The sequence below is a fragment of the Scyliorhinus torazame genome, chromosome 29, assembly GCF_047496885.1.
Source record: "Scyliorhinus torazame isolate Kashiwa2021f chromosome 29, sScyTor2.1, whole genome shotgun sequence".
NCBI classification, from domain to species: Eukaryota; Metazoa; Chordata; class Chondrichthyes; order Carcharhiniformes; family Scyliorhinidae; genus Scyliorhinus; species Scyliorhinus torazame.
This window is the reverse complement of record NC_092735.1, coordinates 10,590,818-10,879,175: the sequence shown is the minus strand read 5'-3', so window position 1 is coordinate 10,879,175 and position 288,358 is coordinate 10,590,818. Positions and strand designations below refer to the sequence as shown.

The window sequence follows — 288,358 nt, the reverse complement described above, 5'->3', positions numbered from 1 at the left end:
TCCCGACATGACCGCGGCCACGGTCATTAGAGCCCTCGGCACCATCTTAACACTGTTCGGTTTCCCCGCCTACATACATAGCGATAGGGGGTCCTCCTTCATGAGCGACGAACTGCGTCAATTCCTGCTCAGCAAGGGCATCGCCTCGAGCATGACGACCAGTTACAACCCCCGGGGGAACGGTCAGGGAGAGAGGGAGAACGGAATGGTCTGGAAGACCATCCTGCTGGCCCTGCGGTCCAGAAGTCTCCCAGTTTCCTGCTGGCAGGAAGTCCTCCCGGACGCCCTCCACTCCATCCGGTCGCTGCTGTGTACGACAACGAATCAAACACCTCACGAACGCCTCCTTGTCTTCCCTAGGAAGTCCACCTCCGGAACGTCACTTCCGACCTGGCTGGCAGCCCCGGGACCCATCCTGCTCCGAAAGCATGTGCGGGCGCACAAATCGGACCCGTTGGTCGAGAGGGTTCATCTCCTCCACGCGAACCCTCAATACGCCTACATGGCGTACCCCGACGGCCGACAGGACACGGTCTCCCTGCGGGACCTGGCACCCGCTGGAGCCCCACACAACCCCCCAACACCAGTGCCCCCCTCTGGAGCCATGCACACCCCCCAACACCAATCACCCCCTCCCTCCCACCGGCACACCCCACAGCCGCCCCTTCCAGGGTGGATCGGTCCTTCCCCCGGCCCCGAATAGGGATATTGGAGCGGGACGAGGCATCGCGGCGCTCCCAGAGACGACGAGGCCGGAACCTGCGCCTGCATCACCACTGGGGCTAAGACGATCGTCAAGGATGACCAGGGCACCCATCCGACTCATCGAATCTGTATAATGAAGCACAAAATGCCTCTGTAAATATTTTTTGGGGTTTGGTTGCCCAGTAAAAGCGGCATTGTACGTAGTTAATATCGGCGCATAGCCGCCGTGTTAGCGGCATTCTAGGTACAGACTCTGAAAACCCCTACCACCATACGGCCCACTACCCCGCCGGGTTCTTTCTTAACAAGGGGTGAATGTGGTGGTATGTATTAGGGGTATTAAGGTACCCTGGGACCCGAGAGGTTATTGGTAGATAGACACTGGATCCCGATTGGATCAGCCGCCTGCTGGCTCCACCCAGTAAGGCGGAGTATAAGAACCCGGGTTCTCCCAGCAGCCGCATTCTGTAACTGTGCTGCTGGGGAACAAGTCTGCGTAATAAAGCCATTGTTCGACTCCGTCTCATCTTGCCTCGTAAGTGATTGATTGTGCTAGATGCAGTTCTGGACCTACATTATAGGAGGGATGTGAGAGCACTGGAAAGGGTGCAGAGGAGATTTACCAGGATATTGCCTGGGCTGGAAAGTTTTTGCTATGAAGAGAGATTGGATAGACTGGGGTTGTTTTCCTTGGAGCAGAGGAGAAATCTTACCGAGTTATGGTCACTATCACCAAAATGCTCCCCCACTGATACTTCTACGACCTCACTGGTTTCATTCCCTAAGATTAGGTTAAGCCCCACTTTCTACGTGCTGGCTCAGAATGCTCTCCTCAGAACGGATTTGCGAGTGGTAGGTCTTGCCTTACTAGTCTTATTGAATTCTTTGAGGAGGTGACCAAGCATGTGGATGAAGGTAAAGCAGTGGATGTAGTGTACATGGATTTTAGTAAGGCATTTGATAAGGTTCCCCATTGTAGGCTATTGCAGAAAGTAAGGAGGCATGGAATAGTGGGAAATTTGGCCAGTTGGATAACGAACTAGCTAACCGGCTGCAAAGAGACATAGATAGGATGCAGAGCTGGGCTGAAAGTGGCAGATGGAGTTTAACCCTGAAAAGTGTGAGGTTGTCCATTTTGGAAGGACAAATATGAATGCAGAATACAAGGTTAACGGTAGAGTTCTTGGCAATGTGGAGGAGCAGAGAGATCTTGGGGTCTATGTTCATACATCTTTGAAAGTTGCCACTCAAGTGGATAGAGCTGTGAAGAAGGCCTATGGTGTGCTCGCATTCATTAACAGAGGGATTGAATTTAAGAGCCGTGAGGTGATGATGCAGCTGTACAAAACCTTGGTAAGGCCACATTTGGAGTACTGTGTACAGTTCTGGTCGCCTCATTTTAAGAAGGATGTGGAAGTTTTGGAAAAGGTGCAAAGGAGATTTACCAGGATGTTTCCTGGAATGGAGAGTAGGTCTTACGAGGAAAGATTGAGGGTGCTAGGCCTTTTCTCATTAGAACGGAGAAGGATGAGGGGCGACTTGATAGAGTTTATAAGGTGATCAGGGGAATAGATAGAGTAGATAGACAGAGATATTTCCCCAGGTGGAACAAACCATTACAAGGGGACATAAATTTACGGTGAATGGTGGAAGATATAGGGGGGATGTCAGAGGTAGGTTCTTTATCCAGAGAGTGGTGGGGGCATGGAATGCACTGCCTGTGGAAGTAGTTGAGTCGGAAACATTAGGGACCTTCAAGCAGCTATTGGATAGGTACATGGATTACGGTAGAATGATATAGTGTAGATTTATTTGTTCTTAAGTGCAGCACGGTAGCATTGTGGATAGCACAATTGCTTCACAGCTCCAGTATCCCAGGTTCGATTCCAGCTTGGGTCACTGTATGTGCGGAGTCTGCACATCCTCCCCGTGAGTGCGTGGGTTTCCTCCGGGTGCTCTGGTTTCCTCCCACAGTCCAAAGATATGCAGGTTAGGTGGATTGGCCGTGATAAATTGCCCTTAGTGTTGGGTGGGGTTACTGGGTTATGGGGGTAGGGTGGAGGTGTTGACCTTGGGTAGGGTGCTCTTTCCAAGAGCTGGTGCAGACTTGATGGGCCGAATGGCCTCCTTCTGCACTGTAAATTCTATGATAATCTATGATTAATCTAGGACAAAGGTTCGGCAAACATCGTGGGCTGAAGGGCCTGTTCTGTGCTGTATTTTTCTCGCAGTTACGCGGTACATACTCGTGCGACTCGGCCAACGTTTTCTACCTCATACGCTGCAGGAAAGGATGTCCCGAAGCGTGGTACATTGGCGAGACCATGCAGACGCTGCGACAACGAATGAACGGACATCGTGCAACAATCACCAGGCAGGAATGTTCTGTTCCAGTCGGGGAACACTTCAGCAGTCAAGGGCATTCAGCCTCTGATCTCCGGGTAAGCGTTCTCCAAGGCGGCCTTCAGGACCCGCGACAACGCAGAATCGCCGAGCAGAAACTTATAGCCAAGTTCCGCACACATGAGTGCGGCCTCAACCGGGACCTGGGATTCATGTCGCATTACATTCACCCCCCCACCATCTGGCCTGCGAAATCCTACCAACTGTCCTGGCTTGACACAATTCACACCTCGTTAACCTGGGGTTACCCCATCTCTGGATCTGTAAAGATTTAATCACCTGCTAATGGTCGCATTCCAAGCATTGTCTGGCATCTTTGAATCTGCCTATATATGTGTTTCTGAAACATACCTCTTCATTCACCTGAGGAAGGAGCAGTGCTCCGAAAGCTAGTGACATCGAAACAAACCTGTTGGACTTTAACCTGGTGTTGTAAGACTTCGTACTGTGCTCACCCCAGTCCAACGCCGGCATCTCCACATCATCGTATTTTTCTATGTTCTATGGATGGACTTTAAGGATTCTAACCCCTCTGAAGCCTTTCACACTCTGCCTACCCCGAATTAATATTGGAGAAGTTGAAATCCCCTACATGTATTACCCTATTGTTCTTACACTTCTCTGAGATTTGCCTACACATCTGCTCCTCCATCTCTCCCTGACTGTTTGGGAGCCTATAGAAGACTCCCAGCAACGAGATTACCCTCTTTTTGTTTCCACCTATTATGCCTCAATTGAGGAGCGTTGGAGGGGCTGCAGTGCAGATTTACTGGACAAGCACCCGGGTTAAATTCTGAAGACGGTTGCACAGGATTCCCTTGAGTAGAGAACATTTAAGAGGTAATTAATGGAGGTGATTAAGAATGATTGAAGGAGTTGGTTGGTAGGGGAGTTAGAAACTATTTCCTCTCGTGGGGGGTGTGGTGATGTGCATCACTGTAAATACATGTAAGCTAGACAGACACTAGAGGGAGCACCAGAAACATCACACACACACACTCAACCAATAGATAAGTTAGATGGGAGGCGACCAATGGACATTCACGATACACAAGGAGGTGACACGACCACAGGGGGGCATTACACCAACCCATACATAAAGGACTCCACACACATGATCAGCCCCTTCGGCCAGTGGAGACAGTCAGTGAGGAGAGGCACAGGGTTGATTCATTATCACACCCACCACGTGGAAGACAGCAGCTGGTTAGTCAGTTGAGGTAGCTACAATAGGATTAGCAGTAGTGTCGAACTCAAGTTATAAAAGTGTACATAGTGTAAATAAATGAGTTGAAGTCATTTACACGTCTCGACCTTCCTTGACAAATGCAACACAAGGAAGCTGTTTATGTTACGAGGGAAACATAACAAAACAGGGGGAGAGTCCAAAACAAGGGATAACCTTGAAATTAGAGTTAGGCTGTTCAGATGCAGGTCAGGATGAACTTCAGACAAGAGGTAGTGAAAACGTGAGCCTGAGTTGATTTAGTCTTGAGATGTACGGCAGGCAATCTGCACATACAAAGATCCCACGATCAGTAATGTGATAATGATATGTCCGTCCATTTTAAAATAAATAAATATATGCCAGGTTGTTGTTCTCTGTGTTCTATCTTCCTAAAATTATTTTCATATGCATGGATATTGGGAAAGCAGCGGTCAATAGGATTAATTTTGAATTAATTATGGACAATTGTGATGAATGTAGGAAATTGATATACATTTTATATTTGTTGCAGTAATGTTATCAAAAGCCCTGGTTTGAAATACATACAGACAGTATGTCTGCTAAAGCTGTGATTAAGGAGTTATAAAGGTGAGGTAATTATTAATTTTAACCATTTACTTGGTTATGTATAGATGGCTAATGGAATATTGTTATTTTATTTTACTTGTTAAATTTAGAGTACCCTATTCATTTTTTCCAATTAAGAGGCAATTTAGCGTGGCCAATCCATCTACCCTGCACATCATTTTTTGATTGTGGGGGTGAAACCCACGCAAACACGGGGAGAATGTACAAACTCCACACAGACAGTGACCCAGAGCCGGGATCAAACCTGGGACCTTGGCGCAGTGAGACAGCAGTGCTAACCACTCCACCACCACCATGCTGCCCCTAATGGAATATTGTTTTTGTTTGGGAGGCTCCCTGAGGTGTTGATTACTTATGAGGGATTGTGGTTAGTCCTCGCTAAGCAGATCGTGACATCCTAGTGGGAGGAGCCAGGTCAGCCTGTAGTTTTACAGTTTGCCATAGATTTTAGTCTGACAAGACTGAAGCATTTTCAGGTTGTTGCTGAAAGGAGTTGGTTAGTAGGGGAGTTAGAAACTATTTCCTGAAAGGGTCTCTGTCCAAAGGTCTGCACAGAGACACAAGTAACCCTGATTGTTAACTTTATTTCTTTTTCTTTTAATTTAGAGTATCCAATTATTTGTTTTTCCAATTAAGGGGCAATTTAGCGTGGCCAATCTACCTACCCTGCACATCTTTGGGTAGTGGGGGCGAAATCCACGCAAACACGGGGAGAATGTGCCAACTCCACACGGACAGTGACCCGGGATCGAACCCGGGTCCTCAGTGCCGTGAGGCAGCAGCGCTAACCACTGTGCCACCGTGCCGCCCATTTAAGAACTTTTTAACTGTTAATTGGGAAGCTAATGGTTTAGTAATCTTTCCCCACAGTCTTACAAATTGCAAATTGTTGGGATTCTCCTCTGGGAGTCCTAACACAATATAGAGACAGGCGGGAGGGAGTCAGATTAGTGTTTGATTGATACAAATGATTTGAACCCCACCACCTGAGGGTTCCCCTCCAAGTCACTCACCATCCCGACTTGGAAATATACCATCCGTTCCTTCACTGTCGCTGGGTCAAAATCCTGGAACCCCCTCCCTAACAGCACAGTGGGTGTACCTACACCTCAGGGATGCAGCGGGTTCAAGAAGGCAGCTCACCACCACCTTCCCAAGGAGCAATCAAGGATAAGCAATAAATTCGGGTCCAGTCAGCGACACCCACATCCCTTAAATGACTTTGATAATTAGATTAGGATTATGGGGATAATGGGACAAGGGGATTTATTACTTTGGTGCAGAGATGGGGGGGGGGGGCAGTGCATGGAGCCAGCAGGTGGCACTGGTGGTGCCTGTGACCCGGCGCCTTGTTGTTTGCTGCAGGTGAAAATAAAATGAAATGAAAATCGCTTATTGTCACGAGTCGGCTTCAAATGAAGTTACTGTGAAAAGCCCCTAGTCGCCACATTCCAGCGCCTGTTCGGGGAGGCTGGTACGGAAATTGGACCGTGCAGCTGGCCTGCCGTGGTCTGCTTTCAAAGGCAGCGATTTAGCCCTGTGCTAAACCAGCCCCTGGTGGCGGTCCCCGTGTCCCGGTGCCTTGTTGTTTCCGGCTGGTGCCGGCAGGTGGCGGCCCCCGTGTCCCGGCGCCTTGTTGTTTCCGGCTGGTGCCGGCAGGTGGCGGCCCCCGTGTCCCGGCGCCTTGTTGTTTCCTGCTGGTGCCGACAGGTGGCGGTCGCGACCCCCCCCGTGTCCCGGCGCCTTGTTGTTTGATGCTGGTGCCGGCAGGTGGCGGTCGCGGCCCCCGTGTCCCGGCACCCTGTTGTTTCCAGCTGGTGCCGGCAGGTGGCGGTGGCGGCCCCTGTCCGCGCTCCGGGACCAGAAGCAGCTGAAACCGGTTTGGATCCAGTGCAGATCCCGGCGCTGCGGCTGAAGATCCCGGAGCCGATTCCCGGCCACTGGAGAGTGAAAAGTGGGAGATGAAGAGTTAAAGTAAAGAATCAGCCTGGGATCCGGAACCGACAGGATCAGAAACTCAGCAATATTGATCCCAATTCAGGATCAGGAACCGATCCCAGGACTGGATCCCACTGGCAGGGATTGATCCCAGGTGACTGGATCCCACTGGCAGGGATTGATCCCAGGTGACTGGATCCCACTGGCAGGGATTGATCCCAGGAGACTGGATCCCACTGGCAGGGATTGATCCCAAGAAACAGATTCCAGAAGCAGGGATTGATCCCAGGTGACTGGATCCCACTGGCAGGGATTGGTCCCACAGGACTGGATCCCACTGACGGATTGATCCCACAGGACTGGATCCCACCGACAGGGATTGATTACACTGACAGGGATTCATCCCAGAAGACTGGATCCCACTGACAGGATTGATCCCACCGATAGGGATTGATCCCAGGAGACTGGATCCCACTGACAGAGCCTGATCCCAGAGGACTGGATCCCATCGACAGGTATTGATCCCAGGAGACTGGATCCCACTGGCAGGGATTGATCCCAAGAAACAGATTCCAGAAGCAGGGATTGATCCCAGTGGACTGCATCCCACTGGCAGGGATTGATCCCAGGTGACTGGATCCCACTGGCAGGGATTGGTCCCACAGGACTGGATCCCACTGACGGATTGATCCCACAGGACTGGATCCCACCGACAGGGATTGATCACACTGACAGGGATTCATCCCAGAAGACTGGATCCCACTGACAGGATTGATCCCACCGATAGGGATTGATCCCAGGAGACTGGATCCCACTGACAGAGCCTGATCCCAGAGGACTGGATCCCACCAACAGGTATTGATCCCAGGAGACTGGATCCCACTGGCAGGGATTGATCCCAAGAAACAGATTCCAGAAGCAGGGATTGATCCCAGTGGACTGGATCCCACTGGCAGGGATTGATCCCAAGTGACTGGATCCCACTGGCAGGGATTGGTCCCACAGGACTGGATCCCACTGACGGATTGATCCCACAGGACTGGATCCCACCGACAGGGATTGATCACACTGACAGGGATTCATCCCAGAAGACTGGATCCCACTGACAGGATTGATCCCACCGATAGGGATTGATCCCAGGAGACTGGACCCCACTGACAGAGCCTGATCCCCGGGGACTGGATCCCACCGACAGGTATTGATCCCAGGAGACTGGATCCCACTGGCAGGGATTGATCCCAAGAAACAGATTCCAGAAGCAGGGATTGATCCCAGCGGACTGGATCCCACTGGCAGGGATTGATCCCAAAAAACAAATCCCACGGACAGGGTTTATTTCCGGAACTGGATCCCACTGGTCGGGTTTGATTCCAGGAGACTGGATCCGGGCGGCAAGGATTATCCGAGGAGATTGGATCTCAGTGGCAGGGATTGATCCAAGGACTGGATCCAAGAGACTGGATTAATCCAAGGAAACTTATCCTAGAGGCAGGGATTGATCCCAGGAGACTGCGTCCCAGAGACAAGAGATTGATCCCAGAAATCCAATCTCAGAGCTGGGGATTGATCCGGGGAAACTGAATCTCATCCCGGGGACTGACGCCACCCATTGGATCTTAGCTGAAGGTGCCAAATCCGGGGACTGATCCCAGGACAGGATCCCCAGGATCAGGCAAGGAATCCGGTCTGGGAGACCAGGAAGTGATCCCAAGAACAGGGGCTGATCCCAGCCCAGGACACCAGGTAACTGAACTCAGTCCTGTGCCACCCTCCAGCTATATTACTAAGATTTTGTTCCTTTAATGCAAAGCAAACCAAATTTCCTCCGTTCTATTTTGGTCAAACTCCCAGGATTCTCCCAAAGGAGGCACTTCCATTTTATTTCTCAAGGGGAGTCACTTTTCTACCCTCATTCTAACATTGGATTATATTTTAATAACATTTCCCTGATTCTCATGTGACAGACTAACCGTCAAGGATCATCTCCTCTCTGATACTTTGTAGAGATTCCCGGAGGTTGACAAACCTGGACTTTCTGGGAAGAGGGAGTGGTGCTAATTTTCTCTGCTTAAGTTGAAGGATTTTGTCATTGTTTCACTTGCTTTTCATTCTTTTCCATGGCTGAAGAGCTGACCACGTTAATCCAGGACGGTACCCCGAGGAAGGAACAGATGATGGAGGTTTTCCTGGCAAGTGAAGGCATTTGCTTTACTTTGGCTGGGGGGGGGGGGGGGGATTTTAGGAGAGAGGGGCATTCCGTAAGATCTTGGCTGGTTTTATGTGGCCGTAACTCCACACCTTAACCCTCGACTGCCTTGCCTATCCAAAAATCTGTTTGACTTATTTCTCGAATAAATTCACCCTCCATTGCCCTCCCCTCTCAGCCCTCCCGAGAGAAAACACTTCTCCTCATCTCTATCTTTATTCTTAAACTGTGTCCCCCTGTTCTAGTATCCACCCGATCAAGCCCCCTCATACCTTTATATGTTTCAATAATGGTGAGCGATGCTGCCTCACAGCACCAGGAACCTGGGTTTGATGCCTGACTGTCTGTGTGGAGTTTGCACCTTCTCCCCGTGTCTGCGTGGGTTTCCTCCGGGTACTCCGGTTTTCCAACCCACAGTCACAAAGATGTGCAGGTTGGGTGGATTGGCCACACTAAATTGTCCCTTCGTGTCCAGGGATGTGCAGGTTGGGTTACGGGATCGGGAGGGGTAGGCAGGGGAGTGGAACTGGGCAGAGTGCTATTTCCGACGGTCAGTACAGACTCGATGGGCAGAGTACCCAATTCTTTTTTCCCAATTAAGGGGCAGTTGAAATGAAAATCGCTTATTGTCACAAGTAGGCTTCAATGAAGTTACTGTGAAAAGCCCCTAGTTGCCACATTCCGGCGCCTGTTTGGGGAGGCTGTTACGGGAATTGAACCGTGCTGCTGGCCTGCCTTGGTCTGCTTTCAAAGCCAGCGATTTAGCCCTGTGCTAAACAGCCCCTAAACAGTTTAGCATGGCCAATCCACCTAACCTGCACATCTTTGGGTTGTGGGGGTGAAACCCACGCAAACACGGGGAGAATGTGCAAACTCCACACAGAGTGACCCAATGCTGAGATCGAACCTGGGACCTTGGCACCGTGGGGCAGCAGTGCTAACCACTGCGTCACCGTGCCGCCCTTCTCCGAACTATTTCTACTGCAGACGTATTCTTCTTCACATGAGCAGGCCAAACCTGTACACGGTATCCAAATGTGGCCTCGCCAACGCCGTGTACAACCATAGCAAAACATCCCTACTTTTATATTCAATTCCTCTTGCAGTAAAGGCCGACAATCCATTCGCGTCCCTGATCTCTGGCTGTCAACACGCTGCGTATCAACAGTGACGTTTCCCCCAGCTTTGAACCCCAGTCTCTGCAACATTGGCTGATGTCAGACTGCGGGACAGTAAAGTGGGGGGGGGGGGGGAATGTCTGGACTCGGATTCCGCCAAACCCCCCCCAGCTGATTCTCCTTGGCAGGTTTGTCGATACAGTGACTTGGTTGGTGCAGGATTGGGACCCTGTGGGGTTTCATTCAGTGGAGGATTTGTATTTATGTATTTAGATAGCGCCTTCCACGACCAGTACAGCCAACAATGTGCTATTTGCAGCGTAGTGACTCTTGTAATGTAGGAAAGGCAGCAGCCAATTTGTGCACAGTAAGATCCAGTTTAATAATCTGTTTCGTGTCATGTTTTTATTTTGAAATTTAGTGTACCCAATTTTGTCCAATTAAGGACCAATTTAGCGTGGCCAATCCACCTACCCTGCACATCTTTGGGTTGTGGGGGTGAAACCCACGCAGACACGGGGAAAATGAGCAAACGCAACACAGACAGTGACCCAGAGCCGGGATCAAACCTGGGACCTCGGCGCCGTGAGGCAGCAGTGCTAACCACTGTGCTGCCCTGTTTCTTGTAATGTTGATTAAGGGATGACTATTAGCCAGGAAAGTGGGGGACCGCCCGCCCCCCCCCCCCCCCCAAATTCTTCTTTGGAATAGTGCCACGGGATCATTGACACCCACCTGAGAGGCAACAGGGGGCCTGGGTCAAACCTGCCACCTGAAAGACGACACCTCTGACAGTGCAGGGCTCCCTCACCGGGGTGTCAGCCAAGATTGGACGCTCTGATCCCTCTTTCACTGTCGCCGCTTCAAACTCCTGGACCTCCCTCCCTAATAGCACTGTGGGTGTACCTACACCACGCGACTGCAGCGGGTTCCAGAGGGCGTCTCACCACCACCTTCTCGAGGGGCAATTAGGGATGGGCAATAAATGCTGGGCCCGGCCAGCGATGGCCACATCCCGTGAAAGAATAGAGAAAAATAATGGTCGAGGGCCACCCACAGATCCAGATGATCGCCATCTACAATAGCGGGAGAGTACGCTGTGAGAAATCGGAGAGCAACGGTTGACCATTTGGCCCCTCGATCCTGCTACCCCATTCAGTGGCTGATGATCAGCCTCAACTCCTCTGTTCCGCCCGTTCCTCGTATCCCTCGATTCCCTGGGAGATCTGCACTCCCTCCATCCCGCAGTGCTAGGATGGCACGGTTGTCGGGAGTAGAGTTTGATGGGTGGGGATGTGGGTGGTGGGTGGGGGGGGGGGTGGCTGCTGGGTCTTCTCTGCCTCCCTCGGGCTGGGATTCAGGCCGAGGGGCTGGGATTCAGCCCAAGGGGCTGCGATTCAGGCCGAGGGGCTGGGATTCAGCCCGAGGGGCTGGGATTCAGGCTGGGACTCTGGGATTCAGGCCGAGGGACTGGGATTCAGGCCGAGGGGCTGCGATTCAGGCCGAGGGACTGGGATTCAGCCCGAGGGGCTGGGATTCAGGCTGAGACTCTGGGATTCAGGCCGAGGGACTGGGATTCAGGCCGAGGGACTGGGATTCAGGCCGAAGGGCTGTGATTCAGGCCGAGGATTGGGATTCAGCCCGAGGGGCTGGGATTCAGGCTGAGACTCTGGGATTCAGGCCGAGGGACTGGGATTCAGGCTGAGACTCTGGGATTCAGGCCGAGGGGCTGTGATTCATGCCGGGGGGCTGGGATTCAGGCCGAGGGACTGGGATTCAGGCCGAGGGACTGGGATTCAGGCCAAGGGGCTGCGATTCAGGCCGAGGGGCTGGGATTCAGGCCGAGGGGCTGGGATTCAGGCCGAGGGGCTGGGATTCAGGCCGAGACTCTGGGATTCAGGCCGAAGGGCTGTGATTCAGGCCGAGGATTGGGATTCAGGCCGAGGAGCTGGGATTCAGGCCAAGGGGCTGGGATTCAGGCCGAGGGGCTGGGATTCAGGCTGAGACTCTGGGATTCAGGCCGAGGGGCTGTGATTCATGCCGGGGGGCTGGGATTCAGGCCGAGGTGCTGGGATTCTGGCCGAGGGGCTGGGATTCAGGCCGAGGGGCTGGGATTCAGGCCGAGGGGCTGGGATTCAGGCCGAGGGGCTGGGATTCAGGCCGAGGGGCTGGGATTCAGGCTGGGACTCTGGGATTCAGGCCGAGGGGCTGTGATTCAGGCCGAGACTCTGGGATTCAGGCCGAGGGACTGGGATTCAGCCCGAGGGGCTGGGATTCAGGCTGAGACTCTGGGATTCAGGCCGAGGGACTGGGATTCAGGCCGAGGGACTGGGATTCAGGCCGAGGGGCTGCGATTCAGGCCGAGGGGCTGGGATTCAGGCCGAGGGGCTGGGATTCAGGCCGAGGGACTGCGATTCAGGCCGAGGGGCTGCGATTCAGGCCGAGGGGCTGGGATTCAGGCCGAGGGGCTGGGATTCAGGCCGAGGGGCTGGGATTCAGGCCGAGACTCTGGGATTCAGGCCGAGACTCTGGGATTCAGGCCGAAGGGCTGTGATTCAGGCCGAGGATTGGGATTCAGGCCGAGGAGCTGGGATTCAGGCCAAGGGGCTGGGATTCAGGCCGAGGGGCTGGGATTCAGGCTGAGACTCTGGGATTCAGGCTGAGGGGCTGTGATTCATGCCGGGGGGCTGGGATTCAGGCCGAGGTGCTGGGATTCTGGCCGAGGGGCTGGGATTCTGGCCGAGGGGCTGGGATTCAGGCCGAGGGGCTGGGATTCAGGCCGAGGTGCTGGGATTCAGGCCGAGGGGCTGGGATTCAGGCCGAGGGGCTGGGATTCATGCCGAGGGGCTGGGATTCAGGCCGAGGGGCTGGGATTCAGGCCGAGGGGCTGGGATTCAGGCCGAGACTCTGGGATTCAGGCCGAGACTCTGGGATTCAGGCCGAAGGGCTGTGATTCAGGCCGAGGATTGGGATTCAGGCCGAGGAGCTGGGATTCAGGCCAAGGGGCTGGGATTCAGGCCGAGGGGCTGGGATTCAGGCTGAGACTCTGGGATTCAGGCCGAGGGGCTGTGATTCAGGCCGGGGGGCTGGGATTCAGGCCGAGGTGCTGGGATTCAGGCCGGGGGGCTGGGATTCAGGCCGAGGTGCTGGGATTCTGGCCGAGGGGCTGGGATTCTGGCCGAGGGGCTGGGATTCAGGCCGAGGGGCTGGGATTCAGGCCGAGGGGCTGGGATTCAGGCCGAGGGGCTGGGATTCAGGCCGAGGGGCTGGGATTCAGGCCGAGGGGCTGGAATTCAGGCCGAGGGGCTGGGATTCAGGCCGAGGGGCTGGAATTCAGGCCGAGGGGCTGGGATTCAGGCCGAGGGGCTGGGATTCAGGCCGAGGGGCTGGGATTCTGGCCGAGGGGCTGGGATTCAGGCCGAGGGGCTGGGATTCAGGCCGAGGTGCTGGGATTCAGGCCGAGGGGCTGGGATTCAGGCCGAGGGGCTGGGATTCATGCCGAGGGGCTGGGATTCAGGCCGAGGGACTGGGATTCAGGCCGAGGGGCTGCGACTCAGGCCGAGGGGCTGGGATTCAGGCCGAGGGGCTGGGATTCAGGCCGAGACTCTGGGATTCAGGCCGAGACTCTGTGATTCAGGCCGAGGGGCTGGGATTCAGGCCGAGGCTCTGGGATTCAGGCCGAGGCTCTGGGATTCAGGCCGAGGGGCTGTGATTCAAGCCGAGGGGCTGGGATTCAGGCCGAGGGGCTGGGATTCAGGCCGAGGGGCTGGGATTCAGGCCGTGGAGCTGGGATTCAGGCCGAGGGGCTGGAATTCAGTGCGAGGGGCTGGGATTCAGGCCGAGGGGCTGGGATTCTGGCCGAGGGGCTGGGATTCAGGCCGAGGGGCTGGAATTCAGTGCGAGGGGCTGGGATTCAGGCCGAGGGGCTGGGATTCAGGCTGTGGAGCTGGGATTCAGGCCGAGGGGCTGGGATTCAGTGCGAGGGGCTGGGATTCAGACCGAGGGGCTGGAATTCAGTGCGAGGGGCTGGGATTCAGACCGAGGGGCTGGAATTCGGGCCGAGGAGCTGGTATTCTGGCCGAGGGGCTGGGATTCGGGCCGAGGGGCTGGGATTCAGGCCGAGGGGCTGGGATTCAGGCCGAGGGGCTGGGATTCAGGCCGAGGGGCTGGGATTCAGGCCGAGGGGCTGGGACTCAGCCCGAGGGGCTGGGATTCTGGCCGAGGGGCTGGGATTCAGGCCGAGGGGCTGGGATTCAGGCCGAGGGGCTGGGATTCTGGCCGAGGGGCTGGGATTCTGGCCGAGGGGCTGGGATTCAGGCCGAGGGGCTGGGATTCAGGCCGAGGGGCTGGGATTCAGGCCGAGGGGCTGGGATTCAGGCCGAGGGGCTGGGATTCAGGCCGAGGGGCTGGGATTCTCGCCGAGGGGCTGGGATTCAGGCCGAGGGGCTGGGATTCAGGCCGAGGGGCTGGTCACTAAGGGTTTGTGTTCAATCTGCTGTGTTGTGTGACCTTGTGCGTTTTTGATCCTGGATCAGAACAGGAAAATGAGGATGGGACAATGCGTTTTGCCTCTTAAGACTACGATGCCAAAACAGCAAACGAATTGGAGGGATTGTGGGTGAGGCGAGTGAGATATTCACAGTCTTCAACTGTTCAATCCTTTACAGCCACAGACATAGAGAGAGAGGGAGGGATGGTGAGAGAGAGACGGCGTGAGAAAGAGATGACAAGAGAGCAGGAGAGTGATGGTGAAAGAGATGAAGACCATGAGAGAGACGGTGTGAGAGACAGAGCGATGAGAGAAACAATGAGTGACAGAGAGTCATTGAACATTACAGCGCAGTACAGGCCCTTCGGCCCTCGATGTTGCGCCGACTGTGAAACCAATCTAAAGCCCATCTGCACTATCCCATTATCGTCCATATGTCTATCCAATGACCATTTGAATGCCCTTAATGATAAGATCTTCCTTCCATACCAGGCAACAGTAAGAGAAATAATGAGGGTAGCACAGTGGTTAGCACAGTTGCTTCACAGCTCCAGGGTCGATTCCCAGCTGGGTCACTGTCTGTGCGGAATCTTCACGTTCTCCCCGTCTCTGCGTGGGTTTCCTCCGGGTGCTCCGGTTTCCTCCCACAGTCCAAAGATGTGCAGGTTAGGTGGATTGGCCATGATAAAATTGCCTGTAGTGTCCAAAAAAAAGAGGTTAGGTGGGATTACTGGGTACGGGGATGGGGTGCAGGTGTGGGCTTGGTTAGGGTGTTCTTTCCAAAGTGTCGCTGCAGACTTGATGGGCTAATTGGCCTCCTTCTGCACTGTAAATTCTATGATTCTACAAGAGAGAGTCAATAAGAGATATGGGGCAAAATTCTCCGGTATCGGCGCGATGTCCGCTGACTGGCGCCCAAAACGGCGCAAATCAGTCGGGCATCGCGCCACCCCAAAGTTGCAGAATGCTCCGCATCTTGGGGGGCCGAGCCCCAACCTTAAGGGGCTAGGCCCGCGCCGGACTAATTTCCGCCCCGCCAGCTGGTGGAAAAGGCCTTTGGTGCCCCGCCAGCTGGCGCGGAAATGACATCTCCGGCCGGCGCATGCGCGGGAGCGTTAGCGGCCGCTGACGGCATTCCCGCGCATGGGCAGTGGAGGGTGTCTCTTCCGCCTCCGCCATGGTGGAGACCGTGGCGAAGGCGGAAGGAAAAGAGTGCCCCCACGGCACAGGCCCGCCCGCGGGGGCACCCCCCGGGGCCAGATCGCCCCGCGCCCCCCCCAGGAGCCCTCCCGCGCCGCCTTGTCCCGCCGGTAAGGTAGGTGGTTTAATCTACGCCGGCGGGACAGGCATTTTAGCAGCGGGACTTCGGCCCATCCGGGCCGGCGAATTGCGTTGGGGGGGGGGGGCGGGGGGCGACAACCGGCGCGGCGCGATTCCCGCCCCCGCCGAATATCCGGTGCCGGAGAATTCGGCAACCGGTGCGAGCGGGATTCACGGCAGCCCCTGGCGATTCTCCGACCCGGCGGGGGGGTCGGAGAATCTCGCCCATGGTGAGAGAGAGGCAGTGAGCAACAGAGAGAGAGAGACAATGAGAGAGATGGAGAGACGGTGAAAGAGATGACGACCGTGATAGGGGAGAGATGGTACGAGAGAGAGACAAATAAGTATAACGGTAAAAGCAAATGACAGCGGATGCTGGAATCTGAAACAAACAGAAAATACTGGAAAATATCAGCAGGTTTGACAGCATCCGTGTGGAGAGAAGGGAGTTAAAGTATCGAGTATGAATGACTCGGTCAACTAGAGGTATCTTAGTCTACTGTGCCGATCCTTTACTGTGCTTCCCCCTCCTCCACCACCTCTGTCACACCACTCCTTTTTTATATCCTCTCTCTCTATCCTTGTCTCTCTGTCTCGCTCTCTCTCTCTCTCTCTCTGCACAGAGGGATCTGGGGGTCCTGGTACATGAATCAGGTGATTCAGGAGACAAATGAAATGCTGGTTTTTATTGCAAGGGGGCGGAATATAAAAGTAGGGAGATCTTGATGTAACCGTATCAGAGAGGCCACACCAAGAGTACTACTTACAGTTTTGCTCTCCTTCCTAAGGTCACACTTGCATTGGAAGCAATGCAGCGAAGGTTCAGTAGATTCCTAAGATGAAGGGGTGATTAGGCAGGTACAGGTCCACAGGTCATTGAAAGTGGCAAAGCAGGTGGAGAACGCATACGGCATGCTTGCCTTCATTGGTCGGGGCATTGAGTATAAAAATTGCCAAGTCATGCTGCAGCTGTACAGAACCTTAGTTAGACAGCATTTGGAATATTGCGCACAATTCTGGTCGCAATGCTACCAGAAGGATGTGGAGGCTTTGGAGAGGGTACAGAAGCAGTTTACTAGGTTGGTTTGTTCTCACTGGAACGACGGATAGAAGTCCACAAAATTATGAGGGGCATGGACAGAGTGGATAGTCAGAAGCTTTTTCCCAGGGTGGAAGAGTCAATTACCAGGGGGCATAGGTTTAAGGTGCGAGGGGGGAAGTTTAGAGGAGATATGTGAGGGAAGGATTTTACATAGAGGGTAGTGGGTGCCTGGAACCCGCTGCTGGAGGAGGTGGTGGAAGCAGGGACGATAGTGACATTTAAGGGGCATCTTGACAAATACATGAATAGGATGGGAATAGAGGGATACGGACCCAGGAAGTGTAGAAGATTGTAGTTTAGACGGGCAGCATGGTCGGCACGGGCTTGGAGGGCCGAAGGGCCAGTTCCTGTGCTGTACTTTTCTTAGTACAGATTGGGAGTTTAGAGATATGAGAGTTGATCTTCTTGAAATCTAAGATTCTGAGGGAGCTCGCGATGTCAACAAGATGTTTCCTCTTCTGGAGGAATGGAGTACACTTTCAGAATAATGGGTCTCCAAATTATGACAGGTGAGGAGGACTTTCTTCCCTCAAAGAGTGGTTAGTGTTTGGGATCTTCTTCTCCAGCGAGCAGTGGAGGGGGGCGGTCTTCAGACAAATCAGCGTTGTGGGGGATGGCAGAACGTGGAGGTATCACAATCAGCCCTGACCTTATTGAATGGTGGAACAGCCTTCAGGATCCAAATGGCTGCCTCCTAATCTGAATCCTTATCATTTTATGTTCGCCATCCATATTTCTCTTCCTTTTTTGTCTGTCTCCCTTTTTGCATCGCTGTCTTTGGCTCGTTGCGTATGCCTCTCTCTTCCCTTTTCTCTGTCTCCCTCTCTCCGACGTCATATTTTCTGTCTCTCTCTCTGACCGTCTTTCTGTCTCTCTCTCGCTGTCTGTCTGTGTGTGTCTCTCTCTGTCTGTCTCTATCTCTCTTGCTGTCACTTTGTCTGTCTATGTGTCTCTGTCTCTCTCTCTGTCTGTCTCTTTCTCGCTGTCTCTCGCTTGCTCACTCTCTCTCTGACACCCCCTTTCTTTCTGACTCCCCCTCTCTGTCTGTCTCTGTCTCTCTGTGTGTGTCTCTCTCTCTGTATGTCTGCCTGTCTCTCTCTCTCTGTCTCTTTCTCGCTGTCTCTCGCTTGCTCACTCTCTCTCTGACACCCCCTTTCTTTCTGACTCCCCCTCTCTGTCTGTCTCTGTCTCTCTGTGTGTGTCTCTCTCTCTGTATGTCTGCCTGTCTCTCTCTTTCTCGCTGTCTCTCGCTTGCTCACTCTCTCTCTGACATCCCCTCTCTTTCTGACTCCCCCTCTCTCCCTGTCTCTGTCTCTCTGTGTGTCTCTCTCTCTCTGTATGTCTGCCTGTCTCTCTCGCTGTCTCTTTCTCGCTGTCTCTCGCTTGCTCACTCTCTCTCTGACACCCCCTCTCTTTCTGTCTCTGTCTCTCTGTGTGTGTCTCTCCCTCTCTGTATGCCTGCCTATCTTTCTCTCTGTCTCTCCCTCTCTCTGTCTCCCTCTCTGATTACCCCTCTCTCTCTCTCTCTCTTTCTCACAAACACAGATCCTAGACTTGCCCCCTCCACTCCCTCTGTTTCCTGCTGTGTGATTGGCTCCCTTTCCTGGCTCCCTCTGGTTAGGAAACATTGAGCCGGGTTTCCTGTTTCTGGAATGGGCCTGTAGCTGACGGATTAAATAAGACAGCGTGAAGGTTCCAACCGAGCACATGACAACAGCTATAAGTGGGAGAGTATCTGCTGGTTACCCGTGCTTCGGTCAATGCCTGTAATGTTTACGGGTCTGATTTAGCAACCAGACTCCCATAGCTTCGATTCCTCAGCCCTTTGAGTTCAAATGATTTGTCATTTTGGGAGATGTCAGATTAGCAGAAGAAATTGAATAACTTCACCAGTTCCATCAGAGAACAGAGAGCTTTCTGCTCTGACCTGTAGTTAGAGTCAGACAGACCCCTGCACACCTTTTCTTCATAAGGTAGACACTGGGCACGTGCAGTAAATGCCAGCCTCGCCAGTGACGCGCAGTACAAGCCCCAGCGCCGTGTGTTCTGCTTGCTTCAATTTGCCTGACAAGCTTCACCTCAACGCCCAGTGTTAAACAGACAGGGGAGCTTGCAGGGTCAGAGTTCATGAGTCAGGGGTTGCGGGGTGGCGAAGAGCTAAGCTGTTCCCTGGGTGCAAATGGTTGTCGGACGAGAACAGGGACAGGCTCAACTGCGATGGCCCCAAGAGGCGAATAGCTGTGGGCTGACTGTTCACATACGATACAGCCCCCTGCCTGAGGATCCCAAGCGATTTCAGGGTGTGGGGGTGTGGGTAATGTCAGTGTGTCCCAATGGGTTTGGTGTTAGCCAATTGGAGTGATTTCCGGCCGCCCTTGGCCTGAATCCCCCCCCCCCGCATGCTGGGAAGCAAGGTCGGCGTGCTGCTGCCCTTTGACCCTGGCCAGGAGCCCCTGAGACGGCAACTCTGGGTTAGTTACTGCTGGAGTTAAGCTCCCCCAAGTTAGGACAGCTCCCCGACGTGTTAACTTCCATCCCGTGCGCACAGCAACTCTGTTCCACTGCTGTAAGGAATTCCTGCTACCTCATTCCAGTACTGTGTGTGTCATGTGCTATTGAACTGTAGAAGGCCTCACAGAAGACCTGTACCAATCCTGAACGGCCATACGCATACTTTTATCCATTAGGGACAGTTTGACAACAGTCAACGGTTGAACACAGAACAGCACAGTACAATGAGCCTGTCCTTGCTGATTTCCCCAAATTGTCAGCCCTGGACCCATCGCACCTCCCCCAGAGCAGATCAGCTGACAGACTATTGAGCTTATTTTTTATTCTTCTATGCTATGGGCATTGCTGGCTAGGCCAGCATTTATTGCCCAGCCCTAATTGCCCCTTTCGAAGGTGACGGTGTATCGCTTTCTTGAACCGCTGCAGTCCATGTGGTGTAGGTACACCCACAGTGCTGTTAGGGAGGAAGTTCCAGGTTTTTCGACCCAGCGACAGTGAAGGAACGGCCGATATATTTCCAAGTCAGGATGGTGAGTGGCTTGGAGGGGAATTTGCAAGTGGTGGGGTTCCCAGGTACCTGCTGCCTTTGTCCTTCTCGCTGGTGAAGTTTGCAGGTTTGGAAGGTGTTGTCGAAGGAGCCTTGGTGAGTTCCTGCAGTGCATCTTGTAAATGGTGCACACGGCTGCCACTGTGCGTCGGTGGTGGAGCGAGTGAATTTTGAAGGTGCTGTAGGAGGTTTAGGGGCTGGTTTAGCTCTGTGGGCTAGACAGCTGGTTTGCGATGCAGAACAAGGCCAGCAGACGCGGGTTCAATACCCGTACCAGCTGAGAATCCCGAACAGGCGCCGGAATGTGGCGACTAGGGGCTTTTCACAGTGACTTCATTGCAGTGTTAATGTAAGCCTACTTGTGACAATAAACATTCTTTAAGTGCCAATCAAGCGGGGCTGCTTTGTCCTGGATGGTGTTGAACTTCTTGTGTGTTGTTGGAGCTGCGCTCACCCAGGCAAGTGGAGAGTATTCCATCACACTCCTGACTTGTGTGGACAGGCTTTGGGGAGTCAGGTGAATTAGTCTCTGAACCGCTCTTGTAGCCACAACACAGCACTGGTCCAGTTCATATGGTAACCTCCAGGATGTCGAGAGTGGGGGATTCAGCGGTGGAAATACCATTGAATGCCAGAGCGAGATGGCCATTGCCTGGCACTTGTGTGAACGTCACTCGCCACTTACCAGCCCAATCCTGAATGTTGTCCAGGTCTTGCTGCTTATGGACACTGACTGCTTCAGTATCCGAGAGTTGTGAATGATGCTGAACATTGTGCAGTGAACATCCCCACTTCTGACCATTTGATGGAACGAAGGTCATTGATGAAGCAGCTGAAGATGGTTGGACCGAGGAGACTACCCTGGGGAACTCCATTGTAAAAAAAAAATGGAGAGTACTCAATTCTTTTTTTCCCCAATTAAGGGGCGATTTAGCGTGGCCAATCCACCTAACCTGCACATCTTTGGGTTGTGGGGGTGAAACCCACGCAGACACGGGGAGAATGTGCAAACTCCACACGGACAGTGACCCAGGGCCGGGATCGAACCTGGGTCCACGGCGCCGTGAGGCAGCAGTGCTAGCCATCGTGCTGCCCCTACCTGAGGAACCCCTGCAGTGATGTCCTGGAGCTGAGATGATTGACCTCTAACCACCACAACCATCTTCCTTTGTGCCGGGTGTGACTCCAACCAGCGGAGAGTTTTCCCCCTGACTCCCATTGGCTCCTATTTCTCTCGGGCTCCTTGATGCCATACTCGGTAAAAAGCTGCCTTGATGCCAAGAGCAGTCACTCGCCTCCCCTCTGGAGTTCTTTGTTGTCCATGTTTGGAGTGAGTTTGCAATGAGGGCGGGTGTTGAGTGACCCTGGTGGAACCCAAACTGATCGTCTGTGAACAGGTTCTTGCTGAGTAAGTGCCGCTTGATAGCACTGTTGGTGACCCCTTCCATCACTTTACTGATGATGGAGAGTAGACTGATGGGGCGGTAATTGGCCAGTTTGGATTTGTCCTGCTATTTGTGGACGGGACATGCTTGGCCAATTTTCCACATTGCTGGGTAGATGCCAGTGTTCTCGTTGCACTGGAACAGCTTGGCAAGTTCTGGAGCACAAGTCTTGTACTATTACTGGAATATCATCAGGGCCCATAGCCTTTCCAGTATCCAGTGCCTTCAGCCGTTTCTTGACATCGCATGGATTGAATCAAATTGGCTGAAGACTGACATGGGTGATGCTGGGGACCTCAGAATGAGGCCGAGATGGATCATCCCCATGGTGCTTCTCACTGAAGATGCTTGTAAATGCTTCACTGATGTGCTGGGCTCCCCCATCATTGAGGATGGGGATATTTGTGGAGCCAGTGTGTTGTTTAATTGTCCACCACCATTCACGACTGGATATGGCAGGACTGCAGAGCTTAGATCTGATGGTTGTGGGATGGTTCAGCTCTGTCTATCGCATGCTTTTTGGCACAAGTAGTCCTGTGTTCTAGCTTCACCAGGTTGACACCTCATTTTCCGGTATACCTGGTGTTGTTCCTGGCACTGCTCTCCTGCACTCTTCATTGACCCAGGGTTGATCCCCTGGCTCGGTGGTAATGGTCGAGTTGGGGATAGGCCGGGCCATCAGGTTGCAGATTGTGGTCGAGTACAATTCTGCTACTGCGAAAGTGTTTCCTGGGTCACCCCCTCCACCCAGGTTCTCGTCTTTCCCCTTGGGACAGGAAGCAGTGTTCCCCAGGGATCGGCACTGGGACAACTATTGTTCACCATTTAAGTAAACAATTTTGACTTGGGAAATATAATTAAAACTGAGGAAAACTGGCAAAATGCAAAGGACGGGACTTACCAACCACCATGCCACATGTTTTTCGACGGGGGTGCGGCCCACCAGCGGGATTTGTCAACAAACACCCCTCGTCACCGGAAAACCATGCGCGGCGTGGGACCGGTATTTCCCACTGGCGTGAACAGCTGGTAAATCCTGCCCAAGGATCCAACAAATTTGCCCGGTGACTTTTAAATGACAAATGGATTTCAACTGTAGGCTATTGTGAAGGGTGTTGCTAAATACGAGATTAAATGGGTTACAGACAAAGGGATCTTTTTTTCTCTTTTTTTGGTTACTGTGTACGTTCCCTTGGCCGCAGAAAAATACTTTTCACTGTAGTTCGGTACATGTGACAATAAGTCAAATCAAATCAAATCTTGGGGCACAGCTTCACAAATCGTTAACACATAGCAGCACAGTTTAAAAAATACATCAAAATCTAATCATGCACAGGGACTCATTTCGAGCATCAGAGACTTTTAAGTTCTGCTCTTCAATTTGTAAAGAAAATGATATAGAGGTACTAGAAAAGGCATATCCGAGAGGTTATCTCTTATCAGCAAAGGATGAACAGACTGGACCTCTTTTCTTTAGAAAAGAGAAGTCTGAGGTACATAGAAAATAAGTGCATAGAATCCCTATAGTGCAGAAGGAGGCCATTCAGCCCATTGAGGCTGCACTGACCCTCTGAAAGAGAACCCTATCTAGACGCAAACCCCCACCCGATCTCCATAACCCACCCAAACGTTTGGACACTTAAGGAGAAATTTTAGCATGGCCAATCCGCCTAACCTACACATCTTTGGACTGTGGGAGGAAACCGGAGCACCCGGAGGAAACCCACGCAGACACGGGGAGGATGTGCAGACTCCACACAGTCACCCGAGGCTGGAATTGAACCCGGGCCCCTGGCGCTGTGAGGCAGCGGTGCTAACCCACTGTGCCACCGTGCTGCCAGGTGTGACCTGACCGAGATCATGAAAGGGTTTGATCGGGTCGACATAATCTTTATTGTCACAAGTGGGCTTACAGTAACACTGCAATGACACGTGCAGGGGAGACTAGAATTTGGGCCTTAAATATAAGATAACCATTGACAAATTCCACCGCAGCAACCTAAATTCAATTAATTGTTGTAAAAACCCTTCTGGCTCACTGACGCTCTTCAGGGAAGGAAGCCTTACCTGGTCAGGCCCAGGAAACCGAAGAGAGCACTTAGGCATGGGCAACAAATACTGACCCAGCCAGTGACACCCCATCCCATGAAAGAATAAAGGACAAATCAAGTCCCGAATGAGAGATTTTCATCAAAGCCCTTCTACAGTTCCCTGTAAATAGCCTCCATGGGCATTCCCCCGACCAGTACTTCTGTCGCCTCTTAGAGACTCCAAACAGGTTAGTTAAGTGTGACTTAAGCTTTACAAATCTAGTCTTCCTCGATCAGCAGAATGTTTTTAAGATGTACTTAATCCTTAATTGTAGACTCTCAATAGCGCGAGTTAGACGAACAGGTCGAGAATTTTCTGGTGTCTCTATCTCCCACTTTCTTAGATAATCTGTGAATCTCTGTCCCTTATTCAATAATAATTTCCCTGGTATGTCCGTCATGATACCCTGTTGCTCTTTTGTAAATACTACCTCACAAATATTTATTTAATGTGTCTTTCATTTCTCCGGAGTCTGTATCCCTCTATTCCCGTTATAGACCAGTCAGCCTGACATCGGTAGTGGGGAAAATGCTTGAATCCATTATCAAGGACTTTATGGTGGAACATTTAGAAAGCAGTGGCAGGATCAGTCAGAGTCACCATGGATTTATGAAGGGAAAATCATGCTTGACAAATCTGTTGGAATTCTTTGAAGAGGTAACCAGTACTGTCGACAAGGGGGAGCCAGTCGATGTGGTATATTTGGACTTTCAGAAGGCGTTTGACAAAGTCCCGCATAAGAGATTATTGTGCAAAATTAAAGCGCATGGGATTGGGGGAAATGTATTGAGGTGGATAGAAAACTTGTTGGCAAAGAGGAAACAAAGAGTAACCAGTGGGGTACCACAGGGATCGATGCTGGGACCCCAGCTATTCAGAATATATATTACGATTTGGATGAGAGAACAAAATGTAACATCTCAAAGTTTGCAGATGATACCAAATTAGGTGGGAGGGTGAATTGTGACAAGGATACAGGGATCCTACAGGACAGGTTGGGCGAGTGGGCAAACCAATGGCAGATGCAGTATAATTTGGATAAGTGTGAGGTTATTCATTTTGGAAGCAAAAACAGGAAGGCAGATTACTACCTGAATGGTTGTAAAATGGGAGAGGGGAGTGAGCAGCGGGACCTGGGTGTCCTTGTGCACCATTCGCTGAAGGTAACCATGCAGGTGCAGCAGGCGGTAAAGAAGGCTAATGGTATGTTGGCCTTCATTGCAAGAGGTTTTAAGTATCGAAGCAGGGATGTGTTGCTGCAATTGTACAGTGCTTGGTGAGGCCACACTTGGAGTATTGTGAGCAGTTTTGGTCTCCTTCACTGAGGAAGGATGTTATTGCTCTCGAGGGAGTGCAGCGAAGGTTTACCAGACTGATTCCAGGGATGGCGGGACTGTCATATGAGGAGAGATTGACTAGGTTGGGATTGTTCTCGCTGGAGTTCAGAAGAATGAGGGGGGATCTCATAGAGACTTATAAAATTCTAACTGGAGGGCAGCACGGTGGCGCAGTGGGTTAGCCCTGCTGCCTCATGGCGCCGAGGTCCCAGGTTCGATCCCGGCTCTGGGTCACTGTCTGTGTGGAGTTTGCACATTCTCCCCGTGTTTGCGTGGGTTTCGTCCCCACAACCCAAAGATGTGCAAGGTAGGTGGATTGAACACACTAAATTGCCCCTTAATTGGAAAGAAAAATGAATTGGGTACTCTAAATTTAAAAAAAATAATTCTAACTGGACTGGACAGGGTAGATGCAGGGACGATGTTACCAATGATGGGTGTGTCCAGAACCAGGGGTCACAGCCTGAGGATTCAGGGTAAACCATTTCGGACAGAGATAAGGAGACATGTCTTCACACAAAGAGTGGTGAGCCTGTGGAATTCATTACCACAGGAAGTAGTTGATGCTAAAACTTTGAATATATTCAAGAGGCGGCTGGATATAGCACTTGGAGAGAATGGGATCAAAGGCTATGGGGAGAAAGCAGGATTCGGCTATTGAGTTGGATGATCAGCCATGATCGTGATGAATGGCGGAGCAGGCTCGAAGGGCCAAAAGGCCTCCTCCTGCTCCTATCTTCTATGTATGTATATATCTATTCATGTATTTGTCAAGATGTCCCTTAAAAGTCACTATCGTACTATTGTGATTTTCATTAATGACTTGGATGAGGGAGTTGAAGGGTGGGTCAGTAAATTTGCAGACGATACGAAGATTGGTGGAGTTGTGGATAGTAAGGAGGGCTGTTGTCGGCTGCAAAGAGACATAGATAGGATGCAGAGCTGGGCTGAGAAGTGGCAGATGGAGTTTAACCCTGAAAAGTGTGAGGTTGTCCATTTTGGAAGGACAAATATGAATGCGGAATACACGGTTAACGGTAGAGTTCTTGGCAATGAGGAGGAGCAGAGAGATCTTGGGGTCTATGTTCATTCATCTTTGAAAGTTGCCACTCAAATGGATAGAGCTGTGAAGAAGGCCTATGGTGTGCTCGCGTTCATTAACAGAGGGATTGAATTTAAGAGCCGTGAGGTGATGATGCAGCTGTACAAAAATTTGGTAAGGCCACATTTGGAGTACTGTGTACAGTTCTGGTCGCCTCATTTTAGGAAGGATGTGGAAGCTTTGGAAAAGGTGCAAAGAAGATTTACCAGGATGTTGCCTGGAATGGAGAGTAGGTCTTACGAGGAAAGGTTGAGGGTGCTAGGCCTTTTCTCATTAGAACGGAGAAGGATGAGGGGCGACTTGATAGAGGTTTATAAGATGATCAGGGGAATAGATAGAGTAGACAGTCAGAGACTTTTTCCCCGGGTGGAACAAACCATTACGAGGGGACATAAATTTAAGGTGGAAGATATAGGAGGGATACCAGAGGTAGGTTCTTTACCCAGAGAGTAGTGGGGGCATGGAATGCACTGCCTGTGGAAGTAGTTGAGTCAGAAACATTAGGGACCTTCAAGCAGCTATTGGATAGGTACATGGATTACGGTAAAATGATACAGTGTAGATTTACTTGTTCTTAAGGGCAGCACGGTAGCATTGTGGATAGCACAATTGCTTCACAGCTCCAGGGTCCCAGGTTCGATTCCGGCTTGGATCACTGTCTGTGCGGAGTCTGCATATCCTCCCTGTGTGTGCGTGGGTTTCCTCCGGGTGCTCCGGTTTCCTCCCACAGTCCAACGATGTGCAGGTTAGGTGGATTGGCCATGATAAATTGCCCTTAGTGTCCAAAATTGCCCTTGGTGTTGGGTGGAGGTGTTGAGTTTGGGTAGGGGGCTCTTTCCAAGAGCTGGTGCAGACTCAAAGGGCCGAATGGCCTCCTTCTGCACTGTAAATTCAATGATAATCTATGATTAATCTAGGACAAAGGTTCGGCACAACATCGTGGGCCGAAGGGCCTGTTCTGTGCTGTATTTTCTATTTTCTATGTTCTATGTACCTGCTCCCACCACCTCCTCCGGCAGCGAGTTCCAGGCACTCACTATCCTCTGTGTAAAAAAACTCCCCTCGCACATCTCCTCTAAACTTTGCCCCTCACACCTTAAACCTATGTCCCCGAGGAATTGACTCTTCCACCCTGGAAAAAAGCTTCGGACTATCCACTCTGACTATGCCCCTCATAATTTTGTAGACCTCTATCAGGTCGCCCCTCAATCTCCGTCGTTCCAGTGAGAACAAACCGAGTTTATTCAACCTCTCCTCATAGCTAATGCCCCCCATACCAGGCAACATCCTGGTAAATCTCTTCTGTACCCTCTCCAAAGCCTCCACATCCTTCTGGTAGTGTGGCGACCAGAATTGAACACCATATTCCAAGTGTAAGTTTTGTCACTGCTTGTTGCTTCTTGTATCCATTTGCCAGGCCTTTTACATTTTTACATGTTTTTTATTTTTGTTTTCTGTTGCCCCTTCATTCGTTCATGTCTGTTTTCTTTGCCAAGGAGAACTCTTGTGGTGCAGAGGGTGGTGTCCCAGGCTCTGAGCCAGACGCTCTGGTGGTTTGGGACCCACTCCAGGACCAAGGAAGGTGCATTCATAATGCGCCAAACAGGTTGAGTATCAACCTGTGAATCCTCCAACACATGCCAGTGGCAGGCGGTAACAACAGAAGAGTGAGACTCCTGGTCATCCCTGCTTGATGTGGAGTGGCGCCCCAAGAGCTAGAACCTCTGGCATTGTTCCCATTGCCGAATCAGTCCATGTTTAATGTGTTCCTTTCTCTGCCTCCTACCTCCCACAGTGCCACCCGGTGTTGAAAGCTTTTGTGTGTGGCTCTCTGAGTGGGACCTGCTCAACGCTGCTCTTCCAGCCCCTGGATCTGGTGAAGACCCGTCTCCAGACTGTGCAGGGCTCCATGAATGGGTAAGTGCTCACTTTGCAGGGGGGGAGGGGGCACAAGCACGGGTCAGTAACAAAACTATCACATGGGGCAGTGTGTTGGCTGACTCCACTCCCTGTCCGACCCTCTGAGGAGGTGAATTTCCTGCGCAGTGTTGAGCTGCTGAAACAGACATTCTAGCTCATTGTTTGCACCCGTCATATACCTGATATACCCACACCAACCTTCAGACATTAAGCCCCTGGACTTGATCCCCAAGCTGTCCGCTGGTCTCCATAGTTAGAGAGACAGACTTTGTTTTCCATGTCCCCGGGGGAGTGTGTGTGTGTGGGGGGGGGGGGGGGGGAGTAGTCGTGCAATCCTTGCTGGAAAATGTCAGTGTGTGAACACTGGGACTTGACTGAGATGCCCTATGCAGTCGAATAGCCTGTAGACACCCTTAGTTTTGGCTCACAAGGACAGTCACTTGGATGGCGTATGTGGACGTCGATGGTTCTGTAACCCCAGCACAGGAACGAGGAGGCAGTTGGGTGCAGAACGGACAGAGCGTTCTCACACTATCCACGCCAACCACCCAACCCAGCATTGGAGCCACACAACAGACTCCTCGTCACTTCGGTCGCCCTCTTGCCCAACAGATTAAAATCCAAATGGGGGAGGAAAGGAGTAGAGTGTGCTTTCGAAATTTGAAATGTGTTGACGAATTCGCACATTCGTATATCACCGTTCCCATCCCCAATATCACCAAATGGTTTACAGCCGCCAGATTCGTTTTGAGATGTTTTAGAATGGATGCCGGCCATCAGTTTGCAGGTTCCCACAAACAGCAAATGTGATGTTGATCAGATTGAAGGGTGAATGTTGGTCAAGACACCCGGAGGTTCTCCCTGGCCTCTGGATGCGGGGTCTGGGTCTTCCAACGGAGAATGGCTTAATGTCTCATTCAAGTAAGAGAGTCACCCAATGGCCACGGCGGCTGCTTGCAAAACAGAACACAGCAGGTTAACCCTTTGTAGTCCAGGAGATTTGATTTGGGGATTTTTATCTATTATAGATCTGGCCGAGCTGGAATGATTTCCATCTTGCTCAATGTTATTCGCACCGAGCGAATAATTGGACTGTGGAAAGGAGTATCTCCGGTAAGCGAGTGACAGATTCCGTGTCCGTGAGTGTTTACCCTGTGTTCGACCTCTTTATGGGACTTAGGCAGCTGTGGGGCTGCTTCGCCTAACCTGAGTGTGGCTGGTTAAGGTGATTGAGAGGGGGGCGTGGGGTGGAGTGAGATCTACACCTCAACCTTGTTTCCGGCCTGACAGTTCCTCTGGACTACCCATGGGTGCACAGGATGAATTTCAATGATGAGGCTTATCATGGTCGAACAGCCAGCTAGGGTATGTAGAGCGGGCTGCCACTAGAACCATTCAGCAGAAAAGAAGATTGGGGACGTGGTGGGGTGCGGAGATGAACGAGGGGTACAGAGGGAAATGGAAGCAAAGGCGGGTAATGGAATTACGGTACGGATCAGTTACAGCCTGAACGAATGGCAGGACAGCCACAAAGGGGCTGAATGGCTTCCTCTTGCTCCTGTGCGATCAAACAAATCTCCCGTAGGAGAGTCCGGGATGCTTCAGTGGATTGGAGCTGAGACATTGAATCAGTGAAGGGGGCCATTCAGCCCATTGAACCTGTCCTGGTGCGAGCTGTCCAAGTCCGATTCGCCTGTCCTTTCTCTGTCTCTGGAGCACTTCCTTCCTCCAGCCAAATGTTTCTTCCCCCTAACCAAGGGCATCTGGGACCAGGCCAATGTCATTTGGCTTAGGACCAGTACAGGCTGGGGGATTGAACATGGAACCTTCCAGGTCTGCGTGATGTAGGGGTAAACTGGGCAGTGGAGATAGCAGCTGTGCCCGTTGCCCATCTGAGGGCGTGACCCCAGAGAGGTGCCCAGAGCTGCCGTTACCTCTTAGCATATTTTACACGCTGTATTGTGACTGTACATGTTGACCCACAAGCTGTGAGCCTCACACCCGGTTCCTTTTTATTTTATCTCTATCTCCTTCGGTCCAGTCGTTTGTCCGATGCATTCCCGGAGTTGGGATTTACTTCAGCATGCTCTACTCCATGAAGCAGCAGTTCTTCAGGTGAGAAGGAGACGCACATCACACTGCTTAACTTCAAAGCCCAGGATGTTGCCCGTGCCTCTGTTCAATGTGAAGTTGTATCTCGGCAGCTTCCTAGCTAGTTTGAGCTTCTAACATTCAGTTCAGCACCAATGCACGAGGAGAGGGAGGGTACCAGCGGGGCCACAGGGTGGTGCTTGCTGTACGATGGGCTCTCTTTTGGCAGCTGAAGCAGTGTAGAGGGAATTGTCTTGTACATCTGCCTCACCCTTGACCAGCCTTGAGAGTGTTTGTTGGGGATAGTACAGACAGAGAAGCCCCTCTGTGGGGCCCCCGCATCCGGTTAAACAGGTAAGTTGCAATGGAAGGTTGTTCAAAGGGATGCTCCTCCAATCACAGGCTGCCCCCCCCCCCCCCCCCCCCCCCCACGCTTGCGTGTGATAGGCTCATTACCGAGCCTATCAGCAGCAAATGTGCGAGAGAAAGATTCTGTGATTGGAGGGGCACAATCACAAGTTGTGGGGAGTTCTGGCCCTTGGAAGCAGTGTAACAAAGTGACTGGCAAGCGGGGCTGGGGATACAATTAGCCACTGAGTGGGGCCTGGGAAACAATGTGCTCGGGAGCGGGCTGGAGAAGCTGTATGCCCAGAAGGTGCTGGAGAAACAGAGTGCTGGGGCCGCTTTGAGGTGACACTGGCTTTGATGCCCGTGTGTGAGAAGTTGTGGAGCCCCAGGTCAGGTGGAATGATGTGTAAAGGTGCTTACTGTGGTGAGTGTGAGATCGAGTGTATGTGCGTGTGAGTGAGAGAGAGTATGAATGAGTGTTTGATGGGGGTCAGTAGGAGAGTGTGCAGGTGAATGTGCGTGGCTGAGTGAGAGTGTGGGGGTGAGCCTGAGAGACTAAGTGAGTTTGTAGGTGCATGTGTGCCTTACCCCAAGTATCAGGTTGCCCGCTCATTCTCAACCCTACACATGAATGAAAATGAAATGAAAATCGCTTATTGTCACAAGTAGGCTTCAAATGAAGTTACTGTGAAAAGCCCCTAGTCGCCACATTCCGGCGCCTGTTCGGGGAGGCTGGTACGGGAAACACATCAACGCATACGCACGCATTGGCACTTCCCCAACCACATACAATGACCCTCTCACATGCTGGTCTTTTTTATTACTTACTCTATTTTTAAATTTAACAATTTATTGCATTTGCATTGCTTTTTACTTTTGTTCAGAAATCGTTTCTTTCCTTAAAGCCCCCACCCCCAAAATGTTTTGAAATTGGCCTCTTGAGTAAGGATAATGTGCAAATGTGCCCCCCCCCCCCCCCCCCCCCCCCCCCCCCCCCCCCCCCCCCCCAACCAAAAAGGTTGGACAAGCCTGGTGTGGAGAAAGCTTTACTCTGTATCTAACCCCGTGCTGTACCTGTCCTGGGAGTGTTTGATGGGGACAGTGTAGAGGGAGCTTTACTCTGTATCTAACCCTGTGCTGTACCTGTCCTGGGAGTGTTTGATGGGGAGAGTGTAGAGGGAGCTTTACTCTGTATCTAACCCTGTGCTGTACCTGGCCTGGGAGTGTTTGATGGGCACAGTGTAGAGGGAGCATTACTCTGTATCTAACCCTGTGCTGTACCTGTCCTGGGAGTGTTTGATGGGGACAGTGTAGAGGGAGCTTTACTCTGTATCTAACCCCGTGCTGTACCAGTCCTGGGAGTGTTTAATGGGGGCAGTGTAGAGGGAGCTTTACTCTGTATCTAACCCCGTGCTGTATCTGGCCTGGGAGTGTTTGATGGGGACAGTGTAGAGGGAGCTTTACTCTGTATCTAACCCTGTCCTGTACCTGTCCTGGGAGTGTTTAATGGGGGCAGTGTAGAGGGAGCTTTACTCTGTATCTAACCCCGTGCTGTACCTGGCCTGGGAGTGCTTGATGGGGATAGTGTCGAGGGAGCTTTACTCTGTATCTAACCCTGTTCTGTACCTGTCCTGGGAGTGTTTGATGGGGACAGTGTAATGGGAGTTTTACTCTGTATCTAACACGTGATATATCTGCTCTGGGAGCGTTTGGGGCATTTACAGGGAGCTCTGTAGGAGGGGAAGAGGGTATCTCCAGACTTTGTGGGGAAGTGGGTCTTCAGGTCTTTAGTTTCTTCAGATGTACAGAGGGGCAGTTAGGAAGATAGAAAATATGAAGCTCCAACAAAGTCTACGATGACACCAGGAATGCCGCGAGAAATCTTTGGAAGTCCTGCTTTTCATTGATGTTCGTTTTTGAGACGTACGGTGTGACCGCGAGAGTGACGCCTGTGCTTGATCCCCAACACTGCAGCAGCCTGACTGTACGGCCCGTCTAGAATAAATGTCCCACCACAGGGGCAGTCCGTCGGCTGTGTTGGGAGAGGGGGGGATGTTCTGGATCATATCAGGGTGGAAGCCTTTGCTTTCCCCACAATCCTGAGGTGCTGCGTCTGAGCCCCCCTCCTGCCCGCCACCTGGCCTGCAAGAGGCTGACCCCCCCCGCCCAGTGATGATGTCTTAAAAACTGTTTTTCCTCTCCAGCGAGAGAAGCCCAACGGCGCTGGAGTCGGTGGGTTTGGGCGTCAGCGCCCGCACAGTGGCGGGCATCTGCATGTTGCCCGTGACCGTGGTGAAGACTCGATACGAGGTGAGTTTTGACGCCACGTCCTGACTGCAAGGTTTTTCAACGCTGTTCGGTGGATGTGGGACAGGCACCAACGGGGTGCGGAGGGGGATTGAACTGGCAGACTCTTTCCTTGGTGCTGTAAATATTGTACCCTCCTCACACTGCCCCGCACATCTACATGGCATTAAACTGAAAGCAGAATGAATGAAAGACAGGAACGGGCCTTTTTAAAGATGGTTGTGGAAGCCCCGGCATGAGGGAGGGAACAGACTCCTCCTGTCTCCAACGTGAAATGAAATTGTGTGGCCTCCAATTCCAGTGGGTCTGGCCTGCAAAGCACCAAACAGGCTCTGATTGGGCGCCCATTGTAGCAAATGCAAGAGTTTGCACGACTTTCCGAGGTAGGGCTGGAGTTCATTTCTTTTATACACTGATTCCTGGCTTGTTTAATTCTGCTTTCAGCATCTGCACCCTACTTGGATCCCTCTTCCAAATGGACTGTGCCCCCCACCCACCCCAACTTACCCACTTACAAGCACTCTGCAAACCTAGCTCCGCGGCTATGTCCTCAATCTCGCACACAGCCTCTCCCTAAGACGTTCCCCTTCTTGCTCATGTGCCCCGGAGCTTTGTCACGGTTGAGAATAGGTTGCAAAGAGAGTTTGAGCCCCAGTCAAGGGATTGCATGCAGGACCTCCACTTGCGATGTGTTGGCTGGGGCTGGCCCATTGCCAACAGTACCGGGGAGCCAGAGAAAGGCACGGAGAAGACTGCCCCACACTCCCACTCTGCTCTACCCCCCTTCCCCAAGCACCCGGCAATGTCCCAAAGCCAAACGGGCTACAAACAACTGGGGCACCCAGAGATCCAGCGTTGCCCAGGTCCCCTTGTTGCATGAGTGACACCAGGATTGCGTATTCGGGCCGATGCCTAAGATCACTGTTACTGTTTGAAGAAGAGCAGGATGTGTCCTCGTTTGTTCCTGAACAGTGTTTATCCTTCAGCCAAAAGCGATTCGACGGCTTGCTCGTTGCGTGACAAAATGGCCGCCACTGTTGCTGGGCGTTTGAACGCCTGTGCGAGAGATTCCTGGAGATGTTGGAAAGAAAGACTGTAGGTCTGTAATAGAGCCCCTGATGTCCTCTGGATCTCCCAAAGCTGTGAGGTGTTTGGTGGGTCAATGGCAGCCAAGCTGTGCACAGCAGGATCCCACAAACAACAGTGCAGTGATAACCGGGTAATCGGTTATCGCATGTTGGGTCGAGGGATAAACGCTGACCAGGAAACTCCTCTGTTCTCTGTGTAGTGGCCGTGGAATGTTTAATATTTATCTGAGCAGACAAGGAAACTCGGTCTGATGTCTGTCAAAAGGATGCCACCTACGATGATGCAGCACCGGATGTTTGGCCTAGATTCTGTGCTGAAGTCAGTTGCTGCACTGACCTCTCGAGGGAGAGAGAGCCCCAGGGGGAAGCAGTATAATCACAGCAGAGTAACATGCAGCAGGAAATCATCTCTTCTTTAACTCGATTTGTTTTGTGTGTGTGTGTGGGTGGGGAGATCAGGAAAGAGAGAATTAATCTTGTGTGTCTCCGTCCACAGAGTGGGAAGTATCGGTACGAAAGTGTATTTGGTGCTTTGAGAAATATCTACAAGACGGAGGGCACGCGGGCGCTGTTCAGTGGATTGACAGCTACACTCCTGCGCGATGCCCCCTTCTCTGGGGTTTATCTGATGTTTTACACACAGACCAAGAAAGCAATTTCTGAAGGTGGGTGTGCGGTGCGGTTGATGTTGCCGTCATGAAAGTACTTTGTTGGGGGTGGTTTTTGGCACAGAAGCTCCTTACAGCGCACAGGTTTTAAAAACAATTATGTTCATGGGATGTGGGCGCCACTGGTGAGGTCAGCATTTGTTGCCCATCTCGAATGGTCTTTTACGGGACATGATATTCTAGCACTGTGCCAAAGGCAAGGGCACTGCGCCAAAGGCAAGGGCACTGTGCCAAAGGCAAGGATCAACCTCCATTGTACCCAAAACATTCCTCTAATCTCATTCTAAATTCCCTGCGTAAACCTGTCACGCTGTAATGACACCATCCCACCAGGGAGGTGCTGCTGAACTAATTTTGGTTTTCAGATGTAGCTACACCATGTCTGGGGCCGGAATTCTCTTTTCCCGCCGGCACCGCACACCCACCCGCAAATTTCCCGCCGGCGTGGGGTGGCTTCGATGGGAAATCCCTTTGACAAGTGGCGGGAGTAGAAAATGGCGCCGCCAGCGAACAGCCTAGAAATACGCAATTGGGAGAATTGGGGAATCCCGCCCATTTTTACCTGGAGAGCTTCTGTTATGACCATGGACACTGGAATTTACCAGAGAAATTTAAGCATAAATAGCTAAATTTCTTTTTTTAAATAAATTTAAGAGTACCCAATTCATTTTTTTCCAGTTAAGGGGCAATTTAGCGTGACCAATCCACCTACTGTGCACATCTTTGGGTTGTGGGGTGAGACTCACGTAGACACGGGGAGAATGTGCAAACCCCACACTGACAGTGACTCGGGGCCGGGATCGAACCCGGGTCCTCAGCTCCGTGACGCAGCAGTGCTAACCACTGCACCACCGTGCTGCCCAAAGTGGCTGAATTTCTGACGCTAAAATAGGTTTGAATTATTCAGCACTCCCTGACTTAACTCAAAACCTGAAGATTGAACCCGGCGTTCATTCTGTTCAATCCCAAGGGAGGTCAACCAAGAATGATCGGGGAGGAGGGGGGGGGGCGGGCGGTCTCTGGGTTTGACCACGTTGAAGATCCTGCCCTGTCTGGAGACCCAACACTGAATGTCACTGGGGTGTTCCAGGCTATGAACAGCCCCATGGCATACTGACTAGAACAGGGCATGGGTAGGGTGGGGAAAGTGCTGCTTAGGCTCCTGGGCAGAGCTCTGGAACAGCATCACAAGGGCAATTAGGCTTGGGCAATAAAATGTTGGTTTGCCAGAGATAGCCACATCTCATGAATGAAAATTTAAAAAATCACACTGTGTGAAGAATTCACACGGCTGATATCTCCCCTCTGACAACTGCTCTAGTCTAGCTGAACATTCAGCCTAAAGTTTACTTCTCACAAACCCCTACGTTTTCACTGTCGGATGATAAATATATATTTTTTCCCACATGCAAGTTGGTGATCGCGTTGGAAGAGACTCCGATACTTAGAATTCACTGTTTGGAAGAAGGATAGGTTCTTGATTAATAAAGGGACCAGGGGTTATGGGGAGAAGGCAGGAGAATGGGGCTGAGAAACATATCAGCCATGATTGAATGGCGGAGCAGACTCGATGGGCTGAATGGCCTAATTCTGCTCCAATGTCTTAATGGCCTTAAGGAAAGGGCAGTGGGATCAATGGTACATTCAGTATTAACTTTCAGAAAGGAATTGCTTCAGGTGGCGCAGTGGTTCGCACTGCCATCTCACGGCGCCGAGGTCCCAGGTTCGACCCCGGCTCTGGGTCACTGTCCGTGTGTAGTTTGCACATACTCCCCGTGTTTGCGTGGGTTTCACCCCAACAACCCAAAGGTGTGCAGGCAAGGTGGATTGGCCACACTAAATTGCCCCTTAATTGGAAAAAATGTACTGGGTACTCTAAATTTATTTTTAAAAAGAAAGGAATTGCTTCAATACTTAAAAATAGAAAAATTATAAGGTTTTGGAACAAGAAGGGAGGAGTGGGTCTTTCAAATGGTCTCTGCTTGTGTTCTCATCGCCAGTGAGCTGCTCCACAGAGACACCTAGTGGCTGACAATTGACATGAGTGGAATGGGTAATGTTGACAGAGCGGTGTCTCATGGGAAAAGTTAACTAACATCCAATGTTTGTGAATAGTTACACAAAATGGTTCATGGAGAGACAGACAAACATGTTAATTGACTGGGGGTGGTCGGGAACACAAAAGGAGGGTTGCTTTATTTGGCCAATGCTGATTGTTGGCTCTTATCTTTCAGAGCGCTTTGATACACCGATCGTCCCTCTGATCAACTTCAGCTGTGGCATCTTTGCGGGAATTTTGGCATCTTTGGCGACCCAGCCAGCTGATGTCATAAAAACGCACATGCAGCTCGCTCCCCAGAAGCACCGACGTATCAGACACACAATCGTCTTCATCTTTGAGGTACGGCCATTTTCGCAACATTCATTTATAGAATCATAGAATTTACAGTACAGAAGGAAGCCATTCGGCCCATCAAGTCTGCACCCTACCTAAGCCCACACCTCCACCCTATTCTTACACCTCCACCCTATCCCCGTAACCCCACCTAACCTTTTTTGGACACTAAGGGCAATTTATCACGGCCAATCCACCTAACCACATCTTTGGACTGTGAGAGGAAACCTGAGCGCCCGGAGGAAACCCAAGCTGACACGGGGAGAACGTGCAGACTCCACACAGACAGTGACCCAGCCGGGAATCAAACCCGATTTCCCTCTGCGTTCTCCAGCCGCTGCCATACCTTCAACCAACCTTTTGTCTTCAAATGTAGATGAAAACCTTGTTCTCATCCTTTCTGCTCTCTCCATTCTGACTTCGACTGTAGGCTTGTCCTGCCCAGGCCTCGAGTGAAGTCCCCCTGCCCATCCACTAGAGATATTCCTGTCACTACCTAGCCCTCGACACTTAACCTCCAACCTGTGACCAATCCTGTCTCCTCTTGTTAGCTCTCCTCTATACCCCTGTGTGACCCTGTTCCTACGTGTCCCCAATAATCACCCATACTTACCCCGGGCCTTTTACCTTGGCCCCTCAGTTCTTCCTTATTTACACGGTGTCCCTCAGCAACAACACCTCCAGGCCTGCCATCCGCTGTTCCAGACATCATGGCTGATATCTACTGTCCCACTGCCTGTCTGACACGAGCATGTGAAATAGAAACTGTAGGAGGCCATTCAGCGCTCAAACCTTCGCTGCCTTTCAGTGGCTGATGATCCGCATCAGTCGTCTTTCCCCAAATTCCTTGATTCCTTTTAGTATCCACAAGTCTGTCGACCTCAGACTTGGATATACTCTATATCAAAGATCGCACCATGGTTAGTCAGGCCAGTCACCCCCTCGGTGAAATCTGATGATTCCAACCCTCTATGCGCTGCTCCATAAGAACGCAGGTGCAGGCCATTTGGCCCATCGAGCCTGCTCCATCGTCGAAACAGACCCTGGCCGATCATCTACTTCGAAGCCATTTTCCCCACTATCCTCATATCCCTTGATGTCATTGGTATCCAGATATCTAGGGCAGCGCGGTGGAACAGTGGCTGGCACTGCTGCCTCACAGCGTCAGGAGACCCGGGTTCAATTCTGGCCTAGGTGTAGGGTGCCCTTTCAGAGGGTCGGTGCAGACCCGATGGGCAGAATGGCCTGCTTCGGCACTTTAGGGGTTCCATGGAGATTGCAGGAATAGGAGAAGGGAAATGCCATGGAGGAATCTTTAGCAGGGGGTTGAGAATTTTGAAATGCTGATGAGCCCCTGGAGGGGGGCAAGTGCCACAGCCATGGGAGCGTTGCAATAGTCCTCCAGCCTGGCAAAAGGGGAAGAATTAAACTGAGCTCTTTCTCAGTGGACTCTTGACTTGATTCATTGGCAGCATAACATTGTTCCTTTCTCTATCCCTCCTCAGAACCATGGCATGATGGGCTTTTTCCGGGGTGCTGTCCCTCGGTTGTTACGTCGATCACTGATGGCAGCCATGGCCTGGACGGTTTACGAACAAATGATGACCAAGTTGGGCCTCAAATCATGAAAATCCCGGGCAGTTAAATGGAGGACTGTTGGGTAATGAAGAGGAGGGTGAGGTTTTTGCTTGTCGAGGCTTCAAACGGGGCAGGAGCCTTTGAAAGTGAAGAATGGTACTTTTTTTATTTTGGTTTAAAGAATTTGCTTCATAGCGGAGTGGAGTTTACACTGTTTGACTCTGTGCCAGAGAGTTTCTGGTAAACGTACGCACACATCTACAGATGCCAAGAGCTTTGTAACCCTCGTGACCTCCTCTCCCGAGATTATGTAACTGGCAGAGTTTGTAACTCTGGATCCACACCTGACCTCTCCCCGATTAGCTGGCGCATTTTAGAGCTTCTGACCCTGAGCCATGGAAACTGAGCAGTGAGGCGGAGGTTATTAAGATACTCCAACCGTAGCCATTTGATAGCTGAGTACAAGAGTACAACTCCTGGTCGTGTCGTATTGGGGAAGGAGAGGGTGCAAAGTCTGGTTAACTAAAATTTTAGTTAACTAACGGACTGGGAAAAGATTACTGTCAGAGGCCCCCCCCCCCAACCTTACCATGAGGTACAGGAACCCAGAGCTGTCCGTGTCTTCAACTATTGCGACCCTCACCATCTCGGCCATTCAGCACCTGTTGAGTAACTCCTGACAGGAAAAGTTGCGGGGGGGGTTCTGCAATTGGCCTCAGCGTCTTTGACTTGTGTTAAAGAGGTGTCACTCGTTTCCACCAATCCCAACCAGGCACACGGGTGACAGCATTGCCCTCTGAGGCTGAACAGGCAGTTAGTGCTCAACAATGAAGATTGGCCGCTTGGCTGTCCAGTAACTCAACACGAGGCAGTGTCTTCAATGACCAGTCAGGAAGCCCAGTTCTCATAGAAACTGCCCACTGGGTCAGTTAGCTTCTTGTCCATCGGCCCAGAGGTTCGATCAGCCTCCTGCTGTATCAGTCGCAGTCTGAGGACATCGATTTATTTCACACCAACCTCGGTGTGACCCCAGGTTTCATTTCCCTGGGGCGTTGTGTTGGTATTTTAGGGGTCGGAGTCCACGGTGAGCTGCAAAGTGACGAACTGCTGTGCTCGGGCGAGGCTGTCTGTGTTTGTCGTGGAGGCCGATCCGATCCTTTGCCCCTCCACTCCTGGAGCAGGTTTCACAGCAGCTCCATGTGTTGTGGACCCCCCACCTCCACCCTCCTGCCTCACCTCTCGTCCTGCAACTTGGCCTTCAGTGAAGAGCCCTCTCGTTGAAACCACACGTCTTGCTCTTCACCCCCTCGCCCCCCCCTTTTCCACCTGCAAGGTGAAGCTGAGGGTGCCACTGCGGGGAGGAGGCCCTGGTGAGCCTTTTGCCTGGAGATTGGGAGAGGCGATTGTTTAGAATTGGTCAGCTTAGTTAGATTAGGACAGGAGTAGGGCAGAGCATGCAAGCAGCAAAAGTGGGCAGCACGGTAGCACAGTGGGTAGCACTGTTGCTTCACAGCGTCAGGGTCCCAGGTTCGAATCCCGGATTGGGTCACTGTCTGTGCGGAGTCTGCACGTTCTCCCCGTGTCTGCGTGGGTTTCCTCCGGGTGCTCCAGTTTCCTCCCACAAGTCCCGAAAGATGTGCTGTTTGGTGAATTGGACATTCTGAATTCTCCCTCTGTGTACCCGAACAGGCGCTGGAGTGTGACGACTGGAGGCTTTTCACAGTAACTTCATTGCAGTGTTAATGTAAGCCTACTCGTGACAATGAAGATAATTATTATAAGTGGCAGATGAAAAGGAGACCGTTTCGTTGGAAATTGGATCATATACTTTTCAACAGTGTGGCAGGATTCATCTCAATATCAGACAGTTACTGAATTACAAGGGCTTTTATCTCCGTAACGTCCGGCTGAACTTTGTCTAAATTACCTTTGTGTCTGGACGATAGCTCTATGCAGCTTAGAGGAAACACTGCTGTCCAGGAAAGGGTTAAAATGAGTTACAACTTCTCAGAGGAAGGGTGGAACTGGAATTGTTTCTTTCGAGTGTGAGTCAGGCAGCACAGTTAATGAACTTTGGAGTATTCTGAAATCCGCTGTTCGAATTGCGTAAGGCTTCCAGTTTGACATAGAATGCAATTTTCTACTGACTCAGGACCTGGAATGTGCTTCACACGGGAATGTTGCCAGCAGGGGGAGTGCTGGTTTGGTGCTGGCACTGTTTCATCTCTCTGATGTGTAAGCTGGTATGGAGAGCAGTCCAGGGCACGTTAAAGCTGAGATCTCCCAGCCAACAGCCGCTTTATCCCCAGCCTGACCCGTCCACAGTAGCACGAACAACCCCCTCCCCTTGCACCTGATCGTGTTTCTTGCCCTCTGTGTGAAGCTATGAGCCTGAATGTTTCGGAGAGAGTCACCTCAGGGCTGATGCCTCACGGGTGGGCAAATCCCAAATCGGAACATCACATTTGTGGAAGCTGGGAAAATTGGATTTGTGACCGCGAAGCTCAGGGCAAAGCCCTTTAAGACAAATATCGGGACAATCTAAGCTTTGGTGGGGCAACAGCGCAGACCGGTAGGGTTTGACGCCATTGAATCCCTCACAGATGGTGCCTGCGAAATGGTTCCATCGCCACCATCCTGGAGATGGTGCCACTCCGGAGGTGGAATGTTTGGTTTGTCCTGGGGCAGGTTTGAATCTTTCATACCCTTTTTAGAAAAAATTAACCCCTCCTGCACACATTTGCTCTGCCCACACACACATTGTGTGGATGCTGTGGGGCCAGTTAACACGTCCCCCCCTCCCCCCCACACACACACACCAATGTCCCTGACATTGCGGCAGAGATCAGCGCCGTTTCCTTATACAGACAAGTACATCTCCCGCTGTCGTTTTTTTAATGAATTAATTCTAGTGCCTGATGCTAATGTTTGAATAATCCAGTAACAGTAATTGTTGGTTTGTAAGTACTGAATGCAAATTAAATGTGCAATAAGATTCTCTGGGCTGTATGAATTGTTTGGCGCTCATGGATGAAAGTTAAGAGAACCCCCCCACCCCTGCCATATTTATAAAGCATACTTGCTTTTGATAAAGCCCCTGAAAGCCGTGCCCATCTCCTGCCTATTTAGATGGCGCCCAACCCTCAGGACCCCTGCTGCCTTGCCTCGAATACTCCCATTGGCGAAACTCCTCTGCATCAGACATCAGTGCAGCAGGATGAGCTGGGGGCAGGGAGGGAAATGTGACAATCGTCCCGATTCAACGTTGGTGCGTAGCCTGGTGAACAGTCTTGGCGGGCTGGATGGGAGAGCAAAGAGATTGGAATGGCTGGAGTCCGTTTACTGCAACGGCCACGCACAGGGCAGGGTGCTCCAAGGTTAATTCCCTCAACTGGACCAGCGAAGAGACAAAGGTCTGTCCCAATCACCAGTCAGATAAACTGTGGCTGGAAAGTGCAGCTCTGTGTCTAGCTTGTTCTGAGCGCCAGGCTGGAACTTGCTTGTGCCGACCTCAGGGCTCCAGCACTCACTCACTCACTCACCAGGCTGACCCTGGAAGAATGGCCACCTGGATACGGAATTTGAGTGCGAGCAGGTTAATTCGCTCCATGTGCCCCTTTCAAAAGAAAAAAAGAAGTTGGACTGAGTGAGGTGAAACCTGAGCTGGATTTGATTTTTTATCTGTTGAAAGCCTGACTGGGAGACTTGGCACTGCCCCCTCCCCCTGCAGACTCTGCCAGAGCTGCCCTTCTACCAGCTGGTCCAAGATGGCGTGAAGTCACCCCATCTTCCTGGAGCCTCAGAGAGAGATGGCGCAAAATCAGGAATTGCAAGATTGCAATTTTGACCTGTCGCTGCTTTCTACTCGAATGTTTGGAATGGGGTCGGCTCAGAGACAGGCCACGCAGGGATAGAGGGATGGTAACCGGCAATGCTGACACTTCTTGAGAACCTTTTTTTAAAATTTGGCTTAGGCCCCCGATTCCCCCAAACCCTGGGATTGTCCCCGGTCTCTTGACAACCGTTCAAGAACGTAGCTCCGTCACAGGCCTCGTATACTGATGGGGGTTCAACTGATATCTAGAGGAAAAAAACAACCTGCATTGGATAGGCAGGGTGATCATAAGCTGAATAATATGCACTTTCAAATAACTAACAGTGTAAAAATGGGACTTTGCAGTGGTAGTGATTGACACTGACTATGAAATGGTGCTCTCCAATGCTCACAGGACCCAACTAAAAACTTCTAACTAAAATTTATTTAATAGGGATCAATAAAGATTAATTTGTTTTGAAATCGAATTGTTATGTTTGATTTTGAAGTGGAATATCTGAAATAATTATTTAATTTATTTTTAGTGCTCATCAAATCGTGGAATGGAATATTTTCCACTAATTATTATTTTTTGACTGTTTCTTCTGGGGAATTGGGGAGTGAACATGGCTGACGAGGCAGATATTTATTGCCCTTCGAGAGTTGCCCTGAGAAGATGGTGGTGGGCCGCCATCTTGTGCTGCTGAACTCCATGCCGGGTCAATCGGGAGGGAAGTTAAGAGTCAAAATATTTGGGCGGCACAGTGGTTAGCACTTCTGCCTCACAGCACCGAGGGCCCATTTTCGATCCCGGCCCCGGGTCACTGTCCGTGTGGAGTTAGCACATTCTCCCTATGTCTGCGTGGGTCTCCCCCCCCCCCCCCCCCCCGCAACCCAAAAATATGTGCAGGGTTAGTGGATTGGCCGCGCTAAATTGCCCCTTAATTGGGAAAAAAAAATATTAGTCTGACACTAGAGCCACAGATCGGCTTGACTGACTAAGGATGTCAAGTGGACAGGTTACTCAGTGAATAGACTGAGGGAGTAAAGTCGCCACAGCCCCAGATGACCATAGGCTGCTTTCCCCTTTGAGGGGAAGAGCTGACTGGTGGCGATTTAACCTGAGGGGGCACTGCTGCTCCACAGCGCCAGGGACCCTGGTTCGATTCCGACCTCAGGCCGCTGTCTGTGTGGAGTTTGTACATTCTCCCCGTGTCTGCGTGGGTTTCCGCCGGGTGCTCCGGCGATTTTCCTCCCACAGTCCAATGATTTGCCGGTTAGGAGGATGGGCCATGATAAGTTGCACTTTAGGGTGGGGAATAGAGCAAGTGATTGGGCCTAGGTGCTCTTTCGAAGGGTTGTTGCAGACTCGATGGGCCGAACAGCCTTCTTCTGCACTGTAGGGATTCAATGATCACCGCACCTCAGGCGAGGGGCAAGGTAGAGAGTAGGATCGAACCGGCACTGTGCTGGACACTTGGAGATGCCGTCTTTTGGTGAAGACCTCAATCTGAGGCCCATCTTGCCCACCGGAAGAACCTTTGTACTATTTCAACAAAGACCTGTTTTTTTAATCAATATTCATCCTTCGACCAATAACAGTAAAATAATTATCTAGTCGTCCTCACATTGCTGTTTGTGGGAGCTTGCACTGTGCAAATGGGCTGAGGGATTTCCTACTCTGAAAATACTCTGAAAATAGAACATTCAAAGCCTCTCCTGCTGAATGTACGAGAAGACAATAAACCCGTGCTTTAACAGCCTGCTGCACAGATTCGCGACTGGTCAACAAGTTTGTTGTTGTGATTCAGTCTGAGCTCTGAACAGTTCTAGCTGACCCAACAGCTCCTTGAACTTAACAGCATGATGCCATGGAAGCTGGCCAAGGACATGTTTACTGTGCTAATCAGTTCAGGAGCACTGAGCCGTAGCAATTTTAGTTTTTGTTCTCCCTACCCCTCAGTGCTCTGACTCATGCTGGTGTTTGGTTTGTCGGGTATTGACAGACTGCCCACTTTTCATCTGCGAGAGACCGGGAGCGTGGAGTGTCGGAAGTGGCAACAGAAGGTTGTGGGTTCCAACTCCCACTCCAGAGACTTTAGCATGTAAACGCGGCTGATCGTAGAATCCCAACGCCGCAGAAGCAGGCCATTCGGTCCGTCGAGCCTGCGCCGACCCTCCGAAAGAGCTCCCTACCCAAGGCCCACGGTCCCACCCTATCCTCTGTACTTAAGCCCACACCTCCATCCTATCCCAGTAACCCAACCTAACCTTTTGGACACTTAAGGGGCAATTTATCGTGGCCAATCCACCTAACCTGCCCATCTTTGGACTGCGGGAGGAAACCGGAGCACCTGCAGACACGGGGGCAGCGTGCAAACTCCACGCAGAGAGTCACCCAAGGCTGGAATTGAACCTGGGTCCCTGTCGCCATGACGTCCCTGCCAACGTGCACCTAGTGAGGGAGCTTTCTTTCAGATTAGACGTTAAAGCGAGGTCCCATCTCAGACGGATGTAAAAAGGCAAAGATCCACCAGCACTATTGGAGGAAGAGCAGGGGAGTTCGTCCTGATGTGCGGCAACATTTATCCCTCAACCAACATCACTAAAAACAAATGATCACATGATCCTTTCCTGGAGCGCGAGGTGTTCAAATTGGCTGCCATTTTTCTTAACATTCCAACAGGGATGACACTTCGAAAGTAATTAATTGCCTGCAATGCTCTTTGGTGGTCACACAGGATCCAATTCTGCCTTCACCACCTGTAAACTTTTTCCCTGAGGGGGCTCATTGAAGCAAATCAAGAAAGAGATGGAGAACTGGGCCTCACATTCATCCTCCCCCCCCCCAATCACTGGGAAGAACGGCTGAGTAAAACAAAATACTTCACGAGCCAGAACTAACAGTGCGAAGATAAAACTCCTGCAAAAAGCAACAGAAACAGATGTTCCTGAAGGGAGTTTGTTCAGCTTTTACAGAGGTGTGGGTTTTTTTTTCCCAGTGTCGCCGCAATGGTGTGTGTTTGCTCAGGAATTTGGGCCTTGGTCAGGGCTTGATGGAATGAATATTTGTCCTCCATGCTGCCTGTGAGGTTCTGTAAAAAAAATTCGCTCTGATCAGTGTTGACACATTCCCAACGTGTGTGTGTGTGTGTAAGCCCATGACCCAGCATGTGACACAATGAGGAGCAAATTTGGAAATCCTGCTCGGAAAGACATTGATACAACTGTAAGAGACGGAACACCCACATCAAGCCAACAGAGTCACAGCAGTCAGGATGACTCCTAAATACAATTAACAAAGGCAGGCCACAAACATAAAACAGGATGAAATTACTGAAGTACGGTACTTAAAGGGGCGGCATGGTGGCGCAGCGGTTAGCACTGCTGCCTCACGGCGCCGAGGCCCCGGATTCGTTCCCGCCCCTGGGTAACTGTCCGTGTGGAGTTTGCACATTCTCCTCGTGTCTGCGTGGGTCTCACCCCCCCACAACCCAAAGATGTGCAGGTTAGGTGAATTGGCCACGCTAAATTGCCCCTTAATTGTAAAAAAAAATAATTGGGACTCTAAATTTATTTATTTTTAAAGGAGGCTATATAAATGCAGGTTGTTGTTGTTGCTGAAACTCCATGGTACAAGCCTAAGTGGCACATGATGACAGAACAATTGGACTGTCCTGGATTGATGTGCTACTGAGAGTTCCAAAAGATCCTGGACTGTGCTGCATTCGTTGATTTAAGCTCGATAGCGTCAGAGACAGAGGGACTGACATTGATCTCGCGGTTTAGCGAAAATAGAAATCAACCGGGTTTCGGTCGGCCTGTTCCTATTCAAAGAAAGACTTGCAATTACATAGCGCCCTCCGCATCAAAAACAAAATGCTCCCCCGCTGACACTTCTGACACCCGCCTGGCTTGATTCCTCAAAATTAGGTCAGATACCACCCCCTCTCTTGTAGGACTCTCTATGTGCTGACTCAAAAACCTCTCCTGGACGCACTTTCAGAATTCTGCTCCCTCGAAACCTTTCACACTCTGTCTTCCCAATTAATATTGGGGAAGTTGAAATCCTCGACTATTATTCCCCTATTTTTACACTTCTCTGAGACTTATCTACATATCTACTCTTCTATCTCTCCGTGACTGTTTGGGGGCCTATAGAACACTCCCTCCATCCATTGGCTCTGTGTACACCTCCCGCTGCCTTGGGGAAACAGGCGGCATAATCAAAGACCCCTCCCACCCGGCTTACTCACTCTTCCAACTTCTTCCATCGGGCAGGAGATACAAAAGTCTGAGAACACGCACGAACAGACTCAAAAACAGCTTCTTCCCCGCTGTTACCAGACTCCTAAACGACCCTCTTATGGCCTGAACTAATCTCTCCACACATCTTCTCTACTGAGTAGCACTACACTCCATATGCTTTGCCCAATGTGTATATGTATTTACATCGTGTATTTATGAATGTCCTATGTTTTTTCATGTATGGACATGTAATGGTATGTATAGTGCCAGTGTAGTAAAGGGTTAACATCTGAAACTATGTGTAAATCAAACACTAGATGGCGTTACTAATTCACTGTATATAAGACAGCATGTCTAGGAATTCGGAGAAGCTGATGCGAAGCTGATGAGAGCAGAGTGAAAATTGATTGTAGAGACATAGCACGAGGTCAAGTTATAGTGGAGTTTAATAATTAGATAGAATATTGATTACTGTATTACAGATTCAGTATTTCTAGTTTAGTATCTATTACTCAGTAAAGTGTGCGAACCTATCATAGATTATCATAGAATTTACAGTGCAGACCTAATCAAGTTTAGTAGTGTAAAATAAATTTGTTTTGATTCAAACGTCTTATTTTTATATTCTTTGTCAACACTACATGTCTGGGCAGCACGGTGGCACAGTGGTTAGCACTGCTGCCTCATGGCGCCGAGGTCTCAGGTTCGATCCCGGCTCTGGGTCACTGTCCGTGTGGAGTTTGCACATTCTCCCCATGTTTACTCCCCCACAACCCAAAGATGTGCAGGGTAGACAGATTGGCCCTAAAAATTTGAAAAAAATGAATTGGGTACTCTAAATTTATTTTTAAAAAACACTTGCCATATCCCCTTGTACCTTAACATGTCTTTCTTTGCTCTGACTTGGTTTATCCGCTGTATTTGGCTGTGCCTTACTGTACCCCCCACTCTGTGACCCATCCCCTCCCAAATTAGTTTTAACCCCGCCTCCAACAGCAAGGTTGTTGGTCCAATTCCAATTCAGGTGCAACCTGTTTGACTTGTTCAAGACCAACTTCCCCAGAAACAGACGCAGTGACCCAGGAACCTAAAGCCCTCCCTCCTAGAAGGGCAGTGGTATTTGCGTCTGTGGCTCTCTGTGTGACGTCACAGTAAAACTGTGACCTGACTGGTAGGGAATCTGTGTTCAATTTGAAATAAAAACGTTGAAAAAATTAATGAAAATAATTAACTATCCAAGTAGAGGAGTAACTAAACCTGAGGGCAGAGATTAGTATTTAATTTTAAAGTAAAAAAATCTAGCGGCAGGGACTATATAGTTAATCGTAACTTAATCTAATAATGATTTAAGTATTTATTTTGAATTAATTAACTAGTGCTTTTATGTCACTCAACGGGGTGCAGAGCTCTAACTATGAGATGTGGCAGATTCCTGACGCTTCTCAGCGATCCAGTCGCCTACGTCTACAGCAAGTGTAACCAATGGCAGCTCCTCACAGACCGCGTGGTTCGGTTGGAGCAGCAGTTCGATGTACTTAGGAGCATGCAGGTGGCAGAAAGCGTCATAGATAGGAGTTATAGAGACGTGGTCACACCCAAGGTGCAGACAGACAGATGGGTGACCACTAGAAAGGGCTGACAGTCAGTGCAGGAATCCTCTGTGGCTGTCCCCCACTCTTAACAAGTATAACGTTATGGATACTGTTGGGGGGGATACGTTATGGATACTGTTGAGGGGGATAGCCTATTAGGGGAAAACAACAGCAGCCAGAACAGTGGCACCACAACTGGCTCTGTTGCCCAGCAGGGGAGGGCAAAGTGCAGGAGAGCGATAGTTATTGGGGATTCTATAGTAAGGGGCACAGATGGGCGTTCCTGTGGAAGTGAAAGAGACTCCAGGGTGGTATGGTGCCTCCCTGGTGCCAGGGTCAAGGATGTCTCTGAACGAACACAGGACATCCTGAAGGGGAAAGGTGAACAGCCAGAGGTCATCGGGCACATAGGTACTAATGACATTGGCAGGAAGAATGATGAGATCCTGCAGCAGGAGTTCAGGGAGTTGGGCAGTAAGCTAAAAAGCAGGAACATTTAGGGTTGTAATCTCAGGATTACTCCCTGTGCCACGTGCCAGTGAGGCTAGAAAAAGGAGGATAGTGCAGCTAAACACGTGGCTAAACTGGTGGTGTAGGAGGGAGGGGTTCAGATTTCTGGACCATTGGGATCTCTTCCGGGGCAGCTGTACAAGAAGGACGGGTTACATCGAAACTGGAGGGGCACCGATATCCTGGCTGGGAGGTTTGCTAGAGTCACTCAGGAGGATTTAAACTAGTATGGCTGGGAGGTGGGAACCACAGCGTTAGAAAGCAAAAAGAACCTCTTTCAGCACCAAATTCCCACTTTCTTCCAAATTCCCAGATACACACACTCACTCCGGGTGTGCTCTCTCCCAATTGTACGTGAACCTGGATCTTATTGTCTGCTTTCCTTCCAAATTAGCCATGGCATATTTTATGTTCGCCCGCAAGGGCAGACGGGGTCTCGGATGTAAAGAGTCACCTGAGAGATGCCCCTCAGAGTGAAGCACTGCCGAGGTGCTGCACTCGAACGTCCGCCTCGATTACATCTCCTGACAAAGGGGCCAAGGATGAAGAGTTCAGGAGGAACAAACCTATTTGCTCAACGAGTGGTTAGGATGTGGAGCTCGCTTCCCCAAGGAGTAGAATCATAGAATCCCTACAGCGCAGAAGAAGGCCATTCGGCCCATTGGGTCTGCACCGACCCTCTGACCCCCTACATAGGCCCACTCCCCCACCCTAACCCCATCTAATCTGCACATCCCTGGACAAGGGGCAATTTTCTAGCATGACCAATCCACCTAACCTGCACATCTATCGTTTTGGAGAGAGTACTTGATCGAGTTCAGGGGAAGTTAGATCAACATGAGGGAGAAAGGAGGAAATAAAATGCAGATATGGTTCGATGAAGTGTGGTGGAAGCATTAACTAGCTTAGACCAGTTGGGCCGAGGGCCTGTTTAATTTTTGAAAGATAATTAAAATACGTTGTTTAAGCTTGAAAAGCTGCGTTAAAAATAGAACTAGCGCATGTACTTAAAATTCAGCTGTCAGGAATCTGAATGGTTGAAGTCACGTGAATACGTAGCAGAGGAAGTATCTTAAATACGGTAAATTGCAGCTGTAGGACTGACATTGATTCTGACAATGTCACAAGTAGCCATCAGGTACAGATGCGAGGGGGGTCTTCTGTCATGCCTCCTGTGTGGGGGATATCCTGCCGACACTGTGTGGTCGCTCACACCCAAGAATGGCCAGCCAAAAGCTGACAAGAATATGACAGATGGAATGTTTGAGCTACTCCCTCTACCTTGTTGCTGCTGTGGGGGTGGGGTGTAAAGAAAAGGTACAGCTTTGAGACGTAACTTAGACCAATAGAATTCCTGCAGTGCAGAAGGAGGCCATTTGGCCCATCAAGCCTGCACCGACCCTCTGAAAGAGCGCCCTACCTAGACCCACGCCCCCACCCTACCCCCGTAACCCCACCTGACCTGCACACCCTTGGACTGTGAGAGGAAACCAGAGCACCCGGAGGAAACCCACGCAGACACGGGGAGAACGTGCAAACTCCACACAGTCGGACACCCAAGGCTGGAATCGAACCCGGGTCCTTGGCAATGCGACTCAGCAGTGATAACCACTGTGCCAACGTGCCGTCCACTTGTTCAAGCTGAGGGGTATGTGGAGTGGATATTTCCTCTTGTCAGAGAATATAGAGTTGGGGGTCACTGTTTAAAATTAAGGGGTTGCGCAGTGGTTAGCACAGGGACTGCGGCACTGAGGACCCGGGTTCGAACCCCGGCCCTGGGTCACTGTCCATGTGGAGTTTGCACATTCTCCCTGTGTCTGCGTGGGTTTCGCCCCCACAACCCAAAGATGTGCAGGGTAGGTGGATTGGCCACGCTAAAAATTGCCCCTTAATTGGAGAAAAAATAATTGGTTACTCTAAAATTTATTTTAAAAAAAATAAGGGGTTGCTCATTTAAGACGGAGGTGATGAGAAATTTCTTCTCTCAGAGGATTGAGAGTCTCTGGAACTTTCTCAATAGGCAGTGGAAGCAGAATCTTCGAATATTTTTAAGGCAGGGCTGGATAGATTTTGATTAACCGGCGGGGGGGGTGGGGGGGTGAAAGGTTTTTTGGGGGATGGGCAGGGATGTGGGGTTGAGGTTACAATCAGATCAACCACGATCTTATTGAATGGTGGGACAGGCTCGAAGGACCGAGAGGCCTACTCCTAATGGCAGCACGGTAGCATTGTGGATAGCACAATTGCTTCACAGCTCCAGGGTCCCAGCTTCGATTCCCGGCTTGGGTCACTGTCTGTGCGGAGTCTGCACATCCCGTGTGTGCGTGGGTTTCCTCCGGGTGCTCCGGTTTCCTCCCACAGTCCAAAGATGTGCAGGTTAGGTGGATTGGCCCTGATAAATTGCCCTTAGTGTCCAAAATTGCCCTTAGTGTTGGGTGGGGTTACTGGGTTATGGGGAAAGGGTGGAGGTGTTGACCTTGGGTAGGGTGCTCTTTCCAAGAGCCGGTGCAGACTCGATGGGCCAAATGGCCTCCTTCTGCACTGTAAATTCTATGATAATCCACATGTCCGTTATCAAGAATGGGAACCTCCCAAACAGATGTGCTGTCTGCTTCCGAGTGAGAGGCAGCTTTCTGCTTCTGTGCAAGGACTCTGAGCACTCAGTGGTGCAAAAGCAGCTGATGCCCATCACAAGTGTGGCTGGTCGATTAGGCTATCAACTGATCCCGACGCACAGGCACAGGACCTTGGGCGTGTAAAATAACCACATTTATAACCTTGGAACAGTCTCTTCTCATTCTAGGAATGAGCGTGGTTAAAGAATTCGGAGCGCATCTTTAAATCGCTCATTCTATTAAAAAAATTTTAGAGCACCCCATTCTCTTTTTTTTTCCCAATTAAGGGGCAATTTGGCGTGGCCAATCCACCTAACCTGCACATCTTTGGGTTGTGGGGTTGTTACGTTCTGCTGCTTGGCTAGTTGGAATAAATGCACTAAACAACGTCTAGTTTAGACTAAAGTTTTATTATTTAACAATTGCGTGGTTAAGATAACTATAAGGATACTACCAAAATCGACGAACTATAATAAATTAATTACCAGCTACGGCAAATTGTGACTATTGACTACAAAGATCTTCTATCAACTCGCTGAGGTAACTTGGTTGTTCTCTACTGCCACCTGATGGTCAGAGGTTTTCTCTATCACTATATACATGACTGGTTATGTATATTATTACAGGGGTGAGATCCACGCCGACACGGGGAGAACATGCAAACGCCACATGGACAGTGACCTGGGGCCAGGATCGAACCCGGGTCTTCGGCGCCGTGAGGCAGCATTGCTAAAATCGCTCATTGTAATAATGAAATATACTTACAAAGTTCACAGGTAGATTTTAAAAAAGTATATATTTTTATTGAAGAGAATTAAATTATGTAAATTTAGAGTACCCAATTCATTTTTTCCAATTAAGGGGCAATTTACTGTGGCCAATCCACCTAACCAGCACATCTTTGGGTTGTGGGGGCGAAACCCACGCAGGGAGAATGTGCAAACTCCACACGGACAGTGACCCAGAGCCGGGATCGAACCTGGGACCTTGACGCCGTGAGGCAGCAGTGCTAACCGCTCCACCACCGTGCTGCCAAGAAATTTAATTTCTAACAGAGTGCACCAATATCAATATGAAGAACAGCAGAGCAAAGACAAAACCAATACCAAAGGGAGACGCATGCATGTCTTTGGGGCAGGTCGCTCGTCGTGTCCCCTTGAGATAGAGCCTTTGCACAGGTGAGGGGGCCCCTGTTTGTGAGCCCCCGGTGATTGGCAGCCACCATTGTCCAGTTTCTCCCCCCCCCCCCCCGGGCCATCCTTGTCTCCTGGTACTAAACCATAATGGGGGGGCGTCCGCCGAGCGCGGTTTGGTCCCGCTGTTGTGGTCGCTTCCACATGCGCTCTAAACCTTTGTCCCTTCCGGTTCCCTCTTCCTGCTTGCCCTGTGTTTCCCTTGGCGATCCCTTAGCAGCCGATTTGTGCACAGCAAGATTCCAAGGGACGGCAAAGCGACGATAGCCTGAGGTTCCAGCTTCGATCCCAGCTCCGGGTCACTGTCTGTGTGGAGTTTGCACATTCCACCCCCCCCCCCCCCGTGTGTCTGCGTGGGTCTCACCCCCACAACCCAAAGATGTGCAGGGTAGGTGGATTGGCCACGCTAAATTGCCCCTAAATTGGAAAAAACTCTAAATTCATTTTTTTAAAAATATCGTCAATGACCAATCTCCCACACTTCTTTGAAATGGGGTTACCAGTCTTTTACACCACCCGAGGGGTCTCGGTGTTGTATCTCATCTGAAAGGTGGTACAGCACCCCCCTAGTACTGCACTGGAGTATCGGTCACCATTTTAATACCTAAGACTGCGATTGCTAAATTTTGTTAGATACAGGTTTCAGGGGGTGGAGAGAAGAGGCAGGTATTTGGAATTAAGGTTAAAAATAAGCCATGGTCCAACTGGAAGGCAGGACAAGTTTGAGGGGCTGAATGACCTAATCGTGTTCCTAAGTTCCGACTTAAAACGCCAGTGGAGTTCCGCCAGTCATCCACTGCGCTAGATTAATTAGAATATGGAAGGAATTCACAAATAGAGTGGAAAATTTAAAAGTTAACTCCCATCAGTAATTCAATTAATCCCAAAATAATTAAAAGTAGAAAGGCACTCATTCAGCAGAGCAGTTTCCAATATCTGAAGGATTTTCAATGTCCCTCACAACCCAAAGGTTCACGGTACCTTCATAGCACATAGAACATAGAAAATACAGCACAGAACAGGCCCTTCGGCCCACGATGTTGTGCCGAACCTTTGTCCTAGATTAATCATAGATTATCATTGAATTTACAGTGCAGAAGGAGGCCATTCGGCCCTTTGAGTCTGCACCGGCTCTTGGAAAGAGCACCATACCCAAACTCAACACCTCCACCCAACACCAAGGGCAATTTGGACATTAAGGGCAATTTATCATTGGCCAATTCACCTAACCCGCACATCTTTGGACTGTGGGAGGAAACCGGAGCACCCGGAGGAAACCCACGCAGACACGGGGAGGACGTGCAGACTCCGCACAGACAATGACCCAAGCCGGAATCGAACCTGGGACCATGGAGCTGTGAAGCAATTGTGCTATCCACAATGCTACCGTGCTGCCCTTAAGAACAAATAAATCTACACTATATCATTTTACCGTCATCCATGTACCTATCCAATAGCTGCTTGAAGGTCCCTAATATTTCCGACTCAACTACTTCCACAGGCAGTGCATTCCATGCCCCCACTACTCTCTGGGTAAAGAACCTACCTCTGATATCCCTCCTATATCTTCCACCTTTCACCTTAAATTTATGTCCCCTTGTAATGGTGTGTTCCACCCGGGGAAAAAGTCTCTGACTGTCTACTCTTATCTATTCCCCTGATCATCTTATAAACCTCTATCAAGTCGCCCCTCATCCTTCTCCGCTCTAATGAGAAAAGGCCTAGCACCCTCAACCTTTCCTCGTAAGACCTACTCTCCATTCCAGGCAACATCCTGGTAAATCTTCTTTGCACCTTTTCCAGAGCTTCCACATCCTTCCTAAAATGAGGCGACAGAACTGTACACAGTACTCCAAATGTGGCCTTACCAAAGTTTTGTACAGCTGCATCATCACCTCACGGCTCTTAAATTCAATCCCTCTGTTAATGAACGCGAGCACACCATAGGCCTTCTTCACAGCTCTATCCACTTGAATGGCAACTTTCAAAGATGTATGAACATAGACCCCAAGATCTCTCTGCTCCTCCACATTGCCAAGAACTCTAACGTTAACCCTATATTCCGCATTCATATTTGTCCTTCCAAAATGGACAACCTCACACTTTTCAGGGCTAAACTCCACCTGCCACTTCTCAGCCCAGCTCTGCATCCTATCTATGTCTCTTTGCAGCCGACAACAGCCCTCCTTACTATCCACAACTCCACCAATCTTCGTATCGTCTGCAAATTTACTGACCCACCCTTCAACTCCCTCATCCAAGTCATTAATGAAAATCACAAACAGCAGAGGACCCAGAACTGATCCCTGCGGTACGCCACTGGTAACTGGGATCCAGGCTGAATATTTGCCATCCACCACCACTCTCTGACTTCTATCGGTTAGCCAGTTCGTTATCCAACTGGCCAAATTTCCCACTATCCCATGCTTCCTTACTTTCTGCATAAGCCTACCATGGGGAACTTTATCAAATGCCTTACTAAAATCCATGTACACTACATCCACTGCTTTACCTTCATCCACATGCTTGGTCACCTCCTCAAAGAATTCAATAAGATTTCTAAGGCAAGACCTACCCCTCACAAATCCGTGCTGACTATCCCTAATCAAGCAGTGTCTTTCCAGATGCTCAGAAATCCTATCCTTCAGTACCCTTTCCATTACTTTGCCTACCACCGAAGTAAGACTAACTGGCCTGTAATTCCCAGGGTTATCCCTCGTTCCTTTTTTGAACAGGGGCACGACATTCGCCACTCTCCAATCCCCTGGTACCACCCCTGTTGACAGTGAGGACGAAAAGATCATTGCCAACGGCTCTGCAATTTCATCTCTTGCTTCCCATAGAATCCTTGGATATATCCCGTCAGGCCCGGGGGACTTGTCTATCCTCAAGTTTTTCAAAATGCCCAACACATCTTCCTTCCTGACAAGTATTTCCTCGAGCTTACCAATCTGTTTCACACTGCCCTCTCCAACAATATCGCCCCTCTCATTTGTAAATACAGAAGAAAAATACTCATTCAAGACCTCTCCTATCTCTTCAGACTCAAGACACAATCTCCCGCTACTGTCCTTGATCGGGCCAACCCTCGCTCTAGTCATTCTCATATTTCTCACATATGTGTAAAAGGCCTTGGGGTTTTCCTTGATCCTACCCGCCAAAGATTGTTCATGCCCTCTCTTAGCTCTCCTAATCCCTTTCTTCAGTTCCCTCCTGGCTATCTTGTATCCCTCCAATGCCCTGTCTGAACCTTGTTTCCTCAGCCTTACATAAGTCACCTTTTTCCTCTTAACAAGACATCCAACCTCTCTTGTCAACCATGGTTCCCTCACTCGACCATCTCTTCCCGGCCTGACAGGGACATACATATCAAGGACACGTAGCACCTGTTCCTTGAACAAGTTCCACATTTCACTTGTGTCCTTCCCTGCCAGCCTATGTTCCCAACTTATGCACTTCAATTCTTGTCTGACAACATCGTATTTACCCTTCCCCCAATTGTAAACCTTGCCCTGTTGCACGTACCTATCCGTCTCCATTACTAAAGTGAAAGTCACAGAATTGTGGTCACTATCTCCAAAATGCTCCCCCACTAACAAATCTATCACTTGCCCTGGTTCATTACCCAGTACTAAATCCAATATTGCCCCTCCTCTGGTCGGACAATCTACATACTGTGTTAGAAAAGCTTCCTGGACACACTGCACAAACACCACCCCATCCAAACTATTTGATCTAAAGAGTTTCCACTCAATATTTGGGAAGTTAAAGTCGCCCATGACTACTACCCTATGACTTCTGCACCTTTCCAAAATCTGTTTCCCAATCTGTTCCTCCACATCTCTGTTACTATTGGGGGGCCTATAGAAAACTCCTAACAAGGTGACTGCTCCTTTCCTATTTCTGACTTCAACCCATACTACCTCAATAGGGTGATACTCCTCGAACTGCCTTTCTGCAGCTGTTATACTATCTCTAATTAATAATGCCACCCCCCCCACCTCTTTTACCACCCTCCCTAATCTTATTGAAACATCTATAACCAGGGACCTCCAACAACCATTTCTGCCCCTCTTCTATCCAAGTTTCCGTGATGGCCACCACATCGTAGTCCCAAGTACCGATCCATGCCTTAAGTTCACCCACCTTATTCCTGATGCTTCTTGCGTTGAAGTATACACACTTCAACCCATCTCCGTGCCTGCAAATACTCTCCTTTGTCAGTGTTCCCTTCCCCACTGCCTCATTACATGCTTTGGCTTCCTGAATATCGGCTACCTTAGTTGCTGGACTACAAATCCGGTTCCCATTCCCCTGCCAAATTAGTTTAAACCCTCCCGAAGAGTACTAGCAAACCTTCCTCCCAGGATATTGGTGCCCCTCTGGTTCAGATGCAACCCGTCCTGCTTGTACAGGTCCCACCTTCCCCAGAATGCGCTCCAATTATCCAAATACCTGAAGCCCTCCCTCCTACACCATTCCTGCAGCCACGTGTTCAACTGCACTCTCTCCCTATTCCTAGCCTCGCTATCACGTGGCACCGGCAACAAACCAGAGATGACAACTCTGTCTGTCCTGGCTTTCAACTTCCAGCCTAACTCCCTAAACATGTTTATTACCTCCACACCCCTTTTCCTACCTATGTCGTTGGTACCAATGTGCACCACGACTTCTGGCTGCTCCCCCTCCCCCTTAAGGATCCTGAAGACACGATCCGAGACATCCCTGGCCCTGGCACCCGGGAGGCAACATACCTTCCGGGAGTCTCGCTCGCGACCACAGAATCTCCTATCTATTCCCCTAACCATTGAATCTCCTACAACTATTGCTTTTCTATTCTCCCCCCTTCCCTTCTGAGCCCCAGAGCCAGACTCCGTGCCAGAGACCTGACCGCTAGGGCCTTCCCCCGGTAGGTCATCCCCCCCAACAGCATCCAAAACGGTATACTTGTTTTGAAGGGGAACGGCCACGAGGGATCCCTGCACTGTCTGCCTGTTTGTTTTTTTCCCCCTGACTGTAACCCAGCTATTCTTGTCCTGTACCTTGGGTGTGATTACCTCCCTGTAACTCTTCTCAATCACCCCCTCTGCCTCCCGGATGATCCAAAGTTCATCCAGCTTCAGCTCCAGTTCCCTAACACGGTCTTTGAGGAGCTGAAGTTGGGTGCACTTCCCGCAGGTATAGTCAGTGGGGACACCGGTGGTATCCCTCACCACCCACATCCTACAGGATTAACAGAGGGATTGAATTTAAGAGCCGTGAGGTGATGATGCAGCTGTACAAAACTTTGGTAAGGCCACATTTGGAGTACTGTGTACAGTTCTGGTCGCCTCATTTTAGGAAGGATGTGGAAGCTCTGGAAAAGGTGCAAAGAAGATTTACCAGGATGTTGCCTGGAATGGAGAGTAGGTCTTACGAGGAAAGGTTGAGGGTGCTAGGCCTTTTCTCATTAGAGCGGAGAAGGATGAGGGGCGACTTGATAGAGGTTTATAAGATGATCAGGGGAATAGATAGAGTAGACAGTCACAAGAACATCGGTTTGTTTAACAGAGTGATAGGCTGTTGTCTTATAATGTTTGATTGCTCAGCTTCCCAGAGTGAGTTGAAATGTCACAATGCTAAGCACAGTCGAGGAAGACTATTTTTAAAAATAAATTTAGAGTCCCCAATTAATTTTTTCCAATTAAGGGGTAATTTAGCGTAGCCAATCCACCTATCCTTCACGTCTTTGGGTTGTGTGAGCGAAACCCACGCAAACACGGGGAGAATGTGCAAACTCCACACGGACAGTGACCCAGAGCCGGGATCGAACTTAGGACCTCAGCGCCGTGAGACAGCAGTGCTAACCACTGCACCACCGTGCTGCCCAAGGAAGGCTATTCTGCACATCTTATTCATCCAACTCCATCTTAAGTGACCCCCGGGATTTTGGCTCTGCGTTAAGGGGATATTCACAGTACCTTAATTGCAGTGTTAATGTAAGCCTACTTGTGACACTAATAAAAGATTATTATCATAGCTCTCTGGGGGGGCAGCACGGTGGCACAGTGGTTGGCATTGCTGCCTTATGGCACCGAGGTCCTATGTTCAATGGACATTCAAGAGGGAATTGGATTTTTATCTAAAGAGGAACTTCTTCACCCAAAGGGTTGTGAATCTATGGAATTCCTTGCCCAGTGAAGCAGTAGAGGCTCCTTCATTAAATGTTTTTAAGATAAAGATAGATAGTTTTTTGAAGAATAAAGGGATTAAGGGTTATGGTGTTCGGGCCGGAAAGTGGAGCTGAGTCCACAAAAGATCAGCCATGATCTCATTGAATGGCGGAGCAGGCTCGAGGGGCCAGGTGGCCGACTCCTGCTCCTAGTTCTTATGATTTAAAAAGAAAACAATTGCAGGTCTGGGGGGATGCTGTGGTATTGTAGGAATTGCTCCTTCAGAGGGGGCCAGCACAGACAGGGCGGGCCGAATGGGCTCCTCTGTGACTACCTCCCCCAGGTGGAGTGAGTGTGAGGCCAGGCCCATGGGGCGGGCCTCAGGCTGCAGCGTGTCTCCTCCTCCTGTCCGGCGGGGGGCGCTGCCGGCCGCCTGGGGGTGGGGGGGGGGGCCTAAAGTCAGGTGCCTCGCGCACGCGCGAATCCTCGTCGCCTCCGGCAACGGCGCCGGAAGTGAGCGGCCGGCGCGCTGCCTATAAAAGGGCGTCACTTCCTGCCGCGCGGCCTCTTTGCCACCGAGCTTCCACACGGCGTTGTATTGAGTGAGTGAGTGAGGAGGCGGCGGGTCCAATATAACCCGCTGCACGCACCGGGCCTCCGCGTAACGGCCTCTCACAGTGTGTTTGGAAAGGGCGAGTTTTTTTTTTGGTGGGGGGAGACATTGAAGCGCTTCACTCGGGGCCGGTTAGGCCTCAGGCTTTGGGCCTCGGGTGCCGAGCGGCCATTAACACGTGGATGGTTTTCCTGACGTCCCAGGGCTGGGGCACCCCCCCGGCCCCCGCGGGATGTTGGGGGGGGGGGGGGGGGGTGGTTGCCACAGGGTCCAACACCACATGAAAGGGGAAGGGGGACATCACGTGACAGGTGGTCCTGAGGTCAATTACTCCCAGGTCACAAGTCAGTAGGGGGAGGGGGGGGGGAGACAGTCTGGAGCCACAGCGGCCGGCGCGTGGGTTGGTGTCCGCCGCCCGTCCCGAAGGAGGTGGGTGAGCCGCTGCAATCACAGGGCTAAATCGCTGGCTTTGAAAGCAGGCCAGCAGCACGGTTCGATTCCCGTACCAGCCTCCCCGAACAGGCGCCGGAATGTGGCGACTAGGGGCTTTTCACAGTAACTTCATTTGAAGCCTACTTGTGACAATAAGCGATTTTCATTTCATTTCAATCCCGGTGGTGTAGGTGCACCCACTGTGCTGTTAGCGGGGCGGCTCTGGGATTTTGACCTGGCGATGGCGAAGGAAAGGCCGATTATATTTCCCGCAGATTCACCAGATTGAGTCCTCGGGCGTTAAGGGGTTGACATAATGAACCGTTTGGGCTTGCACCCGCTGGCGTTTAGGATGAGAGGGGAGCTGATTGAGGTGTATAAAATACTAAGAGAGGGGCAGCACGGTGGTGCAGTGGTTAGCACTGGGACTACCACACTGAGGACCCGGGTTCAAATCCCGAACCTAGGTCACTGGTTCCTGTACCAGCCTCCCCGAACAGATGCCGGAACGTGGTGACTAGGGGCTTTTCACAGTAACTTCATTTGAAGCCTACTTGTGACAAGCGATATTCATTTAATTTCACTGTCCGTGTGGAGTTTGCACATTCACCCCATGTCTGCGTGGGTTTCACTCCCACAACCCAAAGATGTGCAGGATAGGTGGATTGGCCACGCTAAATTGCCCCTTAATTGGAAAAAAATAATTGGGTACTCTAAATTTATTTTTAAAAATAGTACTAAGAGGGATTGCTAAAGTAAACGTAGACCAAATGTTGGGCAATCTAGAACGAGAGGTCACGGATATAGGTTGAGAGGCAGTAGATTAAAAACTGAGATCCGGAGGAACTACTCATAGGGTGGTGAATTGGGTCACTGCTTGTGTAGAGTCTGCACGTTCTCCCCGTGTATGCGTGGGTTTCCTCCGGGTGCTCCAATTTTCTGCCATGTCCTGAAAGACGTGCTGTTAGGTCATTTGGACAATCTGAATTCTCCCTCCGTGTACCAGAACAGGCGCCGGAATGTGGCGACTAGGGGATTTTCACAGTAACTTCATTGCGGTGTTAATGTAAGCCTACTTGTGACAAAGATTATTATATTCTTAAAATTATTTAAAAAACATATATTTCTAATTTTTTTAATGTTTTGAAAGGACATGGGGAACAGGTCGGGAGGTGGATTTGAGACCAGGAAGAGATCTACCTGATCTGATTGAATGGCGGAGCAGGCTTGAAGGGCTGAAATGCCACTTCTGGCTCCTAATTCCTATGTTCAAGTCGTGACAGCGAGTGGTTTACAGTCAAGGTTCCAGTTCCTGAGGCTGTAGAGGTTAACATCAACAGTGCCTTGTCTTTTTTTTTCCCCCCAATTAAAGGGCAATTTAGCGTGGCCAATCCACCTACCCTGCACATCTTTGGGTTGTGGGGGCGTAACCCACATAAACACAGGACGAATGTGCAAACTCCACACGGATAGTAAACCGGTGCCGGGATCGAACTGGGGCAAGTGAAAATGGGTATGCATATTTTTGGCAGCATCAATTGAGTGAGAAAGCATCAAACCTTTCTGGTCAGAGACGTTTCATCAGGAGCTCAAGATGAGAAGTTCTGAAACTTGTAACGTGTGTGTGGTAGGTTTGTGTGTCCATGTTCTGGGCTGTTTAACGCGTCAGACTTTCGCCCCTCAGGTTGCCCATCGTTGCTTATAACGGGAAACATTCACAATGTCCGGAGGTCTCGATGTGCTGCAGATGAAGGAGGAGGATGTCCTCAAATTCCTTGCTGCTTCTACCCACCTGGGCAGCACCAACCTGGACTTCCAGATGGAGCAATATGTCTACAAGAGGAAAAGTGATGGTAGGCACCTGGCTACTGAATCTATAAGGGGGGGGGGAGAGAGAGCTTAAAGTACACCTGGGGAGGTTACTTATGTGGATTTAAAATCCAGACAAATTCTGAAGGCACCAGAAAAACCCGATTGGATGCGTCTGTGATAAGAGCTCCTCCAGGACATGTGTTGTGGCTTCTTTAATATTTGAGCTGTAAGTTAAGGAATGTCACTGGGAAAGAAGAACTTTCCTGTTCAAGCACCTGATGCCTGTGTCCAATTCTATACCATAGCTCTGACATCACCTCTGGCTCTCCTTAAAATGTACCCTAAACTTTTAGGCCACCTGCTGTGATGTATTTATTTTATCTGGTTACATTCCTATGAAGCACGGTGATATGTCTTGATATCTAAATTCCATTTCTGACACCTGGCTTCATTTACCATTTGTACTCTTGAGGGCACTTCCAATCCACCTACCCTGCACATCTTTGGGTTGTGGGAGAATGCGCAAACTCCACATGGACAGTGGTCCGGGGCCAGGATCGAACTCGGTACCGTGAGGCAGCAGTGCTAACCGCTGCGCCACAGTGCCGCTCTTCCGATCCCTTTGCTTTATAAAAATTATTCATCCATGGGATGAAATGAAAATCGCTTATTGTCACAAATGGGCTTCAAATGAAGTTACTGTGAAAAGCCCCTCGTCGCCACATTCCGGCGCCTGTTCGGGGAGGCTGGTACGGGAATTGAACCGAGCTGCTGGCCGGCCTTGGTCTGCTTTAAAAACCAGCTCTTTAGCCCTGTACTAAACCAGCCCCTGCGGGTGCTGTTGACGAGACCCAGGTTATTGCCCTTCGGTGTCAATGGAGCTTCTTGCCAGGCCATATTGAGAGCAGTGAGGCAGATGTAGGCCAGACTGGTTAAGGATGAGACATTTCCATAGACGTGCTGGTTAGCTGGATTGGCCATGCTAAATTGTCCCTTGGTGTCCAAAGATGTGCAGCTTAGGGTGGGAAGTGGGCCTAGGTGAGGTGCTCTTTCGAAGGTTGGTGCAGACTGAATGGCTTGCACTGTAGGGATTCTATAAGAATCCATTTCCTTCCCTAATAGATATTGGTGAACCGGGTGGGTTTTTATGACGATCCAATTTCATGGTCGTCATTGCTGAGACCAGATTTATTTCATGAAGTGTATTTGATTGGTGCGGTGTAGTGTGCTGAGAAACAACTGCGTTGTTACCTCACAGACCATGTTCATATTATGTCAAAGTTGTGTGTGTTGAGGAAGTGTGCACCAGTCCCAGGAGGAGGATTCAGGTCCTGGAGAAGGACACGGGGGCAATTGTATATTTTTTCTGCACATTCTTAAAACTCGGTTCTGAGGTCAGTTCCTGGCCAGTGAACTCCGGGTGTCGGAGATGTGCTACAGCAAAATGGCAGGTGTTTCGCTAACACCACTAGAGTGTCTGACTTAATGAGTGGGGTTTGATAGTAGTTCCTGCTACAAAAGACACATGATATGTAGTATGTCCTTGCCAGGGAACGCTCAGGATTTTGTGCATTAACCTAGTGGGTGGATTCGGCTTAGGAAGGGGGTGAATGGTTACGCTCTCCAAACTTGTTATGTGGCTGGAGTTTGAGGTGCTCAATGATAATCCTCACACTCGCCATATTACACTGTCCTGTATAATGGAATCTGTTTGGCTAGTTAAGATTGGTTCACAAGCTGTCTCCAGCCTCAGTGGCTGGTGGTGATGGAGCATTTTCCTCCCGACCTATGAAGGTCGGGAAACCCCAGCTCTGGGCTGTTAGGTGGAAAGGGTGGACGAATTTGCATTGTTATAATGTTCATCGCATTCCTCAATGTGCCAAAGTATTTACAACCAATCAGTTGTGAAATCAAACTCTGCGCTCTTACAGTCCCTGGGAAGGTAAGCCTGTAAGATCTGTGAAATCCTCTCCCTGAACCCCTCTACATCTCTACTTAACGTCTATTTCTGTGGCCACTTATCGTAATAACTCCATGTGTGGGTTCACTCTTTGCTGAGGCTTGCTGAGGTATATTGAGGCACTTCACTACGTTAGAGGTGTGATTTTAAAAACCCAAGCTGCCTATAGGGTATCTGACATTTCCATAGAATCTTGCAGGGCAGGGGGCCATTTGGCTCATTGTCTGTGTTGGGCTGGGCTGTTTGAATGCGATGCTTGTGTCCTTTTCCCTGTTGCCCCACAAATCTTTCCTCCGTATCCAGTTCCAATTTGAGGTTCTGGGGCACTGAATCGGGTCCGGCTGAGGGATGGAGAGGGGGTTATGTCAACGCCGGGTGCTAAATCCTTGGATTAATTCCAATTTGCCACTTTATATGTTTGTAATTTTATTCTTTGCACTCAAACAGGTATCTATATCATCAACCTGAAGAAGACTTGGGAGAAATTGCTGCTTGCCGCCCGGGCCATTGTCTCTATCGAGAACCCAGCTGACGTTTGCGTCATCTCGTCTAGACCGTTTGGGCAGGTGTGTGCCAGAGCAATGACCAGCCGCTGGTCACTGTTGTGCCGTGCTGTATCTTGTAGACATGCACATTGTTAAAACCTGGGGATTTGGCCCAATGTCTTGGCCGGTGATCTCTCAAGTGTCGGAAATGTGCTACAGTAAATCTGGCAGTTTTTCGCTAACACCACAAGGGTCTGTGTGACTCGATGAGTGGGGTTTGATAGTAATTCTTGTCACAGTTAATCTCAAACTAGACTGATTTAAATTTAAAAAAAATATAAGTTTAGTACCCAATTATTTTTTTTCGAATTAAGAGGCAATTTAGCGTGGCCAATCCACCTAATCTGCACATCTTTGGGTTGTGGGGGTGAAACCCACGCAAACACGGGGAGAATGTGCAAACTCCACATGGACAGTGACCCAGGGCCGGGATTCGAACCCGGGTCCTCAGCGCCGTAGTCCCAGTGCTAACCACTGCGCCACATGCCGCCCGTGGTCAACTCTGATTTTAATTAATGCTGGTGCTTCGATATTACTGCCAAGTGCTGCTTAACCTTTAGATGCTGATAATGGAAACCTGTAAGAGGGAGATTAATACTAAAAAGGGATGTGAGAGATTTGCCTTGATTTGAACCCCCTGCAGAGGGGTGTGTTGTGGGTGGGGCAGCATGGTGACACTGGTTAACACTGCTGCCTCACAGCGCCAGGGACGTGGGTTCAATCCGACCTCGGTTGACTGTCTGTGTGGAGCTTTCTCCCCGTGCCTGCGTGGGTTTCCTCCAGGTGCTCCGGTTTCCAACCATGGTCCAACGATGTGTAGGTTCCGGTGGTAGGATGGGGCAGTGGGCGTAAGTAGGGTGCTCTTTCGGAGGGTTGGTGCAGGATCGATGGGCCGAATGGCCTCCTTCTGCACTCTACGATATGTTGAAGCGATGTGGGGAGCTGCACATGTATGTTGCTTGTTCTGGGAGGTGCTCAACTATAGCAAAGCTGTGTGTGGACTCGGTCGGGTTAGCAGCAAGTTCTTCCAATGTTTCTTTACAATGGCTGCCTCTTCCTTCTCTCAGCGTGCTGCCCTGAAGTTCGCTGCTGCCACTGGTGCCACTCCTATTGCCGGAAGATTCACCCCAGGTACGTTCACCAATCAGATCCAGGCTGCTTTCAGGGAGCCCCGTCTGTTGGTGGTGACGGACCCTCGACAGGATCATCAGCCCTTAACTGAAGCATCGTATGTTAACATCCCCACTATTGCCATGTGCAACACGGACTCTCCCCTGCGTTATGTGGATATCGCAGTCCCATGCAACAACAAGGTACAGCTGATTATTACCGTGAATTCATCCATTGTCGTTTAATTGCTGCAATAATAACTTCATTCAGAAGTTTCTGCTTTTTTTTCCCTCTCCTGATAATAAAAGCTCCTCTAAACAGACTGTTTCCTGTTCTTGGGCGTGTGTTAGAACCGCCCGCTTTCCTTGTTCATCCAATTAACTCAAAACAGTGGATCGAGTGGCCGGGATGGAGAGTGAAGGGATACACAGGAGGGTCCAGCATTCTGCAGAGGGTGTTGCTCCAGGCTTGTCAAGTGCTTGTTTCCAGTGTGAGATTTCGGGACCAGGAAAATCCTGAATTGGTTCAAAATGAGATCGGGGCGGTAACAAATGGGAGCGCAATTGAGCTGAAAGCGAGATTGAAGAGCTGGGGGTGTTGCCAGTCTAAATATCTTGTTTCAGCCGGGAACAGGGTAATTGAGAACTACTTAATATCAGTGGCTGAGAACATTGATTAAATTGTGAATTTTCTAAAATATCTAGTTGTGAAGAAATTGGAAGCAGGTTTCAGAAAGGCAAATCGTGTCTGGCATATCCTTTGAGGACGTGAAATGTGTGGTGGGTGGGGAAAGGCAGTGGATGTTGTGTATATGGACTTCCAGGCAGCTTTTTTTGTCAAGATGCCACATCGGGGTAGACATTGGTCAATGGCAGCAGCAACTTGGGGGGGGGGGGGTTAACTTTACTTCTGTTTCTGTTATTTACACTGGAGGGTCCAGGGGGGTGTTAAGTTGTGTTAAGTCGGGGTATTAATGTTAATTTATTATTTATGTACAGGGGGTAGGGAGGGTTGCTTTTCTAGACCGTGTTTTGTACTTAACCCTGTTGGGTTTATTTTTCATTTTGTTATTGATATTTTATGAAAACCTTAATAAAAGTTATTTATAAAAATTTTTTTTTAAAAAAGATGCCACATCGGGGGACTATTAAAGGGTGCAGAATTTTGCTGGGGGGGGGGTCAGAAATCAGGTTAAACCCCAGTTTCTTGGTAGTGGTGGGCGTGCAATTCACAAGTGCACATTGCTAGAACTTGGAGCTGAGGCTGGTGTGTGGCCGATGAACTCTGAGAGTAGGAAATGTGCGACATTATTCCGCAGGAATCTCTAACACTGCTCAAGCCTCTGGCTCCATGAGTAAGGTCTGGTAGTAATCCCTGCTACATTGCCAATGTAATACTTACAGGCTCAGTACCAGGCCTGGGATGCCTGGACTGCTCTGAACTGCTAGAATAAATAAATGGATGTCCTCATTTGTTTCAATTGGATATTTCAAACTAAACTTTTTTTTTAATAATTTGAGTTTTATCTTTTAGAAGAGACCAAAGAGAGTTATTGTGCTAGAAAATCTAACTGGGGGTTGAAGAGTGGAGGTTAAAGAGGAACCCACTGTACTTCATGTCTGCCGTGTGTTTTGAGGCAAGCTACGGTTGTATATAATTTCTGTGTGATGTGAGGGTACAGAGGTGGCTCTCACCGTTGCCCTCTGATGGCTGTGGGGTGGTACTGGCCACTGTGAGTTGCTGTCTTCTGGTATCATTGGTACTCGGATGACCATGTCCACCCTTCTCGTGACGAGCAGGCCATACCCAGTGAGCTGCTGTTAGAGAGAGCAGTGCCGGCAGAAACATGGTCAAATGTGGAATTTAACTTCAAAGTGAGGTGATGTACTTTGGGAGGATTAACAAGACAAGGGAATACAAAATGAGCGGTAGGAGTCCAAGGTGTACAGAGGGACCTTTGGGTGCTCGTCCATAGATCCCTGAAGGCAGCAGGACAGGCAGATAAGGTGCTTAAGAAGGCATATGGGATACTTGCCATTATTAGCCGCGGTTATAACAGCAAGGAGGTTATGATGGAGCTGTATAAAACATTTGTTAGGCCACAGTTCGAGTACTTGTGTTCAGTACAATTCTCCACACTATAGGAAGGAAGTGATTGGACTTGAGATTCACCAGGATGCTTCCTCGGCTGGAACGTTTCAGCTATGAAGAGAGGCTGGTTAGGCTGGGGTTTGTTTTCCTTTGAGCAGAGGGGGCAGCTGATTGAGGTGTATGGGTGGGGTAGATAGGAAGGAACATTCCCCCTTGGGGGTCAATAACCAGGGGGTATATATTTACGGCAAGGAAAAGGAGATTGAGGGGATTTGATGAAAAACCTTTTCACCCAGAGGGTGGTGGGAATCTGGAAGTCGCTGCCTGAAAGGGTGGAAGAGGCGGGAACACTCGCAACGTTTAAGAAGTATTTAGATGAGCATTTGAAATGTCATAGTATACGGACCAAGTGGTGGAAAATGGGATTAGGACAAATAGGAGCTTGATGGTGGTGCAGATACGATGGGCCAAAGAGCCTCTTTCTCTGTAAAACTCTGACTCTAAACTAACCGCGGATGATGTGTTAGGTTTTTACAGTCTTTGCGGCCAGTTCTGAAGACTCCAGAATCGTGTGAGGATTTCAATCTTTCCCTGCAGCTGTAAAGGATGGGAGCTGATGGGCGTAACTGTTTGTCTTTTCTGTTAGGGCGCTCACTCCATTGGTCTCATGTGGTGGATGCTTGCCCGCGAGGTTCTGCGTATGCGTGGCACCATTAGCCGTGAACATCCATGGGAGGTGATGCCCGATCTGTACTTCTACCGGGATCCCGATGAGGTGCGTTTGACAAATGGCCAATTGGCTTTGCTATTGAAAGTTTTAGCCGAGCTGCCCATGCGTCCCGGTGAGCTTCCCATTGTGGCATTTTCTTGTTTCCGGGGATCTTTGTGTCACGGTTTTAATTTTTTCATTTTGGAATTGAGGCTTGCTGGAATCATTTCTTTGGGAGAATATCAGGGTTGGTCCTGTGGTTTTTTTTTTTCAACATTGCATGTAGCGAGCAGCAGTAGGCCCCCCCGCTCCCCCACCTGTGGAAATGTCTTTATTTTCTCCCAGGTAAATCATTGTGGCCGATGGCCTTTGTGTTTGAAGTCCCCGCAAAGCTTCTGGGCTATTGGACACGGTGTAGCAGTGCGTGCATGTGTGTCTGCTCAACTATCTGTCAGCTGGACACAACATTGGTTGTCTGTGTTCAGATAAGACTGCGGTCAGCTCCACTGCCGTGAGTGGAGAAGTTTGGGAGCCCCAAATCTATCCATGCACCACTCCGGCGCCCAGCGGAGTTAACATCCTCCGAGCTGTAGCCATCTTGCAGTTGGATTGACGAACGCCTTGCGCCTGTCGCTTGTCCTCTAATTTTATTATTTTAAACCCATCCTGTTGCAGATCGAGAAGGAGGAACAGGCTGCCGCAGAGAAGGCTGCCGGTAAGGAGGAATACCAGGGAGAATGGACCGCTCCCGTCGCAGAGTTCGTCCAGCCTGAGGTTACCGACTGGTCTGAGGGGGTGCAGGTCCCGTCTGTGCCCATCCAGCAGTTTGCAGCTGCTGCTGTTAAAAATCTGGCCGAGACGCTGGAGGCAGCAAGTCCGTACGCGAAGCCAGCGACATTCACCCCTGAACCAGCTACAAGTGAGTTTGGAGATCAGCAGTGTCTTCTGAACGGTTGTGGTTAGCGATGGGGGATTGTGTGGGGTGACCTTTAAAGAGTTTGTGTTTTTTCAGTGTCCTCTCGCCCTTTTGGTTAACATTTCCTTCTGGTTCCACTCACTGCAACATTCAACAGACCTCCCAGCCCAATCTCCCCCTCGATATCTGTCCATGGCCTGTGATTACCAGAAGGGTTTTGATTTTTATTTCTAAGTAAGCATTATTGTTGGAAAATGATAACTGACTTCCCGAAGCATTAATCCGTGGTAATGAGCATCCCGCTTCCGGCTCACCAATTGACCACCTAGCAGGAATTATTTTCAGATCCAGGTGGGGGTGAGGTATTGCGCTGTATCACAAACGGCGGAATTCATTGTCGCTCGTGGATCGCAAAATAAAACTGGTTCAGCGTCTCTACCGGGACCAGATTTGGCTGCCGGAGACGGACCCGTGCAGGTTGCTGTAACCGAGGATAGTCCAGTGAAGAGGGTTATACAGTTTAGGTTTAGAACATACGGTGCAGAAGGAGGCCATTCGGTCCATTGAGTCTGCACCGACCCACTTAAGCCCCGACTTCCACCCTATCCCCGTAACCCAATAACCCCTCCTAACCTTTTTGGTCGCTAAGGGCAATTTTGTCACAGCCAATCCACCTAACTTGCACATCTTTGGACTGTGGGAGGAAACCGGAGCACCCGGAGGAAACCCACGCAGGAACTGGGAGAGCGTGCAGACGCCGCACAGACGGTGACCCAGCGGGGAATCGAACCTGGGACCCTGGCACTGTGCAGCCACAGTGCTATCCACTTGTGCTACCGTGCTGCCCGTCTACCGCCCCTGAAGCATCTGGTGGGGTATAGAAATGGAGTGTAGTGTTAATTCTGAAATGCTTTAAATGCCTCGATAAAATATTCCCCCCCCCCTCCCAAAACTTCTGAAATGCTTATGGAATAAACTTCCAACCTCTTGATCCCTCTCGCTGGTAAATCCGTGAGAGGGTGCTCATGTTGGAATGCTTGACTCATCGTGTCAGCACTACCGCGTCCAGCATTGGCGCTCTCCTCCTGGTGGCTGAGGGTCTTCAGAGAGCTGCAGGATTTCTCTAATGCTTTTCCCTCTGCTTCTTCTAACAGAGGACTGGAGTGCCCAGCCGGCTGCTGAAGACTGGTCTGCTGCTCCCACTGCACAGGCTCCAGAATGGGGCGGCGCTACCGCTGACTGGTCCTAAGCCTGGCGTTGGAGTCAACCAGGAAACTGACCTGTCCTACCTGCATTTGGTTAAAAAGAAGGAAATAAAAGTGATTTGTTTTTAAACGTTCTTGTTTGGTGTAATCTCTGGTCGCAGTCTGCTGCCTTACTGTCAAGCTAACTATATCTATAATTGGGTCTAAATGTGTACTGAATTAAAGTTGATTCTTTGATCCCAGCACTAAAGGAATGACAAATGGAGCTCTGTTCCAGCTCGTTACCTGGTCAAATGTTGAGGCTGCTGTTTTCCTGGGCACCGGACACCGCCTCTCAAATTTTTTTATTTTCTTTTTAAATTTAGAGTACCCAATTATTTTTTCTCCAATTAAGAGGCAATAGAGATGTTCAAAATCCTGAGGGAACTGGACAGAGTAGATAGGGAGAAAATGTTCCCCCTCCGAAAAGGATCCAGAACGAGAGATTTAACGTGTGTCATGTGAGAGTACCTTTAAGAAATGGGTGTTTATCAAATAACTGCAGTGATGTCAGAGTGTGGGTGGAGCTGGGCTGACTGTTTTTACTTTCGTTTTTGAGCTGGCAGCTATAGTGTGTGTTTGGTTTCGTTTTCAGAGTTGGAGCTGCATCCAGCCAAACAAGGTGTAATTTTGATCTCTATGAAAAGAATGTCTTCAGATCACTTGCTCTTTTAAAAATGATAACTGCTCTCAGTAGATAATTTAAACCTGGTGTCTTTGTTAAAGAGAGTATTTGTCTTATGGATGTTGCTAGGAAAGATTAAGGGTTACTTGTAGAGTACTGTATTCTTTGGGGGAAGTATCAGTTGATAGTTGCTAAGATGTTTACTGTGTGTTTATAAAATGTTAAATGGATTCATAGAATAAACATTGTCTTGTTTTAAAAGGACTTTAGATCTCTGTTGCATCACACCTGTAGAGTGGGCCCTTGTGCTCCCCATAACGAAAATCAATTCAAAGTTATGGGTCCGGTGAACTCCATGATACACTTTGGGGTTCTCTAAACCCTGGCCCATAAGTGATGTATAAAGAAGCAGATGTAACGTTTTCACACTGAGTGGCTGGGGTCTGGAATTCATTGCCTGGAAGTGTGGTGGAGGCATTGAACAGGGCATTAGATTATTATTTGAATGGAAACAATATGCATTGGAAACAGTACGCCCATTTGGAGAGGCGGGGCAGGCACGACGGATTGAATGGCCTCCTTCTGCACCGTAACCAGAGTAAACATTTCATATTAATTCCGGGTAAGTTAGACGTAAAACATTAACTCTGTTTCCTGCTCCACAGACACTGCCAGACCTGAATTTATCTAGCATTTTCTGTTTTTATTTTATATTGTGAAAACTGATTCACTGATGCCCTTCAGGGAAGGAAATCTTCCGTCCTTACTCGTCCTGGCCTACAAGTGACACCAGACCCACAGTAATGTGGTTGCCTCTTAAATACCCCCCAAAATGGCCTAGCAAGCCACTCCCAACAGCAATTAGGGATGGGCAGTAAATGCTAGGCCTCTCACATGATGAATTTTTAAAAAGAGGTGACTTACATCTGAAGGACTCCTGCTCTGACACTGCAACTTAGGGTTCTGGCCCAGACAGTGGTTTGCGGCCAGGAAGTAAAAGAAGATGCTCATTTCAGCTACTGAGCGGATTTAAAAGAGTTAAATTATGTTCTCACTGAAGTTTATGAATTCAGATTGCACTGACTTTCCCTTAAATATAGAAATACGTTAATATATTCCGGGGGGGGGGGGGGGGGGGGGGGGGGGGGGGGGGAGGAGGGGAGGAGATGTCAGGAAGCACGTCTACACAAAGGCGTAGATTTGAACTCTCCAGGCTGAGATCGGCAGGTTTTCCTATTAATGACTAAGTCGCTGTTGCCCATTTCAGACAGGCGGATGTGAACTTTCCTGAAAAGGTGCAGCAGGAAAATGAAGAGAGGTCAGCGAGTGCAGTGATGCAGAGGCAGGTTGGGTCCCAATTTAGTGTGCCCAATCTACCTAACCTGCACATCTATGGACTGGGGGGGCCGGAGCACCTGGGGGAAACCCACGAAAGCTGGGGGAGAACGTGCAAACTCCACACAGTCACCCAAGGCTGGAATTGAACCGGGGTCTCTGGTGCTATGAGACAGCAGTGCTAACCACTTTGCCACCATGCCGCAGGAGTCACAGTCTGAGGATTCGGGGTAGACCATTTAGGACCGAGATGAGGAGAAATTTCTTCACCCAGAGAGGGGTCGGCCTGTGGAATTTGTTACAGAAAATTGTTGAAAATCCGCTGCTGGGATTCTCCGTTGTCACGCCCGGGGATTCCCCGCCAGCGGGGCCTGTCCACAATGGGAAATCCCATTGGCCAGCTGACGGGAAGGAGAAGCCCGCTGTACATTTTCAAAACGCAGTTAAACATAGCACTTTGGGAGAAGGGGATCAAACGATATGAGGGGGAAGGCAGGATCGGGCTATTGAGTTGGATGATCAGCCATGATCTTAATGAAAGGAGGGAGGTGGCTCGAAGGGCCGAATGGCCTCCTACTGCTCCTATTTGCTATGTTTCTATGATTGCCGTTTCCTCAGCCTTAACTCCATCAGTTTCACCATTCTGTGCCTTGATGCTCCCTCATGCCTCACAATACATAGGACATACAGTGTAGGAGGCCATTCGGCCCATCGAGTCTGCACTGACTCACTTAAGCCCTCACTTCCACCCTATCCCAATAACCCCTCCTAACCTTTCTGGTTACTAAGGGCAATTTAGCATAGCCAATCCACCTAACCTGCACATCTTTGGACTGTGGGAGGAAACCGGAGCACCCGGAGGAAACTCGCGCAGACACGGGGAGAACGTGCAGACTCCGCACAGACTGACCCAAGCCAGGAATCGAACCAGGAACCCTGACGCTGTGAAGCCACAGTGCTATCCATTGTGCTACTGTGCTGCCCTAATATGGACAATTGGGGACAGCCCTCTCCTGACTGCTTAGGAAAGACTGAAGTCCACAAGAATTGGATTAAAGGTGAATAAATGGAGTTGGAGGGCAGCACGGTGGCACAGTGGTTGCATTGCTGCCTATGGCACTGAGGACCCGGTTTTGAATCCCGGCCCTGGCTCACTGTCCGTGTGGAGTTTGCACATTCTCCCCGTGTCTGTGTGGGTTTCACCCCCATAACCCAGAGATTTGCAAGTTAGGTGGATTGGCCACACTAAATTGCCCCTTAATTGGAAAAAATAATTGGCTACTCTGAATTTATTTTTAAAAAATAAATGGAGTTGAGGTGCACAGCAACTATGACCTTGAATGTAGAAAATTATGGGGTGATTGAATCTAGGTATTTAGGATAATTAAAGGATTTGATAAGGTAGACAGAAATCTTTGTCTACCTTAGTAGTGGGTGCCTGAAACTCGCTGCCGGAGGAGGTGGTGGAAGCAGGGACGATAGTGACGTTTAAGGGGCATCTTGACAAATACATGAATAGGATGGGAATAGAGGGATACGGACCCAGGAAGTGTAGAAGATTGTAGTTTAGTCGGGCAGCATGGTCGGCACAGGCTTGGAGGGCCGAAGGGCCTGTTCCTGTGCTATACTTTTCTTTGTTCTTGTACTCTCTTCTGGAAGGGGAGTCCAGATCAAGGGCGAATCTTAAAATTAGACCAAGATTATTCAGGGGTAAAGACAGAACACAACGAGGAGCGGAAATCTAGAAGTGTCTCTTGCTCAAAAAATTGAGGCTGGAAGTCAATTGAAAATTCACAACTGAGACTAGTTTTGAGGACTTTAAGGGTTGTGGGGCTAAGGTGGGCCAATGGAGGAGCTACAGAACAGCCATGATCTAACTGAATGGTGGAATAGACTCGAGGGGCTGAATGGTCTCCTGTTCCTGTGTTGCTTAGAATGAATGACCAGAAAGGTTAATCATGTAGTCCCCGCTGAGGTGGCTTCACAGCTCCAGGGACCCGGGTTCGATTCCGGCTTGGGTCACTGTCTGTGCGGAGTCTGCACATTTTCCCCGTGTCTGCGTGGGTTTCCTTCGGGTGCTCCCACAGTCCAAAGATGTGCAGGTTAGGTGAATTGGCCATGATAAATTGCCCTTAGTGTCCAAAATTGCCCTTGGTGTTGGGTGAGGTTACTGGGTTATGGGGATAGGGTGGGGGTGAGGACCTTGGGTTGGGTAGGGTACTCTTTCCAAGAGCCGGTGCAGAATCGATGGGCCAAATGGCCTCCTTCTGCACTGTAAATTCTATGATCTATGATCAGTCAACCCAGTGGGACGGATGAAGCAATTCGCCTCAGCACCTTTCCATCTGGGAAGGGAAAAATTGGTCAGGTTACCTCCACCTGATTGGCTTTCGGTGAATCCAGGTGAGAGATTGGAGTTAGGCTGTGATGGCTCATGTGAGTAAATAGCTCAGGTGAAGGGGTTAGCCGACGGAATTGCGGAGGCATTGGTGGTAATTGTTCTGGAATCACTGCACTGGAGAGTCCCAGAGGACTGGAAAATGGCTAATTTACACCCCTGTTTAAGAAGGGAGGGAGGTAGAAGATGGAGAATTATAGGCCGGTTAGCCTGACTTTGGTTTTTGGTAAGATTTTAGTCCATTATTAAAGATAAGATTGCGGAGTATTTGGACGTGCATGGTGAAATAGGACTGAGTCAGCAAGGCTTCTTCAAGGGGAACTCATGCCTGACAAATCTGTTAGAGTTCTTTGAGGAGGCAGCGACAAAGGCGAACCAGTGAATGTAATCTATTTTGATTTCCAGAAGGCCTTTGACAGGGTGCTGTACAGGTTGCTAAATAAGAGCCCATGGTGTTGGGGGATGGATACTGGGATGGATAGAGGATTGGCTGACTGGCAGAAGACAGAGAGTGGGGATAAAGGGGTCTTTTTCAGGATGGCAGCCGGTGACTAGTGGTGTGCCTCAGGGGTCGGTGCTGGGACCACAGCTTCTCACAATATACATTAATGAGCTGGAAGAAGGAACTGAAGGCACTGTTGCTAAGTTTGCAGATGATACAAAGATCTGTAGAGGGACAGGTAGTATTGAGGAAGCAGGCGGGCCGCAGAAGGATTTGGACAGGCTAGGAGAGTGGGCAAAGAAATGGAAGATGTGAGGTTATGAACTTTGGAAGGAGGAATGGGAAAAGGCTTCGGAAATCCGAGGCACAAAGGGACTCAGGAGTCCTAGTTCAAGATTCTCTTAAGGTTAACGTGCAGGTTCAGTCGGCAGTTAAGAAGGCAAATGCAATGTTAGCATTCATGTCAAGAGGGCTGGAATACAAGAGCAGGGATGTACGTCCGAGGCTGTACAAGGCTCTGGTCAGACCCCATTTGGAGTATTGTGAGCAGTTTTGGGCTCCGTATCTTAAGGTAGGATGTGGTGGCCTTGGAAAAGATCCAGAGGAGGTTCACAAGAATGTCCCTGGAATGAAGAGCTTGTCATATGAGGAGCAGTTGAGAACTCTGGCTCTGTACTCGTTGGAGTTTAGAAGGACAAGGAGGGAATCTCATTGAAACTTACAGGATACTGCGAGGCCTGGATAGTGTGGACATGGAGAGGATGTTTCCACCAGTAGGAAAAACTAGAACCAGAGGACACAATCTCAGACTAAAGGGATGATCCTTTAAAAAATGGATAAGGAATTTCTTCAGCCAGAGGGTGGTGAATCTGTGGAACTCTTTGCCATAGAAGGCTGTGGAGGCCAAATCACTGAGTGTCTTGAAGACAGAGATAGATAGGTTCTTGATTAATAAGGGGATCAGGGGTTATGGGGAGAAGGCAGGAGAATGGAGATCATTGAATTTACAGTGCAGAAGGAGGCCATTCGGCCCATTGAGTCTGCACCAGCCCTTGGAAAGCGCACCCTACCTAAGCCCAAACCTCACAACCCAACAACCCCACCTAACCTTTTTTGGACACTAAGGGCAATTTAACATGGTCAATCCACCTAACCTGCACACCTTTGGACTGGTGGGAGGAAACCGGAGCACCCGGAGGAAACCCACGCAGACACTGGGAGGATGTGCAGACTCCGCAGACAGTGACCCAAGCCGCAAATCGAACCTGGGACCCTGGAGCTGTGAAGCAACTGTGCTAACCACTGTGCTACCGTGCTGTCCCTGAGAAACATATCAGCCATGATTGAATGGCAGAGCAGACTCGATGGGCCGAATGGCCTAATTCTGCTCCTATGTCTTATGGTCTAGTGGTCCCGGCAACAATATTAGAACCGGGAGTAGACAATGTGGAGAGGGAAAGGGGAGAGGGGGAAACGGGAAGAGCTGGGGTGGGGGCGGGGTTACATGTTAAATTCTGTGTTTATTAGACAATAAAACATTAATTCTGGACTTAGATGATCATTTACAATTTATCTCTTTGTTACACAATATGTCACATCAAGAAAAACAAATTGCAGTTATGGCAATAACAGTGAGATAATATCCGACAGAACAGGACGCCCCATAGCCCTTTTGTGACAGCCCCGCTTGAACACACCAGATAGCTGCTTGCATTTCAGGTACCAGAAAATATACGTTAGTACCACCAGCCTGAAATGTTTGTACAACTGTTATTAAAAGCGTCGAATATCGAAAGATGTCCTCTAACTCACCGGTTTCTCAAACCTACATTCCTGCCTAATCAGATGAGGTTTTTGCTCCAATGTGTAGATTCGCTGGTTACCTGTTTGATAGAGAATTACTATTGCTCCTTCAGAGTTCAAATACCTGAGGTCCTGACTCCAGTTTCGAGGGTAAGGGGGGATTACGGCAGCCCAATAGATCCTTGCTGCTCTCTTTTTTTTTTAAAGAGTACCCAATTCATTTTTTCCAATTAAGGGGCAATTTAGCGTGGCCAGTCCACCGACCCTGCCCAACTTTTGGGTGGGGCAAAACCCACGCAGACACAGGGAGAATGTGCAAACTCCACACGGACTGTGACCCAGAGCCGGGATCGAACCTGGGACCTCGGCGCCGTGAGGCAGCAATGCTAGCCACTGTGCTGCCCGAGATCCCTGCTCTTCAGCACTGGATCAGGTTTGTCAACAACATGATGAAAATGGGTGGGTCAGTAAAAATTTCCATATCACCCAGAAGACGACAAACTCCCCACCTGTTTTAATGGGCCACCAGAAATGGTGATGGAGCGATACAGCCTCTGAGGCCATTCTGCCCATTCTGTCTGTGCTGGCTGTTTGAAAAAGCTAATCCCGTTTTTTTCCCTTGCAAGATTATCCTCTTTGATTATTTATCCAACTCCATTTTGAAATTACTGATGAAAATTATTTGTAGCACACCCTTTCAGGCAGTGTGTCCAGATCACTGTCAACTCATTAAAAAAATGTCTCCTCGTTGGCTCTTTAGCCAATTTTCTCAGATCTGTCTCTGGTTCCCAACTCTTTGCTGTTGGGAATAGTAAAGCCTTCGTTCAAATCACAGAACAGAATCCCTGCAGTGAAGGAGGATGCCATTCGGCCCATTAACTCTGAAAGATCACCCTCCCTCGCCCTATCCCCACCTAACCTTTTGGACACAAGCAATTTATCACGGCCAATCCACCTAATCTGCACATCTTTGGACTGGGAGGAAACCGGAGCACCCGGAGGAAACCCACACACACACAGGGAGAATGTGCAGATGCCTCACAGTGACCCGAGGCCGGAATCGAACCCGGGTCCCTGGTGCTTGAGGCAGCAGTGCTAACCACTGTGCCGCCCTCACATCACAGAAGATTCTCAGTTAACAGTTAACAGGCTGAAGCTGCAGTCCTGAGATTCAATTCTTTACAATTCTCCAGATCTGTCTGATGAATTATTCAAACATTCTAAAACACACACGACTATTAACACGCCTCTTTCACCAGGGGGCGAGGGGAGCAGAGGGGAAATTAATTGTCAAAGCAAAGGGTTAAAATTCTGCAGTGGTTTTACTGTGCTCCTGCATTTTAAACTTCGCAAGGTGAAATATTTAGGATAGGGGTGGGGTGCAGCAGGCAGGAAGTTAACATTAGTTTGGATGTCTTAAAAGAACAAGACTCCAGTTGGAGAGTGAGGCGGAGCCCCGTGATGGTGCTTCCGAGTGACCAGCCTGTAGGGAAGGTCGGGGTTGCTGAAGGTGAGTCGGGAAGCGGGGCTGTGATAGAGATTGCTGCACCATCCACTGGCATCAAATCACTCGGGTTCTCCGCAATTGGATTCACTGACATTGAAATGGTTGCAGGCTTGTGGAAATTATGGAAACAGAAAACAAACAAACTAGTCCCACGGTGGCGCAGTGGTTAGCACTGCTGCCTCACGGCGCCGAGCTCCCAGGTTCAATCCCGGCCCCGGGTCACTGTCCGTGTGGAGTTTGCACATTCTCCCCGTGCTCGTGTAGGTTTCGCCCCAACAACCAAAGATGTGCAGGGCAGGTGGATTGGCCACGCTAAATTGCCCCTTAAATTGGAAAAAATGATTTGGGACTCTAAATTTATTTAAAGAAAACTAGTTCCCAAGTTAGCCAATGACCTCTCTCCAAATCAGTGGTCAGTGTCCCAGAGGCGGCATCCAGGTACTTCCTCTGGATTCTCATTGATTTGGACTCGGGTTATTTATTTTTCAGAGCAGAGAAGGTTGAGGGGGTTTGTACAAGATTATTAGGGGCAAGGACAAGGTGGTAAGAAGCAACTCTTCCCCTTAGTTGAAGAGTCAATAAGGATGGGGCATAACTTCAAGGTGAGGGGCAGGAGGTTTGAGGACCACATTTTTCACCCAGAAGGTGGTGGGAGTCTGGAATGTGCTGCCTTGGGAGGGTAGTAGAGGGGAATCTCTAGGTGGATGAGCACTTGAAATGTTAGAACATTCAAGGCTATGGGCCACGTGCTGGAAAGTGGGATCCGTGTCGATTCAGGGCAGTTTTGTCAATGCATCTTCTGTACTGTATGACTCAAAACTTGGCTCAATCACACAAAGAGTATTCCGACTCTGGAATCCTGCAGGGAATATTATGGATGCCCACAAGGAATGCTCTAAATTACGCAGAGATTATGCAAGATATAATGGGGATTTATCCTGTTGTGATTTGGATCCAGGGTGTGAGGGATTTTCTATTCTTCACATTTAGGCCATCACTAGGATGGTGGCGAAGTGTTTGAAAGTTGTTCATGTGGAAAACATTCAGCTGTAGGTGTAGATTCTGTCCTTTGTGGGCGGCACGGTAGCGCAGTGGTTAGTAACGTTGCTTCGCAGCTCCAGGGTCCCAGGTTCGATTCCTGGCTATGTCACTGTCTGAGCGGAGTCTGCACTTTCTCTCCAGGTTTGTGTGGGTTTGCTCCGGATGCCTCCCAAAGTGTACTTACACCACTCCTCCCAGTGAATCCTGAGTGGTTACTGTATATAGGAACAAGTCACTGGGGCTGAATCACACTATGAACCAGGTGGGCAATCTACAAGTGGTTAGCACTGTTGCTTCACACCATCAGGGACCCGGGTTCGATTTCTGGCTTGGGTCACTGTCTGCGCGGAGTCTGTATGTTCTCTGCATGGGTTTCCTCCGGGTGCTCCAGTTTCCTCCCACAGTCCAAGGATGCTTGCTCATGCTAAATTGCCCCGTAGTGTTCGGTGGGGTTGCTGGGCTAGGGTGGAGGTATGGGCTTAAGTAGGGTGCTCTTGCCAAGGGCCAGTGTAAACTCGGTCCAAATGGCCTCCTTCTGCACTGTAAATTCTATGACTATGACTACAAAGGGATATGATATGTTGAGTGAGTGGGAGTGATCTACAGGCCCCTTCACAGATGGTTGTGATAAAGGGACAGTAATAATCGTGGGACAACAAAGAACAAAGAACAAAGAAATGTACAGCACAGGAACAGGCCCTTCGGCCCTCCAAGCCCGTGCCGACCATACTGCCCGACTAAACTACAATCTTCTACACTTCCTGGGTCCGTATCCTTCTATTCCCATCCTATTCATATATTTGTCAAGATGCCCCTTAAATGTCCCTATCGTCCCTGCCTCCACTACCTCCTCCGGTAGTGAGTTCCAGGCACCCACTACCCTCTGCGTAAAAAACTTGCCTCGTACATCTACTCTAAACTTTGCCCCTCTCACCTTAAACCTATGCCCCCTAGTAATTGACCCCTCTACCCTGGGGAAAAGCCTCTGACTATCCACTCTGTCTATGCCCCTCATAATTTTGTATACCTCTATCAGGTCGCCCCTCAACCTCCTTCGTTCCAGTGAGAACAAACCGAGTTTATTCAATCGCTCCTCATAGCTTATGCCCTCCATACCAGGCAACATTCTGGTAAATCTCTTCTGCACCCTCTCTAAAGCCTCCACATCCTTCTGGTAGTGTGGCGACCAGAATTGAACACTATACTCCAAGTGTGGCCTAACTAAGGTTCTATACAGCTGCAACATGACTTGCCAATTCTTATACTCAATGCCCCGGCCAATGAAGGCAAGCATGCCGTATGCCTTCTTGACTACCTTCTCCACCTGTGTAGCCCCTTTCAGTGATCTGTGGACCTGTACTCCTAGATCTCTTTGACTTTCAATACTCTTGAGGGTTCTACCATTCACTGTATATTCCCTACCTGCATTAGCCCTTCCAAAATGCATTACCTCACATTTGTCCAGGTTAAACTCCATCTGCCATCTCTCCGCCCAAGTCTCCAGACAATCTAAATCCTGCTGTATCCTCAGACAGTCCTCATCGCTATCCGCAATTCCACCAACCTTTGTGTCGTCTGCAAACTTACTAATCAGACCAGTTACATTTTCCTCCAAATCATTTATATATACTACAAAGAGCAAAGGTCCCAGCACTGATCCCTGTGGAACACCACTGGTCACAGCCCTCCAATTAGAAAAGCATCCCTCCATTGCTACCCTCTGCCTTCTATGGCCTAGCCAGTTCTGTATCCACCTTGCCAGTTCACCCCTGATCCCGTGTGACTTCACCTTTTGTACTAGTCTACCATGAGGGACCTTGTCAAAGGCCTTACTGAAGTCCATATAGACAACATCTACTGCCCTACCTGCATCAATCATCTTAGTGACCTCCTCGAAAAACTCTATCAAGTTAGTGAGACACGACCTCACGGGAGATTTCAATCTACATGTAAACTGGACAAAAATCATATTGACAGAAATCTGGATGCTGAGTTCTTCGAAAGCTCTTGAGATTGTTTCTTAGAGCAGCACCTTCTGGAACTAACCAGAGAGCAGCTTATATTAGATTGGCATTGTGTAATGTGATAGGATTAATGACCTCAGAATAAAGACACTTCCAGACAGCGGCCACCATGATATGACTGAATTTTACATCTAGTTTGAAAGGGGGAAGAGTGGGTCGAAGACTAGTATTTGAGACATACAATAAGGGCAATGATGTGAGCGTGAAAGAGGAGCCACCTGAAGCGAACTGGGACACAAGGCTAGAGGATAGATCAATAGAGAAGCAGTGGCAGACATTTATGGGGGAATTTCAGAGTAAGTATATCTGTGGTTAACTAAAGAAGCTAAGGAAAGCAACAAGTGCAAGGAAAAAGCACATCACTGCGCAAAGATGCACAGCAGTACAGATGATTGGTCAGAATATAAAGAGCAGCAGAGAATGACCAAAACGTTAAGAGGAGAAAGAAATTAGTTTTTGTGGGGAAGCTGGCTGGAACTATAAAAATGGATAACAAGAGCTTCTACAGGTATTTAATAATGAAAAAGTGAGTGTTGGTTCACTAGGGAATGACAATGGGAGTTAATAGTCGACTATAAGGAAATGGCAGATCAAATGAACCAATATTTTGCTGGTGTTCACTATCAAGGATACAAAAAACAATCCGGGAACAGCTGCAAATGAGTAGGTGGAAGGGAAAGAGGAAATTGGTAAAATTGCAATCACAAGGGAAGTGGTGCTGAGCAAGCTCATGGAGCTGTGGGTCCCGATGGACTCCATCCTAGGGTCATAAAAGAGCGGCTAATGAGATAGTTGATGCACTGGTGTTAATTTTTCAAAATTCACTAGATTCTAGAAAGGTTCCATCAGACGGGAAAATGTAACCCCTCCGATTCAAGAAGCGGGGAAGGCAGAAAGCAGGAAACTATAAACAGTTAACTTGATGTCCGTCGTGGGGTAAGTGTTAGAATCGATCATTAAGGAGGTTGTAACTTAGAAAAACCTAAGGTATTTGGGAAGAGTCAGCATGGTTTTGTGAAAGGGAAATAGTGTTCAACTAATTTATTGTAGTTTCTTTTGAAGGAGTAACTTGCTGTGAATAAAGGGGAGCCGGTAGATGTGCTGTACTCAAGATTCCCAGAAGGCATTTGATAAGATGCCACATCAAAGATTAACTAAACGCTCATGGTAGAGGGTCAAATATTAGCCCGGATATGATTGGTTAACTGGCAGAAACCAGAGAGTATGCACCAGAGAATTTACAGTGCAGGAGGCCATTCGGCCCATAGAGTCTGCATCGGCTCTTGGAAAGAGCACTCTACCCATGTTCCAACACCTCCACCCTATTCCCATAACCCAGTAACCCCACCCGACACTAAGGGCAATTTATCATGGCCAATCCACCTACCCTGCACATCTTTAGACTGTGGGAGGAAACCGGAGCACCCGGAGGAAACCCACGGGGAGGATGTGCAGACTCCACACAGACAGTGACCCAAGCTGGAATCGAACCTGGGACCCTGGAGCTGTGAAGCAATTGTGCTATCCACAATGCTACCGTGCTGCCCACTAGTCTTTGCCTGATTGGCAGGATGTGACACGTGGAGTCCTGCGGGTGTCTTTGCTGGGCCTCAACTTTTTACACTTTACATCAATGACTTAGATGGGGGCATGGTAGCTAAATTTGTAGCTGACACAAAGATAGGTCGGAAAGTATGTTGTGAAGAAGACATAAGGAGTTTGCAGATAGATATAGATAGGTTGAGTGAGTGGGCAAAAACATAGCTGATGGAGTAAACGGAAAAGTTGAAGTTGTTCACTTTGGCAGGAAGAATAAAAGCCGAGTTAATGGAGAATGACTGCAGAATTCCAAGGTGCAGTGGCAACTAGGTGTGTCACCAAAAGTTAGTGTGCAAATACAGCATGTAAACAAGGTTAATGGAATGCTATCCTTTATTTTGAGAGGAATTGAACGTAAAAGGATGTTATGCTTTAGATTTACAGGGCAATGGTGAGACATCTTGATTGTGTACAGTTTTGGCCTCATTTAGGAGGTTCACTGATACGATTCCTGGAATAAGTGGGATATCTAATGAGGAAAGGTTGGTCAGACTGGACAGAGTGAAGAGTGACGGGTGGCTTATAAAAAAAATAAATTTAGAGTACCCAATAAATCTTTTCCAATTAAGGGGCAATTTAGCGTGGCCAATCCACCTAACCTGCACGTCTTTGGGTTGTGAGGGTGAAACCCACGCAGACACGGGGAAAATGTGCAAACTCCACACTGACAGTGACCCAGGGCCGAGATCGAATCCGGGTCCTCAGCGCCGTAGGCAGCAGTGCTAACCACTGCACCACCAGAGTGAGGGGTGACTTGATTGAAGTCTATAAGATCCTGAGTGGCCTTGACAAGGTGGGTGTGGAAAGGGCATTTCCTCTTGTGGGTGAGTCCAGAACTAGGGGGCTACTGTTTTAAAATTAGCGATCGCCCTTATGGGTCAGAGATGAGGACAAGCCTTTTCTCTCACAGGTTATGTGACTTTGGAATACTGCCTTAGAAGGCAGTGGAGGCCGGGGGTCACTGAATATTTTTAAGGCAGAAGCAGATTCTTGTTAGGCAAGGACATCAAAGGTTTTGGGGGTAAATGGGAATGATCGAAACAAAGCGATCAGCCATGATCTTATTGAATGGTCTGCTTCTTTAAAGAGTACCCAATTCATTTTTTCCAATTAAGGCGCAATTTAGCGTGGCCAATTCACCTAGCCTGCCCATCTTTGGGTTGTGGGGGCGAAACCCACGCAAACACGGGGAGAATGTGCAAACTCCACACGGACAGTGACCCAGAGCCGGGATTGAACCTGGGACCTCGGCGCCGTGAGGCAGCAGTGCTGCCCTGAATGACCTGTTTCTGCTTCTATTTCATATGGACAAAGATTTGGCAGATGCAGTCGAATGAGGGAAATTATGAGGTTGTCCATTTGGCAGGAATAGGAGACCAGAATATTCTGGAGACTGCAGAATGCTATGGTACAGAGGGATCTGGGTGTCCTCGCACAAGAATTACAATAGGTTTGCATGAAGGTACAAGTAATTAGGAAGGCAGATGGAATGTTGGCCTTTATTGCAACGGGTATGCAGTATAAAAGTAGGACGGTCTTGTTATATATGTACAGGGCATTGGTAAGTCCACACCGAGTGTGCCGTGATGGGCTCTTATTTGAGGAGGCATATACTTACATTAGAAGCAGTTCAGAGAATCATAGAATCCCCAGTGCAGAAGGAGGCCATTCGGCCTATCAGGTCTGCACTGACCCTCTGAAAGAGCACCCTACCTAGGTCCATTCCCCGTCATGCCACCCAACCTGCACATCTTTGGACACTTAAGGGGCAATTTTAGCATGGCCAATCCCACCTAGGCTGCACATCATTGGGACGGTGAGGAAACCCAGGCCAACATGGGGAGAGCATGCAAACTCCATACAGTCACCCTTGGCTGGATTCAAACCTGGTTCCCTGGCGCTCCGAGGCAGCAGTACTAACCACCGTGCCACCCAAAGGCTCACACAGTAGACTGATTCCTGGAATGAAGCGTTGCCTCTACAGGAAAGGCTGAGCAGTTTGGACCTATATTCGTTGGGAGTTAGGAAGAACAAGATGGTCGTATTGAACATAAAATATGATGAGGGGGTTTGATAAGGATGTTTCCTCTTGTAGAGGAATCTAGAGCTGGGCAGCAGTTTAAACATAAGGGAAGTTGGGGGGGGGGAGGGTGTAGAGGTCCGATTTAAGACAGATAAGGTGGATTTTTTTTTCTCAGATGATCACTAGTCTTTGAAATTCTCTGACAGCAGTGAAGGCTAGGTGTCTGGTGGTGTAGTAATGGCACTGGACTAGCAATCAGCAGTCGGAGCCCCTGGCTAACGCCCAGGGAACAGTTTCATGTTCCCCCATGGCTGCTTGTGGAATTTAGTTAAAATAATAAATCTGAAATTGAAAGCTAGTAATGGTGACAAGGAAACTATTGATGGTCGTAAAAACCCAGCTGGTTCACTAACGTCCTTTTGGGAAGGAAATCTGCCATCCTTACCCGGTCTGGCCTATACGTCTGGGCGGCACAGTGGTTAGCACCGTTGCTTCACAGCACCAGGGATCTGGGTCCGATTCCCGGCTTGGGTCACTGCCTGAGCGGAGTCTGCACGTTCTCCCTGTGTCTGCGTGGGTTTCCTCCGGGTGCTCCGGTTTCCTCCCACAAGTCTCTAAAGACGTGCTTGTTAGGTAATTTGGACTGTGTACCCGAACAGGCACCAGAATGTGGCAACTAGGGGCTTTTCACAGTAACTCCATTGCAGTGTTAATGTAAGCCTACTTGTGATGCTAATAAAGATTGTGACTCCAAAACCACAGCAATGTGGTTGTCTCTGAATTGCCCTCGGAAACGGCCAAGCGAGATACTCAGTTTCAAGGGATGGGCAACAAATGCTGGCCTTGCCAGCGCCGCCCACATCCTGCGCAAAAATGAGTGTCAAAAATAAAATTCAAGGCTTGGGGTGGAGAGGGAGCAGAAAAGTGGAGTTGGGGCAGCAGCCGGTGCGATATTATCGAATGGCACAGCCAAATAGTTTCACACCTAAAGTATGAAGGTCTTTAAATATCGATATGTTAAATATCGAGGCATTTTTAATGTTTAATTTGTTTTAAAAATAATTGCGCCCAGTCGAGGCCAAACCCCAACAGATTTGGTGGGGTACGGGCTGTTTACCAATCAGTCACTCCACCTCCCCCCCCCCCCCCCCCCCCAACACACTGAGTAGGGAACACAGAAATGTTTGATGTTGCCAGTTTGGAGTTTGCAGGTAACAGTGCCCCAAATGCAGGGTGCATGCCACAGCACAGCCACCAGCAAGAAACCCCCAGGCTCAACCAGGCCGCAGAACCGAAGGCCGATATTTCAGAAATCAGCTGCTGTTAAGAAAACTGACTCCACACTACCCACCCCTCAAAAATAAAAATCAGACAAGTTGCGAGTCAAATTCGTGTTTTGTATGTTTATGTATTTGAGAAGTTCGGTGCTTGCCCCGGCCAGACACTCAGTCGGGTTGGCAGGGTCTGGGGCGCCTATCCTTCAGTAGGGAGCAGCGCCTTTTTATTTGCCACCAGGGAATGCAGGCAAGCTATTTGAGGTGTTGGGGCACTGTGGGCCAGCACTGCCTGGTCTTCAGCATACGGTGGATCTGTTTGATCTCTCCGTGCTTCTTCCCGCATGCTGTCAACTCCAAACCTGGAACATCCAAACGTCTGGGAGTAGGAACTTTGAAAACAAACATTGAAGCAGCAGAGCCGGTTGTGTGAGGCGTTGGTCGGATTCGCTGCTCCCTGTGCTGAGTAGCTCACTCAACCATATTTACCGGGGGGGAGATTAATGTAACATCTCGAGGTATCTCAACATTCTCTCGTTTTAAGGGCAGCATGGTGGCGCAGTGGCTTAGCCCTGCTGCCTCACGGCGCCGAGGTCCCAGGTTCGAATCCCGGCTCTGGGTCACTGCCCGTGTGGAGTTTGCACATTCGCCCCGTGTTTGCGTGGGTGTCGCCCCCACAACCCAAAAGATGTGCAGGGTAGGTGGATTGGCCACGCTAAATTGCCCTTTAATTGGAAAAAATGAATTGGGTACACTAAATTTATAATAAAAAAATAAAAACATTCTCTCATTTTGTTTCTCGGAGATGGGTGGAAGAGAAGCAAGATCTGGTTTGAAGAGCTCCACCACCTCGTTTAGTCGGACAATGATAAAGGACATCACCCCTCCCTCCTTCCCTGTGCCTGAGGTGACCTGGAATGCACACATGCTCACCAATTCACTGATGTGACATTGAACATCGCCAGTGTTTCTAGCAAAGACTCCAGGGGGAGCCTGATTCCACTCCAAATTTCAAGTGACATTGTTTAAAAAAAAGGGGCTGAAGCAAAAGAGCTCTTCAACCCCACAGACTGGAATTCAACAAGGGGAATGGGGAGCTTAGGGGCTCCTCTTTTCCTCCAGCACCCCCCTCCGCATATCCCACCTCCCCCAAAGACACCAAAACTTACAGGAGACATTCACCCTCTGGTACCTCGCCAGGGGAGAGCTTGCAGAGGTCACAGACCAGTTCAACGCTGTCTTTTGCCCTTCATACACACCTGTACTCTGGCCCAATCCAAGGGCATGAACCCAAGTTTATTTTTCCGCTCTTTATTGCGCATGGCCTCGACCGAGAGACACCGAAAACGGAGCTGGGCTCGACTGGGGCAGAGCTTGAACCAAGGTGTGGGGGACGGGACCCGGGCTCAGTCTCAGAGAAAGGGCCTCAGATGCTCAAAGCTGGCAGGAACAGACTTTAATGCTTTACCTCTTGGGGGCAGCATGTTAATCACCGCACTGTACAATCTCAGACTTTCACCAAGTAAATGTAGCTGATTGGGTGCAAGTTAATAAAAGGCCCTCAATCAGATTACAACAGGAATCGCCAACATTGCAGGTGCACCTCGCAACACAAATTTGGAATGCCCCCTGACACCCACTAAGTGATCCGTCCGTCCCTGAAGTTTGGTCGGAGCTGCTGGAGGAGTCACCACGGTTACTACTGGCCATCCAGCCAGTACCGTCCGCGTGGCGCAGACTGCCACACAATAGAAAGGGTCGAATTACATTAAAGGTTGCTCCCGGGCTGCCGCAGGTCTTCTCGAAGTAGTTTGGATGGTTCTTGGGACAAACCAATTTTTTTCCCTTTTCCTCCTGCCAATCAGTAACCTGTCTGATCTGCAGTATTGTTAATAAGTGATAATAGTCAAGTCCTGTGCTGACGGCATTCCAGTCAAAGACGGACCTGCCCGAGGATGGGTCAGACTGTCATGACCTTGCCCGACTGAGTTAATGCCCTCTTAGCACCGCAAATTATGCCCATTAGCTTAAGGTACCTCCCCACTCCCTCAAAACACTCAAAACCATCGCCCCCACCCTCCCTGTCCTTTATTCCAATGTCTCACACCACCTTCTGTACATAAGGCCCAATGGGTATTGGATAAATAGAACGTTTAAAAAAAAAAACAGTCACTAGTCCTGAACTCCGAACAGATCTTCAGCGTCACTCCTCACGCAGTCTTGGGCCCCACACTTCACTTCCACTGGCCTGGGGCTCTGCTCAGTCTTGGCCCCAGGCCTCCCTCCCCCAGCCCTCATTCCCTCTCGCCCCCGGGCTCGCTCTCTGCCCAGTCCGACGCCCACGGGCATGGGCACCCATGGCCGCTCCACACATTCTCGCGAAAAGAAGCTGTGCTTTTTGAATGACCCCTTTGCTTTGGAATCCGATTTGACCATCTCAGTTAGTCGTCAAAACCATTGAACTGTTCTCCTCAAGCAGAGCTGAACTCCTCCTCATTAGCGAGCGAGCTAACGGACCCGTCAAGACTCGGGTTCACTTAAGGTCCCATTTGTAAATCAATTCAACTCGGCAAATTTTTCCCTTTTCCAGTGTCCTGGGTCAGAAGTGTTCTAAACGTAACAAAAGGAAAACACCCTCAATCATGTAGCCAGCAAGAAACCTCCTAATCGGCGGAGGCAACTGGACCAATTGGGAAACTTCAATGCAACATATCCCATGTGATGCTGTCCACTGCGACCTTATGGAGGATTCAGAAGTCATTATGATTTCCGTTGAACCTTCGGAGAGTCTCCCTGGTTTTGGTTGCCATCTGGGGGAAGAGGAGAAGGTGGGAATATTAACAGCGGACAGCGTGTTCAACACTTTTGTTACGATCAAGTACAGTATCGTGGATTCATACAGCACAGGAGGGCACAAAGCCAGTGTACGAGTGCCAGCTCCCAGAAAGAGTCATCCCAGTTAGTCCCAGTCTCCCGCTCTTTTCGAATATTCTTTCATTATTCTACGAGAAGGTGTATTGCCCCTCGCAGCACGCTCTGCTATTCAAGAGAGTGCGGATCCCAAAGATTCACAACCCGAGTGAAGAAATTTCTCCTCATCCTGGTCCTAAATGTGAGATGCAATGTTAATGTAAACCTACTTGTGACACTAAAGATTATCATAATCCCTAATTTTAGATTGTCCCAACTAGGGGAAAACAAACTGTATCTCCACCACGTCACGGCCTCTCGGACTCCAGCAGGTTTCAATGATACGTTATCTCATTCTTATAAACTCTGGAGAATTCAGGCCCAGTCTACTCAATTTCCCCTCCCCGCTTACTTCAACAGTCAGTCTGGTGAACCTACATTGCACTCCATTTGAGTACAACGAGTACATTTGAGTGCTCGTTGTGCGAAACATTTCTCATCTCCTTTTCCAGCGTTTTGTTTCCTGCCAATTATCCGTGTCCGCTAGTTCCCAATCCTTCTGCTGCTCGAAAGATTCTCCTCGTACAATCTGTCAAAACCCCTCAGAATTCTGGGTTATATCTCTGCGAAGGATCCCAGTCTTGCCACACGGACCGAAGTCCCGTTCTGGTAAACCTCCTCCGAAATACCTCGACACCCTCATCAATTGTGGCGCCTAGAACTGGACGCAATTCTTCAATCGAGGTCTAACCCGTGTTTTATAAAGATTTAGCAAAGCGTCCTTGCCTCTGTGCCTCTATTTATACAGCCCAGGTTCCTATTTAAAAAAAAGATGCCTCAACTTTTCCTGTCCCCTTCAAAGATCTGTTTGCAAAACCCCAGGTCTCACTGTTCTTTTTTAAAATTAATTCATGGGAGGTGGGCATCGCTGGCTGTGCCAACATTTATTGCCCATCCCTAATTGCCCTTGAAGGGGCAGTTAAGAGTCAACCACATTGCTGTGGCTCTGGAGTCACCTGTAGGCCAGACCAGGTAAGGATGGCAGATTTCCTTCCCTAAAGGACATTAGTGAACCAGATGTGACAATCAACAATGGTTTCGTGGTTGTCATTAGAATATTAATTCAAGATTTTTTATTGAATTCAAATGTCACCATCTGCAGTGGCAGGATCTGAACCCCAGAGAATTAATCTGGGTCTCTGGATTATTAGTCCAGGGACATTGCCACTGTGCCACCGCCTCCCTCTTGCACCGTGTTAAAATCTAGTTTATATTGCCTTGTCATGTGTCACTTTCCAAAGCGCATCACTTCACAGAATGCAACCCATTTCAGAACATTGAGTTCAACTTTAAAGACCATGACCATAAGATTAGGAGCAGAATTAGGCCACTCGGCCCATCGAGTCTGCTCCGCCATTCAATCATGTCTGATATTTTCTCATCCCCATTCTCCTGCCTTCTCCCCATAACCCCTGATCCCCTTATTGATCACAAACCTATCCATCTCTGTCTTTCTTTAAAATTTTTTTTTACAGTACCCAATTCATTATTTCAAATTAAGGGGCAGTTTAGCATGTTCAATTTACCTACCCTGCACATCTTTGGGTTGTGGGGGCGAAACCCACGCAAACACGGGGAGAATGTGCAAACTGCACACGGACAGTGACCCAGAGCCGGGATCGAACCTGGGACCTCGGCGCCGTGAGGCAGCAGTGCTAACCACTGCGCCACCGTGCTGCCCTATCTATCTCTATCTTAAAGACACTCAGTGATTTGGCCTGCACAGCCTTCTGCGGCAAAGAGTTCCACAGATTCAAACCACCACCTTTTTCCAAGATATCCCGTACATTTATTGGTTGAATGCAATAACCCACCACCCTCCATCACACCAGGCCACCCGTCTCTTGTTCCTAAGGTTGCTACATCTTGTTGCAATCCCTCCCAGCCACACTCTAATACCACCACATTTCTCCCTCTCTCTATTTCTGATGAAGAGCCAAAGGACTCAAAATGTTATCTCCGTTTTCTCTCTCCCTACAGATGCTGCCGGTCCAACGTTTTCCCAGCATCCTCTGCTCCATTTCAAGACAGTTTGCTTCACACCAGTTTCACAGCTGAAGGCTGACTGATGACGGACTTGAGCAGCGTCAATGGAGGCCGCGACAGGGAACGACAATATAGCAGCCATTACACTGGATTAATGGAATCAGGGGCACCAAGTTCAAATCTCACCATGGCAATTCGTGAAGCTAACTTTGACAACTCAGGGATCAGTGCTGGGTCCACTGTTATTTGTTATAAATATTAATGATTTGGATGAGAATGTAGGAGGCATGGTTAGTAAGTTTGCAGATGACACCAAGATTGGTGGCATAGTGGATAGTCAAGACGGTTACACAAGATTGCAACAGGATCTTGACCAATTGGGCCAGTGGGCCGATGAATGGCAGATGGAGTTTAATTTGGATAAATGTGAGGTGATGCATTTTGGGAGATCAAATCAGGGCAGGACCTACTCAGTTAATGGTAGGGAGCTGGGGAGAGTTACAGAACAAAGAGATCTAGGGGTACAGGTTCACAGCTCCTTGAAGGTGGAGACCCAGGGGGACAGGGTGGTCAAGAAGGAATTCAGCATGCGAGGTTTTATTGGTCAGAATATTGAATACAGAGTTGGGACATCTTGTTGAAGTTGTACAAGACATTGGTAAGACCTCACATGGAATACTGTGTTCAGTTCTGGTCACCCTATTATAGGAAGGATATTGTGAAACTAGAAAGAGTGCAGAAGAGATTTACGAGGATGCTACCGGGACTTGATGGTCTGAGTTAAAAGGAGAGGCTGGATAGGCTGCAACATTTTTCCCTGGAGCGTAGGAGGCTTAGGGGTGATCTTATAGAGGTCTACAAAATAACGAGGAGTTTAGATAAGGTAGATAGTCAACATCTTTTCCCAAAGGTAGAGGAGTCTAGAACTAGAGGGCATAGGTTTAAGGTGATTGTTTTTTTTTTGGGGGGGGGGGGGGGGAGCGAGAGAGAGAGAGATACAAAAGAGACCAGAGTGGATACAATTTTTCTCTTTAATAAACAGTTAGACAATTACCAGGCAGGGTGCGTAGAGAGGGATATGGGCCAAATGCGGGCAAGTGGGACTAGCTTAGTGATAGAAACTGGGCGGCATGGACAAGCTGGGCCGAAGGGCCTGTTTCCATACTGAAAAGCAAACTCATCTCAATTTCAGATTGGGGGGGGGGGGGGGGGGGGGTGGGGGGGTGGAATTTGCAAGGCCATCGGATTCTGATGTCTGGCTGTTGGTGGTTGGGGGCGTTTTCAGTCACTGAGCATCAATTGCTGCCCGCCTTTGTCCTTTGGGAGGTGGGTGTTGGGGCTGCATCAATATTTACTGGGCATCTCCTGCAGCAGATGAGAGCAGTCCCGGTGGGGGGTGGGGGGGGGGAATGATTCTAACGCAGTTCTTGGTACAATAGTTAAAAGCAAAGGTGTCCCGAGCACACTTATAAGTCATCATTCACCGCCTTACACTGCAGCGAAACACAAATAGCCGAATGGAGATTGATCCGGACCCTGTTTACCAAGCACTAGGCACAGCGATGTGCGTACAAAAGGAATGGTACCTGTGTAGGCCTGTTGTAGGTGGGCTGGCACACTTGATCTGGAAAGCTGTGTGGAACCAGACTGCAAACCTTTCAAAATACCTGTAGGGGAGAGGGAGAGAACTGAGAGGTCAAACAGCCCGTTCATCCCCCATTTTAGAAGAGCCAACCTTCCACATCCTGTCAGCAGAGGTTGCCAGGTGGTGATAAACCTCTAGAAGCAGACAGCACACAAGACCATTCAAAGCATCAAACCTGTGCCATCTATTTGAAAGAGTCACCAATCAGTCCCACCCCGCCTCCACTTCCCTAAAAGTCGGGCGAAAACGTTTTCCTTTTCAAGTACTCATCTAATGCTTTAAAAAAATTATTAACCCTACTACCCCAGCACCTTTTCAGGCAGTGCATTTCAGATCATAACATCTTGCTGCGAAAAAATATAACCCCCCCCCCCCCCATCCCGGTCATTGCGAAGAAGACTGTGTCTTTGTGATATCAATCAATTTGTTTCTTTTTATTCACTCGAGCAAAGCTGTGCATGATGGTTGAACATCTCTTCTCTTTTCTACTCGAAAACAACCCCAGTTTCTCCAGCCTCTTCACTTCCCTGAACTCCCTCATCCCTCGAGTCTCCACAGCTTGGCCAAGGCCTTGGCTTCTGTCCTAAACCTGGCCCCCAAGATTGAACACAATACTCCAGCTGTGGCACAAGCAGTGTTGTTGGGGAGGGAGTTCCAGGGTTTTTACTCAATAACAGGGAAGGAACAGCGATATTTTGGGATAAGATGTTGGCATAGGTGGTGGTGTCACTGAACTAGTAATCCAGCTCTGGAGACATGGGTTCAAATCCCACCCTGGCAGCTGAACAAAAAAGTACAGCACAGGGCCAGGCCCTTCGGCCCTCCAAGCCCGTGCCGACCATGCTGCCCGACTAAACTACAATCTTCTACACTTCCTGGGTCCATATCCCTCTATTCCCATCCTATTCATGTATTTGTCAAGATACCCCTTTTTAAAAAAAATTTTATTTAAAAAAATATATATTTTATTAAAGTTTTCAAACACAATTTTTTCCCTTACAAATCAAAGAAATAAAAATACAAGTAACATGATAACTGCAATATAACATTGTGTAACTAACATGGTAAGCTAACCAAATAACACAAAGTAATACTCCACCCCGCCCCCTCTCCCCCTCTAAAAACCCAAACAATTTACCCCCCCCCTCCCCCTGGGTTGCTGCTGCTGGTCATCTATCTTCCCTCTAACGTTCCGCTAGGTAGTCGAGGAACGGTTGCCACCGTCTGGTGAACCCTTGAGCCGATCCTCTCAGTGCAAACTTCACCTGCTCCAGTTTTATGAACCCCGCCATATCGTTTACCCAGGCCTCCAGTCCGGGGGGTTTCGCTTCCTTCCACATGAGTAAAATCCTACGCCGGGCTACTAGGGACGCAAAGGCCACAACGTCGGCCTCTTTCGCCTCCTGCACTCCCGGCTCATCCGCAACTCCAAATAAAGCTAGCCCCCAGCCTGGTTTGACCCGGACCTTCACCACCTTCGAGATCACTCCCGTCACTCCCCTCCAATACCCCTCCAGTGCCGGACACGCCAAAACATGTGTGTGGTTCGCCGGGCTTCCCCCGCACCTCCCACACTTGTCCTCCACTCCGAAGAACCTGCTCAACCTTGCTCCCGTTATGTGTGCTCTATGCAGCACCTTAAATTGGATCAGGCTAAGCCTGGCACACGAGGAAGAGGAATTTACCCTGCTTAGGGCATCAGCCCACAAACCCTCCTCAATCTCCTCCCCGAGCTCTTCTTCCCATTTTCCCTTCAGTTCGCCCACCAACTCCTCCCCCTCTTCTCTCATCTCCCGGTATATCTCTGACACTTTGCCCTCCCCGACCCACACCCCCGAAAGCACCCTGTCCTGGATCCCTTCTGTCGGGAGCAGCGGAAATTCCCTCACCAGTTGTTTCGTGAACGCTCTCACCTGCGTATATCTAAAGAAATTTCCCCGGGGCAGCTTATACTTTTCCTCAAGCGCTCCCAAGCTCGCAAACGTCCCGTCTATAAATAAATCTCCCACTCTCCTGATTCCTACCCGTTGCCAGCTCTGGAATCCTCCATCCAGCCTCCCTGGGGCAAACCTATGGTTGTTCCTGATCGGGGACCACACCGAGGCTCCCAGCACACCCCTCTGTCGCCTCCATTGCCCCCAGATACTTAATGTTGCCACCACCACTGGGTTCGTGGTAAATATTTTTGGTGAGAGCGGTAGTGGCGCCATCACCAGCGCTTTTAAACTCGTCCCTTTACAGGACTTCATCTCCAATCTTTTCCACGCCGCTCCCTCTCCCTCTATCATCCATTTACGAATCATCGCCACATTGGCGGCCCAGTAGTAGTCGCCCAAATTCGGCAACGCCTGTCCCCCTCTGTCTCTACTACGTTGTAGGAACCCCCTCCTTACCCTCGGGACCTTCCCTGTCCACACGAAGCTCGTGATGCTCCTATCTATTTTTTAAAAAAAGGCCTTAGTGATCAGTATAGGGAGACATTGGAACACAAATAGGAACCTCGGGAGGACCATCATCTTAATTGCCTGCACTCCGCCCGCCAGTGACAGCGGCTGCATGTCCCACCTTTTGAAATCCTCTTCCATTTGTTCCACCAGTCGTGTCAGATTAAGTCTGTGTAAGGTTCCCCAGCTCCTGGCTATCTGAATCCCCAGGTATCGAAAGTTTCTTTCCACTCTCCTTAGTGGTAGGCCATCTATCCCTCTACTCTGGTCCCCAGGGTGTATCACAAAAAGCTCACTCTTTCCCATGTTAAGCCTATATCCCAAGAAATCTCCAAACTCCCTCAATATCTGCATGACCTCTGTGATCCCCCCCACTGGGTCCGTCACATACAGCAATAGGTCATCCGCGTAGAGTGACACTCGGTGTTCCTCTCCCCCTCTAATCACCCCTCTCCATTTTCTGGAGTCTCTCAGCGCTTTGGCCAGTGGTTCAATTGCCAGCGCGAACAGTAATGGGGACAACGGGCATCCCTGTCTTGTTCCCCTGTATAGTCGAAAATACTCCGACCTTTGCCGACCTGTGACCACACTTGCCGTTGGGGCCCCATAGAGGAGTTTAACCCAGCTGACAAACCCGTCCCCGAACCCGAACCTCCTCAGCACCTCCCATAGATACTCTCACTCCACCCTATCAAATGCCTTCTCTGCATCCATTGTCGCCACTATCTCTGCCACCCCCTCTACTGGGGGCATCATTATCACCCCTAATAGCCGTCGCACGTTGACATTTAGTTGTCTCCCCTTTACGAACCCTGTCTGGTCTTCGTGCACCACCCCCGGGACACAATCCTATATCCTCGTTGCCAGCACCTTTGCTAGCAACTTGGCGTCCACATTTAGCAGTGAGATAGGCCTATAGGACCCGCACTGCAGCGGATCTTTATCCCGCATCAAGATTAGCGATATCGTCGCCTCCGACATTGTCGGGGGTAGGGTCCCCCCTTCTCTGGCCTCGTTAAAGGTCCTTACCAGCAGCGGGGCCAACAAGTCCACATATTTTCTATAAAATTCCACCGGGAACCCATCTGGTCCCGTGGCCTTCCCTGCCTGCATGTTCCCCAGCCCCTTGGTAACCTCGTCCACCCCAATCGGCGCCCCCAGGCCTTCCACCTCCTGCTCCTCCACCCTCGGGAACCTTAATTGGTCCAAAAACTGCCGCATCTCCTCTTTTCCCTCCGGGGGTTGGGACCTATAAGGTCTCTCGTAAAAGGTCTTAAACACCTCATTTATCTTCCCTGCTCTCCGCACCGTAGCTCCCTTTTCATCCCTAATTCCCCCTATCTCCCTCGCCGCTGTCCTCTTTCGCAGCTGATGGGCCAACAGGCGACTCGCCTTTCCCCCATATTCATATCTCATCCCCTGTGCCTTCCTCCACTGTGCCTCTGCCCTCCTTGTGGTCAACAGGTCGAACTCCGTCTGGAGTCGTCGCCTCTCCCTGTATAGTCCTTCCTCCGGCGCCTCTGCGTATTCTTTATCTACCCTCAAAATCTCCCCCAGTACTCTTTCCCTTTCCTTGGCTTCTATTTTCCCCTTGTGGGCCCTGATGGAGATCAGCTCTCCTCTGACCACCGCCTTTAGTGCTTCCCATACTACTCCCACTCGGACCTCCCCGTCGTCATTGGCCTTCAGGTATCTTTCGATACATCCCCGCACTCTTCCGCAGACTCCCTCACCCGCCAGTAATCCCACATCCAGTCGCCAGAGTGAACGCTGCTCCCTCTCCTCTCCTAGTTCCAGGTCCACCCAGTGTGGGGCATGATCTGAAACAGCTATGGCTGAATACTCAGTTCCTTCCGCCCTCGAGATCAGTGACCTTCCCAAAACAAAGAAATCTATCCGGGAATACACCTTGTGAACATTTTTTTTTTTTTTTCATAGAATTTACAGTGCAGAAGGAGGCCATTCGGTCCATCGAGTCTGCACCGGCTCTTGGAAAGAGCACCCTACCCAAGCCCACACCTCCACCCTATCCCCATAACCCAGTAACCCCACCCAACACTAAGGGCAATTTTGGACACTAAGGACAATTTAACATGGCCAATCCACCTAACCTGCACATCTTTGGACTGTGGGAGGAAACCGGAGCACCCGGAGGAAACCCACGCACACACGGGGAGGACGTGCAGACTCCGCACAGACAGTGACCCAAGCCGGGAATCGAAGCTGGGACCCTGGAGCTGTGAAGCAATTGTGCTATCCACTATGCTACCGTGCTGCCCCGGGAGAACATGGGAGAAGAAGGAGAACTCTTTGGCCTTCGGCCTAACAAATCGCCACGGATCCACTCCCCCCATTTGGTCCATAAACCCCCTAAGCACCTTGGCCGCTGCCGGCCTTCTTCCGGTCCTAGATCTAGATCTATCTAACCCTGGGTCCAACACGGTGTTGAAGTCCCCCCCATTATCAGGTTTCCTACCTCCAGGTCCAGGATACGTCACAGCATCCGCTTCATAAATCCCGCATCATCCCAATTCGGGGCATATACGTTAACCAACACGACCTCCATTCCCTCCAGTCTGCCACTCACCATCACATATCTGCCTCCGCTGTCTGCTACAATGTTCCTAGCTTCGAATGACACCCGTTTCCCCACCAGTATGGCCACCCCTCTGTTCTTTGCATCCAGCCCTGAGTGGAACACCTGTCCCACCCATCCTTTCCTTAACCTAACTTGGTCCGCCACTTTCAGGTGCGTCTCCTGAAGCATAGCCACGTCTGCCCTCAGTCCTTTCAAGTGCGCAACACTCAGGCCCTTTTAATCGGCCCAGTTAGGCCTCTCACGTTCCACGTGATCAGCCGAACTGGGGGGCTACCTGCCCCCTTCCCGCATCGACTAGCCATCACCATCTCTAGGCCAGTCCCACGTCCCGGTTCCGCGCACCCACCCGTTCCCCAGGCGGCGCATTCCCGCCCCGACCACCCTTTCTTTTACCAGTTCCTCTTTGATTTCTGCAGCAGCAACCCAGTTATCCTCCCCCCCCCCCCCCCCAGATCCCCATCTAGCATGATTGCTCCCCCCCCCCCCCCCCATATTGCTTCCGAAAGTCAGCTGACTTCAACTGACCCCGGCTTCTCCCGCTCTCTCCTTGACCCCCCCCCCCCGTGGGGAACTCCCATCTACCTTGCGCCTATCTTCCCGCCATCACCTTTCTGGCGCGGGAACAAGAACAGTAAGCCCAGTGTTCTCTATAGTTGCCCCGCCCCTTGTGGCGCAGCTCCCTCTGCCGCCCCACTCCCATTCCCCATCCGCCGCCTATATCTCTTCTTCCCCCCCACCGGCGCCCACATTTCTTAGTGTCCCCCCCCCTCCCCAATTTACATCTCTATATACATCGGCATTGTCATTTCCCCTCTAACATCAGTCCCTCAGTTCTGATCCAGTTTCTCGTTTTTAATGAAGGTCCATGCTTCTTCCGCCGTTTCGAAGTAGTGATGCCTCTCCTGGTGCGTGACCCACAGTCGCGCCGGCTGCAGCATCCCGAACTTCACCTTCTTCTTGTGTAGCACCTCCTTGGCTCGATAAAACTCGCCCTCCTTCTCGCCACCCCCGCACTCCAATCCTGGTACACCCGTACCACCGCATTCTCCCATCTACTACTTCGTACCTTTTTGGCCCATCTCAGAACCACCTCTCTGTCATTGAAGCGATGAAATCGCACGATCGTCGCCCTAGGTGGTTCTCCCGCCTTTGGTCTCCTCGCAGGGACGCGATGAGCCCCTTCCACTTCAAAGGGGCCCGAGGGGGCCTCAGCTCCCATTAGCGAGCGTAGCATCGTGCTCACGTAAGCCCCGCCGTCCGCTCCTTCCACTCCCTCGGGGAGACCCAGGATCCGAAGGTTCTTTCTCCGTGCTCTGTTTTCTAGGACTTCAATCCTTTCAATGCACTTTTTGTGGTTCGCCTCGTGCGTCTGCGTTTTGACCGCCAGGCCCAGGATCTCGTCTTCGTTGTCCGTCACCTTCTGCTCCACCACGCGGAGCTCCATCTCCTGGGTCTTTTGTGCCTCCTTAAGCCCCTCAATTGCCTGTAGCATCGGGGCCAGCACCTCCTTCTTAAGCAGCTCCACACACCGTCTCAAAAATTCATCTTGGTCCGGCCCCCATGTCGCCTGGGCTCTCTCCGCCGCCATCTTGCTCCTTTTTTCTTCTGCCCCTGTCCTCGAGGATTCTTCGCGATCTGGCCGCCGCCGCCGATATTTTTCTTTTTCGTTGGGGGGGGGACTCCCTGTTGCCTCACCCCACACCGGGTTTCGTCCCGAAAAAATTCCCTGTTGGGGCTCTTAAAAGAGCCCGAAGGTCCGTTCGAGCTGGAGCCGCCGAAACGTGCGGCTTAGCTGGTCATCGCCGCAACCGGAAGTCCTCGTCAAGATGCCCCTTAAATGTCACTATCGTCCCTGCTTCCACCACCTCCTCCGGTAGCGAGTTCCAGGCACCCACTACCCTCTGTGTAAAAAACTTGCCTCGTACATCTACTCTAAACCTTGCCCCTCGCACCTTAAACCTATGCCCCCTAGTAATTGACCCCACTACCCTGGGAAAAAGCCTGTGACTATTGCTCTTCTGCATTTTGGCCCTCCCTGCTGAATATCAGAGCCAGCCGTGGTGCCACTTCTCTGGCTGCTGCTGTTTCCCCCTGATAGGCTATTCCCCCCAACAGTATCCAAAGCAGAATACCTGTTCCGAGAGGGGTCAACCACAGGGGATTCCTGCACGGACTGTCTGCCCCTTGTGGTGGTCACCCATCTCTCTGCCTGCACCTTGGTTGTGACCACATCTATATAACTCCTTCCTAGACGCTTTGCGCCACCTGCATACTCCTAAGTGCATCCAATTGCTGCTCCAACCAAACCATGCGGTCTATGAGAAGCTGCCATTGGTTACACTTACTGCAGATGTAGTCGACCGGAACGCTGGAAACGTCACAGATCTGCCACATCTCACATTTGGAGCACTGCACCCCGCTGAGTGACATTCAAGCACTAATTAATTAATTTAAAATAAACACTTGAATTATTGGTAGATTGTGTTACAATTAACTATATGGCCCTGACGCTAGATGATTTTTACTGTAAAATTAAATGCTAAATACCGATCTCTGCCCTCCGGCAGATTGTAGAACAAGTCCCAGCAGTAGTGGCCATGAAACTATCATCTGGTTCACTAATGTCCTTCAGAGAAGGAAATCTGCCGTCCTTACCCTGTCTGGCCTACATGTGACTCCAGACCCACCGCAATGTAGTGGCCACTTGTCTGCCCTCTGAAGTGGCCGTGCAACCCACTCAGTTCAAGGGCAATTAGGGATAGGCAACAAATGCTGGTCATGGGACAGCAGGGTGGCACAGTGGTTAGCACTGCTGCCTCACGGTGTCAAGGTCCCAGGTTCGATCCCGGCCCCGGGTCACTGTCCGTGTGGAGTTTGCACATTCTCCCCGTGTCTGCGTGGGTCTCACCCCCCACAACCCAAAAAGATGTGTAGGATAGAGTCAGAGTTACACAGCACTGAAAGAGGCCCTTTGGCTCATCACAATGATGCCAACCATCAAGAACCTAACCATTCTATCCCATTTTCAAGCGCCTGGTCCGTAGCTTTGTATGCAAGGACTGATCCAAATATTTAAATGTTGTGAGGGTTCCCGCCTCTACCACCCTTTCAGGCAGCGAGTTCCAGATTCCCACCACCCTCTGGGTGAAAGGGTTTCCCCCCACATCTCCTCTAAATCTCCTGCCTATTAACCGTAAAACGATGCCCCCTGGTTATTGACCCCCCCACGAAGGGGAAAAGTGCCTTCCTCTCCACCCTATCTATATCCCTCATACATTTTAAACACCTCAATCAGGTCCTCCTCCAAGCCAATGTCGTGGCTAACTGTCCAACAGCAGACAGGTGATTTAGAACAGGGAGGTGTACCTCGAGCACCTCACCACCTGCATGGCAATGCCCAGTCTCCGTGCCCTCCTGGCTCACCCATCTGCTTGTGACAGGCTCCCTGCGTCGCCCGAAACCCCGGCCCCCCCTCTCATCCCGCCAATCCCGAGGACTTACTTTGTGTTAAGTTGTGCTGGAACGTGACTGAGGTAGATCCAGTAGGCGCGGTGGTGGAGCCGTCGGAGTCCGAGGCGAAGCTGAGCAGGTTGAGCGGGAGCTGGAAGGGCAGAGCGACAGGAACCAGGCCGCCCAACATGCCGAACGCCGCCGCCGAGTTCAGAGACGCTGGCGTCGCGTTCAGGTTGGTTACATTCAGGGGCGACGTCATGAGGGTCAGGGGTGACGTGTTTGCCAATAAGGTCGATCCAGCCGTTGCCTGGAACAACAACAACTTGCATTTACGTGGCACCTTTGACCTAGTCAAATGCCCCAAGGCGTTTCGCCGGAGCCTGATCAAACACAAAATGTGACACAGACACAGCGAGGTATGGTGGCGCAGTGGTTAGCACTGTGGCGCTGTGGACCCGGGTTCGATCCTGGCCCCGGGTCACTGTGAGGAGTTTGCACATACTTCCCGTGTCTGCTTGGGTCTCATCCCCACAACCCAAAGATGTGCAGGGTAGGTGGATTGGCCACGCAGGGGCTGTTTAGCACAGGGCTAAATCGCTGGCTTTGAAAGCAGACCAAGGCAGGCCAGCAGCACGGTCCAATTCCCGTACCAGCCTCCCCGAACAGGTGCCAGAATGTGGCGACTAGGGGCTTTTCACAGTAACTTCATTTGAAGCCTACTTGCGACAATAAGCGATTTTCATTTCATTTCATTTTCAAATTGCCCCTTAATTGGAAAAAATTAATGGGTACTCTAAATTTATTTTTAAAAAAACAGAGGGAGATATTAGGGCAGAAGGGCCAAAATCTTGGTCAAAAAACGCAGGTTTTCAGGAGAATTCTAAAGGATGAGAGAGAGGGGCAGAGAGTTCAGGAATGGAATTCCAGACCTTAGGGTCTTGAAGCTGAAGGTACAGTTGCCACAGTGGAGTGATTAAAAATCAGGGACGTTCCAAAGGCCAGGATGGTTAGAGCGTGGTTATTGGGGAGTGTTTTGAGGCCTAATTACAGAGGTAGGAAGAGGTGAGGTCATGGAGAGATTTGATTTTATCATTCTCATCCATGTTTGCAAGATGTCACTTGAGCTGGAGGTCAGAGAGGATGGGAGGTTGGTCAGGAGTTCATCGAATGAGTTGTGATGAATGTAGGAATGGCAGATATATTGTATTATATGTATTTGGGGTAGTTAGGGTTAAAAGCCTGGGTTAGTGTGCGACTGCTGCAGTCACGTTTCTATATATCTTAGTTTGAAAGGCAGTAGACTTCTTCGAGACAGAGGTGTAATTAAATCAGCGTAAAAGTATCATAATTCATTCCAGCCAGGGATATGGTTTGAAGTTGGGCGAATGGACTTTTGTTTATATTATGATGGTTCCCTGGGGAGTAGATAATATGAGTCACTGTTTTTAGTTTTAGTAAGATGATGTAGTTAATGGGAGGAGCCAGGGGCTGGAGCAGTCAGGTGTTGAAGTTGCAGTTCAAAGACATTTAATCTTAGATTGGCATGTGAACAGGCAAGAAGCTGAGCTCTCAATACAGTTCAGCTAAATATCGGTGAATAGAACAGCAGTTTCTGGAATAGAACATAGAACATTACAGCGCAGTACAGGCCCTTCGGCCCTCGATGTTGCGCCGACCTGTGAAACCAATCTAAAGCCCATCTACACTATTCCCTTATCGTCCATATGTCTATCCAATGACCATTTGAATGCCCTTAATGTTGGCAAGTCCACTACTGTTGCAGGCAGGGCATTAGATGCCCTTACTACTCTCTGAGTAAAGAACCTACCTCTGACACCTGTCCTATATCTATCTCCCCTCACTTTAAAGCTATGTCCCCTCGTGCTAGACATCACCATCCGAGGAAAAAGGCTCTCACTGTCCACCCTATCTAATCGTCTGATCATCTTGTATGCCTCAATGAAGTCACCTCTTAACCTTCTCTCTAACGAAAACAGCCTCAAGTCCCTCAGCCTTCCCTCATAAGATCTTCCCTCCATTCTGGCAAATCTCCTCTGCACCCTTTCCAATACTTCCACATCCTTCCTGCAATGCGGCGACCAGAATTGCACGCAATACTCCAAATGCGGCTGCACCAGAGTTTTGTACAGCTGCAACATGAACTCACGACTCCGAAACTCAGTCCCACTCCCAATGAAAGCTAACACACCGTACGCCTTCTTAACAACCCTCTCAATGACAAACAGCAGTGGCCCCAAAACAGATCCTTGTGGTACACCACTCGTAACTGAATTCCAGGCTGAACATTTCCCATCAACCACTACCCTCTGTCTTCTTACAGCTAGCCAATTTCTGATCCAAACCGCTAAATCACCCTCAATCCCATGCCTCCGTATTTTCTGCAATAGCCTACCGTGGGGAACTTCATCAAATGCTTTACTGAAATCCATATACACCACATCAACTGCTTTACCCTCGTCCACCTGTTTGGTCACCTTCTCAAAGAACACAATAAGGTTTGTGAGGCACGACCTATCCTTCACAAAACTGTGTTGACTACCCCTAATCAAATTATTCCTTTCTAGATGATTATAAATCCGATCTCTCATAATCCTTTCCAAGACTTTGCCCACAACAGAAGGCTCACTGGTATGTAGTTACCGGTGTTGTCTCTACTCCCCTTCTTGAACAAGGGGACAACGTTTGCTATCCTCCAGTCTTCTGGCACTATTCCTGTAGACAATGACGACATAAAGATCAAAGCCAAAGGCTCTGCAATCTCCTCCCTAGCTTCCCAGAGAATCCTAGGATAAATCCCATCCGGCCCAGGGGACTTATTTATTTTCACACTTTCCAGAATTGCTAACCCCTCCTCCTTATGAACCTCAATCCAGTCTAGTCTAGTAGCCTGAATCTCAGTATTCTCCTCGACAACATTGTCTTTTTCCTGTGAGAATACTGACGAAAAATATTCATTTAGCGCCTCTCCTATCTCCTCGGACTCCACACACAACTTCCCACTACTGTCCTTGACTGGTCCTACTCTTAACCTAGTCATTCTTTTATTCCTGTCATACCTATAGAAAGCTTTAGGGTTTTCCTTGGTCCTACCTGCCAAAGACTTCACATGTCCCCTCCTGGCTCTTCGTAACTCTCTCTTTAGGTCCTTCCTGGCTAACTTGTAACTCTCAAGCACCCTAACTGAACCTTCACGTCTCATCTTTACATAAGCCTCCTTCTTCCTCTTGACAAGTTATTCAACTACTTTAGTAAACCACGGTTCCCTCGCTCGACCACTTCCTCCCTGCCTGACAGGTACATACTTATCAAGGACACACAGTAGACAAGCTCCACATTTCAATTGTGCCCATCCCCTGCAGTTTCCTTCCCCATCCTATGCATCCTAAGTCTTGCCTCATCGCATCATAATTGCTTTTCCCCCAGCTATAACTCTTGCCCTGCGGTATATACCTATCCCTTTCCATCGCTAAAGTAAATGTAACCGAATTGTGGTCACTATCACCAAAGTGCTCACTTACCTCCAAATCTAACACCTGGCCTGGTTCATTACCCAGTACCAAATCCAATGTGGCCTCGCTTCTTGTTGGCCTATCTACATACTGTGTCAGGAAACCCTCCTGCACACATTGGACAAAAACTGACCCATCTAAAGTGCTCAAACTCTAGAATTTCTAATCAATATTTGGAAGGTTAAAGTCCCCCATAACAACTACCCAGTTACTTTCACTCCTATCCAGAATCATCTTTGCAATCCTTTCCTCTATATCTCTGGAACTTTTCGGAGGCCTATAGAATGGATGGCAAATTAACAGCAGTTTGACTCAGGCAATAATGTGCAGCTGGTTCCTGAAGGATCTCTCTTTCTCAATGTGAATTATCCAAGCCATCTCTTTGCTAATGGTATTTAAAAGTGGACTGTGACCCGAGATGGATTTTGTTTGTGTGGAGATAATGATTGTGAGGAGATAATTAGGATTGTTTCATTGCATTGATTTTTTTTTTGATTTTTAAAAATAAATTTAAAGTACCCATAGTTTCCAATTAAAGGGCAATTTAGCGTGTTCAATCCACCTTGCACATCTTTGGAATGTGGGGCGAAACCCACGCAAACACGGGGAGAATGTGCAAACTCCACATGGACAGTGACCCAGAGCCGGGATCGAACCTGGGACCTCAGCGCCGTAAGGCAGCAGGGCTAACCCACTGCGCCACCGTGCTGTCCTGTTTAATTGCATTGATAAACATTGTTTAATTGGTAATTGAAAGCTATTTGTCTTTAGGATGTTAAAGTTTTTTCCCCAGAAATTTAGATTCGGCAATTATTTATTTTTTCCAATTAAGAGGCAATTTAGCGTGGTCAATCCACCTAACCTGCACATCTTTTGGGTTGTGAGGGTGAAACCCACGTAGACACGGGGAGAATGTGCAAACTCCACACGGACAGTGACCCAGGGAAGGGATTCGAACCTGTCTTTGTTACCTCTTGATTTTACTCCATTACGATCCCAAACCTTGTACACCAAACAGAAAACCCAATATTTTATTTAATTTGTAGGAAGGGGGGGGAAAGGATACTTAATTCCAGCTGTGATTTCACACACAAATTGGGATTTGGTATATTAAAACAATCTTTATTACTAACAAAGTATTATTAACTTTAAGGGTGGCACGTGGCGCAGTGGCTAGCACTGGGACTACTGCTACTTGAGGCAAGTACGAGGGTCTTCGGAGCAGATGAGCTGAGGGAGGTGATATTCTAGAAGTGAAAGTATATGGTCCTAGTGATGGCGTGGATGTGTGGTCAGAAGCTCATCTTTTGTTTATTTGTTTATGGGACGTGGGTGTCGCAGGCTGGGCCAGCATTTATTGCCCATCCCTAATTGCCCTTGAGGGGGCAGTTAAGAGTCAACATTGCTGTGTGTCTGGAGTCACATGTAGGCAACACCAAGTAAAGACGGCTGATTTCCTTCTCTAAAGGACATTAATGACCCAGATGGGGTTTTACAACAATCGACAATGGGTTTTTTCCCCAATAAATTTAGAGTACCCAATTAAGGGGCAATTTATTGTGGCCAATCCACCTACCCTGCACATCTTTGGGTTGTGGGGGCGAAACCCACGGAAACACGGGGAGAATGTGCAAACTCCACACGGACAGTGACCCAGAGCCGGGATCGAACCTGGGACCTCGGCGCCGTGAGGCAGCAGTGCTATCACTGTGCCACCATGCTGCCCTGACAATGGTTTCATGGTCATCTTTAGACTTTTAATTCCAGATTTGTATTGACTTCAAATCTCACCAACTGCAGTGGCGGGAGTTGTACCCCGGTCCCCAGAGCAATACCCTGGGCTTCTGGTTTACTAGTCCAGAGACAACACCACTACCCCACTCCCTCCCCTCATCTTGGGGTCAAAGGTGACTCCAAGGGTGCGAACAGTCTGGTTCAGCCTCAAGATGGCTGCCAGGGTAGGGCAGCACAGTGGCAGAGTGGTTAGCACTGCTGCATACGGCGCCTGAGGGCCCAGGTTCGCAGATATGAGGCAAAAACGGAATGGAAGAAATTAGAGAAAAACTGCACAATCAAAATGGTTTAAAAAAACATTAAAAAGTGAAAGTGAAGCATCCTGTCTCCTCAATTCAATCTCTCAATCTTTTGCTGGGTGGGTCACTGAAGCAGCTCCAAACCAGTGTGGAGAGTGGCAAGAATCTAACTTCAGGCACAGCAGAAAAGGGGACAACTATGAGAAGGGCGGGGGTGTGGGGTGTGGCGGCCAACGCAGGACTGAGGGTGTTGTCCCCAAGTGCTCGCAGTATATGAAACAAGGTTAATGAGCGAACACTGAAGTTTGAGGATAAGAGGTAAACCTCTTAGGACTGAGATGAGGAGAAAGTTCTTCACCCAGAGAGTGGTGAATCTGTGGAATTCGCGACCACAAAAAGTAGTTGAGGCAAAAGTGTTGTGTAATTTCAAGAAGGAATTAGATATAGGTCTTGGGGCTAAAGGAACATGTTTTGGAGAGGGGGGGGGGGGGGAGGAGAAAGAGGCGGGATCAGGCTATTGAACTCGATAATCAGCCACGATCATAATGAATGGCGGAGCAGGCTCGAAGGGCTGAATGGCCTTTATATATGTTTCGATCAAAAGGACAGACAGATGGGCAGAGGGCAGGGTTACATTGTTAATAAGAAATTAAATTAAATCGATAGCAAGAAGCGACATAGGGTCAGAAGGTGCAGAATCTGTGTGGGCAGAGTTGAGGAATCGCAAAGGGAAAAAGATCCTAATGGGAGTCATGTACAGGCCCCCTAGCAGTAGTCAGGATGTCGGGCAGAAAATAAATCAGGAGATAGAGAAGGCATATAAGAAAGGCAATCTTACAATATTCATAGGGGACTTCAGTACGCAGGTGGATTGGGAAAATCAGGTTGAAAGCAGATCCCAAGAAAAGGAATTTGTGGAATGTCTAAGAGATGGTTTTTCGGAGCAGCTTGTGACAGAGCCTACCAAGGAACAGGCAATTCTGGATTTGATGGTGTAATGAGGTAGACTTGATTAGGGAATTTAAGGTGGAGGATCCCTTCAGGGGCAGTGACCACAATATGATAGAATTCACCCTGCAGTTTGAGAGGGAGAGGCTGCAATCAGATGTAACAGCTTTACAATTGGGTAAATGTAACGACAAGGGCATGAGGGAGGAGCTGGCCAGAGTTGATTGGAAGGGGAGCCCAGCAGGGGAACAGCAATGGCAGGAATTTTGGGTTATTCGGGAGGCGCAACAGAAATTCATCCCAAGGAGGAGGAAACGTGCTGAGGGGAGGACAAGGCATCCATGGCTGACGAGGGAAGTCAAGGACAGCATAAAAGCAAAAGAAAAAGCATACAAGGTGGCGAGGATTTGTGGGAAGCCAGAGGATTGGGAAGCCTTGAAAAGTGAGCAGAGGACAACTATAAAGCAATAAGGGGGGGAGAAGATGAATATGAGTGTAAGCTGGCTGGCAATACTGAAGAAGATTGCAAGAGTTTTTTTACGATATTAAAAGGTAAGAGAAGACAAAAATGGACATTGGACCACTGGAAAATGAGGCTGCAGTCGTAGCAACGAGGAACAAAGAAATGGCAGAGGAACTGAATGGGTACTTTACTTCAGTCTTCACGGTGGAAGACACCAGCAGCATACCCAAACTTCAAGAGTCCGGGCCAGAGATGAGTGTAGTGGCCATCACTAAGGAGGAGGTACTGGGGAAACCAAAAGGTCTGAAGGTGGATAAACCACCCGGGTCGGATGGACTGCACCCCAGGGTTATAGCTGAGGAGATTGTGAAGGCATTGGTGGTGATGTTTCAGGAATCACTGGAGTCGGGGAGGTTCCCAGAGGACTGGTTAATGTAACACCGCTGTTTAAGAAGTTGGGAGGCACAAGACGGGAAATGATAGGTCGGTTAGCCTGACTTCAGATGTTGGTAAGACTTTAGAGTCCATTGGGTTTTTTTTTCTCTTTTTCTTTTATAAATTTAGAGTACCCAATTCATTTTTACCAATTTAAGGGGCAATTTAGCGTGGTGGATTCACCTACCCTGCACATCTTTGGGTTGTGGGGGCGAAATCCACGCAAACACGGGGAGGAGGTGCAAACTCCACACGGACAGTGACCCAGAGCCAGGATCGAAGTTGAAACCTCAGTGCCGTGAGGCAGCAATGCTGACCACTGCGCCACCGTGCTGCCCTTATTTAGAGTTCATTATTAAGGATACAATTGCAGAGTAAAATAGGGCTGAATCAGAACGGATTCGACAGGCGAGGTCATGCCTGACAAATCTCTTAGAATTCTTTGGGGAGGTTACGACAAAGGAGAGCCAGTGGACGTGGTCTATTTGGATTTCTAGAAGGTGTCGTATAGAAGACTGTTAAATGGGAGCCCACGGTGTTCGGGGCAAGGTACTGGCATGGATAGAGGATTGGCTGACTGGCAGAAGGCAGAGAGTGGGGATAAAGGGGTCTTCTTCAGGGTGGCAGCCAGTACTTAGTGGTGCCCCGCTGGGGTCAGTGTTGGGACCACAGCCATTCACCAAAAACATTAACGATCTGGATGAAGGAACTGAGGGCATAGTTGCTAAGTTTGTAGATGATACAAAGATGTAGAGGGACAGGTAGTATTGAGGAAGCAGGGAAGCTCCAGAAGGAGTTGGTCAGGCCTAGAGAGTGGGCAAAGAAGTGGCAGATGGAATACAATGTGGAAAAGTGACAGGTTATGCACTTTGATAGGAAGAATAGAGGCATAGACAATTTTCTAAATGGGAAAAGGCTTTGGACTTGGGGGACGTGTTCACGATTCTCTTAAAGTTAACGTGCAGGTTCAGTTGGCAGCTCAGAAGGCAAATGCAATGTTAGCATTCATTATGAGAAGGCTAGAATACAAGAGCAGGGATATAGTGTTGAGACTGCATAGGGCTCTGGTCAGACGCCATTTGGAATATTGAGAGCAATTTTGGGCCCCGTACCTAAGGAAAGATGTGCTGGCCTTGGAAAGGGTCCAGAGGTGATTCACAAGAATACTCCCCAGAAGGGGCGGCACAGTGGCATATGCAGCAAAGACCCGGGTTCAATCACAGCGGCTGGTCACTTGCACCGGGGGGGGGGGGGGGTCTCACTGCGAGGCCTGGATAGAGTGGACGTGGAGAGCATGTTTCCATTAGTAGGAAAAACTAGAACCAGAGGACACAATCTCAGACTAAAGGGACGTTCCTTCAAAACAGAGATGAGGAGGAATTTCTTCAGCCAGAGGGTGGTGAATCTGTGGAACTCTTTGCCGCAGAAGGCTGTGGAGGCACAATCACGGATAGATAGGTTCTTGATTAATAAGGTCAGGGGTTATGAAGGCAGATACATGGGTAGGGTGGGTATAGAGGGAAAATGGCCAAATGCGGGCAAGTAGGACTAGCTCAGTGATAGAAACTGAGCGGCATGGACAAGCTGGGCCGAAGGGACTGTTTCCATGCTGTAAACATCTATGACTCTATGAGAAGGCAGAAGAATGGGGATGAGAAATATATCAGCCATGATTGAATGGCGGAGCAGACTCGATGGGCCGAATGGTCTAATTCTGCTCCTATATCTTATGGTCTTATGTGCAGGGTTGCAGTCCTGTCAATCGTGGCAGTCACTGGGAGAAGCATAATAACTAAAGATGGGGGTGCAGCCAAGGGGAAACTCCCTCCCTATTCTTCCCCACCAAGTGAGGACATTCATTGATGATTGCAGTGATCAGGTCCACCCACAATTCCTCAACTGATGGAGAGTCTGTGGCTGCATGCAGCAAGACCTGGTGATAAGGTTAGGCGGTGATCAGTGGCAATTAATTGTTAAGCCATACAAATGCCTGCCAATGACCATGGTCAACAAGACTAAGTCAAGCATCTCCCCAAGACTTTCAATATTTTCATTGTTGAAATCCCTCATCATCACCCCAGGGATCACAGAAATTTAATTTGGACAAGCCATAAAAATACAGTTCGAGAACAAGGCAGGCCGCTCGATCAGCATCTCAGCCATCAACTGAAACATTCACTCCCTCCACCATCGATGCGGAGCGGTTGCCCATCTACAAGATGGTACCATCCGAGCAGACCATGAAGGCTTTTTCGTCATGACCTTGCAAACCTGCCACCTCTGCCACCTAGAAGGACATGACCAGCAGACACATGGGAACACCCCCACCTACGAGTTACCCTCCAAGTCATATGACATGCTGACTTTCGTTGTTCCTTCACTATCACTAAATCAAGGTACTTGAACTCCCTCCCTACCATACACCACATGGACTGCAGTGGCTCAAGGAGGCTCACCACCACCTTCTCAAGGGCAATTAGGGATGGGTAATAAATGCTGCGAAACCACATTCCTTGAGCGAATACATTTGAAAAAGCTGCTGTGGGACTTTGCAATGTCCCGGCTGCTGTGTTACCAACAAGAGTGATGACACTTCAATCGTGTTTAAGGGAGACATTTCTTTGGCTAATCAATGCTTTGGGCTGTCTTGAGGATGTTAAAAGTGCTATTTAAAGCAAATCTTTAGTTTTGTCTCCTGCTGCCCTCTCAAACTGCTGCAGTCCATGTGGTGTAGGTACACCTATGGTGCTGTTAGGGAGGGTTTTGACCCAGGGGCAGCACGGTGGCGCAGTGGTAGCACTGCAGTCTCACGGCACCGAGGTCCCAGGTTCGATCCCGGCCCTGGGTCACCGTGTGGAGTTTGCATATTCTTCCTGTTTTTGCATGGGTTTCGCCCCCACAATCCAAAGATGTGCAGGGTAGGTGGATTGAACACGCTAAATTGCCCCTTAATTGAAAAAAATGAATTGGGTACTCTAAATTTATTTTTTAAAAAGGGAGGGTTTTGACCCAGCGACAGTGAAGGAATGACGATATATTCCCAAGTCCTGCGATATATTCCCAGGATGGTTAGTGACATGGGAGGGGAAATTCCAGGTGGTGTGGTTCCCAGGTATCTGCCGCCCTTGTCCTGCTGTTGGTAACAGGTGTGGGTTTGGAAGGTGCTGTCTAAGGAGCCTAGGTGAGTTGCTGCAGTGGATCTCAGACGGTACATACGGCTGCCACTGTTCATCGGTGGTGGAGAGTGGATGTTTGTGGAAAAGCCGCCAACCGAGCGGGCTGCTTTGTTCTGGATTCTTTCAAGCCTCGATCTTGGTTTCGGACAAGGCTCGGCACAACATCGAGGGCCGAAGGGCCTGTTCTGTGCTGTACTGTTCTATGGTCTATGAGTGCTGTTGGAGCTGCTGCTGTAACAGGCAACAACACCAGACGCATTTCACCTCTTGTATAGCTTCGCTGCCTAGCTCTCTTTGTATCTCTGGGGGCCTGTACTCAATGTGGTGCAGCACTAAGGTTGGCAAACAGTAGAGGGTCAGGCACCCTGGTCTGGTGAGCAGAGAGGATCAGGGATTTGGTTGATCCCAGCCCAGACTGTGGAGCACGGCACCAGAGGGATATTAAAAACAGCAATCAGCCACTTTGCTACAGCCTGCCTCTGATATTCTGCAAAGTTGGTGCATGCGCATCGAGTAAATGGCAAGAAGGGCAGCAACGGTGGCGCAGTGGTTCGCACTGCTGCCTCACGGCACTGAGGACCCGGGTTCGATCCTGGCCCTGGCCCCGACCCACTGTCCGTGTGGAGTTTGCACATTCTCCCCGCGTCTGTGTGGGACTCGCCCTCACAACCCAAAGATGTGCAGGGTAGGTGGAGTGACCACACTAAATTGCCGCTTAATTGAGGGACAAAAAAATAATTGGGTACTCTACATTAAAAACAAAAGTAATGTCAAGAAACACTTGGTTGTGATGCCTTTTAAGAGTCTAATAGCCCGCTGTGAGGATCAGCCTCCTGAGCAGCCACTGAAATGAAATGAAAATCGCTTATTGTCACGAGTAGGCTTCAATGAAGTTACTGTGAAAAGCCCCTAGTCGCCACATTCCGGCGCCTGTTCGGGGAGGCTGGAACGGGATACACTGGGGTCGTGTATTGGAGGTTGCTTGGCCACATTGCACAGAGCCAAAATAATTGCATTCCCACTTTGCTATTTGGGAAAGTGTTGGGATTGTGGGAGGTAATTTCCTTTCATTCAATAAATATTTTTATTAGAATTTTCCAGTTTTGGAGGAGGGAATTTAGAGTCTAGTTTTGCCCTGGGAGTAAAGTTCTCACTGATGGGTCTGGGGCAGAGTGTGTGGTTCAAGGGGCAAAGGGCACACGTGCCGCCCTGTGAAAATCTCCACCCCTTCGGTACTTTTCCCTTTCCAAAGGCAAATGGTCGTTCCTAAGATTTGGTGTCCAAAACTAAACGGAACAGAAGAAAATCTAAACGTCCACTAAAAGATAGAGAACAATAATTTCAGCAAGTAGTTACCTGGGTACCAGCCGATGATCCTGAGGCAGAGGGGGGTCTGTGTAGGGAGGGCAGCATTTTTATAGCAACCTGAGGGCCACTTCCTGGCCCCCCACTCACATTAGTCCTACTGACCGCTCCGCTTGGGCTGCTCCTGTTAGCAGCTGGATTACCGAGAGTCCCAGTCCGACTGGCGGAGACATTCGAGCTCGCAGTGCCACGGTTCGGGGTGCCGATGCCCACTGCCCCAACCACGCCGCTCCGGCTGGCAGCTCCGCCGCTCCTGACGGGCACCCCGCTCACGCTCAAGCTGCTACGGCTGACGGTTTTGGCCGCGGTGCTTCGGCCGGGGGCGCCCGGCGGGCTGACCAGTTTCTGAGGCACTGAGGTTTTTTTTACAAGAGCCGCTGCCTGGAGCTGACCTGCGGCCGACCCGGAAGGCGACTGTCTGCTGCCGGACTGGCTGCCGGAGTGTTTACCGCTGCCTTGCCTGCTGGCCAAACCCCCGGTCAGATTGCTGGACCCCGTTGACACATTCTGGTTCGCGGCGCTGGAGGGGGCTGCGGGTTTGAGCGGGCCAGCCATGGTGAAAGGGGGTTTGAAGCCTTGGGTCGAGGTGCTCGAGGGGGCTGCGGCTTTGGGCGTGTAATCGCCAGAGGTAGACAGGCTGGAACTGGTCCGAGACGTTGCAGCATGAGAAACCTGGGTGCTGCTGGTGGGTGAAGGGGCAAAGGATGTTGGATAGGCAGTCGACCTCTCCGACAACTGTGGCATATGACTCGGGAGCAGGTGCTGCGGGCAGGGGTTCAACTTCACCACCGGATTCTGGTGCACTTTGCCGACAGTAACCTGGGAGTGTGACACCAGGCTGTTGTGGTGCATGCTGGACTGGGGTTGCTGCTTGGCAGATTGCGCCTGTGACTGGCTTGGCCTCTGCGACCCTGGCTGGTGCTGCTTGGCTGCGCACGTCACTGAAGGAGGCTTGGGCGCTTGCGACGAAGGTGCGGTGTAGCCGGCGATCAAGCTGCTCATTCCTGGCCGGGACCCTTCCTGGGGTTTCTTGGTGCCTGAACTGTGGCCAAATAAATGACTGAAGGTCAAAGGGACAGGGGAAAGCGTGGGTACTTTTGGTGACGGCGTGCCTGTTTTTGGAGAGGGGGTGCCTGCCCGCTGAGGCGGCACGGCTGCTTTTGGTTGGGGTGCAGGAGCCTTCGGTGACGGCGTGGCCGACTTTGGGGAAAAGGAGGCTGCTTTCGGGGAAAGGACCAGAGGCGTGACCTTGGCTATGACCTTTTTATCTTCCTTCATCACAGGCTGAGGTCGAGGTGCAGGGGGGGCAGAGTTATTTACAATCCTGCCAATCTTGGCCGTATTGTTGAAGACAGACAAGGCATCCGACACCGACTCCAGGGAAGGGGGCTTAAGGGACAGATCTTCATCCAGAGAGTCGTCCAGGAAAATGGTATCCTGGTTCGCGTTACAACTGGAGCTTGAGATGCTGATCGGCGTGACATTGATCATCGGCAGCACTTTCGAGCCGGGGCCTGCTGGGGTCGAGAGCTTCTGCTCTTTCTTGGGGCTCAAATCCTATTTAAAAGGAAAAGTAAAAAAAAGCTGGTTACGGGTGAGGAACTGGAACAGTTGCCAGATCAGCTTACATCCCACCCAAATGACAATATCTGCTGATACAATAGATTAAACCCAAGCCCACCCAAAACGCAGCACATTAACTCAAATGGAGGCGGGGGTTTGGGGGGTGGGTATTCAGGGGCCAGAGGTGGAAGAGGCTGAATTATTTGTGCTTCAGTTTCAGAGACACATACTGTTGCAGTCATAAAGCTGTCGCGCAGGCAGCACGGCGGCGCAGTGGTTAGCACTGCTGCCTCACCCCGCCGAGGAACCGGGTTCGATCCCGGCTCCGGGACACTGTCCCGTGTGGCGTTTGCACATTCTCACCGTGTCTGCGTGGGTCTCACCCACACAGCTCAAAACGATGCGCAGGGTAGGTGGGTTGGCCGCATGAAATTGCCCCGAAATTAGAAAAAAGCGGGCACTCTAAATTTATTTTTAAAAAATAGACCAATAAAAAAATAAACCCGCCCCACAGGCACCAGCTGAGACAAGTATGTGTGGACTGGCCTTCCACTCTGTTCCTGGATGGCAACTGGGAGCCTCTCAGTCTGTACAGGCGGGGGACTGGGGCCCGACAGATACACTGAGCAAGGCTGGGGCAGCACGGTATCACAGTGATTAGCATTGGTGCTTCACAACGCCAGGGTCCCGGGTTCGATTCCCGCTTGGGTCACTGTCTGTGCAGAGTCTGCACGTTCTCCCCTAGTCTGCGCGGGTTTTCTCCGGGTGCTCCGGTTTCCTCCAACAAGTCCCGAAAGACGTGCTTGTTAGGTGAATTGGACATTCTGAATTCTCCCTCTGTGTACCCGAACAGGTGCCGGAATGTGGCGACTAGGGGCTTTTCACAGTAACTTCATTGCAGGGTTAATGTAAGCCTACTTGTGACACGAATAAAGATTATTATAAAGGAGCACAAGGTTTGCCTGCATTAACACTGCTCCTCAAAGCAATTCACTGTGAACACTGATAGGGTATTGCTTCTTCCATTCCAGATTCTGGTCGCTACCCAGTTCAAGTAAATCAAAAATGTTTACTTGAGGGAGAAAGAGGAGCAACACCAAATGGAAAGGTTCACCTTTACTTTAGGTTTTGGCGCGAAGATCACTTTCTTCTTGGCCCTAGGAAAGAAGAGAGAGAGAGAGATAAAGAAACCTGATTGCAACAAGCTGGAGAGAGTTACTTAAAAGGGATCGCAAACGGAAAATGTACAACATCTCAATCAGCATCCATGAGAGAGAAACAGATTACGATTAGGTGGGCCCTTTGGACCCCTCACACCTCCAGCTATCTTGTTAATCACTCCTTTGTTAAATGACCGTCTGTGCGCTTCCAAGTCTCATTTTGCATTGGGGACATTCCTTTTGTTTCATTAAGCCTTCTTAGGGCATGGCACTGGTAAGGTGGCACTTGTTCCCCAGGTAACTAGATAGTGGCTATGGGTCTCGATTGGGAGGTGTCCCCTGGGCCACATCAGGATTATTTTGGGGGGGGGAAAGCTGCTGGAGGCTCCCTCCCCTGACGCATGTTATTTACCCCGTTGGAATCTCCCAACAGCCTGCATGGTCACTTTATCTCTGGTACTAGCCCACAGATCAGAAAATGTATTGAGCTCTGTTTGCCACAGTAGGATGGAATAGAATTTGTGACCTCTGGTAAGCAAGCCCTACATCGGGACTGCTACACCACTGTACTGGCTAACTTGCTTCTTTTGTTGAAGTTTTCGGTATCCCGGCACAGAAATAGTTTGCATCGTGCACACCCCAATTCATTTTGAGGCTTTATATTGGAAAGCTCCATGGAATTACCCACAGATCACGAATGGATGAAATAGGAAATCAGGTGGGAAAGAGTTGACCAGGGAGCTGGGTTTGGTTTAATCGATCATAACCTGTCAACAGTCAGCAACCCCCAGGGATCTTCTCAGCTACAGCATGAACCCGTGTCTCAGACTGCACCAGTGATCAGGAGCAGTAAGCCCCTCACTAACCTCGAATCCGATGGAATAAAGGAGAGAATTTCACAGTGCCAGGGATCCGGGTTCGATTCCCGGCTCGGGTCACTGTCTGTGCGGAGTCTGCACGTTCTCCCTGTGTCTGCGTGGGTTTCCTCCGGTTTCCTCCCACAAGTCCCGAGAGACGTGCTTGTTAGGTGAATTGGACATTCACATTGAAACAATGTGCAGGGGTACGGGGAATGGCACGAAGTCGCGGTGCTCATTTGGAGAGAGAGGATGGGCCGAATGGCCTCCTTCTGCTCCATAATGGTCTGCGAATCAAGTATTTGTCCAACATCTTTTTGAAAGTTGCTACTGAATCGGTCTCCACCAACTTTCCAGAGGATAACTCACTACATGAAAAGGAATTCCCATCTGACCCCTGGCCTTTTTCGCGAATTATTTTAGAGCAATTCATTGATTACTTTTTACAGCTTCTTAATAAAACCCCTCCTGATTTCAAATGCCTCCATTAAATCTCACTTTAGCCTTCTCTGTTCTCAGGTAAATAATCACAAATTCTCTAATCTGTCCACGCGATTTAAGTTCCTCACTCCTGGAGCCAGCCTCTAGGACATCGCTAAGATTTTTGCCCTAAATCCACCCACTCAACAGTCCGCTTGGTGGTCTTTATTCACCAAACAGACTGTTCAAGGACATGAAATCGTTGCTTCTTCTTAAAAAACATACAAATGATTTCAAAAATGCTGTTTAACTCCTTGGAGCGCAGTTGTGTCTCGGTTAAAATTTGCAACCCTGTGTGTAGCTTTCCCTGAAAGAGAGAATTCGCCCCTTCTCACACTGGCCTTGCCACCACAGCAGCTCTCAGCATGAACCCAAGAGTCTTCAAATGTCCTCGGAAGTAACGCAGCACCCGACAATTATGTAGCAGTGCCCAGCGGCCATAACCAGGGATATCCTGGCTTAGGGGCTGCTTTAGCACAGTGGAATAAAGAGCTGGCTTGTAAAGCAGAACAATGCCAGCAGCGCGGGTTCAATTCCTGTACCAACCTCCCCGAACAGGAACAGGCGCCAGAATGTGGTGACTAGGGGCTTGCAGCCTACTTGTGACAATAAGCGATTATTATTATGCCACTACATGAAATTTCCATCTGTTTACATAGGCAGCTTCGATTAGAAAAGCCAGCATGAAATTGTCATCAGAAATCATGAGTTTTGGGCGGCACGGTGGCACAGTGGTTAGCACTGCCGCCTCATGGCGCTGAGGACCCGGGTTCGATCCCGGCCCCGGGTCACTCTGCATGTGGAGTTTGCACATTCTCCCAGTGTCTGCGTGGGTCTCACCCCCGCAACCCAAAGATGTGCAGGGTAGGTGGATTGGCCGCGCTAAATTGCCTATAAATTGGAAGAAAAAAAATAACTGGGTACTCTGATTTTTTTTTTTTTAATTATGAGTTTGATAAAACCAAAATGCACAATCACATATTGGGGTCCTTTTCTTACATTCGAGATGCTATATAAATGCCAGTTAGATACACATGCACAAATTGACTTGCATTTCATGACTTCAGAGGAGAGTGATCAGATAAAAATTGATAGAAAAATACAGATGGGCCCAGGCACGTGCCCAGGCACCGGGCGCGTGCCCAGGCACCGGGCGCCTGCCCAGGCACCGGGCGCGTGCCCAGGCACCGGGCGCGTGCCCAGGCACCGGGCGCGTGCCCAGGCACCGGGCGCGTGCCCAGGCACCGGGCGCGTGTCTAGGCACCGGGCGCCTGCAGAAGGAAGGAGGAGGCAAATAAGAGGGGAAAAAAATGGAGGAGACTATGGTTGTACTCACGGTGTGGCAGTGAGGTGATTGTGCACTCTCTTGCTCTCCTTAAGCAGCATCCTGCAACAGAAAAGGCACATTCAGTAACTTTTCTTTTAAAACCCTGTAAGGAAGAAAGAGTCTCCTCTTAGAACCACAGAACTCCTACAGCGCAGAAGGCCATTCAACCCAGCAAGTCTCCAGCGACCCTCCGAACGAATACCTTACCCAAATCCACACCCCCATCCACGCCGGCCTATCCTCTAAATTTTTATTTTTTTAAAGTTACGAGTACCCAGTTCATTTTTTCCAATTAAGAGGCAATTTAACGTGGCCAATCCACCTACCCTGCACATCTTTAGGGTTGTGGGGGCAAAACCCACGCAAACACGGGGAGGATGTGCAAACACCACAAGGACAGTGACCCAGAGCCGGGATCGAACCTGGGACCTCGGCGCCGTGAGGCACCAGGGGTAACCCACTGCGCCCTTTATTCTCGTAACTTAACCTGCACATCCCTGGACTCTAAGGGGCAATTTAGCATGGCCAATCAATGCTAACCTGCACATCTTTGGACTGTGGGAGGAAACCGGAGCACCCGGAGGAAACCCACGCAGACACGGGGAGAAAGTGCAAACTCCACATGGACAGTCACCCCAGGTAAAATTGTGCCTGGGTCCCTGGCGCTGTGAGGCAGCATCGCTAACCCACTGTGACACCCAAATCGATCTTATTATTCTCCAAAGAGAAGAGGAAGACAGGGATAAAAGCCTCCTAATCTGGCCGGAGTGGGTTTGGGGAGGGGGGATGGGGTTTATAATCAGATGAGACAGATTTAATGTACAAGCAGAACTAGAGGGAAGAAGAAGAGGATTGTTTTTATTTTAATTTAGCAAGTGATGGTGATCTGGGATAGACTGACTTGAAGGACGGCGGAAGCAGATTCAAATATAATTTTAATTTTAAAAAATTGGACAAATACTTGAAAATAAATATTTGCTGGGATATGGAGAAAGGGGGGGAGGATAGAGCTATCAGGTCGAAGATAGGTTGTGATCATAGAATTTACAGTGCAGGAGGCAGCCGTTCGGCCCATCGAGTCTGCATCGGCCCGTGAAAGAGCACCCTACCCGAGCCCACACCTCCACCCTATCCCCGTAACCCAGCAACCCCACCTAACCTTTTTTTTGGACACAAAGGGGAAATTTAGCGCGGCCAATCCACCTAACCTGCACATCTTTGGACTGTGGGAGGAAACCGGAGCACCCGGAGGGAACCCATGCAGACACGGGGAGAACGTGCAGACTCCGCACAGACAGTGTCCCAAGCTGGGAATCGAACCTGGGGCCCTGGAGCTGTGAAGCAACTGTGCTAACCACTGTGCAGGTGTGTTGTAAGAGTCCAAGATTCCTTTCAGGTGTTGTCAGCACCCAGTGTTCCCAGACTGAAGAAGGGACAGGGGCTCCCCTGATTCATCTGCCCAAAGTCGGAGGGTGTGCGTGCCTGTGCGCACAAGCTGGCCGTGTCAACACCCCGCGCCACTACCGTAGGCTCTTCAATAACCTCCTCGGCTAAGGCCTCAATCTATGATTGATCAAACTTTGCCCCTTTACTGATGGCACATCTTGGGGAACGGATCCTGTTTCTGAAATTGCATGTCCAAAGCCGACTTGGATTTCACGCTACACGCGTTGCCCGTTTTTGAAGAGCTCCCCAGCTCGGAGAGAGGATACTCAGAAGTTAAGTTAAGCGGCTGTGGATTTTGGAGACAGTGTGTTCATTTTACAACTCTTTTAAAAGTGTCCGTGCTCTGGGGAGACACTCGAGGAGGGGGAAGCACCGGCCCACATCCTTCTTCTTACAAATGGGCCATCCGCAAGAAGAGCACCACCACGAGGTTCATCAAGCTCGCAGCAGCCGGAATGAGCCAGAAACCACGGTAAAAGAAACGTTTGTATTTCTGTAGCGTTTTTCACATTCTCAGGGAGTTCCAAGCCGTTTTACAGTCAATTAAGTACTTCTTAAAGTATAGTCGCTCTTGCAATGTAGGAAATACAGCATTCAAGAGCGCTCTCAAGCAGCAATAGTGTAACAATGAGATCATCTGTTTTAGTCACAATGGTTAAGAGATAAATATTGGCATGGGGAACTCTCTTCTTTAAAATGCTGCCATGGAATATATTACATCCATCTGACAGAGCAGACAGGGTCTCAGTTTAACATTGCACCTAAAAGGCAGCATAGCACTCCCTCAGTACAACCCTGGAGTGTCAGATTAGATTAAGAGCTCAATTCTCTGGAGTGGGTTTTGAACCAGCAGTTTTGCGACTCAAGCTGGTGTTACCCACTGAGCCTTGGTTGGCATAGCTTGGAATGGACTCCATGCTCTAAGCCAGTGTTCTTCAAAGACGGGGGCGCGGCCCGCGGGTGGGAGGGTTGCGGAGCCGTTGTCCGCGGCACTCCCGATCGTGCAAATCCCCGCGCAGCTGCCAGCTTTTCATAACGCTGGCTGCAAGCGGCCGCGGACGTGTAAAAAAAAAAAAAAAAAAAAATTTGGCATCATTGCGCGTGCGCGCCAATGATTGGCAGTGCGGCCGCTATTTTTTTTAAACGGTTGCAGCTTTTTGTTTTACAAGTTCTATAGTGGTTTTTATTCATTTATTTTGTTCATTTAATTTTTCGTTTTTTCATTTAATTTATTAATTTTATTTATTTTTTACAAGTTCGGGGGGGGGGGCGGTTATTTGCTAACATTTTACAGGAAAAAAATGCAGAATTTTGGACAGATGGAGACTCCATGCTTTCCGACACCGGAAGGCTTCACCTTCATCCAACAGGTTCCATTGGAGGAGCGTGTACCAGGGCCAACGGGACCCAAAACCATTTCCTCCATTTTTGTCAGCAGTAAGCAAGGTAAGAGAAAATGGTGGGTCCCGAAGGTCGGCTGGCGTGGGTCGCGAAGGTCGGCTGGCGTGGGTCGCGAAGGTCGGCCGTGTTGGGTCCCGAAGGTTGGCCGGTTGGTAAAAATGGGTCCCCGGGTTTGAAGAACACTGCTCTAAGCACTAGTCAGTGCCCCTTGGTGGCGAGTCCAAGCGTGCGCATGGCGGATGAGCGCAGGGTCAAGTGAAGCTGCGACGCCTTCCACAGTTGACCACCCTGCTGACAAGCTGTCTCGGCTCACGTGTGAAGGAGGCTGGCTTGGAGGAAGCGCCCCCCTAGCTCAAGGCAGTGCCTGCTGGAGAAATGCAAGGATGTCCAGCTGGAGAAACAGCTGCTCGACTGGGGAAGTCCACCCCAAATGATATTCCGCCCTATGGATCTCTTCCAATCTGAACCAGATTGTGAGGGGCAGCGAGAAGGAACGATGGCGAGCGGATTCAGATCATGTGGCAACACAGTGGCCTTCTCCTCACTCCTGCTGTGCAGGACAGGTCGATAGTTTCTGTGGGGCTGCTCGTGGGGCTAGATAATTCCTTTTCCCCCATCAAATGGTTTTACCTTGTTGGGGGAAGAGACACCGTCCCTCTGCTCATCGAAATGACCATCGCTCTGACCAGCTGCGCAGCCATTACAGAAAAGGCCACGCTTAAACTGGGGATAAATATGGATGAATAAGATGCAATCAAGCAAGGAATGAAGTGCTCAATGGCCGAAACCAAGTCTCAGAAATTTGCCACTGTGTGGATCATTTATTACTCGTCAAAACGCGTGGAAGAATATAAAAGGCAGCCGCTCTTACCGTGCCTGCATCCAGCCTTTGGGCCAGATAGGTTTCACCTCAGTCTCCATGAAAGCCTTTAGGTAATCCTCTGCTGACTGTGACTTGCTTTGCTCCAGTTCGTAACATCCCAGTTTTATCTTCACCAGGTTACACAGCAGATTCCTGATCACAGCAATGATAAACAAGAGGGTGTTGTCAGTTTGGACACTTTCTGGGTCAATCATCTTGCACTGTTCACTCTCTCTGCGCCCTCTTTATCCCCCAGTTCCTACCTTCCCCCTCTTGAAGGTGATGCCTCTGACTGCCATATAGGCCCAGTGGATTGACAAGTTCTCCACCGCCCCATGTGGCAACTCACACGAGAACCGAGGCAGCCAAACAGTCGCTTGGCCTGGCACAGAGTGAGATTTAAATCCGGGATGATTATCCTGCTTTAATGCCACACTGGGTGGTGCCTTTGCTCGCTGGCGAGTATAACCTCACTTTTTATCCACAGATGTCAGCCTGTTATAGTCAAACCTTGTTACCAGGTATGAGAGCACAAACTCCTGCGTAGCATGCTCTCTGATGTCAAACATAACTGGAACAATTGCAAAGACAGAGAAAGCCTTGAAGGTGGCTGAACACGTTAAAAGCAAGGAAGCGGTCTATTTACAAACCAGCCTGAGCTGGAGAAACCAGTGTCCAACTCGAGGCGTCGCACTTACGGAAAGGATATCAAGGCCGAGGAGAGAGTGCAGCGGAGGTTTACCGACAGGGGTGAGAGGCGTCAGTTGTGTGGAGGAACAGGATTGTCCTCCTAAGAACAGATGAGGTCATGGGGGGTTTGGTAGAGGTGTTAAGTTATGATTGTGTTTGATTGTGAGTAAGAATGTAGCAAGAATGCTGCTTCCACTAACAGGGGGCAGAGATCGAAAATAACACGAAGGTGATGTGGAGAATCTTTATAAGCACAGCAGGTTGCTGTGATCTGGAACGCACTGCCTAAAAGGATGGTGGACGCAGATTCAACGTTATATTTCAGAGCAGAACCAGGCATATTCTTGAAAAGAAAACGAGCAGGCGCAGATATGATCGGCCAAATAGTCGAAGGACGAGTCTACAACAACAAGAAAATGAGCTTGCTTCCCTAGCCACACTGCCAATAGCTGTAGTCATCCTTCAAGGCAGGGCCCCTCACCTTAAGGTCACTGTTCTTTTTAACCACTAGCCAATATTGTGCCAGCTGTTGCCACAGTTGGGAACCCCTTGCTATTGCCCACGGCCCAGCCCCCAGTCAGACTCATTGAGTGGCTTCCAGCGCCCTGGAATCTGCAGCCAGTAAACTCTCAGCAGTTTGAGGGGAACAGGCAATTGGAAAAGAAAGTTCAGGATGCAAAAGTCGCCACAAATAGCTGGCAGGCTGGTTTAGCACACTGGACTAAATCGCTGGCTTTTACAGCAGAGCAAGGCAGGCCAGCAGCACGGTTCAATTCCCGTACCAGCCTCCCCGAACAGGCGCCGGAATGTGGCGACTAGGGGCTTTTCACAGTAACTTAATTGAAGCCTACTCGTGACAATAAGCGATTTTCATTTCATTTCATTTCAGTCAACCAGAGGTATTCGTAAACTACTCGCCAGAGAAGAAATAAGAAAGAAATTGCATTTCTAACAGTGCTTTTCACAACCGCCCAAAGGCAATGAAGCATCTTTGAAGTGTTGTCACGAATATAATGTAGGGAACACAGCAGCTTGCACATGGCATTGCCCCAAACCAGCCACGAGTTTATGATCCGATAATCTGTTTCAATTATGTTGGCTGAGAGATAAAATACTGGCCAGTACACCAAGGGAAAGCTCCCGGTGCTACTTTGCATGGCGCCAAGGAACATCCTGCGTCCACCCGAGGGGGTGAAGGATCTACTTCTGACATTGCAATACTCCCTCAGTACTGCGGTGCATTGTCAGCCTGGAATTTGTTGCTCAGGGTGCTGGAGCCCACAACCGTCTGACTCAAGAGGCGAGAGGGCTAGCGACGGGGCCACAGCCACGCGGATTTGAGAAAGCGCATCGCAATCCGAAACTCAGAACAGCGACAGCTGCCAACATCACTCTTACCACCCAGGACGACAGAGGGTGTATGCGCCAAAGAGTAGGGTTTGGGGGCCTATGCCTATTAGGAACTGGGTAGATGCCAGGCAGACTGACCTCCGCACAGGGGCAGCTTTCATCACATCAGCACAAACTGGAATTGAAGTCCAGCGTCAAAGATGTTAAGATGTGCCTCAATGCACTAGATGGTCATCTCCATCTCCAGCTGGATCACATGGCCTTCACAAGCATTAACAGATGGAATGGAAATCGCTTGTCACAAGTAGGCTTCAAATGAAGTTACTGTGAAAAGCCCCTAGTCGCCACATTCCGGCGCCTGTTTTTGTGCCTGACTCGAGAGGTGTGAGCGAGCAATAACTAGCACCGATGCAATTCAGTCCCTTCTTAAGCCATATATTCAGCCCATTTTTAATCGGATTTGATTTTTGACTATGACATATGGGCGAACAATCAAGCTGAGGAGAATTTGGGAAAGTACGAGTTGGTTGGAGTAGAGTTCATCCGCAGCGCAGGTAGAACTGGTGGGTGGGTGAAATTATAGCAGGCATGCAGCAGAAACGGGAAAGTGTACCAACACAGGACTATTAAAATAGTGCAGATATATGTTAATTCACAGGTGGTGGTGGAGTGGCCAACCTTAAAAAGAACCTGGTGATATTTGCAAAAATTCTAAATTTGTACCGAAACAACAGAACTGGTGGGTAACAATATTTCTTAGAACCACTCCTGCAGTCGGCTGTGAATCAGGATGTGAAGGACTCCGTTGTGTATTTGGCATCGTGAATGGATAAAACGGCAAAAGGAAAAATTAGACTAATAGCACCTTCTAGCACAGGAAGTGGCTATAGATCCCATCATTCCTGTGTCAATGAGATGGATTCCATATTTAGTACATGACATCAAAAGGGCAGGAAGCATTTTAGAAAATCTGAATTAACAGCTTGCTACACGTCACAAACAACCATTATTTTTTTTCTTGTGTGTGGTTCAACGACCTTGCACACGGGGTCCAAATAACTGTCAGTCACGTGTGAGCTCACACCATGAGAACCGCTGTAGGTTACAATGCGATGCTCAATGATTTTTCTCAAATAATATTTACGCCTGTGCGATCTGGAGGAAGTGACGTCAGTGTTTCAGTGGCTGTGACCAAATCGAACTCTCGTCGCATCAACTTCTCCATGGGTGCGACTTCCGGTGGCGGCTATGAAGGAGTAGGTCGCACATTTGGTGGTTTCCGCAATTGATGATTGAATTCCCACATCAGTGCATGGAGAGGAGGACTAGAAGTGCGCACAAAGGAAGAAACAGACACGAACAGAGAAGGCTTGGGCTGAAGCTGCAGCGGGGGACAGCATGGCGGACGACCGGGGTACTGGTTTGTCGACCCAGCGGTCAACGGAGCAGCTGATTCAATTTATCCAGGAGGGCTTTGCCAAGCAGACGCAGGACTGCTTGGACCCGATTAAGGAGTCAATTGCTCAGATTGGATGCCCAAGACCGGGCGATCCAGAAAGTAGAGAAGGCGCTGGCTGACCAGGAGGAACATCAAACTGTGGTGGAGTTGGAAGGTGGGGATGCTGAGAGACCAGCAGAAAAGGCTCCTGGAGAAGATGGAGGACCTAGAGAATAGATCCCGCCGGCAGAACCTGAGAATTGTTGGTCCCACGGAAGGGTCCGAAGGAACGGACACTGGGGCATACATAGCGGGTATGTTCGAGAAGTTGCAAGGGGATGGGACGTTCTCCCGACCCTTGGAGGTGGACAGGTGCACACATGAGGAAGCCGCAATGGGGGGACCCCCTCCGAGGGCAATGGTGGAGAGATTCCACAGGTATTTGGACAAGGAGCATATCTTACAGTAGGCCAGGCAGACACGGAGCTGTAAATGGGAGAACAGTATCCTGCGGATCTATCAGGACCTGAGTGCAGAGGTGGCCAGGAGAAGAGCGGGGTTTAACCAGATCAGGTCGAACCTTTTTAAGAAAAAGGTGAAGTTTGGACTGCTATATCCGGCCCGTCTCTGGGTCACGTATGAGGAGCAACATTTTTATTTCGAGTTGCCTGAGAAAGCGATGGACTTTACGAAAAGGAAAGGACTGGTGGCGGACTGAGGACTTTGAACTTTGCTGCAACGTTCACGTTAAAAAAGTTTCTTTATTTTTCAGACATTATTTGTGATGCCTTCTGTATTGATTTGGGGCCAGTTGCAGAGCTGAGTGAGTTAAAGTTTACATTTGCACTGATGGGAGATGGAGGTGTGTTTGTTAGATGCTGGATCTTCTGTTTGATCTTTTCTTTGTTTATCGGGTTTTTTTTCTAAGGCAATTGTGTTGGGACTGGTTTTTTGTTTGGGTATGTGTGTATGAGCGGGGGTGGGGGGGGATAACAATAGGTGGGAGAATATCTGGCATCATGGGCGGGGATCACCTAGCTAGCTGGGCGGCCTAGCTCACGGACGCGCAGTGGGGGGTGAGCAGATGTTAGGCCTATTGAAGGGGTTGATTTACATTGTGCTGTTACTAGGGGGGGGGAGATGTTCTGCTGACGAGGGAGGGACAGTTGCTGATGGACAGAAAGGAGGTTGGGGGCAGAAGCTGCCTGGGGACGAGGCGGTGGAGGCGTGGGGTGCAGGCTGGAGACTGGCCCAAGAAAGGTGATGGTTGATTAGCGAAGGGGGGGAGGGGGGGGGCAATGAGCCCCCCAACTAGGCTGATCACCTGGAATGTAAGAGGACTAAATGGGTCGGTTAAGAGGGCACGCGTGGAAACTTCCGGGTGCGGCGATGACCAGCTGAGTCGCACGTTTCGGCAGCTCCCTGTGAAACGGACTTTTGGGCTCTTGATAGGAGCCCCAACGGCAATTTTGACGGCTAAAAACACTGTGCGGTAAACCAGAAGGGAATCCCCCCTGGATACAGATGGAAAAAGGAGGAGAAAGTGGCCGGATTGCAGTGGATCCTTTAGAACAGCGGCAAGGAAGGCAAGCAAAAACCAAGATGGTGTCGGAAGGTGGCAGTTTAACATGGGGCCCTGAACAACAAGAGTTCTTGAAATGCTGTGTGGAAGAGATCAAAAAGGAAATGAAGAAAGAGCTGTTGGCCCCGATACTACAGGCGATCGAAGGGCTAAAGGAGGAACAAAAGACCCAGGAGCGGGAGCTTCGGGTCGTGAAGGCAAAGGCAGCCGAGAATGAGGACGACATACAGGGCCTGGTGGTGAAGACGGAGACGCAGGAGGCACATCAGAAACGATGTGTGGAAAGGTTGGAGGCACTGGAAAACAACGCAAGGAGGAACAACCTGAGGATTCTTGGTCTTCCTGAAGGTGTGGAGGGAGCGGACGTCGGGGCATATGTGAGCACGATGCTGCACTCGTTAATGGGAGTGGAGGCCCCGGCGGGTCCGTTGGAGGTGCAGGGAGCATACCGAGTGATGGCGCGAGGACCGAGAGCAGGAGAAATTCCCAGAGCCATAGTGGTGAGATTCCTCCGTTTTAAGGATAGAGAAATGGTCCTTAGATGGGCGAAGAAAACTCGGAGCAGTAAATGGGAGAACGCGGTGATCCGCGTTTATCAAGACTGGAGTGCGGAGGTGGCGAGAAGGAGGGCGAGCTTTAATCGGGCCAAGGTGGTGCTTCATAAAAAGATGATAAAATTTGGAATGCTGCAACCGGCAAGACTGTGGGTCACATATCGAGGGAGGCACCACTACTTTGAGACGGCGGATGAAGCGTGGGCTTTTATTGTGGAAGAAAAACTGGAATGAGCGGGTTATTAAAAAGAACGTTCGAACAAAGTGGTGGGGCGAATGTGGGGGGCAAAGAGGGGTTTTATGTACTAATCCTGCGATGTGGTAACTTTTCTCTCTCCCACAGGTGGTGATGGGGGGAGGAGGGGAGGTGGAGGAGATGGGGCGTTGGCCATTAGGGGCGGGGCCAAGGGAGAAGCGCGGGATTGGTTCCCGCGCTATGATAATCATGGCGGGAATAGAGAAGCAGGAAGGAGGGGGCGTCGCACGGTGCGAGCCGAGGTCACGGGGGGAAGACGAGGTCAGCCAGAGTTTGCTGACTTCTGGGAGCAACATGGGGGGAGTAATTACGTTAGCGGGGGGGGGGGGGGGGGGGGGAAGGGGGGAATTACTGGGTTGCTGCTGCTGGGGAGAGGGGGGAGCTGGTATGGGAGAGGATGGGCGGGGGGGCACTGCCTGGGGGAGATACAGCTGCGTGGGAACCGGGTGAGGAGCTGGATAAAGGTGATGGCTAATCGACAAGGGGGGGGGGGGGGGTAGGAAGCCCCCCAACTCGGCTGATCACGTGGAACGTGAGAGGGTTGAACGGGCCGATAAAGAGGGCACGGGTACTCGCACACCTTAAGAAACTTAAGGCAGATGTGGTTATGTTACAGGAAACGCACCTGAAACTGATAGACCAGGTTAGGCTACGCAAAGGATGGGTGGGGCAGGTGTTCCATTCGTGGCTAGATGCGAAAAACAGGGGGGTGGCTATATTAGTGGGGAAGCGGGTAATGTTCGAGGCAAAGACTATAGTGACGGATAACGGGGGCAGATACGTGATGGTGAGTGGCAAACTACAGGGGGAGACGGTGGTTTTGGTAAACGTATATGCCCCGAACTGGGATGATGCCAATTTTATGAGGCGGATGCTAGGACGCATTCCGGACCTAGAGATGGGAAAGCTGATAATGGGGGGAGATTTTAATACGGTGTTGGAACCAGGGCTGGATAGGTCGAAGTCCAGGACTGGAAGGAGGCCGGCAGCAGCCAAGGTACTTAAAGATTTTATGGAGCAGATGGGAGGTGTAGACCCGTGGAGATTTAGCAGACCTAGGAGTAAGGAGTTCTCGTTTTTCTCCTATGTCCATAAAGTCTACTCGCGAATAGACTTTTTCGTGCTGGGTAGGGCATTGATCCCGAAGGTGAGGGGAACGGAGTATACGGCTATAGCCATTTCGGATCACGCTCCACACTGGGTGGACTTGGAGATAGGGGAGGAAACAGGAGGGCGCCCACCCTGGAGAATGGACATGGGACTAATGGCAGATGAGGGGGTGTGTCTAAGGGTGAGGGGGTGCATTGAAAAGTACTTGGAACTCAATGATAATGGGGAGGTCCAGGTGGGAGTGGTCTGGGAGGCGTTGAAGGCGGTGGTTAGAGGGGAGCTGATATCAATAAGGGCACATAAAGGGAAGCAGGAGAGTAAGGAACGGGAGCGGTTGCTGCAAGAACTTTTGAGGGTGGACAGACAATATGCGGAAGCACCGGAGGAGGGACTGTACAGGGAAAGGCAAAGGCTACATGTAGAATTTGACTTGCTGACTACAGGCACTGCAGAGGCACAATGGAGGAAGGCACAGGGTGTACAGTACGAATATGGGGAGAAGGCGAGCAGGTTGCTGGCACACCAATTGAGGAAAAGGGGAGCAGCGAGGGAAATAGGGGGAGTGAGGGATGAGGAAGGAGAGATGGAGCGGGGAGCGGAGAGAGTGAATGGAGTGTTCAAGACATTTTATAAAAAATTATATGAAGCTCAACCCCCGGATGGGAGGGAGAGAATGATGGGCTTCTTGGATCGGCTGGAATTTCCCAAGGTGGAAGAGCAGGAAAGGGTGGGACTGGGAGCACAGATCGAGGTAGAAGAAGTGGTGAAAGGAATTAGGAGCATGCAGGCGGGAAAGGCCCCGGGACCGGATGGATTCCCAGTCGAATTCTATGGCAATGAGAATAGAGGAATGTGTCCCGGGGGTGGTCCACGAGGACCAAACTGGGTTTGTGAAGGGGAGACAGCTGAACACGAATATACGGAGGTTGTTAGGGGTAATGATGATGGCCCCACCAGAGGGAGAAACGGAGATAGTAGTGGCGATGGATGCTGAGAAAGCATTTGATAGAGTGGAGTGGGATTATTTGTGGGAGGTGTTGAGGAGATTTGGTTTTGGAGAGGGGTATGTTAGATGGGTGCAGCTGTTGTATAGGGCCCCAGTGGCGAGCGTGGTCACGAATGGACGGGGATCTGCATATTTTCGGCTCCATAGAGGGACAAGGCAGGGATGCCCTCTGTCCCCATTATTGTTTGCACTGGCGATTGAGCCCCTGGCGATAGCGTTGAGGAGTTCCAAGAAGTGGAGGGGAGTACTTAGGGGAGGAGAAGAACACCGGGTATCTTTGTATGCGGACGATTTGCTACTATATGTGGCGGACCCGGCGGAGGGGATGCCAGAAATAATGCGGATACTTGGGGAGTTTGGGGATTTTTCAGGGTATAAATTGAACATGGGGAAAAGTGAGTTGTTTGTGGTGCATCCAGGGGAGCAGAGTAGAGAAATAGAGGACCTACCGTTGAGGAAGGTAACAAGGGACTTTCGTTACCTGGGGATCCAGATAGCTAAGAATTGGGGCACATTGCATAGGTTAAATTTAACGCGGTTGGTGGAACAGATGGAGGAGGATTTCAAGAGATGGGATATGGTATCCCTGTCACTGGCAGGGAGGGTGCAGGCGGTTAAGATGGTGGTCCTCCCGAGATTCCTCTTTGTGTTTCAGTGCCTCCCGGTGGTGATCACGAAGGCCTTTTTTAAAAGGATTGAAAAGAGCATCATGGGTTTTGTGTGGGCCGGGAAGACCCCGAGAGTGAGGAAGGGATTCTTACAGCGTAGCAGGGATAGGGGGGGGCTGGCACTACCGAGCCTAAGTGAGTATTATTGGGCCGCTAATATTTCAATGGTGAGTAAGTGGATGGGAGAGGAGGAGGGAGCGGCGTGGAAGAGATTAGAGAGGGCGTCCTGTAGGGGGACTAGCCTACAGGCTATGGTGACAGCCCCATTGCCGTTCTCACCGAGGAACTACACCACAAGCCCGGTGGTGGTGGCTACACTGAAGATATGGGGACAGTGGAGACGGCATAGGGGAAAGACTGGAGCCTTGGGGGGGTCCCCGATAAGAAACAATCATAGGTTTGCCCCGGGGGGAATGGATGGGGGATATGCAATGTGGCAAAGAGCAGGAATAACGCAACTGAAAGATCTGTTTGTGGATGGGAAGTTCGCGAGTCTGGGAGCGCTGACCGAGAAATATGGGTTGCCCCAAGGGAATGCATTCAGGTATATGCAACTGAGGGCTTTTGCGAGGCAACAGGTGAGGGAATTCCCGCAGCTCCCGACACAAGAGGTGCAGGACAGAGTGATCTCAAAGACATGGGTGGGGGGTGGTAAGGTGTCAGATATATATAGGGAAATGAGGGACGAAGGGGAGACTATGGTAGGTGAACTAAAAGGGAAATGGGAAGAGGAGCTGGGGGAGGAGATCGAGGAGGGGCTGTGGGCAGATGCCCTAAGCAGGGTAAACTCGTCGTCCTCGTGTGCCAGGCTAAGCCTGATTCAGTTTAAGGTATTACACAGGGCACATATGACTGGAGCACGGCTCAGTAAATTTTTTGGGGTGGAGGATAGGTGTGCGAGGTGCTCGAGAAGCCCAGCGAATCATACCCATATGTTTTGGTCATGCCCGGCACTACAGGGGTTTTGGATGGGGGTGACAAAGGTGCTTTCAAAAGTAGTAGGAGTCCGGGTCGAACCAAGCTGGGGGTTGGCTATATTTGGGGTTGCACAAGAGCCGGGAGTGCAGGAGGCGAGAGAGGCCGATGTTTTGGCCTTTGCGTCCCTAGTAGCCCGGCGCAGGATATTGCTAATGTGGAAAGAAGCCAAGCCCCCGGGGGTGGAGACCTGGATAAATGACATGGCGGGGTTTATAAAGCTAGAGCGGATTAAGTTCGTCCTAAGGGGGTCGGCTCAAGGGTTCACCAGGCGGTGGCAACCGTTCGTCGAATACCTCGCAGAAAGATAGACGGAATGGGAAAAAGGCTGCAGCAGCAGCCCAGGATCGGGGGTGGGCGGGGGGGGGAACCAGAAGGACTCTCAGGGTTGTTAATATATACTGTATAGGTCGTTGCTACAGATAATTATATATTGGACTGTTAAATTATAATTTTGGAGAGTGTTACTTGTGACAAGGCAGTTGCCAATTCGGGCTAGTTTTCATTTTTGTTATTTATTATTTATTCATTTTTTGTTTATAAAATAGGTCATTGTTATTTGTGTTGTTATAATATTGTGTAAAGGATGCACAATGTACTGTGTTGGTTGACCAAAAATTTTCAATAAAATATTTAATAAAATTTTTTTTAAAAAATAGGGCACGCGTGTTCGCGCATCTGAGGAGACTGAAGGCGGACATGGTAATGCTATAGGAGACGCACCTTAGAGTAACAGATCAGATTAGATTAAGGAAAGGTTGGGTCGGACAGGTTTTTCACTCGGGGCTGGACTCAAAGACTAGAGGGGTCGTGATCCTGATTAATAAGCGGGTGGTGTTTGAGGCGGGAAGAATAGTTACGGATGTGGGAGGTCGGTACATTCTGGTCAGTGGGAAACTGGAGGGGGTGCAGGTGGTACCAGTAAATGTGTCTGCGCCAAATTGGGATGATGTGGAGTCTATAAAGTGGATGCTGGGGAAGATACCGGACCTGGACTCGCACAGGTTGGTCGTGGGAGGGGACTTCAGCACAGTTATTGACCCTGGCTTGGACCGGTCAAGCTCGAAAACGGACAGGGTGCCAGCAATGGCAAAGGAGCTAAAGGGGTTCATGGAGCAGATGGGGGGGGGGGACCTATGGAGATTTGGGCAGCCGAGTGTGAAGGAGTTCTCCTACTCACATGTGCATAAAGTGTACTCCCGGATTGATTTTTTTAATTGTGAACAGGGCTCTACTGATGGGGGTGGTGGGCACGGGGTACTCGGCGATCACAATCTCAGATCATGCCCCGGCACTGGATTGACCTACAGGTTAGCAAGGAGAGTAGCCAGCGCCCGCTCTGGAGGCTGGTCGTGGGACATTTAGCTGACGAAGAGGTGTGCGGGCGGCTGAGGAAATGTATTCAGAATGACCTGGAAGTCAACGACACGGGTGAGGTTTTGGCAGCGGTGGTCTGGGAGGCGCTGAAGGCGGTGGTTAGAGGGGAGGTGATCTCAATACGGGCCCACAGGGAGAAGGTACACAGAGCAGAGACGGACCAACTAACAGAGGAGATATTGCAGGTCGACAGGAGGGATGCGGAGACCCCAGAGGCAGGGCTTTTAAGGGAACGACGGAGGCTAGAGGCGGAGTTTAGCTTATTAACTTCAGAGAGGGCAGTTGAGCAGCTGAGGAAGGAAAGGGGGGCGATCTATGAGCATAGGGAGAAGGCCAGCAGAATGTTTGCACAGCAGCTTAGAAAGAGGGAGGCAGCCAGGGAGATGGGAAAAGTAAAGTATGGGGACGGGAGCCTGGTTGGAGACTCAGCAGGGGTGAATAAGGCGTTCAAGGCGTTTTACAGTAGGCTGTATGGGTCGGAACCGGAGGAGATGAGGCACTTCTTAGGGGGCCTGAATTTCCCGAAGGTGGACGGGGGGTTGGTAGAAGGGCTGGGGGCCCCGATCGGGTTGGAAGAGATAGTGGAGGGTCTGCAGTCGGGTAGTTCTATACAAATTTCTCTGGGATATTGGGGCCGCTGTTGATGAGGACATTCAATGAGGCAAGGGAGCGTGGGGTGCTTCCCCCGACGATGTCACAGGTCACGATCTCATTGATCCTGAAGCGGGACAAGGACCCGGAGCTGTGTGGGTCCTACAGGCCGATATCCCTATTGAATGTGGACGCCAAACTGCTGGTCAAAATCTTGCCCTCTAGGATTGAGGATTGTGTTCCGGATATTATTGGGGAGGACCAGATGGGGTTTGTTAAGGGAAGGCAGTTGGTGGCCAATGTAAGAAGGTTGTTAAATGTGATCATGATGCCCCCGGAAGGTAGGGAGGTGGAGGTAGTGGTCGCAATGGACGCAGGGAAGGCTTTTGATCGGGTAGAATGGGAATATCTGTGGGAGGTATTGGGACGGTTCGGATTTGGGCTGGGCTTTATTGGCTGGGTCAGGTTGCTGCATCAGACTCCTGTGGCAAGCGTACGGACGAATAGGACAACATCAGACTATTTTAGGCTGCACCGGGGGACGAGACAGGGATGCCCCCTCTCCCCACTGCTGTTTGCATTGGCTATAGAGCCGCTGGCAATTGCGCTGAGAGCCTCAAGGGGCTGGTCCGGGGACGACGACGACGATCTGCTCCTGTATGTATCGGATCCATTAGAGAGGATGGAAGAAATTATGAGGATCCTGGGGGAATTTGGCCGGTTTTCGGGGTATAAACTAAATATGGGGAAAAGTGAGATGTTTGCGTTCCAGGCAAGGGGGCAGGAGGGGCAACTGGGGGAACTGCCGTTTAGAGTGGTAGGGGGAAGCTTTAGGTATCTAGGCATCCAGGTGGCGCAGGAATAGGAACAGTTGCACAAGCTAAATGTGTCCCACTAGTAGACCGAATGAAGGACGATTTTCGGAGATGGGACGCGCTCCCGTTGTCACTAGCTGGGAGGGTGCAGGCGGTGAAAATGACGGTCCTCGCGAGATTTCTGTTTGTGTTTCAGTGTCTCCCCATCTTTATTCCACGGTCCTTTTTTAAATGGGTCATTAAGGTAATCACTGGCTTTGTATGGGCGGGTAAGCCGCCGTGAGTAAAAAAGGGGATGCTTGAGTGGAGCTGGGGGAAGGACGGGCTGGCGCTGCCGAACTTCAGTAATTACTACTGGGCGGCGAACATAGCCATGATCAGGAAGTGGGTGGCGGGGGAGGGTCAGTATGACAATGGCCCGGATGAGAAGGTTCTTTGGGGTAGAAGATAGGTGCGCAAGGTGTGCGGGAGGGCCAGCGAACCATGTCCACATGTTCTGGACATGCCCGAAGCTTAGGGGATTCTGGCAGGGGTTTGCGGATGTCATGTCCAAAGTGCAGAAAACGAGGGTGGCGCCGAGTCCAGAGGTGGCGATTTTCGGAGTGCCGGAAGATCCGGGAATCCAGGAGGAGAAAGAGGCAGGCGTTCTGGCCTTTGCTTCCATGGTAGCCCGGAGACGGATATTATTAGCTTGGAGGGACTCAAAGCCCCCGAAGTCAGAGACCATTCTCCCGGTGTCTGCATGGATTTCACCCCCACAACCCAAAGATGTGCAGGCTAGGTGGATTGGCCGCGCTAAATTGTCCCTTAATTGGGAAAAATGAATTGGGTTCTCTAAATTTAAAACAAATGAAGGAAATTAGGAGTAAAACAGATCATATAGAGGATGAAATAGAATAAAAGGATACGCACCTTATTACAGCCTAAAGTGGTTGAGTAGATTGGGAATATCGGGGTAGAAGGCCATCAAGCTTCTCCACCGTTCAGTATCATGGCTGAGCGTCCAGTACAATGTCTGTTCCCCACATCCTTTTATATCACTGGGACTTACATATCTGTCAATCTCTACATTAAACACACTCGATGACGGAGCTTCACAGCCCTCTGGGGTAGGTAACGCCACAAATTCACAATCCTCAGGCAAAGGATTTCTCCTCATCTCTGTCCAAAGTGGCTTCTCCCTTATTGTGAAATTGTGTCCCTGGTTCTGGACTCACCATCTGACCTGCACCCACCTATCTGATCCCCCCCCGCATCCACCCTCTCTGATCCCCCCGGCCCTCCGCACCCGCCCTGCCCGGCCCTCCGCACCCGCCCTGCCTGGCCCTCCGCACCCGCCCTGTCCGGCCCTCCGCACCCGCCCTGCCCGGCCCTCCGCACCCGCCCTCCGCACCCGCCCTGCCCGGCCCTCCGCACCCGCTCTGCCTGGCCCTCCGCACCCTCCCTGTCCGGCCCTCCGCACCCGCCCTCCGCACCCGCCCTGCCCGGCCCTCCGCACCCGCCCTGCCAGGCCCTCCGCACCCGCCCTGCCTGGCCCTCCGCACCCGCCCTGCCAGGCCCTCCGCACCCGCCCTGCCTGGCACCCCGCACCCGCCCTGCCTGGCCCTCCGCACCCGCCCTGCCAGGCCCTCCGCACCCGCCCTGCCAGGCCCTCCGCACCCGCCCTGTCAGGCCCTCCGCACCCGCCCTGCCTGGCCCTCCGCACCCGCCCTGCCTGGCCCTCCGCACCCGCCCTGCCTGGCCCTCCGCACCCGCCCTGCCTGGCCCTCCGCACCCGCCCTGCCAGGCCCTCCGCACCCGCCCTGCCCGGCCCTCCGCACCCGCCCTGCCCGGCCCTCCGCACCCGCCCTGCCCGGCCCTCCGCACCCGCCCTGCCCTCCGCACCCGCCCTGCCAGGCCCTCCGCACCCGCCCTGCCCGGCCCTCCGCACCCGCCCTGCCCGGCCCTCCGCACCCGCCCTGCCCGGCCCTCCGCACCCGCCCTGCCCGGCCCTCCGCACCCGCCCTGCCCGGCCCCCCGCACCCGCCCTGCCCGGCCCCCCGCACCCGCCCTGCCCGGCCCCCCGCACCCGCCCTGCCCGGCCCTCCGCACCCGCCCTGCCCGGCCCTCCGCACCCGCCCTGCCCGGCCCTCCGCACCCGCCCTGCCCGGCCCTCCGCACCCGCCCTGCCCGGCCCTCCGCACCCGCCCTGCCCTCCGCACCCGCCCTGCCCGGCCCTCCGCACCCGCCCTGCCCGGCCCTCCGCACCCGCCCTGCCCGGCCCTCCGCACCCGCCCTGCCCGGCCCTCCGCACCCGCTCCGTCTGGCCCTCCGCACCCGCTCCGTCTGGCCCTCCGCACCCGCTCCGTCTGGCCCTCCGCACCCGCTCCGTCTGGGCCTCCGCACCCGCTCCGTCTGGCCCTCCGCACCCGCCCCGCCTGGCCCTCCGCACCCGCTCCGTCTGGCCCTCCGCACCCGCTCTGTCTGGCCCTCCGCACCCGCTCCGTCTGGCCCTCCGCACCCGCTCCGTCTGGCCCTCCGCACCCGCCCTGCCTGGCCCTCCGCACCCGCTCTGTCTGGCCCTCCGCACCCGCTCTGTCTGGCCCTCCGCACCCGCTCTGTCTGGCCCTCCGCACCCGCTCAGTCTGGCCCTCCGCACCCGCTCCGTCTGGCCCTCCGCACCCGCTCTGTCTGGCCCTCCGCACCCGCTCTGTCTGGCCCTCCGCACCCGCTCTGTCTGGCCCTCCGCACCCGCTCTGTCTGGCCCTCCGCACCCGCTCTGTCTGGCCCTCCGCACCCGCTCTGTCTGGCCCTCCGCACCCGCTCTGTCTGGCCCCCTCAGTATTTTGCAGGTTTCAATGAGATTACCTCTCACACTTTGGAACTCGAGACGACAAGCCAAGTTTGCCCTATCTCTCTTCACAGGACAATCCCGCTATCCCCGCAACAAGTCCGATAAACCTTTGTTTCACTCCCTCTTAGGCAATAATCTCCTTTGACGTAAGGGGGCCAGAAGTGCGCACAGTACTCCAGGCGGGGTTTAACCCAGGTTCCATACAATTGAAGCAAGACTTCACTACTCCTGTACTCAAACCCTCTCTCGATAAAGGCCAACATACCACTAGCCTTCCTAATTGCCTGCTGCACCTGCACATTGGCCTTGTATATATTTTTTACTGTTTTAATAAAAAGATATGGCCTTCAATGGCTAATTAAGCCATTGTCCCTACTCCACTCCGAGGTCCCATCTGCTTCAAGAAGACCACCATCATACCGGTACCAAAGAAGAACCAGGCAACGTGCCTCAATGACTACCAACCAGTGGCCCTGACTTCAGTCGTAATGAAGTGCTTCGAGAGGCTGATCATGAAGCGCATCACCTCCATACTCCCAGAACGCCTTGATCCACTGCAATTCGCATACCGCTGCAACCGGTCCACATCAGACACCATTTCCCTGGCCCTACACTCATCCCTACCTAGAGCATCTCGAAAACAAGGACTCCTACATTAGACTCCTATTTATTGACTACAGCTCCGCCTTCAACACAATAATCCCAGCCAAGCTCATATCAAAGCTCCAAAACCTAGGACTTGGCTCCCCACTCTGCAACTGGATCCTCAATTTTCTGACCAACAGACCACAATCAGTAAGAATGAACAACAACACCTCCTCCACAATAGTCCTCAACACCGGCACCCCGCAAGGTTGCGTACTTAGCCCCCTACTCTACTCACTGTACACACACGACTGCGTGGCAAAACTTGGTTCCAACTCCATCTACAAGTTTGCTGACGATACGACCATAGTGGGCCGGATCTCGAATAACGATGAGTCCGAATACAGGAGGGAGATAGAGAACCTAGTGGAGTGGTGTCGCGACACCAATCTCTCCCTCAATGCCAGCAAAACTAAAGAGCTGGTAATTGACTTCAGGAAGCAAAGTACTGTACACACCCCTGTCAGCATCAACGGGGCCGAGGTGGAGATGTTAGCAGTTTCAAATTCCTTGGGGTGCACATCTCAAAAAATCTGTCCTGGTCCACCCACGTCGACGCTACCACCAAGAAAGCACAACAGCGCCTATACTTCCTCAGGAAACTAAGGAAGTTCTGCATGTCCACATTGAGTCTTACCAACTTTTACAAATGCACCATAGAAAGCATCCTATCGGGCTGCATCACAGCCTGGTATGGCAACTGCTCGACCCAGGACCGCAAGAAACTTCAGAGAGTCGTGAACACAGCCCAGTCCATCACACGAACCTGCCTCCCATCCATCGACTCCATTTACACCTCCCGCTGCCTGGGGAAAGCGGGCAGCGTAATCAAAGATCCCTCCCACCCGGCTTACTCACTCTTCCAACTTCTTCCATCGGGCAGGAGATACAGAAGTCTGAGAACACGCACGAACAGACTCAAAAACAGCTTCTTCCCCACTGTCACCAGACTCCTAAATGACCCTCTTATGGACTGACCTCATTAATACTACACCCTGTATGCTTCATCCGATGCCAGTGCTTATGTAGTTACATTGTATATGTTGTGTTGCCCTATTATGTATTTTCTTTTATTCCCTTTTCTTCCCATGTATTTAATGATCTGTTGAGATGCTCGCAGAAAAATACTTTTCACTGTACCTCAGTACACGTGACAATAAACAAATCCAATCCAACTAACGAGGACACTTGGTCCTTTTGTACATATACACTTTCTAATTTCTTACCACTTAAGAAATACTCTGTGCATCCTCCCAAAGTGGAGAACCTCACATTTTTCCACATTATATTCCATCTGAGGTGAGTGATTGCCCTTGACATCCAGGCAATATTTGACCGAGTGTGGCATCAAGGAGCCCTAGCAGAACTGGAGTCAATGGGAATCGGAGGGGAAAACCTTTGCTGGTTGGACTACATGCATGAAGGAAGATGGTTGTGGTGGTTGGAGGTCAATCATCTCAGTTCCAGGACATCACTGCAGGAGTTGCTCAGGGTATCACTCTGGGCCCAACCATCTTCATCAATGACTTTTCCATCATAAGATCAGAAGTGGAGATGTTCGTTGATAACTGCACAATGTTCAGTCAGCACCATTCCTGACTCCTCTGATAATGAAGCAGCCCATGTCCAAATGTAGCAAGACCTGGACAATATCCAGGCTTAGGCTGACAAGTGGCAAGTTACAGTTGCTCCAAGCAATGACCATCGCCAACAAGAGAGAATCAAACCATCACCCCATGTCATTCAATGGCATTGCCATCGCTGAATGCCCCGCTATCGACATTCTGGGAGTTACCACTGACCAGTAACTGAACTGGACTCGTCATATAAATATTGTGTCTAAAGTTCAGGTCAGAGGCTAGGAATCCTATGGTAACACACCTCTAGAATTTCCACAGCCTGTCCACCATCTCAAGGCACAAGCCAGGAGTGTGATGGAAAACTCCCCCAGTGCCTGGACAAGTGGAGCTCCAACAACACAAGAAGCTCAACACCATCCAGGACAAAGCAGCCCATTTGATTGGAAACCCTTTCACAAACATTCATTCCTTCCACCACTGATGAACAGCGGAAGCCGTGTGTACCATCTACACGACAGACCGCAGGAACTCACCAAGGCTCAATCGGCAGCACCTTCAAAACCACGACCACTACCATCTAGAAGGACAGGGTCGGCAGGTACACGGAAACACCACCACCTGGAATTTCCCCTCCAAGTCACTCACTACCCCGGCTTGGAAGTATATCGTCATTCTTTCACTGTGGTTAGGTCAAAATCCTGGACATCCCCACCTAAATTTAAGGTGAAAGGTGGAAGATATAGGAGGGATATCAGAGGTAGGTTCTTTACCCAGAGAGTAGTGGGGGCATGGAATGCACTGCCTGTGGAAGTAGTTGAGTCGGAAACATTAGGAACCTTCAAGCAGCTGTTGGATAGGTACATGGATTACGGGAAAATGATATAGTGTAGATTTATTTGTTCTTAAGGGCAGCACGGTAGCATTGTGGATAGCACAATTGCTTCACAGATCCATGGTCCCAGGTTCGATTCCGGCTTGGGTCATTGTCTGTGCGGAGTCTGCACGTCCTCCCCGTGTCTGCGTGGGTTTCCTCCGGGTGCTCCGGTTTCCTCCCACAGTCCAAAGATGTGCGGGTTAGGTGAATTGGCCAATGATAAATTGCCCTTAATGTCCAAATTGCCCTTGGTGTTGGGTGGAGGTGTTGAGTTTGGGTAGGGTGCTCTTTCCAAGAGCGGGTGCAGACTCAAAGGGCCGAATGGCCTCCTTCTGCACTGTAAATTCAATGATAATCTATGATTAATCTAGGACAAAGGTTCGGCACAACATCGTGGGCCGAAGGGCCTGTTCTGTGCTGTATTTTCTATGTTCTATGTTCTAACAGCACAGTGGGTGTACCTACACCACAGAAACTGCAGCGGTTCACGGTGACAGCTCACCACCACCTTCTCAAGGGCAATTAGGGATGGGCAATACATCCTGGCCTAGTCAGCGACTCCCACATCACATAAATGAATAAAACTAAAACCTGCCATGTTCTTTCCGACTCACTAAAGTCTTTCCAAATCCTCTTGAAAGCGCTTTGCATCTTCCTCACAAAACACATTCCCTTTACGTTATTCACAAAGGTGTAAATATTACATTTGAGACTTTATTCCCAGAACTAAGAAGAGTGAGAGATGGTCTTGTTGCCGCATATGAAATTCTTAAGGGGCTTGAGCTGGAAGTTGCTGGGAAGATGTTTCCCCAGGCTAGAAATCTAGAACACATGGTCACAGTTTGAGAATAACGGTATAGCTATGAGATGAGGAACAATTTTGTCACTGAAAGGATTGTGAATCGTTTGGAATTCTCTACCCAGACAGCCATGGATGCTCATTGAGGAGCATATTCACGGCAGGTCAATAGATTTTTTGGTACAAAGGGAATTAAAGAATATGGGGAAAGGTAGAGTTGAGGTAGGAGATCAGGCATGAATGCATTGGATGACAGAGCAGGCTAGAAAGGACGACAGGCCAAACCTGCTCCTTTTCCTGTGTTCTCAGGTCCTGAGGATGACCTACGGTGTTTTATAGCCAATGATGAAGTTACTGCTGTTAGAAACCAATTTGAGCAGTGCAAATCTCTAAACTGCAAACGAATGAATGGCCAATGAATCATTCCTCAAAAGGTGGAGTGGGATTGTATATGTGCAGGCAAACAGGACTTTGGTTTACCTTCTCGCATATAAGACAGCACTTCTGCCAATGCAGCACTCGCTCGGTGACGCCCATCGTGTGCGCTCAAGTTACAAAGCTTGAGCCCACCGCCTTCTACAGAGCACAAGGGGTTACCACCCGAGTTGAGTTGACCAGAGTTAAAATGAGGGAAGACAGTGATGGCAAAGAAAGAGAGAGCGAGATAATAAAAAGAGGCATGTGACAGCAACCATTTTGTTTTGCAATCCCCAAGAGTGGCAAGCCCAGGAAGGACAAAAGGCACCGAGACCAAAGAAAAAATACTCCGGGGCAGGCGGGGGGAGGAGGGAGAGAGAGGAGAGGAGAGATGTCCTCAGCTCGCAAAATGCCTACCTGACATGATCGTTCCAAATAAACTTTTTCCGTGGTCCCATGACTCTTCGCCCTGGCTTATCGTCATCATCCTCGTCGGAGCAATTTCTGTCTCGATCCTCTTCGGATGCCATTCTGAAAAGACACCCAGTATGAGGGAGAGAGAGCTGGAAACTCCTAACCACAACTCGCCACCACCCTTCTCCGTTAGATCCAGATACTACTGTTGTTGCCGCCCACGCTCCGTCACATCCCAGGGTTCAGATACTAACTGTGGGCAGTGGCTCTGACCCTCACAGGGAGCAGGATAGGAGGGCTCTGGAATGGAGGCATTATCTCAAATGACTGGAACACAATGGGGAGGAAGTTGTGGTTCAGTTGCACAGCTAAGACCCCACTTTGGGAACTGCATTATGTTCCGGTACTACACCTCAGGAAAGTGAGGGTATGCAGTGTGATTTCACCTCTTCAGAAGCTGCAGTTACCTGGGTTACATTACCAAGGGTGCGTAAAATTGGCCTCTATCCCACTAGGTTTAAAAAGATTGTAGGGTGGCGTAAAGGTCCTTAAAATGATAAAACCAGCCTGTAATCTCTCGCGAAGAGAAGATTGAGTGGCCTGGTGATTGGACGGGGCATCAAAACTGGCAAGTCATGCTACAGTTGTATTGAACTTTGGTAAGGCCGCACTTGGAATATTGCGTACATTCTGGTCGCCACACTACCAGAAGGATGTGGAGCCTTTGGAGAGGGTGCAGAGGAGGTTTACCAGGATGTTAGCTATGTGGAGAGGCTGAATAGACTCGGACTGTTTTCATGAGAAAGATGGAGGTCGAGGGGTGGCCTGATAGAGGTCTACAAAATTATGAGGGGCATGGATCGGCAGGCACTCTTTCCCAGGATGGAGGGGTCAGTCACCAGGGGCATAGGTTTAAGGTGCGTGGGGCAAAGTTTAGAGGAGATGTGCGAGGCAGGTTTTTTTACGCAGAGGGTGGTGAGTGCCTGGAATGCGTTGCCAGGGGAGGTTGTAGAAGCAAATACATTAACCGCGTTCAAAAGGCATCTTGACAAAACACATGGATAGGATGGGTATAGAGGGATACCTCACAAGGAAGTGCTGAGGGATTTGGCGAAGGTTGATATCATTAACAGTACATGCTTGTAGGGCCGAAGGGCCTGTTCCTGTGCTGTATTGTTCTTTGTTAAAACAGAGTAATCCAGATGAAGCGGGTGTAACCTTAAACTTTCGCACACAAAGGGCAACAGGAATATGGAGCTCTCTCCCCCCCCAAAAGACAGTCGATACGGTGATCAACTGGAGCTTTCAGGACCGAGATAGATTTTTGTCATGTCAAGGGTAACAAGGAATATTGGACACTGGTAGGCAAACTGATTTGATACTGAGGGACCCACTCCTGTTGCTATGTGATTAAGCAACAGAGATTGGGAAAAAAGCTGCAATTAGCATTTAAGTTAAGAATCACCAACATATATACCGTCCACCAGGAAATGCAGCACAATTTGACGCAGGTCTCGGTTTGCTCAGTTTGCTTTCAACAATTGTATAACACCACTGTTTTCAAACGCAATTGTTAGCATCCTTGGTGCTGGTGCTGTGGGACCCTCCCAGTATACATGGCGCTGATTGACATTCACCACCTCCGGGGTGAAAGAATCACTCTCTGCCTGCAATGACTGCATTTACCTCACAGGGAGTGCCAGTTTGATGCCACAGCTTGTCAGCCTGTGAATGTTTGTAGCTCGTCCACTGCTCCCCGATCCTTAGCCAATGAGCCCTAGCAACAAATCACATCATTTACTGTGACTGCTGTGGTCTGGTACTTGCGCCTGGGCAAGCACTTGGAAGAAAACAGTTGGAACGTACTTGGCGAACCGGGCCTGCGTGTGTGCTTGCAGTTCCTCCTGGTATTTGATCAGCTGAGCCGGCATCACATTTGCCACTGCTTCCTTCAGCTTCTGCGTCGGATCCCGTAACCGCTCGTCCTGGGAAGGAAATGCAGACATTGAGAGCAGAAAATGACTCCCGGAGAAATCCGTGTGGTATTCAGGCCTCTGCAGCTTCCACTGTGGTTGACGATCAGGGGATTGGCTGCACCTGCTTCGAGGGTACAGACCAGCTCAGGACAGATGCTCAGTTAATACTGTGCTCCTCGCTAACACCACACACGGTTTAGCTCAGTTGGCTGGACGGTTGGTTCGTGATGCAGAGCGAGGCCAACAGCGTGGGTTCAATTCCCGGACCAGCTGAGGTTATTCATGAAGGCCCCGCCTTCTCAACCTCGCCCCCTTGCCCGAGGTGTGGGTGATCCTCAGGTTAAATCACCACCAGTCAGCTCTCCCCCTCAAAAGGGTAAAGCAGCCTGTGGTCATCTGGGACTATGGATACTTCACTGTTACACTTGGAATGAGAAGAAGCAAGAGGTTGTGGTTTGGCAAGCTTGGAGGTCCTTTCTGTGACCCCAGAGGCCAATTAAAATGCCGCTACTGTTGCTCAGGCTCAGGGTCAACATCTTTGCAGAAATGGGAATCAAAGTTGGAACTGCTGGCCTGTTTGACTTGCATATTATTCTTGTCCCATTTATCTCTGAGCACTGGGCATGGGTGTTTGGAAAGGGGGGTGCGGGGGGACACAAAATTCTGCACACTCTCAAATTCTTTTTACCTGATCGTTGAAGTGTAGCTTCTTCAGGCGCTTCATTAGTGTGTCCTTGCTACAGGGCAGGAAGGAGACCAGGAAACCATACACTCCCGAACGCAGTGTCACATTCAACTCCTGTACTTGTAGTTCAATGCTGCAGACAGGTGGAGAGGCAGACCCGACTATTAGCAACAAGATATCAATGATAAAGCTTACGTCTAAACTCCTGCCACCACTGCCCTCCCTTCTTCCCTTCCAAAACTGAAACTTGACGTTCAGCAGCCTTGCCACACACTGTCGGTGTGCTGCCACGCACTTCAGGAGCTCACATGCACTGAGTTTGTCACTGAACGCACGCAGAGGAGAAGGAAGTCATCGCTCAGAAAATGAACAGTCTTGTGTTCATTCCCAGCTTCGCCCACCGTCTTTTGTGTGCTCTCATCAAAACAGAATGAGACCGTTCAGCCCCTCGAGCCTGTTCGATCAGATTGTGCCCAATTCTCCTTTCTTATTCTCGGGCAATTTGCCTGGAGTTTATCCAGTGCTTTGGGGATTATACTCGCAAAATTCTACCCACCTTTCTCAGAAAATTGCACAAGCAGAGATCTTATCAGGCCTTCGAAATCTGAAGAAAGCGGAGTACTTACTCCAGCAGGATGGTGTTGATGTCCGGAGTGAAGAATTTCTTCTTTCCTTCCCCTTCAAAGACCTTGCCAGCCTGGGTAAACACAGCAACAGTGTTAAAGACACGGCCTGGAAATAAACCATCCAGTTACAATCTGGCCTGTGGCTCATTGCACGTGTCCAGTGAATCACGCTGGAGTTTACACAGTTTATGACACGGAATGATAAACGGTGCATATGGGGCGGTTACACGGAGTAATGTACAAGTTTAGTGTTGTCTGCCAATTTTGAAATTGTCTCTCACACGTCAAGTCATTGATGTACATCAGGAAGAGAAGGGTCCCAATACCAAACCCTGGAGAACTCTGCTACAAACATTCCACAAATCCGGAAAACAACTGTTAACCACGACTGTTTTATGCCAATCAGCCAACTGTATCCATATTGCTACGGCTCCCTTTATTCCACGAGTTCTTACTTTGCTTATGTGTCTGTTTTGTAGCTCTTTATCTTTGGAAGCCCATGTGGGCCACACCAACAGCATTATCCTCATCAACCCTTTGTTGCCCCTTCAAACAACACTCAAAGAAATTAATGGTTTTTCCCTTAATGTCAAATTATCCTCAACTATTAAGGCAGATTACGACCAGAATGGTTATAAATTGGGAAAGGGGAGTGTGCAGCGGAACCTGGGTGTCCTTGTGCACCAGTCGCTGAAGGTAAGGATACAGGTGCAGTGGGCAGCCCGGTGGTGCAGTGGTCAGCACTGTGGCCTCACAGCACCGAGGTCCCAGGTTCGATCCGGCTCTGGGTCTCTTGGGTACCCTAAATTTACTTTTTTTAAAAGCATGCAGGTGCAGCAGGTGGTAAAGAAGGCTAATGGTATGTTGGCCTTCATTGCGAGGTTGCATACAGGAGCAGGGATGTGTTGCTGCAATTATACAGGGCCTTGGTGAGGCCACACTTGGAGTACTGTTTGCAGGTTTTGGTTTCCTTTTCTGAGGAAGGATGTTCTTGCTCTCGAGGGAGTGCAGCGAACGTTTACCAGACTGATTCCTGAGAGATTGACTAGGTTAGGATTTTTCTCGCTGGAGTTCAGAAGAATGACGGGAGAGTGGGGGTGGTGGTGGTGACAGTCTGAGGATTCAGGATAAACCATTTCGGACAGAGATGAGAAGACATTTCTTCACCCAAGGAGTGGTGAGCCTGTGGAATTCAGGAAGTAGTTGACATTGAATATATTCAAGAGGCGGCTAGTTATAGCACTTGGGGCGAATGGGATCTGCCATGTGAGAGTACCTTTAAGAAATGGGTGTTTAAGAAATGTACCTTTAAGAAATGGGTGTTTATCAGTGATGTCAGAGTGTGGGTGGAGCTGGGCTGTCAGCTTTTTACTTTCGTTTTAGGCTGTTTGCTGCAGGGTGTGTTTTAGTTTCATTTTCAGTGTTGGAGCTGAAGCCAGACAGAGCAGGTGTACTGTTGATCTCTCTGCCATGAAAAGACTATCTTTTGATCATTTGGTGAATTCAGAATTATAAATGTTTTCAGCAGTGAATGTAAACCTGATGTGCTTTTGTTAAAAGGTGTTTCTTTTGTCTTCTGGATGTTGTTTGGGAAGTTATTAAGGATTACTTAGTGTTGTATTCTTTGGGGGTTGTATCTGAATTGATGGTTGCTAAGATGTTCACTGTATGTTTTAAAAAGGTTAACTTGAGTTCACAGAATAAACATAGTTTTGCTTTAAAAAATACTTTTCCATTTCTGCTGTACCACACCTGTAGAGTGGGCCGTGTGCTCCCCATACCACAATCTATTAAAAGTTGTGGGTCAGGTGAACTCCATGATACACTTTGGGGTTCTCTAAACTCTGGCCCATAACAGATCAAAGATTTTGGGGAGAAAGCAGGATTAGGCCATTGAGTTGGATGATCAGCCACGATGTTGATAAATGGCGGGGCAGGCTCGAAGCGCCAAAAAACATCCCTCCTGCCCCTTTCTTCTATGCATCTATGGATTAACAGCTACAAAACTGGTATCTATTCAACAATGCGGAAATTGCCCAGCTATGTCAACAAACCAATCTAACCAATTACTGCACCATTGGCATCCTCTCAATCATCAGCAAGTGATGGAAGATGGCGTCGACAGCAGCACTTGCTCAGCAATAACATGCGCGCTGAGGCTGTTTGGGTTCCGCCAAAGCCACTCGGCTCCTGACCTCATTGCAGCCTTGGTCAAAAGGACTGAATCCCAGAGGTGAAATGAGAGCGACTGCCCCCGGCATCAACGTGTGGCATCAGGAGGCCCTGGCAAAATTGAAGTTAATGTGAGCCAGCGGTAAAACTCTCTATTGATCAGAATTATACCCAGCACAAAGGAAGATCGCTGTGGGTGTTGGGAGGCCTATCATCTCAGCTCCAGGGGCTGGTTTAGCTCACTGGGCTAAATCACTGGCTTTTAAAGCAGACCAAGGCAGGCCAGCAGCACGGTTCAATTCCCGTACCAGCCTCCCCGAACAGGCACCGGAATGTGGCGACGAGGGGCTTTTCACAGTAACTTCATTGAAGCCTACTCGTGACAATAAGCGATTTTCATTTCATTTTCATTTCAGGATGTCACTGCAGGAGTTCCCCAGGGTAGTGGTCCTGGGCCCAACCATCTTCAGCTGCTTCATCAATGTCCTCCATCATAAGGTGAGAAGCGGGGACATTCGCTGACAATGAACAATGTCCAGCACTTCGCAACTCTTCAGATACTGAAGCAACTGTATCTATAAGCAACAAAAACTGGACAACAGAACAGGCGTGCACTAATAAGTCACACAACACAAGTGCCAGGCAATGACCATCACGAATAAGAGAACAATCTCCCCATAACATTCAATGGCATTACTATAGTTGAAACCGTCAAGATTTTGTGAGTTACCATTGACTGGAAACTGAACTGGACTAGCCATATAAATGTTGTTGCTATAATAGCAGATGGGAAAATGGAAATTCTGGAGGTTAGTAATTCACCACTTGACTCCCCGAAGCCTGTCCATCATCTACAAGACACAAGTCAGGAGTGTGATGGAATACTCCCCACTTACCTGGATGAGTGCAGCTCCAACAACACTCAAGGGGCTCGACACCATCCAGTGGCAGCCGTAGGTACCATCTACAAGATGCACTGCAGAAACTCACCAAGGCCCCTTCGACAGCACATGGATCTCCACTGCCTAGAGGCACGATGGTCACCGGAGCTGTGAAGCAACTGTGCTAACCACTGCGCTACCGTGCCGTCTACTGGTCATAGTTATCAACTGAAATGTAATCAGTCACATCGGCATTCCCAATTCACCACATATGGCTAATGTGTCGGACAGAACTGGTCGTGGAATGCAAAACAAATTCAGCTTGGGTTCCTGCTCCTGATCAAGTAGCAGTGACACCCACTGTATGATTGCACTGATGGGACAGGACTCGTGTCGGTTGTGTGGTAGTGGTACCAATTACCGAGCTTTGAACGGATCCCTTCAATGCCCTGGATTCATACTGGTTTGCAAAGATATGCTACGGGCGGAGTGTGAAGTCAATACGGTCAATTATTTATCACAGAGGGCGGCACGGTGGGGCAGTGGTTAGCATTGCTGCCTACGGCGCTGAGGACCCGGGTTCAAATCCCGGCCCTGGGTCACTGTGTGGAGTTTGCACAATCTCCCCGTGTCTGCGTGGGTTTCACCCCCACAACCCATAAATGTGCTGGTTAGGTGGATTGGCCACGCTAAATTGCCCCTTAATTGGAGAATAAATAATTGGGTACTCTAGATTAAACAAACAAAAAAAAAATCATTCATCACAGCTCTCTTGCTCCTGAATCCATCCAACGTCCCCCTCCCCGTCAGCGACTAAGGCTGGATCAGATCGTACGTAACTTTGACATCCTACTTGACCTCATGGTGAGCTTCCAAACACTTATTCACTCCATCAACAAGACTGTCTATTTCCACCACTACTTCAACCCATTTGCTTACTATAGATCCATGCATGGGGCAGCACGGTAGCATTGTGGATAGCACAATTGCTTCACAGCTCCAGGATCCCAGGTTCGATTTCGGCTTGGGTAACTGTCTGTGCGGAGTCTGCACATCCTCCCCGTGTGTGCGTGGGTTTCCTCCCAGTCCAAAGATGTGCAGGTTAGGTGGATTGGCCATGATAAATTGCCCTTAGTGTCCAAAATTGCCCTTAGTGTTGGGTGAGGTTACTGGGTTATGGGGATAGAGTGGAGGTGTTGACCTTGGGTAGGGTGCTCTTTCCAAGAGCCGGTGCAGACTCGATGGGCCGAATGGCCTCCTGCTGCTCTGTAAATTCTATGATAATCTATGCCGTAGCTCTCAAGTGGAATTTCCAAAATGTTTCAAAAACTCCCTCTCCTCCTTTAAGACCCTCCTAAAAACTTGCCTCTTTCATCAAGCTTTTAGTCACCTCATCTAATATCTTTTCAAAATATTTATGACTCCATGAAGCAAGTTGGAACATCTTTCTACGAAAAAGGCACTATATGAAGGGTAAGAGGAGAATGAGCTCCATGATTTTGACTCCGTGACGAGGAATGATTTGCAACACATGTCCATGTCAGGTTAGTGAGTTGAAAGGAATTTGGGAGCTGATGGTCTACACACAAGGACAGGATCCGGCTGAGCTACGAAGGATCCCATATTTAGACCATTAAGACATAGGAGCAGAATTAGGCCATTCAGCCCATCGAGTCTGCTCTGCCATTCAATCATGGCTGATATGTTTTTCATCCCCACTCGCCTGCCTTCTCCCTGTAACCCCTGACCCCTTATTAATCAAGAACCTACCTATCTTTGTCTTAAATACACTCAGTGACTTGGCCTCCACAGCCTTCTGCGGCAAAGAGTTCCACAGATTCACCACCCTCTATGTCCTCTTGTTCTAGTTTTTTAAACTAGTGGCAACATCCTCTTCAGTATCCTGTAAGCTTCAATAAGGTCCCCCCCCTCCTACTTCTAAAATCCAACGAGTATAGACCCAGAGTCCTCAACCTTCCTCATGTGGCAAGCTCTTCATTCCCAGGATCGTTCTTATGAACCTCCTCTGGATCCCTTCCAAGGCCAGCACATCCTTCCTTAGATACGGGGCCCAAAACTGCTCTCAATATTCCAAATTGAATAGAATGCCAGAATTCATCATTCAGGGTTGGATGTGAACAGTGCCTGCAAGGCAAGGCTCTGCGCACACCTCTACGCACGCACGTACTCCCCGCCCCCCCCCCCCCCCCCACGGACAGGGAAGGGGAGGAAAAATCAACTCAGACAGGGCCTCCCTGATCACTCTGCAATCATTCCTGTTTAAAAATGACGGAGAGGTTTGAGTTTGAGTGCAGCTTTAACAAAGCACATGGTTGAACATTTGCGAAATAAGGACTTGGGGACAGATTTGGATTTTCGCTTCCTATTTCTCTCTTCCCACTTTTTCCCCCAATTGAATCAGCATCCCATACCATATTCTGACTCAAGCATTTTGAGTGCTAACTCTCCATTTGATTTGAAAAAAAGGTCAAAGTTAACAACGTGTGGTTACTATTCCCTAGATGCTCCCCTATCCGTAACATTACTGACCTCGGGAAGGACATGTAGCCACCTGGGTTGGCCACTTCTCGACTTAAAATGGAGAACCGCAAAGGCTGAAGGGAAATTCAGCCAACACAGGCAAAAACTAGCAAATACAGAAATCATGCGTATTGAAACCTGTAAGAAACCAGACAGCACTGAAACCAGCAGCCATCTGCATAGTAATGAGCAATTCCAAGGCACAATTGCAACAGTTAAGGTGAATAAAGCCAAGCCAGACTCCTCGGCGCCAGCAGGAGCCAAGACAAAGGAAGGCCAACGGACATTTAGGGACCGCCCAGCGATCAGGGAATAACTCAAGTATCAGAGAAATCGATCCAAGTGATCAGAACGCAGTCCAATCACTTGGAACCAGGTACGGGATCCGCCCCGAAGGGCGGGAAGCCCCTGGGGACTATAAAGTAAAGCCCCCAAGTTCAAATCGTCCTTCTTGGCAGGGTCACTCAGCAACTTAAATCAACCCGTGAGAACCCGTGAGAGTGGCCTGTCCAAGATGCCGCATCAACCAAGTAAGTCTCCAGTCAACGCTTGCTACGAGATAGGCGCTCCGAGCTACCAGTCCATACCAGCTTTTGAATCCTGCAGACTCAGGACCTGAACGAAAGGCCATTTGTTCCCCTGACCTGGTGGGCCAATTCCGAAGCTAAGTATAGGCCTTTTAGTGATAGGAATAGCCTAGAAAGTAGAGTTTATGCATGAGTAGTGATTTACTGTGTATAATAAATGTGTTTTGATTTGAATCTTACTAATAGGTGTGTTGAGTTATTGATCATTACTTGAACTTGAACCTCGTGGGGGTATCATAAAGATACCTGGCGACTCTAGAGTAAAGGTTAAACAAACAGAGCAAATTACGCATTAAGAGCCAACCAAAAGTTAGCAACAGACAGCACCTTCAAAATGGAGAATAAGAGCTGGAAAATGAAAACTGATCTTTACAAATGCCACTTCTTCATTTTCTAATAATGTACTTACATGGGTTTCGTTGTTTGAATGGACAGCACACAGTGCCTTAAGATCATGGATGCGTTTTTCAAGCTGGGCAGGTAACCCCACCGGCAACTCGGACACCGGCTTTTGGCTCTGGGCGGGGAGGATGAAGTTGGAGGACATTGCCGTGTTGCTGTTTTCCTCGGTTTCAGAGGCTGGGCTTCCGCTCGGCGTTTCCGCCAGCAGCTTATCGATGTCCAGGTCCCCAAGTAACTCCATGGCATTGGCAGCTTCCTGAAGCAAGTCGTGCTCATTGGAGTTCCCCAGAATCGCAAAGACCTGGTCAGAGGCAGTCAAGCTGAAATCGGGACAGCCCGCGTTCTTTGCAGCCTGCTCGAGGACCTGGGAGGCGGATGGAGGCTTCAAGGTGATTTCCTGCTTTTTCATGGCGTCTTTCTCCTTCTGGAACTTTTTGAGCATTTCGGCCAACGACAAGGCGTCACTGTGATTTTTCCGCTTCTTTTTGTGTTTGTCAGCGTTGAGGGCCACCACTCTGAAAGAGAGCAGAGAGGCATTTACAGGGTGGGTGTAATTGCTACATTAGCGGACTAATAACCAAGAGGACAGGAGTTCAAATGCTACCACATTTGAGGCAGGTTGAGAATCTCAAGTCAAGTTCAGAAAAAGTAGAACTAAAAAGGTAGCGTCAGTAAAACAAACTCACTAATGTCTTTTCAGGGGAGAAACCTGCCGCCCTTACCCGGTCTGGTTTACATGTGACCTCGGTCTCAGAGCAACGTGACAGGACTCCTACTTGCCTCATGAAATAGTCCGACGCTTAATTCTATTGAACTGCTTGACCAACTTCTCAGAGCAGCTGAGGGTTTATTCCGGGGATGGTGGGAGTATCTTATGAAGAGCAATTAGGCAAACTGGGCCTGTATTCTTTAGACTTTCTCAGACTCAGAAGTGACCTCATTGAAACCTACAAAATACTTATTAAAAATTAAATTCAGAGCACCCAATTCTTCCCCCCCCCCCCCACAATTAAGGGGCAATTTAGCGTGGCCAATCCACCTACCCTGTACATCTTTGGGTTGTGGGGGTGAGACCCACGCAGCCACGGGGAGAATGTGCAAACTCCACACGGTGACCCAGAGCCAGGATGGGACCTGGATTTGGCGCCGTGAGGCAGCAGGGCTAACCACTGCGCCACCGTGAACCCCCTACAAAATACTTGAAAAATGAAATGAAAATCGCTCATTGTCACAAGTAGGCTTCAAATGAAGTACTGTGAAAAGCCCCGAGTCGCCACATTCCGGCGCCTGTTCGGGGAGGCTGTTACGGGAATCGAACCGTGCTGCTGGCCTGCCTTGGTCTGCTTTCAAAGCCAGCGATTTAGCCCTGTGCTAAACAGCCCCTACTTAAAAGGAATACGCTGGATAGATGCAGGCAAGATGTTTCCTTTGGTTGGGGAGTCTAGAACTGGGGGGGGGGGGGGGGGGGGTGCACAATTTCAAAATAAGATGTCACTCAGGACAGAGATGAGAAGACATTTCTTTACTCAAATAGGCAGCACAGTGGTTAGCACTGTTGCCTCATGGCACTGAGGAACTGGGTTTGATCCCGGCCCCGGGTCACTGTCCATGTGGAGTTAGCACATTCTCCCCGTGTCTGCGTGGGCCTCAGCCCCACAACCCAAAGATGTGCAGGGTAGGTGGATTGACCACGCAATTCCGCCACTTAATTGGGCAATTTTTAAAAAGGATTCTTTACTCAGAGGGTTGTGAGTGTTTGGAATTCTCTACCCCAGAGTGCAGTGGAAGCTCAGTCAGCGAGCATGTTTAAAGTAGGGATTGATAAAATTTCTGATTAACAAATAAATTAATAATAATCTTGATTGTCAAAAGTAGGCTTACATTAACACTGCAATGAAGTTACTGTGAAAATCCCCTAGTCGCCACATTCCGGCGCCTGTTCGGGTACACGGGGAGAATTTAGAATGTCCAATTCGCCTAACACAAGGGAGGGGGGGGGGGGGTCGGAGAATCGCCGGGGGCTGGCGTGAATCCCGCCCCTGCCGGTTGCCGAATTCTCCGGCACCGGATATTCGGCGGGGGTGGGAATCGCGCCGGTCGGCGCCCCCCCCCCCCCCCGATTCTTCGGCCCGTCCCGCTGCTGGAATGCCTGTCCTGCCGGCGAGAATCAAACCACCTCTCTTACCGGCGGGCGGGCTCTGGGGGAGGGGGGGGGGCGCGGGGAGAGCTGGCCCCGGGGGGTGCCCCCACGGTGGCCTGGCCCGCGATCGGGACCCAATGATCTGCGGGCGGGCCTGTGCCGTGGGGGCACTCTTTCCCTTCCGCCTTCACCACGGTCTCCACTACGGCGGAGGCGGAAGAGACTCCCTCTACTGCGCATGCGCGGGGATGCCGAGAGCGGCCGCTGACGCTCCCACGCATGCGCCGCCAGGCAAAGTCATTTTTACGCCAGCTGGCGGGGCACCAAAGGCCTTTCCCGCCAGCTGGCAGGGCGGAAATCAGTCCGGGGCGGGCCTAGCCCCTCAGGGCGAGGGCTCGGCCACTCAAGATGCGGAGACTTCCGCACCTTTGGGGCGGCGCGATGCCAGACTGATTCGCGCCGTTTTTGGCGCTGGTCGGCGGACATCACGCCGATATCGGAGAATCCCGCCCCAGGTCTTTTGGGACTTGTGGGTGGAAACCGGAGCACCCGGAGGAAACCCACGCAGACACGGGGAGAACATGCAGACTCCGCAGACAGTGACCCAAGCCAGGAATCGAACCAGAGACCCCGGTGCTGTGAAGCAACAGTGCTACCCACTGCGCTACCATGCCGCCCTGCGGGGATAGTGGGTGTAAAGAGGCAGTGAAGTGTCTGATCAGCCATGATCGTGTTGAATGGCGGAGCCAAGCTTGATGGGCTGAATGGCCTACTCCTGTTCCTAATGATGTTGTGATGCTGGCATTGGACTGGGGTGAGCACAGTAAGAAGTCTAACAATACCAGGTTAAAGTCCAACAAGTTTGTTTCGAATCACTATCTTTCAGAAGACAGCTCCTTCATCAGATGAGGGATGACAGCCTTGCCAGCCATGCCAAATCCAAAGAACGATTTATTTAAAAATAAAATCAGACTAGAAGGTACATTGTTAATTCATGGTTTACTGACCAAATCGTGGGGCTAAGCAACTAGAGAACAAGCAATGTTCTGACAGCGACATCACTAGTAATTGCCAAGAAACACAACCTAAGCTCCTAATTTTTCCTAATTAGTGAACTTCTCCGCACATTTGCCTCACAATATGCAACAGGTTGTCAGACCACAAGACTGGCACTTGAATCTATTTCTGACGATTGGGAATGGTGGGTGGGTGGCAAGGGGATGCACAGATTAGAAAAAAGTACCAGCTTTTAAAAAATGTCAGACCAAATGTTCGGTACGACAGCAGAACGGGGAACATCAACACCGGTGATACCAAAACTGACACGATACAACTATCAGTGATTACTTTCTCAAGAAATGAGAAACCCGAGGGGTTAACTAATCGGGGTCTCAACATTCTGCTGCGACTTGATAGGTTAGATGTAAAGGTTTTCCATTTTTGGGGAGTCCAAAACTGTAAATATAAGATAGTCACTAACAAATACATTGGGAATTTAAGAGAAAGTTATTTACTATAAGTGTTAGAATGTGGAATTCGCTAGGTGAAGTGATTAAAATAGATGTGTTAAAGGCGAAAGCAGAGGCAAAACGGTGGGGCAGTGGTTAGCGTTGCTGTCTCACGGCGCTGAGGGCCAGGGTTCGATCCCGGCTCTGGGTCACTGTCCGTGTGGAGTTTGCACATTCTCCCCCTGTCTGCGTGGGTCTCACCTCCACAACCCAAAGATGTGCAGGGCAGGTGGATTGCACACTAAATTGCCCCTTAATTGAAAAAAAAAATGGAAATAAATAAACAAATAAAGGTTAAAGCAAGGTATGCGTGAAGAGGAAAGGAATAGAAAATCATGCTGGCAGGGTGAGTTTTTTAAAAATTATAAATTTAGAGTGCCCAATTCATATTTCTCAATTAAGGGGCAATTTAGCGTGATAAATCCACCTAACCTGCACATCTTTTGGGTTGTGGGGGCGAAACCCACGCAAACACGGGGAGAATGTGCAAACTCCACACGGACAGTGAACCAGAGCGGGGATCGAACCTGGGACCTCGGTGCCGTGAGGCAGCAGTGCTAACCACTGCACCACCGTGCTGCCCTGCTGGCGGGGTGAGATGAAGAGGCTTGTGTAGGTCATAAACTCCAGTATGGGCCAGTTGGGCCAATTTCTGTGCCGTACATTCAATGTAACATTGACAAGCAGTAATTCCTGCTCTGGTCACTTCCCAGTCAGAGCAGTGACGAGCCAGCATGGTCGATTGCACAAGAGGGCAAGCCGCCCATTCTCCTGCCAACGGAAGCCTCAAGTGAACAAGAAATTATCAAAGAAAAGAATTTACACTTGCAATGTCTTTTAAAAGATGTGTATACTGCACACGCAGACGGCAGAATGGGGTCAAGAGCCACACACGTCCCTAATCTTAAAAAAGGTTATGGTCACTGATGCAATGTGTTTCCTGTTTATGTCTGCTTTGCAAATGAAATGTAAATATCTGCTTGGAGGCTGCAAAACATTTGCGCCCAAATTGGTATTTTTCTTCTTTTTTAAAAAAATGTTTTCAATTTAGCGTGGCCAATTCACCTACTCTGTACATCTTTGGGTTGTGGGGGTGAGACCCACGCAGACATGAGAGAATGTGCAAACTCCACACGGACAGTGACCTGGGACCGGGATCGAATGCGGGTCCTCGGGGCCTTAGGCAGCAGTGCTAACCAGTGCGCCACCGTGCCTGCCCGTTCAAATTGGTATTTTTTAGTGCAACATTTCTTCTTTAAATTCCCAACCTATTTCACGCTTCCCAAGCCAGATATCCCATGCCAACCACATTCCTTTCATTCCTCTCATATCATCCCCATCCCATTCCACCCCTTCTCCCTGTGCCATCTCTTCTATGGGTGGCACAGTGTTTGCTGCCTCGTAGTGCCACGGACCTGGATTGAATTTTGGCCTTGGGTGACGGTCTGTGTAGAGTTTGCGTGCTTTCCTGTGTTTCCTCCGGGTGCTCCGGCTTCCTCCCAACAGTCCAAAGATGTGCAGGTTCAGTGGATTGGCCACGTTAAATTACCCCTTGAGTGTCCAAATAGGTGCAGGTTAGGTGGGGTTTTGAGAATGTGGCAAGGGAGAGAGACTGGGTGGAGTGCTCTTTCGGAGGGTCAGTGCAGACTCAATGGGCCGAATGGCTTCCTTCTGCACTGTAACAATTCTATGCCATCGTATCCTCCACTCCACATCCCCCATTCATACAATCCCCCCACCAGTCCCATGCTGTGGGATGGTAGTTGTTTAATTAGATTAACATTCGGGTACGGAGTGCATCCAGGAATGATGCGCCAAATAAACCCGCCAACAGGCACAGCATCTAGACTGACAAAACAATGACATCCTCCCTCCAAAGGTGGCACTGGAACAGCTCACAGCCCTTTAGCCTGTACTGCGGAGGGATGCCCCTGCTTCTCTGCTCCCTAAATTGCTGTCAATTTTGTGATTCAGCTGCAAATATTTATCCAGGTATAATATAAAAATAAGGAGCGTGTCTTTGACTTTAAAATGGGGAATTATGTCTGAACACCCAGGCTCAATTATTCCTTGCTCTCCACGCCCTGAATCCAATACCAGAGGAGCGGGTGATGAGTAAAGTTCAAAATCCCACGCTGTCTGATATTGGTGCAAAATAACCTTGAGAACAAAGAAAGGAAGCTTTTGGTGCTATTTCATACCCACTGACGAACAATTACTCTTTGTAATAGTTTAGCACACTGGGCTAAATCGCTGGCCTTTAAAGCAGACCAAGCAGGCCAGCAGCACGGTTCAATTCCCTTACCAGCCTCCCCGAACAGGCGCCAGAATGTGGCGACTAGGGGCTTTTCACAGTAACTTCATTGAAGCCTACTTGTGACAATAAGCGATTTTCATTTCATTTTATTAATACTCTCCGAAAAAGAGACATGCTGTTGAATCGTTTCATCTTGCACCCATCAGCACGGTAAATGCCTCGTGCTGGTAAAGTGCGTCGTTTTAGCAAATAAATACAATAGCAACCCTGCCCACTTTGGGATGCCCAAGGTTTAGCTCCTGCCAACCTGTGCTAAGTTTAGATTGAGACACGACCCGTAGAACATTTAAAAAAACAGAAAATGCTGCAAATATTCAGATGGGTCTGGCAGCATCTGTGGAGAGAGAAAGAGAGTTAACACTTCAGCTCCGTGATCTTTCATCAGCACATACCCCAGAGAACATACTTATGGCAGCTTCACGGTGGTTTGGTTTTGAGAATAGTTAAGTATTTTTACGCATTTCAGGCACCTGGTTCACCCAATCCTAACTTCCTCCAGAACCTACCTATCTCGTCTCATAAAAATCTTCTCCTTGGCTCAGGTGGCATAAGACTAACTTGCAGCATCTACACTGTCTGAGCCGAGTTAACGCGGGTACAGGCTAGGAATCAAGACATGGGAAGATACTGGTCTGTACGATTCAATATTTCGCAAGCAAACTCCGGCGTGAGCAGTTCGCAACATCGCAGCATGTGGCGCAGTGGTTAGCACTGGGACTACAGCGCTGAGGACCCGGATTCGAAACCCGGCTCTGGGTCACTGTCCGTGTGGAGTTTGCACTTTCTCCCCGTGTCTGCGTGGGTTTCACCCTCACAACCCAAAGATGTGCAGGTTAGGTGCATTGGCCACGCTAAACTGCTCCAAAAAAATTGGAAAGAAAATAATTAGGTACTTTAAATTTATACTAAAAAAAAGAACTGCAGCACAGTCTCAAGAGCTTGCAGTGAGAGAATCAACTTCAAAGCCGCATACACGTGCATGGCCTTGTAGCACTCTTAAATGGACCACGTAGTGCAACAAGCACTCTGCACACAGCAAACAAAAGTCAAGGTAATATTGAGTGGGGTTAACTGGATAGCTCTTAGGTATGGTGGGCCAAATAACCACTTTCTGTGCTGTATAATTCTGCAGTGCTCATGCGTCATGTTAAACACTCACTCTATAATTTATTCTGGCTTCTTTGTATTCATTACCCTCCAAGCTAAGAGGTTGAGCTTGGAGTGAGCACTGCTGCCTCACGGTGCTGAGAACCTGGGTTCAATACTGGCCCCGGGTCATTGTCTGTGCAGAGTTTGCACATTCTCCCCGGGTCTGCGTGGGTCTCGCCCCCACAACCCAAAAAGATGTGCAGGGGGTGGATTGGCCACGCTAAACTGTCCCTTAATTTGAAAAAATGGATTGGGTACTTTACATTTTTTTTTAAACCATGAGGATGGCAAAAAGTGGCACAACTGACCTTAACTCCAATGTTTCCTCCCTTTAGGAATGTTCTCAAGCTGCACCAAATGACCAAGAGTGGATCCTCACAGCAGGAGAACACACATTTATAAACTCATGTCATACCAATCAACAACAACCTGCATTTATATGATACCTTTAACATAGTAAAATGCCCCAAAACAGTGCACAAGAGCCTATTGTGTCCCATTTACAAGATGCACTGCGGGAACTCACCAAGGCACCTTAGGCAGCACCTTATAAACCCACGGCCCTCACCCATTTAGAAAGACAAGGGCAGGGCAGCAGATACCTTAGGAACCCCACCACCTGGAGGTTCCCCTCCAAACCACTCACCATCCTGACTTGGAAATATATCGCCGTTCCTTCACTGTTGCTGGGTTGAAATCCCTGGAACTCCCTAACAGCACCGTGGTTTTTAAAAAAACTAATTTACGGGATTTGGCCATCGCAATTATTGCCCATCCCTACACCACATGGACTGAAGTGGTTCAAGAAGGCAGCTCACTACCACCTTCTCAAGGGCAATTAGGGATGGGCAATAAACGCTGGCCTAGCCAGTAACACTCACATCCCGTGAATGAATAAAAAGAAATTCAACAAACTTTGACACTGAGCCACTCAGGACAGGAGCAAAAGGTTTGGTCAAAAAATTAGGTTATAAGAAACTTTATAAAGATGGAAAAAGAAGCAAAGGGCTTAATGGAAGTGCGGTACTTAGGGCCGAGACAGCTGAAAGCATGGCCGCCAATGATAGGGTGAAGGAAATTAAGGATGCACAAGAGGCTTGAATTTGAGAAATGCAGAGCTTTTTGGAGGATTGTAGGGCTGGAGGAGTTTACAAAGTTAGGAAATGTTGAGGCTGCGAGGGATGAGAATTGGAGGAGTTGATGAACTGGACCATGGGCGGCACGGTAGCACAGTGTGTTAGCACTGTTGCTTCGCAGCTCCAGGGTCCCAGGTTCGATTCCCAGCTTGGGTCACTGTCTGTGCGGAGTTTGTACGTTCTCCCCGCAGGTTTCCTCAGGGTTTTCCCATTTCCTCCCACAGTCCAAGGATGTGCAAGTTAGGTGGATTGGCCATGCTAAATTGCCCTTAGTGTCCAAAAAAAAAAAGGTTAGGTGGGGTTACTGGGATAGGGTGGGGGTAGTGGGCTTAAGTAGGGTGCTCCTTCCAAGGGCCGGTGCAGACTCGATGGGCCGAAAGGCCTCCTGCTGCACTGTAGATTCTTCGATTCTATGGAGTAGGTGCGGATTAGGATCTGGACAAAGTTTTGGATGAGTTTATAGAGGGTGGGTGGGAGGCCGTCTAGGACAGCATTGGGATAGTCATGGAACAGCACAGCTTGCTGAAGCACAAAAATATAACACCCAAGAATCCAATACAAATGCATCATTGCACGGAACCATCTGCTCTGCAAGACATGGGAGAGGAAACCCAACATATTAGCATAAGCACCGAGAAACATACACAGAAAATAGGAGGCGGAGGCCATTCTGCCCTCGAGTCTGCTCCGCCATTCATTATGATCATGGCTGATCATCGAGTTCAGTACCCTGATCCCGCCTTCCCCCCCCATATCCCTTGATCCCTTTAGCCCCAAGAGCTGTATTGAAATTATGCAACGTTTTGGCCTCAACTACTTTCTGTGGTAGTGAATTCCACAGAATCACCACTCTCTGGGTGAAGGAATCTCTCCTCAGCTCCGTCCTAAAGCAAAGGCAGGGATGAGAAAAGATGATGCAGCGCATTCTGCCAATCTCCCGCCTCACTGCATTCGGAATATCCTCATCGAATCTGCAGCAAAAACCTTTCAGTGGCTGAATCTTGCACTCGCTGCCACACGACCAACTCAACATGACTGACTCACCCAGACTCCTTTGAAACCTTCAGCTTCCTTGACCTCTTCTCTTTCATCCCGCCTTCAGCCTTTCGTCTTTGCTTTTTCGCCACCCTGTCTTCTCCATCTTTTAATTTTTGCTTCTGAAAGAAAAAAAAAACATGGCAAGTTTTCTGCTTACTGTCCGGTCTGAAAGGACACATGCACACCCGACCTGCTCAACCCTCACGCACCCTGCTCGTCACATCCTGCGCAGGTTTCACGCAAAATCTAAAGATGGCGTTTCATCAGCACTTCAAAGTTTGTTGCAAAACATTTCAGAAAGAAAGTAGTCGAATTATACGGCATCGCAGGAAACCTGGTGCAGTTTGATTCCGGTGGTAGAACATCAGCAATACAAAGTACAGCATATAGCAAGGAGGCGCAGACAGAGGATTATCAATTGAAAAGAGAAGGGGGAACAGGTGGCACGGTAGCACAGTGGTTAGCACCGTTGCTTCACAGCCCCAGGTTTGATTCCCGGCTTGGGTCACTATCTGTATGGAGTCTGCACGTTCCCCCCATGTCTGCGTGGGCTTCCTCCGTCTGCTCCGGTTTCCTCCCACAAGTCCCGAAAGACGTGCTTGTTAGGTGAATTGGACATTCTGAATTCTCCCTCAGTGTACCCTAACAGGCACCGGAGTGTGGCGACTAGGGGATTTTCACAGTAACTTCATTGCAGTGTTAATGTGAGCCTACTTGTGACAATAATAAAGATTATAAACTAGGAGATATCTTTCTCACACAGAAATTAGGATACTGGACGACAAACTGCGATAATTTTTCAATTTATAAACTGAGGAAGGGATACTTCACCCCCAGCAGTGATTCCACTGACAAATATGGATTTTTTTGTATTAAAACAAACGTTATTATTAACGCGATATTAACCCCATTAACATCCAAGAAAAAACAGCTCGTCAATTAATAGTTAAACAGTTCTTTAAAAAAATAAAGACAGGTCTTTGAGCTTACTTTCCCATCCACTTATAAAATCTCAATCCACATGCAGGTCAAATGCCACTTATTAATAGAGTTAACACTCAGTGGCTTACAGGTTTATTCACAAAGTCCTTGGGAGAGAAGCTTTCAGAAGTCAGTCTGAAACACAAGTCCTTTCCTCAGAACCCAGAGCAGAACGTTAAAATTTAACTAGAAACACACACAAGGCAGGGCTGAAAAACGAATAGAAAACAGACCCAGCCACTCCCATGAGTGACATCACAGTCTGTCTAGCTGTTAACCTCTCAATGACAGCTTTAACAGATGTACAACGACGACGAATCAGACTACAGGAGGGAGATAAATCACTTGGTTGCATGGTGTGCCAAAAACCATTTCTCTCCAAATGTCGGAAAGACCAAGGAACTGATCACCGACTTCAGGAAGCATAGCACGACACACACACCCGTCTGCATCAATGGCTCCGAAGTGGAGATGGTCGATAGCTTTAAGTTCCTGGGGGTCACCATCACCAACAGTCTGTCCTGGTCCACTTACGTTGATGCAACAGTCAAGAAATCCCAACAACGTCTCTACTTCCTACGGAAGCTAAAGAAATTTGGCATGTCTGCATCGACTCTCACAAATATCTACAGATGTGCGATAGAGAGCATCCTATCGGGCTGCAACACAGCCTGGTATGGCAACTGCTCGGTCCAAGATCGCAAGAAACTGCAGAGTGTGGTGAACTCAGACCAATGCATCACACAAGCTTGCCACCCGCACACTGATTCTGTCTACACCTCCCGCTGCCTCAGGAAGGCAGGCAGCATTATCAGAGACCCCTCCCACCCAAGCATTGCCTTCTTCCAGACCCTTCCATCAGGCAGACGGTACAGAAGTCTGAAGACCCGCACATCCAGACATAGGAACAGTTTCTTCCCCACAGCTACTAGACTCCTCAACGACTCCCCCTCGGGCTGATCTGTTCCCTGTAAGAACACTATTCACTACGCCCTAAGCTGCTCTTGCTCATGTATTTGCTTTGTTTGTCCCTTGTTCCGCACTGTAACCAATCACTGTTTGTTGATGTACCATTTGTCAATGTTCTCGGTTGATTATTATTTTGTCTACTATGTACGTACTGTGTACGTTCCCTCGGCCCCAGAAAAATACTTTTCACTGTACTTCGGTACATGTGACATCAAATCAAATCCACCTTAACCAAAATTATTTTAATAATATTACTGCAACAGACATATAACAATTAAATTTCCTACATTCATCACAGTATATATAATATGGTGAACAGGCGGAAAATAGGATGATCGTACATCGTTCTAGTTGAAATTCTAGGATCAGATGGCTATAGGGTTGACAGTCAGAATTGAAGACACTTTGGGCTCTTGAGTTTTGGGGGGGGGGGGGGAGAGAGAGAGAGAGGGGGGGAGGGAGAGAGGGGGAGAGAGAGAGAGAGAGAGAGAGAGAGAGAGAGAGAGAGAGAGAGAGAGAGAGAGAGAGAGAGAGAGAGAGAGAGAGAATTGACACTCATGTCCAGCAGACAGATCAAATAAACATTACAACGGGCGAGTGCACAGAATCACATGACACATCCATGCACTGCAAACTCAACCTGCGAACGAGAAGGGTTCTGAAGGCACAATAATAATAATCGTTATTAGTGATGCAAATAGGCTTACATTAACACTGCAATGAAGTTCATCATAGAATTTACAGTGTAGAAGGAGGCCAATCGGCCCATCGAGTCTGCACCGGCTCTTGGAAAGAGCACCCTACCAAGGTCAACACCTCCACCCTATCCCCATAACCCAGTAACCCACCCAACACATTTCGGGAACAGTGACCACAATTCAGTAAGTTTTAAAGTGCTGGTGGACAAGGATAAGAGTGGTCCTAGGGTGAATGTGCTAAATTGGGGGAAGGCTATTTATAACAATATTAGGCAGCAACTGATGAATTAGATTGGGGGCGGATGTTTGAGGCTAAATCAACATCTGACATGTGGGAGGCTTTCAAGTGTCAGTTGAAAGGAATTCAGGATCGGCATGTTCCTGTGCCGAAGAAGGATAAATGCGGCACATTTCGTGAACCTTGGATAACGAGAGATATTGTAGGCCTCGTCAAAAAGAAAAAGGAGGCATTTGTCAGGGCTAGAAAGCTGGGAACAGACGAAGCCTGTGTGGAATATAAGGAAAGTAGGAAGGAACTTAAGCAAGGAATCAGGAGGGCTAAAAGGGGTCACGAAAAGTCATTGGCAAATAGGGTTAAGGAAATTCCCAAGGCTTTTTACACGTACATAAAAAGCAAGAGGGTAGCCAGGGAAAGGGTGGGCCCACTGCAGGACAGGCGAGGGAATCTATGTGTGGAGCCAGAGAAAATGAGCGAGATACTAAATGAATACTTTGCATTACCAAAGAGTATTCACCAAAGAGAAGGAATTGGTGGATGTTGAGTCTGGAGAATGGCGTGTAGATAGCCTAGGTCACATTGAGATCCAAAAAGACGAGGTGTTGGGCATCTTGAAAAATATTACGGTAGATAAGTCCCCAGGGCCTGATGGGATCTACCCCAGAATACTGAAGGAGGCTAGAGAGGAAATTGCTGAGGCCTTGACAGAAATCTTTGGATCCTCACTGTCTTCAGGGGATGTCCCGGAGGACTGGAGAATAGCCAATGTTGTTCCATTGTTTAAGAAGGGTAGCAAGGATAATCCAGGGTAGGGAAATTACTGGAGAGAATTCTTCGAAACAGGATCTACTCCCATTTGGAAGCAAATGGACGTATTAGCAAGAGGCAGCACGGTTTTATGAAGGGGAGGTCGTGTCTCACTAACTTGATAGAGTTTTTTGAGGAGGTCACAAAGATGATTGATGCAGGTAGGGCAGTGGATGTTGTCTATATGGACTTCAGTAAGGCCTTTGAGAAGGTCCCTGATGGCAGACTGGTACAAAAGGTGAAGTCACACGGGATCAGGGGTGAGCTGGCAAGATGGATACAGAAATGGCTAGGCCATAGAAGGCAGAGTAGCAGCAATGGAAGGGTGCTTTTCTGATTGGAGGGCTGTGACTAGTGGTGTTCCGCAGGGTTCAGTGCTGGGACCTTTGCTGTTCATAGTATATATAAATGATTTGGAGGAAAATGTAACTGGTCTGATAAGTAAGTTTGCAGACGACACAAAGGTTGGTGGAATTGCAGATAGTGATGAGGACTGTCAGAGGATACAGCAGGATTTAGATTGTTTGGAGACTTGGGTGGAGGGATGGCAGATGGAGTTTAATCCGGACAAATGTAAGGTAATGCATTTTGGAAGGTCTAATGCAGGTAGGGAATTTACAATGCATGGTAGAACCCTCAAGAGTATTGACAGTCACAGAGATCTAGGTGTGCAGGTCCACAGGTCACTGAAAGGGGCAACACAGGTGGAGAAGGTAGTCAAGAAGGCATACGGCATGCTTGCCTTCATTGGCCGGGACATTGAGTATAAAAATTGGCAAGTCATGTTGCAGCTGTATAGAACCTTAGTTAGGTCACACTTGGAGTATAGTGTTCAATTCTGGTCGCCACACTACCAGAAGGATGTGGAGGCTTTAGAGAGGGTGCAGAAGAGATTTACCAGGATGTCGCCTGGTATGGAGGGCATTAGCTATGAGGAGAGGTTGAATAAACTTGGTTTGTTCTCACTGGAACGACGGAGGTTGAGGGGCGACCTGATAGAGGTCTACAAAATTATGAGGGGCATAGACAGAGTGGATAGTCAGAGGCTTTTCCCCCGGGTAGAGGGGTCAATTACTAGGGGGCATAGGTTTAAGGTGCAAGGGGCAAGGTTTAGAGGAGATGTACGAGGCACGTTTTTTTACACAGAGGGTAGTGGGTGCCTGGAACTCGCTGCCGGAGGAGGTGGTGGAAGCAGGTACGATAGTGACGTTTAAGGGGCATCTTGACAAACACATGAATCGGATGAGAATAGAGGGATACCGACCCCGGAAGTGCAGAAGATTTTAGTTTAGACGGACAGCATGGTCAATTCAGTCTTGGAGGGCCAAAGGGCCTGTTCCTGTGCTGTAGTTTTCTTTGTTCTCTTCATTGTGCCTGGTGTTTTTGGCGGGGTGGGGGGTGGGGGGGGGGGGGGGGGGGGGGTGCACCACAGTGGTCAGAATACACATTATTTGGGATATTTTCCAAGCCTCGCCATCTACCGTGGAATTAAAATCAAACTGCGACTCACTTTTGGCGACTTCAGTCTTTTCTTTCCCGCCATATCTTCATCTTCAGTGTCGGAGGTCTGCCGGAACTGCAACGTTCCCGCGTTTATGTAAAACCCTCCGTATTTTGTTGTCAGGGAGGCTGGAACCAATTCGTCGTACTGGAAAATAAATTCAGATTTCAGCGGGAGCCCTTGCCAACTGGAGAGCTGTCAGCTGGTTAAACAGACAAGTGTGCAGTGTTCAAGCGGTTGGAACTACCCAGTTTCCATTGCTCAGTGGCTCTGTGGCTTAATCTGAAATATGTACATTTTTGGACGTGTGATGACACCCTGCACATACCAAAGATTGCCTGTGCTCTAACATATTAAAAAATTCATGTGTCCGGGCGACACGGTGCCGCAGTGGTTAGCACTGCTACCTCATGGCGCCGAGGACTCGGATTCGATCCCGGCCCCAGGTCACTGTCCTTGTGAAGTTTGCACATTCTCCCCGTGTTTGTGAGAGTTTCATCCCCACAACCCTAACATGTGCAGGGTCGATGGATTGGCCACGCTGCAGGGAAACCAAATCGGAATCTCAAGTGCTATAAATCTGGTCATTAATTATGAATGTGAAACTATTATAAAAACCAAGGATAGAACATCTGACATCAAAATGCATGTTGGTTTGGTTATTTCCTGCTCTACATCCCACTTCAGCTGAAGACGATACAACTTCCTAAGGGCAATGTCACTGATGACAGAATCAGACTGCACGTGAAATCTGTTCTGCCATTATATCTATGCTGGCTCTTTTGAAGGAGCTACTCGATTGATCCCAATTAGTGCCAACCTACACCCATCACGGAAGCAGGGCTGGCCCCTCTTGTTTCATAGAATAGAATTTAGAGTGCAGACGGAGGCCATTCGGCCCATCAAGTCTACACTGGCCCCTGAAAGAGCAGCCTACCTAAGCCCACACCTCCACCCTAGCCCCGTAACCCAGCAACCCCACCTAACGCTTTGGACATGACAGAGCAATTTAGCATGACCAATCCACCTAACCCGCACATCTTTGGACTGTGGGAGGAAACCGGAGCACCCGGAGGAAACCCACACAGACACGGGGAAAACGTGCAAATTCCGCACAGTGATCCAAGCCGGGAATCGAACCCGGGTTACTGGCGCTGTCAAGCAACAGTGCTAATGCCATTTATTGGTGGAGTGAGGGCTGCACTGGGCCATGAGGTTACAGATTGGGGCGGAATGCAATTCTGCCCCGTGGATGCCCAGTTCTGAGGCATCGTCGGGGACAGGGAGCCTTCAGGGGTACCTCCATCCGCCACCTCCAGAGTGAACCAAGTTCATGAACCGGTGAAGGAGTATCAGCCTCCCTGAACAGGCGCCGGAATGTGGCGACTAGGGGCTTTTCACAGTAACTTCATTTGAAGCCTACTTGTGACAATAAGCGATTTTCATTTTCATTTCATTTCAGGAGCAGGGGGTCTCGGGTTTAAAAAAAGAAGTTCTGGAAATGTGCCAACCCATACCCCCGAGGGAGATCATCACCCTTCTGGTTGTCAGGGTTGTGAAATTGTTTCCCAGAACTGAAAGGATTCGGTTGCACATAGTTCCCTTATTCAGTAACAAAACCATGACGTGTACTCATGGTTTCAGTGCTGCACTTCCTCCGGATTTTGAAAAACACTTAATAACCCATATCAGCGAACACCGGTAAGGCTGACACGCCACGTTATGTTTTTGCACCATATCTAGCCATGAGATTAAGTTGTGCTTGTGTCACTGGACAATCACACTGCATGACTGCCAGCATTCAAATGGTGACCACCACGTTTGCGAACCCAATAGTCACATCATAGGATTTTGCTTTGAGCACGTGTTGGCGGTGGAGAAACTAAAAAGATGAGCAGAAAATGGCCACAGGCAGACTTCTAATAATCCTTTACACACAGCTGGTGGCCGATGGGCCTCCGCCACTAGAAACGTGACCCTCTTAATGTTCAGCATTGCTCACATAGGCGGCAGGAAACTCTGAGCACAATTTAAACTCACTCCATGGGCCCTACCTTCTTATTAAGATTCTGCCCAAGGACAAATTCACACAGAAAAAGGGAATAGAGAAAATACCCTTCCTGGAGTGCATCGATAATCGGAAGAATTGCTCATCTACCTCTGTCCAAAATGCACACTTTACATTAGAGCGTATTGGAGTAGGCCATTCAGCCCCTCGAGCCTGCCCGTAATTAGATACGATCACGGCTGATCAAATAGTGGCCTTAACTCCAATTTCCTGCCCATCCCCCGCAACACTTGACGCCCTCGTCGATCAACAATATGTCGAACGCCGCCATGAATGTATTCAATGACCCAGCCTCTAGCCCTCTCTGGGGAAGAGAATTCGAACGACTAATTACCCTGTGAAGAATTCTCCTCATCTCGGTGGTAAATGGGAACTCCCTTAGTTTTAAACTATGCTTCCAGTTCTAGATTCCCCGATGAGGGGACACAAGCTCTTAGCCTGTCAAGCTCCTTCAGGATCTTATGTTTCAATAAGATCACCACTCATTCTTCCAAACTCCAGTAACTGTACAAGTCCAACCTGCTCAATCATTCTTTCCAAGACATACCCGCGCCTTTCCAAGAATTAGCCCTTCCTGAGCTCCTTCCAATGCGAGTATGTCCCTCCTTAAGGAGATCGAAGCTGCACAAAGTACTCTGGGTGCAATCTCACCACTGCTTTGTACAATTGTAGCAAGACCTCCCTCCTTTTATACTCCATCCTCCTTCTACAGAATCACAGAATTGTTACAGCACAATAGGAGGCCACTTGACCAGGCAAACCAGCACCATAATTTCAGCCACCTCTCACTGTGCTTTGTGCTGCGGGTCCTGCTGCTGATTTGTCCCACGCAGAGGCTGGTTAGGTTCCTTACAACACACAAAAGCGAAGCTTCAAAGGGGGGAAAAAAGTAGTTATTGGTTACCGAAGGAACAGCAGCACAGGCCATCAGAAACCAACACTCACCGCTTCAGAGTTGTCAATGAATGGGTCCGTGTCGTCGTAACCGTACCCCATGTCAATTAAATCCTGCATTCGGTCTTTCCGTCGCTTGTGATTCTTTTGACCCTGCAATTGGCAAAAGTTGTTTAGCTTGGTTTCCCTTTCAGGCAAGGGGAAAGAAAGGGCAAGCACGGTGGGTAGTGGGTAGCACCGCAGCCTCAGGGCGCCGAGGTCCCAGGTTCGATCCCGGCCCTGGGTCACTGTCCGTGTGGAGTTTGCACATTCTCCCCGTGTTTGCGTGGGTTTCGCCCCCACAACCCAAAGATGTGCAGCGTAGGTGGATTGACCGCGCTAAATTGCCCCTTAATTGGAAACATGAATTGGGTACTCTAAATTTTTTTTAAAAGGTAAGCGGACAGAAGAACAGGTGCAAGATGAATCATAGATTGTAAATGGGCGAGTCGATATTTTTGGAGGTTATATCTCTGTGTGCACAGGAGACTTGGGGGAAACGAGCCGAGCTGAAACAGCCAGCTCCCAGGATGCCATTTTATTGGGCAATGGTGCTGACACTCAGAGGGCTGAAGTGCTTCGGATTCCTGTTCAATGGCTTAACCTATTACCTCAGCCGCGGTTTATGGGTGCTTTTTTAAAAATTGAGTACCCAATTTGCTTTTCAATTAAGAGACAATTTAGCGTGGCCAATGCACCTCCCCTTTGGGTTGTGGGGGTGAAACCCACGCAAACACGGGGAGAATGTGCAAACTCCACACGGACCCAGGGCCGGGATCGAACATGGGACCTCGGTGCTGAGGCAGCGGTGCTAACCACTGTGCCGCCGTGCTGCCCCTTTGTCTCCGTATCTATCGATGCGCCTCTTGCAAGCACTCTCTCACTTGCGAGCTCTCTGAATCACATCACTTTTCTCGCACAATACTCACATATTTTTCCTCAAGTTTCTTTGCTAACGCTTCCACTTCTTTTCTCTCCTTCTCCTCATTGTTGAAGAGATCATCAGGATTGGCTAAATTTCTCTGTTGAAACAACACAACAGTTGGTCGGAGGTGTGTGGGGAGTGCAGGTTGACAAGTGGGAGAGTTCTCCTGGTGTCTCAGTCGGGTGCCTACAGTGAGGTGCTGACTCAGACTATGGAAGTCCCAGGTTTACGCGGTGTGAGCTGATCTAACGTCGAGGAGAGTTGATGCTATGATTAACCCCAGTGTCTCGAAGGTAAGAGAAAAACTAAAGTATTTCAGTGTGCCTGTGGCAGACGGTTGCCAAGCAGCTCTCCCACCCCCCCACATCCTATCCCCTATCCCACCCCAGGTAAAAGAACATGGATGTTCGCAGCACAGGATCGAGCTTATACGTCAGGCTGATCACATTAGAACAACTCAACAGTAATGCACTAGTATGTGTGTTGGGTATCAGTGGTGCAATGCCCGGTGAGTGAGGGAGGAGAGAATTATTGGCCTTGGGGGGGGGGGTTGTTACATATATCTGCTGCAGTAATATTAAAGAATCTAGGTTACGGTATCCAGACTCTGTGGTTGCAAAAAAGCCAATTAAGATGTTGTAAAAGTAAGAGCATAATTCATCACAACCATGTATGTTGTTTACCTGTGTAGGAATTTTGTTTCTCGAAAGAAGGTGCCCTGGGGTTTAGATAACTGAGGGGTAGTGGTTAGCCTCAGTAAGATTGTCGTAATTTGTTAAGTGGGGTGGAGATGTAATGAATGAGAGGAGCCAGGTCTGTAGCAGGCAGTTAGGCTTTTAGTTTTGCGAGGAGCGTCTGCCAAACGCTGTCAGGTTAAGCAATTGTCTCGCAAAGACAGCAAGATTTGCAGTTGGTGTCTGAAAGGATTTCTCTCTCGCCAAGTAGTCTTTCCAAGAAATCTTTATCCAGAGGAGAGCAAGTATCCCTGTATTTGCAAACTTCATTTATAAGTGGCCTTTGACCTGTGATGGGCTTGGCTTGATTGGGGATAGAGAAGGTATTGGTTAGAAGTTAAAGTGTTTCCTTTTAGTGTTAAGAATTATTTAACTGCTAATTGTAAGCTATTTTCTGTGATTTTAATGTAGTTTAATCCTGTGTTAATAATAAAATTTGTTTTAATATAACATATCCCTGTCGGTCAATGGAATCATTTCTGGATAGAAACAGAAGATGGCGCCAGAGTGAGGCGACTCTCTGCGAGCTCTCCCCAAGAGATCCACTTTTTACTTAACTTATACTCGTTCTAATCTTTTAAAATTTAATTCTAAGACTAACATTATTACTAACCTCTCTCTTTTAACTTTTCTTGCAGGCTTGAATATCCTCCGAGGCCCGTGGAGACCTTTTGACCCGACCCAACCTGACCTCCACGATCTGGAAGTGGATCGGGCACAAACCGGAAGTGAAGCCCCGACCTCGATTTGGAGCCGACCCGGACCTCAGAGCTCCCAACCTGGCCTAACAACTGACGCCAGCCCCCGGATCGCCGGCCCAGTCCTCGGAGCTCCCGACCCGACCCCCAACGACGAGACCCGGCCCAACTCAACCCCGAGGGACCCGCCCAGCGGCCTGACCCGGAGCGGCCCGCCCAGCAACTCAACCTACCTGGAGATGGAAGAAAGAAAAATCCATGTGGAGGCCCGACCGGGCCTACTTCAAGACCCGACCCCAGGAGCGCCCAGGGAGGGAACAGACCACGGGACTCAGCCCACCCTGCCTTAGAAAGTCCCTGCCCATGACCCAGGACCCCCAAAATGGTGCAGACCCCATGCGAGGACTCGAACGCGCTGCAAGGTATTCATATGCCCGCAGAATGCCAGGACCCATCCGGATCGCAAACATGCCCCCCGAGCAACCCCGCTACCACAACCAGCGCCAGGAACCCTGCCAGACGCCACCCCGGAAACATAACCAGCGCCGTGGTCCCCGCCAGCGCCCTGGAACCCGCCAGATGCAACCACCTACCTTCCACAAGGTCAGACATCTCCCATCGGATCCCAAGATCATCCAGCCCCAGCCACTGACCGAGGAAGCGAGGGAAACGCGGTGGTCTGCAGGTTTGACTGAAGCAACGCGGTTTCAAGACCCCTCTCCCCAGCATACTCCTGGCAAACGTCCAAGCGATCGAAAACAAGCTGGATGAACTTAACGCTAGACTTACCTCTCAGAGGGAAGTAAGAGACTGCTGTGTGCTCTGTTTCACGAGACATGTCTCACCCGCCTCACCGGACTGTGCCATACAACCTGAAGGGTTCTCAATTCACCGGGCGGACCGCACCGCGTCATCAGGCAAAGTGAAGGGTGGAGGGGTTTGCCCCCTCATCAACTCCTCCTGGAGCTTGGATGTGGCGACCTACTACTGCCCGGACCTGGAACACCTGACCGTGAAGTGCCGCCCATACTATCTTCCACGTGAGTTCACTTCAGCCATTATCACAGTGGTCTACATCCCACCCCAGGCAGAAGTGAGGAAGGCGCTGAATGAACTATACACAGTTATAAACAACTACGAAACAGAACACTGCGAAACAGAACACCTGGAGGCTTTGTCCATCGTGGCCGGAGACTTCAACAAGGCCAACCTCAAGAGTGTACTGCCAAAATTCCACCAGCACATCTCCTGTCCCACCAGGGGCGACAATACTCTTGACCACTGCTACTCAAAAATCAACAGCGCCTACCATTCCATCCCCCGGCCGCACTTTGGGAAATCAGACCATAAGACAGTGCTCCTTCTCCCGGCATACAAGCAGAAACTCAAGCGGGAGAATCCAGCTAAGAAGGTTGTGCAGTGCTGGTCCGAGGAGACAGAAGAGCTCTTAGGTAACTGCTTAGAGACAGTGGACTGGTCCATATTTAAGAACTCAGCGACCAACTTAAACGAGTATGTCACCACCGTCACAGACTTCATCAGCAAATGTGTGGACGACTGCGTACCAAAGAAAACAGTACGTACGTTCCCCAACCGGAAACCATGGCTCAATCGCGAGATTGACTCCCAACTGAAGGACAGGTCTGAGGCGTTCAAGTCAGACGACCTTGACCTATACAAGAAATCCAGGAACACCTCCGCAAAGCCATCCAAGATGCCAAAAGAGAATATCAAACCAAGCTAGAGTCACAGACAGACTCTCGGCGGTTGTGGCAAGGACTAAACAACATAACGGGCTATAAAGCGAAGCCGAGCAGTATCTCCGGCAGCAGCGCACCCCTCCCCGATGAACTCAATGCATTCTATGCTCGATTCGAGTAGGTAACCAACAATCCGCTGTGGAGTGCCCCAGCAGCCCATAACTCACTCATACCCACCATCACAACTTCCGAAGTTAGATCGGCCTTCCTGAAAGTGAACCCTCGGAAGGCGACGGGCCCGGACGGGATCCCTGGTCGTGCACTCAGAGCCTGCGCGGACCAGCTGGCAGAGGTGTTCGCGGACATCTTTAACCTGTCCCTACACTCCGAGGTCCCCACCTGCTTCAAGAAGACCACCATTTTTTAAAAAACACATTTTATTCAAACTTGTATCAAAGTAGGTTACAGCAAATAAACACCCCGGGAAATATTATTCCCAACAATCAACCATACAGTTTGTAAAGATTTTCCTCCTTTTTCACCCCCCCCACGACGAACAGCTCCTCAAACACGGTCACAAACATCCCCCACCTTTTCTCGAACTCCCCTGCTGAGCCCCTTAACTCATACTTTATCTTCTCTTACCGCAGGAAGTCGTACAGGTCACCCAACCATGCTGCTACCCCCGGTGGCGATGCCAACCACCACTCCAGCAAAATTCGTCGCCGTGCAGTCAGAGAGGCGAAGGCCACGACATCGGCCTTCCTCCTCTCCATGAGCTCCGGCTTCTCTGAAACCCCAAATATCGCCACCAAAGGGTCTGGGTCCACTCCCTCCTCCACTGTCCTGGCTAAGACCGCGAACACTCCCGCCCAGAATCTTCCCAATTTTTCACAACCCCAAAACATGTGCGCATGATTCGCTGGCCCCCGCCCACACCTCTCACACTCATCTGCTACCCCCTGAAAGAACCCACTCATTCTCGCCCGAGTCATATGCACCCTGTGCACCACCTTAAACTGTATCAAGCTCATCGTTGCACAAGAGGAGGTCCCGTTTACCCTTCGGAGTGCCTCGCTCCATACTCCCCAATTGATCCCCATTCCCAACTCCGCTTCCCATTTCTCTTTGATCTTCACCACCCGCTCGCCTCCCTGCTCCCCCAGCCACTTATATATATCCCCAATTCTTCCCTCCCCTTCCACATCCGGAAACAGCAGTCACTCCAGCAGGGTGTATCCCGGCAATCTAGGGAACCCCTTCCAAACCTTTCGTGCAAAGTCCCTAACCTGCAGATACCTGAACTCACTAGCCCTCGGCAGCTCTACCCTCTCCCTTAGCTCCTCCAGACTGGTGAACCCTTCCTCCAAATACAAATCCCTCACCTTGACCAGCCCCACTTCCCTTCACCTCCTGTATACACTATCCATCCACCCCGGCTCAAACCCATGATTCTCGCACCGCGGCGTTAGCACCGACATCCCTTCCACCCTCAAATGCCTCCTCAGCTGATTCCATATCTTCACCGTGGACTGCACCACTAGGCTCCCTGAATACCTACTCGGAGCCATTGGCAATGCTGCTGTCACCATAGCCCTCAAACTGGACCCCTTACAAGATTCCTCCTCCATCCTAACCCACTTCTCCTTCCCACCACCGCCGCACCGTGTCCACATTCGCCGCCCAATAATAATGAAGCAAGTTTGGCAACGCTAACCCCCCCCCGCTGCCTCTGTAGCAGGGTCCTCCCCCCCCGCTGCCTCTGTAGCAGGGTCCTCCCCACCCTCAGCACCTTTCCCACCCATACAAAGTCAGAGATGATTGTGTCCACTTTCCGAAAAAAGGCCTTTGGTATAAAGATCGGGAGAGCCCGAAAGATAAACAAGAACCTCAGCAGAATATTCATTTTCACCACTTGGACCCTCCCCGCCAACGTTAAGTGCAGTGTATCCCACCTCTTAAGATCCTCCCTGGCCTCCTCCACCAGCTTTGTTAAGTTCCACTTATGGAGCCCCATCCATTCCCTCGCTACCTGAATCCACAAGTACCTAAACCTATCCCTCGCTACCGTAAATGGCAAGCCCCTAAATTAGCCCGCTGTGCCAGCTCATTCACCGGGAATACCTCGCTTTTCCCTACATTCAGCCTTGTACCCGAGAACCCTCCAAACCTCCCCAATAGGCCCTTAATCCTGCCCATACTCTCCAATGGATCCGAAACATACAGCAGGAGGTCATCGGCATAGAGCGACACACGATGCTCCCTCTGTCCCCTCATTATAGAAGACCACCATCATGCCAAAGAAGAACCAGGCAATGTGCCTCAATGACTACCGACCAGTGGCCCTGACTTCAGACGTAATGAAGTGCTTTGAGAAGTTGATCATGAACCGCATCACCTCCATACTCCCAGAACGCCTTGATCCACTGCAATTCGCATACCGCTGCAACCGGTCCACATCAGACACCATTTCCCCGGCCCTACACTCATCCCTAGAGCATCTCGACAACAAGGACTCCTACATCAGACTCATATTTATTGACTACAGCTCCACCTTCAACACCATAATCCCAGCCAAGCTCATATCAAAGCTCCAAAACCTAGGACTTGGCTCCCCACTCTGCAACTGGATCCTCGATTTTCTGACCAACAGACCACCATCAGTAAGAATGAACAACAACATCTCCTCCACAATAGTCCTCAACACCGGCGCCCCGCAAGGCTGTGTACTTAGCCCCCTACTCTACTCCCTGTACACACACGACTGCGTGGCAAAATTTGGTTCCAACTCCATCTACAAGTTTGCTGATGATACGACCATAGTGGGCCGGATCTCGAATAACGACGAGTCCAAATACAGGAGGGAGATAGAGAACCTAGTGGAGTGGTGCAGCGACAACAATCTCTCCCTCAATGCCAGCAAAACTAAAGAGCTGGTCATTGACTTCAGGAAGCAAAGTACTGTACACACCCGTCAGCATCAACGGGGCCGAGGTGGAGATGGTTAGCAGTTTCAAATTCCTTGGGGTGCACATCTCCAAAAATCTGTCCTGGTCCACCCACGTCGAGGCTACCACCAAGAAAGCACAACAGCGCCTATACTTCCTCAGGAAACTAAGGAAATTCGGTATGTCCACATTGACTCTTACCAACTTTTACAGATGCATCATAGGTCATTCATGGGGTGATATCAGGAAGTATTTCTTCACAGAAACGAGCCACTGGAGGAAACGCAACCAGATAATGGATCATAATTCAACTGACCTGCCAAACATTGAACCAATAGGTCATTGTTGGACGTCAGGATCCAAATCTCTGACAATTTGATTTGCTTAGAGCAAGTCTTTTTTTTAAATAAATTTAGAGTCGTCATTTATATTTCCAATTCAGGAGCAATTTAGCATGGCCAATCCACCTAGCCTGCTCATCATTGGGTTGTGGGAGGGCAGCACGGTGGCACAGTGGTTCGCACTGCTCGCTCACGGCGCCGAGGTCCCAGGTTCGATCCCGGCTCTGGGTCACTGTCCGTGTGGAGTTTGCACATTCTCCCCGTGTTTGCGTGGGTTTCACCCCCACAACCCAAAGATGTGCAGGTTAGGTGGATTGGCCACGCTAAATTGCCCCTTAATTGGAGAAAAATTAATTGGGTACTCTGAATTTATAAAAACAAATCTTTGGGTTGTGGAGGTGGTGAGAACCACGCAGACACGGGAGGATGTGAAAACTCCACAAGGACAATGACCCGGGTCCGGGATCGGATCCTCGGCGCCCTGAGGCAGTAGGGCTAACCACTCCTGGGGAAAAATCTGTACAGTCTGCACAGTTGATTGTTGGGAAGTATGTCTCTCGGGGTGTTTATTTGCTGTAACCTGTTTTGATACAAGTTTGTAATAAAATAAATTTTTAAAAAATATTCCAGGAACTTTGTGATATTGCTCTTTGTGAGTGGTAATAGTGGGAAGGCCATGTGAGGCTGACCTGCAGTAGTCCCTCCACACTTTCCAGCACTTCATTCCATGATTACATATGAAAAATTAGTACCTATCTGTATTTGGAGGAAGGGTTCGCCAGTCTGGAGGAGCTATGGGAGACGGTAGAGCCGCCGAGGGGGAGTGAGTTCAGGTGTCTGCAGGTTAGGGACTTTACGCTAAAGGTCTGGAGGGGGTTCCCTAGGTTGCTGGGATACACCCTGCTGGAACAACTGCTGCTTCCGGATGTGAAAGAATTGGGGTTATATACACAAGTGGCTGAGGGTGCAGGGAGGCAAGCGGGTGGTGAAGATCAAAGAGAAATGGGAAGCGGAGTTGGGAGAGGAGAACAATTGAGGAGCATGAAGTGAGGCAATGCGTAGGGTAATCCTCATGTGCAAGGATGAGCCTGATACAGTTTTAGATGGTGCACACGGGGCATATGACTCGGGTGAGAATGAGTGGGTGACCTGTACGATTTCCTGCGATTAGGGATGAGTTAAGGGGCTCTTCAGGGGGGTTTGAGGAAAGGTGGAGGATGTTTGTGACCGTGTTTGAGGGGCTGTTTGTCGCCGGGGGGGGGATCTGTCCAGACTTATCGCTGATTGATGGGAAGCGTGTTTCCCGGGGTGTTTATTCGCTGTAACCTTTTTTGATACATGTTTGAAATAAAATACATTTAAAAGAAAAAGAAAAACGAGTACCTGGAACTAGATGGTAAGTGGTGCCAGTGCAAATTCATACCCTCTGCTCCCAGTACCCGCTTCACTCTCCCAGCTTTGCAGCCCCACCACAGCACCTGTGCAACCAGCCCACCCCTCCCACCAGCACCTGTGCAACCTGCCCACCCCTCCCACCAGCACCTGTGCAACCTGCCCACCCCTCCCACCAGCACCTGTGCAACCAGCCCACCCCTCCCACCAGCACCTGTGCAACCTGCCCACCCCTCCCACCAGTGCCTGGGCAATCAGCCCACCCTCTCCCACCAGGGCCCATGCCTCCAATGACTCACTGATCCACGTGTAATAAGAGGTGGCACTGCTGCCTCACAATGCCACGGTTCAGGGTTCAATTCCGGCCTCGCGTGATTCCCACTCCAAGCAGCACAGGAGCTGGGCCACCGCACGTAATTACTGATCTTATGAAAGGCCATCCATCTGAAACATGAACTCTGCCTCTCGCACCACAGATGCAGCATGACCTGTTGAGCATTTCAGAACACTCTGCTTCTAGTTCTCCTTTCCAGTGTGTGCAACATTGTGTTTTGTCCAATTTACCACTGCGACAAAACTGTACTGCTGGACCTCAACAGAATCCACTGCAGCCTCGTGGAGAACCTCCCCCCCCCAAAAAAAAAACACATTAAAAAGCCTACATATGGGAGAACTTCCAACTTTGCCATTATATACTCCTGTGTCCACATTTAAAATGACAATTTCCCACCTAAATGTGTCACACTGCAATTACACCCTCCTGCCTGTGGCAGCGCTGTAACACATTGGGCTGACAACTCCACGTGGACTGCAGAAACACCCCTCAGTAAAAACAAATCTGCCTCCCAAATTGTCAAATATTTTGCCATTTCACGACACAAAAAACAGTATGAAAATTTAGATAGAATATATGGCCTTCACGCTAGACCCAAATTACATTGGACATCCTGGCCCAATCTAGTCTATGTCCTCCTACACCATTCGCCAAGACCCATTCCCGCAAGGTTGCAATTACACCGACATACCCATGAACAAATCCAGTCTCACAGTATTTTGGTTGTCTCTTTTATTTTTAAATTTAGAGTACCTAATTCTTTTCTTTCCAATTAAGGGACAATATATCGTGGTCAATCTGGGGCTGGTTTAGCACACTGGGCTAAATCGCTGGCTTTTAAAGCAGACCAAAGCAGGCCAGCAGCACGGTTCAATTCCCATACCAGCCTCCCCGAACAGGCGCCGGAATGTGACGACTAGGGGCTTTTCACAGTAACTTCATTGAAGCCTACTTGTGACAATAAGCGATTTATTTCATTTCATTTCAATTCACCTACCACAATCATTTTGGGTTGTGGGGGTGAAACCCAGGCAGACACGGGGAGCATCTGCAAACTCCACACGAAAAGTGACTCAGGGCCGGGATCGTACCCTGGTCCTCGCGCCGTGAAGAAGCACTGCCCCACCGTGCTGCCCTTTTTGGGTTGTCTCTTAATGGTCGCAGAGGTGGCCTGGCAAATTTTGCAGTTGCCAGGGGAAGGCGGGATGGACAGCAAATGCACCCTTGCCAGTGTCATCCTCATTTGGAGGACAAATTAAACTATTAAGAAGCCCACCGACGCCTTCAGAGGAGGAAGATGGGCAAGCGATGAACAGAGATGACCAAAGCTCGTGATTTTTACAAGTCCCAGACCCGTCCCTGCCAGCACAAGTGCCAACCAAAGAAACATATCCCGCTTCAGGAACAAACTGAGCATCTTTCAATTTCCCGCATTGTTAAATACCAATGTGATATTGAACCATAAGGTTCCAAGTTGGACTCCAAGGATGCAGAATGCAGTGACCTCAATCAGGGGGTCACACATTAATGAGGGGAGGTGAAAAGAATCAGCGAAACAAAATCTTGCATTTATACGGCACCTGTCATGACTTGAAAAGTCTCATAGCACTTTACTTAAGCTGAGACACTGCTATGGTCTAGAAATTGACTGGAAAGTTAGTGTGGACTGAAAAGCAGGCTGTGATGCTCTTCATGGTTGAACAGCAGTCAACATTCACTATTTAGGCCCACAAATGAAGGGCAGCCCCTTGAGCAAGATTCCTGGTGGATGCCTTGCTCCCACATAACCAAATCGCAGCATCGACCAGGGGGGCCGGTTGTAAAATGAGTAAAAAGTTAGATGTTTGGCTGAGAGAGAATATAAGATTGCACTTTGGTCAGATGCGCCAGTTAATCATTCAGCTTGCTTGATCAGCAGCCCATTCACCATCGACGCACTGCTGGCCTTGCTCTGCATCACGAACCAGCCAACTGAGCTAAACAGGCCCCCTCTTTGGTATCTGGGTGCCGGATGGCTACTACAAGAGACAAATCCACCAATAATTAGAACTTCTGCTGCTGTGGAGTTTTAAAAAAATGTTTTACTCCATTCTTAAAGTTACAAAGCCAATGCTCAAAGCAGACAAGGTACGCCCTTAACTCTGTCTCATTTGCTTGCTCAAAAAAACAATTCAAATTGGTTCCAATTCATGATCCCCACAGGAGATCATACAACATCCAAGCTGACTTGGGCCTTGATCGAACACTTGATCTTAGCCAAAAGGTTGAGAAATGATGGATAAGAACAGATGCCACACTTGATCTTAGTGATGACCCTCATCCAGCAGCCAGCCGAAGGCGAGAAATTAGCCCATTCAGAAGAATCGCCAGTTCAAGGGAGACAGGAGTCTGACAGTGTTCAAAGCAGTAAGCGGATTCACATCTCTTTGTTGCCGCTGACAAGCCTGACTCTGCATCAGTCTTCAGGCCTGGCTCTTCAGCTGCCAGCCACAATACACATGTTGAATAGTGCACATAGGGAGGCAGTGGTAACGTCACTTGACTAGCAACTCAGACGCCCAGGCTAATGCTCAGAGGTTCAAATCCTGCCACAACAACTGAAGGAATTGGAATCCAAGTCAATAAAGATCTGGAATGTGAAGCCAGTCTCAGTAACGGTGACCAGGAAACTATCATTGATCGTCATAAAAACCCATCTGGTTCACTGATGTCTTTTAGGGAAGGAAATCCAGCATCATTAGTCCAATCCCAGAGCAATGTGGTTGACTCTTAAATACCCACTGAAATGGCCTAGCAAGGCGCTCAGTGCAAGGGCAATTAGGGATGGGCAACAAATGTCGGCCTTGCCAGCGTCACTCGCAATCCGTGAAAGAATAATAAGAAACAAAAGAGAAACACCAAACTGCCGTGGAGCTGACCCCAAGTACTTGCAGCTGCAGAGCAGGCAAAAGCGTGGCCAAAAAGCTTCTTTAAAAATTATAAAATATAAATTTAGAGTACCCAATTCTTTTTATCCAATTAAGGGGCAATTTAGCGTGACCAATCCACCTCCCGTGCACATCTTTGGGCTGTGGGGTTGAGACCCACGCAGGCACGGGGAGAATGTGCAAACTCCACACGGACAGTGACCCGGGACCTCAGCGTCACGAGGCAGCAGTGCTAAACACTGCGCCATCGTGCCGCCCCGGCCATAAAGTTGACCACAAGTGCAGGCAGCATTGCCAGTAAAGTTTGAATTGGTTTGAACCGCGGCAATCCCAGAATATTACTTCACAGCAATTCGGGTCCGGGGATGTAAACTGGTTTTAAAAGCAAATATTTGGAGAACCTCCTTACCCAAAGAGTGGGAAACGTACTGAACATCGAGCCAGGGAAGGCGGTCGGGACTAATACTTCAGTGGGTACTGCAACAGGAGAGTTGACAAACTAAGCCTCAAACCTGTGATTCCAATCCTGGATTTCCAGGCAATGCAGTCAGATTTGTGATTCTTATTCCTTGCTTTGTTATGTCCCCTTTGAATCTGTGCCCGGACTGGTTAGCAGTTGAAGGAACGTGGGTTGTTGCTTCAATTAGATTAGTAAGTCACGCAGTCTCTCATCATCGTGACTTTCCTCATGTCTTAATGAAAAGTTGGGTCATGAACCATTACCAGTGTGACTCAGTGGGCAGCAGGATCAATAGATTGTGGCCTCGGGCAGCACTACCAGACTTGAGGCATACAATCTAGACTGACCCCTCAATGTGGTGTTGAGGGAGTGCTGCACGGTTGGAGGTGCCATCTGTCAGATGACAGTTTAGAGCAAAGAGCAGTCTGCTTGTTAAAAAAAAACAACTCCTATCGCACAATGAACGAACGGGCAGCTCTTCCTGGTGTCCTGGTCAACAGTTAACCCTCAAGCATCGGCCCCAGGGGGCAGCACGTGGCACAATGGTTAGCATTGCTGCCTACGGCACTGAGGACGTGGATTTGAATCCCGGCCGTGGGTCACTGTCCATGTGGAGTTTGCACATTCTCCCAGTGTCTGCGTGGGTCTCACCCCCATAACCCAAAGATGTGCAGGTTAGGTGGATTGGCCACACTAAATTGCTCCTTAATTGGGAAAAAAATAATTGAGTACTCTAAATTTATATATTAAAAAAAAGCATCGGCCCCAAACTGATGATCTGCTATGTTTGCAGACTCAGGGATGTTGCTATGTACAAATTGGCAGCCTCGAGGGGCTTTGGGATGTCCCCGAGTCCTTTAGGATTGAAGTTAAAAAGCATGTTTGTTGTTTATTCAAGGCTGGTTGGGTGCACAAGTTACAGCCCTGCAAATAATTGCTGTGCTCATAAATGGAGGCCTGAGCCCTCCTGAAGCAGCTGGTTAATTTCAATGTCAATTGTAATTCTGCTGTCAAATTCCAAGATTTAAAGGCTGTTGCTCGACAAAGAGAATGGCTGATGAGGACAGGGGGGGGGGATGGGGGGTCTTCGCCGGAGTTTTAGGAGGGTCTTGGCGAGAGTTGGGCGGTCCTGGCCAGTGGTTCAGGGGACACCTTGGCCAGTGGTTTGGGGGGGGGGGGGTCTTGGCAGAGTGGGGGGGGGGTCTTGGCAGAGTGGGGGGGGGTCTTGGCAGAGTGGGGGGGGGGGTCTTGGCAGAGTGGGGGGGGGTCTTGGCAGAGTGGGGGGGGGTCTTGGCAGAGTGGGGGGGGGGTCTTGGCAGAGTGGGGGGGGGGTCTTGGCAGAGTGGGGGGGGTCTTGGCAGAGTGGGGGGGGGTCTTGGCAGAGTGGGGGGGGGGTCTTGGCAGAGTGGGGGGGGTCTTGGCAGAGTGGGGGGGGTCTTGGCAGAGCGGGGGGGGGGGGTCTTGGCAGAGTGGGGGGGGTCTTGGCAGAGTGGGGGGGTCTTGGCAGAGTGGGGGGGGGTCTTGGCAGAGTGGAGGGGGGTCTTGGCAGAGTGGAGGGGGGTCTTGGCAGAGTGGAGGGGGGTCTTGGCAGAGTGGAGGGGGGTCTTGGCAGAGTGGGGGGGGGTCTTGGCAGAGTGGGGGGGGGTCTTGGCAGAGTGGGGGGGGGGTCTTGGCAGAATGGGGGGGGTCTTGGCAGAGTGGGGGGGGGTCTTGGCAGAGTGGGGGGTCTTGGCAGAGTGGGGGGGTCTTGGCAGAGTGGGGGGGTCTTGGCAGAGTGGGGGGGTCTTGGCAGAGTGGGGGGGTCTTGGCAGAGTGGGGGGGGTCTTGGCAGAGTGGGGGGGGTCTTGGCAGAGTGGGGGGGGTCTTGGCAGAGTGGGGGGGGTCTTGGCAGAGTGGGGGGGGTCTTGGCAGAGTGGGGGGGGTCTTGGCAGAGTGGGGGGGGTCTTGGCAGAGTGGGGGGGGGGTCTTGGCAGAGTGGGGGGGGGTCTTGGCAGAGTGGGGGGGTCTTGGCAGAGTGGGGGGGTCTTGGCAGAGTGGGGGGGGGTCTTGGCAGAGTGGGGGGGGTCTTGGCAGAGTGGGGGGGGTCTTGGCAGAGTGGGGGGGGTCTTGGCTGAGTGGGGGGGGGGTCTTGGCAGAGTGGGGGGGGGGTCTTGGCCAGAGTTTTGGGGGGAGTCTTGGCTAGTAGTTGGGGGTTCTCGGCCAGAGTTTTTTTTTGGGGGGGGGGAAAAGAGAGGTCTTGGCCAGAGTTGGGGAGGGGGTATTTGGGGGTACCCGGATCGCAATGAAACACCAGGAGGATCGGGGGGCAGCCGCTCTCACCTTTGCCTCCCGCAGCAGCTCGTTGTAGTTGTACTCGGTGTGGCTCCGGTCGCTGGGCTCGCTGAGCCGGAGGCCGAAGCGGACGTTAGCCGGAGCCGGGCCGCCCCGCTCCTCTCGCCGCTTCTTCTTGGAGGCGGAGGAGGCGGCGGCGGGAGGCGCGGGCACGGCGGCGGGAGGCGCGGGCACGGAGTTGAAGGCCACCCTCCGCGGTTCTGTCATGTCTACACGGTGCCGGGCCGGGCCTGGGGCCGAGGCCGGGGCCTGGGCCTGGGCCGGCTCCAGGCCGCTGTAAGGCGATCAAAGCCCCCGCTCTGCGCCCCCCCCCTCCCCTCACAGAGCCCGCACCAGCGCCGCCATCTTGCGCGTCCTGACGTCACGGCAGATGCGTATGAACCGCACGTTGCGTCATGTTCATGCGTGATGGCGTCACGCCAGAGCGCGTTTACGTCACCTCGCCGTGCCCTCGCGTCACGAAACACCAGTCACGTCACCCGTCAATCATCTCTGATGATGTCATTAGAACAGGCGCGCTAAGAGCAGGAGGAGGCCATTCGGCCCCTCTATACTGCACCGCCATTCAGTAAGATCATGGCTGATCTTTTTGTGTACTCAGCTCCACTTACCCACCCGAACTCCATAACCCCTCATACCTTTATTGTTCAAAAATCTATCTTTGCCTTAAAAACATTTAAGGAGGTCAACCTTTGGGTGAAGAAGTTCCTCCTCAACTCAGTCCTAGACTATGCCCCCTAGTTCTAGCTTTTTATAATAATCTTTATTGGGCAGCACGGTGGCCTAGTGGTTAGCACAGCTGCCTCACGGCGCTGAGGTCCCAGGTTCGATCGCGGCTCTGGGTCACTGTCCGTGTGGAGTTTGCACATTCTCCCGGTGTCTGCGTGGGTTTCGCCCCCACAATCCAAAGATGTGCAGAGTAGGTGGATTGGCCGCGCTAAATTGGCCCTTAATTGGAAAAAATAATTGGGTAATTTAAATTTAAAATAATAATCTTTGTTGTCACAAGTAGGCTTACATTAAAACTGCAATGAAGAACTCGATAATAATCTTTATTGTAACTAATGAAATTACTGTGAAAAGCCTCTCGTCGCCACATTCTGGCGCCTGTTCGGGTACACAGAGGGAGAATTCAGAATGTCCAAATTACCTAATAGCACGTCTTTCAGGAGGAAACCGGAGCACCCGAAGGAAACCCACGCAGACACGGGGTGAACGTGCAGACTCCGCACAGACAGTGACCCAAGCCGGAATCGAACCTGGGAACCTGTGAAGCAACAGTGCTAACCACTGTGCTACCATGCAGCCCTGTTTTACCTGCCAGTGGAAAGAACCCCCCTACTTCTATCTTTATCTATTCCCTTCATAATTTTATATGTTTCTTTAAGATCCCCCCTCATTCTTCTAAATTCCAATGAGTATCGTCCCAGTCTACTCAATCTCTCCTCATAAGCCAATCCCCTCATCGCCAAAATCAACCTAATGAATCTCCGCTGTTACCTGTCCAGTGCCAGTACATCCTTACTTAAGTATGGAGACCAAAACTGTACACAGTACTCCAGGTGTGGCCTCACCAGCACCCTATACAGCTGCAACATAACTTCCCTGCTTTTAAACTCCATCCCTCTAGCAATGAAAGACAAAATTCCATTTGCCTTCATAGGATTTACAGTGCAGAAGGAGGCCACCCGGCCCATCGAGTCTGCACCGGCTCTTGGAAAGAGCACCCTACCCAAGGTCAACACCTCCACCCTGTCCCCACAACCCAGCAACCCCACCCAACATTAAGGGCAATTTTGGACACTAAGGGCAATTTATCATGGCCAATCCACCTATCCTGCACATCTTTGGACTGTGGGAGGAAACCGGAGCACCCGGAGGAAACCCACGCACACACGGGGAGGACGTGCAGACTCCGCACAGACAGTGACCCAAGCCGGAATTGAACCTGGGACCCTGGAGCTGTGAAGCAATTGTGCTATCCACAATACCACCGTGCTGCTCTATTTCATTTTCCCTTTTCACCTGCAAACCAACTTTTTGCGATTCATGCACAAGGACAACCAGGTCCCTCTGCACAGCAGCAGGCTGCAATTTTTTACCATTTGAAAATTAAATGAAAATGAAAATCACTTATTGTCACAAGTAGGCTTCAAATGAAGTTACTGTGAAAAGCCCCTAGTCGCCACATTCCAGCACCTGTTCGGGGAGGCTGTTACGGGAATTGAACCGTGCTGCTGGCCTGCCTTGAAAGCCAGCGATTTAGCCCTGTGCTAAACAGCCCCATTTAAATAATAGTCCATTTTGTTGTGATTCCCACCAAAATGGATGACCTCACATTTACCAACATTGAACTCCATCTGCCAGAGCCTTGCCCACTCATTTAAACTAACAATATCCCTCTACAGACTTTCAGTGTCCTCTGCACTCTTTGCTCCACCACTCATCTTAGTGGCATCTGTGAACTTTGACACATTACACAACTTCCCCAACTCCAAATCATCTGTGTACATTGTAAACAATTGCAGTCCCAACACTGATCCCTGAGGCACACCACCACTGATCGCCAACCAGAAAAACACCCATTTATACCCACTCTTTGCTTTCTGTTAGTTAACCAATCCTTTATCCACTTATTTTTTAAAATATTTTGATTAAGGTATTTGAAAATTTTTATAAAATTAACAGAGACAATGACATCAACATGGTATATATAATAAACATTTCCCCCCATCTCAATCTTCACACACCCCAACCATACAACAACAATCCGGCCCCCCCCCTCCCCCCACCCACCTTGGAATACTGCATCTGCTGACATTTTAATTTTCCCCGAGAAAGTCGACAAACGGCTGCCACCTCCGGGTGAACCCGACCATTAACCCTCTGTGGTAGTATGTATTGGGGGTCATGTGGGACTGGAAGCCCTAATGTCATTGGCTGACAGATCCCGGGTCCTGGTTTGCTGTTGACCTCTAGCTCCGCCCTGAAGGCGGAGTATAAGAAGCCGGAGTCCTCCCCCGCAGGCCATTCTACTATCGAGCTGCGGGGGAACAGACACGCTTAATAAAGCCTCATCGACTTCACTCTATTCGTCTCACGGAGTCTTTGTGCGCGACAATTTATTAAGCGTGCCTAAAAAGGACTATGGAGCTCAGGATCATTCCGGAATGCCTGAGGATCAGCCCCCACGCAGTGAACGCGGCAGCAGCCTTCAAGCACTGGCAGACTTGCTTCGAGGCCTACCTCAGAACGGCCACCGGCCGGGTCACAGAAGACCAAAAACTACAGGTCCTGCACTCGAGGGTGAGCACGGAGATCTTCTCCCTCATCGAAGACTCGGAGGATTTCCAGACGGCGTTCGCAGCACTGAAAAGTCTCTATGTCCGCCCAGTTAACCAAATCTACGCTTGCTACCAGCTCACGACGAGACGGCAAGGTCCCGGAGAATCGATGGACGAATTCTACGCCGCGCTGCTGATTTTAGGACGAGCCTGCAGCTGCCCTTCGGTGAACGCAAATGAACACACGGACATGTTAATGCACGATGCTTTTGTGGCAGGTATGAATTCCTCCCAAATCCGCCAAAGACTTCTAGAAAGAGAGTCGCTAGGACTCTCAGAGGCCCGGGCCCTAGCAGCCTCCCGAGACGTGGCCGCGCATAATACCCGCGCCTACGGCCCCGACCGCGCGGCAGCCCATTGGGCTCTGTACGTACCCGTCGCGATAAACCCACGCCCCCCCAGACACCCCACAGGCGTGCGCGGTCCAAACGCCAAGTCGCACCGGGGGGCGCCCGCTGTTATTTCTGCGGCCAGGCGAAACACCCCCGGCAGCGCTGCCCGGCCCGCGCAGCTATCTGCAAGAGCTGCGGGAAAAAGGGCCATTACGCGGTTGTGTGCCGGTCCCGCGAGGTCGCCGCTGTCCCGGGAGAACAGGGAGCCCTGCAAGCCGTTTACGCTCCCCAACCCCCCCCAGCACGCCATGTACGACCCGCAGGCGCAGCCGCTCTGGGTCCCGACCACCGCGGTCCCGGGAGAACAGGGAGCCCTGCACGCCGCTTATGCTCCCCAACACCCCCCCGCAGCCCATGTATGACCCGCCGGCGCTACCGCTTTGGGTCCCGACCACCACTCTCCACGGAGAAGAGGGAATTTTGCGCGTCCCTAACGGCCCCCTAACCCCCCCCCGCGCCCCACGTCTGACCCGCCGGTGCTACCAACTTGGGTCCCGACCACCGCTGTCCCCGGTGAGGGAGCTCTGCGCGGTCCTAGCGCTCCCCAGCCCCCCCAGCGCCCCATGTGCGACCCGCAGACGCCGCCATTTTGGGTCCCGGCCAACACGAGGGAAGGACGCCGCCATCTTGTACCACCCCAGACCTGTACGACGCGTGGGGGTGGCCATTTTGTCCACCCCCGCCGCCATCTTGTGACCCCCCAGCCACGTGCGATGTATGGGGGCGGCCATTTTGTTCATCCCCGACGCCATCTTGGACGGCAACAACGGACCACACTCCACTACTACAACCACGTCTCACTTCAATTACGCTCGATCAAGCTCGGCCCCGGACACTCCAGACGACGACGACAACGGTGCTAATAAACGGCCACGAGACACCATGCCTAGTCGACTCCGGGAGCACGGAGAGTTTTATCCACCCCGACACGGTAAGGCGCTGTTCATTGACCACCTATCCCAGCGCACAAAAGATTTCCCTAGCTGCAGGATCCCACTCCGTACAGATCCAAGGATTCTGCATAGTTACCCTAACGGTGCAGGGGAGGGAGTTCAAAAACTACAAACTAAACGTCCTTCCCCAACTCTGCGCCCCCACCTTACTGGGATTAGATTTCCAATGCAATCTACAGAGCCTTACGTTCAAATTCGGCGGCCCAATACCCCCACTCACTATCTGCGGCCTCGCAACCCTCAAGGTGCAACCCCCGTCCTTGTTTGCGAACCTCACCCCGGATTGCAAACCCGTCGCCACTAGGAGCAGACGGTACAGCGCCCAGGACCGGACCTTCATTCGGTCCGAAGTCCAGCGGCTACTAAAGGAGGGCATAATCCAGGCCAGCAATAGTCCCTGGAGAGCGCAGGTGGTAGTAGTGAAGACAGGGGAGAAACAAAGGATGGTCATAGACTATAGCCAGACCATCAACAGGTACACACAACTAGACGCGTACCCTCTCCCCCGCATATCCGACATGGTCAATCGGATTGCCCAATATAAAGTCTTCGCCACCGTGGACCTCAAGTCCGCCTACCATCAGCTCCCCATCCGCCCAAGTGACCGCAAGTACACAGCCTTCGAGGCAGACCGGCGATAATACCATTTCCTAAGGGTCCCATTTGGCGTCACAAACGGGGTCTCGGTCTTCCAACGGGAGATGGACCGAATGGTTGATCAACATGGGTTGCGGGCCACGTTCCCGTATCTCGACAATGTAACCATCTGCGGCCACGACCAGCAGGACCACGACGCCAACCTCCAAAAATTCCTCCAGACCGCCAAAGCCTTGAACCTCACGTACAACGAGGACAAGTGCGTTTTTAGCACCAATCGGCTAGCCATTCTAGGCTACGTAGTGCGCAATGGGATAATAGGCCCCGACCCCGAACGTATGCGCGCCCTCATGGAATTTCCCCTCCCGCACTGCCCAAAAGCCCTGAAACGCTGCCTGGGTTTCTTTTCATACTACGCCCAGTGGGTCCCCCAGTACGCAGCCAAGGCCCGCCCCCTAATACAGACCACGACCTTCCCTCTGTCGACAGAGGCTTGCCAGGCCTTCAGCCGCATCAAAGCGGATATCGCAAAGGCCACGATGCGCGCCATCGACGAGTCCCTCCCCTTCCAGGTCGAGAGCGACGCCTCCGACGTAGCTCTAGCGGCCACCCTTAACCAAGCGGGCAGACCCGTGGCCTTTTTCTCCCGGACCCTCCACGCCTCAGAAATCCGCCACTCCTCAGTGGAAAAGGAAGCCCAAGCCATAGTGGAAGCTGTGCGACATTGGAGGCATTACCTGGCCGGCAGGAGATTCACTCTCCTCACTGACCAACGGTCAGTAGCCTTCATGTTCGATAATGCACTGCGGGGCAAAATCAAAAACGACAAGATCTTAAGGTGGAGGATCGAGCTCTCCACCTTCAACTACGAGATTTTGTATCGTCCCGGAAAGCTGAACGAGCCGTCCGATGCCCTATCCCGCGGCACATGTGCCAATGCACAAATTAACCGCCTCCAAACCCTCCACGAGGACCTCTGCCACCCGGGGGTCACTCGGTTTTTCCACTTCATCAAGTCCCGCAATCTCCCATACTCTTTAGAGGAGGTCCGTACAGTCACAAGGGACTGCCACATCTGCGCGGAATGCAAACCGCATTTTTTCAGGCCGGATGGTGCGCACCTGATTAAGGCTTCCCGCCCCTTTGAACGCCTTAGTCTCGATTTCAAAGGGCCCCTCCCCTCCACCGACCGCAACGCATATTTTCTTAATGTGGTGGACGAATACTCCCGCTTCAAATTTGCCATTCCCTGCTCTGACATGACCGCGGCCACAGTCATTAAAGCCCTGAACAGCATCTTCACACTGTTCGGTTGCCCCGCATACGTCCACAGCGACAGGGGGTCCTCTTTCATGAGTGACGAGCTGCGCCAGTTCCTGCTCAGTAAGGGCATAGCCTCAAGCAGGACGACCAACTACAACCCCCGGGGGAACGGGCAAGTAGAGAGGGAGAACGGCACGGTCTGGAAGGCCGTCCTACTGGCCCTACGGTCCAGGGACCTCCCAGTTTCACGGTGGCAGGAGGTCCTCCCGGACGCTCTCCACTCCATCCGGTCGTTATTATGTACGAGCACTAATCAAATGCCTCATGAGCGTCTCCTTGTCTTCCCTAGGAGGTCCTCCTCTGGAACGTCGCTGCCGACCTGGCTGGCGGCCCCAGGACCCATCTTGCTCCGAAAGCATGTGTGGGCACATAAGGCGGACCCGTTGGTCGAAAGGGTTCACCTCCTCCACGCGAACCCGCAGTACGCTTACGTGGAGTACCCCGACGGCCGACAGGACACGGTCTCCCTGCGGGATCTGGCGCCTGCCGGCAACACACACACCCCCCCGACACCATTCACCCAACCCCCCCCTTCCTGCCACCGCCGCACCCCGCGACCGCCTCCTTCCCAGGAGGATCGGTTCCCCTCCCCTCAGGCCCGACCAAGAATAAAGCCCAAGCTGAAACCGTAAGGCTCCCGGAGACGACAACACCGGTACAAGCACCACCACCACCACCGGGGCCGAGGCGATCGACACGGACGACCAGACCGCCCGACCGACTCGTGGCGTCGATCTAAATCAAAATATGGACTTTTCACAAGAACATTTTGCTTTTCTCCCTATACCTTCTGTAAAAAGTCGAAACAGGACAAAATTGTACAATACTGTATTGCCATGTGAATGTTTTTTTTCCTCCCAGGACCAGCCCTGTAAACCCTTACCACCATACGAAGCATCACCCCGCCGGGTTCATTTTTGACAAGGGGTGAATGTGGTAGTATGTATTGGGGGTCATGTGGGACTGGAAGCCCTAATGTCATTGGCTGACAGATCCCGGGTCCTGGTTGGCCGTTGACCTCTAGCTCCGCCCTGAAGGCGGAGTATAAGAAGCCGGAGTCCTCCCCCGCAGGCCATTCTACTATCGAGCTGCGGGGGAACAGACACGCTTAATAAAGCCTCATCGACTTCACTCTATTCGTCTCACGGAGTCTTTGTGCGCTACACCCTCTTAAGGCGAACTTTCTTTTCTCGAGACTGAGAAACCCAGCCATGCCACTAACCCAGGTCTCTACACGCGGAGGCTTCGAGTCCCTCCACATTAACCAGATCCGTCTCCGGGCTACCAGGGAGGCAAAGGCTAAGACGTCGGCCTCTTTCGCCCCCCTGAACTCCCGGCTCTTCCGACACTCCAAAGGTCGCTACCTCCGGCCTCGGAACCACCCGTGTTTCTAGCACCGTGGACATTACCTTAGCAAAACCCTGCCAAAACCCTCTAAGCTTCAGGCATGCCCAGAACATGTGGACATGATTTGCTGGGCTTCCCACGCACCTCGCACACCTGTCCTCTACCCCAAAAAACATGCTCATCCTAGCCACTGTCATGTGTGCCTGGTGGACTACCTTAAATTGTATCAGGCTAAGCCTGGCACATGATGAGGAGGTTTTAACCCTGCTTAGGGCATCCACCCACTGAGCCGCCTCTATCTCGCCTCCTAGCTCGTCCTCCCACTTGCCCTTAAGCTCCTCCACTGGAGTTTCCTCCGCCTCCGAAAACTCCTGGTAAATATCTGAAACCTTCCCCTCCCCCACCCAGGTACTGGAAACTACTTTAGGCTTTAGAGAGGGTGCAGAAGAGATTTACCAGAATGTTGCCTGGTATGGAGGGCATAAGCTATGAGGAGCGATTGAATAAACTCGGTTTGTTCTCTCTGGAACGAAGGAGGTTGAGGGGCGACCTGATAGAGGTATACAAAATTATGAGGGGCATAGACAGAGTGGATAGTCAGAGGCTTTTCCCCAGGGTAGAGGGGTCAATTACTAGGGGGCATAGGTTTAAGGTGAGAGGGGCAAGGTTTAGAGTAGATGTACGAGGCAAGTTTTTTACGCAGAGGGTAGTGGGTGCCTGGAACTCGCTACCGGAGGAGGTAGTGGAAGCAGGGACGATAGGGACATTTAAGGGGCATCTTGACAAATATATGAATAGGATGGGAATAGAAGGATACGGACCCAGGAAGTGTAGAAGATTGTAGTTTAGTCGGGCAGTATGGTCGGCGCGGGCTTGGAGGGCCGAAGGGCCTGTTCCTGTGCTGTACATTTCTTTGTTCTTTGTTCTTTGTTTGTACTCTATCCTGTATCCCCCGTGGCGGCAGCAGCGGAAAGGCCGGAACCTGTTTTCTCAGGAAGTCTCGCACCTGCAAATACCCTGAACCCATTCCCTGCTGGCAATTCAAATTTATCCTCCAAGGCTTTCAAGCTGGGAGAGCTCCCATCTATAAACAGTTCCCCCATCCTTCTAATTCCTGCCCTCTGCCATCTCCGGAACCCACCATCCAGCCGACCTGGTACGAACCGGTGATTATTATAAATTGGGGTCCAAACCGATGCTCCCTCCACTCTCTCATATCTCCTCCATTGCCCCAGATTCTCAGAGCCGCCATCACCACTGGTCTTGTGGAGTATCGGGCCGGCGAGAACGAAAGAGGTGCCATTATCAGTGCTCCCAATCTGGTGTCTTTGCATGATGCCACCTCCATCCGCTCCCACACCGATCCCCCCCCCCCCCCCCCCCACACTACCCACTTCCTGATCATGGCTATATTCGCCACCCGGTAGTAATTGCAGATGTTCGGCAGCGCCAACCCACCCTCCCCCCGACTGCGCTCCAGCAACGCTCTCTTCACTCGCGGGGTTTTACCCGCCCACACAAAGCCCAAAATAACCTTATTCACCCGCTTGAAAAAGGCCTTTGGGATGAAGATGGGGAGGCACTGAAAGCCAAACAGAAATCTGGGGAGGACCGTCATTTTCACGGTCTGTACCCTCCCCGCCAGTGATAGCGGGAGCATGTCCCATCTCTTAAACCCCTTCCATTTGATCTACCAGCCGGGATAGGTTTAACTTGTGCAGTGTCTCCCATTCCCGAGCCACCTGGATTCCCAGATACCGAAAGCTCTTTCCTGCCATTGTTATGGGGAGGCATTTTCTGAACTCCAAAATGTATCATGGAGTTCAACCAACCTCTCCCTTTAATGGATTTGTTACTTTTCCGAGCACGCGGCTTTTCCCTAGGTGTGGGATTACAATTATGGACACGTGGGTTTTTAAACACAAAACACTGTTTATTCCATGAACTCAACTTAACATCTTAAATAAACATTGGATCTCTTAACACCCCTTACTTCAAAGATAACTCAAAAAATATTGCAACAGTAAATACTTCCTTAAAATGGTCCTTCAAACTTCCAAGAGACTTAACATCTTTAAACAGTATCACATCATGTTAAAGGCTTTACTTTAAATCACCCAAATGATCCAGAGATAGTCTTTCGTGGCAGATATCTAGTTCCCTGCAAAACACAGACACCCACTCAGCTCTTTTCAAAACTTGCAGCTCTCTGGAAACACACAGACCCACACACACACTATTTTTTAAACTGAAACTAAAAACCTGCAAAATGGCTGACCTAAAGCCCAGCCCCACCCACTCTCTGACATCACTGTTTTCTTAAAGGTACATTGCTTAAACATCCATGTCTTAAAAGTACTCTCACATGACACCTCCCCCCAAGAAAAAAAAACATCAACTTCAAGATGGTTTCATTTTTCACTTTTGCACCGTCAACTAAGAAATGTACACAGTAAATATACCTTTTTGTTTGTTAAAAAAAAACAACACATGCAAACAGGTATAATAACTGTTTGTAATGGACCTGTATAAACAGGTCCATTTTTCTTTGTTCTTCTTCCTCCAAACAAAATCATTCTCGATTGACAGTCTCTTTGAACAAAGTCTCTGCACGATCCATCCATTCCTCTACTCCTCAGCATTTCTCTTCAGAATCAGATACTTTAGTTCAATCTGACCACAGAGACCCTTGCAATTCTCCAATACAGGAACATTGATTACCACAGCTTTCAGGCAGTCAAATGCCTGTTAAAAGTCCGCTGTCCCTTGACATTATTGACATTTCTTTAGCAAGTCCATCAGTGGAGTAATCACGCCACAAAACATTTGCACAAATGTTCGATCAAATCCACTCATGCTAAGAAATGACACAATTTCCCTTCGTCTTAAGGGTATCAGAAACTCCGCAAGGAAAGTGATTTGGGCTTCTCCAAATTCACTTTCGGCTAGGTTCATCACCAAACCTGCCTCCTGAAGTCGATCGAAGAACTCCATACGATGGTTTAAATGTTCTTTCCATGTCTGGAAGTTGGAAATAAAAGCAGATTGTCCCACTTTCTCCATGCAATCCTTCAATGGTGAGACAGGCTAAGAGTCCGTTCTTGTAACTGCATTCACCTTTCTGTAGTCCACACACAACCGTTGGGTACCGTCGGGTTTAGGTACCATCACTATGGGTGAGCTCCATTGGCTGCAACCCACTTCAATTATGCCATTCTTCAGCATACTCTCAATCTCTCTGTTAACCTGTGCCAATTTTAAAGGATTAAATCTATATGGATGTTGTTTGATAGGAACAGCATTTCCTACATCTACATCATGTATAGCCATTTTAGTACTTCCCAATTTATCTCTACAGACTTGCCCGTGTGATATCAATAACTCTTTCAGGTCAGTTTGTTTTTCCTCTGGAAGGTAACTTAACAATTCATCCCAATGTTTAAGAACATCCTCATTTTCCAATTTAATTTTAGGTATGTCAAATTCACAGTCATCTGGATTTGGTTCGTCACTTAGAGTTAGAATCATTAAAACCTCCTTTTTCTCTCTTTCCCTTTCAAAGTACCTTTTAAGCATATTCACATGACACACTCGGTGAGTCTTCCTTCTATCTGGTGTTTTTACCACATAATTCACCTCACTTAATTTCCTTTCAATCTGATACGGTCCACAAAACCTAGCTTTTAAAGGCTCCCCTACCACTGGTAACAACACTAAAACTTTATCCCCACTGGCAAAACTACAAACTTTGGATTTCTTGTCCGCTACCCGTTTCATCACATTTTGTGCAACTTTCAAATGTTGTTTAGTCAATTCACCTGCTCTATTTAATTGTTCCCTAAAATTTGACACGTAATCCAATAGTGTAATTTCCGATTTCTCACCCACCAATTTTTCCTTAATCAATTTAAGTGGTCCTCTTACCTCATGACCAAAAATTAGTTCAAAAGGACTAAATTTGGTAGACTCATTAGGGGCATCCCTAATTGCAAACAGTACGAATGGGATTCCTTTATCCCAATCCTCTGGATAATCTTGACAATACGCCCTCAACATTGTCTTTAATGTCTGATGCCACCTTTCTAACGCTCCCTGCGATTCTGGATGGTACGCAGTTGATTTAAATTGTTTTATTCCGAAGCTATCCATAATTTCTTTGAATAACTTTGAAGTAAAATTTGTTCCTTGATCCGATTGAATTTCTGTGGGTAGTCCATATCTAGTAAAGAATTGAAGTAACTCTCCACAATCCTTTTAGCTGTAATATTACGTACTGGAATGGCCTCTGGAAACCTAGTAGACACATCCATTACAGTCAAAAGATATTGATTCCCACTTTTTGTTTTAGGAAGCGGTCCTACACAATCAATAAGGACCCTTGTAAAAGGTTCCTCAAATGCTGGAATGGGTATTAAGGGCGCTGATTTTATCACTGCTTGAGGTTTCCCTATCACTTGACATGTGTGACATGATTGACAAAATCTAACTCCATCTTTATGTAGTCCAGGCCAATAAAAATGTTTCTGGATTTTAGCTTGCGTTTTCCTTATTCCCAAATAACCTCTCACTGGTACCTCATGTGCAACTCGCAACACCTCCTTTCTATACCCTACCAGCAATACTACTTGACGAACTTCTGCCCATTTTTCATCCGCCTGCATATGTACAGGTCTCCATTTTCTTATCAAGACATAATTTTTACGGTAATAACACTCTGGTATACTCTCAGATTCCTCTTCCGTATATGCTTTCTGATATATCTGTTTTATTTCTATATCTTTCTGTTGTAACTCCGCCAATTTTCCTGAACTAAAAATATCCGCCTCATCCTCCACCTGTTCTTGTTCTTTTTCAACCATCTGATCAAACATCGTTTCTGATAATTGCACTTCAACTTCATCTTCACTCTTTGATTTCTCCTCTTGTCTCAACCTGTGACTTTGCGACCTTGTTACTACACAATCCGGAAAAATCCGAGGATTTTCGTCCTTCAACACTTCAGTTGTCTGATTTTTCACTGGCTTATCAACCACAGTAGGCAGCACGCCCACCTGCGATCCAGCTATATCATTACCCAAGATAAACTGTATTCCTGGACAAGATAGTTTATCTATTACTCCTACTACCACTTCACCACTCTTCACTGGACTTTCCAACCTTACCTTATATAATGGAATGCTACTTCTCTCATCCTGAATTCCACATATCACCACCTTTTCTGGCAACATTCTTCCCAAACTACATAATTCCTCATCTCTGACCATTAAAGCTTGACTAGCCCCTGTATCTCTTAAAATTGTGACTTCTTTACCTGCTCCTCCTGATACACATGAGTAAACTTTACCCACTCAAGTAAATTCTTCAGACATCTGGCACCTTCTTAACAATTACTTCTTGAACAGGCTGTACAATCGTTTGCACCTCCTTCGCTTCCCTTGGGATTTCCTTTACCACTCTAACAAACCCCACTGTCTTATCCTGTTTTACCACATCAGCCTTCCCAGTGCTTTTCTTCAACCACCAACACTGTGACTTTACATGGCCTAGTTTATTACAGTGAAAACATCTGAAACTTTTCATTTCATTTCCACCCTCCTGGATTTCTTTTTTAATCTGAGGTACACTCTCTTTATTGTCCCGCATCAGGGGCGTCATTCTCCGACCCCCCGCCGGGTCTCCGCTCCCGGAGATTGGGCGGGGGCGGGAATCCGGCCGCGCCGGTTGGCGGGACCCCCCGCTGGATTCTCCGGCCTGGATGGGCCGAAGTCCCGCCCAGGAATTGCCTGTCCCGCCGGCGTAAATCAAACCTGGTATTTACCGGCGGGACCAGGCGGCGTGGGCGGGCTCCGGGGTCCTGGGGGGGGCGCGGGGCGATCTGGCCCCGGGGGGTGCCCCCACGGTGGCCTGGCCCGTGATCGGGGCCCACCGATCCGCGGGCGGGCCTGTGCCGTGGGGGCACTCTTTCCCTTCCGCCTCCGCCACGGTCTCCACCATGGCGGAGGCGGAAGTGACTCTCCCCACTGCGCATGCGTGGGAAACTGACAGCGGCCGCTGACGCTCCCGCGCATGCGCTGGGAAACTGACAGCGGCCGCTGACGCTCCCGCGCATGCGCCGCATTTCCGCGCCAGCTGGCGGGGCAACAAACGCCATTTCCCCCAGCTGGCGGGGCGGAAATCCCTCCGGCGTCGGCCTAGCCCCTCAATGTTGGGGCTAGGCCGCCAAAGATGCGGAGACTTCCGCACCTTTTTGCCGGCGCAATGCCCGTCTGATTTGCGCCGGCTTTGGCGCCAGTCGGCGGGCATCCCGCCGTTGGGGGAGAATTTCGCCCCAGATCACCTTTACCACTTGAGTATTTCTCATGTCCCCAGTTTCTATCCCTCACCGGCTGAAACTGATGTCGGAAACCAATCTTTGATTATTGAACTAATTCATAATCATCTGCCATTTCCGCTGCTAATCTCGCAGTTTTAACCCTCTGTTCTTCCACATGAGTTCTCACTACATCAGGAATTTAATTTTTTAACTCCTCCAAAAGTATAATTTCTCTGAGAGCTTCATACGTTTGGTCTATTTTCAAAGCCTTTATCCACCTATCAAAATTACTCTGTTTGAGCCTTTCAAACTCCATGTATGTTTGACCAAATTCTTTCCTTAAATTTCTAAACCTTTGTCTGTAAGCTTCAGGCACTAGCTTATATGCACTTTAGATGGATTTCTTCACCTCCTCATACGTTCCAGATACCTCCTCCAGTAGTGATGCAAACACTTCACTAGCTCTACCTACCAGCTTTGTTTGAATCAGTAACACCCACATGTCCTGTGGCCATTTCATTTGTTTAGCTACCTTCTCAAATGAAATGAAAAAGGCTTCCACTTCTTTCTCGTCAAACCTTGGCAATGCTTGGACATATTTAAATAGATCCTCACCACGTCTTCGACTATGACGCTCTTTCTCACTATCCTCATCACTATCATCCAACTGTACGTTTCCCTTTACGTCTGCCAATTTTAACTGATTATCATGTTTCATGGCATTTTCTGAAGTTAGAACTCCCTCTCTTTATCTTTTTCCCTGGTCTGTAACTCCCTTTCTTTTTCTTTTTGTTCTGCTAGGGCTATTCTTTCTTTCCTTTCTTCTCTCTCCTTTTCTTTTTCCTCTCTCTCTCTTTCTTTTTCCTCTCTCTCTCTTTCTCTTTCTTTTTCCTCTCTCTCTCTTTCTCTTTCCTCTCTCTCTCTCTTTCTCTTTCCTCTCTCACACTCTCTTATTCCAGCCGCTTTAATTCTTTCTCATGTTCCATTTGTTTAATTTGCAACTGAATTTTTGCCATTTCCCATGAGTCAAACTCTATCTCAGGCAACTTTAAATGCTTAACCACCGCCATAATTACCTCATCTTTTCGCATTTTGTCAGGTAATGTTAACTGCAATGGTCTTGTCAAATCTAACAGTCTGCTTTTCGTTTCTGTCCGTAAAGTACTACGTGTAACATTCGCAACCCCCAAAAACTTCTGAGCCTCTGAAAGAGCCATTGTTCACAACACTCTCCCCACTTAAACTAAAATACCACACCGGAAAAGCAACAGTCCTTCACTGTCTTTAAGTTCACAAAAGCCAAGCCAATAGATAGACTTTTATCCCAGACGAGCCCCCAATTGTTATGGGGGAGGCGTTTTCGAACCCCAAAATGTATCATGGAGTTCAACCAACCTCTCCCTTTAATGGATTTGTTGCTTTTCCGAGCACACGGCGTGTTCCCTAGGAGTGGGATTACAATTATGGACACGTGGGTTTTTAAACACAAAACACTGTTTATTCCATGAACTCAACTTAACATCTTAAATAAACATTGGATCTCTTAACACCCCTTACTTCAAATATAACTCAAAAAATATTGCAACAGTAAATACTTCCTTAAAATGTTCCTTCAAACTTCCAAGAGACTTAACACCTTTAAACAAAATCACATCAGGTTAAAGGCTTTACTTTTAATCACTCAAAGATAGTCTTTCGTGGCAGATATCCAGTTCCCTGCAAAACACAGACACCCGCTCAGCTCTTTTCAAAACTTGCAGCTCTCTGGAAACACACAGACCCACACACACACTTGGGCGCAAGTCCCGACGCCGGAGTGAAAACCATAGTGTTTCACTCTGGCGTCGGAGGCCGCTCCCAGCCCCCTATTCTCCCGCCCCCGGGGGGCTAGGAGCGGCGCCACGTCATGTACGCGCGCCAGGCCTTGGCGCCGCGTAAAAGCAGCGCCGTGTAAATGACGCGACCGGCGCTGCATAAATGACATCACCCGCGCATGCGCGGTTGCCGTCCTCCCCGCAGCCGCCCCGCAAGATGTCGGATGGATCTTGCGGGGCGGCGGAGGAAAGGAGGTCCTCCTTCAGAGAAGCCGGCCCGCCGATCGGTGGGCACGTATAGCGGGCCAGACCCCTTTTGAGCCCCCCCGGTGCAGGAACCCCCCTCCCCCCCCCACAGGCGCACCCCCCAGCGTTCCCACGCTGTTCCCGCCGGCAGCGACCAGGTGTGGACGGCGGCGATGGGAACCTGTCGTGTTGGGCAGGCCGCTCGGCCCATCCGGGCCGGAGAATCGCCGCTCGCCCATTACCAACGGCAAGCGCCGATTCTCCCAGCGACCAGCCGTGATTCTCGCCGCGCCGGTTTGGGGGGGTGGGAGAATCGCATGCGGGCGTCGGGGCGGCGTTGCGGGACTCACGTGGCACCCGGGTGATTCTCCCTCCCGGCGTGGGGGGGGGGGGGGGGGGGGGGGGGGAGGAATCCGCCCACTGTTTTTTAAACAGAAACTAAAAACCTGCAAAATGGCTGACCTAAAGCCCAGCCCCACCCACTCTCTGACATCACTGTTTTCTTAAAGGTACATTGCTTAAACATCCATGTCTTAAAAGTACTCTCACATGACACCATTCTAAGCAGCAGCTCTCCCAGTCTCTTCTCCTGTCCTCTTGCCCAGAACATCTCGCTTTTCCCCATGTTCAATTTATACCCCGAAAAACTGCCAAATACCCCCAGGATTCGCATTACTTCCCGATTCCCTCCAATGGGTCTGAAATATACAAGAGCAGGTCATCTTTGTAAAGCAAGACCCGGTGCTCCACTAACCCCCCCCCCCCCCCACCCCACCCCCCCACGCGCCCCTCCCCCCCCCCCCCCCCCCACCCGAACCAGCCCTTTCCAGTTCCTAGAGGCTCTTAACGCCATGGCCAAAGGCTCTATGGCCAGAGCAAACAGTAACGGGGAGAGGGGGCACCCTTGCCTCGTCCCTCGGAGCAGTTTCAAATACCCCAACCTCAGCTGGTTCGCACGCACACTCGCTACTGGTGCCTGATAGAGCAGCCGCACCCAGTCAATAAAGCCCTCACCAAACCCAAACCTTCCCAGCGCCTCCCACAGGTAATTCCACTCCACCCGATCAAAGGCCTTCTCCGCATCCATCGCTACTCCCACCTCTACCTCCTCCCCTTCTGAGGGCATCATAATAACATTCAAACGCCTTCGAACATTGGCCTTGAGTTGCCTGCCCTTTACAAATTCCATCTGGTCTTCCCCTATCAACCCCGGGACACAGTCCTCTATCCTTGTGGCCAGTATCTTAGCCAGCAGCTTGGCGTCCAGTTCAGTAGAGAAATCAGCCTGTATGACCCGCATTGCTCCGGATCCTTCTCCCGTTTCAGGATCAATAAAATCGAGGCCTGCAACATTGTTGGGGGGAGGACTCCCTTCTCTCGTTTCATTAAATGTCCTCATCAGTAGTGGGCTCAATATCTCTGAAAACATCTCATAGAATTCCACCGGGTAGCCGTCAGGCCCCGGGGTCTTGCCCGACTGCATGCCCTCCAGCCCCTAGATTATTTCCTCAATCTCAATTGGGGCTCCCAGCCCATCCACCAGATCCTCATCTACCCTCGGGAACCTCAACTGATCCAAAAACTGCCTCATCCCCTCCACCCCAGCCGGGGGTTCTGACTCATATAATTTACTATGGAAGTCCTTAAACACCTCGTTCACCCCCGCTGGGTCCAGGACAGTATTCCCGCCTCTACTCTTTACTTTACCTATCTCCCTGGCCGCCTCCCTTTTCCTGAGCTGGTGCGCTAACATTCTGCTTGCCTTTTCACCGTACTCATAAATCGCCCCCCTTGCCTTCCTCAACTGTTCCACCACTTTCCCTGTAGTCAACAGCCCAAACTCCGCCTGTAACCTCCGCCGCTCCCTCAGTAGCCCCGCGTCCGCGCCTCTGAGTATCTCCTGTCCACCTGGAGTATTTCCTCCACTAACCTATCCCTCTCAGCCCATTTCGCCTTTTCTCTATGGGCCCGTATCGAGATTAATTCCCCTCTGACCACTGCCTTCAGGGCTTCCCAAACCTTCTCTGCAGAGACCTCCCCCACTGTCATTTGTTTCCAGGTAGTTCTGGATGGACTTAGTAACCCGCCCACAGATCGCTTCATCCGCTAGCAACCCCACATCCAGTCTCCACAGCGGGCGTTGCCCTCTCTCCACACTAACCCCTAAGTCCACCCAATGCGGGGCATGATCAGACACTGCGATTGCCTAGTACTCAGTATCCGCCACCCCCAGTATTAGCGCCCTGCTCAGAACAAAAATGTCGATGTGAGAGTATACCTTGTGGACATGTGAGAAAAAGGAAAACTCCTTTGCCCTTGGCCGTGCAAACCTCCATGGGTCTAATCCCCCCACCTGTTCCATAAACCCCTTCAATTCCTTTGCCGCAGCCGGCCTCCTCCCTGTCCTGGATTTTGACCGGTCCAATTCCGGATCAATGACTGTGTTGAAATCCCCTCCCATGATCAGTTATGTGACTCTAAGTCTGGGATCTTACCTAATACCCGCCTCATAAATTCCACATCGTCCCAATTCGCAGCCTATATGTTCACGAGTACCACCCGCACCCCCTCCAGCCTCCCACTCACCATTATGTACCCCCCTTGTCTGACACGATTCTCCCTGCCTCGAATGCCACTCGTTTATTGATCAAGATCGCTACCCTCCTGATCTTTGAGTCCAGCCCTGAGTGGAATTCTTGGCCAACCCACCCCTTTCTCAATCTCGTCTGGTCTGTAACCTTTAGGTGCGTCTCTTGTAGCATTGCCACGTCCACCTTCAGCCCCCTCAAATGCGCAAACACATGAGCCCTCTTGACCGGCCCATTCAGCCCTCTGACGTTCCATGTAATCAGCCTGGTCGGGGGGGCTTCTAGCTCACCCCCCTCTGCCGACTAGCCATCACCCTTTTTAGGCCAGCCTCTAGCTCGCACCCTCCGCCTCCTCGAGCCATCCCTCGGGCAGTCGCCGTTCCCGACCTCCCATTTGTCCCCTAGTAACAGTTCCTCCCCTGTCAGGAAAACAGCTCCCCCTCCTCTCCCTCCCCCCCCTAACAACAACACTAGAAACCCAACCCCCCCCAAGTCAAGCTCCAGCTTAACACCTGCTGCTCGCCCCCCACTGTGCTTCCGTGAGTCAGCTGACCCATGCTGCCATGATAGCACCCGCCCCTGGCACCAAGCAGTCTGTCTCCCCATTGTTCTCTCCCTCCACATGGACAGACATTTTAAAAGCATCACATTCCCCAGTAAACAAATATCAGAAAAAACAGTAAAGAAACAGCCACTTTAGAAAAATAATAACCCAAAAAGCAGAACCAACCCCAAAGCCCATCCCCCCTCTAGTCAGCTCCCTACAAGACAAAGTTACCTTTAGCCATCCAAACAGCCCCTTATTACACATAGCACTACTTATACTTATACAGCCCAGCACAGCAAATCGCCGCCACAGTCCTCTCCAAGGCTTCAGTGTCTTTTAATTCGCCTCCAGCCTCTTTTCTTAAAAGTCCATACTTCGGCTGGTGTTTCGAAGTAGAAGTCCGATTCCTCATGTGTGACCCACAGACGGGCTGGGTACAGCATCCCAAACTTCACCCCCTTCTTAAAGAGGGCTGTTTTTGCCCGATTAAACCCAGCTCGCCTCTTGGCCAGATCTGTGCCCAGGTCCTGATAAATGTGCAGCTCACAATTCTCTACACTTGCTGCTCCGTTCCTTCTTGGCCCACCGCAGAACGCGTTCCTTGTCCCGGAATCGGTGAAAGCGTACCACCATCGCCCTCGGTGACTCGTTCGCTCGGGGCTCCTTCGCGAGGGCTCTGTGTGCTCTATCCACATCCAGGGGCCGAGGGAACGCCTCAGCCCCCATCAACATCTCCAACATGTCCTTTACATAAGCCCTCACATCCGATCCCTCACTGCCTTCAGGGAGGCCGACAATTCTAAGATTCTGCCTCCTGGACCTGTCCTCCAGCTTCTCCTGCATTCTTTTCTGGTGGTCGTTCATCATCTCCACCTTGGTCTCCTCATTATGTACTCCTCGTGCTCGGACACCTTTTTCTCCACCTCCTGAATCGCTCTCCCGTGGGTATCTTAATTCTGCACAACTTGATCAATCAAAGCCTTAATCGGGTCCAGCATGTCCTTCTTCAGCTTGGCGAAGCAATCTTCGAAAAACTTCACCAGCTGCTCCGTCGACCACTGTGCTATCTCCCCACAGCCCTTGCTCTCCGCCATCCCTTCCCGTGTTACCAGCTCTGCTCGCATCTTCCTTATAGGACTTTGTCTTCTCACACGGCCACTTCTGGTCCAATTCTCCATACACTGGAGGGGGATTTCTCCTCACTGTTTCACTCTCTATGCCACTGGAGAGGCATAAATATCCTGGCCGCGAGGTTTGCTGGTGTCACACAGGAGGGTTTAAACTAGTGTGGCAGGGGGGTGGGTACCGGAGCAATAGGTCAGAAGGTGAAAACATTGAGGGAGAACTAGGGAATAGGGACACTATGGCTCTGAGGAAGAGCAGACAGGGAGATGTTGCTGAAAACAACGGGACGGGTGGCCTGAAGTGCATATGTTTTAATGCAAGAAGTATAACAGTTAAGGCAGATGAACTTAGAGCTTGGATTAGTACTTGGAACTGTGATGTTGTTGCGAATACAGAGACCTGGTTGAGGGAAGGACAGGATTGGCAGCTAAACATTCCAGGATTTAGATGTTTCAGGCGGGATAGAGGGGGAGGTAAAAGGGGTGGAGGAGTTGCACTACTGGTTAGGGAGAATATCACAGCTGTACTGCGGGAGGACACTTCAGAGGGCAGCAAGGCTATATGGGTAGAGATCAGGAATAAGAAGGGTGCAGTCACAATGTTGGGGGTTTACTACAGGCCACCCAACAGCAGTGGGAGATAGAGGAGCAGATAGGTAGACAGATTTTGGAAAGGAGTAAAAGCAACAGGGATGTTGTGATGGGAGACTTTAACTTCCTCAATATTGACTGGGACTCACTTAGTGCTAGGGGCTTGGATGGAGCAGAGTTTGTAAGGAGCATCCAGGAGGGCTTCTTAAAACAATATGCAGATTGTCCAACTAGGGAAGGGGCTGTACTGGACGTGGTATTGGGGAATGAGCCTGGCCAGGTGGTAGAAGTTTCAGTAGGGGAGCATTTCGGGAACAGTGACCACAATTCAGTAAGTTTTAAGTGCTAGTGGACAAGGATAAGAGTGGTCCTAGGGTGAATGTGCTAAATTGGGGGAAGGCTAATTATAATAATATTAGGCGGGAACTGAAGAATATAGATTGGGGACGGATGTTTGAGGGTAAATCAACATCTGACATGTGGGAGGCTTTCAAATGTCAGTTGAAAGGAATTTAGGACCGGCATGTTCCTGTGAGGAAGAAGGATAAATATGGCAAATTTCGCGATCCTTGGATATCGAGGGATATTGTAGGCCTTGTCAAAAGAAAAAGGAGGCATTTTCAGGACTAGAAGGCTGGGAACAGACAAAGCCTGTGTGGAATATAAGGAAAGTAGGAAGGAACTTAAGCAAAGAGTCAGGAGGGCTAAAAGGGGTCACGAAAAGTCATTGGCAAATAGGGTTAAGGAAAATCCCAAGGCTTTTTACACGTACATAAAAAGCAAGAGGGTAGCCAGGGAAAGGGTTGGCCCACTGAAGGACAGGGGAGGGAATCTATGTGTGGAGCCAGAGGAAATGGGCGAGGTACTAAATGATACTTTGCATCAGTATTAACCAAAGAGAAGGAATTGGTGGATGATGAGTCTGGAGAAGGGTGTGTAGATAGCCTGGGTCACATTGAGATCCAAAAAGACGAGGTGTTGGGTGTCTTGAAAAATATTAAGGTGGATAAGCCCCCAGGGCCTGATGGGATCTACACCAGAATACTGAAGGAGGCAAGATAGGAAATTGCTGAGGCCTTGACAGAAATCTTTGGATCCTCACTGTCTTCAGGTGATGTCCCGGAGGACTGGAGAATAGCCAATGTTGTTCGTTTGTTTAAGAAGGGTAGCAAGGATAATCCAGGAAACTACAGGCCGGTGAGCCATACGTCAGTGGTAGGGAAATTACTGGAGAGAATTCTTCGAGACAGGATCTACTCCCATTTGGAAGCAAGGGGTCGTATTAGCGAGAGGCAGCACAGTTTTGTGAAGGGGAGGTCGTGTCTCACTAACTTGATAGAGTGTTTCGAGGAGGTCACAAAGATGATTGATGCAGGTAGGTCAGTGGATGTTGTCTATATGGACTTCAGTAAGGCCTTTGACAAGGTCCCTCATGGCAGACTGGTACAAAAGGTGAAGTCACATGGGATCGGAGGTGAGCTAGCAAGATGTATACAGAACTGGCTAGGCCATAGAAGGCAGAGAGTAGCAATGGAAGGGTGCTTTTCTGATTGGAGGGCTGTGACTAGTGGTGTTCCACAGGGATCAGTGCTGGGACCGTTGCTGTTCATAGTATATATCAATGATTTGGAGAAAAATGTAACTGGTCTGATTAGTAAGTTTGTGGACGACACAAAGTTTGGTGGAACTGCGGATAGCGATGAGGCCTGTCAGAGGATACAGCAGGATTTAGATCGTTTAGAGACTTGGGCGGAGAGATGGCAGATGGAGTTTAATCTGGACAAATGTGAGGTAATGCATTTTGGAAGGTCTAATACAGGTAGGGAATATACAGTGAATGGTAGAACCCTCAAGAGTATTGACAGCCAGAGAGATCTTGGTGTACAGGTCCACAGGTCACTGAAAGGGGCAACACAGGTGGAGAAGGTAGTCAAGAAGGCATACGGCATGCTTGCCTTCATTGGCCGTGCATTGAGTATACAAATTGGCAAGTCACGTTGCAGCTGTATAGATCCTTAGTTTTTAAAAAAATATAAATTTAGTGTACCCAATTCATTTTTTTTCCAATTAAGGGGCAATTTAGTGTGGCCAATCCACCTGTGCTGTACTTTTCTTTGTTCATTGTTCTTCACCGATTTATCCCATAAAATCGGGAAAAAAACGGGGGGAAAAAGGTCCAAACGTGTGTCACAGGCGGGAGCTATCAAATGTGTAACCTAGTCCTCCATGGCCGTCACCGAAAGTCCCCAATCCTTCATCCATGTTAATAAATTACCCATAATGCCATGCACCTTTATCTTATGCAGCAGCCTTTTATGCGGCACTTTGTCGAATGCCTTCTGGCAATCCAGATACACCACACCCAACCGGTTCCCCATTTTCCACCGCGCTTGTCATGTCCTCCAGGAATTCCAGTAAATTAGTTAAACATGACCTGCCTTTCATGAACCCATGCTGCATCTGCCCAATGGGACAGTTTCTATCCATATCTCTAGCTATTTCTTCCTTGATGATAGATTCAAGCATTTTTCCCAATACAGAGGTTAAGCTAACCAGCCTATAGTTACCCATCTTTTGTCGAACTCCTTTTTAAACAATAGAGTCACATTTGCTGTTTTCCAATCTGCCAGAACCACCCCAGAGTCCAGCGAGTTTTGGTAAATTATCTTTTTTAAAAAATAAATTTAGAGTACCCAATTATTTTTTTCAATTTAGGGGCAATTTAGTGTGGCCAATCCACCTAGCCTACACATCTTTTGGGTTGTGGGAGTGAGACCCACACAAACACGGGGAGAATGTGCAAACACCACATGGACAGTGACCCAGGGCCGGGATCGAACCCGGGTCCTCAGCACCGTGAGGCAGCAGTGCTAACCACTGTGCTATCGAGCCGCCCTGAATTATGGTGCATTTGCTATTTCCCCCACCATCTCCTCCCCCATCATGCCTTTCCCCTCCCCTTCCCCAGTCCCTTCTCATATTTTGACATCTGTTGTGTCATGATATGTGGACACACACATAAAGATATACAGACAAGCAGCTAATGGACACAGATAACAGGACATGACCAATAAGCAGGCAGGACACTCCGGGGTGGGATCCGACTATAAAAGACATGAGGCACTCACACTCCGCCTCTTTCCACTGATGAACATCTAGAGAGTCAGCCAAAGGTGTTGTTACAATCTCACACCTCCACCACGTGGCTAAGAGCTAGTCTGGTTCAGTCAGACAGAGTAACCACACTTAAGTTAGCAGAGAGTCGAACTCGCAGAGAACTGTGCTAACTGTGCTATTAGTTCAATAAACCTGATTGAACTAACTTCAAGTTCTGGAGTATCTTTCTGATCTAAGCTGCATCCAGTTGCAGCCAGTGTTAGACCAGTGTACCTAACACGACATGTTGCTTCTTAGGCATTATTCTGAAAGAACAAAGTTGCGTTTATATAGCATATTCCACAGCCGCAGGATGTCCCACAACGCTTTACAGTCAATTAAATACCTTTGGAGTATGATCACAATCGTAATCTACGAAACAATTCCCATAACAACCTCCCCGAACAGGCGCCGGAATGTGGCGACTAGGGGCTTTTCACAGTAACTTCATTTGAAGCCTACTTGTGACAATAAGCGATGTTCACAATGCAGTGAGTCTGTGCACAGCAAGCTCCCACAGCGGCAACAGTGATTGTGAGAATTTCTTCCACAGTGACGTGTGAGGATAGGTTTTAAAATATTTGGGGGGAAATAATTGTATTTTACTGTAAAGAAGGCTGTGTGCATGTAAATTATATAATTGAGCTGGGATAAGGTTAATGGAGATAGCTTGTCTGGGAGAATTGAGAGACGAAAGGAGTTGCGGTGTTAAAATGCAAACATTTGTGATGATGCTATGGTTAAGTGGGTTTACAAGTAAATACATAGGGTTTGGGAATTTGCATTAGGAGATAGAAAGGGAATTAGGTTTTCAAGTTAACATTTTAAAGATCAACAAGCCTTTTGCAGCTTGAAAAGGTTTTGTAAGTAAACAAGGGGAAGTATTTAAATTTTATTTGACCCAGAAGGGGAGGCAATGGGAAAGAGATGAAAGATTTTTATAGTTTAGAAAAATTAAAGTTCAAAGGGGTGCTGAGGACAATTGAGTCAAGGATGAAAGGAAATAATTGTATTTAAGGGAAAGATGTTGAGCTGAGTTGTGTTGGCTGTTGCGGTGACCTCCCGGGAACAACTCTGAGCTGGGAGAAGGTGTGAAGTTCGAATTAGCCATCCAGGCAAGCCAGAAATGTCTTGGGTTTCAGAAAATAGCCTGTTTCTGAAATTTCTTGGATTTCCACAGCAGAGTGGAAGGGGTTTGAGAGGTTGCGTGGTATACCTTTACTACAGCAGTTTGTCTTGAGTAATATTACTGATTTTTTAAAATAGTTAAACATCTATACGAGAGTGTTGCCTGGAAGGTGTTTACTTGTGGGTCTACCAATTAGTTTTTATTGGGGATGTTGTGCAAAACTATTTTAACTGTGTAACTGTCATCCTGTGTGCTTATGTTTTCTTTTCTTCTTGTTAATAAATCTTTCACTTTTTAAAATGACGAAGGTCATACTGGCTACTAAGATCCAGCAGATTCTTCCCGTTTTCAGAATACAAACAAAAAGTTGTATGGTCCGTAAGTCAAGTTTCCCTCTGGGGTTTAGCTTGCTCAGCAATTAACATCTGCTGTGGTCATAACGTTCTCGACCACTTCAGGCGCAGTCACAATGGACACAGCAGCCTCCTGCTGTGCTGTAATCTGTTCTACATTTTGCTACATTTTCTAAATATCTGAAAAAGGGGAATGTGTACTCACTGGAGTTTAGAAGAATGAGAGGGGATCCTGATGGGACTGAACACACTAAATGCAGGAAAAATGTTCCTGATGTTGGGGACGTCCAGAACTAGGGTTCACAGCCGAAGAATAAGGGGTAAGCTATTCAGAACCGAGAGGAGGAAGAGCCTCTTCTCTCAGAGAGTTGGGAACTTGAAATGAAATGAAATGAATGAATGAAATGAAAATCGCTTATTGTCACAAGTAGGCTTCAATGAAGTTACTGTGAAAAGCCCCTAGTCGCCACATTCCGGCGCCTGTTCGGGGAGGCTGTTACGGGAATTGAACCGTGCTGCTGGCTGCCTTGGTCTGCTTTCAAAGCCAGCGATTTAGCCCTGTGCTAAACAGCCCCAGTGGAACTTGTGGAATTCTCTCCCACAGAAAGCTGTTGGGGCCAGTTTGTTGGATATATTCAAGAGGGATCTGGATGTGGCCCTCGTGGCTAAAGGGATCAAGGGGTATGGAGAGGAAGCAGGAGTGGGATACTGAATTTGCATGATCAGCCATGATCATATTGAATGGTGGTACAGGCTCGAAGGGTCAAATGGCCTACTCCACCTATCTTCTATGTTAGTCAAATCCTGAGGTAACAAAGGCTTGATAATAATAATCTTTATTGTCACAAGTAGGCTTACATTAACACTGCAATGAAGTTACTGTGAAAAGCCCCTATCGCCGCATTCCAGCCTGTTCGGCTACACGGAGGGAGAATTCAGAACGTCCAAATTACCTAACAGCACGTCTTTACGGCTTGTGAGAGGAAACCGGAGCACCCGGAGGAAACCCACGCAGACACGGGGAGAACGTGCAGACTCTGCACAGACAGTGACCCAAGCCGGGAATCGAACCTGGGACCCTGGAGCTGTGAAGCAACAGTGCTACCCACTGTGCTATCTGCTGCTTGGATTAGAGTTTCAGCAGGAGACGAGGTGGATGTGGGTTGGATTCTTGCAGTATTACGGCAGACATTACACGCCCGGCATATCTTTGCGTTGTGGGGGCGAGACCCACGCAGACATGGGGAGAATGTGCAAACTCGACACGGACAGTGACCCGGGGCTGGGATCGAACCCGGGTCCTCGGCGCCGTGAGGTAGCAGTGCCCTTACTTGATCTTGCTTCCACCACTAGGCCACTCCCATGTCCCAGCAGCCTTGTATGCAAAAATAAAATTTCCTACTCTCTGCTTTTGGTAATCTTCCCTTTGTGCCCTGTAGTTACTGATCACATCATGTCAGTGTGTGGTTACATCGCCCCACTGTGACGTTTGGCCTCGCCATGCACAAGCCACTAGCCAAGTCACAGATCAATCATCTCTCGAGTGACGTCCGCCTGGGACTCTCATTGTATCCCTTGCCCCCTTCCCCAGTGCCTCACACACTTAACATATCTTTTGTTTCTTCGGCATTGTTCGAAGAGAAAAAAGGCATTGCAATTCTATAGCACCGCGCTGAACCTCAGGACATCCCAAGGCGCTTCATCGCCAATGGAATACTATTGAAGGGTGATGCTAATATAGTGTTGGAGACAGCGCAGTGAATTTTTATTTTATTTTTAATTTTTAAAAAGATTTTCCAATTAAGGGGCAATTTTTAAATAAATTTAGAGTACCCAATAATTTTTCCCCAAGGGGCACTTTAGCGCGGCCAATCCACCTACACTGCACATCTTTGGGTTGTGGGGGTGAAACCCACGCACACACGGGGAGAATGTGCAAACTCCACACGGACAGTGGCCCAGAGCCGGGATGTGAACCCGGGTCCTCAGCTCCGCAGTCCCAGTGCTAACCACTGCGGCGCATGCCGCCCTAATTAAGGGGCAATTTAGCGTGGCCAATCCACCTACCCCGCACATCTTTGGGTTGTGGGGGTGAGACCCACGCAGACACGGGGAGAATGTGCAAACTCCACACGGACAGTGACCTGGAGCCAGGATCGAACCTGGGTCCTCGGTGCCGTGAGGCAGCAGTGCTAACCACTGCGGCACGGTGCTGCCCTCCAGTGCAGTGAATGTGCGCATAGCAAGCTCCCAGTAGCAGCATGTGATCATGAGAATTTCTACAACAGCGACTACACTTCATTCACCGCAAGTTGGTGAAGTGGGGGTGATGGTGACATAGTGGTAATGTCACTGGACTAGTAATTCAGAGGCCCAGGCTAATGGGAACAGTAGGGTGCTCTTTGTAAGAGCCGGTGCAGACTCGATTGGTCGAATGGCCTCCTTCTGCACTGTAAATTCTATGAATGCTAAGTTGCTTTGAGATGTCTTGGTAGTCCTGTAAAGCGCTATATAAATGCAAGTCTTTCTTTAAAAAGAAAATCTGATCTGTGCTATTCAGGGGTACAGTCTGGAAGCACTACTCCTGCTGCTTTCCAAGAGAAAGTTGTTCTCTCCCCCAATTTATTATATCAAAACATTTTGTCGATCATTCCACAAAATTCGAATCATTTGTCGTGAAATTAAACTCAGCTTAATATTCATTCCCCCCAAATCCACTTCTCCTTCCCTTATCTCCTGAGGTTTTATTCTTTGTACCCTATTCTTTCAATAGCACGGTGTGCGAGTATTGGTGGGTACTTGTGCACCGTTAAAATTAAGGCATCAGCAGAAGGCGGGGGTTAGTTTAGCTTAGAGTAGGGGGTTAATAAAGGTGGGACCTGTGAGGGAGGGTGACGGCTTTTGCACTATGTGTATAGTTTAGAACATAGAACTGTACAGCACAGTACAGGCCCTTCGGCCCACGATGTTGTGCCGAACTAGTCTGAAACTAAGATCAAATCAACCGACACCCAATCGTTCTAGTGCACTCCGTATGCCTATCCAATAATCGCTTGAAAGTTCCGAAAGTGTCCGACTCCACTACCATAGATGGGGAGTGCTCTCCACGCCCCAACCACTCTCTGAGTAAAGAACCTACCCCGGACATCCCTCCTATATCTCCCACCCTGAACCTTACAGTTATGCTCCCTTGTAACAGCTACATCCACCCGAGGAAAAAGTCGCTGAACGTCCACTCTATCTAACCCTCTCATCATCTTATACACCTCAATTAAGTCGCCTCTCATCCTCCTTCACTCCATTGAGAAAAGCCCTAGCTCCCTCAACTTTTCCTCATAAGACCTACCCTCCAATCCAGGCAGCATCCTGGAAAATCTCCTTTGCACCCTTTCCAATGCTTCCACATCCTTCCTATAATGAGGTGACCAGAACTGCACAATGTTTACAATGTTTCATGTACATTGTTTATTTTGTTGTTGTTACAATACCAAAAATACCTCAATAAAATGTTAATTAAAAAAAAAAATTATTGAGGCATCGTAACTAGTTTATTATTAATAGGTCAATGCCACTTCATTGTCATATCATCTGTCATTAAATGCAGAGAAATGACAATATATTGTCAAAGAAATATATGAATTTATTTATCTGAAGTTGAGATATGTAATGGTGTTGTATATGAAGTTAGTAGTTTTGTGGGGTTTTGTTTTTGTAAAACCATTGTTTATTTCTTGAAATTTGAACCATGGTCGATTCTGTGTAATGTTCGCTGTGCATGGTCACAGGGTCATTCACATTCAGAATTGTATATTCTGTTACAAGTTTTAAGTGTCTTGGATTAATTTGAAAATCAGAAAAAAAATTGCAGAACTTATGTTACACACGTCAAAATTTTTAAAGTGTTCAACACACAATGAAATACTTTGACAGCTTTACTGAAAATGTGCTCTCGTTACATCGCAAAATGCTGCATCTGTTCACTCTGCATCCATCTTTAAGAACGGTTTGTTAAAATTACTTGAATACTGCTGAACGAAAGACATGCTGTAGAAGTTTTTCACTTTCCACTCACGCCAGACGCTTGAATGTCAAATTTCAAAGGGTGGAACAATTTATGCCGCACGAGAAAAAGGGAACTGTCCTCTGCAGGCAAAAGGAACATACCCAGGCATGAGGCTTTAAAAAAAAATTAAACAAAGCTTGGTTTCCTGCTTCACTCCCCATAGCGACAGTTCATCCAATCAGAATCGATTTGCCCACCAATCAGCCCCTTTTCCTCATATTAATCTTTCAAAATATTTCCCGCTATTGTTCTCTCGCTTTTTGGTCAATATTTCAGCCCAGTTTATCTTCCCTCATTCCCCCAGTGTCTGCATGGGTTTCACCCCCACAACCCAAAGATGAGCAGGTTAGGTGAATTGGCCACGTTAAATTGCCCCTTAATTGGAAAAAAAATAATTGGGTAATCTAAATTTTTTTTTTTTTTTAAATCTTCCCTCATTCCATTCTCATCCCCTTGAAATAAATTTGTTTTCCAGTCTAGTACTTTGATCTTTATATTGTGACTTCTTTCAAGCATCATTTTAAACATTACATTGTGATTGCTATTGGCTGGATGCTCCCCATGATTAATCCACTGCAATTCTGTTTCTATCTAATTACGTCCCTATTTTCTACTGACATTCTTCCTTACCCTTTCTAAATGTTGTCAATAATTTCAATCCTGTTCTTCATGTAGCCATTTTTCAGGTATCCGCACAACATCTTGTTCCTTGCCAGGAATTGTTGCCTCCAGTTCTCCCATTTTGCTTCAGATTCTGTGCAAATTGCCCTGCAGGCAATTTCATTCATCAATTTCCTGCCCTGTTTTTCCTGGCTCTATTCTGGTCATGAAGCTATTCATCCCCAACAATTGCTGTGGCTAGCGCTGTTGCCTCTCAGCGCCAGGGACCCGGGTTCAATTCCGGGCTTGGGTGACTGTCTGATTGGAGTTTGCGCATTGTCCCCGTTTCTGTGTGGGTTTCCTCCGGGTGCTCCGGTTCCCTCCCACAGTCCAAAGATGTGGTTAGGTGGATTGGACATGCTAAACTGCCCCTTTGCGCCTGTACTGCGCTGTAATGTTCTATCGATAAGGGAATAGTGTAGATGGGCTTTAGAGTGGTTTCACAGGTCGGCGCAACATCGAGGGCCGAAGGGCCTGTGCTGCGCTGTAATGTGCTATGTTCTAAAGGTTAGATGGGGTTACAGGAATAGGTCGGGGGGAGTGGCCTAGATGGGGCACTCTTTCAGCAGGTCAGTGCAGACTCGATGGGCCAAATGGCCTTCTTCTGCACCGTAGGGATCCCATGATTCTATGAACTTCTGGTGCCATTCCATTTTTTTCACCATAGACGCTTCCTGACATGGCGAATGTTTTCAGCACTTTCTGCTTTTATTTCAGATTTCCTGGGTGGGATTCTCCGCTCCCGCGCCGGTTGGGAGAATCGCCTGGGTCGCCAAAATTTCCCGCGACGCCGGTCCGACGCCCTCCCGCGATTCTCCCAAGCGGTGAGAACGGCCCCATCGAGTTCCACGCTGGGCAGGCCGGAGAATCGCCCGAGACACCCAAAATGGCGATTCTCCGGCACCCCTGCTATTCTCAGGCCCGGATGGGCCGAGCGGCCAGGCCAAAACGGCGGGTTCCCCCCCCCGGCGCCGTCCACACCTGGTCGCTGCCGGCGGGAACAGTGCGAGAACGCTGGGGATCCTGCAGCGGGGGGGGGGGGTGCTCAAATGGGGTCAGGCCCGCGATCGGTGCCCACCTATCGTCGGGTTGTCCTCTCTGAAGGAGGACCTCCTTTCTTCCACAGCCCTGCAAGACCTGTCTGACATCTTCTTGCGGGGCGGACTCGGAGAGGACGGCAACCACGCATGCGCGGGTGACGCCAGTTATGCGGCGCCGCCTTTACGTGGCGACAAGGCCTGGCGCGTGTAAATGACGCGGCCCCGCTCCTAGCCCATTATCGGGCCCCGAATCGGTCGGGATAGGGGCCGTTTCGCGCCGTCGTGAACCTCAACGGCGTTCACGGCGGCGTGGGCACTTCGGCGCGGGAGCGGAGAATCCCGCCCCCTGCGTCTGCAGCATTTTATTTCTCTTTTATTGCATTGTCCCCATGGCCGCAACCAATTGGAGAGAGCATTATTAAAAAAGAAAAATTATTATTCACAGCTTCATTACCAGATTAAATTGACCACAAAAGTTAGTGCTGTGCTTACCAGATCATTTGTCATATAAATTATTATATTCAAGAGCAGTGAGTCTGAGATGTGGGTGGTGCTGACAGTTATTGTCCAGACAGAGATTCCATGGTTGGGCCTCCTGAAGTGACCTGTTAGCCCACTTCAGAGGCAATCACATTGGTGTGCAAACTCCACACAGACAGTCACCCCAGGCCGGAATTTTACCGGGTCCTTGGCACGGTGAGGTAGCAGTTTTGCTTTACCACTCATCTTTGGGTTTGTGGGGGTGAGACCCACGCAAACACGGGGAGAATGTGCAAACTCCACATGGACAGTGACCCGGGTCCGGGATCGAACCGGGATCCTTGGCGCCGTGAGGCCGCAGTGCTAACCACCCAAGGATGGAGAGTTATAGATATTATGCAACCGTTTGGCTGACAAGAGTTCAAAGGAACCAAGATCTTGGGAAAGGGTTTAGAAGGAAATAGCCAATGCCTCTTCTGAAACAAAGCATAGCTCTAGACATGCAGTCAATAGGATGAGCCATGCCTCAAGCCTATCTGGGTTACACTGTCCATTTGTCTGATAGGAGGTTACGTACTCTACTGAGACTAAACATTTCAGTCCAAACGACCATTAACTAAGAAAGATGTCTAGCTGCAGAGAACCTACAGCACAAGATACCTTAAATATTCACTCCCTCCACTATCAGCACTCAGTGGCATCAGTGGGCACCATTTGCAAGATACAGTGCTGAAACACATCAAGGCTCCTTCGATAGAACCTTCCAAACCTGCAACCTCTACCACCTTGAAGGACAAAGGGCATGGAGTGGTCCAAGGTGGGTGCTCATCACCACCTCCTTCAAGGGCATTTAGGGACGGGTAATAAATACTGGTCCAGCCACAGCATCCGCATCCTGTGAAGAAGAGAGAAAAAAGAAAGCGGTGATTTGGCCCAATGTTCTCAATTGGTATTTATGCTCAGATGGGCGGCACGGTAGCGCAGTGGTTAGCACGGCTGCTTCACATCACCAGGGTCCTGGGTTCGATTCCCGGCTCGAGCCACTGGGTCACTTGTCTGTGTGGAGTCTGAACGTTCCCCCCGTGTCTGCGTGGGTTTCCTCCGGGGGCTCCGGTTTCCTCCCACAAGTCCTGAAAGACGTGCTGTCAGGTGAATTTGACATTCTGAATTCTCCCTCTGTGTACCCGAACAGGCGCCGGAATGTGGCGACGAGGGGATTTTCACAGTAACTTCATTGCAGTGTTAATGTAAGCCTACTTGTGACAATAAAGATTATTATTCCACCACTCCTATGAGATTCTTCCCACTACTTTACTTCTCACCTTGTCAGCATATCCTTCAATTTCTTTCACCCTCAGTACTCCCATTAAATGCATCATTAAAAGCATATTAAAATCAGCAGGAATGCTGCATTGAGCTCTCTCTGATGCATTTGTTTTCAGAAATTAAAACAACACATTTTCCAGGTTCTTCTGGTCCTGTTTTGGAGTTCTGTGCATGGTTGTGTGCAATGGTGCCAGCGCCCCCTCAGCAAGTAGTGGGGAAGATCCGTTGAAGGGATTTGCAGCGTCACTTTGCTCGTCACCTTCTTAAAAACATTAGGCATATGGTCAATCCAAGAAACACACATTGCCGGACATATCTGATCCAATTGGCTTCTCATGCCTCAAGAACAAGGGGCTGGATTCTCCGTTTTGGAGACAAAGTCCCTACGCCGACGTGAAAACGGTGGTCTTTTATGCCAGGAAAACTGGCGTAAAATGACCACCGACTCCCCCATTTTGCTGGGGGACAGCAGGGAGGCAGCGTAGAGCTCACAGCTCTAGCTGCCGATACGGCCCCGAGTTCCGTGGCCGCGCATGCGCAGAGCGGTGGCCTGCCGCAGCCGCGCCGTGCTCCATGGCTGACTTCGCACGCTGACCCAGACCGCAAAAGTAGTGCCCCGGGCAGCACGGTGGCATAGTGGTTCGCATTGCTGCCCACGGCACTGAGGACCCGGGTTCGAACCCCGGCCCTGGGTCACGGTCTGTGTGGAGTTTGCATATTCTCCCAGTGTCTGCGTGGGTTCCACCCCCACAACCCAAAGATGTGCAAGGTCGGTGGATTGGCCATGCTAAATTGCCCCTTAATTGGAAACTATAATTGGGTACGTTAAATTTATTTTAAAAAGTGCCCCCCCCCCCCCTTTCGGCTGCTCGCACACACCGGACCGCCCGTCCACAGTGCCCCCAGCCACAAATGTGGTCCCCCCTGCCCGCAGTTCAGCCCTCCCCCAACTGTGGCGGCCCCGGACTGAGTCCGCAGCCGCCACGCAAGGTTCTTGGACAGTGTGAGCACAGGTAACCCACGCTGTCGGGAACTCGGCCGGTCGGGGACGGAGCATCATGGGGCAGGCCTTAGGCAATGGACCGAGAGTACGCCGCTTTTCCAGGGGCGGAGAATATAAAAACCGGCACCTCTCCCAATATTGGCACCAAAACGGATTCTCCGCCCTGCCCCCAAACACGATTTTGGCGTTGGGGAGCGGAGAATCCAGCCCAAGGTATTTTCCTCATGAAGCAAGTTTCTTGGGCAAAAAGAAAACGTCTTTAAAATGAACATTTAAAATCATTACTCAAGCAAGAGACAGGGAGCAAAAGAGAGTAGGTGGGGGAGAAGAGAGTAACTATTGTTCCACTATGCTGCAATGACTGAAATAACAGTTACACATCTCAGAATTAGTCAGATCCAACTCCAGCAATAAAAAAAAAGGTAGCTTTGAAATAGTTACAAGGGGTAGAGTGGGTTAGGATGGAGGAGGAACCTTTTAGGAGGCCTGGTTTGAGGGCTATGGTGACGGCAGCATTGCCAATGGCTCCGAGTAGGTATGCAGGGAGCCCGGTGGTGCAGTCCACGGTGAAGATTTGGAATCAATTGAGGAGACATTTTAGGGTGGAAGGGATGTCGGTGTTAACACTGCTGTGCGAGAATCATGGGTTTGAGCCGGGGCGGGGGGGTTGGATAGTGTATATAGGTGGTGGAAAGTGGGGCTGGTCAAGGTGTGGGATCTGTATTTGGTGGAAGGGTTCGCTAGTCTGGAGGAGCTAAGGGAGAGGGTATCTGCAGGTTATGGACTTTGCTCAAAAGGTCTGGAGGGGGTTTCCTTCACTGCCGGGATACACCCTGCTGGAGCGACTGCTGTTCCCGGATGTGGAAGGGGAGGAAAAAATTGGGTTTTATATACACAAGTGGCTGGGGGAGCAGGGAGGCGAGCGGCTGATGAAGATCAAAGAGAAATGGGAAGCGGAGTTGGGAGAGGAGATCAATTGGGGAATATGGAGTGAGGCCCTGGATGAGCTGATAGTTTAGGATGGTGCATATGACTCGGGCGAGAATGAGTGGGTTCTTTCAGGGGTTAGCAGATGAGTGCAAGAGGTATGGGCGTGGACCAGCAAATCACGCGCATGTTTTGGGGTTGCGAATAATTGGGAAGATTCTGGGCGGGAGTGTTCGCGGTTAGCCCGGATAGTGGAGGGGGAGGTGGACCCGGACCACTTGGTGACGATATTTGGGGTCTCAGAGAAGCCAGAGCTCACGGAGAGGAGGAAGGCCGATGTCTTGGCCTTCGCCTCTCTGATTGCACGGCGGCAAATTTTACTGGAGTGGTGGTCGGCATCGCCACCGGGGGCAGCGGTTTGGTTGGGTGACCTGTACGACTTCCTGCGGTTGGAGAAGATAAAATCTGAGTTATGGAGCTCTGCAGGGGAGTTTGAGAAGAGGTGGGGGATGTTTGTGATTGTGTTTGAGGTTTTGGGGGGGGAGGGGGGGAGAGAAAGAGAGAATCTGTACAGACTGTATAGTTGATTGTTGGGAAGTATGTTTCCTGGGGTGTTTAATGTTCGTAATAAAATACATTTTTTAAAAAAGTTTGGAAATAAATGCTTTATTTACACAAAATAATTTACAAATCTTTTAGATGTATTTATTATACAAGAGGTACGTAAAAACAAACTTGGAAGCAGAATACTAGTAACTTCAGTGACTATAAAAAGGGTTGGTATTAATGAGCAAATATTGTTCCAAAGTGCTCCAGAGGTATTGACAGGTACCCGGGTATGATGGCGTGGGCGCAGGGCCTGGCACCTCAAGCCAATAGACATTCTTTACACACACAAGCTTGACAATGAGCATGTTATTGCCCCCATCGGGGTGGAGGAGCAGGAGGGGTAGTTGCACAGTTAAGTCTGATCGGTTCTCATCCGATGTGCATTCACTTTCCAATGCTGGAAACCAGGAACACGCTGCCTTGTTTTGTCCATTCACTATTCCTCAACTCTTGAGCGTCAACCTGCTCCCTGCTCTCTACCTAGATGCCATTGGCACAGCACGTTGGGCTGCCTGATGCCTTGACGATGCCTTCTTGGTGGGAGGCGCCTGGCCCTGTGCTGTGAGCTGTTCCAGCAGGAAGTGTGGGCAAGCTGTATCTGGTCTCCATATGCTGTGGCAAATGCTCTGCTGGCATGTTTGGTATTTAAACCATAACCTTGCTCGCCATGCAACACTGGCTTATACACAAACAACCAACTGGAGGACAGGAGAGCAATGAGTACAGGAGGAATAAGTGTGTTCACTGTTACGTCCTCGGGGGAGCATAGTTTCCACAGATGTTTAAGGGGGTCCTGTAATTTAAGAAACCACTGTTGCTCGAGAACTAGAACAGTGCTTCAGCTGTGCTGCATCCTGTTCAGATGAATGGGCGTGGAGAATAATAACAGAATAATGCTAAGAGTGCAGTAGGCGCCTCTATGATTTGACTGTGCAGACACAGAAGTGTTTGATAGAATCTTTCTTCGCCAAGTGGGGCCCAGTGACAAAGGGAATTAAAATTGTGTGGCTTTAACATTGGGAGACCATTAATTGCAGGCGGTGGGAGGGGAGCAAATGTTTCCCATGGAGCACTGCATCGCATCACATCACGAGAGCTCTTTGACAGGGTGCAGGGATAACTACTCGCATCTCGGTGAGAGACACAGAAGCCTCTCACTGAAAGCAGCAGCTCCATACAAGACTGTCGGCGTGTTTCCTGGTCCTTCAGCCCTGCACCTTCAGACAGCTACGCGATTGTCTTTGGCCCATTTCTTTAAGGTGCGAATTATGTATTCCACCTGAGGATTCCCTGTGTTCCGAAGGAGATGGAGAACTTCTCGCATGGTATCCCTAGAGAAGGTACACAATAATTCAGTTAGGATTTTTCATTAAAGGAACACATGAAATCACCCCTGCTCTATGCTAATATTGCATCCCGGGGGTGGGGGACGTTTAGGGGCCTGGCTAACACTACCAAGATATCTGCAATCATCTAATTCTAGTCCCTTGAGCTTGACCCCTCCACCACTGGTCGCCATGACTCCAGCTGCCTAGACACGGAGCTCTGGAATTCCCTCCGTAAACCTCCCCCACCTTTCTTTCTGCCTTCAAGGCGCTCCTGCTCTAATATCATCTTCGTGACTTGATGTCGAATTTTGCTTTATAAAACTCCTATGAAGGACCTTCAGATCATTGAATCCCCACAGGACAAAAGGAGGCCATTCAGCCCATCGAGTGTACTCCGGCCCTCTGAAAGAACACTCTACCTAGGCCCCACCCTACCCTGTGCCTGCAACCCCACCGAACCTGCCCATCTTTGGGCATGTTTTATGATTTTAAAAGGTGCTTTGCTGTTGTCCCAGGACAAGGTCTGGGACTTTGCCCAAGTGGGCATTATTGACATCAAAGGCAGGACAGTGAGGAGCAAGCAAAGCCCAATCCAGTCCTCGCCCGATCGCAACGTGGACACTTATCGTTCGGAGTAAGATAGGAGTGACAGCTTGAGGGCAGCACAGTGGTGCGCACATCTGCCTCATGGCGCCGAGGACCCAGGTTCGATCCTGGCTCTGGGTCACTCCCCGTGTTTGCGTGGGTTTCACCCCCCCCCCCCCCCCCCCAACCCAAAGATGTGCAGGATTGGCCAAGCTAAATTGCCCCTTAATTGGAAAAAATGAATTGGGAACTCGAAATTTTTTTTTTTTTTTAAAGGAGTGACAGCTTTAACCCCCCCACCCCTGGGTGAAATGCTGAGATCAAAGTGGAGCCCTATTGCTACTCTGATTGAAACCAGCTATGTCAACACAAAACATTGAATCACAGAATAACATAACACAAAAGAAGGCCATTCTGTGTACTGTGTCTGTTTTAAAAAAAATATTTCCAATTAAGGGGAAATTTAGCGTGGCCTAATGCACCTACCTTGCACATCTTTGGGTTGTGGGGGTGAGATCCACGCAGACACGGGGATTATTTAGCACTGCTGCCTACGGTGCCGAGGACCTGGGTCACTGTCTGTGTGGAGTTTGCACATTCTCCCCGTGTCTGTGTGGGTTTCGTCCCCACAACCCAAAGATGTGCAGGGTCGGTGGATTGGCCACTCTAAATTGCCCCTTAATTGGAGAAAATAATTGGGTACTCTGAATTTTTATAAAAGGCAGGGGCGAATGTGCAAACTCCACACGGAGAATGACCCGGGGCCAGGATCGAACCCGGGTCCTCTGCGCCGTGAGGCAGTGGTGCTAACCACTACACCACCCGAGCATACTACATCTGTTGATGTCTCCTCGAAAGACTAGATGCTCTTTCCTCCTGTTCTGTAAATTTTTCCGTTACAAGTATTTAGCTTTTTAAAAAACATTTAGAGTACCCAATTCATTTTTTTCCAATTAAGGGGCAATTTAGCGTGGCCAATCCACCTACCCTGCACATCTTTGGGTTGTGGGGGTGAAACCCACACAAACACGGGGGGAATGTGCAAACTCCACACGGACAGTGGCCCAGAGCAGGGATCAAACCTGGGACCTTGGCACCTTGAGGTAGCAGTGCTAACCACTGCGCCACCGTGCTAAAGTATTTAGCTTTTTGAAAGTCACGACTGAACCTCCCACCAGCGCCCCTTTTCCAGAAGCACATTCCAGATCATGACAAGTTGCTGTTAATTTTGCGAATTAGCTTATATCTGCGACTTCCGGTCTTCACCCCTCTTGCCAGTAGAAACAATTTCTCATTTTTACTCTACCAAAAGCTCCCCTAATTTTAAACAACCTTTGCTTTCACAGGATGGAGCGCGCTGCCGACGTCAGCATTTATGGCCCATCCCTAATTGACGTCGAGAAGGTGGGTGACGAGCCACCTTCTTGAACCGTTGCAATTCACATGGTGTAGATACACCCACAATGCTGTGCGGGAAGGGAGTTTTTCTTAATCTCCCTTCAACCTTTGCCTCCCAAGATAAACAATTCCAGCCTCTCCATGTAACTGAAGTTGCTCAACCATGGACACTAACTGTGGTGTAAATGGCTTTTGCCACTTACTGGGATTAATTTACTGAGTTGTCAGCTAAGCTACAATAAATCATGTACAAAAAAAAAATAGGAATGCAGGAAATCCAAAATTAAAACAGAAAATGCTGTAAAACAAAACATCAGCTGGTCTGGCAGCGTCTGTGGAGAGAGAAACAGGGCTAATGTTTCGAGTTCAGGGGCGAGATTCTCTGACCCCCTGCCGGGTCGGAGAATCGCCGGGGGCTGGCGTGAATCCCGCCCCCGCCGGTTGCCGAATTCTCCGGCACCGGATATTCGACGGGGGCGGGAATCGCGCCGCGCCGGTTGGCGGCCCCCCCCCCCCCCGTGATTCGCCGGCCCGGATGGGCCGAAGTCCCGCTGCTAGAATGCCTGTCCCGCCGGCATAGATTAAACCACCTACCTTACCGGCGGGACAAAGCGGCGAGGGCGGGCTCCCGGGGGGGGGGGGGGGGGGGGGGGGGGGGGGGGGCGCGGGGCGATCTGGCCCCGGGGAGGGGTGCCCCCACCGTGGCCTGGCCCGCGATCGGGGCCCACCAATCCGCGGGCGGGCCTGGGCCGTGGGGGCACTCTTTTCCTTCCGCCTTCGCCACGGTCTCCACCATGGCGGAGGCAGAAGAGACTCCCTCCACAGTGCATGCACGGGGATGCCGCGAGCGGCCGCTACCGCTCCCGCGCATGCGCCGCCCGGAAATGTCATTTCCGCGCCAGCTGGCGGGGCACCAAAGGCCTTTTCCGCCAGCTGGCGGGGCGGAAATTAGTCCGGCGTGGGCTTAGCCCCTTAAGGTCGGGGCTCGGCCCCCCAAGATGCGGAGGATTCCGCACCTTTGGGGCGGCCCGATGCCCGACTGATTTGCGCCGTTTTGGGCGCCGGTCGGCAGACATCGCGCCGATACCGGAGAATTTCGCCCCATATGTCCAGATATTGACTGATATGGTTGTGGTCCCAACTCTATTTTTGTGTTTACTCTTAGACCCTTGACTAAAAAGGGAGTCAATTGAAATCAGCTTTAAAAATATTAATTGGCCAGGGGCAGCATGTAGTGCAGTGGTTAGCACTGGGACTGCGGCGCTGAGGACCCAGGTTCGAATCCCGGCCCTGGGTCACTGTCTGTGTGGAATTTGTACATTCTCCCCGTGTCTGCGTGGGTTTCACCCCCACAACCCAAAGATGTGCAGGATAGGTGGATTGGCCACGCTAAATTGCCCCTTCATTGGAAAAAAGAAATTGGGTGCTCTAAATTGATAAAAAATACATTCATTGGCCAAACTTCCACTGCTCTCGGAGGAAGTGAATTCCACAGACCAGTCACCAGGGAGAGAAAAGAATCTTCCCACCTCCTTCCTAAATGAGAGACCTCTTATTTTTAAACGGTCTCCCCTAGTTCAAACCTAACTAAGCCACAGGCCTCCCATTGCCCTAACCGTGTAGTATCCTGACGGAGCAATTATTACTTTGCCCGCATCCATCCCACTCCTGCAGTCATGTAATCTGCTGGGAAATGCAAAAATTAAAAACAGTAAATCCCAAGGCCAATAAATTGAAAAAAACACGCTTGGAAAATTCCTTTCCCAGCCCCTCGGGCATTCAATAAAAAAAGCGCAGCAATGTGCCATCAAACCACAAACCCTGATGTGCTGATGGCACAATTAATGACATTGCCTTCATTCCTTTAACCTGCCGGCGCAACTGCTGAGAGGGAGATTTTTAAATCAAACTCTCACCCAAATCACAGGCTAACGAGGTCAGAGTGTAAAGGAGTGGAGCGAAATTTAGATATGAGCTGTCAGGAGGAGGGCCTTCAGATAAAAGGAGATGTGTGGGACAAACTGGTGGGTGGCAAAATTAGTGCACAGGAGGGATGAGCTTCAATTGGTTGATGAGCTTTTTTCGTTCTCCACCTTTTGAGAGTTCTTTCTTTTAAACTGCGCACTTCTGATCACAGTTGATTAAAGAAAACAGTAGATATGACCATTATTGGACTCCTCTCAGATGTACAACTCCAGTCCTGCTGACGGCAGTGATGTGGGTCTACCATATGGAGCACAACAGCAACACGCACCACTTACTGATATTAATTCAGCTACAATACACTGATAGCAAGATATCAAGCTAGATATCATTGCATGGACTTAAACATCACGTAAAAAGCAATACGGTTAAGTAACGGGAGGTCTGTGGAACGTTCTGTACAAATAGCTACTCTGAAATGATGATCAGTGACATTTTACCTGTTTCATGATGGCATGGTGGCCAGCCTAGTTCAAAATGCCACATCATTGGGTGCCTTTCCTGTCATACATGGCACCGGAAGGCTCTGTATTGACTCCGGCTCCATTTGCCACATACTTCTCAGCCTTATCCAGTGCGTAGTTAAAGATCTTGACAGAGCACGACACATTCAATTCAGGGCAACTTGTAGAATTCCCGTACCAGCCTCCCCGAACAGGCGCCGGAATGTGGCGACTAGGGGCTTTTCACAGTAATTTCATTTGAAGCCTACTTGTGACAATAAGCGATTTTCATTTCATTCATTCATAAATGTATTTATAAAAAACATAGGACATAGGAGAAGTCTGCACTATCTCTCTGTGTCTGCGTGTGTCTCACCTCCACAACCCAAAAAGATGTACAGGGTGGGTGAATTGTCCACGCTAAATTTTTCCTTGGAAAAAAAATTTGGATATTCTAGATTTTGAAAAAGGACTTAGGAGCAGGAGTCAGACTGTTTAGTCCTTCGAGCCTTCTCCGCCATTAAATAAGATGATGGCTGATCAGATTATGGCCATGACTCAATTTCCTGTCTCCCCCCATAACCCTCGACTCCTTTGCTGGTCCAAACTATATCTAACTCAGCATTGAATAAATCCAAAAACCCACCTTCCACTGTTTGCTGAAGATGAGAATTCCACAGATGAACGGCCCGCAGAGAAAAAATGTCTTCTCTTCTCCGTCTTAAAAGGGAGAATCTTCCGAGGAACCTTCCCAGTGTTCACCCTATCAACTCCCCTCAGGATCTTGTATGTTTCAATAACATCACCTCCCATTTTCCAAACTTCAATGGGTAAAGGCCCAACCTGTTCAACCTTTCTTCACAAGCCCTTCGTCACAGGTATCAGTAGAGTAACCTTCTCCGAAACCGCTTCAAATTAATTCATATCCTTTTACCAATGAGACAAATTGTACTTAGTACTTCAATAAATGCTTTTCGATTCTTCCTGCCAAAGTGGAAAAGTTCAAGTTTTCCCACATTAAACCCCATCTGCCAATTCCTTGCTCATTCACTCCACCCGTCTATATCCCTTTCTACACTTTTCCTGCTCTTGGGAATTTACTTTCCAATCTATCTTGGTGTCATCAGCAAATTTAGCTGCCATACATTTTGTCCCTTCATTTCAGTCATTGATATATTTTCTAAGTGGTTGAGGCACGAACACTGATCCCTGTGGTAAGCTTTCCCAAGTCCTTTACTGTGAAGACATTCACAAAATAGCTGCTTAACACTTCCAGCATGTTTCCCAAGCTTAATTCCCCAGACCCAATACCTTTAAAAAATGTTTTTCCAATTAACTACCGGTCGTGTTGTGCCGGAAAGCACCGTGGCAGGGTATTTCGTGACCGGTAGATGCCGGGGGATCCCATTTTCCGGGATCTACCCGGCTCACCACAGCTCGCGAGATCGCATATAGATCGTGCCCATCTTTCTATGAAGCACATCAGTTATTATTTCAGCTTTGTTAGTTTCTAAGACATGAATACGGTGTCTGATGTCTGCATGCTGGAGATACGCACTTTGGTTCCCGTCCCGCTAAGATCATTTGGAAGATCCCAACGCATGCTCCACGTTTTCCTTCCCAATATTCCGGATTTGGATCCAGGCGCTCAAGCACGTCAAAAGCTTTTGCAGCATAGTAGAACTGCCCCATCTGAAAGGAAAAACGGTACATTAGCTGAAATCTGGAGATTCACCATTTTTGATTCATTTTAAATAAATACATTTATTTTTGAAGCCACATCACCTTCATTAAAACTGCGAGGATTGAAATGGTTTTAAAAACTGGTAAGGGAAAAGAGACTTAATTCAGCCCAACATGTTTTGGGGCAGCACGGTAGCATTGTGGATACACAATTGCTTCACAGCTCCAGGTCCCAGGTTCGATTCCGGCTTGGGTCGCTGTCTGTGTGGAGTCTGCACATCCTCCCCGTGTGTGCGTGGGTTTCCTCCGGGTGCTCCGGTTTCCTCCCACAGTCCAAAGATGTGCAGGTTAGGTGGATTGGCCATGATAAATTGCCCTTAGTGTCCAAAATTGCCCTTAGTGTTGGGTGGGGTTACTGGGTTGTGGGGATAGGGTGGAGGTGTTGACCTTGGGTAGGGTGTTCTTTCCAAGAGCCGGTGCAAACTCGATGGGCCGAATGGCCTCCTTCTGCACTGTAAATTCTATGTCAGTGCTGATTTTTATACTCCACGCAAGCCTGCTCCCAGTCTAATTTCCTCCAGGTGGTTACAACACCAATGGTGTTAGATTAGTTCACTCTCCTGGTCAATGATAACCAACACCAGTGGCAGGAAATTCAGTTAGCTTTGTTGTTGGCAGTGGTCCCAGAGCCAAGATTGTATCAGTGACCCGCAATGTCCATAATGAATTGAAACATACACCCAACAAATTATCAACATTTATATAATTTGCATACAAATAAAACAGAGAATGACCAACTGAAGGGAATGTTGCTAGTTTGAGAGAGCGAGTCATGTGACAGAAAAGCGATCATTCTTCAATTTGAATTGCATTGACGGCACAGTGGTTAGCACTGCTGCTTCACAGCGGCAGGGACCCGGATTCGATTCCCGGCTTGGGTCACTGTCTGTGCGGAGTCTGCACATTCTCCCCGTGTCTGCGTGGGTTTCCTCCGGGTTCTCCGGCTTCCTCCCACAAGTCCTGAAAGGCGTGCTTGTTAGGTGAATTGGACATTCTGAATTCTCCCTCTGTGCACCCGAACAGGCGCCGGAGTGTGGCGACTAGGGGATGTGCACAGTAACTTCATTGCAGTGTTATTCTAAGCCTACTTGTGACACTAATAAAGAGTATAGGTTATTATTGTTTTCTAATTGGCCTGCAAAGGCGACTTGTCAGTAAGTCTGCGTTTGTCTTTTTATTGCCAGAATCCTGAAGCAGTTTAAAGCTATATTCCTGGAATCCAATACCCAGAAAATCCACAAAAACAACTCTTCAACCCAACAAACAAACCCCTCCCCCCTCCACACACCCACAGCTAACAGTGACCAACTCTGAAATACTGTATAAATGGCCACCACCTCCAGTAGAACCATTCAATCGACCCCGTCGGTGTCTTTGACCTTCCCTTAGCCACGCTGAAGCACTCGGCGGTATTGCTAGCCCCCAGTCCAACAGGATCCGGCTCTGTGCTACCAAGGTGAAGGCAATGACATTAGCCCCTGCACTCGTCTGTAGATCCGGCACTTCTGAAACATCAAAGATAGTCACCAAAGGACAGGGTTCCGACTCAATATTTAGGATTGCCAACATGGTGATAAAAAAGGACCTCCAAAAACCCACCAACTTGGAACAGGACTAGAACATGTATGTGGTGCGTGGGCCCTCTCGAACAGCGCTCACACCTATCATTCACCCCCTCAAAGAACCGACTTATCCAGCGTTAGTGAGGTGCACTCGAAACCCTCCCTTTAGCTGGCTCAGTCTCACTGGCGTGCACCCTCCGCAGTGCCTCACTCCATACCTCCTCCTCCAGTATTGGCTCCAGTTCCTCCACCCATTTTGCCTTTACCTTTCCACCAAACTCAACTCTTTCCCTATGATCCGTTAATACATGCTGGATGTATTGCCTTCCTGCGACCCCGAACAGGAGAGAATCCTCTCCAACAAGGATGATGGCGGCACCACCAGAAAATCTGAGAATGACCTCGTAAAACTCGACACCTTAAGGTACCTAAACAGCCCAAATTTCTCCTTCAATTTCTCCAAGCTGGCAAACCGCGCCTCCAGGAATAAATTGTTCAGTCTCTCCAGCCCTTTCTCTTCCCATGCATCAAATGTGGCATCCAGCCTTGCCGGCTCAAATAGGTGGTTAGCACAAATGGGAGCCAGCCTTGAGGCGGCCTCCAACTTAAAATGCTGGGGGCGTTGCTTCCAAGTTTTTAATGTGGACACTACCACTGGGTCCGACCAAGTACCTTGCCGGCGCCAACAGAAGTGGCGCCGTTACCATTATGCGAAGCTTGTCCCTCTAAATGACCCAGACCCCCATGTGAACCCATGGATGCCCGCACCACCCCAACACCTTCTCTGCGTTGGCTGCAATAATAAAGCAGCAAGCTTGGCAGTGACAGACACCCTGAATGTCTCTCCCGCTGAAGAACCCCCCTTTGATTCCTCGGGGCCTTACCTAACCAAATAAGGCCGGAAATAAGCCGCTCGACCCTTCAGGAAAAACCAGGAAACACGGAAATAAAAACAAAAATCTCGGCAAGATGTTCTTCTTAACCGATTGGACCTCACCCGCCAAAGATAATGGAGATTATCCCACCTCTGTAAGTCTGCCTCAACTGCACACAGCAGGCTCGTATAATTCAATCTCCAGAGCCTTGCCCAAACCCCAGCCACCTGGACCCCTAAGTATCGAAAGTTAGTCCCCGCTAACCGCAACAGCAACCCCCCGCGCCCATACAAAATCTGGCTTCCCTCCCCGATGCTCCGCCCACAAACTATTTGCTCTTCCCTATGTTCAACTTGTAACTGAAGAAGGCACCAGGCACCAAAGTTGTACAAAATACCCATAATATTCCCTATAGACGACCCTGGGTCTTCAGACCAATTTTGTGCTTTGGCCCAACAAGAAGCCTGTGACCCTTAGAAATATAGAAAATAGAAATAAGAAATTGGGCCCTTCGAGCCTCCTCCGCTATTCATTATGATCAGGGCTGATCATCCCAACTCGGTAACCTGTTCCTCCTTTTCCCCCAGAACCTTTGATCACTTTCGCCCCAAGTGCTATATCTAACTCCTCCCTGAAAACTTGGCCTCAACTCCTTTCAGTGTAGCGAATTCGAGATGCTCACCATTCCCTGAAGAAATTTCTCATACATGTCCTAAATGATTTATCCTGTATCCTGACAGTGTGACTCCTGGTGCTGGACACCCCACCATCTGGAACATCCTTCCTGAATCTAGTCCTGTTGGTATTTAATAGGTTTCTATTAGATACCCCCTCATTCTTCTGAACTCCAGTGAATATAATCCTAACTGACTCAACCTCACCTCACACGTCAGTCTCACCATCCCAAGAATCAGTCTGGTAAGTCTGTGAACCTTAACACAACAACCTGCGGTCTTTCAGCCCAGGCAAGTCTGTGACCCATCAGCCCATGACCTTTCTGCCCAGCAAGCCTCAGAAGCATTCCTTTTTTTAAATGAGTATCCAATTATTTTTTTTTTTCCCCAATTAAGGGACAATTTAGCGTGGGCAATCCACCTAACCTGCACATCTTTGGGTTGTGGGGTAAAACCTACGCAGACAGGGGGAGAATGTGCAAACTCCACACGGACTGTGACCCGGGGCCAGTATTCGAACCCGGGTCCTCAACGCCGTAGGCAGCAATGCTAACCATTGTCCACGTGCCGCCCCCTCAGAAGCATTCCTGAGGAAAGATGTTTTATTGGCATGGCAAAAGGACAATCCTGGGGGGCTTCACATCTCAAAGAGGATGCCCTGTATATGGCAGGAGGTCTGCTTCCTCAGGCAGAAGGAGAACCAAGAAAATCTGGACGGAGACGGCGGAGAAGGCCAGAAGACATGTGGTCGCCAGGAGAACCAGGCCGCAGTGCCACAAGCACGTCAACATTTTTCTCCAAGTAATCCTGACAAATGGAGGAAGTGGCTCTAGAACATGTCAGGCATCTTGGTAGACATTCGATTGTGGATGTTGAGGCAAGAGTGCTACCGCACGGTGAGCTCATGACAAGCCACAAGGGAGCCTCGTTGCAGTGATCGCCACTGTACGCACATCGATCTGAACAGCATCGACTCTGTAGGTCCAAGTCTGGAGGGGCAAAAAAAACAACATTGTCCTTCTGTTCTCTCACCCGAGTCAAACACTGGAACTGCTGTTTCCCACCTCCAAGGGGGAAGGTGACCCCAAAGGGTTCAACGTCACTTCATTCCCCTGCATTCACCTCCAGTGAAGACATTTTAATCGTTATTATTGACACAAGTAGGCTTACATTAACACTGCAATGAAGTAACTGTGAAAATCCCCTCGTCGCCACATTCCGGCGCCTGTTTGGGTACACAGAGAGAGAATTCACAATGTCCAATTCACCTAAACAAGCAAGTCTTTTACACCTTGGTGGGTTTGCATTTGCAAGTTTCCATCTACATTGTGACAGTGCTGGAGTGCTAGAGGTTGCACCAAGAGTTGGGCTGCGAGAAACAATGGCACGTGCGGTCATCTTTCATGGGTTCCAGAAGCATCACGTGTCAGTGGGCGAGGAGCTGTGAGCTTCGAGCAGAGGGAAATTGTAACAGTGTAGGTTGAATTTGAACCTTTATTTGGTTGGATGGCTGCAGTGGGAATCATGTGTATAAGCCGCACCCGTGAATTGGAAAGAATCTATACAACAGTACAAACATAAGCAAATCCAGGCGCTCATTTCTTAATCTCCGCAAGCTTTGCAAAAGTAGATTTGAGCTGTTTGCTGCACTGAGTGAGATCCCTGGATCTCTAATTGCTCCTCAAATAGTTTGCCTCACGGGGCAGCACGGTGGTGCAGTGGGTTAGCCCTGCTACCTCGCGGCACCGAGGTCCCAGGTTCGATCCCGGCTCTGGGTCACTGTCTGTGTGGAGTTTTCACATTCTCCCCATGTTTGCGTGGGTTTCACCCACACAACCCAAAAATGTGCAGGCTAGGTGGATTGGCCACGCTAAATTACCCCTTAATTGGAAAAAATGAATTGGGTACTCTTAAAATTTTTTTTTTTAAGTTTGCCTCACTTACCTTATAGCAGTCATTGGCCAAGAGCTGCAGTAGGCTGAAGGACTCTCCTGACGTCTCCATCTTCAGGTAGAGTTCCCATGCCAGACGTGGCTTCTTGTTCATGATATCTGCGAAGGCGGAAAGAATTGCAGTAGCTTGTGAAGTGGTATCAGCACCAGGCCCACAAACAAACAAGGGGCGCGGAGGATGGAAAATGCAGCTTACTGCAAGAGTGAAATTTCCTCGTGTTACAAAGACCTTCCTCCTGAGTAAGCCTCAGTGATAAAAGGAGTATTTAATTTTATACCACAAATACACAGAGAATGGACGGATAGATTTTTAGATCTTATTCAGTCAACCACTGTCATTTGATGCTTTCCTATTCGTGAAAAACAAAAATCTCAAAAAATTTAAAATGGCTTCTGGCCATTACACCACTGTATGCTATGGCTGCATTGTGGAAGCACTCCATTTTACAGAGCAAAAAAGAAATTCAGCCCATTGCACTGATGCTAGCTCTAGGAGATTGATATCCACTTAATCGCCTTTCTTTCTCTTCCCCTATTTTCAAAATGTGCCTATTGCACCCATGCAGTCCCCTTCCCCATACTCTCATGGAATCATTCATGCCTTGCCAAGTCATAAGACGGAGGTTTAAGGAGCTTCTCTCTGTCCTTTCCAATATAATTCAAAGAGAAGTGGGGATTGGCGGCGTGGAAGGGCCAACGAGAAGGTGCTCGGCATCAGAACTGAAAATCAGGATTGGGGGGGCAGCACAGTGGCGCAGTGGGTTAGCACTGCTGCCTCACAACGCCGAAGTCCCAGGTTCGATCCCGGCTCTGGGTCACTCACTGTCCGTGTGGGGTTTGCCCATTCTCCCCATGCTTGCGTGGGTTTCGCCCCCACAACCCAAATGTGCAGGCTAGGTGGATTGGCCATGCTAAATTGTCTCTTAATTGGAAAAAAAATGAATTAGGTACTTTAAATTTAAATAAATAAATAAATAAATAAAATCAAAAATCAGGATTGATACCACTCAATTATTAAATAATCCAATTTACAGGTCCTTACAGTCTAAAGATGTGCAGATTAGGTGAATTAGCTATGCTAAATTGCTCTTAGGGTCCAAAGAAAAGGTTAGGTAGGGTTGCGTGGATAGGGTGGAGGTGTGGGTTTGGGTGGGGTGCTCTTTCCAAGGGCGGTGCAGACTAGAGGGGCCAAATAGCCTCCTTCTGCACTGTTAACTCTATGCTGGGAGCATTTGCTATTAACCTGCTATCACAGTGCAGCTGAGGACACTGAAGGGCATGGGGTTTTTGATTACCAACCGTCCTTTTCTCGGAGAAAATGTCTCAAGTGTTTGGCTTATACGGTGTCTGCTGAATCACACAGGCCAGGGAAGTTGGAGCCAAGTTAGCCAATTGCAGCCTGGGGGAAAGGTGGGGCTCACTAGACTCGGGAAGAGAGCAAATACTAAATATCCTGCCTCCTGCTCCCTGATGTAGTCACTTCATAGAAGCCCAGTACTGAGAGAGCGTTACGTGGGCTTTGGATAGTGTGCCACTTGACGGCACGCCATGTTGGATGCGTAACATACCATTTCACATGGCTAGCAAAAAAATAGCAAACACAAAGCTCCTTCAACTGGATCCCTGCGGATGTCTACAGATTCAACGTTAGAGGATGCACAGTGCACGGCAGCTGATCAACTCTGCACAGGCCGGACAAGTAACTTTATTGTCGTCCAGGATGCCTGTTAATGTTTAGCACACATTATCTCTTGGCCCATCCAAGAGCTGAACAAACATTAGACTACTGTTGGTAAACGAAGACAAAAGCACCAACACTGGTAGCAATCTGAAAGCACTAAAATTGCTGGAAAGCTTGGCTCTACTCAAACACTAGTGGGGTTTCGGTTAAAGAGAAACAATACTGGAAATACTCAGCAGGTCAGGCAGCAACTATGGAGATAAACAGGGTTGACATTTCAGGTCGATGACCTTGCATTGTTCATCAACTTTGTGCTTCTCTACAGATGCTGCCAAACCTGTTCAGAACTTCCAGTACTTGTGTTTTCATTTCAGATTTACATCATCCATAGTATTTTACTTTCGCGGAGCTTCCTTTAACTCACAGCAACGGGCCAGCCAGCTGAGGTAGATGTAGTCATTCTTCAGCTTCTCACTCTGAATCAGCTGGAAAACCTGAGGAGTAATTTAAAAAGGGGCAACGCTTAGAAGGAGGGGATGATAAATTGGCTAACATACCGAGCGATGCACATCAGGAAGGTTTCAGGTTCAGGTGGTAGCCTTGGTCAGCCATGTAATGCAGGGTGATGAGTGTAAGAAATTGATGTACATATTGTATTATATGTGTGTGATGCAGTAATGGCTTTAAAATCCTGGTTTAAAAGACAGGCAGACACTGTGGCTGCAGAAGACAATTAACATGTTGTAAAAGATCATCATTCATTCCAACCACATATACGGTTTACCTAAATAGAATTTTGTTTATTGAAGGTTCCCTGGGGCTTCGATAATTGAGGGATTGTGGTTAGACTTAGTAAGATGGTCATATCCCAATCAGTCAAATAGAGATGATGTAATTATGGGGAGGAGCCAGGGCTGAAGCAGTCACTTCTTGAGTTCAGTCACTTTAGATTTGGCTGGAACAGAACAGCAACTTCTACACAAGGCTGTCAGGTCGAGAAGTGGTCTGGCATAGACAAGAATCTGCAGGCTGTTTCCTGACATGACCTCTCTCTCTCTCTCTAAGCAGTCTTTGAAAGGAATTTCTTTTCAAATTTAGAGTACCCAATTCAATTTTTCCAATTAAGGGGCAATTTAGCGCGGCCAATCAGCCTAACCTGCACATCTTTACGGTTGTGGGAGTGAAACCCACGCAAACACGGGGAGAATGTGCAAATTCCACACAATGACCCAGAGTCGCGATCGAACCTGGGACCTCGGTGCCATGAGGCAGCAGTGCCCTTAGTTTGCACATTCTCCCCGCGTCTGCGTGGGTCTCACCCCCACAACCCAAAGATGTGCACGCTAGGTGAATTGGAAAAATAATAATTGGGCACTCTAAATTTATATTTAAAAAAAAAATAGTGGCAAGGGCCTTATGGGAAACCAGGCTTCTTCCGGTGCTGATCAATAAGTGGTCATTTCCAACAGCAAATTTAAATTTGAGAAAACCAGGTGAAGGCTCAATGTGCACAAAGTGAGACCTCAACACGGTTCATAAGGAGGATGGTAGAAAATGCACTCAATCGGTAACAATGGTTAGAAAAGGTCAAGCTTCGGGTTTAAAAGCTGGCAGACGGTTAGAGCCAGGGAAGGGAGCACTGTCAGAACTTTAACGCCTCAAGGGGGTGAAGCAAGAGTAAAGAAACAGAACTGTGAATCAGGATTTCAACGGGGAAGAGGAGCAGCAGCAGCCTGGAGCATGATTTTGCTGTTGGCAGGACAAAGGACAAGGAAGCCCTCAGGAGCACTGACAACGACACTGTGACAAAGGTACAGAAGTTGATGAGTAGAGGCAAGAGAAAGCGAACAGGTAACCATTGTTTTTCCTGTACCTTGCCCAGGAATGTGTACCTTGGGGATGGCCTTAAAAGAGCCGTCAGCGATATGGGAACCAGATTCAAGCCTTGATTGCAGGGAGTTTCTGCATGCCTAAACTTCACAGAATAATAGAATTGTTAGAGCACCGATCGTCTGATAAGTGTAGCTAGGCTCTGTCATCCAGCTAATCCTCCAACTAATAAATAAGTTGCATGCTGGGAGCTGGCACTAATTCAAGTAACATTTGGCCAAATTCCCTAAATGTGCTGTACAGACAGTTAGTTCCCTACGATACTGTGGAAGCAAGCTCCAGCTTGTAACATTCGAGATGCACAGAAGGCTTAAATACCTCATTAATGAGATGCCAACAGAAACTCCCAAACATTTCAGAGAGCTGAAGAAGGAATTTGTAATAAAGCTGAGATAAAGGGTGTGGTTTGTTTATTCTCAGGACTGAATATTTTACAATTGTGTGCAAGAGTCCGTCACAGAAACCCATGCACACAAGGAGAATGTGCGAACTCCACATGGACAGTGACCCAGGGCCGGGATTCGAACCCGGGTCCTCAGCGGCGTAGTCCCAGTGCTAACCGCTGCGCCACGTGCCGCCCCATTGTGAGACTTCTAACAATTGGTGTAGATAGTGAAGATACTGCCAACAATGGCTTTAAGGGTTATGGGACCAAAGCAGGTAGATGGAGTTAGGTTGAGTTGCGATATAGATCAGCCATGATCTAATTGAATAGTGGAATGGATTCACGCTGCTGAATGGTCTCTTTCAATTAGGAAAACCCATCAGGCCGGCACAGTCGCCGCCACCTTCCCAGTTCTTCAAGTTCCATCCAATTCATCAACCCTTTCATCCACCCCCTTTCAAAAAGACAAAATAAAATTGGTCGCCAATTCAGGAGGCTTTTGCCAAATATTTCTCTCCAACCCTGCATGTATGTGTAGATAAGCAGCAGGAGGTTTTCCAGCACTGGACTTTTAACAGGACCACGCATAGATCGGTGTGGTCTGCACTGCTGACTTGATCCCTCGGTCTGGTCTTGACGAGGCAGAATGTGGTCACTCGATCTTTCTGACAACTCACAACTGCAATCAGCTCCTTTTCCACCACAGGATGATCTGACCCAACACTGGACCAGTAACTGGGGAGCTGCCAACCGTCTTCCTTCAATTCAGAAGCTCTCTCTGTTATCACATAGCGTCAGAACAATGGAATAGTTCAATCAGACGTTTGCACAGAGCTGTCCCGTATTCAAGATAACATTTATTTTAAATGCAAATTGCCAGAAACGTGCATGAAATTTACACTGAAGCACACAGCAGCGGGATATACCAACTTAAGAGATACATTGGTCAGAGGGGCAAGGGGTAGCTCTATCAACGTGGAGATAGTCTCATCAAGTCCTGTTCACCTGTAACACCTGCACTCACTGACGTACATTCTTGTTAAGCAATTTCTTGATTTTGAAACTTTCAACCTTGTCTTCAAATCCTGGCCCCCCCCCAAAATGGCCTCATCTCTCTCTCACTGTAACCTCCTCCTCCGAGACCCTCGGATATACCTATGCTCCTCTAATTTTGGCCTCCTGAAAATCCCTGCTATTAATCGTTCCGCCTTTGGTGGCTGTGCCTACAGCTGCCGAGGCCCACACTCTGGAATTCCTTCCTTAATTTTCTCCATCTTTCTTTCTCCATCTCCCTTTCTTCAAGAGACTCCTTAAAACCTACTTTCGGACCATGCCTTTGGCCATCTGCCCTAGCATTACTGTAGATGGTTCAGTGTCAAAGTTTACTTTACAGCATTCTTGTGAAAACCTTGGGTAATTTTATGATGTTAAAGGTGCTATATAAATATATATTGTTGTTGTACATTGATGATGGGTTCTTAGACCAAGACCGTGGCCATGGTTTTAGTCACCTGTCCTTTTCTGGCTCAGTGCCAATTGTCTGACTTACGCTCCTGTAAAGTGTCTTGGGTCGTTTGATCGTGTAAAGGGGTTATAGAAATGCAAGTTGATGCTGGGGTTAAGAACATTCTTGTGTTGGGCAAGAGTAGAGGAACCAACACAATTGCATATGAATGGGGTATCATTAAATCAATGTACCGATGCGGTGATATTGCAATCGGTTGATGTACTAGTCTTCCCCCTGACTGATTGTTACAGTCAGGGGGAAGAAAACAAACAGGCAGACAGTGCAGGGATCCCTCGTGGCCGTTCCCCTTCAAAACAAGTATACCGTTTTGGATGCTGTTGGGGGGGATGACCTACCGGGGGAAGTCCCTAGCGGTCAGGTCTCTGGCACGGAGTCTGGCTCTGGGGCTCAGAAGGGAAGGGGGGAGAATAGAAAAACAATAGTTGTAGGAGATTCAATGGTTAGGGGAATAGATAGGAGATTCTGTAGTCGCGAGCGAGACTCCCGGAAGGTATGTTGCCTCCCGGGTGCCAGGGCCAGGGATGTCTCGGATCGTGTCTTCAGGATCCTTAAGGGGGAGGGTGAGCAGCCAGAAGTCGTGGTGCACATTGGTACCAACGACATAGGTAGGGAAAGGGGTGTGGAGGTAATAAACAAGTTTAGGGAGTTAGGCTGGAAGTTGAAAGCTAGGACAGACAGAGTTGTCATCTCTGGTTTGTTGCCGGTGCCACGTGATAGCGAGGCTAGGAATAGGGAGAGAGTGCAGTTGAACACGTGGCTGCAGGAATGGTGTAGGAGGGAGGGCTTCAGGTATTTGGATAATTGGAGCGCATTCTGGGGAAGGTGGGACCTGTACAAGCAGGACGGGTTGCATCTGAACCAGTGGGGCACCAATATCCTGGGAGGGAGGTTTGCTAGTACTCTTCGGGAGGGTTTAAACTAATTTGGCAGGGGAATGGGAACCGGATTTGTAGTCCAGCAACTAAGGTAGCCGATATTCAGGACGCCAAAGCATGTAATGAGGCAGTGGGGAAGGGAACACTGACAAAGGAGAGTATTTGCAGGCACGGAGATGGGTTGAAGTGTGTATACTTCAACGCAAGAAGCATCAGGAATAAGGTGGGTGAACTTAAGGCATGGATCGGTACTTGGGACTACGATGTGGTGGCCATCACGGAAACTTGGATAGAAGAGGGGCAGAAATGGTTGTTGGAGGTCCCTGGTTATAGATGTTTCAATAAGATTAGGGAGGGTGGTAAAAGAGGTGGGGGGGTGGCATTATTAATTAGAGATAGTATAACAGCTGCAGAAAGGCAGTTCGAGGAGTATCACCCTATTGAGGTAGTATGGGTTGAAGTCAGAAATAGGAAAGGAGCAGTCACCTTGTTAGGAGTTTTCTATAGGCCCCCCAATAGTAACAGAGATGTGGAGGAACAGATTGTGAAACAGATTTTGGAAAGGTGCAGAAGTCATAGGGTAGTAGTCATGGGCGACTTTAACTTCCCAAATATTGAGTGGAAACTCTTTAGATCAAATAGTTTGGATGGGGTGGTGTTTGTGCAGTGTGTCCAGGAAGCTTTTCTAACACAGTATGTAGATTGTCCGACCAGAGGAGGGGCAATATTGGATTTAGTACTGGGTAATGAACCAGGGCAAGTGATAGATTTGTTAGTGGGGGAGCATTTTGGAGATAGTGACCACAATTCTGTGACTTTCACTTTAGTAATGGAGAGGGATAGGTGCGTGCAACAGGGCAAGGTTTACAATTGGGGGAAGGGTAAATACGATGTTGTCAGACAAGAATTGAAGTGCATAAGTTGGAAACATAGGCTGGCAGGGAAGGACACAAGTGAAATGTGGAACTTGTTCAAGGAACAGGTGCTACGTGTCCTTGATATGTATGTCCCTGTCAGGCAGGGAAGAGATGGTCGAGTGAGGGAACCATGGTTGACAAGAGAGGTTGAATGTCTTGTTAAGAGGAAAAAGGTGACTTATGTAAGGCTGAGGAAACAAGGTTCAGACAGGGCATTGGAGGGATACAAGATAGCCAGGAGGGAACTGAAGAAAGGGATTAGGAGAGCTAAGAGAGGGCATGAACAATCTTTGGCGGGTAGGATCAAGGAAAACCCCAAGGCCTTTTACACATATGTGAGAAATATGAGAATGACTAGAGCGAGGGTAGGTCCGATCAAGGACAGTAGCGGGAGATTGTGTATTGAGTCTGAAGAGATAGGAGAGGTCTTGAATGAGTATTTTTCTTCTGTATTTACAAATGAGAGGGGCGATATTGTTGGAGAGGACAGTGTGAAACAGATTGGTAAGCTCGAGGAAATACTTGTTAGGAAGGAAGATGTGTTGGGCATTTTGAAAAACTTGAGGATAGACAAGTCCTCCGGGCCTGACGGGATATATCCAAGGATTCTATGGGAAGCAAGAGATGAAATTGCAGAGCCGTTGGCAATGATCTTTTCGTCCTCACTGTCAACAGGGGTGGTACCAGGGGATTGGAGAGTGGTGAATGTCGTGCCCCTGTTCAAAAAAGGAACTAGGGATAACCCTGGGAATTACAGGCCAGTTAGTCTTACTTCGGTGGTAGGCAAAGTAATGGAAAGGGTACTGAAGGATAGGATTTCTGAGCATCTGGAAAGACACTGCTTGATTAGGGATAGTCAGCACGGATTTGTGAGGGGTAGGTCTTGCCTTACAAATCTTATTGAATTCTTTGAGGAGGTGACCAAGCATGTGGATGAAGGTAAAGCAGTGGATGTAGTGTACATGGATTTTGATAAAGCATTTGATAAAGTTCCCCATGGTAGGCTTATGCATAAAGTAAGAAGGCATGGGATAGTGGGAAATTTGGCCAGTTGGATAACGAACTGGCTAACCGATAGAAGTCAGAGAGTGGTGGTGGATGGCAAATATTCAGCCTGGATCCCAGTTACCAGTGGCGTACCGCAGGGATCAGTTCTGGGTCCTCTGCTGTTTGTGATTTTCATTAATGACTTGGATGAGGGAGTTGAAGGGTGGGTCAGTAAATTTGCAGACGATACGAAGATTGGTGGAGTTGTGGATAGTAAGGAGGGCTGTTGTCGGCTGCAAAGAGACATAGATAGGATGCAGAGCTGGGCTGAGAAGTGGCAGATGGAGTTTAACCCTGAAAAGTGTGAGGTTGTCCATTTTGGAAGGACAAATATGAATGCGGAATATAGGGTTAACGGTAGAGTTCTTGGCAATGTGGAGGAGCAGAGAGATCTTGGGGTCTATGTTCATACATCTTTGAAAGTTGCCACTCAGGTGGATGGAGCTGTGAAGAAGGCCTATCGTGTGCTCGCGTTCATTAACAGAGGGATTGAATTTAAGAGCTGTGAGGTGATGATGCAGCTGTACAAAACTTTGGTAAGGCCACATTTGGAGTACTGTGTACAGTTCTGGTCGCCTCATTTTTGGAAGGATGTGGAAGCTCTGGAAAAGGTGCAAAGAAGATTTACCAGGATGTTGCCTGGAATGGAGAGTAGGTCTTACGAGGAAAGGTTGAGGGTGCTCGGCCTTTTCTCATTAGAGCGGAGAAGGATGAGGGGCGACTTGATAGAGGTTTATAAGATGATCAACAGATAGAGTAGACAGTCAGAGACTTTTTCCCCGGGTGGAACACACCATTACAAGGGGACATAAATTTAAGGTGAAAGGTGGAAGATATAGGAGGGATATCAGAGGTAGGTTCTTTACCCAGAGAGTAGTGGGGGCATGGAATGCACTGCCTGTGGAAGTAGTTGAGTCGGAAACATAAGGGACCTTCAAGCAGCTATTGGATAGGTACATGGATGACGGTAAAATGATATAGTGTAGATTTATTTGTTCTTAAGGGCAGCACGGTAGCATTGTGGATAACGCAATTGCTTCACAGCTCCATGGTCCCAGGTTCGATTCCGGCTTGGGTCATTGTCTGTGCGGAGTCTGCACGTCCTCCCTGTGTCTGCGTGGGTTTCCTCCGGGTGCTCCGGTTTCCTCCCACAGTCCAAACATGTGCGGGTTAGGTGAATTGGCCAATGATAAATTGCCCTTAATGTCCAAATTGCCCTTGGTGTTGGGTGGAGGTGTTGAGTTTGGGTATGGTGCTCTTTCCAAGAGCCGGTGCAGACTCAAAGGGCCGAATGGCCTCCTTCTGCACTGTAAATTCAATGATAATCTATGATTAATCTAGGACAAAGGTTCGGCACAACATCGTGGGCCGAAGGGCCTGTTCTGTGCTGTATTTTCTATGTTCTATGTTCTAGTCTGCTGATACGTTACTTTGGGGGGGCAGGAGTGGATATACCAATTTGAGCAGACCCCAAAATCATTTCTCTTGTGCACTGTCCCAGCTGGAGGTACCGATTAGTGAGCAGCAAAGTACAAAATTATAGCGTGGAGACTGGCTAGAACGTAGTAAAAACTGAAAGAAAAACACATCACCCTCCACTCAGCAATTAGCCAAGCCACATATTACAAAGCTCCCTTTTAAATAGTGGGGTTAAATTAGCTACCCTCCAATCTGCAGGAACTGTTCCAGAGTCTATAGAATCTTGAAAGATGACCATCAATTCATCCATTATTTCTTCGATCCAGACCCCGGCTCACTGTCCGTGTGGAGTTTGCATATTCTCCCCGTGTCTGCGTGGGTCTCACCCCCACAACTCAAAGATGTGCAGGGTGGGTGGATCGACTACACCAAATTGCCCCTTAATTAGAAAGAAAATGAATTGGGCTGTTAAAATTTAAAAAGAACAAAGTTCGGCAGGGTATCGGTGCAGGCTTGGAGTGCCGAAGTACCTGTCCTGTGCTGTATTGTTCTTTGTATGTAAGGGACGGCCTTTCTGATAATTGCAATCTTTTTAAAGCTTCTTTTGTGCCTCCACTGAGTCTGACAGTTCTGCTGAGCGATACCAGATGCTTGTGGTTTTTTTTGCATAGTGATTGATCAACAGTTGGAATGGGGAGACCAATGTACAACTTCTACGAACTACACAAAGACCCATGGGGCAGGACTCCGTGTTAAGCCAACAGACAGCAGCTGTCTTGCCTGTAGAGAAAGCAATAGGGATTCCCCCCTTTAGATCAGCCTTTAAGCCTCAGGAAGCCAGGCAACCAACAATGAACCCTGCAGTGTAGTTTCTCAGGGTGCCGTGACTTACAGCAGAGTTCACACACAGACTAGTCCAAAGTCATACCACTCTTGCTTCTTTTTTTGTTATAAATTTAGAGTACCCAATTAATTTTTTCCAATTAAGGGGCAATCTACCGACCCTGCACATCACAGAATCACAGAATTTACACTGCAGAGGAGGCCATTCGGCTCATCGAGTCTGCACCGGCCCTTACAAAGAGCACCCTACTCAAGCCCACGTCTCTACCCTATCCCTGTAACCCAGTGACCCCTACTTAACCTTTTTGAACACTAAGGGCAATTTATCATGGCCAATCCACCTAGCCTGCACATCTTTTGACTGTGGGAGGAAACTGGAGCACCCGGAGGAAACCCATGCAAGACACGGGGAGAACGTGCAGACTCCGCACAGACAGTGACCCAAGCCGGGAATCGAACCTGGGACCCTGGAGCTGTGAAACAACTGTGCTAACCGCTGTGCTACCGTGCTTTCATCTTCGTGTTGTGGGGGCGAAACCTGCGCAAACACGGGGAGAATGTGCAAATTCCACACGGACAGTGTTCCAGAGCCAGGATCGAACGTGGGTCCTCGGCGCTGTGAGGCAGCAATGCTAACCACTGCGCCGCCGTGGCGATAGAAGGAAGGGATTTATGGAAATGCCTCCTATTCGTGTCTAAGATTCATTGAGACCAGATGATGTGTACACTCAGTTTTGTGTTGCCCTGAACCAATAAAACCCAGAGGGATGCCCTTTTTCCTCCTGTTAGCACTGAGATTACCTCTAAAATGGTCAGTACATTTAAAATGTTTTCATTATGTCCATCAACCCAAAGAGGTCCTAAGTGCCTAAATATGATGTTGTAGCTGAATTGCCTGAACTTACCTCCTCAGCCTCTTTGAAGTTGCCAACAGCTGCTTTTGCCTGTGCGTAGTTGAAGTTAAAAAGGTCATCATTATAGAAGTAACTCTGCTTAAAAAAACAAGGGAAGAGAGTGGTCAGATCCTAGTCACTTGCTATAACACCTTACGCGAAGTGAACCTGGCTTCATGTTCACAGAAAACGTGCCATGGAAATCAGGTGGATGAAGGGGTCAGAACTCCTTCCCGTACGGCAATACATTCCGCAGTGAAATTTCGGAATCTTTTATCTTTCATCTTCCATGTTTTCCCCCACCCGCACTAGGTGTTGTTCTCCCACGACTCCATTTCAGTTCCACAATATGTGTTCAAGTATTGCTTAAAAAAAAAAAGAGACATGCTGTCAAAGATTTTCAGGTTTGACTCTTCAGGATATCTCGCGAACCTGTCCTGGTAGGTGCAGGATGAAAAACTTTGACAGCATGAGGGCAGCATGGTGGCGCAGTGGATTAGCACTGTGGCCTCACGGCGCCGAGGTCCCAGGTTCGATTCCGGCTCTGGGTCACCGTCCATGTGGAGTTTGCACATTCTCCCCGTATTTGCGTGGATTTCGCCCCCACAACCCAAAAGAAAATGTGCAAGCTAGGTGGATTAGCCACGCTAAATTGCCCCTTAATTGGAAAAAAATGAATTGGCTCCTCTAAATTTATATTAAAAAAAAAACTTCGACAGCATGTCTCTTTCCCCAGCAGTACTCAAGCTCAGTACGACTGAGCGGCTATTTAATATGTGCATGGTTGGTCAGTGGCGATCTCCCCTTTCCCCACCTGCTAGGTGGCGGAGGAGGAGCTTCTCCTTTTACTGTGCTAAACCTGTGGTCGATCACTCAGTTCCACTCTGTGCAAGCAGGCCAACAGGCTGCAGGATCCACGTGGAAGGGCGTGTCTGGTGGTGGCTGCTTCATCGAAGATGCTCATCATCCATTGTGCGGTAAAATTCAGCGCATGGGTCTCAGACTTTGTAAATTTCATTTATGTACTGGGGGTGAAGTGAATAAATGCCTCATTCAGTAGACAGCAGTCCAAGGTACACATCCCATGAAGATTTTTTTTAAAAAGTCTCCTTTTTTCCATTTTATAAAATAGTATACATATAAAATGCAAATATTTACAGCCAGCAAAGATTTAAAAAGTATATTTTTAAAAAATAATAATTTCCAATTAAGGGACAATTTAGCGTGGCCAATCCACCTACCCTGCACATTTTGGGCTGTGGGGGGAGGGAAGAGCCATGAGCCAGATTGTTCAAACTCCACACGGACAGTAACCCGGGGCCGGGATCGAACCTGGGACCTCAGCGTCATGAGGCAGCAGTGCTAACCACTGTGCCACCATGCCTCTCATCAAATAGGGATTTTTGAGAGAAGTTGGTGTTCATTAAGGTGAGGGGCAGCAGAGTTGGGAAATGGAACACTTTCTCACTTCTGACTCTCAGCGTCAAGCATTTTCAAGGGAGGCACATGTGGTAACCTGACAGGGCCGGGTTTTGAGCCCGATTAAATTGGATATTTGAAATTAAAGAATTGGGCATTTTAAATCAAACTGCAGTCAAACCTCAGGCAGGCTGTTGGGAATTCAGAATTGGCCAAAGTCAAATACACAGCCGACAGACAAACTGCCAAAACATGTCTGGACCTGCCCCGTCAATTGCCCATCAGGAGATCATTGCACTCTATTGATATGTACTGGTCTATTGTCAGTAGCCCAGATCGAGCCAAACTCTCAGGCGCCCAGAGTTCCTGCCGTGACGTTATATGGCAACAGGTTACGTGCAAGCAACACCACCTGAAATGGACACCTGGGGGCGGGCCCTGGTGTCCTGTCAAGCGGACATCAAGAAAACCACTGGCTCCTGTTAGGGTGGAGATCAACCTCTCCATCCCGTGCCCTGGTGTGGCGGGGGGACCTGCTGGAATTCTTAACACTTGAAAAGGTCAAATTTGAACTGTGGTGAAGGATGGAGGGGTTCTACAATTCATGGGCGTTATTCATTATTCACTTTCGAGAATTGGATCACATCGAACATTAGGGGGGGGTTGGGGGCTGGGAGAGTTAGGGAGGGGGACTGTATGTGTTAATGGTGACTATGGATGATTCCTAATTCCTTTTTGTCATTTGTTTATGTTAACATGCGGGCAGTTGTTTGGGGGTTTGGTGGGAGGATGGGATTGTTGTTATTGATATGGGGATTGACATTACATTCGTTACTGATTATTGTTTATTGTTGGGTGTAAATTTGGGAGAAAATGTGAAAAAGGAGAATGAAAGAATATTTAAAAAAAAGAAAACCACTGGGTGTTGGGACCCCCCTCCCGAGACCTCATTAGCCGGAGCCAGAGTAGTTTCTAGAAAGTCAGGGAGGGAGGGGGAATAAAAGTAGACGCCCAAGGCACACCAGCAGCAAAGACTCCTTACAGAGGCAATCAAGACATCTGACCAAAGGTGGAAGGAAGCAGCATGCGAGACCTACCTTCGCAAGATGGACCCGGGAGACTCAGAATCGGATCCACGGCTCAACTGAAATTTTCAACGAATCTTGGGACTCTTTAGTAAATGTTATTGGGTTAATTTAAGGGTAAACATTGTTGTTAAATAAAGTTGGTTTGATTTTATACTTGCATTGTCCTTTGTTCTCCTCGCTAATAAAGACACCAGGGTAAAACGTTTGATTAAAGTACCGGTCGAAGTATCTGAGATTTTACAGATACAATACACAGCCTGGTTAGGAAAAGAGCAAAGCTCGCTCAACTCTGTTGCAACAATAATACCACTGTTCCAATCTCAGTTCTTTTGGTACACAAGGCTGACATTTCCATTACCCAGGTCTAAAATCCAGAGAATCCCGACAGTGCAGAAGGAGACTATTTGGCTCATCGAGTCTGCAACAACCCTTTGAAAGAGCACCCTACCGAGCACCCTCTCCCCTCCATCCCCATAACCCCACCTAACCTGCACATCTTTGGACTTTGGACCGGGTGGCAAGGTAGCACAGTGGTTAGAACTGCTGCCGCATGGTGCTGAGGTCCTGGGTTCGATCTCACCTCCGGGTCATTATCCATGTGGAGTTTGCACATTCTTCCCGTGTCTGCGTGGATTTTGCCCCCACAATTAAAAAAAAAAAAAAAAAAGATGTGCAGGGTAGGTGGACTGGCCACGCTAAATGATCCCTTAATTGGAAAAAAAGGATTAAAAAGAGATGTTTACCGTAACTGATTGCACTCAGCCCGCCAGGGAGATTGGGAGACGGTCCGATCTTTGTGAATCAGCTTTGACCTTCTCCACCAGATTTGTATAATTCAACCTCCAGAGTTTCCCCAGTCCCTTACTATCTGGCATACTGAAAATGACTTCCAGCTAGCCGGAACGTCACTCCCCTAAGCCCCTCTTCTCTGCTTCGGCACACCAACCACAACTCTTTCTTATATTTATCTTATAGCAAGAGAAGGCCCCAAAATGCTGCAAGATCCCCATAATGTTAACCCATTGATGCCTCCAGATCCCTCATATAATAGTACGTCGTCGGTGTACAGCGGGACCCCGTGTTCCACCCCTCCTCTAGCTATTCCTCCACATGTATTCAAAGACCTTAAGGCCGTTGCTAATGGCTCTATTGTTGGCGCAAAGGGGACATCGGACATCCCTGCCTGGTACCCTGGTAAAGGCAAAAGCGTCGGAGGTCACTTTGTTAGTGCAAACACTGGCAAATGGGGCTGTGTACAACAGCTGCTCAAAGTAGACTCAAAGATCTTTCTTTATTTTTTAGAACTATTTAACTGTTAATTGGAAAACTGTTTTTGTTCTCCTGGATGTCAACGTGGTTACTCCTGTGTAATAATAACGATTGTTTTAATATAAAAGATCCCTAGTTGTCAGTGGATTCACTCCTGGAATGAAGTGTCCTATCCTCACAATTTACAAATTGAAAAATTGCTGGGGTCTTGTCCGGTTTCCTAATATAAATTGGGGTCTGGTCTGCAATAATCACCGGTTTGCCCCGGGGAGGTTAGATGGAGGGTTCGGGAGGTGGCAGAGAGCAGGGATCGAGAGGATGGGTGATATGTTTATAGAAGGGAGCTTTCTCAGCTTGAGGGAACTGGAGGTGAAATTTGAACTGACGGGAGGGAATGAATTTAGGTACCTGCAGGCGCGGGACTTCCTACACAGACAGGTCTCAACCTTCACGCTCCTACCACCAAGGAGAGGGTAGTTTCCAGAGTGTGCGTGGGAGAAAGGAGGGTTTCGGACATTTATCAGGAGTTTACGGGGTCAGAGGAAACGCAGACCGAGGAGCTGAAACACAAATGGGCAGAGGAGTTAGGAGGAGAATTGGAGGACGGTCTGGGCGGGTGCGTTGATCAGATTCAACGCGTTCACAACATGTGCCAGGCTTGTATAATTGATACAATTTAAGGTCGTTCACCAGGCTCACATGACAGAGGCCCGGATGAGCAGGTTCTTTGGGGTAGCAAGGTGTGTGGGAGGACAAGCGAACCATGTTCATATGTTCTGGACATGCCCGAAGCGTAAGGGATTCTGGCAGGGGTTTGTGGACGTCATGTCCAAAGTGTTGAAAACAAGGGTGGCGCCGAGTCCACAGGTGGTGATTTTCGGGGTGTCTGAAGATCCGGGAATCCAAGAAGAGAAAGAGGCAGACGTTCTGGCCTTTGCCTCTCTGGTAGCCCGGAGACAGATATTATTGACATGGAGGGACTCAAAAGCCCCCGAAGTCGGAGACCTGGCTAACTGACATGGCTAGCTTTCTCGGTCTGAAGAAAATCAAGTTTGCCTTGAGAGGGTCAATGTTAGGGTTCGCCCGGAGGTGGCAGCCGTTCGTCGACTTCTTTGGGAAAATTAACCATCAGCTGAAGCGGGGGGGTAGCTTCCTGTGGTAAAGAATTCCACAAGTTCACAACTCTCTGAGAGAAGTTCTTCCTCATCTCAGTCCTGAATGGCTTTTCCCTTATTCTTAGGCTGTGGCCCCCAATTCTGGACGTCCCCAACATCGGGAACATTCTTCTCGCATCTAGCTTGTCCAGTTCCATTAGAATTTCATATGTTTCTATGAGGTCTCCTCTCATTCTTCTAAACTCCAGTGAGTACAAGCCCAGTCGATCCAGTCTTTCTTCATATGTCAGTCCTGCCATCCCGGGAATTAGTCTGGTGAACCTTCGCTGGACACCCTCAATGTCCTTCCTCAAACTAGGAGACCAAAACTGCACACGATACTCAAGGTGTGGCCTCATCATGGCCCTGTATAACTGCAGCAAGGCAGCCCTACTCCTATACTCTAATCCTCTCGCTATGAAGGCCAGCAAGCCATTAGCTTTCCTCACTGCCTGCTGAACCTGCAGGACAACCTTCAGCGACTGTTTCACCATGACACCCAGGTCTCGTTGCACTTCCCCTTTTCCTGAACAGTCACCATTCAGAGAATAATCTGCCTTCCTGCTTTTGCCACCAAAGTGGTCAACCTCACACCAATCCAACATAATCTTGGTAGTGGTGAACTTTCCTCTTGAGCTGCTGGCAGTGATTTGATAGGAGAGTGGCGTTCTGTGCCGCAGGCCTCAGCCAAGGTTCAGTAGGAAGCACTCTTGCCGCTAAGTTAGAAGGTTGTGAATTCAAGTCCAATTCCAGGACTTGAGCACAAAAGACACTCCAGTGCAATGCTGAGGGAGTGCTGCACTGCAGTGTCATCCGGGCGAGTCATTAAATCAACATCCCGCCTGTTCTCGGTGATGGAACTAAGAGATCCTGTGATATCACTTTGAAGAATAGCTGGAGTGTTATCCCTGACGTCCTGGCCAATATTGATCCCACAAGCAACTTAACGAAAATAGTTTATTGGATCATTCATTATCAGATTGCCATTTGTGGGAGCTCACCGTGCACACATTGGCTGCTGTGTTTTATATATTACAATAGGGTCTACGCTTAAACTGGCTGTAAAGAGCTTTGGCGTGTCATGTGATCACCGAAGGTGCTATAGAAAAGCAACTCCTTTCTTTCTATTCATTTCAAGCAGATAGTTCAGAGTCAACCATGCTAATGGCAATCCAACAGCATCATGGTCACTTCCGCTAGTTTAAAAATAAATCAAATTCTCAAGCTATCATTTGTATTTCCATGCTCTGGATTATTAGCCCAGGCTGCTGGATTACTAATCCAGTACAATAATCGCAACACAAGCATACCCCCAGGTCACTTGTCTAAAATCTCACATGTGCAGCGACCACTCTGAGGGGACGAGAACCTGGACGTTCAAGGAAATAGAACAAAATAAAAGCTACTGACCTTGACAGAGTTTAGGTAGATCAAAACATCTTCAAACTGCTTCAGTAGAAAAAAACAGGAGGCCATACACTGTCGCCCAGGGATGGTATCTGAAAATAAGATAGGAGCGTTACACCGAGATGAAAAGAATATGATTGGAAATTAAACCTTGGCTCTTTTGCTGGGACCTTGTATGTGAGGTCCATTTGCAAATCGTAATACAATGCCTGAGGCACAGACCACAGGGCAAGTTTTTTTTTAAAGTTAGTTTTTCTGCTTTAAAATCTCCACAAGGTCACAATCGAATCCTTATCTGAGGATGGGCGAGCGTACTGGTTTCAGCTCTCTGGTAACCGTTCAAATGATTTGTAGGGGACATGGTGGCACAGTGGTTGGCACTGCTGCCTCACAGTACCAACAACCCAAGTTCGACCCTGGACCCGGGCCACTGTCCGTGTGGAGTTTGCACCTTCACGTCCGCAACTCAAAAGATTTTTTTTTAAATTTCCAATTAAGGGTCAATTTTGTGTGGCCAATCCACTTACGGATGCAGGAATCTGAAAAAGCCACACAATCTAATTTAACATTTTTTAAAAAGTAGCCAAATCTCTACCCCCCCCCCCCCCCAATTAATGGGGAAATTTAGCGCGGCCAATCCACCTACCCTGCGCATCATTGGGCTTGTGGGGGTGAGACCCACGCAGACATGGGAAGAAAGTGCAAACTCCAGACAGACAGTGACCCGGGGTGGGGAACGAACCCAAGTACTCGACGCAGTGAGGCAGCAGTGCTAGCTACTGCGCCACCATGCTGCCCTAACACTGCACAATCTCATCTGTGGAGAGAGAACAAAGCTAACGTTGAGTCTGGATGAGTCTTTGTCAAATCTGACCATTATACGGTGGGAACATATTTCCTCCAAATAATGGCAAAATTTTTCGAAGACAAAGCTATGCTTGAGACAGTGAAATTTCACAATGTTTTCTTATTACTTACACAGTACTTTTTGCCATCCCTGTGTTTAGATTGTTACTGCACTAAACCACAAGTTATAGTCTTACTGATCTCCAATTTCCATTTGCCAATAAAGGGAGGCAAGGGGGTTTGCCTTCCATTTTAACCAATAAAGGAGGTTGCACCTCTGGCTTTTTCAAGCCACACAGCACTCATTACAATCAAACAGAGCTTTCGATTTTAAGCCGGTCACACATTAGCTGGGCTCAAATACATACCACATTCACTGGCAGAGCCTCCGACTAGCTGGAAATACTGCTGCGCAATCTTCAGGTGCTCCCTCTGTGAAAAGTCAAAGAAACACGCTGAGCTGTGAGCATTTCTGTGCACTGCTTATCAACTGGCTTTTGTCAAACACAGCACCAAGTCAGCTTTCCTTTAAAGCTTTGTGATGCTGAATACAGTTGGCAACATAAACACCGATCAGTGTCCTTGTAGGTTTTAGATCAACTCGCGGCCTCGGTGGGAGGGTAAAAATCAGCCAAAAGGCCTGTTTCGATGCTGTAAACATCTATGACTCTACTCCTCATAAGATCTTTATTTATTCATGGGATGTGGGTGAAGCTGGCCGGGCCAATTGCTAGGCCATTTGAAAATGAAATGAAAAAATGAAAATCGCTTATTGTCACAAGTAGGCTTCAAATGAAGTTACTGTGAAAAGCCCCTAGTCGCCACATTCCGGCGCCTGTTCGGGGAGACTGTTATGGGTTACATTTCAGAGGGCAGTTAAGAGTCAACCACATTGCTGTGGATCTGGAGTCACATGAAGGCCTAAAAGGACATTAGTGGGTTTTTAATGACAATCTACAATGACTTTTAGGTCCAGATTGTTACTCAATTCAGATTTCACCATCTTGGTGGGATTCGAATATGGGTCCCCAGGGCATTACCCTGGGTCTTTAGATTACCCGTCCAGTGAAAATACCACTACACCAAGGCTTCAGTCCTTGGTCAGCAGCACTCATTTGACAGTCAATCAGAGAAAATCTCGCAAGTGGAGAGAAAGATTAACTGTGCAGCATCCTCAGAATGTTACAAAGTGCTTTACAGCCAACGCATTGCGCAGCAAGTGCATTCTCTGTTGTAATGTCGGCAAACTGGAGCGTGAAACAGTAAGATCCTACAACCAGCAAGCTGAGATGAGCCAGCTATCCATTTCTGCGGTATTAGTTAACAGAACTGTGCTGACCAGAACACCCAGAGACTGTTTTGCCATGGAATATTTTACAGTTATCTGGACACAAAGACACAGCTTTGATTTAATGCCTCATCCAATTGACAGCAACTGCTGCATTCTCAGTTTTTGCACTGAAGCATCAGTTTAAATTACAGACTCAAGTCTTAAAGCAGAGCTGGCACCCATGACCTTCTCAAAAACAAGAATGTTCATAATTATACAGGAAGTGTGGTGTGCCAATGGTGTAGTGAAGGCCAACTGTGTAGTAGTGTGTGAGGTATTTGTAAACATCGTGCCGATTCCCAGTGCTGTTATTTCCTAACAGAATTGCCGAGGCTGAAAGGAGAGTATTACTAATGAACTGGCAAAAGCTCAAAACTGTGGTATTAATTCATTATGTGACAGTCCTATTTGGAGGCACAGTCACAGATGGACAACAAAGAAATACAAAGGAACAGAAGGCAACACAGCAGCACACACACTCATGATATTGGAGAGTATATTATTGTCCATGAAGTGGGAAATCCGACAGCCGTTACGAAGACGTTGGCTGGTGCAGGAGTGCATGATCCGTACGGATTTTTTTTTCTTCTTTTCGTTAAATTTAGAATACCCAATTTGTTTTTTCCCTATTAAGGGGCAATTTAGCGTGGCCAATTCACCTATCCTGCACATCTTTGGGTTGTGGGGGTGAGAGCCATGGGGAGAATGTGCAAACTCCACACGGACAGTGATCCAGGGCCGGGATCGAACCCGCGACCTTCGCACCGTGAAGCAGCAGTGCTGACCGCTGTGCCACCGTGCTGATCGGTACTGATGACCCATACAGGTTCGCATCAAGATTTTCCCCAAAGGCAAATTCACAATTCCAGCCTCTCCTCAGTTCAGAAATCAAAGCCTGAGAATTAATGAATGTAATCCCATGTCCCTTGTACAATACACTGGAGCACTAGACCCTCCCCCTCCACCAATATAGTTTGTAACGCATTCAACTCACCGAACCATGTTCCTGTCCAAGAGCTGCATTCACCACCCCTTTCAGGATATATTCCTAATAAGGGAGAAGAAAGACAAAGCTGTGTACAACATGGCCCATTAATTTAGAGGCCCGCATTAATGTCCAAACATCGTGGCCCAGAGGGAAGAGGAGCAGCTTCCCTTCACACTACTCACACATTATTGAAACAGATGTACTTTAACAACGCGCACACACACACATACATAGCATCCATGCCATGACCCTGTAACAAAGGAGCCATCAAAACATCCAAGAGATTTTCTGCTGTGTGATTTCAGGAAATATTGTGGAGAAGATAATGCTTAAAGACCCTAATATCTCCAGACGTGGCTTGATGTCAAATTTTGATTTAGAATGGTCCACTGAAATTCCTTCGGATGTTTTATTATATTTAAGCCTCAATAGAAGTACAAACAGTCGTTGATAAAAATCTGATCTCTGGAGGCACCTTTAGCTCACTTGCTAAAAGTGAGCCTTTAGCTCACTTGCAACCTCTGGTGGCATTGAGATGGTTCTGCAGCAGTGCGATACTGGCTGGGAAATTATGGTTCTGTTAGCCACTAGCCCAATGTGGTTATTTGTATTTCTCATAAGTAAAATAGGAGTAATAGGCACTGCCATTTGACATATGATCTCAATACTCATATTCACGCACTATTTGTGTGCGTGTGAACCTTGATCACATTGCGTGAATTATCCACATTGGTTGAAAGAGCTGGAACTCTGCACCTTAGTGAAGCACAAACATGGAAATGTTTTGATTGAGGTTCTCAAAAAATGATGAAGAATGTGTTTGTGGTGACAGCCTGTTGTAATTAGGAAGGTTTGGGAGGAGCCGGGTCATAGTTTTCATTTTCATTCTCAATTTAGCGTAGCCAATCCCTGTACGTCTTTGGGTTGTGGGGGTGAGACCCACGTAGACACCGGGAGAATGTACAAACTCCACATGGACAGTAACCCAGGGCCGGGATCGAACCTGGGTCCTCAGCGCCATGATGCAGCAGTGCTAACCACTGCGCCATCGTGCCACTCTAGAATTTTCTAGCTTTTTAATGTTTTTTTTTTTTGCCTCACCCAAGAGGTAACGTGGTTTTTGGGTGGGAGTGCAGAGTGATACACAAGATATCACAAAAGTATGGAACACATTGAATGGACCAGAGAGTTTATTCCCGCCGTCATTGTTCGTATGAGTCACCCTTTCACCTCCATAACTTGGTGCATCTCTGCCACAGCCTCATCCCTTCTGCCACAGAAACCCTTGTTTATTTGTTACTTCTGGACCAACCGAGTGCTCTCCTGGCTAGCCTCCCACTTCCTGCCCTCCATAATAAGTACCCAAATCTTTTTTTTCCCAATTAAAGGGCAATTTAGTGCGGCTAATCCACCTAACCTGCACATCTTTGGGTTGTGGGGGTGAGATCCATGCAAACACAGGGAAAATGTGCAAGCTCCACACGGACAGTGTCCCGGGGCTGGGATCAAACCCGGGTCCTCAGCGCCGTGAGGCATCAGTGCTAACCACTGTGTCACAATGCTGCCCCGCCCTCCATAATTGTGAACTCATTCAAAACTGTGCTGCCCTTATCCCAACTCGAACCAAATCTCCTACACCTAGCCAACACGTGCACACAGAACTACAGTGGTTCCCAGTCCAGCAAAGCCTCAACTTTAAAATTCTCATTTTCAAAATCCTCCATCGTCTTGCCCCATCCTATATTTGTAACTTCCGCCTGCTCTACAATTTCCCAGAGTTCTCTGCCCTCCTCCAATTCTGGCCTCTTGTACATCCCCAATTTTCATCACACTGTGTCTTCCGCTGCCCAGGTCCCAAGCTCTGAAATTCCTGCCATAAACCGGTCTGACTCTCTTCCCTCCTCCAAATCTTGCCTTAGAATCTACTCTTGGACTAAACTTTTACCTAGCCCCCAATGGCTTAGTGACAAATTTTGTCTAATAATAATTCAGCTGTGAAGTGACTTGGGGATGTCTCACTGCGTTTTATAAATTTTGAGTACCCAATTATTTTTTTTCCAATTAAGGGGCGATTTAGCGTGGCCAATCCACCTACCCTGCACATCTTTTGGGTTATGGGGGTGAGACACACGCAGACACGAGGAGAACGTGCAAACTCCACACGGACAGTTATCCGGGGCTGGGATTCGAATCCGGGTCGTCAGCGCCGTAGACAGCAATGCTAACCACTGTGCCACCGTGCTGCCCTTTGTTTCACTATGTTAAAGGCACTACATAAATGCAAGTTGTTGCTGATTATGGAATTATAGTAACACAGCAAATAGGAGTAGGTCATTCGAGCTGGCTTCGCCACTCAATATGACCATGGTTAATTGTCCATCTCAACAGCCTGCTGTATCACTCTCCCCGTACCCCGTACACGGAGTCTGGAAATTTATCTCCTTCTTAATTATATTCAGTGACTTGGCCTCCACAACGCTCTGGAGTAGAGAATTCCACAGGTTCACCACCCTCTGAGTGAAGAAATGTCTCCTCACCTCAGACTTCAAACGGCCTACCCCGTATCCTGAGGCTGTGACCCCTTATTCTAGATCGCCCCTAAAGCCATGGGAAACACCATCTCTGCATCCAGTCTGCCCAGCCCTGTCAGAATATTATACGTTTCAATTAGATCCCCTCTCATTCGCCTCGATTCCAGTGAATACAGGCCCAGTTGACACAATCTCCCCTCACACAACAATCCTGGCATCCCATTATGCTCGATGTTTTAAGTAAATTTACATGTGAAGTATATTTAGCTGTACTGAGAGAGCATGCGTGAGGCATTGTTATTACTGTGGTAGCTAACAAATGCTAACAAATGTATTCATGTAACATTTCTCTATCTGCTACCTTGGCAAAAATGGTAACCTCCTGAACAAGAGCATTAAATAACAGACAAATGAAATGTTACACAAAAGCATAATGAATTTAATCAAGTGTGTCTACAGTTAATTTCTAAATTAAAGGCTACACCTACTACACATGTTGAGCAGAGAAAATGGTGAGAAGCTAGGAACTGTGGAGGAGCAGAAAGATTTGGGGGTGGAAAGATTACTGGGGGAACCCGTGTCCTTTCAATAGTGTAAAGTCAGTATCAAGAGCTTTTTTTACAGGCTGCAATGGGTGGAATTTCATAAAGTTAGAAAAGACAAAGCCCACCTAAAACTGAAACGTCTATTCCCTTTCGTTACTGTCCTTAATCAGTGTTTATTTTGAAAAGGAACAATTGTGCACAGAGTGTGTGGCAATTTGGAAAGAAAACAAGTGGTTTACTTTGAATGGACTGTTTTTGCTTTGTTTGGTGTCAAACAGAAGCACAAACCATTCTGAAATACAGGGACAATTTTGCTCCAGTTCCCTCTTTTTAAGATACCACAGCAGAAGTGGGGAGGCATTTGGAAGTTTCACTGAAGTCCTCCGTGTACAGCCACAGCACTTTTACAAACACTTAATCATGACATATATAATCATAAATAAGGGCGGCATGGTGGCAGAGTGGTTAGCACTGCTGCCTCACGGCGCTGAGGACCCGGGTTCGATCCCGACCCCAGGTCACTGTCCGTGTGGAGTTTGCACATTCTCCCAGTGTCTGGGTGGATCTCACTCCCACAACCCAAAAGATGTGCAGGGTAGGTGGATTGGCCGCGTTAAATTGTCCCTAAATTGGAAAAAATTTATTGGGTACTACAAGTTTATGTAAAAAATCCAAAATATGCACAGGATTAGCTGAACAAATGTGTAAATTGGTTAAACAATTGTTCCAGAAACCTCAGCACTTCGAACCGTCCAGTCGCGAACCATCAGCATTTGCCCACAAATGTCGCCATCATGCAAGTCACTCGCTGGCTATACTGAACAAAGATGTAGAAGATCTGCATACCTTTTTTTTTTTTTAAATACAATTTTATTGAGGTATGTTTGCATATAAAACAATGACATTGTATAGTACCGTACAAAAGGAAAAGCAAGTAACACATAGTGCAGACCACGACTCCATCCTCGCAAGGACCGGCTTAAACCACCTCCTACTCTACACTACCCTAGCCCCCCCCCGCTGATGATTAATTCTACCCCCCACCCCCCCCGAGCTCCTCTTCCCACTTGAGCTTCAGATCCTCAGTCTGTGTATCCTCTGCTCCCATTCGTTCTTTTAAATATCTGAGACTCTATCCTCACCTACCTCTCCCCTAGAAACTACCCTGTCCTGCCTCCCCTTTGGCGGGAGGCATGGGAAGGACGGCACCAGTCTGCGCACAAAATCCCGCACCTGTAAGTATCTAAAGTTATTCCCTCCCGCCAGCCCAAACCTCCTCCAACGCCCTCATGCTCGGAAGCTCCCTTCAAGGAACAGATCACCCACCCTCACAATCCCCGCCCTCCGCCACAGTCAACACCCACCGTCCATGTTCCCCGGGGCAAATCGGTGATTGCCGCATATTGGGGTCCACACCGATGCTCTCACTTCCCCTATATGCCTCCTCCACTGGCCCCAGATCCGCTACCACTATAGGGCTGGTGGAGTACTGCGCCGGCGGGAGCGGCAGGGGCGCCGTAACCAGGGCTGCCAAACTGGTGCTCCTGCACAAAGCAGCCTCCACGCGCTCCCAAACGGACCCCGTGCCCACCATCCATTTCCTTATCATCGCTATGTTGGCCGCCCAGCAGTAGTTGCTAAAGTTCGGCAACGCCAGCCCCCCCTCCCCGCTGTTCCTTTCGAGCATCACCTTCCTCACCCGCGGGGACTTCCCTGCACAGACAAATCCCAGGATAATTTTATTCAGCCTCTTAAAGAAGGACCTCAAGATGAAAATGGGGAGACACTGAAATATGAACAAGAGTCTCGGGAGAATTGTCATCTTAACAGTCTGCACCAGCCCTTTCCAGTCCCTTGAAGCTCTCAGAGCAATTGCCAGCGGCTCTATGGCCAGCACGAACAGCAGTGGAGAGAGAGGGCAACCCTGTCTTGTCCCGCGGTGCAGTCTGAAGTAATCTGACATCGTCCTGTTCATCCTTACACGAGCCTCTGGGGCCTGACATAACAGCCTTACCTAGTCAATGAACCCCTTCCCGAACCAAAACCTTCCCAGCACCTCCCACAGATAGTCCCACTCGACCCGGTCAAATGCCTTTCCCGCATCCATAGCTACCACTATCTCTGCCTCCCTGCTCATCGGGGGCATCATGATCACATTAAGCAGCCTTCTTAGATTGGCCGCCAGTTGCCTACCCTTTACGAACCCAGTTTGGTCCTCCGCAATTACATCCGGTACACTGTCCTCAATTCTAGTCGCCAAGATCTTGGCCAGTAACTTAGCATCTGCGTTGATCAAAGAGATCGGCCTGTAAGACCCGCAAGCCTCCGGGTCTTTATCCCGTTTCAGAATAAGCAAAATAGTGGCCTGCGACATCGTCGGGGGTAGGACCCCTCGATCTCTTGCCTTGTTGAAAACCCTGACCAGCACCGGCCCCACTATCTCGGCAAACTTTTTGTAAAACCCCACTGGACACCCATCCAGCCCCGGGGCTTTCCCCGACTGCATGACCTTCAGGCCCCCCAATACCTCTTCGATCCTAACCAGGGTCCCCAGTCCGTCAACCAACCCCCTACCTACTCTTGGGAAGGTCAGTCCGTCCAGGAATCGCCTCATCCCCTCTGGTCCCCTGGGGGGTTCCGAAGTGTGCAGCTTACTATAAAAGTCCCTAAACACCTTGTTCAGCCCTACCGGGTCCCCCACCAGATTTCCCTCCCCATCCGCTATCCTTCCTATCTCCCTAGCCGCTTCTCTCTTCCTTAGTTGTTGCGCGAGCATTCTGCTGGCCTTCTCTTCATGCTCATATATCGCGCCTTTTGCCTTTCTAAGCAGCTCTACCGCCTTGCCTGTGGTCAGCGCCTCAAACTCGGCCTGCAGCCTCTGTCGTTTCCTGAGTAACTCTGGCCTCGGGGACTCCGCGTCGCTCCTGTCCGTCCGTAAAATTTCCGGAACCAGTCGGTCCGTTTCTGCCCTGTCTGTCCTGTCCCTATGAGCCCGGATTGAGATCAGCTCCCCTCTCACCACTGCCTTCAGTGCCTCCCAGAGCACCGCTGCTGAGACTTCTCCGGTATCATTTACCTGCAGGAAATTCTGCATGCATTTCCTGAGTCTCTCACACATCGCCTCGTCCGCAAGCAATCCAACTTCCAGCCTCCATTGTGGGCGCTGAAAGCTATCCTTACAAATCCGTAGATCTACCCAGTGGGGAGCATGGTCCGATATGGTAATTGCCAAATTTTCTGGCCCCACCATCCCGGCCAGCAAGTTGCTACGAAGATCTGCATACCTGAGGAGTTGTTGGCTCCAGGTCCTTGATAAGGTTATAGGCCTCCTGCACATCATCTGTAACAAGATATCGGAGTGTTAGCAAAGCAAGGTGGTCACAGATAAACAGAAAAAAAACAAGAAGGGGGGAATAAAAGCAGAGAACACTTGACAGCCACAGCGCTGGTCAGCTCACAGGGGAAATCCAGGTTATCTGTTGGGGGCCCAACTTTGGAACAGGTTATATTTTCCCCAGACTTCACATATCTGGCCAAATGTTGACCCCAGGCTGTGACTCACAGCGTTCCACAGGGATCAGTTCTGGGACCTTTGTTGTTCATAGTGTATATAAATAATTTGAAAGAAAATGTAGCTGGTCTGATGAGTAAGTTCGCAGACGACACAAAAATTGGTGGAGTTGTGGATAGTGAAGAGGATTGTCAGAGGATACAGCAGGATATAAACTGGTTGGAGTCTTGGCGGAGAAATGGCACATGGAGTTTAATCCAGACAAGTGTGAGGTAATGCACAAGGTCCAATGCATGTAGGAATTACACAGTAAATGGGAGAACTCTTGCGAGTATTGACAGGCAGAGAGATCTGGGTGTGCATGTCCACCGATCACTGAAAGTGGCAACGCATGTGGATAAGGTGGTTAAGAAGGCATACGGCATGCTGGCCTTCATCGGTCGGGCCACTGAATATAAAAATTGGCAAGTCATGTTGCAGCTGTACAGGACGTTAGTTAGGCCCCATTTGGAATATTGTGTACAATTCTGGTCGCCACACTACCATAAGGATGTGGCTGCTTTGCAGCGGGTACAGAAGCGGTTTACTCGGATGTTGCCTGGTGTGGAGGACATTAGCTATGAGGAGAGGTTAGATAAATTCGGTCTGTTCTCACTGGAACGACGGAGGTTGAGAGGTGACCTGATAGAAGTCTACAAGATTATGAGGGGCATGGACAGAGTGGATAGTCAGATGCTCTTTCCTAGGGTAGGAGAGTCGAGTACTAGGGACATAGGTTTAAAGTGCGTAGGGAAAAGTTGTGCGTAGGGAAAAGAACAGATGCGCGAGGCACGTTTTTACACAGAGGGTGGTAAATATATGGACCGCGCTGCCTGGGGAGGTGGTGGGAGCAGGTACGATAGCGGCATTTACGGGGCATCTAGACAAATTTTTTTTTTTTTAAATAAAAAATTTAGAGTACCCAATTCATTTTTTCCAATTAAGGGGCAATTTAGCGTGGCCAATCCACCAGCCTGCACATCTTTGGGTTGTGGAGGCTAAACCCACGCAAACACGGGGAGAATGTACAAACTCCACACAGACAGTGACCCAGAGCCAGGATCTAACCTGGGACCTCAGAGCCGTGAGGCTGCAGGGCTAACCCACTGCGCCACCGTGCTGCCCTCTATCCAGACAAATTCACGAATAGGGTGGGAATGGAAGGATATGGACTCTGTAAGTGCATACGGTTTTAGTTTAGGCAAGTACCATGATCGGCGTAGGCTGGGAGGGCCGAAGGGCCTGTTCCTGTGCTGTATTGTTCTTTGATTGGTGCATCATATCAAACAGCAGATCCTTTCATCTGTTCGCAACAGGCAAACTTCTGACCGTACCCAACTAGCCCATGTTTGCAAAACTCAAAACAGTGTCCAACATTAAATGTGATTCCGCGATTGGACAACATGTGCTGAACAATCTTGACTGTGCTACGAATCACCCTGAAAACCAACTTAAGGTTGTCAGTCAGGCGTGCAGTGTGGCTCAGGCCACAGCCTAGCACATGCTAGAAGCTTCACATGTCGACACACAGGGTCCGGTCCTTCACAAACCAGAGTCAACCTGTCTGGTTCAAATTTGAACAAAATTGGGCAGTTAACTATTCCGTGCTGCATTCTCTCTGGCAACACCTCCACCAATCAGACTCGACATTATAAAATAATCAGCACTCTCTTCTCATGCAGTATAAATTGTTGTTCCATCTTTACTGTTAGAAATTTCTTACAAACTAGCCCGATGAGTACTAAACGGATAGCTGGTCTCTTTTTTTCAACAATTCTCAGGTTCTGTACTACCAATCGACTAATTTAAATCTATAGCAGCGACAGAGTGTTTGCTACCTTCATCATGCGGCACTGTACCTACCTTGCCGAAGGTAATAAATGACTAGGTTGAGCCTGGCTTCAGGGATGACATCAATAAGCGGTGGGAGGACCTGCAGAGAGCCCTCCCCGCCCCGGAACACCACCTGAAGAAGTCAGAGAGGGAAAACACAGTGGCGTGACATTCAACACACTGATTGCACCAGAATTAAGGAGCAATGTCAAACCAAATGTTTAATCTAGTTTTATTTTAAACTTGCAATAAAAACAGAGGTCTCAGGTTCGATCCCGGCTCTGGGTCATTGTCCGTGTGGAGTTTGCACATTCTCCCCGTGTTTGCGTGGGTTTCGCCCCCACAACCCCAAAGATGTGCAGGCTAGGTGGAGAGTGAGGAAAAGGTTGCATTGATATTTCTGCTTGTATTAATTTTATGATGTTAACTTTGAGCTGTTTAGTGAGTTACTGTTGGAAAGGGAGTGGGAATTGAGACTTATTGCACAGACCCGTTAGCTGATAAATGATTCAGCAGCAACAACTGGGCGACATGGTAGCACAGTGATTAGCACTGTTTCTTCACACCTCCAGGGTCCCAGGTTCAATTCCCCGCTGGGTCACTGTCTGTGCAGAGTCTGCACCTTCTCCCTGTGTCTGCATGGATTTCCTCCGGGTGCCCCACTTTCCTCCCACAAGTCCTGAAAGATGTGCTTATTAGGTGAATTGGACATTCTGAATTCTCCTTCTGTGCACCCGAACAGGCGCCGGAGTGTGGCAACTGGGGGCCTTTCACAGTAACTTTATTACAGTGTTAATTTAAAAAAAAATTTTTTTAAAAATGTTTTTATTAAGAATTTTTCAACAAAATATTCAACCATTCTTCTAATCCTTGCCCGATGCCAGCTCTGAAACCCCCCGTCCATCCTTCCTGGGACAAACCGATAGTTATCCCTGATCGGGGACCACACCGAGGCTCCCATCGCTCCCCTATGTTGTCTCCACTGCCCCCAGGTCTTTAGCGTTGCCGCCACCACCGGGCTCGTGGTGTACCTTGTCGGCGAAAGCGGCAGCGGTGCCGTCACCAGCGCCCCCAGGCTCGTTCCTTTGCAGGACGCCATCTCCAACCTCTTCCACGCCGCCCCCTCTCCCTCCATCACCCACTTACGGATCATCGCCACGTTGGCTGCCCAGTAGTAGACACCCAGATTCGGCAACGCCAACCCTCCTCTATCTCTGCTACGCACCAGGAACCCCCTCCTTACCCTCGGGGTCTTGCTCGTCCACGCAAATCCCATAATGCTCCTGCTTACCCTCTTAAAGGCGGCCTTGGTAATCACAATTGGGAGGCATTGGAATACAAAAAGAAACCTCGGGGGAACCACCATTTTAATCGACTGTACCCTGCCCGTCAGCGAGAGTGGCAACATGTCCCACCTTTTAAAGTCCTCCTCCATCTGTTCCACCAGCCGCGTCAAATTAAGTTTGTGCAGTGCCCCCCAGCTCCTAGCTACCTGAATCCCCAAGTATCGAAAGCTCCTTTCCGCCCTCCTCAATGGTAGGTCGTCTATCCATCTTCCCTGATCCCCCGGATGCACCACAAAGAGCTCACTCTTTCCCACATTGAGCTTATAGCCTGAGAAGCCCCCAAACATTACAGTGTTAATTAAGTTGATCTTTTCTCGACATCCTAGCTATGAACTGTAACGTTACATTCTGCCGTCTCTCCTTCCTTCCCTATGTAGGGTATGTGTTGTCTGTATAGCATGCAAGAAACAATACTTTTCACTGTATACTAATACATGTGACAATAATAAATCAAATCAAAATAATGTAAGCCTACTTGTGACAATAAAGATTATTATATTCTACCAGGCTGCTTTTGTTGAGGGCAGGCACACTGGGACCTTCTATTCCTATGTATCTTTCACTTTTACAGGGGAACACAAGATAGAGGAAATAGTTCAGTCTGTGAAATGGCCTCCCAGGATATGCTTTGGTATTCGATTCAAGAAGCCACATTTTGGCCGATTCTTGAACGGCCAATCTCTCGGTAACGGTCTCCAGTTGAATGATTTGATAAACACTTCAATCGAGGTGAAGCAATGGCAAGGTTTGGGGACTTGTACTTGCTATTGATCCGGGAGCAGCGAAAGGAATGAGGTAATCCTATGAGACAGACAAATTCTCACATAGCAGGGTTGAAACAAAAAGACTAAAAGAACGGGTGTCAGGAGAGATACAGAAGAGCCAGAGAGGGCCTTGAAATTCTTTGAGCTCAAACATGTCATGCCTTTGAATTCTCTGGTGAATTCAAAGTGCATGCATGTTAAATTATTCGCAATAGTAGTTGCATTTTTCATTGTGATGAGTGCCAATAAGTACTTTTGAGCCCTACTATTTTGAGGAATACCCATTCTTTAACTTTTGAGATAAAAATATAAAATGCTGGAAATAGTCAGTAGATCAGGCAGCATCTATGGAGGAATTAAAGCAGAACTAACTTCTCAGGTGTAACAGTAACCCGACCAGTCCTCAACTTATATTCTGAAACCAAATGAGACCCCAACAATTTTTAAATTGTAAACTGTGAGGAAAAGATACTTCGTTGGAGGTGTGATTCCACTGACATCGAGGGATCTTTTATATTAAAATAAACAGGATTCTAATCCCGTGCGGTGTGGTTGATTTTTAGTGTCCTCACAGCAATAAATGTTGCCTTATAGAATTCCTGCAGTGCAGAAAGGGGCCATCGAGTCTGCACCGACCCTCTGAAAGAATACTTCATTCAAGCTCACTCCCCTGCCCTATTCCATTAACCCCTTAATCTAACCTACACATCTTTTTTGGACATTAAGGGGTAATTTAGTTTGGCCAATCGACCCAACATGCACAACTTTGGGCTGCGGGAGGAAACCGGAGTACCCGGAGTAGACACACGCAGACACGGGGGAAAAGTGCAAACTCCACACAGACAGTGACCCAATTGAACCCACGTTCCAAGCGCTGTGAGGCAGAAGTGCTAACCACTATGCCAACGTGCCACCCCCATCTCCAGGGCAAAAGTCCAAAGATGTGCAGGTTAGATGGATTGACCATGATAAATTGCCCCCAAGTGTCCAAAAGATTAGGTGGGGTTACAGAGATAGGGTGGGGGAGTGGGCCTTGGTAGGGTGCTTGTTCAGAGGGTCGGTGTAGACTTGATGGGCCGAATGGCCTCCTTCTGCACTGTAGGGAGTCTAAGTAAATATTTTTAAACGGTCAATAAACGTGCAGGGAGATGTTTACATACATACCAGGTTGTGTTTAATGAGCTCCTTCGCAAAATCAAACACAGGAGATGCAATGTCCATCAGGTTTTTCAGCTCTGCCTGGGGAAGAAAAACAAAAGGTGCTTATTTTCTTAAAAGCTTTCAGAGCTGAAATCTATCACAAATTTTACAAAAACAAAAACACTGTGGTTAACACTGCTGCCTCACTGGGCCAGGGACTCGGGTTCAATTCCAGCCTTGGGTCACTGTCTGTGTGGAGTTTGCACGTTCTCCCCGTGTCTGTGTGGGTTCCTCCAGGTGCTCCGGTTTCCTCCCACAGTCCAAAGATGTGCAGATTGGGTGGATTGGCCATGCTAGATTGCCCCTTAATTGTTCAAAGGGGATGGATGGGTTAGGTTGGCAGGCTGTTGGTATGGGCAGGAAGAGGGCTTGGGTTGAGTACTCATTCTGCACTGTAGGGATTCTACGATTCTACGTACCAGGCAACTTATTTGGCTGTGTCATTCCTTTTTTAAAAATTAATTTAGAGTGCCCAATTCTTTTTTTTTCCCAATTAAGGGGCAATTTAGCGCGGACAATTCACCCACCTTGCACATCTTTGGGTTGTGGGGTGAGACCCACGCAGACAAGGGGAGAATGTGCAAACTCCACAAAGACAGTGAGCCGGGGCGGGGATGGAAGCCAGGTCCTTGGCGCTGTGAGGCAGCAGTGCTAACCACTGCTCTACCATGTGTAGCTACTTTTGTAATGGTAGATAAACATGGCAATCAATTTGCACACAGCAAGATCCAACAAAAACAGCAGTATGATAACGATCAGATAATCTGTCTTTAGGTGTTGAATGAGGGACAGATATTGGTTGGACAATGGGGAGAATCCTGATGCTCTTCTTCAAATCGTCCCATCGAATCTTTTACTTCCTCCTGAGAAAGCAGACAAGACTCAGTTTAGTTTCCCATCCAAAAGACAGCACCATCGACAGTGTCGGGCTCCCTCAGTGCTGCACTGCAGTCAGAGTGTGTGCGCATGTTTCTGACTCAAGTGTCGCCGCTGAGTCATGGTGGACATCTGGGTGTGAAAGCAATGGCTCTTTGTTACCTCCAGGCCTGATTCTGCGTCCCTGATTTACCACCCACATCCACCCTCTGTAAACCTGAGGTAACCCAAAACTTGGCTGCCCATGTTCTAACTCGTACCAAATCCCATTCCTCTGTCACCTCTGTGCTCAGTGACATTAAGCGATTTTGAAATTTCCCTAAACTTCTCTAGTTCACTTTCCTCTTTCAAGACATCCTTAAAACTTACCTCTTTGACCAAGCTTTTTAAAAAAAAAATGTATTTTATTACGAACATGCATCAAAACAGGTTACAGCGAATAAACACCCCGGGAAGCATACTTCCCAACAATCAACTATACAGTCTGTACAGATTTTCCCCCTCCCTCCACAGCCCCTCAAACACAGTTACAAACATCCCCCACCTTTCCTCAAGCCCCCCTGAAGAGCCCCTTAACTCGTACTTTATCTTCTCTAATCGCAGGAAATCGTACAGGTCACCCAACCAAACCACTACCCCCGGTGGCGATGCCGACCGCCACTCTAGTAAAATTTGCCACCGTGCAATCAGAGAGGCAAAGGCCAAGACATCGGCCTTCCCCGTCTCCAGGAGCTCCGGCTTCTCCGAAACCCCAAATATTGCCACCAAAGGGCCCGGTCCACCTCCTCCTCCACTATCCTGGCTAAGACCACGAAAGTCCCGCCCAGAATCTTCCCAATTTTTCGCAACCCCTAAACATTTGTGCGTGATTTGCTAGCCCCTGCCCACACCTCTCACACTCATCTGCTACCCTCTTTGACCAAGCTTTTGGTCATTTGCCCTAATATCACATAATGTGGCTCGGTGTCAGATTTGGTGCCTCAATGAAGCACCATGGGAAGCTTTATTATGTTAAATGGTGCTTTATAAATACAAGTTGTTATTAAAATCTTATTAATGTTGAAAAATACGCTTTCACAAGATAATTACTTGAAGGGGCAACCCTTCAGCCCATTTGAATTAACCAATCCAGAATGCCCCTCCAGTACCGGTCCCCCTTGCCATATTCAATTGGTCCTGAAATGTTTCCACCAAATGATTGCCCTCCACCACTCTATCCAACAGGCACGATTAACCAAATAGCTTTCCTGGGATCCTACTATCTCAAAGAACCTGGGTAGATGACATGTAAGAGGGAAGATCTATGATGAGAATGAAGGAAAGCTTAAGTCTCTATCCTCAGCTCAGGAGGTTACCTCTGCTGCCTTGCCATTGTAGAGTCGGAAGTGATTGCAGGCTTTCAGGTTCAGTGCGATGGTGCTGTCAGGGTAATTTTGCAGGTAGACCGCCAGAACTTCCTGGGAAACATCATAATAATCCAGCTTATAGTAGCAGAGTGCTACATACACATTCAAGGCCATGAATTCCCTGGCAAAACATGAAGGCAAAAGTTAGCAAGTTTGACGAACCAGGTTCTAGTTTGAAAGATGAGCATTGCAATAATAATGGCGGGAGTGGAGTGGGGGTTCATAGATCATAGAATCCCTACAGTGCAGCAGGAGGCCATTCGGCCCATCAAGTCTGCACCCACATACCAAAAGAGCATCCCACCCAGGCCTACACCCCGCCCCCATCTTTGAAAGCCCGCCCCGAAACATATACATCTTTGGACACTAAGGAGCAATTTTAGCATGGCTATTCACCTCAGCTGCACATCTTTGGACTGTTGGTTGTGGGGAGTGAACGGCGGGGAGGGAATGGAGTGTCAGCCGTGGCTCATCTTTTGGTAGCACACTTGCCTCTGAGGTCCTGGGTTCAAGACCCACTCTAGGACTTTTGAATAAAAACATTTTTAAAGGGGAAAAAAAAAAGAATGCATGTGGTATACTTGCCTTTATTAACCAAGGCTAGAGTTTAAGAGCAGGGAGGTTATGCTTGAACTGAAAAAAATGTTGGTTAGGCCACAGCTAGAGTAGTGTGTGCAGTTCTGGAATCCACATTATAGGAGAGATGTTTTAGCACTGGAAAGGGTGCAGAGGAGATTTTGCAGGATGGTGCCTGGGCTGGAGTTTTATAATTATGAAGAGAAATTGGATAGACTGGGAATGTTTTCCTTAGAGCAGAGGTGACCGAGGGGGAACTTGATTGAGATGGCTAAAATTATGAGGAGCATAGATAGAGTAGACAGAAATATATTTTTCCCCGTGATGGAGGAATCAATAACTAGGGGGCACAGATTTAAGGGAGGTTTAGAGGGGCTATGAGGAAAAGCTATTTCACCCAGAGGTTGGTGGGAGCCTGGAACTCGCTACCTGAAAGGGCGGTGGAGGCAGAGACCCTCAAAACATGTGAGGAGTATTTAGATGTACACTTGGCCAAGGCCAAGTGCTGGAAGGTTGGATTAGAATAGTTAGTTGTTTTTGACTGGCATGAACGTGTTGGGCCGAAGGGCCTTTTCTATGCTGTAGACCTCTGACTATTTCCAGATTTGGACTATTCTTTTTCTTTAATTATTTTTATTCAAATAAAACTTTCATTATTACAAAAATAACCCCAATACAACATAGCCCATCCCAACCCAGTTTTATACCAAGACTACCCCCCCTCACCGCCCACACCCCCATCCCCCGCACAAAGACCACAATTGACTGAACCTCCACCCCAAAAGCTGATGGTAACCAGTTCCCTGATAAAGGCAATGAACATCTGCCACCTTGAGTAAACACTCATCCACCGACCCCGTCATGGCACACTTGGATCTTCTCATGATACAAAAAAGTCCATCAGGTCCCCCCGAACCAGGGCCGAAGCCTTAAACGGCAAGACTAGCCTCCAGGCTATGAGCAAGGCAACGGCCAAGACATTTGCCTTCATCCTTCCCTGCAGCATCGGCATGTCTGACACCCCAAAAATGGCCACCAACGGGCACAGCTCCAGCTCAACATACTCGACCATTCTTTTTTTAGTAATTTTTTTTTAAAGAGTACCCATTATTTTTTCCCATTAAGGGGCAATTTAGCGTGGCCAATCCACCTAACCTGGACATCTTTGGGTTGTGGGGGTGAAACCCACGGAGACACAGGGAGAATGTGTAAACTTCACATGGACAGTTGGATCGAACCTGGGTCCTCAGTGCCATAGGCAGTAGAGCTAACCACTGCACCACCGTGCCAGCACAGGACTTGACCATTCTCTCTCTCTCTCTCCCCCCGCCCCCCCCACCCCCAATCAAAGTGGATGGGTTATGTTAGCATACAGAAAATAACTTTAAAAAGTTAAAACAGTGTGCAAAAAAATGTTCAAAGATAAACAGAGGGAAACACCAAGAGGACAACGAATGAGGATGCATAGGGTCACAGGAATTGGAATGGGGAAAAGTTGTTTCTTTTTTAGCAAAATGATATGAACTGAAATGTAGCTGGCACGTTTTGTTGAATGCAATTGAAAGCTCAAAAAGGTGTTACGCTTTTTATAACCGCAAGAATAAGCCTGGTTGAAATAGGACTTGAGGAGCAGCACGGTGGCGCAGTGGTTAGCATTGCTGCCTCACGGCGCCGAGGTCCCAGGTTCGATCCCGGCTCTGGGTCACTGAGCGTTTGGAGTTTGCACAGTCTCCCCATGTTTGCGTGGGTTTCGCCCCCACAACCTAAAGATGTGCAGGGTAGGTGGATTTGCTACACTAAATTGCCCCTTAATTGGAAAAATGAATTGGGTACTCTAAATTTATTTAAAAAAAGAAATAGGACTTGAATTAGTGATAACTTCAACCAGATTTAAGAACCCGTCACCAAAGGTTAGAATAGAAATGTTCACTGACAGGGCGGCATGGTGGTTAGCACTGCTCCCTCACAGCGCCGAGTTTGATCCCGGCCCCGGGTCATTGTCCGTGTGGAGTTTGCACATTCTCCCCGTGTGTGCGTGAGTCGCACCCTCAAAACGATGTGCAGGGTAGGTGGATTGGCCACGCTAAATTGCCCCTTAATTGGAAAAACAAAAGAATTGGGTACACTGAATTTACATTAAAAAAAAAAGAAATGTTCAATGAGTTTTCAGCGACGATTTTGCTGATGAGCAATGGTCCTGGACCAATAACAAGGAGATGTTCCGTCACATTGCTTTCATGGACCAATCACAGCAAAGCCAATGAACAGCAGCGGCCACAGGTCAATGACAGGTGAGAATTTTCAGTCAAATTGCTCACAAACTCCTGTCAGCTCAGGCAAAACTCTTGAGACACTCCGTGTCGGTTCAACTGCACATTTGGTCCTGAACGTTAGGACTGAGAAAGTGTCAGATAAGTTCGCGGGTGACACCAAAGTTGGTGGAGTGGCAGATAGTGCTGAGGATTGTCAGCGGATACAGCAGGACATAGATAGGTTGGAGACTTGGGCGGAGAAATGACAAAGGGAGTTTAATCTGGACAAATGTGAGGTAATGCATTTTGATAGGTCTAACATAGAGGGGAATTATACCGTAAATGACAAAACTCTTAGGAATTTGGAAGGTCAGAGAGATCTGGGTGTGCAGGACCACAGATCTTTGAAGATGGCAACACAAGTGGACAAGGTAGTCAAGAAAGCATATGGAATGCTTGCCTTCATTGGACGGGGCCTTGGTAAGGCCACATTTGGAATATTGCGCATAATTCTGGTCGCCACACTACCAGAAGGATGTGGAGGCTTTGGAGAGGGTGCAGAGGAGGTTTACCAGGATTTTGCCTGGTCTGGAGGGTGCTAGCTATGTGGAGAGGCTGAATAGACTTGGACTGTTTTCATTATAAAGACGGAGGTTGATAGGTGACCTGATAGAGGTCTACAAGATTATGAGGGGCATGGATAGAGTGGATGGGCAGGCACTCCTTTCCAGGGTGGAGAGGTCAGTCACCAGGGGGGAATGGTTTAAGGTCCGTGGGGCAAAGTTTAAAGGAGATGTGCGAGACAGATTTTTTTACACAGCGGGTGGTGAGTGCCTGGAACGCGTTGTCAGGGGAGGTTGTGGAAGCAGATACATTAACGGCATTCAAAAGGCATCTTGACAAACACATGGATAGGATGGGTATAGAGGGATACGGTACAAGGAAGTGCCAAGGGTTTTGGCAAAGGTTGGTATCATGACCGGTACAGGCTTGGAGGGCCGAAGGGCCTGTTCCTGTGCTGTATTGTTCTTTGTCCTCCCACAGTGAAAACAATGAAATCATTTGTTCCAGGTGGGTTCGATTAGGGTACAGCATTAACTTGTCACATTTACTATTTCTGCAATGGGTCCTGTGGACGCATTAATAACCTGTTACGACTCACTAGATCTACACATGTCCTACCTGGACTGTCTTGGCCAGTGTACTGACCTGTTACCAACTTGCTAATAGGGTGTCAGTATATCTGCAATGCTACCGCTCCTCCATCCATACCTGGTGTCTCCTTCTCATGTAACTAGTATCTTGCCATTATTTTCCACACCTATATGTTCACCGAACACCAAGCACAATTACAGGGATAGGAATTACCGGTTGTCAAGTAGGATGCGCTTATAGATATCAATGGCCTCCTGGTAATGGGAACGCATGTAGTGGATCGAAGCCAAACTGAGTTGATCCTCAGTGATGTCTTGTAAATTCTGGTGGTAGTTCATCAGCCTCTTCTCGTCGCTGAACTAGCACAAAATACAAGGAAATAAATTATCCAATAAAATTAACGCATGACTAGGACTAGAAACGAGGGAGACAAACAGAAGAGAATGGTAATCGAGGGAAGGAGGGACTTAATGAAAAATAATGTGGAAGAGCTGAATAGAAAGTGGAATAAAAAAGCTAGTCAGAAAAAAAAAAGTCAAAAAGTGAGCGATAGCCATGCAGAAAGGTGAAGAGAAAAGCACACAAGGGGAAGGAACAAAGAAAGGTGATGTAAGGAAGGGAGGGAGGAAAGGAAAAGAGCAAGGGAGGGAGGGTGCAAGGGAGGGAGAGATAGACAAAAGGCAATAAAAGATAGAGATAGAGAGTGGGGGCACAAGCATACAGAGGACAAAAAATTGTCCAACTAGTATCTGTATACAATGTACAATAATAACCTGTATTTATAAAACACCTTTAATGTCCCCAAGGTGCCTCAAACAAAAGTTGACAGATATTCATGTAAAATACTACGGTTGAAGATCAAAAGCTTGGCCAAAGTGGTAGGTTTTAAGGATCAATTTAAAGGAAGGAAGAGAGGACAGGTGGGGATATTTAGGGAACAAATCCCAGAGCCGAGGACCCAGGCAGCTGAAGGCATGGCCACCAACGATGGAGCGGATGCTCTCAAGTGGCCAGAATTGGAGCAGGGTAGATATCTTGGAGGTTGACAGGCTGGAGGAGATGACAGCAATAGGGAAGGGAAGGCGATAGAAGAATTTGAAACCAAGAGTCGGAATTTTAAAACTGAGATGTTGCTCATCTCAGTGTTCGTTCGTGAGCACAGGGATGATCAATGTTTGGCACTTGGTGCAAGTCAGGACTCAGGATTTGGATGACCTCAAGTTTAGGGAGTGTAAAATATAGGGGCCTGGCCAGGAGTGCATTACAATACTCGGGTCTAGATGTAACAAAGAGGTGGATAAGGGTTTCAGTAGCATTTGTCTTTGCATGTTCAACAATTTGAGATTACCTTATGAGCCAAATGAAACAACAGGCGATTCTGCAATCGACTTTTAGGAGCTGAAAATAGAAGTAGCGGATTTCAATTTCTCATCATCTTTGAAGATTTATGTTCCTCTCTCTTCTAAGTTCGCAAGCAATGAGTGCACAGCTCGTTGGAACAGTCTCACAGGAAAGAAATGCTTTACAATCAACAAACTATTCTTTAAAATGCAGTTATGGTAAAACAAATAGCACAGAAGCAGGTCATTCTGCCTTTCTGAAAGAGTTACTCAATTTAGCATCTCCAAAGAACAAAGAAATGTTCACATAGGAACAGGCCCCTCGGCCCTCCAAGCCTGCGTCAACCATGTTGACCGTCTAACCTAAAACCTTCTACAATTCTGGGGTCCGTATTCCTCTATTCCCATCCTATTCATGTACTTGTCAAGACGCCCCTTAAATGTCACTATCGTCCCTGCTTCCACCACCTCCTCCGGCAGAGTTCCAGGCACCCACTACCCTCTGTGTAAAAAAACTTCCCTCGGACATCTCCTCTAAACTTTGCCCCTCGCACCTTAAACCTATGTCCCCTAGTAATTGACTCTTCCAACCTGGGGAAAAACTTCCACTCTGTCCATGACCCTCATAATTTTGTAGACTTCTATCAGGTCGCCCTTCAACCTCCCTCGTTCCAGTGAGAACAAACCGAGTTTATTCAACCTCTCCTCATAGCTAATGCCCTCCATACCAGGCAACATCCTGCTAAACCTCTTCTGTCCCCTCTCCAAAGCCTCCACATCCTTCTGGAGACCAGAATTGAACACTATATTCCACATGTGGCCTAACTAAGGTCCTATACAGCTGCAGTAAGACTTGCTAATTTTTATATTCAATGCTCTGGCCGATGAAGGCAAGCATGCCTTCTTCTTCTGTCCCTTGCTCATAGCCCCTCAAATTTCTTCCTTTTTAAACAAAGATCCCAATCCCTTTTGAAAATTACTATTGAATGTGCTTCCAGCATCCTTTTAGGCTGTGCATTCCAGATCATGATAACTGCATACATCTTTTCCTCATCTCAATTCTGGTTTTTACCAATTATTCTAAATCTGTGTTCTCCGGATGCTGACCCACCTGTCAGTGGAGACAGTTTTGACCACCTGACATTTATTATATCAAAAACCCATTTAAGCTTCTCCATTCTGGAGAAGTCACCTTTCATTGCTGCTTCCTCAGCCTCTTTATACATCCCCAGGAAAAAGAAAGTACACGCTAGGTCCACCCAAACATCAGGGTGACAGTCTTCATTCTTTGTCAGGGCTTCATATTCCTGAAACACACAAAAGTAGAGATGGGTCATGAATCAATGATAGCTGGGCCAGAACAATCATTGTGTCCTGTTGTACAATCCACAAGTATGAACCCCAGCCAGTTCACATTATGTGGGCCTTGCCCACAAGGTGACAGCCTTACGCTTCAAGGCAGTCTTTGTTTCGAGCGCAGTGTAATCAGGTCCCACTTGCCAGTACATTTGTGCATGGTAATCTCAATTAATAATGCATTGTGAAACAGGAACAAAGAAAATACTGGACAATCTCAGCACGTCTGACAGCATCTACGGAGAGAGAAGGGAGTTAATGTTTCGAGTCTGGACTCCTTGTCAAAGCTAGAGAGAGCTGGAAATAGAGTCAGATTTGTACTGTTGTAGGGGACATATGGACAGTGTGGCTGGATAGAATGACAATGAGAGCTGGAAATTGACAAAGATGTTGTGGACAGAAAGACAAACATTAAGAATCATAGAATTTATCAGAAGGAGGCCATTCAGCCCATCGAGTCTGCACCAGCCCCTAGAAAGAGCATCCTATCTAAGCCCATACCCTCCATCCTATCCCCATACATCCACCCTATACCCGTAACCCCACCTAACCATTTTTGGACACTAAGGGCAATTTAGCATGGCCAATCCAACCTAACCTGCACATCTTTGGACTGTGGGAGGAAACTGGAGCACCCGGAGGAAACCCATGCAGACACGGGGAGAACATGCAGACTCCACACAGACGGAAACCCAAGCCGACAATCGAACCTGGGACCCTGCAGCTGTGAAGCAACTGCGCTAACCACTGTGCTACCGTGCTGCCCAAATTAAGAGATTAGAATTGTGTGTTTATTTGTTCATGGAATATGGGCGTCGCAGGCTGGGCCAGCATTTGTCGCCCCTTAACATGTAGGCCAGACCTGGTAAGGACAGCAGATTTCCTTCCCTGGTGGAACCAGATGGCTTTTTCCGACAATCAACAATGGTTGCATGGTTATCATTAGACTTTTAATTCCAGATATTTTATGGAGTTTAAATTCCATCGCCTGCTGTGGTGGGATTCAAACCCTGGTCCCCAGATCATGACCCTGGGTCGCTGGATTATGGATCCAGTGACAATACTACTATTCCACCTATTGCTCGCCCTCTAACCAGCCCCACCGAACAAGCACGTCTTTCGGGACTTGTGGGAGAAAACTGGACCACCCGGAGGAAATCCACGCAGACACGGGGAGAACGTGCAGACTCCGCACAGACAGTGACCCAAGCTCTGAATCGAACCTGGGACCTTGGAGCTGTGAAGCAACAGTACTAACCACTGTGCTACCGTGCTGCCCATAGTGCGACCATGCTGCCCACACACATGCTTTAAAAATGATCAAGGCTTTTGAGAGAAAGACTAATTTTTTTTCTCTATTTCTAAGGATTTAGGGAGGGTGCTTAAGAAAAGAGTTGCTCGAATGGTTCTCTGAATGATGGATTTCAATTACGTATAGAGATTGGAGAAGTTGGGGCTATTCTCTTTAGAGAAAGTCGAGAGGGGATTTGGTAAAGGTGCTCAAAATCACAAAGGGCCTGAAGAGATTAGAAGGGAAGAAATGAAACCCATTGACGGGAGAGTCGAGAACCAGAGGTCACAGATTTAAGGTGATTGGCAGGAGAACCAAAACCAACATGATGCAAACCTTTCTTTACAGAGAGAGTCGTTATGCTCTGGAATGCACTGCCTGCAAGGGTCATGGAGTCAGATTTAAACCTGACTTTCTTTTTAAAAAATAAATTTGGAGTATCCAATTAAGGGGCAATTTCCTGCACATCTTTTTTTGGATTGTGGGGGTGAGGCGCACGCAGACAGGGAGAATGTGCAAACTCCACATGGACAGTGACCCGGGGCCGGGATTGAATCGCCTCCCTGTGCTGGAACTGTTCTATTTCTGTTCTATGATTCTATTTGCACTAGCTATTCAGTGATGAGGCATTACACATTTTAAACTATACTGAGAGAGCTCAGATTGAGGTCGAAAGAAAATTGTTTACACAGAGGATTGATGGAGCAGGGATTGCTTTGCCATAGCGGACAGTTGAGACAGATACACAACTGCCTCTTTTAAGGGATGACGAGATAAATGCTTAAAGCAGGGGAAAATAGAACAGAGTCTGCTTGCAGCATTGAGAAATTTGTTCCTCTACACAAGTCAGATTCAACCATGGGTGGCACAGGTGAGAAAGCAGAGGCGACTCCACAGACAGACCCTGACCAGGAAAGTGAAGGTAACTTAAATGAACACAAAATAAGTCTCTCTTGGCCTGCCAAAAGCTTTCTGTGCTGAGTGTGCCAAGCTCAGAATTACAGCTTGCAAGCCATCGAATCGCATATGCACATGTGAATATAGATATTTGGCACAAGATTAATCACGTACACTGGTTAACGTTAACCTTGAAGGAAGCTCAAAGAAAGCGTGTTTTAAGATGCACAGTCTTCTCTTTTTTTTCTATAAAACGCATTTTATTCAAACTTGTATCAAAGTAGGTTACAACAAATAAACACCCTGGGAAACATTCTTCCCAACAATCAACTATACAGTTTGTACAGATTTTTCTCCTTTTTCATATATATATCCCCCCCCCCACACACACACCCCTGCGACGAACAGCTCCTCAAACACGGTCACAAACATCCCCCCACCTTTTCTCAAACTCCCCTGCTGAGGCCCTTAACTCATCACTTTATCTTCTCTAACCGCAGGAAGTCATACAGGTCACCCAACCATGCTGCTACCCCCGGTGGCGATGCCGACCACCACTCCAGCAAAATTCATCGCTGTACAATCAGAGGGGCGAAGGCCAAGACATTGGCCTTCCTCCTCTCCGTGAGCTCTGGCTTCTCTGAGACCCCAAATATCGTCACCAAGTGGTCCGGGTCCACTCCCTCCTCCACTATCCTGGCTAAGACCGCGAACACTCCCGCCCAGAATCTTCCCAATTTTTCACAACCCCAAAACATGTGCGCATGATTCACTGGCCCCCGCCCACACCTCTCACACTCATCTGCTACCCCCTGAAAGAACCCACTCATTCTCACCCGAGTCACCTGCACACCGTGCACCACCTTAAACTGTATCAGGCTCATCCTTGCACAAGAGGAGGTCCCGTTTACCCTTCACAGTGCCTCACTCCATACTCCACAATTGATCTCCATTCCCAACTCCGCTTCCCATTTCTCCTTGATCTTCACCAGCCACTCGCCTCCCTGCTCCCCCAGCCACTTATATATATCCCCAATTCTTCCCTCCCCTTCCACATCCGGAAGCAGCAGTCACTCCAGCAGGGTGTATCCCGGCAATCTAGGGAACCCTTTCCAGACCTTTCGTGCAAAGTCCATAACCTGCAGATACCTGAACTCACTACCCCTCGGCAGCTCTACCCTCTCCCTTAGCTCCTCCAGACTGGCGAACCCTTCCTCCAAATACAAATCCCTCACCTTGACCAGCCCCATTTCCCTCCACTTCCTGTATACACTATCCATCAGCCCCGACTCAAACCCATGATTCTCGCACAGCGGCGTTAGCACCGACATCCCTTCCACCCTAAAATGCCTCCTGAGCTGATTCCATATCTTCACCGTGGACCGCACCACTGGGGTGCAAAGTCTTTTCTAACAATTTATTTTCTAATTAAGGGGCAATTTAGCGTGGCCAATCCACCTATCCTGCACATTTTCGGTTGTGGGGGTGAGACCCACGCAGACACGGGGAGAATGTGGAAACTCCACACGGATAGTGACCCTGGGCTGGGATGAACCCGGGTCCTCCGCTCCGTGAGGCTAACCACTGCGCCACGAGCTGCCCCTTAAGACGTAAAGTGATGGGGTATTTTTAAACCACTTGTTTTGTTTGTTGGGGAGTTCAGTAAATTGAGCAGTTGAGGAAGGAGACGAGTGAAAAACAGTTCCAGTCAGCCAATATGGAGCAGGATAAACGTACTGCAGCTTTATATCCTGAAACTCGGAATGACTGCAGGGATGGTGATCATTTCTGGATCGGACCATGGTTGATGGAGAAAAGGATTTAAAGCACCTTCATATACTGGCTGCGATGTTTTCCTGATACCTGGGATACACTGGGATCCAGGGCGAGGTAGCCAATTGGATACAAAATTGTCTTGACGACAGAAGACAAATTGGTTGTAGAGGGTTGTTTTTCAAACTGGAGGCCTGTGACCAGCGGTGTGCCTCAGGGATCAGTTCTGGGTCCACTGTTATTTATATTAATGATTTGGATAAGAATTTAGGAGGCATGGTTAGTAAGTTTGCAGATGACACCCAAGATTGGTGGCATAGTGGACAGTGAATAAGGTTATCTAGGGTTGCAACGGGATCTTGATCAATTAGGCCAGTGGGCCAATGAATGGCAGATGGAGTTTAATATAGATAAATGTGAGGTGATGGGTTTTGGGTGATCGAATAGGGGCAGGATCTACTCAGTTAATGGTAGGGAGTTAGGGAGAGTTATAGAACAAAGAGATCTAGGAGTACAGGTTCATAACTCCTTGAAAGTGGAATCACAGGTGGGCAAGGTGGGGAAGAAAGCATTTGGCATGCTGGGTTTCATTGGTCAGAACATTAAATACAGGAGTTGGGATGTCTTGTTGAAGTTGTACAAGACATTAGTAAGGCCACACTTGGAATACTGTGTACAGTTATGGTCACTCTATGAGAGAAAGGATATTATTAAACTAGAAAGAATGCAGAAAAGATTTACTAGGATGCTTCCGGAACTTGATGGTTTGAGTTATAAGGAGAGGGTGGATAGGCTGGGACTTTTTTCTCTGGAGCGTAGGAGGCTTAAGGGTGATCTTATAAAGGTCTATAAAATAATGATTAGGTAGATAGTCAACATCTTTTCCCAAAGGTAGGGAAGTTTAAAACTAGAAGGCATAGGTTTAAGGTAAGAGGGGAGAGATACAAAAGGGTCCAAAGGGGCAGGTTTTGCACACAGAGTGGTGAGTGTCTGGAACAAGGTGGCAGAGGCAATAATAGAAACGGGTACAATTTTGTCTTTTACAAAGCATTTGGACAGTTATATGGGAAAGCTGGGTAGAGGGTTATGGGCCAAATGTGGGCAATTGGGACTAGCTTTGTGGTAAAAACTGGGCGTTGGACCAATGGGCCTGTTTTCATGCTGTAAACCTCTATGTCTTAAAGTGTTAGAGTTCATAGTCTTTGCAAGGCTTCTCTTACCTCCATGGCCCGCCTATAATCTCCAAGGTGGAATGCACAGTACCCCATCCATAAGTCTATGTCTTCCTCACACTCGCCCACGTGCCGCTTGAACTGGGGTAGAAAAAGAACAGTTACTGAGAGATCATCATCCTGCCAACTGAAACAACAAGAGTTAGAGCTCGCGTCACTTGTAAATTCCAAACACGGTACAACTTGATGGACAGTATAGCATTTTACAGAAGCAGATTCACATCAACTTAACCCTAAAGGAATGGGATTCAGCCCCTCAACCACACAATGTCAGTATCTTAGCTTCAACGACATTACTTGGCTCCGTAACCCTTAATACCCTCACTCAATAAAAAGCCGATCAATAGGGCGGCACGGTGGCGCAGTGGTTAGCACTGGGACTACAGCGCTGAGGACCTGGGTTCTTCACCCAAAGAGTAGTGAGCCTGTGGAATTCATTACCACAGGAATTAGCTGATGCTAAAACACTGAATATATTCAAGAGGCGGCTAGATATAGCATTTGGGGTGAATGGGATCAAAGGCTATATGGAGAAAGCAAGATTAGGCTATTGAGTTGGATGGTCAGCCATGATCATGATGAATGGCGGAGCAGGCTCAAAGGGTCAAAAGGCCTCCTCCTATCTTCTATGTATCTATGAATCCCGGCCCTGGGTCACTGTCAGTGTGGAATTTGCACATTTTTCCCGTGTCTGTGTGGGTTTCACCCGCACAAAAGGCCTTTGACAAAGTCCCTCATGGCGGACAGGTACAAAAGGTGAAGTCACACGGGATCAGGGGTGAGCTGGCAAGGTCATAGAAGGGAGAGAGTAGCAATGGAAGGGTGCTTTTCTGATTGGAGGGCTGTGACTAGTGGTGTTCCGCAGGGATCAGTGCTGGAACCTTTGCTGTTCGTAGTATATATAAATAATTTGGAGGAAAATGTAACTGGTCTGATTAGTAAGCTTACAGACGACACAAAGGTTGGTGGGACCGGGACAGCACGGTAGCACAATTGCTTCACAGCTCCAGGGTCCCAGGTTCGATTCCGGCTTGGGTCACTGTCTGTGCGGAGTCTGCACATCCTCCCCGTGTGTGTGTGGGTTTCCTCCGGGTGCTCCGGTTTCCTCCCACAGTCCAAAGATGTGCAGGTTAGGTGGATTGGCCATGATAAATTGCCCTTAGTGTCCAAAATTGCCTGTAGTATTGGGTGGGGTTACTGGGTTATGGGGATAGGGTGGAGGTGTTGACCTTGGGTAGGGTGCTCTTTCCAAGAGCCGGTGCAGACTCGATGGGCCGAATGGCCTCCTTCTGCACTGTAAATTCTATGATAATCTAATTCTATGAATTGCAGATAGCGATGAGGGCTGTCAGAGGATACAGCAGGATTTAGATCGTTTGGAGACTTGGGGGGAGAGATGGCAGGTGGAGTTTAATCCGGACAAATGTGAGGTAATGTATTTTGGAAGGTCTAATGCAGGGAGGGAATATACAGTGAATGGTAGAACCCTCAAGAGTATTGAAAGTCAGAGAGATCTAGGTGTACAGGTCCACAGGTCACTGAAAGGGGCAACACAGGTGGAGGAGGTAGTCAAGAAGGCATACGGCATGCTTGCCTTCATTGGCCAGGCATTGAGTATAAGAATTGGCAAGTCATGTTGCAGCTGTATAGAACCTTAGTTAGACCACATTTGGAGTATAGTGTTCAATTCTGGTCGCCACACTACCAGAAGGATGTGGAGGCTTTAGAGAGGGTGAAGAAGAGATTTACCAGGATGTTGCCTGGTATGGAGGACATTATCTATGAGGAGCGGTTGAATAAACTCGGTTTGTTCTCACTGGAACAACGGAGGTTGAGGGGTGACCTGATAGAGGTCTACAAAATTATGAGGGGCATAGTCAGAGTGGATAGTCAGAGGCTTTTTCCCAGGGTAGAGGCGTCAATTACTAAGGGGCATAGGTTTAAGGTGCGAGGGGCAAAGTTTAGAGGAGATGTATGAGGCAAGTTTTTTTTACACAAGAGGATAGTGGGTGCCCGGAACTCGCTGCCGGAGGAGGTGGTGGAAGCAGGGCCGATAGTGACATTTAAGGGGTATCTTGACAAATACATGAATAGGATGGGAATAGAGGGATATGGACCCAGGAAGTGAAGAAGATTTTAGTTTAGATGGGCAGCATGGTCGGCACAGGCTTGGAGGGCCGAAGGGCCTGTTCCTGTGCTGTACTTTTCTTTGTTCTTTGTTCAACCCAAAGATGTGCAGGTTAGGTGGATTGGCCATGCTAAATTGCCCCTGTTTTGGAAAAAATTGGGTACTCTAAATAAAAAAGCCTATCAATATCATTTTCAAAATTTACACCATCCTCAGACTCAACAGCTTTTTGGGGAAAGGGAATTTCAGATTTCCACTACCCTTTGCATGAAGAAATGCTTCTTGACATCACCCCTAGATGGCTGAACTCTTTCTAAAGTTTTTCCCTCGTGTTCAGGATGTCCCACACAAACCGTTCCACCTCCCATTCCCCCGTCAGCCTTAACTAGAGGAACAAACTAATCATTTTAAACACAACAAGATCACCCCTCAATCTCCTATGCTCAAGCGAATACAAGCCTATGTTATTAGCTGTGGCATTTCCTCGGTCAGAAATTGGGTGCAATGGTTCTACAGCAAAAGATCAGAAAATGCTGGAAATACTCAGCAGATCAGGCAGCATCTAGATCTGCTGAAATTTTCCAGTATTTTCTGTACTTCTTCCAGATTTCCAGGGTCTGCAGTATATTGCTTTGTGTTCAGAGTTGGATAAGACAGCAATCTTCCCCTTTTCCCCAAACTGGATTTGCATGATCAATCTGTCAAATGGTTCTAAACAGAAACATTTTTTTCTGTACAAAGCACACAATTACTTTCTCTGAACATTTACTGTGTGCAAAGGACTCACTGCCTCTTCAGATATGGTAATATATAAGTATTAAGTGCATTAAAAAAAAAATCAAACCCAGCGAAACACTGCAAGCAACAACACAAATCTATTTCCTCTGGTGAATAGGGGCAGGAAGCATTTTACATATAAGAGTAAGATTTCCTCTAAGAAATCCTCCAGCAAAGGGTTCCTGAAGAGTTAGAATTCCTGTGCAAATTTGTGATCAGAGGAAGTTTTTATGTTTCTAACAGGCAGGACATGTTCTTTTACGGCAAAACATTGAATACATATTGCACCTTAACGGAAAACCTGCCAAAGGACAGTCAAAATTACAGACATTGAGACAAAAAAGATGTTAGGAGAAAGAGAGCTTCGCCACACAATTATGCAGCGAGCTTCAAACACGTGGTAAAACTTTTTTAAAAAGGGGCAATTTAACATGGCCAATTCACCTATCCTGAACCTCTTTTTGGGTTGTGGGGGTGAGACCCACACAGGCACAGGGGGAATGTGCAAACTCCACATCCAAATGCCCCTAGCTCAGACAGTGCAAACTCCCTGGGCACTGCACTGAAGTGTTAGCCTTGATTGTGTCCAGTCTTTGGAGTGGGGGGGCGTCACGGTGGCGCACTGGTCAGCACTGCTGCCTCACGGCGCTGAGGACCCGGGTTCAATCGCGGCCCTGGGTTCCTGTCCGTGTGGAGTTTGCACATTCTCCCCATGTCTGCGTGGGTCTCACCCCCACAACCCAAGGATGTGCTGGGTAGGTGGAATGGACACGCTAAAATTGTCCATTAATCGAAACAAAAAAAGAAACAGGCACTTTAAATTTATTAAATTTGTTTCTCTCCTTGCCCTGACCATGAACCACAGGCTGCTTTTGAACTCAAAAGGGATCACTGTACTGGATGTACAAATCGGCTGATCTGAACATCTGGTTTTACCTCCAGCAAGGTCAGTGCTCCCGAGTAGTCTCTGCTGGTCAGATATTCCTCCAGTTTTGGGATCTTTTTCCCCTTTTTCTTCTTTTTATCCATCTGCAGGGTCTCCCCACTGACAGCAGGTTTTGCACGTGACAGCATCTGGACAGAAAAGGAAAACATTGACACTCAATCTGGAGGATATTTACATTGAATGCATGCACAAACCTTGTCGTCATCTTTGACTAACTGTATAACTGAAATCCCAACTACAGAGACACATGAAAAGCAGGTAGTATCAGCAATTCCTCCACAGTAAAGGCTTAAAAAAAAATGATTTTGTTCCCCATTTTACCACTTCACTCTCCTTGCTGAAATATCGTTTCACAGGACTCCATTGCTTCGGGTGTTCAGCCACCAGACTAACATCAGGTTCCACGTGACTGTTCTTTATTTAAGCCTGGACACCTGGGAGTTCCTGTAGATCATTCAACTACAGAGAGTATCACAATTTTTAAAAAAAATTAGAGTACCCAATTCTTTTCCCCCCCCCCCCCAATTAAGAGGCAATTTACCGTGACCAATTCACCTACCCTGCACATCTTTGGGTTGTGGGGTGAAACCCACGCAAACACGGGGAGAATATGCACTCCACACGGACAGTGACCCAGAGCCGGGATTGAACCTGGGACCTCGGCGCCGTGAGGCAGCAGGGCTAACCCACTGCGCCACCATGCTGCCCTCACCCTGCACATCTTTTTGGGTTGTGGGAGTGAGACCCATACAGACATGGGGAGAACGTGCAAACTCCACATAGGCAATGACCCAGGGCCAAGATCAAACCCGGGTCCTCGGCGCCATGAGGCCCTCACCCCCACACATCTGCATTCTCCAGTAAGGATAAAAGTAGCGGTGGAACCTCACCGTCCCGGATAATTTTCATTCCCCAACAAAAACGATTGCTCAAAGGTGAAGGAAAGTCTGGGATTTTTGTTCTTTTAACATTTTGCCGCAAAAAAAAAAGGTTGAGAATTCAATCATTATCTGAAGACAAAGAATAAGGTGGGGTAGTGGGACGTTGCTCATGCAGAAAGTCGACAGACAGGTCAAACGCAATGGCCTCCTTCTGTGCTGAATCCGCTTGATTCCTGGTAGACTATTCTTGGCTTCACCATATTAGATTGATCATACTTTTTAAACCAAATCTGGAGATACACAGGGTGGGAGCACAAATGTAGGCTGCAGTGTAGCAAGTCAAAAATATTTAGCAACCTAACTTTGAACAGTTGCATGCATACGCACTGTAAACATAAAACAAACTTAAACATAGTTACTCCAGGTGTTACACAATTGAAGCACATTCAGACATTGCTTACAAATTATAAAATAATCAGCTTTTTTTTCAACTCAGGTGTCAAACACCAAATCTCTGTCGGCTCAACTTCAGTGGAAACAAAAACAGGAATAGAATTGCACAGGCACGTGCTGTCAGAGCAGCTTGATGTTTCGTTACACCCTCCCGATCTTCTATAGATGACTCAAAATGGAAAATACTGACTGAAATTTTGAGCACAATACATTTATTTTGTTTCTAAGCTGATTTTAAACATGAAAAAATCTTTTCAAAGCTGGTTGATTCATGTAGCAGTTACACTTTTTGACAAGGCCATTTTCGCTTCATAACAAATGTAAAATGTGTTCCAGTCTGCACATCAGTCAGCACAGTAGCTTTGGTAACTGCAATAGCTCTACACAATCTATAGTCGAGCTAATATTTTCATTTTCATTTTTTTTGTAATAGCGATAACAAAATAAATGTTTTATTATTTCGCTGATGCATTTATTCTGATCTACATAGCACGGCACCTTTTAACCAAGACAACATGTACTACATACTCTGGTCTATACCTCATTTATATTCCGAAAGGAAAATTTAAATGTTTGGGTATTCAAGAAATGTTCATGAACCAAGGAGTTTTCTGGGGACATTGTTTGTCCAAGAGCACAATACCTCATCTAGGGTAATTTTTATTATTTTCCCATTGCCAGGGCGTACCCTCACCCCCTCCCTAGGGGCGTACCCTCACCCCCTCCCTGGGGGCGAACCCTCACCCCCTCCCTGGGGGGTGTACCCTCACCCCCTCCCTGGGGGCGTACCCTCACCCCCTCCCTGGGGGCGTACCCTCACCCCCTCCCTGGGGGGCGTACCCTCACCCCCTCCCTGGGGGGCGTACCCTCACCCCCTCCCTGGGGGGCGTACCCTCACCCCCTCCCTGGGGGGCGTACCCTCACCCCCTCCCTGGGGGCGTACCCTCACCCCCTCCCTGGGGGGCGTACCCTCACCCCCTCCCTGGGGGGCGTACCCTCACCCCCTCCCTGGGGGGCGTACCCTCACCCCCTCCCTGGGGGGCATATCCTCACTCTCCCCGGGGTCTCCCCTCACTCTCCCCGGGGTCTCCCCTCACTCTCCCCGGGGTCTCCCCTCACTCTCCCCGGGGTCTCGCCTCCCCTCACTCTCCCCGGGATCTCCCCTCACTCTCCCCGGGGTCTCGCCTCCCCTCACTCTCCCCGGGGTCCCGCCTCCCCTCACTCTCCCCGGGGTCCCGCCTCCCCTCACTCTCCCCGGGGTCTCGCCTCCCCTCACTCTCCCCGGGGTCCCGCCTCCCCTCACTCTCCCCGGGGTCTCGCCTCCCCTCACTCTCCCCGGGGTCTCGCCTCCCCTCACTCTCCCCGGGGTCTCCCCTCACTCTCCCCCGGGTCTCGCCTCCCCTCACTCTCCCCGGGGTCTCGCCTCCCCTCACTCTCCCCGGGGTCTCGCCTCCCCTCACTCTCCCCGGGGTCTCGCCTCCCCTCGCTCTCGCCTCCCCTCACTCTCCCCGGGGTCTCGCCTCCCCTCACTCTCCCCTCGCTCTCGCCTCCCCTCACTCTCCCCTCGCTCTCGCCTCCCCTCACTCTCCCCGGGGTCTCGCCTCCCCTCACTCTCCCCGGGGTCTCGCCTCCCCTCACTCTCCCCGGGGTCCCGCCTCCCCTCACTCTCCCCGGGGTCTCGCCTCCCCTCACTCTCCCCGGGGTCTCGCCTCCCCTCACTCTCCCCGGGGTCTCCCCTCACTCTCCCCGGGGTCTCCCCTCACTCTCCCCGGGGTCTCCCCTCACTCTCCCCGGGGCCTCCCCTCACTCTCCCCGGGGCCTCCCCTCACTCTCCCCGGGGTCTCGCCTCCCCTCACTCTCCCCGGGGTCTCGCCTCCCCTCACTCTCCCCGGGGTCTCGCCTCCCCTCACTCTCCCCGGGGTCTCGCCTCCCCTCACTCTCCCCGGGGTCTCGCCTCCCCTCACTCTCCCCGGGGTCCCGCCTCCCCTCACTCTCCCCGGGGTCCCGCCTCCCCTCACTCTCCCCGGGGTCTCGCCTCCCCTCACTCTCCCCGGGGTCTCGCCTCCCCTCACTCTCCCCGGGGTCTCCCCTCACTCTCCCCAGGGTCTCCCCTCACTCTCCCCGGGGCCTCCCCTCACTCTCCCCGGGGCCTCCCCTCACTCTCCCCGGGGTCTCGCCTCCCCTCACTCTCCCCGGGGTCTCCCCTCACTCTCCCCGGGGTCTCCCCTCACTCTCCCCGGGGCCTCCCCTCACTCTCCCCGGGGTCTCGCCTCCCCTCACTCTCCCCGGGGCCTCCCCTCACTCTCCGCTGTCGGACCCTCGGACCCTCGGACCCCCCCCCCCCCCCCGGCGGGCTCGGGCCAGGTCTCAAACCCACCATTTTGCTCGGCTTTGCCCCTCAGCTTCCAACTCCAAGCAATCCAACCGTCAGCTCCCGCTGTCATAGCAACCCAGCCCCGCCCCTGCGCGGCCGTCAGAACAACGGGCCCCCCCAGGCCGCCATAACAACGAAGCCAAGCCCCCTGCGACCGTCATAGCAACGAAGCCCCGCCCCTCCCAGGCCGTCATAGCAACGAAGACCCGCCTCTCCCAGGCCGCCAGAGAAACGAAGACCCGCCCCTCCCAGGCCGTCATAGCTACGAAGTCCCGCCCTTCCGCGACCGTCATAGCAACGAAGACCCGCCCCTCCCAGGCCGTCATAGCAACGAAGCCCCGCCCCAGAGCAATGAGGCTCGCACTGCAAATCGCTCATTGTAACAAGTAGGGTTCAATGAAGTTACTGTGAAAAGCCCCTAGTCGCCACATTCCGGCGCCTGTTTGGGGAGGCTGTTACGGGAATTGAACCGTGCTGCTGGCCTGCCTTGGTCTGCTTTAAAAGCCAGCGATTTAGCCCAGTGTGACTAAACAACAACAACAACATCTGACATTGATGTGGCGTCTAACTTTAAAAAAAAATTACAGTATCCAATTATTCTTTTCCAATTAAGGGGCAATTTAGCGTGGCCAAAATACCTAACCTGCACATCTTTGGGTTGTGGGGGTGAAACCCACACAGACACGGGGAGAATGTGCAAACTCCACACGGACAGTGACCCAGAATCGAACCTGGGACCTCGGCGCCGTGAGGCAGCACTGTTAACCACTGTACCATGTGCTGCCCGATGTGGTGTCTAACCTGACAAAACATCCCAAGGCCGCTGTACTGGAGCATTATAAAAGCAAAAGTGTGGCACCGAGCCCCATAAACAGACCACAAGCTTGGGCAAAGAGATAGGTTTTAACAGTCAAGGTGGGGTTGCCAACCCTCCAGGATCAATCTCCAGGAGAAAAGTCATTGTGTTATTCTGTTTACCAGATATAAAAATGCTGAAAATGGGATAAAGGCTGTTTG

At 49.3% G+C, this 288,358-nt stretch overlaps 4 protein-coding genes and 3 non-coding genes across 14 annotated transcripts; 5 read left to right on the top strand and 2 right to left on the bottom strand.

Annotated features, from left to right (window-relative positions):
* Window positions 1-6,777: 6,777 nt before the first annotated feature.
* Window positions 6,778-42,822, top strand: slc25a38b (solute carrier family 25 member 38b). 2 transcript variants are annotated; one of them, XM_072492054.1, is made up of 9 exons: window positions 6,778-7,717; window positions 8,990-9,051; window positions 27,926-28,047; window positions 29,079-29,163; window positions 30,092-30,165; window positions 32,694-32,799; window positions 34,381-34,549; window positions 36,787-36,953; window positions 38,453-42,822. In XM_072492054.1, exons 2-9 carry the CDS (start codon window positions 9,034-9,036, stop codon window positions 38,573-38,575), a joined length of 864 nt encoding a protein of 287 aa, XP_072348155.1. In that variant the 5' UTR covers window positions 6,778-7,717; window positions 8,990-9,033; the 3' UTR covers window positions 38,576-42,822. The 2 variants fall into 2 exon arrangements, with proteins under 2 accessions (XP_072348155.1, XP_072348154.1); XM_072492053.1 differs by having other exon boundaries at window positions 6,778-8,605.
* Window positions 42,823-59,143: 16,321 nt separating this feature from the next.
* On the top strand, window positions 59,144-70,172 carry rpsa (ribosomal protein SA). Of its 2 annotated transcripts, none has more exons than XM_072492051.1 (7): window positions 59,144-59,251; window positions 61,379-61,547; window positions 63,914-64,032; window positions 65,079-65,324; window positions 67,859-67,987; window positions 68,597-68,840; window positions 69,992-70,172. In XM_072492051.1, exons 2-7 carry the CDS (start codon window positions 61,415-61,417, stop codon window positions 70,084-70,086), a joined length of 966 nt encoding a protein of 321 aa, XP_072348152.1. In that variant the 5' UTR covers window positions 59,144-59,251; window positions 61,379-61,414; the 3' UTR covers window positions 70,087-70,172. The 2 variants fall into 2 exon arrangements, with proteins under 2 accessions (XP_072348152.1, XP_072348153.1); XM_072492052.1 differs by lacking the exon at window positions 59,144-59,251 and adding an exon at window positions 61,093-61,207.
* Window positions 62,872-63,026, top strand: LOC140404165 (small nucleolar RNA SNORA62/SNORA6 family). Its single transcript, XR_011938465.1, has one exon. It is a non-coding gene; the product is annotated as a small nucleolar RNA SNORA62/SNORA6 family (small nucleolar RNA).
* LOC140404166 (small nucleolar RNA SNORA62/SNORA6 family) lies at window positions 64,093-64,252 on the top strand. Its single transcript, XR_011938466.1, has one exon. It is a non-coding gene; the product is annotated as a small nucleolar RNA SNORA62/SNORA6 family (small nucleolar RNA).
* Window positions 66,355-66,506, top strand: LOC140404167 (small nucleolar RNA SNORA62/SNORA6 family). Its single transcript, XR_011938467.1, has one exon. It is a non-coding gene; the product is annotated as a small nucleolar RNA SNORA62/SNORA6 family (small nucleolar RNA).
* Window positions 70,173-87,593: 17,421 nt separating the features above from the next.
* On the bottom strand, window positions 87,594-184,733 carry LOC140403851 (ubinuclein-2-like). Of its 4 annotated transcripts, none has more exons than XM_072492046.1 (17): window positions 184,401-184,732; window positions 170,552-170,644; window positions 169,635-169,736; window positions 166,631-166,768; window positions 161,434-161,546; window positions 152,147-152,654; window positions 145,557-145,627; window positions 144,934-145,063; window positions 144,136-144,254; window positions 142,273-142,386; window positions 122,305-122,448; window positions 118,596-118,646; window positions 115,877-115,919; window positions 113,191-114,756; window positions 101,298-101,556; window positions 92,695-92,775; window positions 87,594-88,962 (listed from the first exon to the last, which is right to left on the bottom strand). In XM_072492046.1, the coding sequence occupies exons 1-17, from the start codon at window positions 184,617-184,619 to the stop codon at window positions 88,913-88,915; spliced, it is 3,801 nt and encodes a 1,266-aa protein (XP_072348147.1). In that variant the 5' UTR covers window positions 184,620-184,732; the 3' UTR covers window positions 87,594-88,912. The 4 variants fall into 4 exon arrangements, with proteins under 4 accessions (XP_072348147.1, XP_072348148.1, XP_072348150.1 ...); XM_072492047.1 differs by having other exon boundaries at window positions 115,883-115,919; XM_072492049.1 differs by lacking the exon at window positions 122,305-122,448 and having other exon boundaries at window positions 115,883-115,919; window positions 184,401-184,733.
* A 35,645-nt stretch (window positions 184,734-220,378) lies between these two features.
* Window positions 220,379-287,458, bottom strand: ift56 (intraflagellar transport 56). Of its 3 annotated transcripts, none has more exons than XM_072492044.1 (18): window positions 287,345-287,458; window positions 283,624-283,761; window positions 279,771-279,863; window positions 274,426-274,540; window positions 273,242-273,291; window positions 272,107-272,252; window positions 267,860-268,031; window positions 265,593-265,667; window positions 262,349-262,451; window positions 260,220-260,275; window positions 253,866-253,919; window positions 251,910-251,973; window positions 250,699-250,787; window positions 244,371-244,454; window positions 234,986-235,055; window positions 232,873-232,979; window positions 227,633-227,766; window positions 220,379-221,668 (listed from the first exon to the last, which is right to left on the bottom strand). In XM_072492044.1, exons 1-18 carry the CDS (start codon window positions 287,345-287,347, stop codon window positions 221,557-221,559), a joined length of 1,665 nt encoding a protein of 554 aa, XP_072348145.1. In that variant the 5' UTR covers window positions 287,348-287,458; the 3' UTR covers window positions 220,379-221,556. The 3 variants fall into 3 exon arrangements, with proteins under 3 accessions (XP_072348145.1, XP_072348144.1, XP_072348146.1); XM_072492043.1 differs by lacking the exon at window positions 287,345-287,458 and adding an exon at window positions 285,508-285,527; XM_072492045.1 differs by lacking the exon at window positions 287,345-287,458 and adding an exon at window positions 283,955-283,973.
* Between the last annotated feature and the right edge of the window lie 900 nt (window positions 287,459-288,358).

Coding starts and splice junctions, on each gene's coding strand:
- ift56 (XM_072492044.1), bottom strand. Junction 251,974..253,865: donor TTGGACAGGAACATGGTTCG/GTGAGTTGAATG, acceptor GACTTTTCACAG/AGGGAGCACCTGAAGATTGC. Junction 232,980..234,985: donor CAGCTGGCTGGCCCGTTGCT/GTGAGTTAAAGG, acceptor CCGCCTTCGCAG/ATATCATGAACAAGAAGCCA.
- LOC140403851 (XM_072492046.1), bottom strand. CDS start 184,619: ATGACAGAACCGCGGAGGGTGGCCTTCAACTCCGTGCCCGCGCCTCCC. Junction 142,387..144,135: donor ACGCAGGCCCGGTTCGCCAA/GTACGTTCCAAC, acceptor GTGTCTTTTCAG/AATGGCATCCGAAGAGGATC. Junction 92,776..101,297: donor CCAGCACAACTTAACACAAA/GTAAGTCCTCGG, acceptor TCTCCCCTACAG/GTATTTTGAAAGGTTTGCAG.
- rpsa (XM_072492051.1), top strand. CDS start 61,415: ATGTCCGGAGGTCTCGATGTGCTGCAGATGAAGGAGGAGGATGTCCTC. Junction 61,548..63,913: donor CTACAAGAGGAAAAGTGATG/GTAGGCACCTGG, acceptor GCACTCAAACAG/GTATCTATATCATCAACCTG. Junction 67,988..68,596: donor TCTACCGGGATCCCGATGAG/GTGCGTTTGACA, acceptor ATCCTGTTGCAG/ATCGAGAAGGAGGAACAGGC.
- slc25a38b (XM_072492054.1), top strand. Junction 28,048..29,078: donor GTGCAGGGCTCCATGAATGG/GTAAGTGCTCAC, acceptor TATCTATTATAG/ATCTGGCCGAGCTGGAATGA. Junction 30,166..32,693: donor ATGAAGCAGCAGTTCTTCAG/GTGAGAAGGAGA, acceptor TTTCCTCTCCAG/CGAGAGAAGCCCAACGGCGC.